Raw genomic sequence first — 288358 nt, forward strand, 5'->3', positions numbered from 1 at the left:
AGAATATATGTATGTATATGTATATAATCCTTAATCCCATACAGACTATATGTATGTATATGTAAAAGAGAGAGCCAGAGTACTTTGCAGGGAGCACATGTATGCCACAGTGAGTGAAAATATCACTAAACGGTTACTTTACTTCAGTAGTTCCGTTGAAAAGGTGAAACTTGTATTTTATTCAGATTCATCAAAAAACTGGTGACATTTGTTTTTCTGGCCTGAACAAATAAACAGGTTTAACTCTTTCAATGAAGGGACAGAAGCAAAGTAAATCAGATGCACTACATTGTACATTGTTCGCTTAAAAAGATTGTTGAACGGTAAAGTTTGAAGCATTTTTCAGTACAGGCCTAGAGTTAAATTATAGACCTACAAATAAGCGTATTAGCTCTTCCATAAATTTAGGGACGCTTTTCATCTTTTAGCAAGCTTTGACAGTATTTTTCGTTTTTAATTTGCTTTATGATGTGCAAACTGAGTACATGCATAATTAATGTCTGACTTCAGTTTGTTTTGATTAGGAAGCTGAATTGTAACTTGGGATAAGGTTCTTTATTATGCAAAACCTTTTTTTTTCTGTACCCCCCCCCTCCCCCCACAGTAGTTTAAAAGAGTCTTTGAGAGTCTGAAAATATCAATAGATGTGTTTTTAAAAGCATGCTCAGCTCAGTGACTTTAATGTAATTGGTGTACACAACGGACACAAACTGAAGCTTTTGAAGTGCTTGTTGCATGGTTTCTGTTTTCACAGACGCTTGTAGGTTTTTTCTTCCCCCCCCCCCCCCCCCCCCATTGTAATAGCAAGGCTAAGCAAGCTCACGATTATAAATATATGATCAATATCAGTCTCATCTACTTTAACTTTTAGCAATGGAAAATACATTAGTTTTCCAAAAATATCTGAATGTTCTCTTTACATAAAGTTAATTGACTTGAAAGGCAAAGGATCGCTGAGTCTCAGGTCGTACTGATTTAAATATTAAGTTAATATAATTTGTGTTGTGCAAAGTATTTTATTAGGATTATATGTGATAAACCAACACGTAATTTTAAAGCTAACAGGAAATGATCAGCGGAATCAAACTCCCTCCACGCCAAATAAAAATCTGAAAAGCGGTGCTGCTTGCATTCGTATTTAACCTCATTTCTTAAGATACTGCTAGATAAAACTCATTGCAACCAACTGTGTTCAGACGGGACATAAATGGCGCGATTTCACACACATCACCTCGAACGCCACACCACAATACTAATTGCAGAATGATGCAGGGTGGATCCTTTTATGGGTAGGTGGGGGGAAATGCATGCACAGTCTGGTTTGTCATTAGAAAAACATTTTGAAAACCATATATGCCTATCCTTCTGCATAAAAGCTTGTGTTGATCTGTCACATATAATCCCATTAAAATGCATTGAAGTTTGTGGTTGTAATCAAATATAGAACAGTCCTGGCAGTGTTAATATTTTTGCACTGCAATGATTTGGTTTCTTTTAGTTTTAATACTGCACACGTACTTGGGATTCAAACTTCGACTTACTGAGGAACAAGATTAATAGAGAAACCTCTTGGTTTCCATTTATTTTTGGTGATTTTGAGATCATTTTATAAAGAGGGAACAGCCCTCCAGACATGTCTCTTTCTGGTGAGCCGGAAAGAGGTGGAGATGTGATTTAATATTTATTTTTGAACTACTTCCATCTCTGAGAAACCGCGTAGCATCAAAATCCCCTAAGAGCACCTACTCCCATTCATCAAGGCAACCCACAATTGGCCCACAGGGTGAGCAGCAGTCAGTTATAAATCTAAAAATGTCAGATGCAAGAATCTTAAGTGCTTCTGCTGGACCGATACTGTTTTGATACATGCTAGTAGTTGCACTGAGAGTAAAAGAGAGAGTTATTTGGGTAATGAAATTATTAAATTGATATCCACAATCGCTCAGACAAAATTACTTCTCTGCTCTGGAGACGTGCTTTATTATAATTGTATTGAGATGGTTGCCGTACCCCTACTAGTAAAAAGTTAACCCACCCCCCTATGCATGCAAACTCCACTGCAGAAAGCTCCCTGCTGGGGACCTAGAAGCCATCAAGGAAACCCACTCCATAAAACTCTGCACAACGTTCATGAAGTAATGCGAAGGACGCTCAGTGTTTTGAGGTCTTTACCCATCGACTGTGTGAGCGCTTGGCTGCTTTCTTTCCATGGCCTGTCCCCACTCTGTGCTTTTACGTGACCCACCACTAGGTGGCAGATGTGCAAAATAATTGTAATGGAGCAAGAAAAACGCATGTCTGGACTCGTTGCGCAGTTGGTATCTTATCACAGTCCACCGCTTCACAGATCCCCTGAAAGCCACCCATTTGTTCACATGGAAGCTTTAGAAATAATTAAAGGCTACTTACTAAAACCTTGCTGCCCCAATACTCTGGAACAAGTTACCCCGGGATATTTGCACGGCTACAGATATCGCTCTTTTTAGGTCCAAACCTCAAGACATATCTATTCAGGCTGGCTTTTAATACGTAGCAGTGGTGTGACAATTTCATTATTTTCTTTCTTTGTAACCTTTTTGATTTTGTTTTCTATGTTCTCACGTTCTATTGTATGTTGTGATTTTACTCATTTTGCTAAGTATTCTGGACACCTGCTGGATGTTGTAAAGTGCTATATAAATACATTTTTATTGATTGATTGATTGACTGCTATTCATCCTAAAAGGAAATTTGATTTTGTACTAATTATGAGTTTCTTCAAGCTTGTATCTCTGGCTAGGATCTGTTTTGCAGTGGATCTGACAACTGTATTGTAAAAAAAATAAAAATTGTGGGGTTGATTATCATAGTTTTGATTTTTTCCAAACCCTTCCTCTTTAAACAATGAGCTCTTGAGGCTTCAGAGAGCCCCCAGACAGAGCCGGCTTATCGCCATTTCAGCTGTTTTAAGTCACCGCCGCTGATGCTGCTACCCCAAATAGATGATTGCAGATGAAATTGCACTCTCCACAACAGACCTACCTTTGCCGGATCTTGCACACCTCCATTGTGAGACTTTCCCTCCTCTTCCTTGAGAAAAAACCGTCTGCTCCGGGCCTTCTCGCACAGTGCATCGCTGCTATGTTTCAAGCGCAGTTTGTTGTTGACAAGCTTTTTTCTCTGGTTATAGCCCCACCGTCTACTTTATCAGGCGCACCTGATTAATTTCTTGTTAACACACATAGCAAATCAGCCTATGACGTGGCTCAAAGCATTTAGGCATCTAGACGGAGTTAAGACGACATGCTGAAGTCAGAAGCAGGCATCGGAATGAGGCGAAAAAGGGATTTAAGACGCCGTGGTTGTTGGTGCCAGACGGGTCGGTCCGAGTATTTCAGAAACTACTGAGCTACAGCGGTTTTCAAGGACTACCATGTCTCCAATTTACAGAGAATAGTCCAAAAAGAAAAAAAGTATGCAGCGAGCGCTTGTGTGGACAAAAAATGCCTCTGCTGATGTTGGAGGTCAGAGGAGAACGGACAGACTGATTTTATATAACAGGAATGTGTAAATATTCCAAATATTCACTCCATACACCCACAGAATGTGGGTCTCTGAACACACAATGCATCCAAACTCGAAGCAGACGGTCAACCACAGCAGAAGAAAATGCAATTCACACAGCCTCACCAAAATTGGACAGCCGGCGCTTTAAAACGTCGCCTGGTCTGATAAGTCTTGGTTTCTGCAACATTTGACGTCAGCAGCATGAGAGCATGGATCCATCCTTTCTTGTATAATCAGAACCCCCGTATATATTTAGTGACTTTCCAGGCCCCTCTTGCAACTTTTTTTTTTCCTCAGATAAGCAACTAGCAGCAAATCTGGTGACTTTTTTTCTGTGTTATTGGTGACTATACATGAAAGCACCAATCGTTCTGCAGTTACTGTCTGGAGGCAGCAGCAAATACTTCCCCAAGCAGCGCTGTGGAGTTATAATCGTGTGGGGGGATATGTCATTTCCATACACACACCCTTCCTGAGCATTATTTATTATTCTTTATCACAACAGTGTCTTCTGATGGCTGGAGCGCGATGATGCAAGATGATGCTTCATGTCGCAAAGGTCAAATTCTCCAACAGTGTGCTCAGTTACCAGATCCCAGTCCAGTAGAGAACAGTTTGGACGTTATGGAACAGACCCACTCAAATTCATCTCCCGAAAGTTCTTCAGTAACTGCATCTTGCTATTATGTTGATATGGACCATGAGAATTATTTTTTTTTTTTTTCAGGCAACTTGTTAAATCTATTCCATGAAGAACTTGAGCAGCTCCAAATGCAAAGGAGCGAAAGTCTGTTTGCCTCGGTTTTAAGCCTGTTTGCCGTTGCCGTGACAAGGACGACTGGGAATCTGTACAGTCAGGTTTAAATGCAAAATGGCATCCAATCCAGTACAAGCAAAGGTGTACCTAATAAAGTGGCCTTTTGAGCGTAAGCGTGACTTTTTGCGTTGAACGCCGGGGAAAGCCGCGCTCGTGAAACCCATTTCCCGATGTAGATTTGTGTTATCTGTGAAGATCCAGGGTGGGATAAGAGGATCACCACCACTCAGCCACAGCAGGACGCTGCGAGAATGGACCGTAACAGCTTTGTTGTTTTTTTTTTCCCCACAGAGTCTTTTACAAGTTCACTAGAAATTCATTATCATCCGGCGTTGAAAAGAACAGCAGGGACAGATGTGAAGGCATGCATACCGATGAGCTATAGGGGGAATTTTTTAAAAGTGAGACGTGGCCGGAGGGCATGCTGCTCTCTGATCTCCATCCAAGATGCCTCAGAGATGACCTGAAAGGCCATTGACTTGTGAAGCGCGACATCTAGCGGCTGTGAGGCGCTGCTGCATTCAAGCCATCGGGTGGAGCCACAGAGAGCTGGGTGGGTGGACTCTCTTTTTTTTTTTTTTTTTTTTGTTGTGTGTGTGAGTACTACACACTTACATGCTTGTGTCCTTCCTGGGGAATCATCTATCAGCTTTTATGAAGGGGAATTGGAGAAAAAACTAAACCCGTTTGTGGCAGACTTTAAAGTAAGTGAACGGTGATAATTATTCTGTTGTTTTGGTGTGAAAGAGGAAGGGAAGAAACTCGGCAAGCAGCGCGGTTTCATCTGAGCCATGCTCATGCGCTGCAGTTGTTAATAAGGAAGCAGCAGCAGCAGCAAGCACATGGACCCAGAAAGGACGGAAAGGATCATCCGGCTGATGCAATAACACTTCGGGGCATCTCAGAGAGAAGCTCCGCTCTCCGTACGGGCACACTTTGAAGTTGCAAAGTGTAGTGTAAATAATCAGGAAGCCTAAGCATCGAGGCAAATTCGAAGAAGTTCTGTTGATGTTTACACTTTAAAAAAAAAAAAAAAAAAAAAATGTGAGCGCGGCAGGCGGAGGAGCATTTCCTTTTATAGCAGTGCGGTTCCCGTCTGTAGTGTTGGCGGATGGACTCGCGTGAACCCGGCCCGCGTATGAATGAAACTTCCTGTTTGATGCGGCAGCTTTTGGGCGCGCTGCTGTAACTTTACAATTAAAAATATCATATAAACCATTTGGATCAGAACGGGTTGCTTTTTTTTAAATCTGTTTTTGTTGAACTGGGAAACTTTCAATACTTTTCAGAGGCTGCCCTAGATTGTTTGAGACCTGAAGCAGAATTTGGGGCCCTTGATCTTTTGCATGCTGAACTCATTTGTTAATTTAACTTGTAACCACTGAATTTAAATGATACAACCATTCTGTGTATTTTTATTTATTTTTTTCGTTTTTCTCAGAATTTAAGAAACGTGTACAAAACAAAAATCGAGCACAACACAGCCTGATGTTTTTGCTCAGTGACGTCCGTATTTTTCCGAATATAAGTCACTCTGGAATATAAGGCTACGTTCACACTGCATGTCTTAATGCTCAATTCCGATTTTTTTTTTCCATTCACATTTCTAAATATATGCGACTTGTATGTGATCTCCTGTGTGAACTGAATGCCTCCAACCGAAGTGTCCCGCATGCGCACTCGAGGACGCGATGATGTCACACGTAGCAAGCGTCCTCAGTGTTTGCGGAAGTAAACATGGATTACAATGCTGGCGCGCATTTTGCGGTCATTAATTTATTTTCTAACCGGAGCTTTCTCTCCACTGAATGCTCTCCTCATTGTTGTCCGCTATGAGTGTCGTCTCTCTTCCCGCTTCTGCATAGCAGGACGCAGAATAGTGACATTTGTCGAGTATCGGTGACGTACAGGTCTGATAAATGTGACCCGGCCGTACAGACACAGGTCGCATTTGAAAAGATCAGATACGTATCGGATTCAGGAGCACGTATCCAAGTGGCCTGGGTCGCATTTGAAAAAAATCCAATCTGTGTTGTTCAGACTGTCATAAAAAGATCAGATACAGGTCCATATGGCTTCAGGCTGCAGTGTGAACGTAGCCCAGTCAAAAAATGCATCATAAAAAGAAAAAACAAAAACATATAAGTCACACAGGTCTAAAAGCATTTATTTTTATTTCACACAATACAACACTAAGAACTGGCATTTAATCCTGTAAACTGATTTATTCAATTACACAATTGCATCCAAAAGCGGCTGAATAACATGGAACATTCCTGGGAGGTTGAATGGAGTAAATCAGGAAAACAAGCTAGCAACTCCAACCGGCAAGGTTCTTGCCAGCGCGGTTGTCAAAATTACGATGAAATTAGACCGTGAGCGTAGCGGTGCTAAGCTAACAGTACGACACGGACGTTTCAGAGCAACATAGAGCTCACGTGCATCAGCGAAGTTGTAAACCGCCCGGACAACAGACCTGTAAGCTAGCGCTAGCAGTTATTAGCTTCACAGACAGCCCATTAACAGGGTTCTCACTCTCTGCGTGAATGCGTACTGAAACAGAGGAACAACATACAAACATGTGTTCAGTATTTGTTGTTTGTAAGTTCGTAAAGCCTAGAGTGTCCTCTTGTGGCGATTATATAGTAATTTTTACTACTTGGTTCATGTTGGTCAGTATGATTTACCATTTAAAATTGAAATATAAGTCACACCTGACTATAAGTCGCAGGATCGGCCAAAGTATGAAAAAAAGTTTGACTTATAGTCTGAAAAATACGGTGATTTGGAACGCAGAACCCGGGTAAATGTGCATAGCGTAATGCCCACCCAAAGAAAATATAATATAGCGAAGTAAGGAATGGCAATATGGACTTTGAATTTTATCATAATAATTTCTTATCTTTTATTGCAATAATGATAAAGCAGTATAGGTGAATCAGTTACCATCATCATTGGATTTTTTGCCAGTCCATCTGTCTCTGCATACAGTTAAAGCCTACATACATGACTAAAAGTAAAACCTGGCCATTATTGAACAGGCTACTTTAGGACACATCTGCAAAGATCATTAATTTGTTCACTGATGTCACGATTAATCCGAATTCTTATCACTATAACCTGCATGATATTGCTAAAAGAAATTTAAATGCTGAGTCATCCAGTTGGAAGGAGGAAGTTAGAAGAAAGACTGATATACGATGGGGTTATTTTGTGTACGTGTCACTTTTCTCCACATAATTCATGAGCCTTAACCAAATGTGCTTGATAATTAGAGCTTCGTAATATATCAAATTGGAATAGGCATTGCAACATTCAATCTCAAAGGACGTCTTCGGCACAAAAATTAGTACGATGTTATATTTTAACTGTCATGCGTTCACACACTGCATGTAGGTGGTATATTTGCCCAGTCACATGAACTTTAACGGCCCTTAATGCTCACACTGTTTATTTTTAGCGGCGGAGATACCAAAGTTCAGGGAGACCGGTGCAGACAATGCGTCGCCCAATGGTAAAGAAAAGATGCATAGAAATATAAGCTGAGTGTAGTTGATGTCATCGTCACAATAATGGCGAATCAGATGAAATACATTTTAATTTTTTTTTTAATTTACTGATGTTTTATAGCCGTGTTAATGCATTGGCTGATTAGGGTGTGAAACCATGCATTTCCATTGTTTAACCTTTTCTAAATATTAGTATTTTTGACACATATAATTATGGATTATCAATATCTGTATGCCATAATAAAATTAGAGAAAAACAAAATAAAGGCTTCAAATATTTCGCTCCATGAATCTATATAATATATGACTGTCACTCTGAATTATGGACAGGAACCAATTAACTTTATACACAATATTCTATTTTTTAAGGTCTATCTGCTTTTTATTTATTTGCTGACCCTGAGCACGAAAACAAATACTTTATTTTTTTGTTGTTTTATGTTAATATTGGCCTTCCAGAAAATATACTGAATTCACCCGTGCTAATTAAGAACAAAGTCTAAAGAGGTTAAACAATAGCTTGTAGTCATATTTTACAGCAGGTTATTATTGCGCCCAGTCTCTCAGCAGCAGCAGCGCTATAATCTGTTGCAAAAGCAAAAACACGAAAAGTTAAAATTAAAGCAACTTATCAAATTAAGCTATGAAACTTTTTTTTTTTTTAGTCAGCATCCTCAACCTCTTCAACACTCCAAAAGAGTCTGTTCTTACGCGGTGCTTTCTGTCAGTGGGAATAAAACGATACACTATTTGTATTTGGCGTCTGGATGGCGGTTTCTTTGACAGACTTACTTAAAACCATTGCTATGATCAATAGTGTATTTGCTCTTCCAAGTTAACTTTAGAAATGAACACTAATTACTACACAGAAGAGGTTGAAAAAGAACCCAAAGTTCATGTTTTTTGTTTTTGTTTTGTTTTTTTGCCGCAACAGTTAATTAGGCTTGGCAACGTTCATAAAATAAATGCAAATACATTCGAGGTAATAATTAATCCTCCTAATAAGCAGCGTGGCCACCTGTCAAGGCACAATAAAATTAATTGTTCTCTTAATATATTTTTGGAGCAATGCTATAGGCAGGGTTGTTGCATCAGACACTCACCAAGGATACCTGATGAGATATCATTTAGATTACGGCCTTGCAAAGAAATATGTATGTCCCTATTTACTTTTTTACATTAAAACCACCAGCTTGAATGTATTTCATAAGGGATTTATGTGGTAATCCAACAAAAAGCTGTGAAAACTGAAGGATAAGGGACACATCCTTCCTGTCCGTTCAGAGCCTGCTTCTCTGCGTGTCTTTCTGTTGTCTCCATATGCTTGTGCATCTAGAGACCTAAACTATTGTCTGTCCATCTTTAGGTCAAGCTTAACATTGGATGGAAGGCATGGACGCAGTTTGTTTGAGCCTTGTCATAGATTCTCAGTGGTGTTGAGGTGTGGCCTTGAGATGACATGTTTCATGATTTGGCGCTATATAAATAAAATTGAATAAATTAAAACACGGCTGAGAGAGGGAGTACAGTATGCGGTAGTAATAGGCAGTAGAGGCGGCGGAGGCAGTCAACACGACAGCCGCGGAAAGTAATAAGTCATAACGCCCAAGCCCTATTATTAATATATTCTTCTTATATGTTTTAAATACTTAACAGTTAATTACCTGTGACAAAGTGAGCACCGCAGACTCTGGCGTATTCCAGCTTAACACCGTCCAAATCGGACCTGGATATCCGTGTCAGCCATAGGTGACGGCGTTGTTCAGACAGCTGTTTTTTTTTTTCACACTGATTCACTATTACGGCTGGTAGGCGATAGAAAGCGTTGATCTCCACCTCCACGGGCCGTGCAACCAACCATTAAACACGTTTTCCCCATTGTTCACTTCCAATACTGCCTAAGGCGTCATACAATGCAGGTCAACGGTGCGAAACGACTGCCACCCAATATGGCGGACGCGCTGAGTAGTCACGTGAGCGTGACGTCAGCTGAAAACCCCCTATTGAATTGAATTGAATTGGACTTCTAGCAGGCCATTCAAACGTATGAGTATGCGTTTGATGGGCCACTCTCAAGTCCTTTGGGGCCCCTAACATGTTTTCTTCCAGGATTGCCCTGTATTTAGCGCCTCCTATTTCCCCATGAGGTCTGCTAGGCATTCCCACCACCTCTATCTTTCACAATGGGGGTATTGAGTAGTATGCGCAGCTCTAGTTTTCTGTTGTATTTTGCATGAGAGCCAAAACCTTCCATTGTGATGTTACTCGACTATAGCGCCCTCTTCCAAATGTTGGCTTTGTCCGCCGCCTGGCGTCTTCCTACTGCGACTCTTGATGCACAATGCAGATTGGTTCTGTCAGTACTTTCATCATAGCGTGGGATCTCTTCAGCTCCTCCAGTTATCGCGGGCTTCTTGGCTGCTTCTCTGATAAATGTCCTGCGTTCCCCGCCTGTCAGTTTTGGTGCATTTTCTGTTGTGAGGTTTACACAGGGCTGTACGATAATTCTATAATGATATATATCGATCGGTATACGTATATTGATGATAGACAAAGTGTCATAAAAGTTCAATAGAACAACAGTTTTCCTTCCTTTTGCATTCTAGCAAATATCTATAATGTTAGTTAATATTCCAGTCATTATTCCCTCCCAACCAATCACAAACGCAGACCCAGGAACCAAGCTCCGCCCCCTTCAAAGAGTTCAGGGAGCGCTCGTTATTTTTTTTTCTTTTTTAAATACTTTTAGTTTTGGTAAAAAGTTGGTTGAATAAAGAGTTTAGTTTGAATTCAGTGTTTTTAACTTAGTTAGACAACTTTATTTGTCATTTTGTATGCACAGAGTGCGTACAGAACAAAATTTCGTTTCATACAGCATGTAAATTGCAGTAAAATTAAATTACAGTATAAGGTGCAGCAGTGATTTAAAAGTAAACAAACAGACAGACAAAGGTTTGTGTTCTGTATCTAAAAATAGGTCGCTAAGCGACAGCCTAAAAAGGGCTACACTTAAATATATGTTTTGAATTTGTTGATAATTATCGATATTGATTGAATATGATTTCTATTTTATCAGTATAGTTTTTTTCTATATCGTCCAGCCCTAGGTTTAAAGTTCTGTGATGTTGTTTTACAACCGCACCCTGACTGAAACTTTCCCACGTCTTTATACCAGAGCTATTGGCTTCATTTAGTGGTACCAGGAGAAAAAAAATATGGTTAAATACAAATACCCGCCATGCTTCTTAGATTTTTATTTTATTTGTAAAAGTAATTTAAAAAACATGTATTTTCTTTCCACTTCACGGATATTCGCTACGTTTTGTTGACCTGTCACACAAAATACCCATGCATGGTGTTGAACTTTGTGGTTTTAATGTTGCAAACTGTGGTTTAAAGAAAAAAAAAAGTAAGGTGTGTAAATTCCACACACGGTACATTGTAAAGCACGTGGGCACGTTGGAAATAATCTGAAACCCATCGGGGAGGGGGAAAAAACCATGAGGCAGTTATAGTATGGCAACTTTGCGTCATCAGCCTGCCTGCCCTAAAAGCTGAGCAACCCTGGGCACACCGAGCGTGTACACTACTGGTCAACTCACATCCACTTATTCTAATTTCAAAAACTAATCAAAAATCTAATCAAATGAGTGATTACTTTGTAATTTATGCATTGCTTAGCTGATCCGCTATTAGAAGCTGTGTTTGGGGGGTCTAACCGTGGCTGTCGGCGTAAAAGGCGTTTCACAGGGAGCAAACCAATCGGGCCTGCAGGGGAACATTACAGACCAGCGGCTTTTCCAAATTCATGCACATGCCGCTATGAGTCATCAGCACGGCGATTGGTCGAGCCAAGGGCAGGGGCCCTTTTCTTTCCACCCGCCTTTTTTTAGCTCGGCTAAGGCATGCCACATCATGTCCATTCTGCTCTGTGTCTCTGTTGTTATTTCGGAGCCATTGACTCATCGTAGTGTTGCATTTTTTATTTTTATTTTTTCTGGGCATGGCTGGGGCTGACGATCCCTTCCACCAGCAGCAAATAAGGACACGGTCCTGCATGTGATAGGCCGGTTCCGATTTTAGATCAACGAGAAAGAAATACCGGTTGTTCTCATATACTTTTCTTCTTTTCCAGTCGATGTTCTTTTTCTAGTGTCTATATTTGCCTTTTTTTTTTTTTTTCAGGTTGTTTTGGCCGCCCCACGTGGGTCAGAATAACAGTTCACCATGACCTGGGCACACAGCTTAAAACTGTCAGTCAGGTTTCATCAGAGGGTTGTTCACCGTTTGAATTGGGGTAAAAGAGGCAGCAAAATTATTGGACCAAACGCCGTTGTATTTAAGTGATATCCTCAAGGTTATCATACCAGGAGAGTCTCATATCAGCCCTGGCCTAGTCAAATCCCAGACCGCACTTTTAGATATCATACATATCCTGTTCTCTCCACTTTGGCAGAGCAGCACACTGCAAAAAACGGATTCAAAAATAAGTAAAATGTTCTTAAAGTTAGTGTATTTGTCCTTGATTTGAGCAGGTAAATAAGATGATTTGCCAATGGAATAAGATTTTTGCACTTAAAATAGGAACAATTCATCTCCATCATCTTATTTCAAGTGCAGGATGTCTAATTATCTTATTTTAGGGGTCAAAATACTCATTCCATTAGCATATCATCTTATTTACTTGCTCAAATCAAGGACAAATACACTAACTTTAAGAACATTTTGCTTATTTTTAGATCTGTTTTTACAGCATGTCCCAAACCTTGAAAATCTAACGGCATCCTATCAGGAATGAACCACTCCAAATCTTTAGGCATGTATTGTATTATAAGAACAGCACAATCAAATTATTATTTGTGTGTCTACGTGTGTACTTTGTCTGTGGTGTAATCACAGCTGCCCCTGGGGCCACGTGACGCGTCGGCTGTTTTATTTGCAATCCAAATACCTGAACGGTCCGTATCCACTATGAGGCGGCGGCCTCGCGTGTCAGAGGAAGCTGCCTGTAAATGTGTCATCTAAAGCCGATGGCGAGGCGACCTGCAATCCGGAGAGTAACGTTTGGGAGCACTGTAAGGTGACGGGCCGTCAGAGAAGCGTTGAGGATCCTGTGTGGGTTAGGTGTAAAAGTGAAGTGAGAACTTTCCTTTGTCATTTCTGTCGCCGACGTGTGTTGATTTAGCGGAAGCTTGAATCTGAAATGTCACGATTATTTCGTAGTTTCTGTTGACCTGAAATTGCAAACAAGGAATTAAAAAAAAAAAAAATCTCCACTTTAACATTTTTCATGAGCACAATAAGTTGCATGCTGTTAATTCCTTTATTTAAATTATATTTTGGTCTAAAAGTCCAGTGACGGGTTGGCTCAGCTGTGTTGGAAGAAAGCCAAAGACGATATGTACCTGGGACTTTAAGGGAAAACAAAACGTGGAACATGAAATAGTTAGTCCACCCATCTTTTAATCACACTGCAAAAACGAATCTAAAAATAAGTAAAATGTTCTTAAAGTTAATGTATTTATCCTTGATTTGAGCAGGTAAATAACATTATCTGCCAATGGAATGAGTATTTTGACCCCTAAAATAAGATATTTCGACATCCTGGACTTGAAATAAGATGATGAAGATGAATTGTTCCTATTTTAAGTGCAAACATCTTATTCCATTGGCAAATCACCTTATTTACCTGCTCAAATCAAGGACAAATGTATTAATTTTAAAGGAATATTTTACTTATTTCTAGTTCCGTTTTTGCAGTGCGGTCAGTCAGTTTATGGTGCGTTCAGTAACCAAAAACCCATTTTCTGCAGCGACAGCTTCAGCACTTTTCAGCCGTCTCTCTACTAGCTTTGCAGGTGTAGATAAATACACGTTTCTTTCCCCCCATTCTTCTGAGTGAAGTAACTAAAGCTCAGATTGCCTGGATACCACAAGATCCACAAATCGATATTGCGAACATACCATTAGACTTCCAACAGTGTTTAAGTCTACACTTTGGAACATTGTGAGACAGGAATCCAAATCGTCTAAGCCGTCCAGCTCTATATTTAAATGCCACTTTCACCTTTTTATGGCACTTTCAAAGCTTTTCTTTGTGAAAACTTTCTATCATTTTCCTGTCACGTCTCAGTCATGCACTGCTCATCTTTAAGGGGTGCGAATACTTTCTCTAAAGCACCATATAATAAGTCAGACGCATTGACTAACTTGTATTTACAGATGCATCACATTCTCCTCACCATTCTCCTATCCTGTTCTGTCCACAGGTATCTTTTTAACATTTCCGGCGCCGGCAGCGATGATTCTGGCCACCTTGAAAAACGTGGGGAAGCAGCTGCTGCGGGTGAAGGTCGTGGACTGCAGCGCAGACGACTCCCGGCTGTCCCGATGCCTCAACACCTTCGACCTGGTGGCCCTGGGCGTGGGAAGCACACTGGGCGCCGGCGTCTACGTGCTGGCTGGCGCCGTAGCTCGTGACACCGCCGGGCCCGCCATCATCATCTCATTCCTCATCGCCGCCCTGGCGTCGGTCTTGGCCGGCCTGTGCTACGCCGAGTTCGGCGCCCGTGTGCCAAAAACCGGATCGGCTTACCTCTACAGCTACGTGACGGTGGGAGAGCTGTGGGCTTTTATCACCGGCTGGAACCTGATTCTGTCCTATGTCATTGGTGAGGTCATTTAAGAACAGGAAGGGGGAGTACTTTGTTGCAAACTTCTGTGTTTTTTGAGATTACCTGAAAACGTCTCTGTGCAGGAACTTCAAGTGTGGCGAGGGCGTGGAGTGCAACCTTCGACGAGCTGACTGGAAAGCACATTCAGGGATTCTGCAAAGAACACTTGAGTATGGAGCCCGAATTCCTGGCGGACTACCCAGACATCTTTGCTGTCTTCATCATACTCCTCCTCACAGGTCGGAAACAAAGCATGTCCTTCCAGTAAACCTACACAGTGACAATAAGGTTCAAAAGAACAAATGAATTTGATTTTCCAGGCCTGGATGAGAAAAAGAAAGACAAATGAGTCTAGAAACTGTGGATCTAAAAAAAAAAAAATCTTAATAATCAAAAGTTCCTTAAATCCACAAGTTTTTACAGTTCTTTTTTCTACGTAAATAAAGGACATAAAAATGAGAGCAAATAACGTGTATGGACCCTGTGTTTTCTCTCCTCACTTCAGTCGTATCTGATCATATATATTCTTTTAACCCTTTCCTTTTATTGGTATAATAAATTACAAATTACATGCTGTACATTCTCTTATAGATGTTTTGGTATTGAAATTCAGCAACAGCTCGGTAGGCTCTGCCATATTGTAAAGAAGCCAATTTGTGTTGTTTTTTTTTTTGTTGTTTTTTTGAGGAACGCAAGAAAGAAAGCATGTAACTGGGGCTATGTAGGAAAACAAAATGTGGAACACGTTCTGACGAACGAAGCATTTTAAATAGTCCAGCCATACTTTAAGTATCCTTTTGTTTATGGCGTGTTCAATAACCAAAAAGCTGCCCTAGTCGTCTCCGGAATAAATTATGACATTAACCCTGGTCGCATGTTGTAAATTAGCACCAGAAACGGTTGAGCCTCTGTCCTGGAATGTCCATTAGACGGGTAAAAACACGCCGTCTTAAGGTCACATGTTTCTCCAGTGAGCACAGACAGAAATACTTGAAGTCTTTTTGCTTTTGTCACACCACAACTTCACTGCTTCATCAGCGGTTATGTATTAGACCAGCACAGAGAAGCGCATACGTGTGGAATTTAGTGGGAGAAACAATGTTAAATGGGTTTCAAGTTTTGTTTAACAACTAACATGTTGATTTTTCTTTTCTTTTTTTTTAATCTGAAATCCCATCATAATTTTTTTTTTACCCTCTTTTAACTTTTCACAGGCCTTCTTGCTTTTGGAGTCAAAGAATCAGCCATGGTGAACAAGGTATTCACTTGCATCAACGTGCTCGTCCTGGTCTTTGTGATCATCTCTGGGCTGGTGAAAGGAAACCTGGAAAACTGGCGCCTGAACCCCGACGAGATCCTGAACGTCACTGGAAACGCCAGCGTTAAGTAGGTTAAATATAGATCAGCCTAGCCATGCTGATCCACAGTATCTAACAGTATTCTTTGTTTTTACTTTCAGTGCTTCATTTCCCCTCCCTACAAAGAAAGCTCTGGGCGACGGCAGCTTCATGCCTTTTGGGTGGACGGGAGTCTTCGCCGGTGCTGCCACCTGTTTTTACGCCTTTGTGGGGTTTGACTGCATCGCCACTACAGGTGAGAGCGCACGGATTAGCTCCGTCAGTGTGCACATGAGCTCTGTTGCCTGACTTTTTTTTTTTTTTTCCCCTCTCAGGAGAGGAGGTGAAAAATCCCCAAAGAGCCATTCCCATCGGTATCGTGGCCTCTCTTCTCATCTGTTTTGTGGCTTACTTCGGCGTTTCGGCTGCTCTCACCGTTATGATGCCGTACTACTTGCTGGACGAGGACAGCCCTCTTCCAGTGGCCTTCAAATATGTAGGCTGGGAGGGCGCCACTTATGCAGTAGCCATTGGCTCTTTATGCGCTCTGTCGACCAGGTAAGTGGGTCTCCTACTGCCTCTCAGCGTGAGAAGCCACAGAGGGCGCGTAATTGTTCAGTATGAATCTTTAGAAATGAATAATTCATCTCAGCCGCGCCGAGGAGTGAGTTCTTTTACACGGCGTTTTACTCTCCGTTAGCCGACGAGCTGCAGTTAAAAAGCAGCAGGTTGGAAAGACCGGGGGTTTTACGAGGCAGGCTACAGATCGGAAGGTTTCATTTAGTTGGAAATCTTTTCTTTTTTTTTCTTTTTTACCGCTGTTTGGTGAAACATATGTAAGCAAATGAAGAAAAGTCATTTAGATTTTGAAACAAATCGTGATTCTTGGTAGTTTTTAGGGTTCCTAATTTGTCTGGGAAAAGTTGTAACGCAACTGTTTTCATGGTTGATAAATATGGAAAAAAGAAAGCGGGGTATGAATAGTGAAGTACTTCCTATTTTAGTTCTGCAGACGGTATATGGATAGATTAAGAACGAGGTATCTATCCGGTTTTGAGTTTGATGTTTTTTTTTTCCCTAAATCTTCAATTTCATTAGTGATGCGTGGCTTTAACTGCTGTTGTAGGAAGCAATTAGTTCCCACATTTATTTGACAATAACTACGGTCTGTGTAGAGGTGCAGAAGCCTGGGATATTTAGGATCTTATTGAAGAAAATGCACAGACGCCACAGGGTTAGCTCCAGACTCACACCACACTGTAGAATTACATGCAGGTAACAGTGATGCGTATTTTTATGTTTACATGACGTACCCGCAGAACAATTAAAAACATTAGTCAATTATAACCATGCAACAATCCATTTGTGTTTGCTCCTTTTTAAGCATGTGGAGTAAAGTTTTAACCAAAAGGCTTCAGCTGTAACATAAAAGGCCCTCATTAAATGCTATTTCTTCTTCTCACTGCTGATGGATGGTGTGTTTTCATTGACATTGCATGCTCTCTCTCTCTCTCTCTCTTCTCCCTCCCTGCACTAGTTTGTTGGGCTCCATGTTCCCGATGCCAAGAGTGATCTGGGCCATGGCAGAAGACGGCCTGCTCTTCAAATGTTTGGCGAAAATCAACGAGCGTACCAAAACCCCGCTAATAGCCACAATAACATCAGGCATAGTTGCAGGTGAGCTGACGAACCTAAACTCAGTAAAACCCCAGACACCCGAGGCCTAACCTGCAAGCGCAGCCCAAAGGCGGCGAGCTTTAGTTTTTCCACCGAGCTGACACAGCACACTGCAAAAAGAGAACTAAAAATAAGTAGAATTTTCTTGAAATGAATGTATTTGCCCTTGATTTGAGCAGGTAAATAAGATTATCTGCCAATGGAATGAGTATGTTTGCCCCTAAAATAAGATAATTAGATATACAGCACTTGAAATAAGATGGTGGAGATGAATTGTCCCTATTTTAAGTGCAAAAATCTTATTCCATTGGCAAATAGTCTTATTTACCTGCTCAAATCAAGGAAAAATACTGTCATTTCAAGATTTTTCTTATTTTTAGCTCTATTTTTGCAGTGCAGCTGTTCTGCTGGGCTGATAATGTTTGAGGGCCACGTTTGAAATCTCCTCCCTCCTCCCTTGGGCTTTGGCTTGGCCTCCTTGGCTCCATGTTCCCACTGCCACGTGTTATCTTTGCTCTGGCTCGTAGCGGCGTGATCTTCTCGTTTCTGGCTCGTGTCAGCCAGAGGAAGACGGCCATCGTCTCCACCTTGGTGGCAGGGCTTGTGTCTGGTAGGTAGCTGCTGGGATAAAGCCAAAGGCAACAGTGCCCCCATGTGGAAGGAGGAGGGTGGGGAAAAAAATTATACCAGATTGTTGTTATTACAGCAATAGTCTGGCAGTTGCTTGCTATATTTTTAGACTTTATGAAACAAAAAATGTTATTTGGCCAATATTTTGTATGTATTCTTTGTGCATTGTTAGTCATTCTGCTAATGTGTGGTATTTCTCTCCCTTGTGCCCCTGCAGCTGTGATGGCTTTCCTTTTCAATTTGAAGGACCTGGTTGACCTCATGTCTATTGGCACGTTGCTCGCCTATACTCTGGTCGCTGCCTGCGTGTTGGTGCTCAGGTAATTGTATTTCTGACTATGTCGTTGCTGTGTGTAACCTAAACCAACCACCAGGATATTATGGACAATATACGGTCAGAGCATGAAGCTTAGATGCACTCCTCCTGGGCATGAATGGGATTAAGGATTTCTTTTGAGGCATTATTTTGTTTTTCTCTCAGGATGGAATTATACATTTAGAGAAATTACCACAAATTAAAAGGCGGAAGGTTGTAACAAGGCTGCACGGTTCCAAAGTTGGTAACGCCAGAAGGTCCCGGGTTCAAATCCTCGTGAGTTTGCATGTCTCCTGTAACAGTCCAAAAACGTGACTCGTCAGTTAATTGGTCTCTCTTAATCGGCCTTGGGTATGAGAGTGTTTCCGTGCGCGGTCATTTGTCCTTGTTTGGTTTTAAATCTAACGAGCCAGAGGAATGACGCAACTTCAGTACTGGACTCTCATACATCGACGGGAAGGGTAAATTAGGAGAGGCGGAGAGTCACGGTTATCGTTTACACAAGTATATAGAACCTACCACATTCATATATCTGCGTATATTTACACATTTGCACATAGGCTTCAGAACTGCTGAACTACCGAAGCCACAAATGGACTCTGTACCACATTTGTATATTGCACGGTTCTAATAATACCCACCTGTACACTGTGAATCGCACACTGTCTATTTCCCCTGCATTGTTTACATAAATTACGGCTGCACCATCTTCTGAAACTTACTGCAATTTGCTGTGATTTTACAAGCTGTATGCAAACGAAATTTCGTTCTGTACGCACTCTGTGCATACAAAATGACAAAAAAAGTAAGTCTAGAGTGTACTCTCCCATGCCAAGGGAGTGTACCGTATGACATCTGTGTTCCTAGCATGGCATTGGTGGAAAATGTCTCACCTTGTTCTGGAAATGACTTCGCTGACCCATTTTCCCTAATCAGTCCATTTTTTTCCAATCTAGGTATGTTAGTCTGAGTCCTGCGTGAGTTATCTGTTGTTTCCCCGTTAACTGCTTTCTGCAGCTCCAGCGTCTGTAAACTCCTAGTCTTTAACGTTAGCTTCAGTGCCAGACTGCTCACATGTTGGCGGGTCTCCGATGGGAATGCCGGGCTCCGTGCGCGTCCACGGTCGCTTCATCCCTCCAGGGCAGACCGCCTTTGCTGTAGTGGCCCGTGGAAAAGAGATCGATGGGACAGGGGAGCTAGACTAGGCGCCCTGCTGTGAGGCATTGCCCAGGGAGAGGTTCCTACAGTCTACTGTTTCTTGTGGCTTTCAGCCTACGGTCTTACATTTATTTTCCTCCTGGCTGAACTCCCAGCACTATGCACAAACCTTTGGAGCGCTCCAACTCCTCAGCTGGACTTCTGTTTGCTGACCTCTCCTCAGCTTTTAACACTCTGCAGCCCCACATCCTGGCCATCAAAGGATCATTGGACTACCTGCGAGGAACTTATCATTTCTACGTGACCAGCAAACATGCAGCTCAGCACACAGGATTATTAAAGACCCCTCGCAGATGTTTCACTGTGCCTTTGAGTGGCGTCTGTCCAAAGGTCAGCTTCAGTGTCGAGGTTGCAGGACACAGAGAAGGAGGCCCACTTAAATCCTGGACTGTGGTCTATCTGCATGAAGTTTGCATGTTCTTCATGTGCGTGTCTGGGTTCTCTGCAGGTACACCTGCTTCTTCCCACAGTCCAAAAACATTGTGTGTGGGTGTGCACACTTGTACTCAGTGTCTCAGTGTTGCCCTGTATTGGACTGGCGACCTGTCCAGAGTGTGCGCCGCCTCTCGCCTAATGACCGCTGGAGATGTGGACCAGCACCCACATGACCCTGCATCCATAAGCGGCTATAAACAATGGATGGATAGACTGATTACACGGCAATATTTAGAATTTAAAGATGTATGTAGGGATGCTATGATATGAAAACTTGTACCAATATCGATATCCAATATTAATATTGCTGTTATGTCCGATAACCTATATTTACCAATGTCTGTGTGTGTGTGAATGTATAAACACACAAGTTTACGTTTCTGGGATGATCGAATTTTGTTTTATTACCGACTGAAAACGATGCTGACGGAATTTTTGGTTGTGGGTTATATTCTAGACTTACACGCTGCTTTTCATATGTCTTCTTTTGACGCTGTGAAAAACACCCACCTCTCTGCTTCGTTAACATAAAACATATTCCTGGCTGCTACGCATTACTGTCACTGTCTCAAACCCCTGCAAAACAAACCGTTTCCCCCTCCTGAAACACAGGCACAAAGGGCAACTAGATGGAAATAAAAGTTGGTTGTTAATAAAGACCCAGCGTTACTTATCGGACCGATACACTGCAAAAACGGATCTAAAAATAAGTCAAATGTTCTCAAAGTTAGTGTGTTTGTCCTTGATTTGAGCAGGTAAATAAGATTATCTGCCAACGGAATGAGTATTTTGACCCCTAAAATAAGATAATTAGACATCCTGCACTTAAAATAAGATGATGGAGATGAGTTGTTCCTGTATTAAGTGCAAAAATCTTCTTACATTGGCAAATCATCTTATTTACCTGGTCAAATCAAGGGTAAATACACTAATTTTAAGAACATTTTACTTATTTCTAGTTCCGTTTTTTGCAGTGTATGTAATTAAAATGACTAACATTGGCCGAAACTGATGTTTATGCCGATATATCGTGCCTCTCTAGATGTGCGTGTAACTTTGAACCCAACCAGGTTACGAAACCAACCAGAGTCAACTATGTTTTCTATTACTGCACCCAGTTCTTACTTTTAAAGGTCATAGCATTTCTAACTTGCGTGATGATTCCACCCCGAGAAAGAAAAATCATTCTAATCAGAACAAGCATAGAAATGTTATATTAGTGCCTTTCTTGACTGTTTATCACTAGCGCTTTAAAATTCATCCACATAACTGCCATCTTTGCATTTCCCCCTCCATCCTGTAACAACTGTCTGCTCTCTGCCTGCCTGTCATGTGAAGGTACCAACCTGAGCAGCTGAGTGCGGCCTATGAAATGGCCAACACCCAGGATGACGCGGACCTCCCCGGGCCCGACGGCGACGCCAACGCCGACGTCTCGCCTCAGTCGGACGATACGGCCAGCATCAGGAATATCCTGTCCCCCTCCAACGCCGAGCCGTCTCCCAGGTCCGGTCGTGCCGTCAGCATCTGCACCAGCGTACTCGGTGAGCCTCGCACAGGGATGAAAGTGAACAGCGGCGTCTGAATGATTTACGCTGACCGGGCCCAGAGCGTAACCAGTTGTCCTTATCCCCCCCCCAGGTGTCCTGGTGTGTCTTTTCAGTATTGTGGCTGTCCAAGGAGGCCTGGCCCCCTGGTCCTTGTCTCTGGGGGCCGTTATCATTGTGGCTTCTTTACTGCTCATCTTCGTTGTATTCAGGCAGCCTCAGAGCAAAACCAAGCTGGCCTTTAAGGTGAGTTTGAACTTTCACTATACTGTTTTTTTTAATATTTTTTATTTTCTCTCATCTTCCAGCCCTATTCACACCGCTGTAACCTTTTCACATTCATCGGGCGTTACGATCACAAACCTCTGCGTCCTTTTTTTGGGGGGGGGTTTGTGCGAATAAACAACACGAAGTGGAAGACGTTTGTGCGATGGACAGAGAAGTTACACACGTTTGAAATTTTTAAGCTCTTAAAGCGTGGCGAGAATGTGAGTAAATCCCGTTTGTATCCGATACCTGTAAATAAAATCCCCTGCTACCAGCTGTCTTCAGAAGTAAATAGTCCGCCCGTGTGTAAAATGATCTCAGAATGTAGAACGAGTTAAGCTGCGTTGTGCAGGCATTAGAGGTTGGTTGAGTGAACAAACGGCAGACAGACAAAGAAACATGGCGGGGAGGTCAGAAATAAAATTCTGGAGGAGTTTGTTCTACATTATTGAGCACCTTTCAGTCCATAATCTGAGAATGGAAATAGTCCACCTAATCTGAGAAGCCAGGCAATGAGTCGAAGAAGCAGCCACGAGGTCCATGCTAACTGTTGAGGAGCTGCAGAGTACGTTGCTCGGGTGGGAAACATCCGTCATACATTCAACAACTGGGGGCTTAATGGCTGGAAGAACAGCCTTTTAGAGATAAGTCCATAAGAAGTGGCATTTGGTATTTGCTACAGGTCATGTAGGAGAATCGGCAAACGTCTGAAATAAGGGTCTCTAGTCAGATCCGCCTGAATTTGAGCATTATGGCCTAAATTCTGTAACGATATGAGGATGAAAACTGACATAACGCATTGGGCTGAACACGGGGATTCTTTTCTTCGGCAGGGAAGCTGGTTTGAGTCGAAAGGAAAACCTGTTAGACTTTAGACTGGGGTAGAGGTTCACTTTCCAGCAGGACCGCATTCCTAAACATACAGCTAGAGCTACAAGGTTTACATCAAAGGATATTCCTGTGTTACAATGAGCTAAACCCAACAAAGCACGTGTGGCAGGGCTTTAAACCTGCTGTTTACGGACACTCCCCTTCTCATCTGACTGACTTTGAGCCGTTTTGCAAAGAACAGGCAGGCGTTTCTCTCCGTAGATTTACAATGCTGGTACAAACAAAGCGTTGCCTCAGGGAAAGGTGGCGGAGTGCTGGTGAATACAAACACTCGCCACATATTTCTGGTTTTTAGTTTTAAAACCTTTAGAAAACCAGACTTTTCTCCCACTCAGTGTTTGTTGTGTTAACAAGATGCCAAAAGGTAAAGGGGGTACAATTTTTTTTTTTTCAAAGCTCAATCTGATTAATTGTAAAGGTTTTGTAACAAACCTTTTAATATTGAGATCCAAAAAAAAAAACTAAAGATCCAAAAAAGTTTAAACAGAGAAAAAATATATTCTCAGCAACTTATATCCTCATAAAAGCCAAATGTTCTGCTAATTTAAATGCAATTGAACCACATTTTGCTTTTTGATTGCATGTTAATGCCATGAAAACTCTTTCAACCATGTTAAATCTATTTTATTTTGTATTATGTCATTTTAAACTGGAAAAACCTGAAATTTGTTGCAGATATGTGACAAACACATTCTTTCTATTTTATCTGGTTCCTTCTGTTTTAAAATCAGTGTCCTTGGGTTTATTTACTTGAGAAGACCGCTAGACCTAAAACTCCTGAATTTATCCATGATTGATTTTTGGGCTTATTGTTGTAAATCCACCCTTTTTATTTAACATTTTAACTTTTTATGTCCATGTCTTGATCATGTAAGTTCTCGCCTGCCTCTGGCTGTAATTATCAGATAGTCTTCTCTCTCTGCGTGGATTTTTTTTTTTTCCCAGTGCAGCTCAGCATTAACTCAGAAAACTTTCTTGTCAAAGGCTTGTTAGGATGCTGATTTGTAAACTGCTCACATTGCATTAGGATCAGAGTGAAGGATTACGTTTTTCTCGTGTTTACCTCCTGGTCGAAGGTCATATTTATGCAGGCGTGGTGCACCTTCAGCACACAGTTTTAATCCTTCCTGGTGGCCCTCTGTGATCAGACGCAGGCGTTGATTTGCCTTGCTCCGGGCTTCCGATCATCTTCCGATGATGTGATTATGGCCTTCCTTGCTTTTTGTCTGCATTTACGGATATTTTCGTTGTCTTGCAAGATTTGCACAACTCTCTTTCAACGATGAGCGCAAACCCAAATAAATTAATAGTGATGTACAGTTTATTTTTCCCCCCCACACATAAATTCCTCCAATGCACTTATCGTATGCTCACAATTCTGCCTTTAGTAATAGCCATCTGTACATATATTCATTGCACATGTAAACTCTGTTATAATAACGACCATCTGTATATTATGCTATTGTACATATCTGTAAAACTCCATTTATAGTAATATCCACCTGTACATTATTTTCGGTACAAATCCAGCTGTAAATTTAGTTCACAATACTAGTTATCTATATATTATATTCATAGGACAAATCTATCAGTAAAATTCTGTTTATAATAGTATCCATCTCTATATTTATTCAGTAAAAACCCATGTCCGGTACTTATGGAACCATTGTTTATCCTGCACTTGCTGCTATTGCACTTCTGGTTAGACCTAAACTGCATTTCGTTGCCTTGTACCTGTACCTGTGTAATGACAATAAAGTTGAATCTAATCTAATCGTAATACATTTTATAAATCTATTTTTGTGAACATCTCATGTAATGGGCATTCTTTCCACAGGTTCCTTTGTTGCCCTTCATTCCCGTCGTCAGCATGTTCGTCAATGTCTACCTGATGATGCAGCTCGATAAGGGAACCTGGATACGCTTTGGCATTTGGATGCTTATAGGTACTTTTGCCGAAAAGTGAAACCTTTCCTGTCAGCTTTTTAAAAAAAAAAAAGCTGCTGACCTCTCTGATTTCTATTCCTCCACGAACTGCAGGTTTCTTGATCTACTTCGGCTATGGGATTAGGAACAGCGCAGAGGCGGCGGCGTCCAGGTCCGACGCCTTCGCGCCCGCCTGCTCGATAAAAGGAGAGCCTATGACCCCGGAGAAGGAGTCCTTCCTGCTCAGCACAGCGAGCAGCCCCCCAGACGACGATGACTAAGGGGGGAAAATGGAAAAAAAAAAGGTTTTTGTCTATGTCTGAAAGGTCTGCAGAGATGATAGCCGCGCGCGCGTCCTCTCGTATGTCTGCGTGAGGACAGTTTTGCTGACATATTTCAGATGCAGGATTAGTTATGGCTCAGAGGTGCAGAGCTGAATGTTTTTAATGTTTGTCGTTTACTGTGAATTACAAACAGAGCTGACATCGACCCACTCAGTTCTGTCAGTACACCTCTCACATACATTAGGTGTTCTTTAATGCAGCTTTTGTGTTTTTTTGTTGTTTGTTTTTTAAAGTTTCTTTGTTACTGAAAAAAAGTGACAGCTGATTGTTTTGTGCATTAATTTTACGTCTCACATAATGCACCATGGTGCCTTGGATGGGCTGCTCTATTTAGAGCTGTAAGTTAATGCATTGATGTATTTTTCTTTTAGCCGAACTATGTTGGATATAAAGATCATAAGTGTTGTTTTTTTTTTATGAGGGGAAATTGCACACTTCATCTTAAACCAGCAAAGCTGCTAATATGGAGTTTTCATCGGATACTTGAGAAGATTTATTTTAACTATTTCCCAAAAGAATATTACAGCCTTAAAAGTGAGATTCTTCTAACATTTGACAATTTTTATGAGCTAAAAATGCAGTTTATTTGTATGTATATAATGTTTGCTTTAGATTAGAAGTCAGCTTTTATGTAGTATGAGGAATTTTACATTTGTGGCGGATTTCTACATTTTGTACATGCATCTAAGACACGAAGAACAAACTGTTTTTTAATATTTAACGATTTTGCCTTGAAGCTAGCTGAGTTTGCTTTTCGCATTCACATTGTTCCGACTGAAACAGGTAAAAATGGCCCCATTAAGACTTTTTGTGCCCAATACAGGTCCAAGTTGCAAAGCCTAATACTTTATTAAAATCAATGTTCATGCATCAAAGCTTAGAAGCGTTAAATTGCAGTAAAATACACTGCAAAAACGGAACTAAAGATAAGTAATATTTACTTAAAATGAGTGTATCTGTCCTTGATTTGAGCAGGTAAATAAGATGATTTGCCAATGGAATAAGACAATTGCACTTAAAACGGGAACAACTCATCTCCATCATCTTATTTCAAGTGCAGGATGTCTAATTATCTTATTTTAGGGGTCAAAATACACATTCCATTGGCAGATAATCTCTTTTACCTGCTCAAATCTAGGACAAAAACACAAATTTTAAGAAAATTTTACTTATTTTTAGATCCATTTTTGCAGTGTAGCTCACTACATGTAATAAGTAACACATGGTTTACGCTCAGTGACTGTGTTGCTTTGAACCCACCCGCCGACGATGATCCGTTCGCTGTGCTAGCTGTGATTTTTTTTTGACAGCAGGTCGGTTTTACATTTCTAAAGATATATTTCACTCGACACGGACAGCCACACTTACAGCTTTCCCCTGCTGGGTGTTTTCATGCTGAACAGCGAAAATGCTAAGCTAATGCTTGCAGGTTGACTCCGTATTAATGTGGCTTGTTTAGGATTTGACTGCGGAAACATTTCAGTGCAATTCCAGAAGGAAGTCGCATTCGAAACATCTCCTGTTCTCTTGTTTTCTAAACCTGGTGCTCTGCTTCGGTCCAATTCAATGACTAGTGTTTCGGCGGTCTTTATCTACGTGCAGCGTACAGACCAGGCCCCGTATTCACAAAGATTCTCTCTCAGAGAGCTCTTGTTGTAGCCTAAAAGTTCCCACCTTGGAGTCTTGGCTTGAAAGCGCCGCTGAGAAAAGACTCTGAGGAAATGACAGAAATTTTGATCTTAGTGAGGAGGTGTAGTTGACCCCGTTGCTTGGTGTGATGCTGTCTTTAAAGAGCTGTGATTGGTTGATGGTACAAGAAAAAAACAACAACACAAATGCGCTCCTAGTAATGCAAGGAGAGAAATTAGCCTGGATTAAGAAACGTGTGTTGTGACGATGAAAACTGGCAAAACCTATTGTTTGTCACACAGCATCAAAATGTTTTATAGCATCATTATTTTGATTTGCTTATTTTTACTCGCCTGTCTGGGAGGAGGAGGAGCATTGAAAGTTAAATTGGTCCTTGGATCACGACACAAATACGGAGTTTAAAGCACATAGGGGAGTGGTAGTCTAGTGTTTAGAGCACAGAGCTTCGGTCCCAGAGGTTCTGAGTTCAACTCTCACAAGCTGCCATTCTGGGTCCCTGAGCAAGACCCTTAACCCCCAATTGCTCCCCAGGCGCCGCACAGTGGCAGCCCACTGCTCCCCAAGGGGATGGGTTAAGATGCAGAAGTGAATTTCTCCATTGCGAGATCAATGATGTTCAATTATTATTATTGTTGCACATCAAGGCGCCTTTTACTCGTACACGTTTTGGTGCTCTTACGCACCGGCCTGAAAGGTAAGCGCCCCGTGCAGCGCTTAAAGCGAGGAGATTAGATGACCATTTAGGCTACTAAAATGATCATGCAATACAGAAAATACTTTCTCACCTCTTTTTATATATATTCTTTGTACGATTTTCCACTTTTTATTGATTATCCAAAACATTTCTGTTATCTTCCATAAAATTACATTAGGTGGAGCCGTGCATTTAACCTGACAGGCCTCTGAAACAAATTAATTTCCCCCCTATGGGAATGATAAAGCTAATTTTCTCTAAATATTAGAATTGTATGATTGTTAAAGAAGTTTGTGTGCCTTCCTCCACTGTTTTGGTGGATCAGCTGAACAGCTCTGTTTCCACCATCTTCTCTGCTTAAGACACTCTTATGCTCACTAAAAGTCCTCCTCACTACTCCTAGCATTTTCTTTTTCACTTTAAGAGCTCTCTGAAGGCCTAAGACGCTTTGTGAATAGCTTTTATTTTTACTGAAGTAAAACCCTAAGGAAAGAAATGTAGAATTTTTGCTAAAAATGTCGATTTTCTCCAAAAAGACGTGACTAAGAGCTACTTTCAGTCTTAGGAGTCTCTGTGAATACGGGCACAGGTCTATGCAGCCACATAACTTCTAAGTGGTTAGAGCAGGGAGCTTGAGGGCTTAAAAGGGCACAGGGTCCCAGGTTTGAATCCCACAGACTCCACTCTGTTTCCCCTTAGCCCCAGAATGCCTCCCTGGCGCTCTACAGTGGCAGCCCAAGGGTTTCCTAAAAGAAATGGGTTAAATGCAGAGGACAGTCTTCATTGGAATGTGTGTTGCAATGACCAAAATAAATAAGGCTTAAATGAATAAAGACAGGCTTAAAACCTATAACAGTGAATAGTCTTTCATGTTATAGTCTTCATTGTTAAGGATGATAGTCGACTAAATTGTTAGGGGAAACTCAGACTTCCAAGAACTGGCTCGGCACTGTCTGTACGCCAACAACAGGTGTGAGTGGAGTTTAGTTAGCGACTCGTACGCCAATCGTGTAAAAATGCCTTGCTCTGGGCCCCCATTAAGACGCCTGGGATCGGAGCAGGACGTCCCCAAGAACAACGTACCTCAAAGCAGAACTATGTTGCGTACTATTCACTGGCGGTGACGATGAAAGCTACTGTGAGTGTGCGGAGATCCCCCAGGCAGCTCGAACCTGAATGTTACATGTCAAAATGTGTGTTTTCCGACCAAAAAGGCAACTAGGAGAAACCCGTCCTTTTGGATTTCTCCGTTTTAAGTTCTGACCAAGGATCTGGGAACCCGTAAATATCAGGAAAATTAGGATCTAGGACGTTCCGTTAAGTTGTCTGTCTGACTTGAATTACGTGCTGGTAAATTGAATTGGTTCCGTGTCAGAAAGTTGTTTTTTATTTATTGTCACGGTGTGCTGAGCGTTCTCACAGCGACACTGTACTTGGTTTCATGTAAGTTAATAAACAATGTAAATAAAATGTAACTATGCTTAGACGTCATTGGTGGACAGTCAGTATTTTTTGGGGATCATACAGTTTTAATCTGTGCTGTAAATACCAATAACAATTAACAGTCATATGCCAAAATTACAGAAATTTGGTTGGCTTGTAAAAAGTGTTTTGTTCTGTGTCCAAATACCACAATTTGACGGTAACCCGGTGCCTTTACCTTATGGTTTTATTGCTATCTGTCAAATTGTGAAGCCAATTAAAGCCACATTAATCAACTTTTTAGTTATTTTGCAGGATTCTGGAAATATTCTGACAAACAAGCAAAGGCTCAATTTTTATTTGAGCTGCCGTTTTGTGTTTCCACCAGCTGCTGGGCTGTTTGTTGTGGTTTGTGGATTCTGTAAATAAATTATAGAGAAAAAATAAATGGTAATACCTAAACTTTGTCTGCATTGTTTTATTTATTTATTATTTTTTTTCCTTGCACACATGGTTAGGTTGCCTCCTGGACGCCTCCCTGGTGAGGTGTTCCAGGCACGTCCCATCGGGAGGAGACCCAGAGGGAGACCCAGGACACGCTGGAGGGACTATGTTTCTCGGCTGGCCTGGGAACGCCTTGGAATTCCCCCAAGGGACGTCTAGGCCTCCCTACTGAAGCTGTTACCCCCGCGACTCGACCCCGGATAAGAGGAAGACTGAAGCTGCTAACCCGAAGAGGATGGATGGATGGATGTAGTTTATCTGTTTATAAGGAGTCTGGCATTTTCTAATCTTTCGAAAAGGGTTTTATTCAGTAAATATCCTGGCTTCATGTAGATCTTTCATAATTTATCTGTGGTCACTGCCGGATTTTTCACAAATTTTCAAGTTGAGTATCTGAGAATTTCAAGGGGATGCTGTTTGTCAAACCAGTTTCCTTTGTTCTCACTCATGTGAAAGGCTGCAAACGTCAACAGATAGCTTTTTTTGCTTGTGCCACACAAATGATAATCTAATAACTTCACATTTTGTCATACCACGACCACAAACCTCGGTGCCTTCATATTAGGATTTTATCTGATTGAGAAGTGAGAGAGAAATGATAAATGGGTTTTAAAGTTTTTTATTGATTAACTGTGTTGCATTCAGTACAGGAACACGCCCTCCGCCACATGATGCTGCCACGTGTCGCCATAGGGATGTTGTCTTGATGTGTAATTCCCATCACAAACAGCAGTTAGCATGTGGGCCAAAAAAAAAGTTTAATTTCTACTTTCTCTCTACTTTAGACAGGCTATTCTGGCTTTTGTTCAACAATGGATTCCCTGCCTGCCTCTCCTGTTCATTGCTCACATTGCTCAGCCTGCCACTGCAGTATCCTGTGAGCTCCTCCATAGCTTTATCCCTGACCTGTTTGCAATGGTTATTGTTTGTTCTCCAACAAATCACCAATGTTATCCCAAATAAGTTACTGAAGTAACTCAATGACTGAAGGGTCATATTTAAATGGTTCGACAAAAAAAAGAATGTTGAAAATGCTTGACTGAACAGGAGTGGTAGGGTAAAAAAAGTGAAAGGTAAATTCTAAAGAGATGAAATCCAATTTAAATAAATCGGTGTTATTTTAAAGCATTTGGGATCAAAGTTTCGTTTTTATTAATTTATTCATGGGGTGATTCACTTCTGCGCAACACCGCATCCTCTGGTGTGAAATCACAAGGCGTAATTACCGGCACTGACCAGCAGGTGGCGACCCAACCCCACCTTGGCGCGCCACCCCTCCCGTCTTCTCACCTCCACCCTGTTTTCCAGCAGCCCTGCAGATTGAGTCCTCTTCATCTCGCCGGAGCGCCGGACGCGTCCCTCCGTCTCCTCCCTCTCCTCGCTGCTCTCCAGCAGAGGACGCAGACAGAGCCCAGCCGGTAGCGGTCCCCATTCCCCCCCCTCCTGGAAGACAGACAGCAGGTGCGTCCTGCCGGTCCCCCGTCTCACTCCCCCAGCCTCGGGAAATAAATGGATCCATGAAGACTGCTGCAGCTGCCGGAGATGCTGCGGGGTAAGCCTGTTGGTGGAGGCGTTTCCAATAACGCTGTGAGCTGTGGTTAATTGTATTTTTTATTTTTATTTTTATATAGGAACGGTAGCTTGATTGTAGTCAGGAATAATGCCTCCTTCCTGTATGGTGCATGCTCACCTTTATTCATGTCAGATTCTGAATTATTCAATTATTTAGCCTGTTTTTCATATAGCTTTGCAATATCCCTCCTTCCCCTTTTTTCTGCTTGGAGTGATGAATGGAGATGCAATGTATTATTAGAAAAGGGACTAAGCGGCAGCATGGGAGGAATGACTGGACGTGAGTAAAAACTGAAATGACAGCTTCACCTGCTTCCAGTTCTCAGTTCTCCCAGATCTGACAGTGGAGAGCAAGGCAGGGATGTGATGTGGATCATCTCCCGAGACGTCCAGCTGATGTTGCATTTGCATTTAATGACTCCAACAAACCATTTGCACGCCGTGTGCTGCAGGCTGACGTCCTGTTATGAGCTCGGAGTGGTTGCACAAAGAAATCAGGGCCACTCGGGCATTACAAATTGGAGGGAGACGGTTGCCTCCATTTTCATCCATCTTCAATATTTCATGAGGATCCTGCACACGCCATCCAGCGAAGCTAAGTACAGTAAAGTGAAGGTCTTGATCTCTGTTTCGCATCAGAGCGATGGCTCCTGATGCAGAGGAGGCCTCGGTTTCACTGAGGACTGCAAGTTTATTTCAGCCCACGGTGGTGCAGAAACAAGTGCACAGATTTCATCACAGTGAAGGTCCTTCCTGGTTATCAGGAGGCAGGTGGCAGGGTGAGTCGCTGGATGATGGGGGGCGGGGAGGTGTGCTCAGGGAAGCGTGTTGTCGGGACTGGCAGAAATTTTCCTGATTATCCCTTGTGCCGTAATTATCAGGATGCCTGAGGTGTTTTGAGTTGCAGAGCGCCAGCAGGATAACAAGAAAGAACTGGGTGCATTTGCATGGATTATTGTGCCGTGCAGCTATAACCGTCCAGCAAGGCATCAGTGCATTTCTGTAAACTCAACGTGGAAATACATTACATGTCCTTTCTTTACGTCCCCTGTTTCTCTGACACTATAGGATGTTTTGTTTCAATTAAAGTCTGTAGAACTTTTATGTATGACCTATACAGTGGCTTGAAAAAATATTCACTTTAAGAATTTGTTTGGTTACAACTATAAATCACAGAGTATGTGGAACCCAAGACAAAGTGATGTGTAATCGGGAAATTAGAAGGGAACAGTTTTTTTTGAATGATACAAGTCTGTAAGTGTGGCGTGCATATTTATTCACCCTCACCAAGTCAATATGTTGTACAACCAGGTTTTGAGCTAATATTACAGGTGCATCGCTACCAACTAGAGATGGACTTTTTTTGCCTGTTCTTTTTCGCAAAATAGCTCCATCTGAGTCGGATTGAATAGAGCACCTTGTGTTGCCTTAGATTCTTGGTTTTAATTGGATCTGTACTTTGACCGGGTCATTTTAACACATGAATATGCTTTATGCCTTCACATTGCAGCTTTGGCTTTATGTTTTGGGTCTCTGTCCCTCTGGAAGGCCTATCTCTGTGTTTCACTGTGAATACAGTGGCTTCACGGTCAAATGCAGCGTCAGCTTTTCTCCACCAATAGCATTTTACACATAGGGTCAAAAATTGCAGGGTTTTTTTTCTTGTCTCATTGGACCAGAACACCTGGTGCTACTGGCAAACTTTAAACTTTTCATGGTCTTTTTTTTCAACAATGGATTTTTGCTTGAAATTGTTCTATAAATGGTAGATTTGCTGAGCTCAGAGCGCATGACTATCAGCCGTCTTCTGGGCTCTGCACCAGAAGACGGTGCAGAGCCCTTCTCTGATCAATTACCGGTATCTCTTTATCCTCACTTTTGGGTTAGGTTGACACCCATGTCTTGGTGGGTTTACAGTTGTACTATAGCATTTCCATCTAAGATAATAGCTTGAACAGTGCTAGGTGAGATGTTCAAAGCCTGGGATACTGTTTCGTATCCTGTCCCTGCTTTCAGTTTCTCTGCAGCTTTATTCCTGACCTGTCGGCTTTGTTCTTTGGTCTTCATAAAGATGTTTGTTCACTCGTGTTCTCTAAAAACCTTCACAGGGCCTTCACAGAAGAGCTGCATTGACACTGAGACTAAATTACATGCAGATGGAGCGTAGCTAAGAAGACAGTTTCTTTTATTCCGGGTAAAAGAGTAAGACGGGGAGTTTTTATTTGTGAAATAAAGAAATAAAAGTCATGCTTGGTGTTTCTCCGCTTCACACATAATATCTTAACGTGTGTTGGTTGGTCACATAAAATCCAGATAAAATACATAGAAGTTTGTAATTGCATTGTAACAAAATGAAGCAAAGTTCAATGATACAACTACAATTGCAAGCCACTGTAAATAATATTTCTGCAACGTTTAATAGTGAACATTTATCAGCTATTAAAACAGGCATCTTTATTTTTTTTTCATCTTATAGTCTCATAATAGTGTGAACAGAATCAAGTTTGCCTTTTCCGTTACTGTTAATCTGCACCTATTTATTTACCCAACAGAAACTGTATTGAGTTGTGATTGAATAAATCTTCCAAAACGTAATAACAAGTGAACCGTATCTGTCATGTCACCACTGCTCTGGTAAATACTGATGCCCTGGACTGGCTGTGCATTGGTCCCACTCTGCCCTCAATTGATTTCAAGCTTGAATTCAATTTAAGGCATGGGAAAGCAATCAAGGCTGCAGCAGAAACAAACCTTGAAACCCAACTGCAGGTTTTTTTTTTTTTTTTTCTTCTTTCTTGAAAATGATCTCTTGTCAGACGTCCCTGGATGTCTGGTGGGCCTCGGGGAGATGTAGGCTTTATATGGTGTAAGGAAAAATTGTGTGAGCTGGCTCGATACAGGCTGTTGGGATTGATTCGTACAATAATAACTTAAAGACCACAAAGAGAATTGCAGATCAAAGCGGCGTAAATTAGCTCTGTGGTCTCAGTTTCTTCACATCTAAAGAGGCTTTAATCACAAATCTTATGAGAAGCCTCACACAAGGTTGCTCTTTAGACGCAACATAGCAGCAGCGTAACGGCTGCTTGTGTCTTTATGACCCTGGCAGAGACGAGCGAGAAGCCTTTAATAATGTCCAAGAAGCAGATGGGGTCACACTGACAGCACAGCGGAGACTTTCATTTCTCTGACCATTACCCAATGAAAACGTATTACTGGATGCCTAAATGTTCACTTATATTACCCTGTTTCTGTCGCTCTTACATTGGGTTACAATTTTTAATGATCTAGGATACGAAAAGATTCAAATTGTTGCTGTTCTATTAGACTGATCAGATTTTTGTGTTACAGTGGCTGCACCTCGGCATGCTGGGTGAAGGAAAACTGTGGCGTGACCTCCTTTCAAATACATTCAATTTTTTTTTCAGTTAAATTTTATTTATATAGCGCCAATTCATGAAACATGTGATCTCGAGGCACTTTACAAAGTCAAATTCAATCATATTATACAGATTGGGAAAAAAAAAAGTCCTATATAAGGAAACCAGTTGATTGCATCAAAGTCCCGACAAGCAGCATTCACTCCTGGAGAAGCGTAGAGCTACAGGGAGAGTCGTCTGCATTGTACATGGCTTTGCAGCAATCCCTCATACTGAGCAAGCATGAAGCAACAGTGGAAAGAAAAACTCCCCTTTAACAGGGAGGAAAAACCTCCAGCAGAACCAGGCTCAGTATGAACGGTCATCTGCCTCAACCGACTGGGGTTACAGAAGACAGAACAGAGACACAACATGACAGACAAAAAACCACAGAAGCACACATTGATCCAGTAATCTGTTCTACACTAGATGGTAGTAGCGGGTGATCTGTCTTCCCTGGATGATGTCACAGTTAACAGAACGCCAGACCAGGTGTACCTACTATGAAGAAAAAAGAGAGAGAACAAAAAGTTAAAAGCTGAAATGACAACAGTCATTTCAATGTAATACAATGCAAAACTGGAGAACTGTAGAACTCAGCTGAGTGAGAAAAATAGGCCCTGATGTCCTCCAGCAGCCTAAGCCTATAGCAGCATAACTATAGAGGTAGCTCAGGGTAACATGAGCCACTCTAACTATAAGCTTTGTCAAAAAGGAAAGTTTTAAGATTAATCTTAAAAGTAGACAGGGTGTCTGCCTCACGGACCAAAACTGGGAGTTGGTTCCACAGGAGAGGAGCCTGATAGCTAAAGGATCTGCCTCCCATTCTACTTTTAGAGACTCTAGGAACCGCCAACAGACCTGCAGCCTGAGAGCGATAGAAGAAGAACGTTAGAAGAAGAATTTTAAATTCTAAATACATTACAGCAAATAGAAAAAAAATCTTGTCCTGATGCAGCAGAACACTGTGAATTACACACCCAGGATCCCAATACATATCCACTGTTTAGAACAGTAGCACTTCAAAACCAACAGACATACGTCGATGATGTGGCATGGCTTCATTTTTCTGACATTTAGACGCACATAACGTCTAAATGTCAAACAAATAAACAACAGTTTACTGAACCCTATGGGAACTGTGTGCTTTGTTCAAATGAAACTAAGACGGGGCCTTTTGGCCTGCAGCAAAGGCTCAATATGTGAAAAGAGCCCCACAAACTCTGGTGTGGCTGGGAAGCTGTGATGTCCCCGGGCCCTTTTTTGTTCTTAGGCCCTGCAAAACATGTTGATTGAATGACATGAGGAACTCTTTAAGATATCATTGGGATATTAAAATCATAATATATTCTTCCGGTAAAATGAAAATGCCTCATTCAATAGGACAGTGATGCAAAATGTTAGGGTTAGACCAAACGACATAGGAATGCTTCACCAGACATTCATCTTCACCCTAAAACCTAAATCTTGTAGCAGGAATTCGAGGTGAGCTGAAGAGAAGAGCACATAAGAGAATATTCTAGAAAGAAGCTAGAATGGGGACACATTCTAGTCCTATCCTCTTGGCAAAGGATGTTGTACTGAATATTGACAGCAGGGGCACACGACATTTGCCCCCAGGGATCTATGCCACTGCAGTGAAGGTTAAATCAATGTTACTTCAAATGCGGTTAAGGATTTTCACACATTATCAGGGGTGCTAGTAAGGACAACTCTTTCTGTATTGGAGAATCTCCAACATTGCTGGAAACGGGGAATGTGCGTTGAACCTGAAAAACACCTGAAAATTTTAACGGAGGATCTTGCATTCCTGTGTGAGACCTGAGAGGCAGGAACTGGAAATGCAGATGTGAAGGAATCTGATATGTGATTTATTGGTTTGTGTACAGCAGAGAGCTTGCTGAATCAGCGTTTCCTGTGTGTCTGTAACAAACAGACAGATGTCTTGGGGGAATCTCTGCGGCTCCTCTTTAACACGCACAAGCAAACTAAACAGGCAAACTGCGTGCATCTTCTGTGGGTGCGATTTCGTCTTCTTGTTTCTGACATACATCGAGCCTTCACAGGAATAATTTTCTTCTGATGTGTAAGGGACTTTATTTGGGCAGAGTAAAGGCAGGAGCCCGGGCAGTACTATACCAGCGGGGGGCTAATTGGCTGGTGTGTCTGACAAAGACATTTACTGAGGTTCTGTTTTTGCACAGAGCAGATTAATCCGTCCTTTGTTCAAGCCAAACTTTTTAACTTTACGTTTTTGTTGAGAAACGAGCCACTGAGCATTACAATGAAGCTTGACAACGGGATCGTTGTATAATACGTGTAGTTGGATTTTTTCATAAGCTAAATGAACTTGTAAAACAGCAGTGAATAAATTCCTAGATTGAGCAAAGTGAGAGCTTAATGCAGGTGGATTTGTGGGAACGGCAGAGATCAGAGGGGATGTCAGGGCTCTTTTACTGCACAGGAGTCCAGTCAGGAAATCCTCTGCAGACATCCTTGATTAAATATTTTTTCCCCCTGAGAAGATTAAGGGAAACGGCAGGAAAAGTTGCGTCTCTTATTTCCTCCTCTTTGAAGAATCGACCAGCTCCAAGACTACCTGCAGCAGAGATATTTGAGCAACATGGCAGGCAGATATGAGCTCTGGTAGGGATAATCTCAGTAAATCTTTTGGAGTTTTTTTTGTTGTTGTTGCTGCAGAGACAGATGCTCAAATATGAAATATATCTTATAAATATTTTTCTTTTACTTCAAAACTGCTTAACAGTTGTCACTCATCCTAAAACTGTGAAATCAGTGCACTTGCCTTCAACTTTTGCTTTGCTGAGCCGTCACTAAAGCTACAACCATGGTTTTGGAATATGACATATGCATTGCTGCTATACTTACATGGTAAATGGCCTGTACTCGTGTAGCTCTTTATGAAGTCCAGAGGACCCCTATGCTCTTCACGCTACTTTCAGTCACCCATTCACACGCTGATGGTGCTAAGCTACATTGTAGCCAGAGCTGCCCTGTAGCAGACCCACAGAAGCAAGGCTGCCATAATCGGCACCACTAGGCCCTCTGACCGCCGCCAGCAGGCAAAGCAGGTGAAGTGTCTTGCCCAATGATGCAACGACTGAGATGGTCGGAGCGGGGTTTTCGAACCAGCAAACCTGCTGGTTACAGGACAAACTCCCTAGCTCCTGTGCTTAACCCCCCCAGAAAACTGCTGTGACATGTTAAAGAGGCCCGTTGAGTCAAAGTAGCTCTCTAGCAGCCCTGACTGAGACGCAGAAGATACATTTCAAACTATGGCGCTCTGCTGACCGCAGATTTAACAGCACAAAATGTGTAAAGAGGCAAGGCAAGGCAAGGCAATTTATTTATATAGCACAATTCAGTACAGAGACAATGCAAAGTGCTTTACATGATTAAAATATTGGAATAAAAGCAAGTAGGGATAGAATGTAGAAACAAAAAAGAACATTAAAAACAGTAAAACAGTTTAACTAGAACATTCAAAGGCAATTTCAAACAAATGTGTTTTTAATCTCGATTTAAAGGAACTCAGGCTTTCCGCACTTTTACAGTTTTCTGGAAGTTTGTTCCAGATAAGTGGAGCATAGGAACTGAATGCTGCTTCTCCTTGAGAATAAAGTTGTGAAATTGCGAGGATAAAGTAGAACTGTAAGAACTTTCATGAAAAAGCACAGCCTTCCCCCTGCATTAATATTGAACATCTTGTGAAGTTATACTTTGGTATCAGTTTTGCAAAGAAAGAAATTGTATGTTTCAGCATCAAATCCTCTCACAACCCACTTGGGGGTCCCGAGCCACACTTTGAGAACCATTGGTCATCAGTGAACTTCTATATATTCTATAACAAGATCCCTTGTTATTAGTGAACATTTGTTGTAGAGTAAGCCAAAAATGCATGGCAGTGTTAAAAAAAAAAACTTTGAGGGACCTTTTAAAAAAGTAATTATGTGTGTGTTATTTACACCACCTGTATGCCTTTATTTAATTGAAGCTTTAACAGATCTTTTTTTTTTTTTTTCATTTCGGTTGTGCAGGAGGTTTTGAATCTGGGTTTGGCTGTTTTCAGAGATCAGCCTCATGTTTAACAACTTTTTAAAATCGTTATGCAGATGCAGATGCACACTGCCGTCATACGTCGTCATATTAAGAGCACAAAAAAACCACAAGCTGTCCTCCAGAGCCCGGAGATGGCTTGTCGTCTGTTTAATTGAACCTAAACAGCGTGCCATCCCTGTGCTCTTCTCAGAAGAAAACTACAAAATGCTTCCTTTCATGTCAAACAGTGATGAGCCGTGGTCTGTGCATTGCTGCCGTGCTTGTAGCATTTACAGCAAATTCAGAAACAAGCATTGAAAAAGTAGAACAAAAGAAGTGCTGCAGCATGATGCATTATTTATGAAGATATCTAAACAGCTGAGGGTTAAACAGAAGGGTAAAAGATCAGATCTTTTTAGTTCCATTCTTTTAATGCTACAGAGGAATGCAAAAAAAAAAAAACGGGTCAGATGTTCAGTCATCCCTTCAATGAGTGGTTTCGAAATATAACGAAACTAGAGTTTTTATCATTGATGCTAGTCATTAAATCCGTCTTTCACTGCATTCTGCGGACTACTGATGTTTGTCCTAGTTTCAGCTTTTGCTGTCATATTTGTACACGGCATCTGAATCTTGATGCGGTCCTCCAAATCCACCTCTTTGTTCCACAGTTATATGTGTGTCACACACACACCTGTGAGTGTATTTTTGTAATAGGTGCTCGTTCCTACAACATGAGTTACATTTCAAATTGGTTTATCAGCAAAAGCTCTGAAAACTACAAGTCCTGGCAGTAAAGTTAACCGCCATGCGTTGTGGGTTCTGCAAAAACATCTGAGCACCCTGATAATTCACTATAGTTTTACCTGTATCGAGTCCCATTATGATGCGTTTAAATAAAAATACTGTCAGTCATTTGCCGTCAGAAAAACTCGATTCCTTTTGCGCTTATTGTTGAACACTGTCATTTAATTATAGTTCATGATGATTGCTCGCTTATAAACAAGGACTATTTAAAACAAGAAATGTAACTGTTGTTATTAATCAGAATGTTGTTATTTAACAGAACAGCTTTTAATTGAGTTGGACATCAATCCTTGTCAGTGCAAAAAAGTCTAAGTATTTCACAGTTTGCCCGGTACTTGAGATTCCTGAAAGTTTCTGGCAAAAAAGTATGATTATACAGTATAAACTCTAAAACAAATAATAAAATTACATTATCTCACCCCTGGAAATGTGGAGGCAAACCCACCTTAAACATATTACTGACACCTAAAGGACGCATCTTATCCATTGATTGTTACATAGCCAACGATTGCAGACCTCTGGGATTTGGAAATTGCGTTGTTTTTTAAATTGCACTTATATTGCAAAATTCAATTAAATTTTGTTTTATATAGTGCCAATTCATGAAGCATGTCATCTCAAGGCACTTTACAAAGTCAAATTCATTCGCTTTACAAAGTCAAATTTAATCAAATTCAATCAAAAGCGATTCATTGTTCAGCCCTAGTTTGAACTTCACTCTTATTCCTAGACAGATTGTCTTGGAATATCCGAGGACAATGCTAGCACTTATAGTCCTTCCAACTGGTCAAAGCTATTATCGATATGCAGAGCATGAGTGCCTTTGAATATATTTTAGATATTGTAAATATTGTATTGATATTGTGATGAAGAACGCGATGTGATACATTGTGAAGCTCTATTTGCGGTCAGATTGGGACACCAGTTCTAATGTTTTGGATGTAATGTAATTTTTGATTTGTTCTCCGTTTACAGATTCCGATGAGGACCTCTCTTCCAAGATGGCTCTGATCTGAGACCTTCTGATTCCTTCGATGGTCAGACGAACATGTCTTTATGCTCTTCTGCGTCTAAGCTTTTGTTAATGGGAAGGCAGACTTTTAACTGATGCTGTGGAAAAGTGGTGATAATGACCTCCTGAGGGTGCCGTAGACTCTTAGCTGTGTCCGTAATGTGCGATCAAGTGGAGCCGGTTGGCAACGGGGAGTTAAAGAACAACAACCAGCAGGGTGCTGGCGATGCAAATGCCAACAGGGTTGAGACTGAGGACGGTGGGAGGACCGCATATACTGGCTCTCTGATGGGGATTATGACTGAGACAGCAGAGCAAGACAAAGTCATCATCTGGGGCACGGATTCCCAGTGTGATGACCCCGACCTGGCTGAGTTTGAGAGGTTGGAGTGTCAGGAGCTGGAAGCGTTTCTGGTTGAAGAGGAGGAAGACTTTGTGGGGCTCGTAGAGAAGAACGAGCATCAAGAGGAGCCCTCGTCGTCCGTTAAGGCCACAGCAAAAATGGTGGCAGACGATGCGAATCGGAAAGGAACGGAGTCCGCTCTGGATGCCGCCTGCGAGCCGGAATCTTCCGCGTCCCATGTCTCTGATACTGATGTGTTTGCGAGCTGTCTGTCCACCACTGCCACTCTGACAACTGAGTCCTGGCACATCGCCCCTGTTTCCCATTCCGCCGTCTCAGAGGATCTGACTGCTGCCTCCCCAACCTGCAGCACTGTCTCCGAGCGAGACAAAGCCCCCCCAAAAGCTGACCTCTCCTTCTTGGCCAGGAAAAACACAACAACACAGCAGCAAGATTTAGACATGAATTTGAATTCAGCGGTTCACCCAGAGATTACTTTAGCACAAGGGCAAGTGCGGGAAGGTGTCTCAGGCGAGGACGCGAGCAACGAGGAGAAAAAGGATAATCACCAGAGGAACGAGGCAGGAAAACGCTTTTCAAAGGGAGAATGTGAGAATGCCGACGCCAAGCCTTTATTCTGTGCAGAAAGCAACACTACAATGGATAAAAGCACACAAGCCAGTGGGGTCCTCGAGTGGATAAATCCAGTCAAAAGTGCTGCAAAGGGGACTCAGCCATCAAGTGAACACAAGGCCATGAGAAAACAAGGCTCGTTTGATAACAGTCCGAAGAAGCAAAACTCCTTTGACAGGAGTTTCAAAAAGCAGCCTTCCTTTGAGAATTCTTTGAAGAAGCAGCTTTCTTTTGATAACAGCCTGAAAAAGCAGGGCTCCTTCGAGAACAGCACCGGCTCGTCACCTCAGGAGCGGAGGAAAACATGGGGAAGCCCCGGTCGATCGGCACCCCCGGCATCTCCCAGAACTACCCCCTGCTCGCCCAAGAGACAACCTCCCGCTTCTCCGGCTAAGGTCCAAAACACGAGGCCTTTGAGTTTGGAAAGAAGTGCTCCTTTTCAAAAAAATGCAAGTCAAATGAACAGACCCCCCTGTAAGACAAACAATAGCAGTGGAATACCTAAACCTATCGCCCCTCAACAGAAAGAAGCTGAGCCCAGGATTTCCTCTCTACCACAGAAGCCCAAAAACGTGAGACCGAAAATCATTACATGTGTCCGAAAGAACGCGGCAGCGAAATCGCAAGACACCGACCCCCAGTGTGACGGCTCCACGAAGCCGCCACAACCGCCGTCTTCGTCCGACGCGCTCGCTCAGAGGGTTCCTCAGTCCAGATCCACTCCGGCGCTCAGCTCCTCCAACGTGCTGTTCGACAAATTTCGGCTGGAGTTGCAGAAGGCGGGGCACTATCCTCCAGGCGCGGCTCCGATGGGGTTGAAGCCTCCGAGCAACGTCGCCCCGCACAGGGTGAGCGGGAAGTCGGAGAGCTTTCACGAGGGGATGTCGAAGAAATACCCCCAAGAGGTGAGATGCAAACTTTGGATTTGACTCACGACATGTAGTCACTATATAGAGGCTAAGAGTCATAGCCCATATACAGTTTTCCACAACACCAAACTTCACTGTATTTAAATGTACCCGTTAAAATGATGGAAAATGATGCATGCTTTTGGACTTTCCAAACTAATGCGCCTTTATACCACACGTCACGCTGAACACACCATTCACAAGGACTCCGCAGAGCATGGTGTTGGCAGAATCATGGTGGGAATATGTCACAAAAAAATCTACATTTTTCAGATTTTAGCTTATAGAAACATTGTTAAGCATGCGTCATTTTCCTCCATCTTCAAATATGCCACTTTGGGTTGTCCTCGTCACATAATTCCAGCTAACATACGTCAGTTTGTGGTTGCAGAGTTCTATGGGTATGGGTACTTGCTCCAGGCAATATATCTAAAAAATTGGGGAAAGAAAAAAACACATTGACATAGTTATACTGAAATAAATAAGCATGTTTCTGCAGTCATATATTCAATATTTAGTAATTGGTTGTTGATGTCCTTCATCAGCATCTTTACCAAGATGGCGGAAGCATCTACCGTTCACCCAGAAGCCTTAGGCCTCAGCTCGGTTTGGGGGCAGTTACCAGGCAGCCTGCAGCCAAGACAAGAGTCCAGCAGACGGGTCAGAGGTCAGCTCCACCTTCAGGCCACGCAGCCAGAGGGTCCGCCCCAGGCGTCCAGGATCAGACAGGTGAGACGATGGGCTCCAAACCTGCTTTACCGTTTGACAAATCTCTCTTCTCTCTCGTGTTCATTTTTTTTATCCCTTCTGCTCACAGTTGAGCTTCAGCTTTTACAGCCTCTTAAATGATTTGGCAAATTTTCTTCATGTGATGCTCGCCGCTGAGATTGGCTTGTCACGCCAAGTCTTTGAAGTGTAAAGCATTTCGGAGCACGTTCTGTCAGTTTGCGTTGCATATTTCAGTTCCATCAAGTCCTAACGTATTCTGGTTCTACACATGCTGGCCTTCTTTATGTTCTGCTCTAAATCTTTGGATAAATGTATTTTCATGTCAGCTTTGTAAGTTTTCTGTTATTTCAATCTTACCAGGTCTGGCAGTTAATTCATATTCATTCTTAAAATTAGTGTCCTTATTTTTAAAAAAAAACTGTATATATTTCTACCAAGGTCTTAGAGGATCAGGACCAGAAACCACGCCCAAAAGCCTCCTGCTGAAGTCGGGCCAGTCCGGTCTCCGTCCTCCAGGCTTCTCCAGCATTCCGGCTGCTCGGCTGGCTGCTCTGGGCGTCATCCGCAGCTCCAGCGTCTCGTCTGTGTCCAGCAGCCAGTCCAATGACAGTGGTCACAGCGATCCCTGTCAACCCTCTCGTGAGTTGCAATGCTTTGTTTTGTTCAGTGTTTTTTTTTTCCCACTGTCTCAGTTCTTTCATGTTGTTGCTTTGATTATACGGAAGCATCTCATTGAGTTGGAAAACCATCAATAAGTTAGTTTATTTGAGAATAAACTAATACTCATATTCATTAAACACAGGGATTTATTTCAAGTGATGATAATGGTTGCAGCTACCGAAATTGTATTTCACTTCCTTTTCACTTCTTATAAAAATAAGAATAACACAGCTCTCGGGTATTCTGTGATGCTATTGACTTGTTCTCTGACCATTATTATGGCTTAAGAGTTGAAGATAGGTTTTCTTATAAAATAGTATAAAATAGTTTATTATATTTGCCTCATAATATTTGTAAAGACAAACTGATTTTGAAAATCTTGCGAAGATGCTCTTATTAGCATCCTAACAATCAAAACTTACCTTTCTTAATACTTACACCAGAGCATCTCAATTAAATTAAATATTAATAATTTTTCCTTCAGTAAGTCAATTCAAAAAGTGATTTTTTATAGATTCATTACATAAAGAGGGTTAAAAAACAAAACAACTGGACTTTTTGCTTCCCGTCCACAAAGCTTTCTCAGTTCAAAATGTCCATCCATCCATCCATCCATCCATCCATGAGAGGGTGCTCCCACAGTGTGTCTCCAGTGGGCCAGAGCTCCTCTTCCCAGAGTAGACAGCGGCACCATCCACATCAGGCCAATTTATCTGTCCAGTTAGCACAAGAGGAGACTGTTAAAGAAAATAACTTTAGAATTATATTGTTGCTCAATACTCAAACCTTGTATTGTTTCCAGAACAACACAAGCAGGTAATCCATCGGTTACCTGAGGAAGATATTTACCGAGGATTTAACCTTAAAGTTTTTAAACGGCAGAGAGGAATAGTTGAAGACTCATAGTAGATACAACTGACACTGATTGTAGCATTAAAGGTTTTACTGTTAGAAGAGTGATGGTCCTTTAGTTTGCATCCAATAGCTTTCTTAGTTTATCACATCTGAAAATATTTCCATTTTACCATAACTTTTTTAAACTCTTGTATACTTATCAGGGGCCTTGCCATGGCCTCAGCTGAATGTTTCACAACCAGGTAGATTATGCAACAGGACAATAATACTACAAAGTGTTTGAGAAATTATCTCATAGCTTGTTTTCAGGATTTACTCTGATTTAGTCTTTTTTGGCAATGCAGCATTTATTTATCTGGGACTTATCTTCATAACATGATAGTTACTAAACGGAGCGCACAGTGGGTAGCGCTGTGGCCATGGAGCAAGAAGGTCTTGGGTTTGATTCCTGCCATGGGTCTTTCTGCATGGTGTTTGCATGTTCTCCCGTTGCATGCATGGGTTCTCTCCGGGTACTCCGGCTTCCTTCCACAGTCCCTTCCTCCCACAGTCCAAAAACATGACTGTTAGGTTAATTGGCTTCTCTAAATTCTCCTCGTTTGTCCTGTTTGTCTCTGTGTTGCCCTGCGATAGACTGGCAACCTGTCCAGGGTGTACCCTGCCTCTCGCCCATTGACAGCTGGAGATCGGCACCAGCACCCCTCATGACCCCAGCAGGGATAGACATGTCAGAAAATGGATGGACAGTTACTAAAACTGTAACATGTTCCAATTAGCAAGAGACAAATTGTCTTTTCCTAATTTCAATAGCTTTACATCGTTACATTATGAGTACCTGCTTAATTGAGCGTAGCTTGCCCTTTGGCTGTCATATAAACATAACGCTGACCCGTCAAGGCGTGGACTTCTGACCGTGTGCTGTGGTTCCCGGCACCCGGATGTCAGCAGTAGATCCTTTAAGTTAGGAGGTTGTGTTTCTTTGGATGAGCACATGTCCAGCACATTCCACAGATGCACAGATGGATCGAGTCTTTGGGAATTTGGGGGCCAGCTAAACGCCTCAAACTCGTTTTTGTGCTTCTCAAACCATTCCTGAGCCCTGTTGTGTTTTGTGGCATGAAAAAGTGTGAATGCAGTGCAACAGCGCTTGTGGGTCGTGCATGTCAACGTAACTTGTGGATAGCAGGACTCAGCGGTCTCCAGCAGAACAATGCCCTGCAGCTGCACATCAACTCCGAGACATTTTTGAAAGTTCTGTCTTCACTCTATGTTGAATGATAAAAATAACTTTTTTTTAATTGATCGTGTCAACAAAAGTAAAGAAGTTTCTCAAACATGTTTATTCTAACTATGAATAAATACGTAACAATCAGAGAAGAGTAAGTGTCCCTAGCTACCTGCTGCTGATCAAGGTATTGGGATCGTGGAGGGTAGATTATTGTTGCACATGCAGCCAAGCATGCGACGGCAGCTTAAATCACTGTGCAGCGTCGCCTGTTGGTCAGCGCTCCTCTTGACTCAGTATCTGCTTCAGCTGAAGGGAAAATGTGCTGACTCTCCCAGGTGGATTCCGACTGCTGCAGTGTGAGGAGACGCAATCCCTGCAAAAAGTGTGACACCGGCCGTTCTGTTCAGAACCAGACGTTGTTATGCTGCAGTAATTTAAATATTCAGTCAATTGTGCCGGTATGCTCAGTGCGATCTGCGCAACCATCTTATCTGCTCTGAGGTCCCAATGATGCGGTTCAAGGGCAAAGGATTGTGCTTTTTCTCTCTTTCAAAGTGTCACATTACCTGCAGAAGGTGGAGCTTGTGTCAGCAAGACAAGTGATTTAGCTGCTGAATATTTTATAAGTCATGTAATACGTCAATGTGTTTTTTTTACTTCCTGCTTACGCAGACATAGTAAACCTTAATAGTGTTGTGTGTGTGTGTGTGTGTGTGTGTGTTCTTGTACTTGCGGCTGAGTGAAAACACACATTTTAATGGTAAAGTGAGGACTTTGATGTAAAGCGAGGACCTTTTGTCGGTCCGCACTTTTATTCTAGGCTGGGGGGTTAGGCACATTTTACTCAAGTAAGAGTTGCACTACTTCAACATATTTCTTTACTCAAGTAAAAAAAAAATGTACAAAACCAAAAAATTACTCAAGTAAGAGTAAAAAGTATTTTGTAAGAAGGTTTCTCAAGTACTGAGCAAAATACTTATAACAACTGATTTAATATTAAAAAAATGATGTAATCTGTTAGGCAAAAATAATAAATTATGTACAAATTCTGGTATTTTAACATCTAACAAAAACATTTTAAAACAATAACAATTACAAAGTAACAAATTCAGTCAGAGGAAACACTTTTCTAAACAATGTTTTTCAACATAAAACTTACGAAACCAAGCAGTTAATGTAAATACAGTAAGTTGGGACAGTGCAAAATACTTCCAATGACAATATCTACTGTTTACTGTATGGTTACTTGACCTGTAAGTGACTCAAAGAGCTCAGCAGATAGAAAATACCATTAAAACAACAAAGCTTGTATACAAGCAAGAAGTCTCACCTTAAAATAAACTGTAGATGTGTGTCTCTTTGGTGCATTTTTGGTTGAAACAAGTCTGTTCTATATTCAGTAAAGTTTCTCACAGTGGACAGAGTTGCCAGAAATGTTACTCAAGTAAGGGTAGCTGTAGGGGCTAAGCCGACACTCAAAGCCACTGTAGTGTTTTTAAACCGGAATCTTATTGTTGACATGCACTTGCCGGAGTGAGAAGGTAAATAGGAAATGTCTGTTCTTGCAGTTAAAAGCCGATTTATTCCCACTTGAGCTTTCTTATAAAACGGAAGATAATACAAACGGCCAGCTGTGTGCCAAGCGGCCAAAATCGATTTGCCTTTTCTGGTGAAGCACACACCTATACACAAATCATTTCCCGTCTTATATAGACTTTGCACATATTGGCTTCTACAGTAGCAATTTTGGCAATATTTACTCAAGTAAATGTAACTGAGGAAATGTAACGAGTTGCTACCCACCTCTGGGGTTAGGTTTAGCACTATGGCCCATCTAGATCAAATGATCTAGATGGGCCAGTTTAGACCTGAACCTGTGCTGAATTGCTCACACCTATGGTTTTCTATTTGTTGCACAATGACAGCCCTGTCACCAAAACTCAATAATAATAATAATAATAATAATAATAATAATAATAAACACTCACAGATGTTTAATATTCAACATGTTAAATTCAATGGAACTACACTTTATGGAACTTTGTGTTGCATATAGATAAAACTGTCTAACCTGAGTGTGTGCATGCAGCTTTGTTTGTCTTGTGTGTTTCTGTGCTGCCCTGTGATGGACTGCTAATCTGTCCAGGATGATAACATGAGAAAAGACTTCATGTATCCCCCCCCACCCCCCCAAGGGGGGAAATTTTACTGCCACAGCAGTTTGCAGAATGAAAGATGCAGATCTTGGAAGATATGTTCAGAAAATAATTAATAAAAACAAAATGTTTAAGCGAAAAAAAACCAAAAAAACACTATCACCTTCATTAAAGTTAAAATTGTGAACACTATTCACATATAAGGAGGAGATCTAATGAGGTGAAACATATATGTATTAGCAGCGTTGTAGATGTACCCTCCTCCACTAATGACCACAGGAGATCGGTCATGACCCTTTAAGGATTAGCCGGCAAAGAAAATAAATGGATGGCATTACTTTAATTTTACTTTAATATAGTGTTTTATTTCTGTTGAGAGGTTGTGTTCCTTTCTCTGCCTCTTATTCTTAGCATTATAGTTAAAAGCAAAAGCAGTAATTATATATTAAATGGATTGCTTTGTTCTTGACAATGCCTTGATGACCAGTTTCCTGGCTAATTAAGGATTTCGGAAGGAATTTGCCATAACAGCAGGCTTCTGCACTGTTACAGCTGCTGGTTAGCACTGCAGCTCAGATGTGGTGCAGCTCCACTCCATGCACTTCCTTCCTGTTCCTGTAGGGGGCAGTGAGCTGGATAATGTTTTCTATGTTGGTGTCTGCTGTGAATGTGGGATATCACCGCCACCTAGTGGCCATTCTGTGTAAGCAGTAACTGAACTGGTTCATCAAGCTAGGATTTATTTCCCTTGGTTTTTTATTTTATTTATAAAGTACTAGAATCAGAACCGGGCTGTGCACCTAATACATATGTACATTAATAAGGTAGGCAGAGGAGCGCATCAAAGCTTTTTGACTGGACAGCAGTGCACATATGACCTTTAAATGACCTCTCTGCAGAAACCATGCGCTTATTTAAGAATTTGGATCTGTTGCTATAGTTTTACTAAACATGAGTGGTGGGATGCAAGAAGATGCAAGATAGATGTTTACAATCATCAGTCATTCATGAAAAACAATTTTTAGATTTATTTTAATGTAACAGTCAATGTTCGTGAGCTTTACACAATCATAGATTTAATTAGTTCAAACTTAAAGTGCCTTTAAACTGTCTATACTTAGTTAGGTTTTTTAATATAATTTTGGTGTATTTTACTGGGATTTTAGTAACAGACCAAAACAAAATAGTGCATAGTTGTGAGAAGGTCAGGAGGTAAGTTTTCTCAACAGAAATATGAAACGTGTGCATGTTCAGCCTCTCCGAGTCAATGCTTTGTAGAACCACAATTCACTGTAACTACAGCTGCAAGCCCTTCGGAGGATTTCTCTACCGGTTTTGCTCATGAACACACTGAAGTTTGTTATTTTTGTAAAATAGCTCGAGCTCACTCAGATGGAAAAGAGGGCATCCATTGTTATCCATTTTCAAGTCTTACCAGAGATTCACTGTTGCATTAAAGTCTAGAGTTTGACGTGGGCAAAGTCCAGACTTAAATCGTCTAAATATTTGGAAGCAATTTAAATTTTCTGTTCACAATTCCTTTCCTAAATACAGAATGGATTTTCAGATCTAATTAGTGCATGATCAGACTTTAATGCCATTGATATTTAGCTTTAGGTGTAGTACCATTTGAGCTGATCATTGATAAATAAATGTTAACAAAAGAGAAGAGGGCTTAGTTTTACAGTTGAGAAGAGATGTCAGAGTCCAAACATGTATCCAACAGTAAAACAGGGTATATATGACCCGCTGTGGTTAAAGCTAGAGAAGGGTTACTTTGAGGAAAGCAAAGTCTAAACAAGAACATTATATATGTAATGTGTATAACCCTTAATATAATAATCCTGTTTATTTGTTGCAAATGATACCAATAATACTGCAGTAATCTATTTATGAAATAAGTTGATCTTACTTCCTAACTTTTGGCCTGTGGTGTAGCAAGCTTTAGGAAAATAAAAAGACCAACTTGAATGCTTTACACTTGGATATTTTTTCAGCAGATCACCCTTTCTTCTGTTCTGCACAGTGTCGAGGACAGAGCTGCAAAAGGACCGCGACGATGTGCTCTCACCAAGATCTTCCCCTAAAAGATGCGCTGTTGTTCCCCCAAAGCCACAGTCACCAGGTGAGTCAGTCATGCGATGCTACACACACGCGCGTGTCGACACGTGTGCACATTTCGTACAGGCCGTGCCCGATGCCGCGTCTTCGGCTTGTTCCCAGACAGCGCAGAGCCATCCGCTGCTTCTGTTCCTTTACAGAACACATTCGCATTCACGTTCTCCACTTCTCATCTCCCAACCTCACACGGGGCAACCCGATGTTGTCATAGCAACAAGCTACAGTAACCGTGATGCTGCGATGGCTCCCTGGGCAGCGGTTCTGCTGGCTCAGATTACATCAGTGCTCGTCACCCGAGTTGTGCTTTATTCAGAGACCACCGGGACAGGGAAGCGGCTGGACATGGCGTTCCAGCGCACATGATTAATGCGCCAATGCAGGACACGTACAGGGAAGCAGAGAGCTGCGCCTCTTTCTGCGGTGTGCAGCGATAGTTCTTCTCCCCTCCTCCCTACTTGGGGATTTGCCAAGTAAGGAAAGTTAATTATAGAAAGCAAACAGAGCTCAACGCAATCAAATTTTATGACTCGTTGCAGACAATAGAAGTGCACCCCCAGGAGTTTAGAATGTCATCAAAAAGTAAATTTATTCCAGTTATTTAATTTAAAACGCATACATTTTATAGATTCATTACACAGGGAGGGTGATATATTTAGTTTTAATTTCTGTTTGCTTTAATGAGTATGGCTTACAGCTACTGAAAACAAGCAATTCAGCACATTGGAATAGGGATTTTAATATATTTTTTTAAAACAGAGATCAGGTAGAAAATTAACTTGTCAGCAGAGGGACGCATAAAGTGCTTTAAAATGTCCTCATAAATGACCAGTTTTTGTGGCTCTCACTGCCTCTGATGCCCACGTTTTAGTAATAGAACGTAGTGGAGACATGTTGACAAAACAGAGAAGTATAATGAAGAAAATAGATTAACTATTGAAATTGTCATCCAAATTCAACAGAAATATTACAATTGGATCATTTTCCAGCAGCTCCATATTCCATAGTGACACATCAAAAAATGTTCAGCTAGAACTTTGATTTTTAAAACTGATTTATTTTTATTACCTTTATTTAATGATAATTTTTACTATAACTCTCATCCGAGTCTGAGCAAAAAACATTTTGTTTTCTGAATCTGTGCTCTTTGTCTTTAGCTCGTGGTCGAACTGCAGCCGTTCACGGTGCTCCTCGTACGGGACGGCCTCAGGAGCTGGACCGGGCCCTGATCCAGCAGCTGCAGGAGCGATGTGAGCAGCAGGCCCTGCAGCTGCAGACTCTTCAGGTCCAGCTGAAGAAAGCCTCTCTGTGTTTGGATGTTTTTAGTATCACCACACTGCACTTTTCTGACAAGGTAAGGTTCTTTACAAATAAAGACACCTCTGGCTCTAAGATCAGGTTCTGTCAGTTTTATCGGAAAATGGCTGGTAAAGATTCTCAGTCATCCAGGTCATGATCATTCCAAAAAAAGTCAAAAAACAAAACAACTGGACCTTTTTCTGAAGTTTGAAGACGTTTCGCTTCGCATCCAGAAAGCTTTCTTAATTTAAAATGTCTGGAGTAGTGTGGAGTTCCAAGCTTTATATTATTGCCCAAAAAGGTCTTGTTCTGGCTTAGATACCATGCAAATCTCCTAAATTTGGTTGAAATCACGTCTGTCTGTGTCAAGTAGGGAGACTGACAGACGCAAACTCAAAGCAAATGACTGAATGCACCAAAAACATCCAAAGATGGTGCAACAGAAAAAGTGCTGCAGTCACAGAAACAACACATTTTGACCAATATGTCTGTATAATGTGATAGAATTGACTTTGCAAAGTGCCTTGAGATGACATGTGTTGTAAATTGGAGCAATATAAATAAAATTTAATTGAATTGAATGCAACAGAAAAAACTACCACCAAAAAAAATGCTTTAATAAAAAACAAGTTAAAAAAAAAGCTCCAAAGTTGCCCTAAAAACTGCCACTAGGGGGAGCCGATCACCACGCCATATGGAAGCAGATCCTCATGGAAGACATTTATATGATCCCCAGAAGTTGGAGTGAAGAAAGAAGAGGTATATTTTCGTTCATGTCGTGGCGGTAATCTTTTACTTTAACTATTATAGAACATCCGTAGTTAATATTAACATGCTTATCCTTACTGCGTCCCCCAGCTCCCTCTAGTGGTCTGGCACATCTCTGTTGTTTTTAGCAAATTTGCAGCTTTTTTTTAACTTGCTGTTGTTTTCATACTCTTTCATTTTGGTTTTATTTTCTGTGATTGTAGCATTCTTTTTCTGCCGCGTGTTTCTGTTTCTTTTGTCTTTTTTGTGTGTGTGTGTGTGTGTGTGTGTTTTGGAGTTTGCATCGTTTGTGTGCCTGCTGCGCCTTTTGTCATTCGTGGCATACTTAGCTGTTTGCTGCGTGTTTGCCCCTTTCTGCCACCGTAGTCAAAGGTTTTCGGTCATGCACGGAGAAAACAAGATTATATAATGTTAAAAGGACAGGGCACATACTTAAAGGAGCAATGAGATATATTTCACCACTAGGTGGGGCGTGAGCACCGTGTGTGGACCAAAACAAGACGTATGATAGGCCACGCCTCTCTCTACCTCCACTCCAGCTGTATAAACCCCCCCCCCCCCCCCCCCCCCCTCCACACACACACACACACACACACACACGGCCCCCATCCCTTCTCACGTTTCGCCTGCTATGTACATGTTTGCAAAGGACAAATACACAGCAAAACAGCAGCCTATTTCAGAGGAACATGTCTAGTGAAGATGTAAGTAATCCATAACTTTATAACGCTGTAAGAGAACTTTTCGATCTGCTGGGCATGCCATCCACCATGTTGCTCCTACTCTACACTGCTCTGACAGGCAAGGCAAGTTGATTTATAAAGCACTTTTCAGTAACAATATGACTCAAAGTGCTGATGGTGGCATTTTATGGGCAGGTAGGGGCGAAGCCCTGAGTGGCAGCTGTTCACATGCACGTAAATCCAAGTACGTGCACGGACGAGCACTCGCGGCCGGCCAGGCTATGTAAACACAAGACAGGAGAACAACACAGAGAGCTGGTGTGTGACGTTATACCAAATTCCGTCTAAAAAGATACCTTTAGTTCTTCACAAAGCAATTTTTTTGTTATTTCTATCTAAAATAATGGCATTTTGCGTATTCCTCCTTTAAAGGCATACTCTAATATATTGTTTATCCAAAGAGGCTCACAATTTAAATTGCCTCTTTTATCACTTTTTTTTCCTCTTTGAGCATCAAAGTTTAAAATTATTTTTGGACCAATAGTGTCTGAAAGGACCAACTGTTAAAAGCTACAGGGGGTTCTCTCTGGTAGCTTCAACGCAACTACAAAGCACCCAGCCTCCTTTTGTTTAGACGACACCTGTAGCATCCAGCCTCTACTTTCAAAGGCAGTAACTTCCTTTCAAACCTTGTTTTGAATCGCTGACACATTAAGGCTGAATCCGCAGCAGGAAGGCTCGTCAAATAGCTGCTTTGAGGATTTCCTGAGAGTTTTTATTATTTAAAATGGAAAAACGATTCATTGCATATTGGCTTTTAGAGGTTAAAAAAGTATACAGCACGTTTTGGAGCTATTCGTACCTCTTTCACTTTTTGACATTTTGACAGCCACAAATGTCTTTATATTTTACAGGGATTTATGTTACAGGCCAACACCTAGCAGTTCATACGTGAAGTTGTGTAAACCAGGGAGTGCTTATAGATCGACAGGAATAAGGAAGCTGGTCACAGATTGCTCGTAAAATTCAGGCGTAGCAGTGGCTAAGTGACAGGAATAATGGAAGCATGCAGGTTCATGCTTCCATTATTCCAGCCAGTAATAGATGTGCTAGGAAGGTAGAGACACAGCTCCATAGACTTGTTCTTGTAATTGCAGCAAAAGGAGATTCCACAATGTATTGACTCTGGGGGCTTAATACAAATGCAAGCCACACTTTTCAGACTTTCATTGTCAACAGATGATTTATCATTTTCCTTCCACCTCACAATTGTTCTTTCAGCTTTTGTTAGCATATCACATTAAAATTCTCCAAAAAGTACAAGCATAAAATAGATGCATACAAGTTTGTGAATGATCTGTGACAAAAAGGGAAATATAAGTTAAAGAAGCGTGAAAAGTGGGTCTTCTTGACTGTTGAGCAATAGTTGACCCAATACGATGTTTTCATTGTGTGCTATGTTGTTGTTGTTTTTTTCTTCAGTGCTTTCTTGACTCTGGGGCAATATAGATAATACACAGACATTAAAAAAGTTGGAAAAGGTGTACATACAAATAAAAAAACAAACTCAAAACCATAAAGATGTTTAAGGAATAAAAAAAAGATCTCCAAATGAAGGCTATGTACGGATGTTTGTTTGGTATGTGGTTTATTTCCATGGTAATATGATCAGAGAGGAAATAATAAAAGATTATTAAGGTAATTTAATTGGAGATCTGTTGTGTGGTATGTTGTGTATCAGTGCATAGTTATAAAGCATCCATTTCCAATGGAGCCTACAATATGGTACATACCTTATTAACAGGGTTTCTCATTAAACTTTTGTAATGTCTAGTATTGGCCATGTATGTTCTGCTCCTTAGATAGTGTGTGTTGTCCTTTTTCTGCTCCTCTGATATGATTTAATTTGTCCCCCCTGTGGCCCCGCTCACCATGATGAGACTACCACACCCTTGTGTTTAGATGGCTGGAGCTGAAAACCCCGGTTTAATTTTTGGCCATGTTTGTCAAACATGTATTAATGCTCCAAATAATAATAATAATAATAATAATAATAATAATAATAATAATAATAATAATAATAATAATAATAATAATAATAATAATAATAATAATGCTCCTGTGTTACAGTTTAACAGTTTAACAGTTGTTTCTTGTCACACTTGTTTTTCTATACAAAATCTAAAGGTTTCAAGATTATGTGGCCTAAAAATGAAAAGTGTTTTTAAACTGTGCATTTATTCCACCATTTGAGGAGTTGTTTGCCAGATGCTTGATTCCTAGAGCTATAGAGTGATGCTGTGGCTTCTGTATAAGTAAAAAAAAAAGTAAACAAAAAGAAGCTAAATGCCAAGATTTTCCCTTGATCTGTGCAGCTGTGGACTTATCGATCAGGTGCATCCCGTGTTTCTCCGGCTGCCCTCAGAGATTCAAAGATGTTGTGTCTGCGCGTGTGTGTTTGTCTGCGTGTGTGTGTTGCTCTCCGCCATGCGTATGACTGTGATGCGGGGCGTGTTTGTGGGGGATGAAGGGAGGACAGGCAGATCTGGGCTGGGTCTGGCTCTCTTTGTTCCAACGGGGGATAAATGATGCTCACAAACCAAGAAGCGAGGTGAGCCTTTGGTCTTTCCCTTCTTCCCTTTCCTCCTTTCCTCTCCTCCCCTCTCCTTTGCTTGCCTGTTCCCTCCCCTCTGCTTTGACTCTCTTTCTGCATCTTTCCTTTCACTTCCCGTCTGTCCCTGCTGCCTCCCCATCAGGCTAAGGGATGCTGCCGTTTGCTAGCCTAATATGGGCCATTGCTGCTGCAGGCTTCATTTTCTCCCTCTCTGCTGTCTGGACCAAACGGTAAAGGCAGTGTCTTCCGCAGGCTTTAAAGCTTGTTTTTTTTTTTCTTTTTTCTTTTTTCAGCACCGAGGATTCCTTAATGCATTTGTAGCTGCGCTTGAGTGTGTTTGGTGCTGAGGGGGTCTGCATGTGTGCGTCTATATGATCGTTAAGTTCACTTGTTTCCTAGCGACAGAGCCGGCAGAGAGCACAGAGCCGAGGCTGATTGTGCTGAGTCAAAGCTGCCTGAGTTTCCAGGAACACCGCACAAAATGATGTTGCAGCTGTGCTTCATTCACCTGTTTGGGAGTGTGCGTTGTGTCATTGTTTTCTCTGCTACAGTAAATTAAAGTGCATTTCTCTGTGATCCCTGTCATTTAAAGATGCTTCTCATATAATACCTCCATAAATGCCTAGCAAGATTATTATCATCCCTTGAGCTTGTCCTTATTTTAGAGCTTGAACATGTTTTATTAGGATTTTATGTGACAGACTAGCGCTAAATTGTGAGACTTAAAAGCAAATTTCCGGATTCATTTTTTTTTTTTTTTTTTTTTTTTTTTTTTCATTTGTAGCATATATGCAACCCTTTTGCTCTCTAGGCAAGGCAAGGCAGATTTATTTGTGTAGCGCATTTCAGTACAAAAACAATCCAAAGTGCTTTACATGATGAAAATATAGGAAAATAAAACAGAATATGAGCAAGTTGGAATAAAATGTAGAAACTTAAAGCAAACATTAAAAACAGTTGGACTACAAAGTTGAACTAATGATGTTTCAGTAAAACAGTTTAACTAGAACAGTCGAAGGCAATCCTAAACAAATGTATTTTTAATCTTGATTTTAAAGAAATCAGGCTTTCCGCACTTTTACAGTTTTCTGGAAGCTTGTTCCAGATAAGTGGAACATAGGAATTTACGTGGATTTGCATCCACCTGTTTCTTTATCTAGACGCAGATGTTTTCCCCTTCCCTTTTGCAAAATAGCTTGAATTCCATCGGATTGGAAAAAGCTGTGAACAGCAGCACCTTCAGCAGCAGCAGAAGGCCGTTGTTGTGCCTGGAAAAAACAAACGTGGACTAGTTCCAGGGACATGAATACTTTTTGCAAAGGGCTGCAGTTTTTAAATGACTTCTTATCTCTCCCAGTATAGATGAAAGTTTCAGCTTTAACTAAATATCAAGTTTCCCAGCAGCCTCCTTTGTTCTTACTGGGCTTTGAATCTTTTCGGGACAATAAGAACAAACGAGCTGCTACAGAAGTGAAACTAATGTTGCGTTCAAGTCAGAATGACCCCATGGGTGTAGGGAAGTCGTTTTAACTCACTGTGCAATAAACTTCACTTGTTAATGTGTCATTTTATATTGTGCAGTACTCTGCTAAAAAGATTTAGTCCTAGATGTCAAATAGTTTTATAAATAGTAATTTACTAAAAACATTTCTAAAGAAGAATAACATAATTAGTTGCCCTAAAGGTCTTACATTAAATGTAATGGATTTGATTTAATTTATTTTGGTAAATTTACAACATGGCAAGGAAACAAAATAAAAAAAAAACACTCTATTAAGCAATATTTTATCAAAACAGGAATAGTCTGAAGCCTTATGCATGCCTACCCTATTCAGATATTTTAAACCTAAAAACTACTGGTTGTGTCCTTCTGATATGCCACTGGCAGAATATAGAATAGGACAAATTGAAATTCATATCACCCAAGTCTGGGTATAGCCAGAGAACTGATTAAAAGGAACTGGGTGGACGGGGTGGAGCGTCTTTGTATAAAACGAAGCCGGACATGTTTCATCCCTCCTGGGGTTAGTGCAGTCGCTTCATGACGTTTTTATGCTGCAAAGAGAACCTCTTACAGGGTGACGTCATTTCTAGTGATACATACTGGTGACCGTTTCATACATTTTTCACCAGTTCCACTTTATCCCGCTCTGGGTCTCTCTATAGCAGTGTTTAGTTATTTTTGGACCGCATTTTTCCCCCCTATAGTCACTAATTCTGATCAGAGAAAAAAAAAAACGAATGTGAAGAGTGTCATCCTATAGGTCTGGGCAATACAAATGTGCATAATAACAACTACAACAAAAAAATAAATCAGATTGCCCTGTATTGGTGCAATGTATTGGTCGATGTAGGTAATTGTAAAAGCTTGATGAAAGCCCTGTAGCCATAACCAGTTTTCACCAGTGGTGCCAGTCATTTTGTAGCATGCTGGATATGTCGAATTAACATAAAAAACAACTCCAGTGGCTCATTGATCGAAGGTGTAAGTTGAAGAAGATTATATTTTTCAATTCTGTTACTATTATTACTACTACTATCCCACTAAGCCAGACTGACTCCGCCTGCACAGCTTACCTTTCATTTGTGTAACTATAGGTCCTGTAAAGGAACTCATTTTGGAGTCTCCGTCTAGTCAGGGTCCATCACCCTGAAAGTCAGTTAATTCTGGTCACCGGCCAATTTCTTCATGCATCTCTAGTAACTTTCTAAAGTACCCAATTAAATCTCGGATCACTTTGTCAGGACGTTTCCCAAACGTAATGCTGGTAGAAATGAATTACGGCGCTTAGATGAGACCAGTAGGCGGGGCGCTTGTCGGCGGCGACGTATTGACCGTTATCTGCAGGTGCAGGACATGATGGAAATAAAATAATTTCATTGTACAGATTGACTTGTAAAATGTGGAAATTGATTTGTCAAAATCAGAGGAGTTCAGTGCTCATGTTTTTGTGTTTTACTCCAGAATGAGCGCGCCATAGTGAAAGAGAGGGAACTGTCCCTGGAGCTCGCCAGAATCAGGGATGAAGTGGGTAAGTGGGAACCAGTGTGACCTCAGGGAGTAGGTCTGCATACTGTATGTTAGAGGACATGACCCCTGAGAATTCACACAGGAGATGGAAACCAGGATTTATTTCATTTAGGCCCGCTGAATTACATCTTTGAACTAAATGGCAAAAATAACCCTGTTTAACAGAACCATTTAGTGTACATTTGCTATCTATGACCTCATCAATACGACTGAAACATAAAAATCTATTTATTGTGCAGATTTGATCAATAGCCCATTACCAAACTTTGAATTTGGCGAGTCAGTTAAGCCTCTACACGTGTGTTCCAGCTGTCAGCGTCGCGCACTGGGAGCAGCTGCAGCAGGAGAAGGAGGACCAGGAGCGTCGTTTTGAGGCTGAGCTGCAGGGACTGCGGGCTCAGCAGCAGAGAGAGCTGGGAGCGCTGGAGGAGAGGCTGAAGGCTCGGCACGTAGAAGAGACCCGGGGCCTGCAGGCCCATCAACAAGCTGAGCTGGAGGAGCTGCGCTCCACACACCAAGAGCAGGTGCAGCATGGCGAAGTGTGCGCTAGTCTCTTACCCAACCTACCTAACACACGCAACTCCAGATCTTAAGGGTTTGCCATTAAAATAAGAAGGAAATAGGAAATAATCCACATAGTGGTTGAAGGTGAAGAGCAGTTCAACCTCTTTGTTGCAGCTTGAAGAGATGACTGAGAACCATGAGGCATCCTTGATGGAGATGGAGACGGCCCACAATGACACACTGGACACTCTGCAGGAGGAGCATGCCAGAACAGTAAAGAGTAAGCGTCAAAAAACAAAAAAAATTAAAAAAACTCCTGTTATGGTTGCATATTCCTCAGTTGGAGAGGGAAGTTAATATGCTCTGTCTGTTAACAGATCTGAAGATGGCTCATGAACAGCAGAAGAAGTCCCTAGAGGAAGAGTTTGAGAAGATCAGATTGTCACTCCAGGTTTGTTTTTCCTCTTTTAAGGCAACATTTTGCACACAAAAAAATAACCGCTGACAGATTTTTGTATTTTTTCTTCTCAGGACCAGGTGGACACGCTGACGTTTCAGAACCGCAGCCTCAGAGACCGCGCGAAGCGCTTCGAAGAAGCTCTCCGTAAGAGCACAGATGAGCAGATAGTTGTAAGTTCTTCATGACGCGGAGCAGCCTCATACTCTGATGGTGCTGAAAACAGCAGCGGAATCACATTTACTTCTGTTTCAGGACGCTTTGGCTCCATATAAACACATCGAGGAGGATCTGAAGAGCCTGAAAGAAGTTCTGGAGATGAAAAATCAACAAATTCATCAACAGGAGCTGAAGATTTCCGAACTGGAGAAAATAGTAGGCTTTAAGGTTTTTTGTTCTCCCATCAGAGCAAATTTGGTGTTTGTTAGGGGTATTTTGGTGAAGTAACGACAATAGCTTTTGTCTGTGCATCTGATTCTAATTTTGTTACCATTCCAATTATTATTATTTGTAACAAAATACCAATATAAATATCAAATTGGTTTGTATCTTACTATTTGTATTTAAATTGTTAAAATTGTATTTTGCTGTTTTATTCTTGCAAAGACAATGTTCACTCATTGAGTCGAAATGAGTCTAAATGAGGTGCAAAATCAAATAACCTCATTGTCCCCCATCTTCTGTAAAATTACTTATTCGTCAAACTTTTATGTTTCAACTCATTTAAAGACTTTAATGTTTTGCGCTTTTTCTCCTGTGTTTTTGAGCAGGCTGAAAAGAATGTGTACCTGGAGGAGAAACTACAAGTTTTGCAGCAGCAGAATGAAGACCTGAGAGAGCAGATAGACAAGAATGTAGCTGTGTCCAGGTCTGTTTGTATGTCCAGTTTTTTAAAGTTTATTTAAAAGGGATCATGTACAATTAAAACATGTTACCATTTGATGCATTATACCACTAACCTTAAATTTAAATGTATTTTAGGAGATTTCATCTGAACAACACTGTGTAGAGTGTAGCAGCATAAAATTAATTTGTAATTATCAACATTTGTGTGATTACTGTGAGGAACAAGCTTTTGCTGGAGTTTTTTTTAGGTCTTTCCACATATTCTGAATTGGTTTTGGGTAAGGACTTTGGGTCATTCCAACACATGAAATTAATGTGATCTAAATCGTCCTATTGCAGCCCTGGCTGCAGGTTTAGCATGCTGTCCTGCTGGAAAGCAAACCTCCTCATCGATCTTAAGTCTTTTGTGGTCTCTAACCATTTTTTTCTGCTTTCAGTAGCAATCCCACACCTACACACATCTATTTGCATATGGAAACTTTCTACCATTGTTGCTCTTTGCCCTACTTGACTTGTGGCAAACTGCAAGTGAGACTTTTTTTTATGGCTTTCCTTTTAATACGCTTCTCTTCTTTCATGTGAACTGAGGATCTCTGCAGCTCCTCTAGAAAACTGATTAGAGGGGGGGTGCATATCACACTTTTTTAAATTTTCATTTGTAAAAAGATATTGAAAATATTTAATATATTTTCTACAACATGGTAAGGTTAGGGCTGGATGATATAGATAAAAAAAACATATTGATAAAATAGAATAATAATAATAATTATCAACAAATTAAAAACATATATTTTAAGTGCAGCCCTGGCCATTTTATGCTGTTGCTTAGCAACCTGTTTTTAGATACCAAACACACAAATACAGAATTTAAACTCAACCGTTTATTAAACCAACTTTTTACCAAAACTGCAAGTTTTTAAAAATGAAAAAGAAGGCGTGCTCTCTGAACTCTTTGAAGGGGGCGGAGCTTGGTGACGGCACGTTCCTTGGTCTGCGTTGTGATTGGTTGGGAAGATGTAATGACTGTAATATTAACCGACATGTTAGGCTAGAATGCAAAAGGAAGGAAAACTATTGAACTTTTTATTGACACTTTTATTCTATAATGGATATACCTCTAATCAATTGATATATATTGTTATTAAATTGTCATCCAGCCCTGGGTAAGGGGACAAAAAAGTGAAAAAGTCTTAATGAGCACTGATAATTTAGCATGGCACTGTAGAAGATATAAAAAAGGAAGTTAATTCTATAACATTTTCTTTTCTTCTTCAGGCAACTCTCTGAGGAGAACGCCAACCTGCAGGTGCACGTGGAGATGGAGAGCAAAGAGAAGAAGCGTCTGAGTCGCACCAACGAGGAACTGCTGTGGCGTCTGCAGACAGGCGAGCTGAGTCCACACATGACCCCCAGCTCCTCCCCCATCCACCGGCCCGCCTCTGGACCAGGCTCCCCTGCGCGTCCGCACTCCTACCACCAGTGACTGTTTGTACCAAACATGTCATTTTTAGCAGTGTTTTATTTAACTCTGAAAAAAATGTTCCTCTGTTTTAAAGGAATATTATACAATCAGTGAACAAAGAGACAGTATAATGTTTTGTTTGTTTGGGAAAATCTTCTTCCCCATGTGATGCATTTCCAAGCCACAGATTGTCTTTTTTTTTCTTCTTCTTCTTGACCTCATGAATTGTAAGGATAATTCCAGAAAGAGCAAAACCTTAGCATCTTTTTTTTTTTCCAGCGGGTGAAAGTTCAGAGAGCATCGCAGTGCCTCATTTACATGTTTTTCGCGTCCATCTACATTTTCACCTTCCCTTCCAGCTCTCAGGGTGATGGATAAATGAGATAAAGGGAGCTCTCATAGCTCTACAACAAAATCAAGAAGCGCCTTCTGTCATCCATTCCCACTCACCAGCACGCTCCACCTGGGGCTCGGCAGTATTAAGAGCAAGACCTACCTACAGTTGTCATACAGCGGATTGAAATTTTTCTGCTGAAGCATTTCATGCACCATGAGTCTATGAATCGTTAAAAGCCATCAAACCTCAAAGCAATTCATAACACCAAACTGCCAACGTATGTAAGTATAATATCAGTTATTGCAGACTCTGTAGATGTAGGGCTATCTTTACAGCATGGGTTGTCTTCCAACTACAACGTTTTTGTTTAGATTATTCAATGCGCGTAGGATAAAATGTGGAACGGGAAAAGAAGCGACGCCAGGTTTTTTTGAGCGACACAAAATCTCACCTTCGGTTGAATTAAAAGTAAGTCAGCTCATAAATAAAACCCACCAAAGATTAAATCATTAAACAATTACATACTGCATCACACATATGTATGGAATACAATGCAGCACACTCATGCTTTCCACAAAGCAAAATCTTTATTTATTTCAATGCTTTGCAGAAGGTGCTCATACCCCTTGAACTGTTTATTTTTCACTTTACGTTACAAACAGCAAAACGTCAATAGTTTTATTCTGGAATTTTATGGGAAAGAAGAAATCTTCTTATTTAGAAAGTGGCATTTTAACAATTTGTCTTTCCAAAATAAGCTCACGGATTAGATGGAGAGCAGTTCTAAACACCAGTTTTCAAGTCTTGCCACAGTTTCTCAATTAGGATTGTAAATTTTTTGGGACATTCCAACACATGACTAGGCACTGATCTAAACCAAGGGTGTCCAAAGTGCGGCCCGAGGGCCATTTGTGGCTCGCTGAATGATTTTGAGCGGCCCTCAATCCCAGTTGTAGAAGGGCCTGAATTTGCTTTTGCCAACTCAGATGGTTGAGGCAATACACTTTTAAAAAGTTTGGCATTTTTCACTGCTTTTTAAAAAAAAGACCAAAAATAAATTTTATTAAAAAGAGAAATGTAAGGTGCATTTTTTTAAATATTTTGTCAGCCATATATTTGCTTTTAATTTAAGTTAATAGCATTTAAGACCACAAACCTTTTTACCAAAAGGCAGACTTGGGTGCCACCTATACTCGGTAAAATAAAGCAAATTAATGCTGTTCTTGATGCTGAAAAGACAAAAAAAAAACCCAGAAAAAGACTATCAATTCAACTTCTTATGTTTCACACTACCCTGCATGTTTTAGAGGGTCTCTGCTCCACCACACCGTAATTAAACAATTGCATGACCTCCACAGCAGCTGTCGAGGGCTTCATAGGTCTGTTAATCACCCAGGTCAGGTGTGTGGAGGCAGGGAAACACCTAAAACCTGGAGGACAGTGGGTCCTGAGAACCGGGATTGAAGACTGCTGATCTACACCGTTCCACTGGCTGTGCGGTTGCTACTGTCCTGCTAGAACGTGAAACTTTATGGCCTTCAACAGATGTTCCTCCAGTAATGCCCTTTATTTAGCTCCATCCGTTTCCTCGTCAAATCTGATGACCTTCACCATCCATTGCAAAAGAAAAGCATCCCCACAGCCTGATGCTGCCACTGCCATGCTTCTCTGGTGGGAATGGTGTGTTCAGGGTCATGTGAAGTGTTATGAAGTTTATCCTCAAATAGCTTTTTGTATGCAGGTCAAAGTTTAAAGTCGTTTGGTCCCCTTTATTCTAATACCCATAAATAAAATCCTGTATCACCAGTTGCCTGCATTTATCTGGGATTAAATCACAAACAGGTACATTGTATTTTCTAATTGGGTGACTTTACAAAGCTGTTGGTTGCACTTGATTCTATTAGGAAGATTAGCATATTGGAGCTGAATACAAAAGCAAAATTTTTATATCAAGTATTTTGAAAACTATTGCATTCCCTTAATTTCACAGCTAAGCACTTTGTATTGGTCTATCACATAAAATCGCAATAAGATGCACCGAGGTTTGTGGTTGTAATGTTACCAAATGTGGAGAAGTTCAAGGGATATGAATACTTTTGCGGTAGTAGATTGCTGCGCTGTTTAGTATTCTTTATTTATTTTTTTGTTCAATGTACGCCACAAACATTAATACCAGTCAATGAAGTATACGCCATAATTAGAGCTGGTGTTCATGTTTTGCTACATTCCCGGTGTCACTTAGAAACCAGAAATGGGAATCTGATGCAATGTTACCTCATTTTTTTCACTGTTTGGCTTAAGCTCAGGATTATGAGTTAGAAGAATTATGAGTCAACAAAGAGAAGCAACTGCCATAGTTTATTTTTTGTTTACATTTCTTTTATTTTGAACCGTTAGTGTTTACATACCAGCCATCAGAAGTCTGTCTTGCGAAACTTTTTCTTATACAGGCAATTAGATGTTAGCAGCAGGTAGAATTATTACTAAATGTTTAGAGCATTTTATAAAAAACACTACTCACGCATCACAATATTTTATTTAAATATATATATATATATTTCATCTAGCATAATGTGTGTACACCTGTTGAAACAGGTCTTTGGTTGTAGCTGCGTCTAATGATAGATAGGATAAATACGTTTATTGGGGAGAGGATTTGCTGTATTCCGAGAGTGGAAGTTGCCTTTCTCTACATCAGGTACTCCGATTGCACTGATTGCCTCTGTGTCCTGTGGACACTACCTTGTACACATTTACTGAATGAACACGAGAATAACAGCTTTTTCTTTACAGTTTACATGCGATATCAGAGAGAGGCTGTTGCATCACGTGGATGTCGTTAACTTCTGTGGATTGTTCAGTTGAAATGATTGTATTCAGTATTCTCTGGAGAAGTCTGCATAAAAGCATGTCTTTATAAGTTTGCTGTAAATTGTTTTGTTTTTTCTTTGTGTTTCTTGCATACTTCATCCTCTAGAACAGTAACTTAGCTGTGGTTAATGATGAGCGGTTATGGCTGTGTATGTTGCACTTTGTATTTAAATATTAAATCACACTAAGCATACATACACATAAACAGCGTCTGGTTTGTATTTGAGTAAAACATACAATACCTAGTACTTTGGGGATAAATAACGGCGCAGAAGACAGCTGTGGAGAAATTGCAAGCAGCAGGCTTCATACCTTTCTCTGCATTAAACTCTGCATCATGTCTATGGGCAGAGGGAAGATGATGGTGGAGTTTTTCTCCGCAGCAATGGTATTGAGAGTCTGCAGGTATCGCAGCTGGAGAGCAGAGGGGGAGTCAGCTAGGACTAGAGATGCTTCCTTCAGAGCCCTGGAAGCCTTCATTTCACCTTCTGCAGCAATGATCTGGAACAGAGAAAGCCAATAATTACTCTTGCAATTGTTTCCTGCATTTTCTAAATGTGTGTAGCTCATGAAGTGGAAAGTAAATCTTCCACTGCTGCCCTCACTTTAGCCCTGGCCTCCCGGCTGGCCTCTGCCTCTGCAGCCATGGCTCTCTGCAACTGTTGAGGCAGCTTAACATCCTTAATCTCCACACGCTCCACCTTGATGCCCCACGAGTCAGTGGCGTCGTCCAGGGCTTCCTGCGTTTTGAGATCAAATACAGCTTTATTTCAGATGCACTTTAGCGAACTAACATAAATTTTGTCAAAATCTTTCTGCTACATCTACCTTCAAGGCTGCTGCAGCCTAATTGCAGCGCCTTGCAAGTGTTTATACTCCGCAAACCTTTCACCGTTTCTTGTGTAAGTATGACATATTTCATTTTACTATGATTGTTGTAGACGCACAGAAAGTGGTTTAAAATTTAAAATTATAAAGTGCAAGAAAAACCATGCACAGTTATCATTTTTTTTACACATAAACATTAAAAACGTGCATCTTTATCCAATTTCTTTTAGCCTAAATAAAATCCATCGCAACAAACTACCTACAGAAGTCCTCCAATAAATAAATGGTATCCAAATTGTTGTGTTGCAAATGCATAAAGAATTAGCCTCTGCAGTTCTATTTTAATTATTTATATTTATTTTTTACGTGTCCTGTCTGGCAGTGTAGCTTTAAGAATTGTTGTCTAAATGCCAAAGAGATGTGTGCTCCACATGTGAAAGATTTTACTTTCACATGTGGAGCATTACTGCTTTTGACATAGTGCTCCGCTTGATTTATATATGCGTCTTCTTTATTGGATTTTATTCTGGGGCTATTTCATGTTCAATGGACACAAAATGGGGAAGGTAGAGAAGGAAAAAAAAAGAGAAAAAGATGAGACAGCATGCTAAAATGGAGAAAAGGTGACAAAAAAAGGAGAGAAAAAGGAGAGAACAAGAAAGCATATTCGGAGTCTGCCATTACACCAGCAAGATATATATATATATATATATATATATATATATATATATATATATATATATATATATATATTAGGGCTGGGCAACGATTAAAATATTTAATCGCGATTAATCGCCCTGATTAATCGCGATTAATCGCGATTAATCGCATTGTATTTACAAACTCCAAGAATGAATTCAAAGGTAGTGTAAAGAGCACTTTTATTTTAATGTTCTGCTGCCATATGAACAAAAGTGTTGTAACATTTGTAGCACTTATTTTATACTGGATATTTTCAACCCATCTATTGAATTTAGTGCACTAGTTGATCTTTTCTTCATAAGAGAACAGCAAGCATTGCAGCCAAAATATGGCCTTTTTTGACCTGCTGTATATTAGCCAGTCCCTAAGCTTGATGTATCATGAAACTGTTGACCTTTTGGGTTTTGTGGTTTTTATTTTATTATTACAATTAAATAATAATAATAATAATAATAACAATAACAATAATAATAATAATAATATGTTCAGTGTTTTTTCGCTAATCCACCTCTTATATATTTCAATCCTTATGTAATTTTGTCTGTGTTGTGTGCACCTGCCTGTTGCTTTAATCCTATAAATTTCCCCGTCGTGGGATAAAAAAAGGATTAGCTAATGTTATCTTATCTTAAATAACACTTTTTAATATATGTACTGGGTTCTTTCAAGGTCTTAATTACATGTTATGTGTGGGCTCCAGTAACATCCATCCATCCATCCATCCATCCATCCATCCACTGATCTACCTGGATGTTCCCTGGAGGACTGAAACGCCTCAGTCAGAGACGTCTGTGGGTCTGTCGGGGCAGTGAGAGAAGTTTCTCTCCTCTCTCCGTTTCTGGGGCTCGACGTTTTCATGTTTTTTCACGTGCTTAGATAAATTTGTTGTGTTTCCACTGAAATTAACCGGCTTTTTACAAAACATACAGCTTGATTTCATTTACGGTATTAAAATAAAGCCAAACGGTGCTACTTCCCCGTTCATGTTTTTTTGCTGCTGCTGTCTCTCTCAGCTGTTTGTGTATTAAGTTTGTGTGAGAGGTGAGTGGGCGGGCCAGGCTGAGCCTGCGTGCTGATTGGCTGGCGCCGCTGAGCCATGTACGAGAGGGGAGGGGGAGTGGGAGAGTGCTGCCGTGACAGCGCGCTGCAGTCAGCGCGCCTGCTGACTGACACTGACTGAAAGCATGTGAGCAACATGCGTTAATGCGCGATAAAATAAATATCGCCGTTAATAGTCTAATGAATTAACGCGAAATTAACGCGTTAACTTGCCCAGCCCTAATATATATATATAAACTGCAAAACAAACCGATAAAGTATTACAGGTAAAAGCAACCAATGCCTTGATAACTTCACCGAAGAATATACAGTATGATTTAATACAAAATGTATTAAATCATAGCTTATTATAGCTAAAGATAATAATAGGGGCTTTCTGTATAGAAGTGAATCTGTAGGTATTTGTGAGAGTGCGCTTGTGTGTGTAAGGTTTATCCATATGAAAAATGCTCAGTAGTGGTGGTGAGAAGCCAAAACATTGCCTCCCAGAGCAACAAGGCAGACGCCGGGGAAACCAGAACCCCAGACGCCCGAAGGGAATCCCAAGACCCCTTGTGTTGGTGCCCAAGAGGGACTAATACAGGGAAAGCTGCCTCCCCACTCCAGGGAAGAGCAGAGAGGAGCCCCAGGAAACCCCCAATAGCCACAATGGTGAAGCCCCCCGGGAGCCGCGGTGACGAGCCCACGGGCTCCGCTGGCAGCCAGCTACTCTGGAGCGGATCTAGCAATGGGCCCAGAGACCCAAGGCCTAGGGGTGAGCCGGAGCACACCAAAGCACCCAGACCCAGACATTGAAGACCACCAATGCACCAGCGGGTCAAGGCGCCAGCCAAAGGAGGGGAGCAGGAAGGGGGTGGGTGGAGACCTGAGATGCACCAGGAGACAGGGCAGTTCAAACCCAACCTGACAGAAAGACGAGCAGAAAACCACCTACACAGTCACATTCACACATTCCCACCCTAGTGCACCTACATGCATACACTCTCACCCATAAAAAAGAGATGCAGTAAACACGCTCACACTCACCACACACATCCTATACTCCCAGGTCTAGGCACCGGCACCCGAGAGAGGTATCCAGCCCCCAGACCCGGGAGCTGAACCTCAACATCAGGATAGGATGGGGGGGCACCACAACCCAACCTACCCGGTCTGTACTACCGGCCCTAACCCCCCACCCAATCCCAGCGCAGACGTCCCACAGGCCCATCCATGAACCAAACGGGAAAGCCAACCACAGCCCACCCCATGAACCCTGAGGCGCTGCCTCCCCCAAACCCTACCCTCCATATTTAAGCCCTACTCCCATATTCTGGGGAGAGCAGATGCCCCAGCCTACCCCTGGGACTCAACGCACATCCCCAGTCCAGACCCCAACCAGGTGGCCTGCTCCTCCTCCAGGCCCCGAACTCCGGATGGCCATCGGAGAACAGGGGCATAGGGGCTTTCATCAAATGCAAAACTACTGAAAAGCAGTCAGAAAAAGGAGGGGGGAAATGTCTCTGGCCTCCACTTACAAAGACCTTTCTGTTTTTGGGGTTGTCTCCTCCTAGTGTCCATGCTTCATTAACAACCAGAACAGCCGACACTGATTAACAACCAGCTATACTAACAGACCAGATCAATATCCCAGAAGGTTAACTGGGGTGCTATCTTACTGGACATTAAAAAATGTGTTATTTAATTATTTTGAGCAGTATATTTCTAAGGCATCCAGAACCATTGATACTTTGACTCACGGTTTTTTTTTTTATCTAACCTGCATACTGAGTGAAATTCCTTCTCTGTCAGACAGAAGCTCTGATAGGTTTTTGGTGCCAAGGACATTCCTCAGTGTGGTTTGTGCAAGCAGTCGTGTGGATGAGTGTGCGTTGGACACATTGGCCACAGACGAGATGGGACAGTGTATGCGAAAGTACACAACTCCGTCCACGGACACCGTGACTGAGTCTTTGGTTAAGATCTATGAAAAGACAACACAGATAACTGATTATTTAATGCACCATTGAAAGCTTCAAGGAAGATGGCAGTTTTAATGGACTCTACATTTTATGTATGAAAGGAAAACTCACCTCTTGGGGAGGAATGTCAAATGATACAGTTCTTAGATCTACTTTCACAAAGTTATCAGTGCAGGGCAAAACAAAAAAGAGGCCTAGACAGAGAGAAACATTAAAGTACATCAGTTTCAGGTTTGACTCCAGTGGGAAAATCAACAGCTAATCATTACCCATTGTGTACACTCATCCATTTAAAACCACAAACCTGGTCCCTTAGGTTTCCGATCTGAGAGTCGCCCAAGTCTGAAAATGACTGCTCGCTCATACTCCTTCACTATCTGGACACCAAGGACAGCAAACCAATGGAAAGACAAAAATCATTCTGGGAAGAGTTGTTACATATTGGATGTCTTCTAAAAGCCTTCATAGTCTTAAACCTTGTTCATATTCGGTCACATTACCACTATATTTTATCAAGTGGGTATCAGCCTAAAGGGGTTAGAATACAATGATGAGATGATATGAGACACTTCCCTCATCAAACATAAGCTCCATCCATATTCCAGAGGCAGGTGCCCCGCCCACTTCAGGTATGATGTCATCATAAATATGATGTCACATTTGTGGCATCACGTGACATATGATGACCTATGATGCAGTTCATTTTATAGCGTCACCTCATCTGACCTTACCTGCCGATACCTAGCCTTACCAGGGCACACCTGAACACACCTGGCATTACCTGAGTGTAACTGAACTTACCTTAACTCACCTGGCCCCCATTACCTCACCTGAACCCATCTGGCCCACATGTGTCAACTTATCTTTTATTCAAGCCCAATTCCAATAAGTCAAGTTTTTTCCTTAATATTTCAGTAATTTCGTTACGAATCAAATCGACATTTTCTAAAATCTTTTATTCTCTAAAGAGGTCAGCAAGTGATATAGTGAATTTGTTCTCTTTCAGAGAAAATCCTGATTTACAGAAAGTATTTTGGCTAGCATTGTGTCAATAGCAAAGGAGCATTATGTTCAATTGCCTTATCTATATTAAACTTATTTCTGTTCCTACATAATAGTCCAGATGTTTGTTCTCTTTGTTAGACCTCATTTAAGAGAATATCCTCCAAAAAGAGATGAAAAAAGCTTTTTTAAAAAAAACAAAAACATTTGTTCTAATGTAACATCTACTATTTGGGTTTCTAAGTCAAATTTACCACACAATAACCACAGATTATCAGACGGTGAAATACTGTTTTAAATGTTAAATGGCTTGTACTTGTATAGTGCTTTATTAAGTCCGACGACCCTAAAGCTCTTTACACTACAGTCAGTCACCCATTCACACCTTGACGGTGGTGAGCTATGTTAGCAGCCACAGCTGCCCTGGGGCGGACTGACAGAAGCGAGGCTGTCATACATCGGTGCCACCGGGCCCTCTGACCACTCCCAGCAGGCAGTGCAGTTGATGTGTCTTGCCCAAGGACACAATGGCTGAGACTCTCAGAGTGGGGGATTGAACCGGCAACCTGCCAGTTACAGGAAAAACTGCCTAATTTGGGCCACCGTCACCCCAAAAGAACCATATTTAAAGAAAGTGATGCAGATATAAAAACAGCAATCACTTTACCTTATGCTCTTTCTCAGGATAACTAATCCTACCCTATACAGATAACATATTAATTTACACTTTATTACATTATAAACATTATAAACGCTTAGTAATCTTTTTGAAGAGATGTGGTCAGGTGGGGACAGCTAGGTTCACATAAGCTCGATACACTCAGGTGGGGACAGGTGGGTTCAGGTAAGCTCAGATGTGTTCAGGTACGCTCAGGTGGGTTCAAGTAAGCTCAGGTGTGGCCAGGTAAGGTCACATGAGGTCAGGCGGAGCTTATGTTTGATGAGGGAAGGGGTCTCATACCATCTCTCAATTGCATGCTAAACTTTAAGGGTTTTATTGTAAAAACAAAATTAAAAACCATTCCTATGTTTGCGTTTCACTTCACAATGATACATCACTTTGCTTTGGTCTGATCATCAACAAATAAGCAAAAGATTGTCTTACCTTGACACACATAAACAATGTCACTGGGAATGTTACTGCTATAAAAAGGAGGGATATGATTACCAACAGCCAACCAAAACATCCCAACTTCGCTGCATTTTTATCTGTGGAGAGGTAGAGGTTAAAAATCCAACGTTAAGCCTCTGCTTTGTAAAGTTTAAAGGTACATTCTGTTCTATTGCAATGAGCCATGGAAATCCAGATTGGAAGCTCCTGTTGTCAGTTTAACAGGTGATTAAAGAGTTATACGATCCAGTGGGACAACACAAAGCATCCATGCTGTCAGGTGAGGGCTGCAGTAAATTCACACATCTCATTTGTAACTAATGATGTAATTAATCTCAGAGGGAAGTCATGGGGCTTGAACTTCGTCTGAACGATTCCGTGTTTTGCAAACGTACGGCTATATCATTATAAATTACTGTCATGTTTTTCAAGAACACACACAAGCCATCCTTGTTGACATAGTATTTTGACACTAGAAGAAACTGAAAGAGCTGACAAAATCCTATCCGATCTTTTTTTCAATTTTAACCTACTTATACAAACATGACCAATAACAACTAGCAAACTTACATGCTGCTTGAATAATCAATCATTCTTATATAATTACTGTATTATATACAGATTCAGCAGATCTGGATAAATATAGTAATTTTGAGGCAGGTACAGTGCCATTAAAACATATGGCACTGTATTTTTTCCTCTTATGTCCATCCATCCATGCAGAGTGAACATACAAACTCAATACAAAAAGATCCCAGGCCAGGATATGAACCCAGGACCTTCTTACTGCACAGCCCTTGTTTTAAGTTTTTAAATGAACTTTAATGCCACCCTTGGCATTCGCAGGAAGTGGTGATAAGTTCTATTCTTGCAAAGTAATTGCTGCCCACCCTTCTTTGCCAAACTGTTTGATAATCTGCCACACTTAAGCCCACATTTTGACCATGCCAATACAAATGTTTTCTTTTTTTTTTTTGTCAATGAATTAGATGTGTTGTTGTATTTCAGGAAATCTTTCTGCTATAACAATTGTGTTGTGCTTAAGATCACAAAATGAGGACCGAATATTCCCTGTTTGAATTTTATGCCGATGAGCAGAATTCATGTGTACCAATCAGGTCATTCAGGTCACGACTCGTGAAGAAGTTAGGCACCAAGATCTTATCATAGATCATAGATATTAACTATGTGATGGTCACCATCACACTACCAACCCCATGATTAATTGTAGGTATGATGCAGTTTTGCTGAAACGCTGTAAGTTATTCAACAGATGTAATGTAACGGTACGCAAACCCTCCAAATAGTTTCACATTTGTCTTGACTGCTCACATGATATTTTTCCACGCCTTGTGGATCATCATAACGTTTTTTTGGGCAAAGGTGAGACTGGACACCGCTGGCCAGACAAGGACACAAAGCCCAAGTGAGGCAAGCGATGCCTGCAGCACTTTAGATATTGATCTGGGTTCTATTCGGACCTCGTGAATGAGCCCTGAATATTCTCTCTGGTTAAATTTAGCAGTCCGACCACTAGTGGAAACTGTTTTCTTTGTTTGTGGACAACGGGGTCCTGAAGCTTCTGGTGAACCACAGCATACCTTTCTGGGTTCATATCTTTCAATGACTTTCAATGATCTGTTTTGAGTTTCTTAAGACCTGGGTCTGTTGTGTTATTTTTCATATCCTGAAGCTTACTTCATGTTCTCATACAGGTTCTATTCAAAATGTTTTCTTGGTTCTACAGGTCATGTAATTATCAGTCCTGGGTCGAGCTAGTGACTTAGAACAATAAAATAATGTTTATTTGGTGGAATTTGATGATATAAAAAAGAAGTACGTTTTTTTTTTTTATTTAGGATCGGGCTGGTCTGGAAAACATTTTCATAATGAAATCAAACCTTGTGAAATTTGCTTTTGATATATAAGGAGGAGATCTTTTGTAAGATATTAGAATTTATTTGATAATCTGAAAGATTTTAATGTGATTTAAAAGGGACAAATATATTTTTTTTTACCTGGCTTTGCATTTGGCTGAAAACAAAAGCTGAATTTCTTTCTTAATAGCAATCTTTAAAACATAGGCTTTGTGAAAAAGAAATGTGGGTTAGCTACTGATTAAAATACATTCTTTGAAATACAAATTGAGTGAGGGTAAAGCTAATTTGAATTAAGAATGGTAAAATGGATTATTAACTGACTACTAAAAACAATTCAACTCATTTGAAGCTAATTAACTTTTCACCCTTACCACAAGTATTCACAATGGTTATTAGAGCATGAGAAGTATTTACCTTCAACGTTTTCTTCGCTGATCTGAAGTTTGCCTTGAGTAACCATCTCCACGGTGCTGGATGTTGTTGAGATCATTGGGTGAAGTGTCTGGCTGTTGGAGCAGCAGCAGTGCAGTTGTTTACTTCCCTCGTCTCTCAGTGGGGTGTGGTCTATCCACTTCTCTCATCCTGCTTTTTGTGAACCTATCAGCACGGTAACCGGACCCAAAGTGTATCCACTATCCAGCATTTGCATACCTCCCGTGGTCAAGGACTTCAAATTCAGTCTTTGTGGTATCCTATTGTCTTCTTGGACTATAGAGCGAGTCTTATCACTTGTTGACTGCAGGTGATGAATTAATAATCAAGTCCTGACACAAGAGACTCGTTGTAGTGAGACGGCGTGACCATACTGTTGCCTCACATTAACAGAAAACACTTACTGCAGTTCATTACGTTCTCAGTAATGTCTTTTTCATCGACTGCTAGAAAGAAATACAGACGTCTTACAACATGAGGTGCATGGCAAACCACACTCCTATTATTCCCAGCAGAACGTTAAGTGGCCTTAAATGGGAAATTCAATAAAACCTGTTCATTATTTTGCTAATGTTGACTAAGCCTTTTACCTACAATTACCTCAGACTGACCAGACAAATATCTTAGTTAGGCTGGACCAGATTCACAAACTTAACAGCTTGCATGTAGAATCTGACAAACATTAGTACACCCTGCACATTTTTGTAAGTATTGTAATATCATGTTCCATGGGGCAACGATGAAGATAAGACACTTTGATACAATGCAAAGTATTCATTATACAGGTTGTATAACCGTACATTTCCATCTGCCCTAAGGACATGTCTAGATGATGATCAAGTGTTTTTATGCTGGGAAACCTTTCAAACAAACCACACAAGTTCAGTTTCACAAACTGAAACTTTTACCATGCTAGCTGACACTCACAGACGTCTGAGATAGAGCTCTGGTTCATTTTAAGATTTCTCTGAGCACTGGACGGTCAGACCTTCTAATTTCTATTACTGGATTGAATGACAGTCTCAAATAGTTTGATCTTAAGAGATAATGTTTCTCAGTGCATGTCGATGGACTTCAGTTTGGCAATGGCATTAAAACCCTTCCTAGACTGAGAAGAAGTTGTGGGTGCCTGAGATCACTGTTGGTGTCTATCCTACTTGCCATTGCATTAACACTCACAAGTGCTAAAGACCAGCAAACTGACAAGGCTACACAAAGACGTATTTTGAAACATGAACCCTTGTTCTTATAGTCAGCCACATGCAAAGTATAGTCATATGCAAAGTATCTTCCTTGCTGCATTGCAGCAAGGAAGATACTTTCGGGTGGAAATCGAAGTCGTCAGGTGCTACAGGTACTTAGGTGTTCTGATTGATGAGAATCTATCCTTTAAAACTCATATCGACAATCTGGTTTCTAAGCTAAAACTTAAATTCTGATTTTTTTTTTTTTAGAAACAAAGTGTTTCTCACACCCGGTCAGAAGCCACCTGATTAGTTCAACTGTTCTCCCCCTGATGGATTATGGAGACAAGGTATTCATGAACGCCTCAGACCAGCATTTGAAAAAAATGGATGCAGTATATCATTGTGCCCTGTGTTTCATGACCGACTGTAGCTGTCAAAAAACATCACGGCACTTTGCTTGCTATGGCAAAAAGTCTGTCTGACTAATCAGATTCTCTCCGTGATGGTCCAAGCAGTAAAGGGCAGTCTGGCAGAGGTAGAAGTTAAAAAACAGGGGTTTTATTTAACCCAAAAAGTAAGCTTTTAGTCTCAATGGTTTTAATCTCAATGAGTTATTTTCTTGGTTAAATAAAGGATACATACAGCACTGCAACATTTCACACTTGAACTTTCCATAGTTTGCAAGCCAAAACAAGTGTGGCAGATCTTTCTCAAAGGTAAGTCTAAATTGTTTGCATTTCAAACTGTGTACAATTTCTTTAGAGAAAATTACATGTTAAGATTTTTAGCATATTATGAGAAATGACTAAATGCCGAACTGCTTAATTACATCAATACTTCAGCTTTGCTACAGTTTAACCTAATTTTCTACATTAATTGTTATTCTACAATAAATGCCAACTAAAAAAAATATCAGGCCAAGACTTTTTAAGATTAAAACTTTATTTCAAATGACCATGACCAGCACAGTACAGACATTTAATGTTCAGTTTATAATCAGAACTGTCTCATTAGAAGATACTTGGAGAAGCAAAATACTGGACGCAGCGTTTCTCCGGGACAGCTGTTGCCCCTCAGGCACCCACCGTGTCCATCATAAACCTGCGGCTGGACTCATAAGCCAGGAAGAGTGCTCCGTTGGCAGGGAAGGTGCGAATCATGGTAGGAGTCAAACCGGAGTACAGAGCAGTGAACCCTGTGAGCCAGACAGAGTCAAACAGCTAAACAGATCATTCCATAAAGATGCGAAGGAACAAAACCAGAGTAAATATCGTGCCAGTTTTCAAGCAATGGAGGGACTGCAGTCATAGTGGGGTTTGCAAGCAGGACAGCAAAGACAGTGGACAGCGGTCTCATAGAGAGTGTTGTCTGTCAGACTGACCGCAGTCTAAAGGCAATCACAGCTCCCCCATGTAACTGGAGAACAAATGGTGCTTTCACGGTGAAGTCGCAAATAAAACAGAAAAAAAAAAAGTTTTTGAAAATGAATAAATCGGTGGAACAGTGGCCTGAAAAGTTGCTGGTAACAGCACTGCTGTGACAGAAAGCGTCATACTCCTCAGAGAATAACACTGGTTCAACTTGTCGCCAGAGGGGGCAGATGTCAGCAAAGATCCTGGAACTTGTGCAATGCACCATTAATATTACTTATTAGTTTAAGCTAAGACTTGAAGTTATATAGTTAAAAAAGTGTGGCAATTTTGAAACATTCTAGTTGTTACATACATACATATAAATAAATAAGGTCTAATAAACATTTGCAAAAAAAGAAAAATAATAACATCTTCATGGGTAATAGTTTTGAAATCCAGTTCATCTTCAAAAGTACCCTCAAAGCAGGTGACGCCTACTTAACAGTTCATGAAACTAAAACTTGAGTCACTTGAGTCATGGAGAAGAGACTACAGCATTGTGATTAGAAAACTGCGATGTTGGTAAAGGGTAAAAAAAAAAAGAAGCTTAAACTAATTTAGCAATTATAGATTGCACAATACAGAAGCAGCTTGAAATTTGCTTTAACAATGGATAACACACTTACCCTCAGTGCGTATGATACTCAGGAACGTTTTAATGAAACCCTCTTGCCTCCCAGCTAAGGAGTAGACCTGGATCCTGGACTTCACACAATCTATTGGATAGACCACCAGCCACAGACAAGCCCCTCCAAACCCACCGCTGAACATGAGTGGAAGAATGCCTGCAAACAAAGGTGTAGGTTTGGAGGATAGCTTCACAGACAGGTAAAAAATATCTATATATTAACTTACCTATACTGTCTTTGTCTGTGCCCATATGGTGTGCAAATGTCGTCCGACACAGTTCATAGGCGCCAAAGAAGCAGAAGTAACCTGGTATCTCCCTGACAATGGTTGAGGTCAGTCCCTGGTAGAAACCTAAAGGACCATTTGTCCTCAGCACGGTCTTAACTACGGACCAGACAGAGCTGATGTCGCACCACAAACACAAAGACAAAGGTGACGTCAGACGCGAGTGAAAACGTTTTTGTTTATTCCAACATCTCTGGGGAAGCTGACCTCTGTCCTTTCGCTACCTTTCCGGTCGCCTCCATTTCATGCATGGCCTGCAGGCGACATTTCACCAGCTCTGTGGGACACAAGGCCAAGGAGGAGAAGATGGAGGCTAAAGACCCTGCTGAGGCTTTCTGGATGTCACTGAACACAAACGGCATGACGTTCAATTCAATTCAATGAAATAGTTGCAAACAGAAAAATGGTGTTAATGTGTATTCAGAGGAGTGGCAATCTTTTAGACTTCATCACCCAAATGATAACAGTGAAAGCTCAAAATGATTAAGCAGCAAATTTACCGTAGGCTAGGGTTAGCAGGCTTCATCTAATCCGCTTTAAATCTTGAGCTTTCTCATTTTGCAGCCAGGCGTGTCAAGTAAAAGTAAAAATACTTTGTTATCTTACTTGAGTAGAATGTTTTTACTTCCCAGGCATGTTTGGGATGTAATTACTTGTTAGCCTACATTTTACTTCTACTTAAATTTGCATGCAATTATCTGTACTTTCTATTCATTACAGTTAAAGAAAACGTGTTACTTTATAAATAAAAGTGGGATGCTATCCAAAATAAATTTAAACAAGAGGTCTCTTTTGTTTACAGCCTCCATCATAATAAAAAATTTAAGGATCAGAGCTTTCAGTGAAACAAGTTTGTTATTTCCCCTACATACATTTTAATTTAGTTGTTCTTTTTCAAATAGGAGAATGTAATTGTTTACAAACCATACATATTATGGCTTAAAGCTTTCTTTGAGATGCTTCCCTCAGGGAGAAGGTATCGTTCTGCAAAATGTACTACTGATCGCCATTTACACAGCTTCTTCCCACAAGCTGTGATTGCTTTGAACAAAGCATCTTAAACTAGGCACTTGTATGTATGTATGGATGGATTTTATTGTACAGTATTTTTACTTTTATATGGGCATTTTTTTTAATATTGAGGCTTCATGTGGCTTTGTCTGTCTGTTTTCTATGTTGTGTCCTCTGATGTGTTTACGTTGACTCTGCACTCTGAGCTACTTGCACATTTTTTTCCAATGCAGGTAAAACTGCAAATGGCTAATAAAGTGAATCTGTGAATCTATTATAAGTTTATTATTGTTGAGAATAGTCTGTGACTAGTGACCCAAATATTTCTGGGGGTGAAAAAGGAATGACCCATTTTACATTTCAGACATCAATTATAGAACAATTTTCCAATAAAAATCAGACCACTTTGTTTCTTTCATTCATATACATGTAGTCTATTGCTCAGCATGTAAAAGTGAATAAATACATAGAATGAAAGTAGTTTTTTTTTATCTAATATTTGTGGCGCACAAGTACTTTTAACTACAATTCCGCCCTGCGGACCTGGAGGAGGAGTCTGCTGCTGCAGTGGGTCCTCCCTGATAAAGTTACAGCATTGAGGACGTGCTATCTAGGAATTTTAACTTGTGTTTTCCTGTGTGTTTTGCAGTAGATGCTCTGTGTTTTTTTTTTAAATAATGTCTTTATTTTTAAAGACATAAAGGCAGCAGGTCTGAGGAAGAGGATGGAAAAGAAATGTTGCCCTGTTACAAGAGGAGCAGAGGGGTGCTAGCTCACTGAAAACTTGGACTAACATGAGATTCTCCTGTGTTACACAGGAGAGGCGTATCATAAAGCCTGATATAAGAAGAGTGTATCAGACAGAAAACTGAAAGTTTAAAATAGGAGTGGGTGATAAGACAACATTCATTGTAAAGGATTAGAAAGTTTTAACAAGCCGCCAAAGCAGAGATCGTGATATCGTCTAAAAAAGGCAGGTTCGGTTTCCTTTTCTTCTGTTTCCCTCAGCTGTAAGCTGACCACTCAGACTGTAAGTTGCTCATTGTGCTCATCAGGGAGACAGCCTGGGGAAGGAAACCGTCTGCTGTACACGGCCCTCTGTAGCATTGACCTGAGGGTAAAAAGCGTAAACAGTTTGTATGCAGGGTGGACGTGATCTGCAGCGCTATTAGCTGCCTTTTTCCTGACCCCCTGAGGTGTACAAGTCCTGGATGGTAAGGAAGGTCGCACGATGGTCACCTTCACACCTGGTTGTTTGCTGGAGTTTGGAGCTGCTCTGTTCATGAAACAACCACCGATGAAGGCAGTGATATTTCAACCAGCAAAGAGAAGGCTGCGTTAAATGTAGCTGAACTTTGGACTTCACGACTGATGATGATGTTTTGTATACATTACGTTGCAGAGGAACTCTGAGGAAGCAGCCCTCACCTCCAGCTTCTACAACCTGCCTGGCAGCTAATGGTAAGTAAACATATAGCTGGATAATCAGGGTTGTCTGTTTAACTGGTTTCCAGCTCGTCAGATTAACTCGACTGCCAGGATTCTACAGAGTCTGATTACACTTTGCAGAGCAGCTAAAGTCTGAGCAGCTGCTGCAAACCTTTACAAAAAAAACGAATTCAGGTAGAAAGCACTCTTCAAATAGCATAAAGCTATTTAAAACCTCTTACAGTGTCCTCTTTGCTCATAAAAGCACAATTATTTCAATGCCGTGTGTTTTAGGCTGCATTTATGTGAGGAAACCATGATTAAAATCCAGATTTTACTGTAAATGAATTGCTTATACACATATTTGTCATCCACTACACCCTAACTTAAAAATACAATTATAGAGCTAAACTGTACTATGGGCATTTTTATATGGTTCGTTCATTGTTGCTGCTACAAATAATGTCACTGTTCATATTGTCTGACACATAACTTTTCTGTACAAACTGTCTTTTTCTGCTCTGCTGCTACATTCCTAACTAATGTCACAATATTTTTTTATTAGTTTCTGTTTCTTTTCTGTACCATCTGCACCACCATATGGTCCATTCATTGTTGCAGTACATCCTGATGCCACAAATAGTTGCACCATTCATGTGGTCTAACACATAACCTTTCTATTCATATAAAACGTCTGTTTTTTTCCCCCCGTTTTTTTTTTTTTTTTGGTTTTCCGCTACATTCTCGACAAATGACAAGTACTTGTCCTAAAATGTCTGTCTTTTGTCTTCTGTTTTTACTCAGAACCTTGCAAAGAAACTTTGCTCACATATACATTGTGAATGTGCAGCTGAATGACAATAATATGAATAATGCTATAGTAGGGCTGGGTAATATATTGAGATTTTTAAAAAATATTGAGATTTTTTTTAAAGAGATGTAAGATCAGACTACATCATTTATATTGAGATGGTCTGTGTTGTGTTATAATTATACTTTTATGTATTCCAGTAGGTTATTTTTCAGCTGTTTCTTGTATTTATCTACAGCTGTTTGTTAAAAAAAAAAGAAAAAAAACATTCCTGTGAGACATTTGGGATAAAGCTTTGACTCTGAGATGCAATTTCTGAATTATTTAATGAAAAGAAAAACATATTGAGATAAATAACGTATATCAGCATGCAGTGTAAACATATTGAGATATTATTTTTGGTTCATATTGTCCAGCCCTGTGCTAAAGCTGTTCTTACAGTTCAGTTTCTGTGTAAAATGTGATTTTTTTTCAATAAAAACAGTTTGACTTCAGTTTCAGGAACATTTGTAGACCTCCGTCCAGGCTTTTAAGAGCAGACTTGAGTTTAACCTTGAAGATAGCACAGCTCTGTGATTGTTGCCTGTTGTTGATTGTTTCTGTTTAGAACGTTTTAGTCCCTCTTTTGAGATCCTATTACCAGCTCTTCTCCAGAGAGATCAACGAACTGCACATATGTCAACCCTTTAAAGAACAGTAATTGGAACGGCCTGACAGATTCCCAAATGTTTAGCTCCTACAACTGAAATAGAAATGCTCGTCAGCATCAAACCTGAGCTCTGCTCCTTTATCCATCCGCAACAAGAGGCGGACAGCGTCCTGGCACAGGCCGTAGCTCAAGAAGAGCACCGCATTCTCGCTGATGTTGGCGAGGAGGGCCGGCGTGGTCCCTTTGTAGAGACCGCGGAGTCCCACCTGTTTGAAAGTTGAAATGAAGCAGTGGATGAAGCCGCGGTACAGGGTGGGGAACGTCTGCATCTTCACCTTGGCGGTGTCAAACGGCTGACCGCTTAGCACGCAGGCCGTACCCCCTGAAGTAGGACAGCATGACAGCGAATATAAATATGAGGTTCATATAACAGAAGAAACACTTTCTACTGCACCATCTATTTAAAACATAAATGGATTCAGTGCCTCGGAAATATTCAAGTTTGACCGACAATAAAAAAAAAAAAAATTCAATAACAATAAATCAATACTTTGTAGAACAGTTTTTTGTTGTGACTGAAGACTCCTCTTTATATACTAAAATAACTCAAGTAAAGTGAGAGTGGATGGGGTACATATCTGAGTGTCATTTTTTTAAGCCTAGTCCCAGATTCTCAAACTAATTTAGGTCTCGACTTTAGGTGGGTTGGCCTACCAGATACAGTGCCTTACAATTGCCTTGGCCAACTAGTAGTTTTAATGTTACCAGATTATATCACCCGAGCTGTAGATCTCTGCAGCGCCTCATGTTATAAGAAATATTATTCTGAAGTCACTATGGCCTCACGCTAATCGGACATAGAAGGCCTGCAGACATGATGGCTGTGTATAAGATCCACTGTTTGCTGATTGCAAGGCCAAATGCTGCAGCTGCTGGGGGATACTGATTGTCTACGATAGACTGTCTTTGTTATGTCTCAGGCCAAGGCCACTGTGCAGTGTTACGGGGAGCCGAAAAGCGAGACAGGCAGAGACTGGGCAGATGCAGACTGCAGCGGGACCGTGGGGTGCGATTACTTTCCATCTATGTGATCTCTGCTCTGTTTCTCAATAAAGGTGCTGGGACTTCATCATCACCGTCTTTTCATTTAGTAATGATGGAAACTCAGTTATCTTTGCTTACAACCCCATAATAAATATGAATTTCTTTGGTGCCCCTCTCACAAATGCTCTTGCTCTCCTTGTCTGGGCTGCAGGTGAACAGGCATGTTTGGGCATTTTCAGATGTCCAAACATGCCTGGGATTGGGAAGCACTGAACTGTTCTTAGTAAGATGTTGAAAGCTCTGGACATGCTTTAAGTGGCAGTGCATTGTTTTTTGTAAAATATTCGTAATAAACTATGCATCATCTTCCACGTCACAACTGCGCATAGCTACTTTTACTGGTTCATTGACAATTTACTTTAGATAAATTGTCAATGAAATACATTGAAGACTCCGGCTGTAGCATGGAAAATTGTTACAATGCACTATATCTTCTTCTTTTTATTTATTTATTTATTTATTTTGACTTGACAGATGTAGCCGACCTTACCTGCCGCTCCTGCTGCAAAGTCAATGACTGCTTGAATTACAGGATGTGGAGTCATGATGAAAACTCCTGTAAACATAGAAAATGAGGGTATCGTCTATTTTTACTCCATAAGAATACTGTCACAAAAGTCGCGATTCCCTGTAACATTAGAGCAGAAAACGAAAAGCTTGACAAAGAGGAAGATAATTATGTACCTCATAATTTTCACACTCACCTCACCTGTCCTGTAGTCCGTTTAACGCGGTGGTATGTTTCCCCCTTTGTCAAAGCTTTACTATATGTAGTCAGTACATCCCATGAGCCTCTCAAGTAAAACAGTCTGCTCAGTCTCCCAGCACAGGACAACAGCGCTCTCAATGAAGCAACGCTCGCGAACACTGGCCCGAACTTCCACTTCCGTCTCTCTCGAGCCCTGAAGATGTGGCGCACACGCGCTACGTAAACGCGTAAAGACTCAAGACTAGGAAGGCGCTCTCTCTTGGTCGCATAGCAACAGCGGCCTGACAACAAAAGTTTTTTTTTAGTTCTTTTTATTGAGATATAGCCTATTAAATGTTTTCTATTAATCTCAAAAAGCCTCCAACCCCATATCATGAAAAGAAAATCTACTAAACTTTATACAATGCGCTATAGTGAGAAGAGTTGATCATTCGGGCACAATTGAGGCTGTAATACCCTGATCTGTCCACAAGATGTCAGCAGACTCCACTGTTCCCTTGAAAAAAATGCAATCCATTCATCCATCCATCCATCATGGCACCTCTTGTTGGGTGGGGTAAATTACGCTTTTAATACCTCAACAATGTTATTAAGCAAGGAAAAATGGGCAACGTCCAAAGATTTGACTGACTGACATAAGCTGGAAAACGAGGTCCAAGCACTGCATTGCTCACAGCAGCAAATGCAGTCAGCATGCAGACGCTAACTGGTACACCAATATACACATAGAAAAACGTACTTATTTGAGAATACAAACTACATTTTAAGAATAAGCTGCTCTGATGGTGCTATGATTCACAGTGGAATGAATGAAGTGCAAGCCATGCAAAAAAAAAAAAAAAAAATACATTGCATAATGGAGTCTGCTTTTATGTTGTTGAGATGGCTTTTTTGGTGACTAATTTGCATCATTGCTGCAAACTGCACATTTTATCCATTTTTAACATGTCCTGTCAACATTTACCGCTCTACATCATTATGTGGTCCGGCAAACATGCGACGTAACTAGGTAACTTCCTTGGTCTACCATTGAAATGTTCCCCCAAAATAACATTTTAAAGATTTGAGGACTTCTTAAATCCAAGAACACTTTGAGCACTTTAACAAGCTCCCTTCGTAATAATACTTAACCAATTGGGATAAAATCAATTTATTTAGTTGAATTTAGACCTTGACTTTGACTTGCCCCTTTTAACACATAAAAGATTCGACATAAACCGCTCCGTCCACACTGACCAGCCTCCACAATGACATGATACTTTGATTTAAACCATTCTATTATATATATATATATATATATATATATATATATATATATATATCCATCCATCCATTTTCCGAACCGCTTTATCCCTCATGGGGTCGCGGGGGGTGCTGGTGCCTATCTCCAGCGTTCACTGGGCGAGAGGCGGGGTACACCCTGGACAGGTCGCCAGTCTGTCGCAGGGCAACACAGAGACAAACAGGACAAACAACCATTCACGCACACACTCACACCTAAGGACAATTTGGAGAAGCCAATTAACCTAACAGTCATGTTTTTGGTCTGTGGGAGGAAGCCGGAGTACCCGGAGAGAACCCACGCATGCACAGGGAGAACATGCATATATATATATATATATATATATATATATATATATATATATATATATATATATATATATATATATATATATATATATATATATATTAGAATATGCCTATATTAAAAGTAGCCTACCTTTTGAACCTATCAGCAGGTATTAAACCTACTTTTCCTTTAAGCACACATTTCTTTTTTAAAACTGTTTTTTTTCTAATATATTTTAATCTGTGTTTTCATCCACTGTAAGGTGAAAAACGTCCTAATTAACAGTATTAAAGGCTTAAAATATCACACGTCTGTGTGAAAAAGTCTCTGCTTATTGAGAAATTGAAATGAATGAACTTTTCAATAATGTCCTGATTAAAAGGAGGTCTGTTAAATAACGCTACATAATAACGAAGAGAAATATGTTGGACTTAAACTGCGTTAAAGATTATTAAAGCTCATTGTAAAACTGTAAAGTGGAAGGGAAACAGAAATAACTGTATCTGTGGTCCGCCTCAGAATAAGAAAAAAAAATAGAGCAGTTTTTTTTTTTAAGCATCCATTGGTGGTTGTGCGCTGTCAGTCAAATGTGGGTGGTATCGGTTGACAAATGAGACTTCTAGTAAGTCCTCCTCACATGCTGTACAACACAGAGTCAACAGGCTGTACGGGACAGCAGACGGAACATCAGCACGACTGGACAGCATAAACAAAGCAGCGCTCCGGCAGATCCGTCCCACCGATTCAACTTTATCCCCCCGGAAAGATCACCGAGTAGGCTGCCTTTTAAAAAAAAAAAAAAACTGCTCCACAGGTTTCCACCGGCTTGGGATGTGACTTCCAGTGAGAATTTTGCGCCCAGGCGGAGCACCGCGACTTTTCTCCAGCTTCTTAACATTGCAGAGACGAGATTTTTTATTTTTTTTTATTTTACTTTATCTATTTATTTTTCAACTTTTAAAAGAGGCGTCGCAATTTATATGACATTGTAACAACACCTATCGACACCATGGCGGAAGCGGCCCAGCAGCCACACCTGGTGGAGATCGACCCGGATTTCGAGCCCCTCTCGCGGCCCCGGTCGTGCACTTGGCCCCTGCCCCGGCCGGAGTTCATCAACCCGGGGGACTCGAACACTTCGTCGCCGGTGCCGTCCGTGAAGCAGGAGCCCGGCGTGGGCAATGCGGAGTTCATCAACAACCTGAGCCTGCTGGAGGAGAACGAAGACTTCGCGGAGCAGAAGCCGGTCATCATGTGCAACGAGTTCCAGTGTCAGGAGAACTGCGTCCACCAGCAAGCTCAGCAGCAACACCATCAGCAACATCAGCACCAGCAGCAGCAGCAGCAGCACCCGAACCCGCAACTCCCGCATCAGCAGCAGGTGCCTCTGCTCTCCACCCCGGTGGGCTCCTCACCTTCCGCGGCCGCAGCGGCTGCTGCAGCCGCCGCGCAGAGGAAGAGCAGCTCCTCTCGGCGGAACGCATGGGGGAATATGTCATACGCAGACCTCATAACCAAAGCTATCGAAAGTTCTCCAGAGAGCAGACTAACTCTGTCTCAGATTTATGACTGGATGGTGAAGAGCGTGCCTTACTTCAAGGACAAGGGAGACAGCAATAGCTCTGCAGGCTGGAAGGTACGTTCTTGTTTCTTTTTAGAGATGCACTGATCGTTTTTTTTTTTTTTTTCCTGGCCGATCCCGATTGTCGATTTTCTCTGAGGGAGTGTACATTTTGATGGCACGTTTTAAGGTTAAATACTGTCTATTGGCTGAAGTGTATTTTACTTTTATCTGTAGTCATTTTAGTTACAGCTGACCATAATATGAAGACATAAAAGAAAATCTTTTTTTTTTTTTTTTTTTTTTTTTTTTGCTTATGTTTGTTTCAGAATGGGAATTTGAAATAAACTAATGAGCCACACAGATAATTCCCAGCAACAGCTTAACTTAAGATTCATTCTCATTGGCCGTTTTTTTCCAACTTGACCCAGCTTTTTTTTATGACTGAAATTAGATATTGGTCCAAAATTTTTGTCTTGTTTTCATTTATTAATGTCGATGTCCATCATTTTGGTTGTAGCTTTACTCGTTTCTTCAAACGTTTTAGTTATGTTTTTTTTTTTCCAGAATCAAAACTTTAACCTGTTCATTCCAGTGTTGATTTTTTTTCTATTCAAATAACTATAACACATAAATGAAATACAAAAACAAGAAAGTGTTGTTCTTGATAGTAGTAGTAGTAGTAGGTAGCAGTTTTGTGGCAACAATAGTAAACTGGAAATCTGATATTTATGCAAAGAATGCTGTTGGTGCATGTACACACTATCTGGTGGGAGTTCCTAGTTTTACTCTTATTGCATTAACAGTTTTGGAAAAATCCAATGCCTGCTGCTTATGCCCTGTAAAGCAGCTGCCTGCTCCAGTTCCTGTACAAAGTTATCCACTGGGGAATTTTGGTGTGTCTGTGGTGTTGCACAGTGGGTTTTTAGGGACTTCATTGTGTTTTATGCTGTTTTTATCTCATGTGGTATCACTGTAATATCCCCTCTGGGGAGATTTGGCTTCTCTGTGGTGTTTAATTGACTAGGCATTTTATTGCAATGCCTTTATGTCAGGGTTGTTTACTTTTATATCCATTGTCTTGTCGCTGTTGCTGGGATCTTGTCTTTTGGCATATACATTCTTTTTTCACAAGAAATTCATCAATCAGGATTTTCCTAGCAGATCAGGTCTGACCTGTGGATTCCCACTTACCCACTTCTGTTTTTTTTTTGTTTGTTTTTTCCAAGGGCTGTATTACATAGAAGAGAAAATAATGTTTTTAAATCTTTCTTAAACTCAAAAAGTGCATCAAAGGGCATGCTGTTGGTTGATGTATTGATGTGACTGAAAATTATCAGTTATTATTTTGGATGCTATTTCTGATTTGAGTTTTCAGACCCGCCAGTCACACATTGGAGCCGATCTAGCGAAAGATCCAGGCTGATTGAATTAGTACATCTCTAATTCTACTTCATGATTATGTTTTTTTTTTTTTCCCCTGCAGATGCTCTAGCTAATACTGAAAAAGCATGCAGGAATATTTAAAAGCCAATTAAGCTGTTAATCATATCCTCTCTTACGTTCAGTTCATCATATCACCTTTTCACATATCGTCTTAGACACTCATCTGACTCCTCACTGCAGAATGTGGCTTATGCACATCTCATGATTCAACAGGGTTTTTTTTTTTTCTTCCAGTTTGCCATATTGATCTTTTAAACACAGTAATCAGAAAATACTTGAGTTCTGACTGTACAGTCGAAGCACCTCTGTTCTTTTCCTGCCCTTTGAAAACGGTGCAGATTTCAGGCTGAATCACAGTTTTCCACATTATGCTGGGGAACTCAAAGGCAGCTAAGCTTAAACGCCTGTGTCGTAAGGAGACACCAGAGCCGATCATGTGTCCTAGAAACTGTCCCAAAACATTACACAAGAGTGGACTCAAATTTTCTGATGTGGTGTGAAAGAAGGCCCGCCTACTGTGGGCTGTTGGAGGGTGTAAACCTTTCTTTTTTTTTTTTTTTTTTTCTTCTTTTTTTTTTTTTTTGGAGACGCATAGCTTCAGCGGTGTCTGACAATAAATTAACGACAGTCTGCTCCCCCAGCAGGAAATCATAGTAAGCCTCACATTGAAAGATTTATTGCAGCTGCGCTCTTTTGTAAGCTGTCTGGGTTGCTGTTAAAATTTAAAGCAGTTGTCGAGCATTTTTTTTGGAATTAGATTGTTTTGGGCTTGCTTTATCTGAGCAAGGCTCATGTGTTTGACTTTGACTGAAGTTTGACATGTCTGTCACTCATCAGTGTCGGAGAGAATTTTATATTTTTTTTAGTGCCTATGTTCAGTCTGACATGTGTGGATGCGTTTGTGTCACATTTGCATCTTCAGTATTTCCATGCATTCTTTTTAAACGCACTATAATTATCTAATGCTCCTTAATTATCCGTTATACCTGAGCGCGTTTATGAAATAAGCTTAAAACTTGGATTAGAGCCATCAGATATTGTCCTGTCAGTGGAAAAACCCTTCCAGTGTAGTGGGATACTCTCAGTAAACAAAGCTATTACTGGACAGATGTGTTGCTGGGGGGGAGGAAGGGGGGGAGGTGATATTGTTCAAGTAGATTTGTGCCTGAATGCAGTTACCCACTGTTTATTCTGCATGTGCATTTGCACTCTAAAATGTTCTGCTAGTGCTTCCCTACAAGATATTTTTTTTTTTTTTACTTTTCATGGGCTTTTAGCAAGAGATTTGATTTTCTCACAAATAATAAGCACGTATTATGTTCTGAATGTACTGTGTGCGTGTGTGTGTGTGTGTCTGTATGTGGGGTAGGTATGCGCTAAGATGTGAGTCACTGGATAGTGGATGATGCGTAATGCAGCTAATTCTGGTCAATTAATAAAATAAAAGTAACAGATAGCCATTAGGGTGGCAGGTTGATGTTTGACCCGGAAATCAAACAGAATGCTGCCTGTACACATAAACACTGACAAGGCTGGAGGCGTATGGTCGTTTTAACCCTCACGGACAGGTTTGCATGCAAAGAGCTACCTGCCTGTAAAAACTCAAACTCAAAGGAAAACTAGCTGAAGTCATTAAAGAAAAACTTGTATTTAATAATAATAATTCTAACAATGTAATGATCATTTCGCTCTGTGATGGACTGGCGACCTGTCCAGGGTGTTTCCCGCCTCTCGCCCGGTGACACACACACACACACCCGCACAACCGTGTGCACTAATGAAAACACAATTGTCAAACAGCAAATACCGAACGGCAGCTCCAATTAGCTCGTTTACTAGTCTTTACTCCAACTGGGTGGAGAAGTTTCTTCTTTTGGCACGTGAATATCATTGCCTGTTGTAAGTGGGATATTTTGATTCCGGTGTCATGTTGGAAGTGATGATCCAGCAACACGTTATTATAAGAAGTCACCGCCGGTTAATTACCCTCCGCACAATGATCCGCAACAGTTAATAATTTATATTTCATAAAGCATGCGGCGGGGTCTCGCCGACAGAAACTTAGCATGTTTTTTCTGTCTGATTTGCTGCGGCTACATTAACAGCTTTCCTCGCTGTCGCGCCAGCAGCCCTGTAGCAGTTTTTGTGTGACTGGCAGCGCGGCGAGGGGTGCTCAGCTACCGCCTGGGCTTGCAGCCTATCCTGCCATGTTGGGGGTGTTTATACTGAGTAATACTGTTGGAAAGCAAAGTGCCGTTCAGGGCTGGTGAGGGGAGTTATTCGTGGAGCTCGGTTCCACACAGGGGGGCCGTCACACATTGTCCCTTCAGCGGGAGCTCACGTATAAGGCAAGCCGAACTCAAGAAAGAACCTTCATGTTGTGATGCTGAAGACGAAAAGGTTTTCGTTACTTGTTTCTGGTATAGCTTATTGCGAGAAAGTCTAATGAAACAGATTTACTCCTTTTGAATCGTGACAGATCTGTGGTAAATATTTTCTGGAGAGGCTGGTTTCAGATCTCAGGGTGCTGGTAAACTTTCACTGGCTGATACTGTTTTAGCCAATATTGATTTGTTAAGAGCTGCTAAAATATAAGAGGTTTTGAAAAATGATTTAGATTTAGATTTGTAGCAGTGACAACGTCACCCTGCTGTGTGCGAGAGAGAACAGTTGCTGCAAAACAGGGTTTTACTATTAAGCCAAAGATAAAGCTCTTATGAAGTATACATTTTAAACTAGCTTTAACAACTCATTTAATGTTAGCACCGTTAGCATTGTTTGAGCCATTAGCGTGGCTAACATTACTAAAACACCAGTCTTCATGTTTGTATTCTTCAGAATTAAAAACTAGCTAGCTTAATGGAAATTTCCCAAAAATTGACAGCGTTTCCAAACCTAAGGTGTTCCTTGACAAGCAAAGAGATAGAGTTCGAAAGGGTCAAAACAGAACTGCTCTACTGTACTCTGTTTAGCCTTCCTGTTATCTGCTGGAGTCTCGCTCTCTCTCTCTCTTACAGCCTAAAGGAGCCGCAGAGATGTCTTGACATGTTGAAAATTGTTTTCCCGTCATTTTCTTACATCTTTGCTCTTCCTTTTAAAGACCTTACCTGATACTGAAATAAGCTGCTGTGGCATTGAAACTCCTACTTTGAAGTAGAGTTTGTTCTCATGCAGTCTGGTAGCATTTAGAATGGTGGATTCACGCATCAGAAAATGATCAGAGCTCATAATTGACTGGTCAGCAGCTGATAATGCTGAAAATTGGCCAGATCTGGGCTCCAGCTTATTTCTCATTGAACCTTTTACGTTCTTACCTTTTTTGTTTCTTGAATGTTTTATCTTGTTTTTTGTCTTTTACCCTCATCCGGTCTCAAACAAGGTACAGTGCCTCGTTGGAAATTCAAAAACACGTTGGTTTCATGCGTTTCAGGCTCATATTGTCTCATTGCTCATGTAGGAACCGGAATTTAGATAAAAGCACTCAAATCAAATTACCCGAACAGAACACAAATCACACTGAATCAGAAAATAATCTGTGGTTTGTGTTGATTCTCCGTTTGAGTAAGTCCTTGGCTGACAGTGGTTTCTGTGTGGGCTAACGTAGACATCAAAAATCCTTGGTTTCCGTAACACCTTCAGATATTAACTGTAATGAAGTTGAGGAAGGTTTAATCTTGTGACTAACTACTCTCAGCGGAGAAAGCACATAAAGTTCCTATTAATGTCTAATTAGGGTTGTCCGCTCTGTAATTGTTTGATGCAGAGCTTGTTTCGCATCCCACTAATCTTCCACAGTCGGCCCAGTCCAAGCTGAGTCATGACAGCCTCCACACTTCTCAGGCCGCCTGTGTCAGTGTGAATTTTGAGGACAGTTGTGTCAGGTGGGACCAGCCTGGTCTGGGCACTGGCCCAAGCCTAGGATGCCACCCGACAGGAAAGTGAGCAGATGGCAAAAGCAGTGCATCACCAAACGCTTTTGCAGAGCTCATTTTTTATTGCTTAGATGTGTTCACGTTTTTTTTTTTAACAATTATTTCCATTCATAAAGTGATTCAGGTTCATCTCAAGAAATGTGAGTGTCATATACATTTTCACTTATTTCAGTAATTTAGTTCAAATAGTGAAATTAGTTTATTATATAGCATCATTGAATCCAGTGCTATATTTAAAGCATGCATTTCTGTTAATTCTGATTATTTTTGCTTACAGCTTACAAAAACAACAACAAAAAAAATCAGTATCTGAGAATGTTAAACATTACTGAGAAAAAAAGGATCACACAGGTGTTATGACCAGTATATGATGCTTTTCATCACATGGGCCAAAATTGTCAAGTCAAAAGTACTCAACAGCCAAATAAATAAATAAATAAATAATAAATAGAGTTACCCACAAACTCTGTTGTTATTACAGAATATGAGCATGCAATATTTTAATTTAAGAAATTAGTGAGATTTTCTGTAAGAAAGAGGTGTGTAAATCATTGTAGATCCAAAACCTAAAAAGGTTTTTGCATATTAGGCTTATTAAAAGATGGTCATCAAGTTTGCAAATTGTTTTGGGCTTGATTGAAAAAAAAAAGAAGTATTTTCTATTCTCAGCAACAAGAAGAAGGTTTGGGTCAGTCTTAATTTGCTTGCTCTACTCACACCGTTTTAAGAAATTAACTAAAAGCTGATTTTGGTGCATCAGTGTCTGCATTTGAGTAAAAGTCATTGGATAGAGATGGTCTAATTTGCTACGACATTAGAGGGAATGTAAAAAGTGCAGTTATTAAAAAACAAATCCATAGTGTTTTATCTGAGATTTTCAATAGTAAGAAGATTTTAACTTGTCTGTAATAAATTTGCCCTAATTAAAAATGTAAAGTCTCCATCTGCATCAACCAGCTGAGCTGGTGGATCAGATCTTTGAACTTCCATGTCCTTTACAGTCATATTAATGGAAAGTTAGGTCAAAGCATAATGTGTGCTTACTTCAGTCCAAAGTCAGCACAGCCCTTTACCAGAAAGTTTTCAAGCTCTTCGTGTCTCCTTTTGCTGATAAGCTTTCTGGGGATGCTGATTTTATTTGACACCTTCCCAGAATACATTTACAAATAACTGCTTTTGTGAACATGGATTCAATGTGCTTGATTAACCAGAAAATTCACCTGACCTGAACCCCATTGAAAATCTGAGGCATATTGTTGAGAGAAAGACCAGAGACACTAAAAGCAACAATGCAGACAAGTTGAAGGCAAGTATCAAAGAGATCCGGGCTTTGTGAACACTACAGCTGTGCCACAGGCTCCATTCCACACTGCACTGATGCAGTAATTCATTCAGAAGGAGGCCAGACCAAGCACTGAGACAATATCCTGTACAACATACTGGCAGACCTTTTAGTAAGCCAAATGTTAAAAGCTAACCTGGGCAGCCAGATTGATAATGTGTAGCACTCTCTGTTCTGCATTTTATCAACCTGGGACTGCTCCTATTGAATCCGTTTGGGGAAAGGAAGGACATTCAGCAGAACTCTCAAAACTGATTGGGCGAAGCGACACCTAATGCCCGCCTACCGCATTTCTGCAACGTGATTGGCTCAAACTGTTTTTGGTTCAGTCACAAACAGCTGAAGCCAGAGCGGTACAAGATAGATTCTTGTGTTTGCGAGCGCACAAATACCGCGAGAATTCAGCTCGCAGGTAACATTGCTTATAAGAAGCTGGTCTTAAATATTATTAAAATTTTAAGCCATGTTCATAAAAAAAAAAAATCAACAGAAATAACTGCTGAGCCACTCTGAGTTTAATGAATCTGCATAGTATACTAGCTTAACTTTTTGAACGGAATTACTGAAATAAATAGAGTCACACATCAAAATAGCACGAGAGACGCGTGCATGCATTCCTGCCAAAATTCTGTTCTTTTTCTTCTTTTACGTCACCACAGGATAAATATTTGCTTTCAGCTGGTGGAGCCTGATGGCTCAAGTGCACTTTGATGTCAGTATCAGGATCGGTTCAGTCGGAGGTTTCCTCCGTACACGGTGCTCTCTTGACCTGAAATTCCTCAACCTACGCTGGTAAATACTCCCACGGATCTCAAAACAAACTGTCGCAGCGCACAAACACATCGGTCCGAGCAGATTGTACAGCTAGCGACACAAGGGTCATTACCATGTCAATGCACCTATTGACTCCCATCCCACTCAGCCTTACTGTAAACACTGCGACTATGATAGCAGACATGTTCTGCTCCAGCCGTCTAACGGAATAACCTTCAAGCACCTAGATCACCATAAAAGTGAGTGATACCCAAAATTATTTAAATAACCTATTTTTCTTCAGACAAAACGCCACAGGACAAAGCGTGAAAAGTGATAGTTGTCTTTGAATCTCAAAACTTTTTATTCGCTTGTTTTCAGTTGCAGTAAACAAATTATGAACTAAAGTAAATTAGACATTCAATCTAGTAATGAGTAAAAGCTCACTCTGGTTAATTTATAATTTACCCTCTCATTGTTCTGCACTGGTTTTTGTTGGTTACTTACATTACACTACCGGTTGCGTGTTTCTCCATTTTTTTTTTATTAAACCTTTGACATCTAAATGCAGTTACGTAATACTGGGGAACACAATTAAACACGTTGGTTAGAAAAAAAAATCACTGCGTTATGCAACAAATTTCTATTGGTAATTACTCTGAGTTGAACTGAATCATTTTGTAATTGCTCAGTGGCACATAGGCTGAATCATCCCCCAGGCTTCGCTGTGGGCCTGTCAATTAATGTTTTGTTTCGTTTCCAAAAGCTAATTTGAGGAGTTATTTATGGAGATTTTATAAAATATATACAATTGGGAATGTACAATTTTATAAAATTGTACATTGAGAACATGAATAAGTCCCCTCGATTTCTGTGGAAGAAGTTCTTCTGAGGAAGGAGCTCAAAAAGACCAAACTGAACTTTTATGAAATATGAACATCAGAATAGCTTTGGCCTTCCACGTTTAATAAGCCAGATAAATAGAGAAGGGTAAGGGCTTTAGAAAACGGAAACCTTGTTTTAAAGAAACTTAAATCACTGCAGTGGACCTGGTTTGACTAGTTCATGTGTTGCAGCTTTTTGTGGCTGTTGTGGATGTTCTTGTCTAATTCTAATGTGGTCCTAATGATGAAAGTCTTGAAGATGCTCTCTTTTTGCGTCTTTCTGAAATAAAATAAAGCAAACAAAAATGTCCAACTACAAGTAACATAGAATTTTCGCAATAGATAATTAAATGTAATCTTACTTAAAAAAACAAAAAACAAAACAAAACGAGTTCAGCGGCAACAGGAAGCGCTGAATCAGAAGCTAACCAAAAGCCTAATTGCAGAATTTTCACCGTACTTTTAAATATTTCATACCGTGGCTGTCACTTGTCACTCTTTCCTTTTCTACTAAGTTTTCACTCCCTACCTGCACTGCCACGCACATGTTTTAACTTTCTAATTCAAAGACTTATTTTAGCATCATTAGCCCGCTAGCGATTAACTCTTCTTAAAAATAGTATGCGCTTAAAAATGGTTCATATAGTCTTTAGATGTCTTTTCTTTCTCAACTGAGTGCTCAAAATGCTGCAACACAAATGATTTGAATGTGGTGGAGGGTTCTTCCATGCTTTTGTAGCTGAGGTTTGTCTTCCTGTTCAGTGCGAAGGAAAAGTCTTTATGCTGTGGTCTCTATGTACTAAGAAGTTGGATTTTCTGAGTTCCCAGTTTCTACATCTAGAATGCACACTAAAGTCGGAATTTCCGTTCGTATTAAGTGGAGGGATGTACATGGGTATTGTCTTGTATTGGTAATATTATTTAGCAGCACAATAGCTAGCCAATCCCACTAATTTTACAATTTCAAACAAGAATTTGCTTTACAACCTCTTGGCGCTCTACTTCACTCAGCCGACTGGCAATGCCCAGCAACAAGTGGGGGAGGGGCGGGGGGCAGGGCTGCTTCAGACAGTCTTGGGATTTTCCTGCCACTTTGACGCTGTCTCTAGCTTCTCATTAAAATAACTTTAAACAACAGAATGAGGAACAATTTTAGAGTTTCCAAACTTTGAAGGTGTATTCACCTACTCCAAAATATTGATACGGGCTGTCTGTCTTAAAGCACTCCCCTTCATGTCTGGGGTCAGTAATAAGAGCTTCGACTTAAGGGTCGGGTAAAGCTTCGTGTCCGCCCCCTTTTTTTAAGCCAGTTCTGACACAGCATGAACGGCATTGCCTATTCCAGGGGTTCTCAAACTTTTCATGGTCAGGGACCACTTAGTAGCGGTAACATTTTTCCACGGACCCCTTTAGAGTCCTAATGCTGATAGTATTTTTAAACAGCTTTTTGTACTGTTAAATACATTAGGAATTATGTATGTTTTTAATCTATAAATCTATATAAATACAGTTGCGTAATATTAGAGATTTGGTGGAGATTAGATCCTCATTCTCGATAAAGCCAAACGTGATGTAACTGTTGTCATACTTCCTAATTTTAGCTGATTTGGCTTTTACCTTACTTGATGAAGCAGACGCAGTTAAATATTTTACTCAGCTCTACCCCGACGCATCCTCAGCAGTGCCTCCTCAGGCCCGACAACACGCGTTTTACGGACCGCCAACCCGTGGTTGGCAGACCCCCGGGGGTCCCCAATTTAAGGACCATTGGCCTATTAAATCTACCGCTTCAGTTGCAAGCCCTGAAATGACGGACAGAAACCAGAGTCAACGTTTCCAGAAAGTTAGGCTGTTGCAGCAACCAGATTGGACTTTGGATTTCACTTTGACAAGAATAATTGTGATATTCTGTAATATAAAGAAATGTTTTGGCATGGGATCCTATTTTTCCCCAGCTTCTATGCCTTTAAGTATAAGGGTATACTCAGCCAAACGGATAAACTCTCACTGCTGGTCATGCCTACGTCTAGTATACAGTAGATGATGGTGGTCGAGATGCTAAAACTCAAGGGAACATTATGAAGATAAAGAAATGTGGTAAAAATGTGAGTAAAATTCAATGATTATTGTCGTGATTAATAATATTAGAAACAATTATAATGTAGTTACATGTTTCACTAATTATGTCAGCCCCACAAATAAAGCCCTTTAATGACAATCTCCCTCAAAGGAAGGAATGATAAAGGTCCTTCGGTTGGATTAAGGCAGTCAAGTAAATGTCTCGTGTTTAACTCTTTATTTTTCTGAGCAAGGGTGCAGAAAGCTACTTACTTTTGGGGTGTTTGCCCTATAAACCTCTGAAATGTGGCTTAAAGTCAACCAGAAGCTAAGACTGAAGGCGTTATAATCCTGAGTAAGCACAAAGCTAGTTGAACTTTGTCAAAACTCTAAGAATGTTAGTTTCCCTGAATGTGTATTAGTGGGACAGAGAGCTAGATAGAACAGCAGTTCTCTTGTTTCAGCTGGTTCAAAACACACACACACACAAACACACGCACGCACGCACACACGCACGCACCTCGCCCCTCTGCAGCAATTAAGGAGTCCAGCCTTGGCATTGCCCCAAGACATGAGGGGCAGCTGTGTTTCTCAGGCATAAAGAACTGAAGGAGCTCTCCTTACCCTCCTCCCCATTTCCTGCATGCAGTGCCTGCCTCTCTAGTCCTAGTTTTTAGCCTCAGCATAAAGCAGGTCACACTTAGATTTTTAAAAGGCTACTAGACCCTCCCCTCCCTTTCCTTGTCCCTCCGTATTCTTCCGCCCGTGACAACGTCAAAACCTTCGGCCGCACCATAGGGGCTTCCATTCCTTGTACAAAACCGAACAGGAAGATTAAGTTAAGGAGAGTCCCAGAAAGCTCCAAGTTCAGTCTGGGTGACACTTGTGAGGAGTTGCATAACAAGACATTTACTGGAATCAGGGAGCCGCAGGCCAAAGTCTGGTGCCACTGGTTAGTCAGCGGAACTGTGAGGCACTGTGTTGGAGATATGTGGGGCGCTAGTCTTCTGCGTGTGTGTGCGTGCATGTGTAAGTGTGTGTGTGTGCAAACACATAACCTGGGCCTCATAATTAAAGCTTTGCTGCTGGCAGATGCACAATCACGGTGGCAGACAGACAGGCAGACACAGGGAACATTCCAGCACGCTCCATGCTTTTATATCCGTTTCTTTACTACTGAGGAATACTCTGTGTCCTTTTTTTCCCCCCTTCTTCCCACCTTATTTCAATGCGGCAACGTTTTACAACTGCCTTTTTTCTTCACTTACTGGATGGGAATTTGTTTTGAAGTGCTGAATTACCATAGCTGTCCATAGTGGGTGTCAGAAAAATCAGGTTTGCTCATGGCAGTTTTTTTTTTGGAATCCATTAGTTTGGATGGAGAGTATCTGTAAATATCCGTCCGTCCGTTTGTCTGCATATATTCATATTCAATAAACGAGAATATGCATTTCTAAAAAGGCTTGTTTGTGAGATTGAAAAAAGAATATCTCTAAGCTGGTATTAAAGATAGCTTTTTTATTGGTTCGATAGAATACGCTAATCCCAAATGTTGTGTTTTCATTAGCTGGAGGTGGGGAAAAAAATCATAATAAAATTAAATAAAGGCTTTAAAACATCATCAGTCTGTGTTGATCTATATGCTGTTTCCCTTTGTGAATTAAGTTACTGAGATGAATAACCTTTTCAAAAATATTCATATATATATATATATATATATATATACACATACATACATACATACATACATACATATATATATATATATATATATATATATATATATATATATATATATATATATATATATATATATATATATATATACATAAATATCAATTATATATAAATATATATGTGCCGATGTAAACCATTCCACCCACACTGACCAGCTTCCGTGTCCCTACTGGAGAGATGAAGCTATGCAATACAGGGTTCCTATATGGGTTGTGGCAAGCTGCAAACAAAATTTTTTATAGCTTCTCTTCAATAATGGCTTCTTCTCCCACCTGAGCTTTGGCTCTCTCCAGCTTCTCAGGAGTAACCATGGGCCTCTTGGTTTGTTCTCTTACATATGCTCTCCTTCAGTTTAGGTGCACTTGCAGGGTTTACATTTGTGCCATGCTATTTCCAGTTTTGGATGATGGGCTAGACGGCACTCCGTGACATCCTTAAAGCTTTGGATATTGCTTTAGACATTGTTTTTAGGTTCTCCAGAACGTTGTACCTGGCCTTTCTAACAAGCCTCAGTTAAACAGCTGGATTCATGCCTAGAATACATTTCAAATGGGTGTATACCTAATAACTTGACTTCTGAATGCATGGTTTTTGGGCTGTCTTTGCTTTGCATATTGATTATTTAGATAAATTGTTCAACATTTTCTTTTGATTAATATATGTTTCTGTTCATCCTGTGTTGTAAAAAAACAAAACAAAGAATGACTTAAATCTAAAGTGAGAAAAGAAAAGTTAATAATTTGCCATGTTAGAGAAGAGTTAGGTTAAATGCGTCTAATAAAACCAGTTAATCAAATCATTCAAGTATCCTGTTCGCATGATTCAGTGCGATCCATTGGCTTCATTGGCTCCTTTAAGCACATGTTGATCCACTTGTTTTGATGTAACTGTGTGACGTAACTGTTCTGATGCACGCTGATCTGCTGGAGCAACAGCGTTAGAAGCCCCACAGACGATTTCACAACGTCATGTTTTCCCTTCTGTCCTGCCCCCGGTTTGTTTACCTCCTCAGTTCAGGCTCTACTATTACTCTCTGTAGTTGTTCTTTCCTGTTTGCCAAGAAGGGTTTTAAGGGATTTAATGAAACTTCAGCAGACTGGGGCAGTAAACAGGCAGGAAAGCAGGGCAGAGTGGCGGTGCAGCGCATATACTGTATATCGAATGATGTTTGCAAATTTATGTCTGAGTTTGGGACACGTGTTCATTTGTGGGATTTATTTTATCTCATGTCGGACTCATGGTGCATATTTTGTCGATAGAGATCTTCCTTTTATATATACAGACATATATATATGTATGTATGTATGTATGTATGTATGTATGTATGTATGTATGTATGTATGTATGCATGTATGTGTGTGTGTGTGCATTTATATACTATTTTGCTTCTGTGTTTAATGTACTTTTTTTTTTACAAAAAAAGAAATTAGGTCTTAAATTTCTTTAGTGCTTAGAGATTTTTCTAATTTTTCCACGTTAAAACCACAAATTTTGATCTACTTTAATGTATTTTGCAAATGTGTTGAATCAACACCACCACTCAGTGATAAAGAATTGTGAGTGAATGTCTTCAAAGCGTTTACAAAGAAAAATCAGAAAAATGTGGGGTGGATTTGCACGTGGCTTTCTTGTCAGTGTTGATGAGGTCCTGGAGGAATCTCCTAAAGGCTCCAGAAGAATTGAGACTGGGTCACTGGTTCACCTTCCAACAGGACTAGAACCCTGATAATACAGCCAGAACTACAAAGGACTAAGTTAGAGCTGTCCACAACTACTTTACTTTATTAGGCTCCCTGTAGGGGGTTCATGTATTGTATGTTATTTATTTATCTATATATTTACTGTTTCCTTATTCCTTTCCTTGGCTCCTTTGCTGACCCTTTGGTGTTTCATAAAAAACAAGCTTTTAAAAATCCTTCAAAGTTTGTAAAGATCCCCAAGGCTACAAATCATTTTGGAAGGCACAGCATCAAACCATAAGACGCATTCTCTAGCAATAGGTCAGAAATACTCAATCAGAGCATCTTCTGTACGTTTTCTGAGTTGTGGAATAATGGTGACTTTTTCACCTTAGTTAATGAAATATCAGGTGCAGCTGCTGGCAGATGAACAATTACTGAGCCCTAATATAACAGGAACGGACTCTGGAAAATCCCCTAATGTGGCCCTTTCATTTTCACACAAACCAGGTGGAATGTGTACACGGCTGATTCCACCCACCTCAGACCCTGGCTGGCAGGGTGCAGCCATGCAGCGCTCCTGCCAGTGTTTTGTTTTGTCAGTCCCTTTTTTTTTTTTTTTTTTCCTTTCTGGCTGCAGCCCAGAGGACAGATCATTCAGTGCCCTCACCGTCCGCTAAGTTGGCACTGAGCGTAAGGGCTGAAAGTAGAGTTTAACAGCAAAAGAGTTAGCTCTTCATTCAGCAAGAGCGGGCATGGTCGCCAAAGCTAGGGGCTTTACTCTAAGAGTGAAAATATGGAGTTAGGACCATGTTAGGTTGTCAGGTAAACAGTAATTTTGGATGAGTCAGAATGGTTTGTTTTTCTCCGTGCGGGTTTAGTAGTAGCGGGACCGGAGCACGTGATGCTTTGTTTTGGTCGCGGGTTTGCCCAGGCTTGGCACAGAGCGTGCTTTTGCCCCGCGTGCTGTCACACCAGCTCGTCTTTCACACAAACCGGAGAAAACAAAACCCGAAAAAAAACAAAACAAAAAAAAAAACACACATCTCCCGACCCTTTTTGCAGGAATGCCTCGGCCTGGTTCGGTGCCGCGAGAAGAGGAACTGTCATCGTTTTAACGTTGAAATGAGAAATGAAAGTAGCCAGTACTTCTTCTCATGTGAAAATTCATTTCAGCAGATTTCTACACTAAATTGCACACTCACGGAGAGCGCGGCGCTTTTAACGGGACTGCTCGCTCGCTGCCCTGGGCCCCAAACCACAGGCATTACCCAAACCCACATTGTTGTGCAATTCTTGCCCTAAAGCGATTATACACGGTGCCTGTCAGGCTGGCCTGGCATTATCACACCATCATACATTCATTCAACCCTCCCTGTCATACTCATGAAAGCCCAACAGTGGAAATTTAAATCACTATTAATTCAAAGTGCAACTGAGAGCATGATTTTTTTTTTTTTTTTTAGGAGGATCTCTTTGTATCCACTTTGTCTCCTCCGTGAGGCCTCCTCTGACTTTTAGAGAGGGGGCAGCGCCATTGAGGCTGATTTCCTGTGCAGCCATGTTGAGATGCATTTGTCTGCTATTTGTTCATTTTTATTCTGGCTCCAAGTCAATGATGCAAAAGAATGGTCCTTCACTTAAACCGAAAGAAAACTCTATGCTCACTTAAGTCTTGTTACAAAATGATATCTTTAGATGACAATGTGAGAAAGGTCAGTTGATGTTATGTGCCAAATGAGTCAGATGAAAAGTTTCCATGCAGCAATTGTTGCTTCTTTCAACTGTTTGCAGTGTTATTTCACATGATACTTGAACCAGCGCTTAGCTGTTCTTGGGTTTCTGTCTCGTTCTTCACCCTTTGAACGTTACAATTACAGTCACCAACTCAATCACAAGCTCCAATGAATTTTAGTCAGATTTTGCGTGATAGAGCAATATAGATTGTTGCATAGTTATAGTACTGAAAGAAAAGGACTGATCATTTTCAAATATATTTACCAAAAAAAATGAAAAAATAGGGTTTGCATTCAAATGCAGTCCCCCTCCTTTGTAAAAACCACCTTTGAAAGTTTTTTTTTTTTTTTTATAGCTGCATGTCTTTTGGGATGTAGCTCTACTAGCTTTGAACACCTACAGATTAGAATTTTTGCCTATTCTTTGCAAAATGGCTTAACCTCAGACAGACAGGATGCACAATTCTCAAGACCGTGCTACAGATTGGCCTTCGCGTTTGGTGCTGACTCTGACTGGGCTGTTCTCTAAGATAAATCTGCTTTTATCTAAAGCAGTGATTCTCAGCTCTGGTCCTAAGGGCCCGTCGTCCTTCATGCTCTTCTCTAGCACACCTGATTCAAATGATTGCAATTCCTGCTCAGCAACTGCAGCTGCAGCTGCAGAAGCTCACCCATTTATGGAAGCCGGCTGTGTGGCAGTGGGGAAACACGTGAAACGTCTCTCAAACATCTACGTCGTACTGCCTGCTTAGCGCGAAGCACCTTTCAGCATTTCGTTTTTTTCTCGTCTGCCTGCGGGGAAAGCTCCTCCGAACAACGCTTTTGTTTTTATCTTGCCCTACAAAGAGAGTCGCATGTTTTCTTCTGGCTGTTCTCCACGTGTTAGCGGACCTTAAAACGTCAGGCAGCAGGTCTTTATTTGGATCAGGTGTACGGCTGCAGGGAGGGGACGTCTCTGCGCGCTGCTGCTGGAAGACGGGCGACGATTTGGACAGATCTGAACGGGTCAGTGGGGGGGAACCCTGCCCTCAAGGGAGACCAGATTGTCAGCCAAAGAGGCGTTAATGTCAGCGTAATCTTGACAACTAACGGCCCATTACGCTTAAAGGCGCTGGCGAGACCACTGGGGAGTTCAAATTTGCTCTTCTCTGACCGCGACACCTTCTTCCACATGTGGCATATAGCAAAAATACACTCATTGTGGCTTTTCCGTGCCCATTTTCCAAAAAGGCCATGTTTGTGTCCAACTAGTAGTCAACAGCTTCTCCCACCTGAGCTGTGGATGTTTGCAGCTCCTCCAAAGTTATCACTGGCTATTTGGCTGTTTCTATGATAAATGCTCACTGCCTTTCAGTTTTAGGTCGGTGGCCATGTCTTGGTAGGTTTACAGTTTTGTCACACTCTCCCTATTTTCAGATGGCTTGACCAGTGCTCATGAGAGCTTTAAATTATGGGATATTGCTTCATATCCTAAACCTATTTTTCTGCTCTGTGAGATGTCTCAAACGTATAAGCTTTGTTTGTGCTGGATTTTATTTAGGGGTAACAGGACAAAGGGGACTGACTACATCGTACTTTCTTATTTGTAAAAATATTAAAACTATGTGTTATCTTTCTTCCACTTCATTCTCCACTTCTTTGTGGGTCTATCACAGGAAATCTGGCTAAAATACATTGAAGTTGCAGTTGTAGTGTGAAAATACGTGACAACAGTCCAGAGGTGTGAATACTTTTGCAAGGTGCTGTGCTTCCTTTGTTTTTATGCTGCAGAATAGACTCTGAAGAGCAGAGGCAAGAAGCAGAAAAGTGACAGATCAATTTAAAGCATCCTGTCTGAATCTACTGGGTTATTTTCAACCTCTGTGTTTTCCATCGACATTAATGTCTTTTCTAGAATTTATTGCCGTCACCTTTCTCATCTTTCTTTTTCAAGATGCACATTTCAAAGCCCTTGCTGACAGGAAGCGGGCTCTTTTGAAAACAGCTCAAGGTATGCAGCTCAAGTGCAGTGATGTCATGTGCAGAGGAAGCAATGGGGGAGTGTGACGCCAGATTCAGTGGCTTCTTCCTCTTCCAGTGTTTCCTTCATTTTTCAACATCCTTCCTCTGAACTCTGCTCAGAACAGGAAGTGAATCACTCTTGCTGCTTATCCGGATAAATTCTCACAGTAAACCCTCACATTACAATATCCTAGTTCACATTTGATAATTTTTCTAAATGACAGCAGATGGACTTCAGTTAAGCAGAATGCTTTAAAGTATGGATGCACCGATACAGAAACTTGGCCCAATATCAATATCCGGTAATGAAAAAACAGCTAATCTAATTTTAGTTTTAAAAGCAACTTATCAGAAGGGCTAAACTGAAAGTACAAAAATGCAACCAGAGTAAGTATTGCACAATTATTGTTAATATGGCATATCCAGGTAAAAAAAAAAGAAAAAAAAAAAAGGAAATGTTTAAAGGTGCACTGTGCAAGTTTCAGAGTCTTTGCACAAGTTTGCCCCCTCTGGCGATAAGTTGAAATGACACCGGTGTTGTGCACGTGTGTGGGAGAATAGGACAAGCATCTGCTGCTGCGACTGCACAGGTCTTTTGCTTAAAGGCGAAATGTCCTCTGAGGTAGGAGAGTTCTAAATATTGAAGTTAGCCCCTGTTTTTTTGGCTAATGCATCGAATATGGCAGAGACTCAACAAAGTACCCAGGAGAAAGAGACCACGCAGCGTGTCACAGCCATGCGCACGCCCACAGAATCTTTCCCGAATCGCTCTCTGATGAACTGAATAATGGAACTAATAGAGTCAACTGTGGTAAATAGGGCAAAACTAATTTTACACGCTGGGCAATTGTAAGGGCACGAATGAGAAATGTATATTTTTTCTTACGTCTAAACTAATATTGGTAAATATCTATGTATCGTGTGTGTATAGTACAAATAGCCTACCCGATCAACATAATAAAAAAAGTCCACACTGCTCCCATTTCTTCTCTGCTTCCGTCAAACACTCCTCCATCCTGCACTCTGGCACAAACGGCAACAACATGAAAGTAAAGCATCAGTTGTTAATATAAGCCCCTTTTAACTCAACTTTAATTTGCCAGCTCGGTTTTGCACAGCCGAGCTCCACTCTATTCTAGTTGTGTTGGTTTTCGAAGGTTGGAGTTTTTTTATGAACTGGTATCTAGCCCATCGCACTGCAAGGCCGACCCATTACTCTGTGCAGTCAAGGATTGATTATAATACAGCAATGGGGTATCCCTAGGCTTCCCGGTCTAAACAAGAGTTACAAGCTTATAAATATCTCTACAACAAGAACCCCTGAGGATGCAGCGGTGGGTCAGACTCACAGATCCAAGCCACCACACCAGCTTCTAGTAATGGTCCACACATACTGCATCTTTATCCAGGGAGAGCAGACTGCAGCCCAACCCAGTGGTTGCGCTGATCAGAGGCAAAAAATATCCCCACTCCACAGACACAGCTTTGTGCATTTTACAGACTCACTTTGTGTGGCACACAGCAACACATGCACATATTTTAGCATGGCGAGCTTAGCCAGCACAACCCAGTCCCTGTCTATACACATGAGCTGCATGCTGCTCCAGTCTGAGTCAGATAATCAACAAGCACGAGAGAGACAGCCCAACATGGGAACACAGAGCTCACATTGCTGCTGAGACATTACTTGCAAAGAATTTGTCACTAACAACACTCACGAAAATAGAATAAATGCTGGAGAAAGCAGTTTCAATCGCTCTGGGTTTATAGAAATGCACCCAGATTTTGTCCAAAATGTTTGTAGCTTTTTTTCCCCCCCCACACGATCTTGTATTACGGAAGGTGGAGGGTGTGAAGATTACAAATTATTCATGTTGCAAACCATAGTTTTATTTAGAGCATGTAATGTTATATCGATGTGACTGCATTAAAAAGCACAAATGGAAACTATAGAACCGTCTACATCCATCAAGCATATTAGTGGCGATACAGTTCCACCTTGCAACAAACTAATAAAAGATATCCCTGACAATTTGACCCGATATTTGTTGAATACATGCTTTGGTTTGTCCCCTCGAAGTTATTGTCCTCCAGAGTTAATGAACATAAACCAATACACTTGAACCTTTTAACATGAGGTCAAACCACAAACAACGACCACAGACTTTAAAGTCTTTTGTTGAGATTTTATGTGATAAAAATCTAAGAAATGGTTATATGCGGCAGGAAAATGACACATGGTATCTATTTTTTGTGTCAGTAATAATATGAAAAGCCGGGCTTGCAGTTTTACTCAGCCTCATTTACTCAGAAACCTCTTAATAATACCCAGAGCCACCATATGCCTTGAGAAGTGACCTAAAGAGCAATAACTTGTGTGGAAGGAGGGAAATAGTCATAGAATCAGCTATTGGGTCCGCCGTAACGTTACAGGAGCTGCAGAGTTGAATTTGTTTGACAGGTCATGTTTAACCATGCAATCAACAAATCTGACAAAAATGGGATAGTGATTTAAAAAAAAAAGTACTGTGGAGCTAAATACAGGGTAATTCTGGGAGAAAACATGTTAGAGTCTGGGGAAAACTTCAGACTGGGACAGAGATTTAACTTCCAGCAGGACAACAACCCAACACAGCTAGAACTTTAGTGGTATGATTTATACCAAAGCATGGAACTAAAATCCAATTAGGATTATGTGACAAAGCAATGCAAAGTTAAAAACCCTGTATCTATTTCCCTCCGCTTTGTATTTATGCACTATTTGGAGGTGGGCTAACACATAAACTATCAATATGATTTAATTTGACAACATGTGCTAAACTTCTAAGGGGTTTGAATATATATACACTACTATACCTCCTCAGCCAAGTTTTCTTTTGAATATTTTTTTCCAAACTGTCAAACTCAAGAGAACAGAAGATGATTTATTATTCTTTGTTTTGATTCCTAATGGGGTCAAGCCTTTAGTGAAGAATAGTTTTCTGTGATTTACAGTAATTCCTGATTCATTGTAACCCCTCTGTGAAAAGGCCTACCTGGACCAGGCAGCAGTCTTTCCTTTTTCCTCTTGTTTTGCCCGGTCAGACTGGAGTTTTGATTAGGAAGTGGTGGCTCATGAACCCACTGTTTTCTCCAGCTGCTCCACTGGCTCTGCACCTAGCAGCGTCTCATTCTGCGGTGTTTTGTAAGTAAACCAGAGGCATCGGTCGGATCGGTATCAGGACCGGCCAGCTCTTCCTGTGTGGACACAATGCGGCAGGAAGTTCGCTAATAGCCAATCTGCGCCCTCGCATGGCACCGCAGCCGTTCCCGGCGACGATGGATCGAGGAGCGCCAGCGGCCGTTGCCGGTCCTCGTCGTTTGCAGGAGCTGCTAGCGAGCTATCTGCAGAGAGTGTGTGTGAAAATAATCAGTTCTCGTCCTTCTCAGTCAGTGTCCTCGGCGGCTTCCAAGTTTAGCTGACTGTGTGTAGGCTTGTGGAGACCGGGAGCTTGGTTGCTCTGAGATCGCTTACAGAGGATTGTGAGAGGCCGATCCTGCCAAGAGTGCAGTTGGTAAATACATTTGCAGACAGATTTGCTTCTGCATGACTTGTGTTTTCTCTCTTTCCATCTGTTCTTTACGATCGTCATATAACTCACCATCTGGTAATGGCTGTTGTAAAGAAGTACTTTCCTGGAAGTAATTGACTACTATTTAGCCTAATAGAATTGTAGAGTAAATCTGAGGGGCTGCCCACTGACATCTCTATCCATAGTCCTTTCTCTTATCTTCACAGATAAGCGCTGGTCAGAATTTGAAATCCATCCATCACCGGCACGAACGTCTTTTCACGTTTTGGGCTTTTAACAGTACTGTTCATTTCCCAAAGTGGAATGATGATACAACAAATGTAAAATTAGAACTGGGTGGTCACTTTGACGTTGTGGCAGATTTTCAGTAATCCCCTCAGGTTCAACATTGTACTTACAGGCTCAAATATATACATAAATCCCAGTAATATTCGGATACATCTCCCTTAGCAAGTTGCCGAAAAACACACACTTTTTAAAGCCATCAGCATGCTTCTAGCAAAATGATAGAGCTCATTTATACTTGTTAGTTTCAAGCAATGGCCTACCATTTAAGCCGAGTCTAAATTCTAAGGCTGACCTGATTTCTCCCTTCCTAAACCAGTTTTAAAGTGCAGATGGATCACCCAACTGTGTCAAAGCTTTACTCATCTGTCCCAAACTGTCCCCTCAGATGAAAGGAAATTGGTCTAAAAATAATAAAAAACAGCCGTGGAACTACCAATCTGTCTTACGCTTGGAGACAGTCGGGTTCCACAGTGGAGCCAGTTTAACATCAAAGGAGACCTTCAAACAGATCTCAAGTTGGCAGCTGCCCACATAGACAACCCAGATGCCTTCTGGGGAGATATATGGTCAATTAAGACACATATTCAGCCATTTTGCCACGACAAGAAGAAAAGGGAACGGAGGGGCCAAAGTCAGGCTCTCAAGAGCGCGTTACCAATCCTCAAGCATGGTGGTGGCAGCATGATGTCGTGGGATCATCATCATCGTGTTACTGGTGCTGTCCGCAAAGTGGACAATTTAATGATGAAGAGGAACTACTCAACTCAACCCAACAGCTAGATGTCGAAAACTTGGGCACGGTTGTTGGTTCCATCATGGAAAGGATTGCACACACATCAAAACCGCTTTGCTGTTGGATGAAGCAGGCCAACGTTGAGCTTTTGGGATGTTTCCAACCTCAAACCTATTGACCAATCATAGCTTTTCTTAAAAGCTGGGTCTACGCCAAGAAAGCAACCATTTCAAATTAAGTCCGGCGTTTCTAATGAGAAGAGTGATCAAATATCAGAAAATACTGCAGGAACTTGTTGAGGACCACATAAGGCACGTTTCTACTTTGAAACTGGCTAAGGAATCAAATATTAGTGGTGGGTAAATTAATCATTTTTAACCTGTTTGGGTTTGAGAAAATCCAATAGTTTCAACCTGTGAACCAAGTAGTTGTTATCGTTCAGTGTGGTGGCTTGTAGTAAGTTCACTCCACATCTATAAACACACTGGCTCAAATAAATCGGTAAAAGCTCCTAATTAACATGAAATTAGACCAAATGACATGTAAACCTGCAAGAAAGTGAGAAAGAGACCTTATTTGAAGCAGCACAAGTGCCCAATCAGGTGCAATAAGTAGTGATCTTTAACTAAGGAGGCCAAAGGAGCTTTACAAAAATGATAAAGAGGAGCAGATAGGAGGTGGGATGGAGGAGAAAGCAGCAAAAGTCTATTTTTGCTCACCCATATCCTAGGGTCAGTTTCCATTTTTAATCCAAAAACTTTTTTTTCTAAAAGAGATTGTGGCAAAACAGGGTCCTTTTTATAGCTTTGCTAACAGTAACACATTCATACTCCACTCACCAGACAAACCTGAGGCGCTCTGCTTTGCTGCTCGCTGCTACGCAACATTAATGACAACAATCATTTCCATTTTTCGGACTGTACTTTTTCTGTTTTTAATCTGAGGATGTAAATAATAAAAAAATAAAAAATAACACCCGAGGCTGTACATTTCCTGTGCTTGGCCTTTCATTTCCACCGCCTTTTTATAATCATCGCCATATTGACTTTGGTAAACAGGTCAGTGATTACCACTGGACAGTTCAATATTGGTGCTGATGATAACCTATTAAACTGCAAACACATGAAGTCATCGTCGAATGTTCAGATTGCTTCGTAAGTGTGGTAATGTCACTGTGTATTATTTCTCTTTTTGAAACGCTGTGTTCGTGAGAGAGAGAAATAAATTGGATTTGCGTTTAACTTGTTTACTTTGTAGAATGGCTTTTGGCGACTTTTAGTCCAGTTTATAAAGTTTGCTAAAAAATAACTGGCCGATTTATTCGTATGGTGTATATTTTGTATTAAAATATATGTAAAAAAAAAAAAATTCTCCCAATATGATGATGGGAGTCAACAGTATCTTATGATTAAGATTTATTATTTGGTTAAAAGAAATCATCACAGCACATCTGTTAATGAATTACAGCAGTAGCATTTACTTTACATTTAAATTGAGTTTTAGATTAGGTTAAAAAAATAGACCTAATGTGGTTCTGTATATATATTTTTTCCATTGACTATAACCGTCACATCCAAACATCACCACTCTAGCAAAGAGGTTCCCTTACTTAAGGGACTTAAGTAAGGGAACTGTCCCTTTTTTCCTCCATTTCTTTAAGAAGATCTTAGTTAAACACATGGTCATTACAACTGCCTAATAGGTAGTTTGAGAAGGTGGACTGGACTCTTAAGGCAGCACAATACATGCTAAAGACCGTAGAAAGAGTTCAATCTTTGTGAGGCCAAATGAGGTAAAAGATTAGGGATCGGGTCATTGGACTGTTTAATATGAGAGTCGCGTGAAATTAGAAATCAGCCAATCAGAAATCCATGTGGAGTTTCTGCTGTCCTGTTTTTGGAAAGCTTTTACCTGCCAGTCCAATTTTAGTTGATTATCTTTCAGAGTAATATAGCAACAAAATACAGGAAGGGATTTTTCCAACCTTCCTGCATTACAGGCCATTATTTATGTATTTTTGGAGTTGCATCAACCAAACCTTTTGTATTCCAACCAGCCTTTTGACAAATTGATTTCATTTGATGTTGGCAGTAAAATACTGAAGATGTCCTACAGTGCTGTTGTGTTGAGTGTAATAATATTTTATATAGTCTTTTGCTGGTTTCATGGCCTATTGGAGGCATGAAAGTGCACTCAAAAGCTAACCACTGCCAGTAAGCTGCTGGGTGTCGGTCTGAATTACCCCAGAACACCCGCTCCTACGGCCTGAGATCCCGTCACAAAACACATCTGATCAAAAATAATAATAATCAGACCTCGGCAGGAAAAATTCACGCTGAATTATACTTCAATATGCATAAGCAGGCGTATGAGAATAGGGATATTTCCCCCCAGGTCTGAAACTGGTGGTGGAGTGGAGATAAACAAAGTTTGTTCAGTCCATATGATGAACTGTTTGAGCTAGATGTCCAACTTGATAAACACAGGTTTGCATGAACTGTCATGAGCAAGCATGAAGCGACTGTGGAGAGGAAAAACTCCCCTTTGGGAAGAAACCTCTGGCAGAACCAGGCTCAACATGGCGGTCTTCTGCCGGACCGTTTTAAGGAGTGACTGGGAAATCCGTAAGAGTCCAGGATGAATTACACTCTGATAGGGACGAGGTTGAAGCAGCACCATAGGAAAACCAGACGGAGCTTGCTACGATGGTGGAGAAGGGGATGGAGGTGGGTTGAAACTAGTCATCAGAGTCCAAACCAGACGCGGCACGCCACTGCTTGCTCGCTGAGCAGAAGGCCGAGACGAGGATGTGGAGTTCTTTTAAGATGAACCCAGGATACTGATTGGCTTCGAGGAGGAGCAGTTCAAAACTGATTGGCTTGCGTCGGAGGCGGATGAGTCTCTGATTGATGGAGGTAGGCAATAGAGTTTCTTCAGTCTGAATTTTCGCTTAAGCTGCATATGTGATTCACTTGTTTGTTATTAATTTCTTTAGGAAACATTGAAGCAACAGGTTTCAAAGTTGCCCTTTTTAAACTCAACAATCAGTGAAGCCGGGTTGTTGAAGACGACGATGCTGTTAGTTCTGTCTTCACGTTGTCTGTTGTTCAGTTGGATTTCTATTTACTATATATGTGTCGCTCTGTGTCAGTGAGACCAACCACTGTAACGCATGGTTTGGAGTGGTTACACTGGCTTTAGTGTTGAATATTAGTAAGCAGAGTGGTTAGCATCACTGAAGCATCAGTCTCTGTGTGTAATCCATTTCCTTCCCTTCAGATTGCCAAAAGGTTGCCTACGTGTTTATATCCTGCATGTTCCATGATAGGCCGAGGTTGAAAAATCTAATTGATAAAACAGAATGCCTTACTTTTACCAATAATAACCAACAATAAGCCGTCTTTGCTCAGTAACGACGTCCACCCCAAAGAGTGTTGTCATCAGTGCAACCTGGTAGCGTTTAAGTTATGTGCAATGATTCTGGAACCAGACAAAGTGCTTTAGACAGAATGTCATGAAAGGTGCAGCAGCGAAGCACCGCTTGGCGAGGAAAACGTGTTCACCACAGTAAAAGTAATCGGCTTCTTCAATAAAGTGATGCGAACATGTTAAAGAACAGACGTTCGCCACGCTTAAAACCTATGATATCTATTTATAAGGCATCGTCGTCTCCAAACCCTTCAAACGTCGTCTCCAAACCCTTCAAAAGACAAGCAGGTCAAAGTCAATTTTATTGAGCGCTGTCAAAGTCTCTTTGATTCAGTTCAGGTCGTTTCCAACACCATGAAATCGACTAGATTCAGAAATCAAATTATAAAGCTTAGTTGCATCCAGTTTAAAGCATTACATTCAGACTCAGTTGATCATACATTACCAATTAGGACAACGGTGTCCTATGAAAACTTTCAGACTGCATTGAATCTTTACCTTCTTGGACAGCCTTTTACAGGGGGCAAGCACAACGCAGATGTTTTTGATTGACGTTTTTGCAGAACGTCCAGCAGAACCAGGCTCAGGGTGACCTGCACTGGGCCAGGTGTAAACGGTGATAGATGTGAGTCTGTAGAAACACTGATCGATAGTTCAGGTTTGACCGGACGAGAGCGTTTTGTGCATGCCGGCGCTCTCTGCACAGAGCCAAGCGCTGACCATTCAGTGGATTCGATCGCAGCAGGCAGAAACCTACTGCGGGTCTCGCCTTCTGATGACTTTGTGATCTTTGTGAGACGTAGTCAGCTCTCACTCGCTCGTCTTACCGTCGCACCTGAAGCGACGTGCGCCGCCACACGCTGTTGTTAGGAGGGCAGACATGCTGAGCCGGTGTTAAACTAATGACAAGTTTGCACCTTTTTGTCTCAACCGCACAGCTCTAAATGAAACGCACTCAGCACAAATCTCCAGACATGACCAGGGCGAAGCTTTAGGGCTACTTACTTGAGGCGGTTAAAAATGGTTCTCGTGACCTATATGTCAGCTATTGAGGCTGCTGACAGAAAACAGGTGGTTCTGATGCAGAAAGCACACCTACCGTTAAGGCTTAGACACTTGCAGTGAAAGAGGAAAAGGGCTGCTCAGGACAGCACCGTTTCTCTAATGACTTCAGTGGAAAGAGTGCAGGGAAACCGCAGTTTTCACTTTCATCTTTTCAAATCTCACGGTGAATGCGCGCAGGGCTGCATCTGCTGGTGTGCGACATTGTACCTGCTCGCACGCTCTCAGTCAGTGAGGAAGGGAGCACTGCCGCTCTTACCCATAACTGTATGGGCTTCGCAGCTGAGGTTTCACATGTGGCTTCAACTGATTCAGAGCTGCACTGCATGTAGGCTGGGTTGCACTTTCCTCCGGGGATTTTTTTTTTTTTTTTTCATTAGACAAGTTGACATTTGAGCAGCCTTGAGAGTCTAAGCCCCGAGGTCACTGTGCCAGCAACGCTCTCTGGTGCATTGCAGCCAGCTTTCTTTAAAAGGTAGCTCACCCCCAAACCGACTTTCTTTTGCTCATAAACTGTATACATGGATGTCTTTATAGTGCTGTCTTCTAGGCCCCATTGCCACTGCAGGAAAATGTGACCCAGATCGGGTCAAGTGACCAGGTCATATGTTTTAGAACCAATGGGAACGCTCCCATCCGGCCCCAATCTGATCTTTTCAAGTCACATTTGAGTCACTTCCATATGTTGGTCCTGAATCTGATTTCTGTCTGATCTTTCTAAATGTGACTCCAGCGTGAAACTCCGAGGCGCATTTAATGCGTCTCTGACATCACTTTGAGACACGTGTCGCAACTTTGCGCCAGCCGCAGCTGGAAGGCGATAGCAGTTAGCATTAGCGAGACAGACGGCAGCTGCCTGCCACAGCGCTGCTCGGTTGGTGGACAGTGAGATTTTAGGGCCTAAGCAAAACTTCTACTCAAGACGGCTCGTACGCGAACCGTTTGGATGAGAGATGTGACGCGCGGGCGTGCAAAATTTGTGCATAATCCTGCACGCCAAGGACTTTGCAGGGCTAGTTGCAAATCCGTTGTATTGCATTTCAACGGGGGGCAGCGCTTTGTGATCAGCCCCCCCCCCCCTCCTGTCCAAAGGCAGGACAAGTGTCCTGCCTTTGGAGTCGAGATGAGAGGCGCTGATATTATTACACTTTAGGTTCGTGGCTCTAGTCTGTAAGAGAAGGTGGAGAGGAAGAGAAAAAAAGAGAAAAGGTATAAGGTTTGCGGTAGGGATTACTGTGCCTTGGAAAAATATACCCCTTTTATCCTTTCCTCATCATCTTAAGTTACAACCACAGCTTAAATTTATTTTATCATAATATTATGCTGAAGAAGAATACAGGATCACTCATAATTTGTAGTTGGAAGGAAAGTGATGCATGGTTTTCGAAAAGTGATCGCAAGTTTGGCAAGCATTTGTTGCAGCCCCCTTTATTCTGATATTCGTACATGAGGTCCAGTGCAACGCATTATCTCCAGAAGTCACCTAATTAGTTAATAGATTATTTTGTATTTCACAATAAATACAGCTGTTCTGTGAAGGACTCTGATATTTGTTAGGCAAGAGCAGTGAGCATCAGAAAGAGCGCTGCAGACAGATCAATAAATAAGAAGCATTAAGGCAGAGTTAGGTTATAAAAGAACATCCCAAAGCTTGGAAAGAACGATGTCAAATATTTTAAGTGGAAATAATATGGAACAACTGCAAACCTACCAAGACATGATCGTCCACCTAAACTGACAGGGTGGCAAAGGAGAGACGTATCAGAGAAGCAGGTAACGGTGGAGGATCTTCAGAGATCCCCAGCTCAAGTGGGAGAGTTTGTTAACCAGAGAACTACACAAGCACTACAGCACTCCACCAATCTGGCTTTTATGGAAGAGTGGAAAAAGAAAGCCACTGGTGAAGCAAAGCCAAAAGAAGTCCAGTTTCCAATTTCCCTCAAGCCATTTTAGGGACTCGGCAAGCGAGTGAAAGAGGGTGATCTGGTCGTGTGGGACCAAAATAACATTTCTTGCACAAAAGCATGGCAGAAAACCACCATCGCACCACATGCCAAACACACCAACCCAACTGTGAAACATAGTTGAGGCAGCATCATGCTGATGCTTTTTTTTTTACAGCAAGGACAGGGAAATCTGTGACTCGGAAATGTGACGTTCATAGAAACTCAAAATTCAAACTGACTGAACTATCACAAAGAGAAATGGGCAAAAATGTGGCTCTGTGTATGTGCAGTCCTACTCTAAAAGACTTGCAGCTTGTGGTTGCAACAAGGTGAAAAAATACGTGTGAATACTTTTGCAAGCCGCCTCATCAATTTAAGAAATAAAAATAATAGAGCAGGGAATAGAAACTTGGGGCTCGTTGTGAAGAGGAGACGGACCCAAACAGATTACAAGAACATTAGAAGATAGGGTAGGGAAAGGTCAGAAATAATGGGAGACGGCAAGAAGAAAAAAGCCGAAATGCAAGTGCAAGGGGTGATGTCCCAAACAGTGTGGCCTTTCACTGGTGCTGCCAATTGGGCTGTTTAAAGTTCGCACAGTGTGTTCTTTAAGGCTCTGAGCCCACTCGGTCACACACACACACCCCTCTCTGTCTCCTTTTCTTCAGCAGCCTCCACCACCCAGGCGACCCCCCCCCTACTACAGCCGCTCACTGAGTCACGATGCATCCACTCATGTAATTCGCCGTCAGCCCCGCCCTGACATAGTGAACATTACTTTCTTTTTAAACGCATGTTCTCTGACAACAGGCCTCGGCGGCTGTTGCTAAACATAAACTCCTTTTGGCTGATGGAAGGGGGACCGAGTTGAGTATGCGGCGTCCACTTGGCCCGGGGCCCTTTGCGGCTTTGCATTCCATGCCTTCTTCTCCGCTTACCGACCACCGTGTTTCCTGTGAGGCAGGAAGTCAGCTCTGTTTCCTGTCGCAGTCCTTTTTCATGTGGTCACTTCCTTGTGTTTTGCCAGTACGGCCGGTGTTGTGTTGACTCGGTCGGTGGTGCTCCTCACGGCGACAGCGAGAGGTTTGCTCTCTCTCCGCACAGCTGGCAGCTGCGTATCTCGGCAAAAACCACTCTTGTCTGTGTTGATTAAACGTTTAGCCTCTTTCCATTTATTTCTTATGAACTCGTCCTAATTTGTTTTATTGTTTTTTTGCATCATTATCGTGTTTTTTTTTTTTTTTTTTTTAGGATGTCCTCCAGCGACAGTAATCAAAGCTCTGTGATACTGTGGGTTTTGTAACCTTGCTTAGGAATGTTGATTGTGATGACTGTGTGGCTGGGAGTCCTGCATTTACTGTTTCCTAAAAGATACTAGCACGTTGGCGGAGATTACAATTGAACTTTGCACACAGTGATTAGCTGGAATGCTTAGATTCCCGTGTACTGCAGCCAAAGATAAATCTGTGTCACAAAGCATCTCTGGTTCCAAGAGCAACACGCTCTTTATTTCACGGCAAAAAAAAAAGGGCTTAAACTATTACATTACACCTTAAACTTCTCTTTGTGACATTGCAAACGTAAGTTTAAGTGAATTTATTTGGATTATCTTATTTGATTGGGATCACATTTTCTTTTCAAACAAGAATTAGAAAAGTGTGTCATCTCCTTTTGCTTTGAAATTCCTAAATCGAGTAAAATGATTTGCTTTCAAGCCATATTTATTCCAAATTGGGGGAGAAAAAAGGTACGAGGCACAGCTGCGAGCCGACAAAGGAATGCTTGTCCACCTAAACTGGCTGGCAGGGTAAGAAAAGTATTGATCAGAGAAGCAGCCAACAGGCCCTCGGGAGGAGCTGCTGATATTCACAGCTCCAAACCAGTTGAGAGGACAACCATTAAATTTGCTCTTCACAAACCTAGTCTTTATACGAGAGTGGGAAGCCGAAAGAAGTCAAGTGTGCAGTTTGACACAAGACATGTGGAGGCCAGTCTAACCTGTGGAAGGAAGTGCTGTGGTCAGATGAAACCAAACTGTGCGCTGTTTTGCCCTACATGCTATATATGGCGGAAAATTAATGCTAAAGACCCCGAAAACAATGGATGGAGCTAAATACAAGTCAATCCTGGAAGAAAACACATGAGAGGCTGCAAAACGCAACCGGTGCTGAGGTTCACTTTCGACCGTGTAAACATGCAGCCGGTGCCACAATGGTCCAGTTTAGATCGCAGCATACTCATCTGTCACAATGACCTAGTCAAAGTCCAAATGTGACTGGATTACTTTGCACAGCTACTTTCAAGGGAGGATAGGCCTCTCTTATATTTATTAAATGTAAATAAATAATAATGTTGAGACACATTTTTTAATTTTTCCTCCACTTTACTGTCACGCAACACTTGGTGGTGTTGGTCTATCACAAAATGCACCTACGGTTGTGACGTGATACGATGATAGAAAAGTTTAAGCGGTACGGATGACTTTGCAAAACACTGCCAGACAACTTTTTTTTTGGGGGGGGGGGGGGGGGGTTGACTCATACGTGTGTGTGACTGTGTTCATGTTTATCCCCCGTTTTGTGTTTTTAAAGCCACCATCGCTGGCTGAGGCAGACTGCGCTGCAGAATCAAAACCATACCGAGCTGCTGTTTGTCGTAATGCCACTCCACTAAAACACACACACACACACACACACACACACACACACAGTGGGGGGGACGATGCGCCTTTTCCACCGGCCACACCAGACATCCTCAGCCCACACTCCCCACACAGCACACCAAGTTCTGTCGAGTTCTGGTATTTCCCATCAGAGCACTTTAATGTCCCCTCGCATCTGCTCGCTCTGTTGCTCCATTCCTTCTGGACTAAATGTTCTGGATCATCACACCCTGCCTTTTAACTGTGACACAAGCCATAATAGATTCCTCCAAAGCTGAGACTTTTCCTTTTTCTTTTTTTTTTTTTTCCCTCCCCATCCTGTCATCGGGATGATGGAGGGGCCGTAACAGGACATCCCGGCGTCTGCACACACATTGCATTCATTCCTTATTCCAGCACAGCTGAATAATGCAGCACACTTAGCAGTCATGGGAAACCGAGGCTCATGACTAGACTTTTCTCTCTTTGCCTTTTGTCATGACTACTGATGTGCAGCAGGAGGAGGAGGAGGAGGAGGAGGAAGGGGAGAAGAGGGTTTGCGAGGCTAATCAGGGAACGGCTGTCCCGCACCACAGATCTCGCGAGCTATCTCCAGACTATTGGCCAATGCAGTCGGGTCATTTGATTCATTTAATTACAGTCATTTGTGTGGGACGAGTGTTCATAGAGCATCTCATGTGCTGTTGGAGGTGGTTAGGGAAAAAAAAAAAAAAAGAGTATCAAAGTTTTTTTTTTTTTTTTCATTCTGCTCTTCAAAAAGTAACACAAGTGGATAGAGTGCAACAAGCTGATGGGGTCAGTTGATTAGACTATCTGCTCCTGTAGCCCGCCTGTTGCTTTAAACCAACGTTACTTCAACAAGAGTGATCATTCATACTGTCTTAGTTTTCATGCAATGCCTCTCCATGTTTTTTGTAACTTGAGATGTTTCTAAACAGACACATTTTCTACAGAGTGGGGAGTGTAGCAGCCTTCTTTCAGCCACCTGGCCGTCAGTGTGCAGCAAAGGTGGACATGGGTTAGCGCTGTAACACTCTTTGCGTCATGTGTCCAGAGAAAACTCAGACATGCTCGCTGGCGTTTTTTAAAACGATAATGTTTGAATACCTCGATGCCAGCAATCACCCCCATGCCTGTTTTCTCAAACTCACTGGAAATATAACATGTAAGTTGGGCTGGACGATAATTAAATGACAATATATATCGATTGATAGACGTATATCGATGATAGAAAAGAAGGGGTCAGTAAAAAGTTCAACAGAGTAACAGTTTTCTTTCCTTTTTCATTCCAGCCTATCATGTAGGTTAATATTACAGTCGTTACATCCTGCTAACCAATCACAAACGCAGACCCTGGATCGCTCCATCACCAAGCCCCGCCCCCTTCAAAGAGTTCAGACGTTTGTTTAAAAAGAAATTGCAGTTTTGGTAAAAAAAAAGTTGGTTGAATAAACGGTTGAGTTTGAATTCTGTGTTTGTTCTTTATCTAAAAATAGGTCGCTAAGCAACAGCATAAAATGGCCAGGGCTGCACTTAAAATAAATGTTTTGAACTAGTCGATAATTATCGACATCGATCCAATCCAATTTCTGTTTTATCGAGATGCTTTTTTTTTCTTTCTATGTCGTCCAGCCCTATATGAAAGGTTACTAATACTGATAATAACCTCAGATTACCTCGCTTTAAAATTGGCATGAAGACTCTTCTTAAAATGGAGACGTTTCCAGAGCTCCTGTAATTTGGTGCTCTTAAACAGTTTGAAAGATGTGTTTTTAGGTTATTAGGTTGTATCATGAAAAGCTAATGATATACAAACGTAATTGTTTTCCCAGTATCTTGAAAGTTTCCAAGTCTCTTAAGTAGTACAGAGTTAAATGCACTGAGGACTCTTTAATCCGTAAATAATTGATTAAGTTTCTCATTTTGCACATTTGTTTTGTATTATAATAACTCAGTGTTCTGGGGAGTGTGATAAAGTAAAGAAGTGAAAACACCTAAATCCATGAGAGTCCAGAGAATATGTGTTATATTCATTTGTACAGTAATAACCAGAAATTTACATATTTATAATCATATATAATACATCAGAATATTTTTGAAAAGCTCATTTATTTCAGTTAAACCAGTTCACTAAGTGAAGCACATTATGAAGAATAATTACACACCGACTGTTGTTTTCAGGCCTGTATTTCTGTTCATTATGATGATGAATATGATGATTTTTTTTACGGCTAATGTGGGTTTAATAATGTTTAAAGGTTCTTTTCAAAAGATAATTTTAATCTGACAAACCAGCCACATCGGAATGCATATTCTGATTTACTGGACGTCACTGGGAGTGTCCAAACAATGTTTTGTTATCAGCTGCAGACCTTGTCAAGATTAGGGTCACTATCCACAGTGAAATGGCTTGAACTCAGACAAGAAGGAGCCTTTACTCCAAAAGTAGCATCAAAAACAGGTCACAGTTTGTAAATACACGGCAAAATGACCGTGGTTAGATTCAGAGGAAAAACTGGGGAAGTTGGCCAGCCTGAGAACACAGTCTCAGGTGTGAAGGACAGGTGTGGCAGCATCATGGTGTGTGGCTGTTTTGCTGCAGCAGGGGCTGATGAACTTCATAAATTAGATGGCATCATGACTGAAGAACCTTATATATAGAAATATGGAAGCAAAATCTCAAAATATGAGCCTGGAAGTTCAAATTTGGGTCTCCCAAATGAAAAAAATTAAAAAATTCTTATCATACTGCAAAACCGGGTACAAAGTAGCTAGTGGGCAGCAAAGTCAGTGCTTCGGTGTAGCCGTCACAAAGCTCTGATCTCAGTCGCAAAGAAAATTCGTAGACAGAGCTGAAAAGATGTGTGCCAGCAAAGCGCCCTGCAAACCTGAGTCAGTTGGACCGGTTCTGTTTGGAGGAATCGGCCAACGTTCCTGGAAAATATTCTGAGAAGCTTGTGGAAAGAAACCCATAACAATATACCCATGCAGTCATAGAGTTTAAAAGCCCGTTTACCAAATAGTAAGGAGACGTATGTTACCTTTGACATGTGAATAATAATTCTTCTCACCAGTTAATCTGGCATTTAGCAATTGAAAATGATTTAGGTAATCCTAACATGACACAAAATAGGAAAGTTTTGGTCTGATTTAATGCCAGAGAATGATGGGGGGGCGAAAAAAAAAAAAAAGTTATGTGCCCTTTTATGTTTTTTAAAGTGCGACATTGTATTGACGGACCGAAATTTGCGTCACTTACTTACTAAATGCGAGTTTTATTTTGGAGTGCAGAAGAAGTGATGGCTGGGATGAGTAGAAACAGAGGTGAAGGCAGCGCAGAGGGTGCAGACTGCAAACCAGATGTGAAGCGGTGACTCATGGCGGGCAAGAGGCTTGATGACTTTGGCTGCTATGCACGCTAAGCCCTGCGTGCAAGCATGTGTGTGTGCGTGTGTGTGTGCATGTGTGTGTGCCGGGACTTCCAGCTTTTCCTCCAAAACAACAAGCTTTACGCAGGCACTGTAATGTCTGGGCAAGGCTCATTACTTCATGTTGAAATACGGACAGAAAATGATGCGGAGGCCGAGCTGAAACTATTTTCTGAGGTTAAACGGTTACTTTAACTGCACTTTGAGTCAACGTGGAGTTTAAAGTCAAACAAACAGGTGAAGTCCTGAGTGTTTTGTGACTCAGGCGTCAGAGTGCAGTGGAAGAGAAAAAGGGTGTCTCGCTTTCTGCGGTTTGCTCAGCAGACATTTACCCAATATTCTCGCTCTTTTGTTTGCCCTGTTTTTATAACGCTTCACTAGCTTCCTGCTCAAAAATTAGTTTTTCCACCGGTAGTGTCACCAAGCAACGTCAGAGCTTAGCATTAATGTGTCTGTAAGGAGGAAAGATTAGTCGGTTTCCTCCCTTTGAATTCGTGCTGGTTTAGACAAGACTCAGAGTCAAGTGGAATGTGACTGTTGTTTTTTTGTAGTTTTTTTTTTTTTTTTTTTTTACAATAGCCTTCTCTGTTTTTCTGTGAACCCACATTCGTTCAGGATGTGTTGCTGGTGGAGTAAACCCGCTGACTTCTATTGAGTGTGTGCACGTGTGTTTTCTTTGGAAGGCAAACAGCATGGGATCGTTGAGTGACCTTAAAAACCTCTCGTCTCTCCTCATAAGTCAATTGTCAAGGCGAGCATGTTTTCAAGGGCCGCCACCTGTACTCGTGGATTTGCACTTCTGTGATAAAGCCCATCTGAGGTGTTTTGGGAAAAGGGCAAACGTCCCTGTTTGCCTGCTCCTCATCCTTTTTTTCTCCCCCCCTTCTTTTTGCCTCTCCTCCAGAACTCTATCAGACACAACCTGTCCCTGCACAGCCGCTTTGTCCGCGTCCAGAACGAGGGGACAGGGAAGAGCTCGTGGTGGATGTTGAACCCGGAAGGCGGGAAAAGTGGAAAGTCCCCGAGACGCAGGGCGGCCTCTATGGACAACAACAGCAAGTTCACAAAGAGCAAGGGAAGAGCAGCAAAGAAAAAGGTACTTCAGTCAAGGGCTTTTCCATTTGTAAAACACTCTTTTATAGAAGCTTTGAACATGTTTTATGGAAGTAATTTGCGGCGTCTAAATATGTGTTTATATATGTTATATAGATTGGATATGTTACAGCCAAAAACGCCTCATATAGCACTATTGATGAGGCCACAGCCCACAATCCCATTTAAAAAAAACAACAACACAAATGTTGTTTGTGTAACGGAAATCATATTTCAGCTCTGATCAATGATCAGCTGGTCAAAAAAACAAGTACATTTCCTTAAATAGGAAAGTTTTTAGACCAATTTGTATAATCTGACCCAATCTGTATAATCTGATTAAATCTGACTTTGGAAAGTGCCTTGAGATGACATGTTTGATGAATTGGCGCTATATAAATAGAATTGAATTGAATTGAATTATTTTGTCCTATTCATTTAATCTATTGCTGCCAAGAACCACCATTAGTTTTAATCTTTAAATTATTTCTGTTGGATTTGAACACTATTTGCTGGATCAAGAAACCTTCAGCACATTTATTTTGCATGTATATGCCACAGTCCTAAAAGAAAAAGTCAGGAACAGCCTGAAAGGAAAGCAGAAATTGACACATTCTTATTAGTTATATACTATGTTCATATCATTTACACGAATGCATGTATATATTCTCTTTAAAACACAGAACATGTCATATCGTGCTGCTCCGCACTTTGTTTTAAGCTCAAAAACGAGCCGGTCTGTTAGGTGTCAACGTTTAAAAGAAAATCTCATATTAGAGTTGTCATTGTTGAAGCACTGATGGACAAGTTACCACATTATGTCTGTAGTCTGTTCAACACGTAGTTCCAGTGTAAATAAGACCCAGTCTTTGGAGGAGATTATTCTGATAGTTCCCAAGTACAGAATTAGACTGCTTGACAAACATATGTTCGTTATATATGCAATGAACTACAACATGAGAAACTCACAGTTTCTTTCATTTTATACGTCCTCTGGATGTAAAGAAATCAAATCAAAACTGAAATGAATCTCTGTGTTTGATTGCCGCAACACTGATCGTTTCCCCACACTTTCCCCCAAACAGCTGTCCCTACAGGGCGGCGCCGACGGCAGCGCTGACAGCCCGAGCTCCTACTCCAAGTGGCCCGGCAGCCCCAACTCCCACAGCAACGACGACTACGACACCTGGAACGGCTTCAGGCCTCGGACCAGCTCCAACGCCAGCACCGTCAGCGGCCGCCTCTCGCCCTTCGTGCCCGAGGACGACCTGGGAGAATCCGACGTGCACATGGGCTACGCCGGAGCTCCGGGACCAAAGATGACGGCCACGCTGCCCAGTCTCACCGAGATGACCGCGTCTCTGGGGCACAGTTCTGAGAACGTCATGGAGAACCTCCTGGACAACCTGAACTTGCTGTCGCCCAACAACTCGCAGGTCAGAGGGGGGGCCACGACCCCCGGCTCCTCGCAGTCCTCCCCCTCACCGATGATGCAGCCGAGCCCCGGTTACCCGGCCTACAGCTCCCCCAGCATGGGCTCCCAGCCGCAGCAGGAGTTCCACGAGTGCGTCTACGGCCAGGCCGGGATGAACTCCATGTCGTCCATGCCTCTTCAGACTCTGTCGGAAAGCAAACCCGGCTTCGTGCCCGGCATGGGGCAGTACAGCTGCCCCGCCGGGCTCCTGAAGGAGCTGCTGACGTCGGACACCGACCAGCACAGCGAGATGATGCCGTCAGTGGACACGGTGGCGTCTCAGTCCGCCGGGGGCTGCATGCTGCCGCCGTACAGCAGCGCCCAGCACGTAGCCAAACTCATGGCGGGAGGGAGCGCTCACCCGCACGCTCTCTCCCACCCTCACCCCCACAACGTGCACGGCCAAGGGCAGGCCACGTCGGCAGCTATGAACGGCCGCCTGCTCATGTCGCTGAGCTACAGCGGGGGCAGCATGCGTCTACCTGTCGCCAAAAGCCCCATGCAGATGCCTTACAGCCTCCCCGGGCACCACGGCGGGGGAGGCATGCCGGGCAGCTTCTGTCCGCTGAACACCAACGGGTACGGCCGGGCGGGCATGTCGGCGCCCTCGCACATGGAGAAACTTCCCAGCGACCTGGATGACATGTCCATCGAAAAGTTCGAGATCGACATGGAGAGGGTCCTGCACGACACGCTCATGGACGGAGACTCCCTGGACTTTAACTTTGAGCCAGTTGTGACCCAACAAGGTTTCCCGCACGGCGTGAAGACCACCACGCACAGCTGGGTGTCTGGGTAGAAAGGCGAGGGCAATTCGAGATCCGTTCAGCTGATCCAATGCCGTTGGGGGCAAAGAAAGAAGAAAGTTAAAACGAGAATAAAGGTCCTCATCCCTGAGAAATCTGTTTTCCAGCAACATTACTGCTCCTAAATTATATTTCCAGCCAACGTTATTTCTGCAATCCTCTGTGGACAGGTCACCTTTAAAGCCGATGAAGACGAGATCAGGATTTTTTTTTTTCCAAGTGCCAAACATTTTGCCTTAACAGGAGAGCCGGACCGAAACACATACAGTGTCCTGAGAAGTAATAACACCTTTTAACCTTTCCTATTATATCATATTACAGTCACCGATGTGTTTTACTGGGATCTCATGAGGTAGACCAACACAATATCAGTGTGAATCTGAATTAGACAAAAAATAGTATTTGTTTTAAGATTTTATACAAAAAAGAAATTTGAGCCAATACTGTAAAAAAAAACATCTTTCACTGCAGTTACAGCGCCACGTCTTTTAGGGGATGCCATTTTTGCACATTTAGAGACCTAACATTTAGAGGTTTAAATATGTGTCCATTACTCTTGGCAAAGTAGGTCAAGCTCAGTTAGATTGGACGGAGAACATCTGTAAAAACTGTAGCCGCTGACTCTCAAATGGATTTAGGTCTGCACTTTAAATCTTTCCAACACATGCATTTGCTTTGATCTGAACAATTCCTTTCTAGCTGTGACAGCGGGTGTCGCCTCATTTTCCTGCAGCTAGGTGAACGTGCTCCCGGCCTCAAGCTTTCTGCAGGTGCCAACAGTGCCCCCCCCCCCCCCCCCCCCCCCCTCCAGTATTGCCCCGCATTTTCTACATCCATCTCCCCATAAAGTCACTGCCAAAGAAGCACAATCCTCGCTGCCTGATGCTGCCACCACCATGTTTCAGCATGCACGCAGTCTGCTCAGGGTGACTGCAGTATTTGTTTCCTCCATGAATAAATGCTTAGTATGTACACCAAAGTATGGATGTACGCCAAATTTAGTTTTAGTTTTAGTCTCATCTGACCAGAGCAACCAGAGAAACCTAATTGAAGTCTTTCAACCATGGCATTATTGTGCACAAAGACCCGATTTGGATAGTTTTTGACTCCTCCCGCTTGAGCTGTAGATCTCTATAACTCTTCCAGAGTTATTGTGAATTAAATCAACCCTGCTTCAAAATTTATTGATTGATTTTAATTATGCTTTCGCTTGCACTAGATTATTTTGCTTGCACTAGATTTTTTTTTTTGAGATCTCAAGAGTTGAGAAGGCCGAATGCAAAAGCACACCACGCTTTTCAGTTTGTTATTTGTAAAACAATTTTGATTTACATTCCACTTCACCACTATGCACTACTTTGCGTCGGTCGACCTCAGTAAAACACATTACAGTTGGTTTTTGTCACTCGACAACAAGGGTAGAAAAGTTAAACAGGTATCATTACTTTTGCAAGACACTGTATTTCCAGTTTACACTGCCAAATACATCGCATCAGCAGCACAACAATCAGATGACGGGCACGCTCTCAAACTGTTTGCTGTGTCATCAAGTCAAGCTTTTTGTACCTAATGACGGATTTCTACTTCTGACAAATGATGAAGGTAACGTGCCGTGTGCTCTTTGGGACTGAAATGCGAAAAAATGAGAGATTTTTCCAGAGGACTCTGAACGATGTTACACGAGAACATACTTCTTACCTGAGTGTACATAATGTAATCGAAAGGTTTTTAATATTTGGTTTCTTGTTGTTGTTGTTTTTTTTTTTTTCTATTGAGTTTGTAAATACTGTTTACAGAGAGGAAACAAAAATCAAACCAGCAGAAATGAGCTCAAAAATAAAAATTGAAACTGGATCTTTTAATCGCATGTTAGGTGAACAGGTCAGTCAGGCTGATTTTTTTTTTTTTGTACATACTTTGCAAATGTATATTAAAATGATGCAGTACATGTTTACTAGATATAGTATATATTTGTGAGCTAAGTTATTTGAGGTTAATATAGGTTTACGCTGGTGCACAAACTGCACTCGGACGAGTTATTCGTCACTCTGAACCTTAATACCACAGGGGCCTATTTGTTGTGCCTAAAAAAAAAATGTAGATTTTGACTGCAGGCTCAGATGATATTGTAAATGTCTACGGTCCAGAAGATGCTCAAATATAGCAGTCTTGAAAAAATGTTGTTTATTTTTTATCTCTGTTTGCTTTTCTGGAGGTCAAAAAAAAAAAGTTGTGAAAAATGATGTTGCTGAAGTTTACTGAACACACGTTAGTGCTGTGAATGTTCGAAATTCGAGACAGTTGGCTGCAAGAAATCTCTCAGCGCTGCTCAGCGTCATTTTCACACAAATAACCAGCCTCTGCCAGAGCTTTTGGTGTTTTCTTTCTGATCTCAACGGTCAGATTTGATCCAAAGGAGCCCTCCGATGCTGTCTTAAAGAACAGCCTTACTTCTCTAACTGCCCTCTCCTACCTCTGCTTACGATTGTCTCTTCAAACATTTACACGTTTTTTCATAGCACCTGGTTTTTGTTTCGTAAAAGATTTACTAAATTCATTGTCCCTGAAAAATGCCACTAAGTGTTAGGTGTCTGATCTGAGCTTGTATATTTGCATTTCCTCGCCAGTCGCTGTACTGACAGACATTGCATCCTACGTAGAGTCAAAAATGTGAATATGTGTATGAAAACAAGCATGACTTCATCCGATGAAGTTGGCTCGTCTCGTGGATCGGAAATCGAAAGCTATGTTTGACAATAATGTCGGTTGTAGGATTTACCGTGCATCCCACAATTGTTAGCAACCCCTGGTAAAGCCTTGTGTGAAAAAAAAGAAGAAAACAATTTAACTAAAGTCTTTTTTTGCCGCAACATAATTTCACAGAAGCATTTTAGCAAAAATTCAACCTTTAATTTTAGTGAATTCATTTAGTGGAGCAAACATCCCGCATTAAAATCATAGTTTTAACAAAATCAATGTCACTATTATTGTGAAACTTTAACAATCCCTTTAAATAAGTGTAACTGAACTCTTTTTTTTTTTAACTTTCCTCAGTTGATTTGTGTCTAGAAAACCTTTAATCGGTAATCTGTGACCTGACAGAGAACAGTTTCTCTTAGCCACTCCTCAATATCTGAAAAGCATGAGAAAATGCCATTCAAGTAAGGCAGTAAAGAAGATCTTATTATGTCAGGAAATTACTTTCTGGTCATCGAAGGTATGGATATGGTGTGACAAAAAAGCCAATTTGCCATTTTTCAAAAATGCTAAAGATGCCCTTTGGGTCCAACAGGTGCTTTGAGCTTTTTCACTCTGAAAATATCCTTCTTGATTCTGGGTCGAACTATAACACGACACAGGCTTGTTTCTCACAGCCACTGATCATTAAATTCAGCAAATTATCATAAAAGGATATGAATTTCCCTGTATGATCCTATAGTTTCAGTCAGAGTGACGGAAAGAAATTATCAAAATGACAAACAAAACTGGACAAAAACTAGTTTTTCTTGGCAATACACACAGCATGGAGGATTATAAGAAAGATAGCTCAATAAATATGCTACAATTTTGGAGCCCAAGAGGTAAAGACTGGGATACATCAAGGGTCAATCTTCAAAATAATTTTATTTAGTTTTTTTCCTCCTATTTTTAGATATAATATTTGTAAACATCTATATACAGCTATGGTTTACTTCTGTGCACACAATGCAGTTATTTAAACACTTCCAACCTGTTTATGACTTGCAACAGATTCTCTCAAGTCTAAACAAAATCGTATAACTCTAAAATAATTTTTCCCCTTCTTTGTTAAAATCAATATATAACAACAAAAGGATGAAACATGTTTTAAATGCATTCATCTTACAGTTACTGCATTAGACTGCATTCATACAGACAGGGTTGTGTTTTATAAGTATCTTGGCAATTTAACGTAATCTTTTGAGAAAGCTTTGACCAAAGTGTGCTTTTCATATTCAATTGAAAAAGAAACATTTCTCTCAAAGGACGTTCTTTTCAGTTTTTACATTAGATGAATATCATGTTACGGCTTTTTTTTTTTTTTGCACATCTTTGCCAGGGTTTGAAGAAAATGTGTAGGATGCTCTATCTGGAGTATAACAATAGTTAATCTCATTTTCTTGAGAGCTCTGTGTGTGCAGGTTTTTAATCTAAACTTTTTTGACATGACATCACTTTAAAAACGCATAAATGTTCTGTGAAAACTTCAGTCTCTTTTGTATTTAACATGAAAATAGAGTAGATTTCAATACAGCCAGTGAGTAATCACATCTAAGAAGAGTAAAACTAAATTGTTAACCCTTTCAAAAGGCAGAGAAGCCCTTTAAGAAGCTGCTGTTTGGCTTTAGTGCCTGGTATTGCCTTTTCTTACCAAACATGCCATTATATGTAATATAGCCAAATTTGCCTTTGAAGTCAAAGTGACATATTCAACATTTTTATCATGTGATGTGTTCAGAAATATATATATATATATATATATATATATATATATATATATATATATATATATATATATATATATATATATATATATATATATATATATAGTTACAAATGTATACATATATTTGTGCTGGTCACTCAAGTAAGGATTAACTGTAATCTTTGTAGATTTACTCTAAAAACTAAAGAGCTGTACTAAGTAAATTATATCTACATTTTCAGATGATTGAATCTATGCATTGTATTCCTTAATTTTAAGTTGCTGTTGTAATATTTTCATTTTGTTTTCTTTCCCTGAACTTTTAAGAAAGATATTTTAATGTAACATAACGCTGTGATGTTATGGTGTTGTTCTTGTCAAAACTCTATGTTCCTGATAGTTATATGGGGGGGGAGGGGAAATGAAGTTTATTTAGAAAATAGATGATGCAGTGATCGACATGCTAAGCTTTTGTTAAATATGCTGTTTTTTTATTGAAATGATATAAGGTTTATAGAAAATAGCAACAAAAAGCAAATTACTTTAAACAAATGTAAAGTTACATTGCATTTTTAAATTGAAATACACAATATTTATTCATCAGAGAAGTCCTGCTCAAGAGGCATGTTTTGGACCAATTTAGATATTGCACTTTTACATACATACATTTATTACAAAGGGCTCCTCGAAACAAGAGGAAGAGTTCCCACCACATGGTTTAGAGTCAAAATATGTTACATTTAATTCATTCAAAAAAATAAACTGAAATTGTGAAGCCTGATTTACAATGATAAGAAAATGTAATATTGTTTGATATCAATGTTTTCAGATCTAAATAAATGTACTTCTGTGTAAAAGATGCATCAGAATTGTCCTTCCGTTTGAAAGACATTGCACAAAGCGATTCAAACTCTTGTTTTGGTTTGGTGGAGCCAGTCTGTCGCTGTCCTTGAAGATCACCCTCAGATGGATTACGAAGCTTCCCGGTCCTTCTAATCTCCAGTCCATTGAACATTTTCATATTTTGTCACATTGCAACCAAATGCTTCTTTCATTGGGGTTTTGGTCTGGTATTGGTTTGGTGATGGATCAATACACAGTTGCGCACAAATGTGGGGTGTAAAGAAAATAATACAAGGTTTTGAAAAGGTTTTACAAACAAAAATGTAGAAAATGTCACGTGGATTTGTATTTCAGTCCTATTTCCTCTGATACCCCTAAATTAAATCCATTGTAAACATTCAGTAGTCACCCAATTAATTTGCCACAAACCTTATATGGGGTACAGCAAAATATGGGGAAAAGTAGTCAGTCAGACAATGCCAAATTTATATTTGCAAAGCCTTATGTATAGAAAAATAAAACCATCCAGCCACAAGCCATTCACATCATCTTCATCTTCAGCAGAGACTGTGCAGCTGGACAGAATAAATGGGACGGCTGGAGCTAAATAAAGCACAATTCTGGAAGAACACCTGTTCTAGACTGCAAAGAGATTGAGACTGGGGAGACAACAAACAAACTAAACACACAAGAAACATGAATCAGTCTTTAGAAGAGCATAAGAGAATCCAAGTACTGACTCAGAAAGTGTAATGAACAGCGGATCAGATAACTCGATGTTCAAGCCAGACACGGAGTTGTGCTAAAAAAGGTTGATTGTAGAAAAGGATATTTGGATATGACAGGTTTAATGGGCGCAATGATGACAGAGCAGAAGATGACAGTTTAACTGGCCGGGGGCTGGTAGACCAGATTGTAGGTAAGCTGGTTGGAGGTGACTCGACAGGCTGACCAAGGTAAAGATGACTGAGACAGACAAACTAGATGATGACTGAGGCGAGATGACCAGTTGAAGATGGCTGAAGTAGGTAACTGACCAGAGTTGCAGCCTAAGAGTTCCCAGAGCGAGCACTTATCCTTACAGATGCACAATGAAGCTGGCGGTGCCCACAAGCACTAGCTAGACCAGGGATCACCAACATGGGGCCCGCGGGCACCAAGTAGACCCCCGAGGACCACATGTGGTGCCCACGAGCCTATTCTACATAAAACCACAATTCACCACTCTAAAATTTTATGTTATGTTACTCTTCCTATTTATGCACACTTGCATTTATATAGATTTAAAATGACAATACCTTTAGCAAAGCATAAAAAATGTTTTTATTTTACATAAAGTTAAGATGAACTCTGACTCTTCTAGTTCAACGGTCCGTACTGGTAGCCCTTAGCGTGATACAACACCAATCAGGTAGCTCTCAGTTTCAAAAAGGTTGGTGACCCCTGCTCTAGACCGCGAGCTAGTGAGGGCACGGCAAGCACAGGAACACCGGATATGAAGGCTAAGCGCACAACTGAACTGGCTTGAGCCTAATTATCCGCAGCAGGTGGAACCAAGGAGGGAGAACTGAGTCGTGGCTGAGGAGAGTGGAGCATGGAAGGGGAGGGGGAGAGAATAAGTCAATCAGCCACCAAAAGGCCCAAAGCATGACAAGGAGATTGAATACTAATACACAACAATCTTTAGTTATTTTAGATTTTAAAAATCATTAATCATTTTCATTCCCACTTCACCATTATGTGCTACATTGCAGTGATTTGTTAGGTACAGTTAAACTATATGTTTTAAAATGCACTTGTGGTGTTACTAGTGACTAGAATCAATCAATCAACCAACCAACCAACCAACCAACCAACCAATCAATCAATCAATCAATCAATCAATCAACCAATCAATCAATCAATCAATCAATCAATCAATCAATCAATCAATCAATCAATCAATTAATTATATAGCCCTTTACACAACCAATAAAGGTGACAAATGTACCATACAAAAACCATAACAAACATACATACTTTTAACAAAATAAAATGTAGAGCCATGAGAACAAGCAATGCAGATAAAAAACCAGGAGAAGAATCTCATTGGTGCTACTTGTTTAAAAAGCCAGCCAGAAGAATTGCGGTTTAGTGTAAAAATACTTAGATCAGTGGTGGAGCGTAGATCCAGAGGCAGCTGCTTCCAGAATCTTGGTGCTGCCACTGAGAAATCCTGATCACCCCAGGGTTTGGACCTGGCTCTTGGTATATCTAATAAAAACTGATTTGATGACCTGAAAGACCTGCCAGGCACACAACGTCTTTGTACTTCAGACAAATAAAGGCAGGGCCAGGCCATTAAGGTCTTTGAAACCAAACAATAAAAGTTTAAAATCCATTCTAAAGTGATGTAAAGAGGAAAGAAGAGGGATGATGAGTTCACATTTGGAAGCATTGGTTAGTAGATAGGGAGCAGCGTTTAGGACAAGCTGAAGGCGATTGAGGGATGACTAAGAGAGACCGAAAAAAGGCCATTGTAATAATCAATTCTGTAGCTGATAAAGGCATGAATGACCTTCTGCAGGTCAGGACAATTTAGAAAAGGTTTAACTTTGGCCAGAAGACATCAATGGTAAAAAAAAACTTTACTTTAGGACAGAGTCAGTTTGCTTATAGACTTGACTATTTTTTTAAACAGTCGAAGAGCTAGAGTCAATTTTTGAAGGCACTGTACAATTCCAGTTGCTCAGGGTCATAAGATATTATAGGAAAGTAGAAAGATGTCAGTGTCACACAGGAGGGGGAAAAAAAGACCACCAGCCCCCAAACGGAACATTTAAGCCATACGCAGAGAATTCTCTTTCCTAAAAAACAGAAAAGTCAGTAATCGTGCTTTTGCTCTCCGTTTCTGGCATCTCATTTCTTCCCTATAATGATTCCTCCTGGCTTTTTCGTACAGCCACATTCCGCACCATGCACCCCCTACCCATGAACTCAATCACCCCGGACAGCAAACTGCACAGCCTCTGTGGCCCCGTTGCCTTTGATTTTGACTTGTGAGTAACAGATAAGCTTAAACTACACAAGCCACCGGGGACTAGTCATCTGAAAAGCCTTAGCTTAAAAGAAGAAGAAAAAAAACATACATTCCCATGTCTCGTTTTTATGGGGGGAGTTTTAAACTAAACCAAAAAAAAAAAAAGAAAATAAAAGTATGGTCTACCACTGCATGATACAGAACCTTCAGCTCACCTATATGAGTCAGTTTAGGCAGGGATTTGTGAAGAAGTGGCAAAATGCATGCTTCAGTCCCCATTAATCCAGGAAATAACACAGTGTTTGTATTTCTTTATAGTGCAAAGAAATGTTAGCCAAGTTTTGGTGTCAGAGCAAAAGGGGAGGGAGTCTGGAGCAAAGAAAATGCTCGTGAGCACATAGCTGAGGAATGTGGGCGTGGACTCCTGCCAAAAGGCATATGTGATCCCGGTATACCCCTGGGTGCCAGGAGAAATGCGGTTAGACGGCTGGGGCCGTGTCAGGACACAGGCGGAGCGTGAGGACGTATGATGACACAGAGCGTAGACTCTCTCTGCTCCGGGTGGATTGTCCCATTTGGTTCCAGCAAACATTTCCTTCAGCTCCTGCTTTGAGTTGAGAAGAAAATAAAAGCGGGTTGTTGCTGTTTTGTAATGTCATAAATTATGGCTATTCAAAGAGTCCCAAGTAGATAAATCTGTCATCTTCAAGCACTGATGCCGTGACTATCTGCTTAATTTAGTTTCCGCGCTACGTCTGGTCTGAATGCTATAAGAGCATATTTATGACTGATTAAAATGACAGCTTCAAACTGAACAGATAAGAATTTACAGTTAAAACCATGTTATTACACCAAGGACCTAACTGGGTAATCTGTCATAATGGTTGAAGTTATCAGAAATTAGTGGTGGCTCTTGTGGGAATGATACTCCTCTACTGTATGTCTACAACCCAACACATGGATTTTCTAATGCACATTATTAGAAAATTATGCATTAGAATGTCAAGAAATGTGTTAAAAATGTAATTAAAGTTTGATATATTACACTTCCTGTGTAATATATCAAAAAATTTACTTTTACAATCTGGGCAAGAATGTGGCCGTGTAAACCTGAAATATCTGCTCGGTTTTCGGAGATGTGCGTCCCCACAGGGCTTGCAGCCATTTCGCCTCCGGCACATCGTTTTCATACTCGGGAACGGACATGTCCAAAAATGTTGGAACACTTTTGCAATTAAGCAATATCTTGATAAACCGAGCAGATATTTCAGGTTTGCTCACCTACCTTCTGGCCTAAAATATTGTAAAAGTGACATTTTGTGTCACAGAAATTGTAAAATATCAAAGTTTAATCTTTTTTTTTTCTTGCAAAAGACTTTGCAATGTCAGAGAGTACATCCTAGCTTTAACATAGCAAATGTTTCCCTTTAATCATGGAAAATTATACATGTTTCTCAAATATTTCAGGACTTTTCAACATTAAAGAACATCCAAATATTTTCCCACAAATATGTGACATTTATCTCAAACCTTCTGAGGAATTTTCTCCTCTGTGGCCAATAATTTCGGTTCTTATATCTTCAATGGCCCCAATACTCTGTAGGATTGTTGTACTATCCATAGGAGAATGAAACATAATGAAACACAGTCATAACCGTTACTTCAAAGAATAAACAGTGAGATTATCCTATGACCCCCACGTGGTGTCTCGCGACCCCCCTGGGGGTCCCGGCCCCAACCTTTGGGAACCACAGCACCAGAGCAACATTCACCTGATCGCACTCACTTATGCACACACATTCATACACAGATAGGCAGAGCAGTCAGCAATATGGGGTTAAGTGCCTTGCCCAAGGGCAAATCAAGATGTGAAAGGGGGAAGGTGTAATCGAGCCCACACCAAGCTGGGTGTTTCCGTAGCCTACTCCAGACTGATACCTTTGTACAGCGGGATTGCTTTGACACTTTGAAATCTCTGCAAGCTGTGACTTTAGCTAGTGCAAATGAGCAAATATCAGAAAAATCCTAAAAGAAGCAATGAAGTTCATATCAGGTCGATCTGATTCAACAGCGTTTTGCGTCTGTTCCACAGGTTTGCGGGTCCACACATTTACGCAGCCAGCCCATGACGCTGTTTTCATTTTTTTTTTACACTATCGAATGCTGACACGTTTGTCTGGTATTCAGTTGAATTATTCGGGATATGCGTCACATTAAAGGTGGAAAACATTTTAAAATGACTTGTAAATTCTTTATGTCATAATGTTTGGCCATATGTAGGCATTCATTTTTTTTTTGTCTGTTTCTATAGTTTTTCTATTGTTTGAAAATTAGATTAAAATCCCGCTCCACATTATCCATGCGCTGCATCCGGTTTTAACAGGTTCAGCTGTGATAACACAAACCATCCTTTTGCAACTCACTGCTTCCTCCTTGCTATGTCACACTTATCTTTTCCAGGCCTCGTACAAGCCTGAACGTGCATAAGACTGTGTGTACTCATGGTGATCTGTTGGGAGAAGACACAAATAAGTCTCGCAGAGACCTCAGGCCCAAAACACATGGAGCAAACGGTTCATGTTACCAGCAAAGAGCCATTGTGGATGACAGAAATCATCACCTTCGGAAGACCCATGCTTGGCTAATGGCAAAACTCACTGCACAGAATAGTTGTTTTTACATAACTTTACAAAAATGTTACATTTAAATTTTTTTCTAAATTTGCATGCATTAATGCATGAGTAGTTTGTCCATGTTCTTCCTTTTTTCCTGACAACCGCACACTGTTTAGGAGCAAGCAACAGAAAAAGATGGCGCAATAGGACGGAAATTCCCTTGTAAACTATGTGATATGTTGTAACACACCCCTTGATGGACTGACGACCTGTCCACGGTACTGCCTGATGACCGCGGGAGATTGGCAACAGCCCCCCCCCCCCCCCCTCCACGACCCTGCACAGATAAGCAGGTATAGGTAATGGATGGATGTCGCAACATCACAGGAAGTGATGCATAGCTGTAGGCATAGAAAGCAAATCCTACATGGTTCCTTATAGTGTGACAAATAGGAGAAACATCTGTCTTAAAAAGGCTTATCTGACTACTTTTTCAATATTCAACTAGCTTTAGTGAAAGCACATTTTTCTGCTTCAAGGGTTATAATGACAGCTGGGCAGCAAAAGCAATTAAACTGGTTTACGTACTGAAGAGCTTTAATTTATTCAAGATTTTCATTACTGTACACAGACTTAAGACTGATTGAGTGTTGATCCGTGGTATGGATTCTTTTAAATTTGTTTGAGGATATTAACCCAAATGTTGTTGAGTGTGTACGTGCTTTTGTTTAAACTCACCCTCAAATCAACAGCGAGATCTTTAAATGTTTGACACAATTCAACACTGGTCCAAATCTTAAACTAGGACTGGAGAAATTCAGCTGGCTCTTTCCTAAACCTTATTGAAAATATATGGGCACTCGTTAATGTACGCTCACTCGTCGCCATCAGTTTGAGCTGCTGCCATCTAACCAACGATTCAGAAAAATAAAAACAAGAATAAACAGAGGCAAAAATTGTTTTTTAAAATTTCCCTCATTATTTCTATATTTGGAGAAATTATTTCTGGGCAGTGGGAAGCTGCTTTCACAACAGAAACAAATTGCTGGCATGTTTGATAAATAGCATTAAAAGCATAAAAAACAGAAGGGGGAAAAAAGGTTAGCTCATAAAATTCAGAAATGACTCGTCACAACATCAGTGTTCGAACATCCTTAGTCACAACCGTTTTTGTGTTGGAGTGGTAGCCACGACCACCCCATCTTTCACCACATCACACTCTTGATGGTAAACATGACACAGGAATACTCAGACACACATGAAGCTACAGCCATATTCAACAAATTTGAATATATCAGAATAAAAGTACCTATTGAAGATACCAACCTTCAATCAGGTACTAAACATATGGTTTTCATTAGGATGAATTTCTGCTTTAAAATTTTTTTTTTAATTATTGGTCTTTAGTAATATTCTAATCATCTAAGAACTTTTCATCAGCTGTAAGTGAAAAATCATCACAATTAACCTAAATAAGGGCTTAGGGACATCTGTATGTGTATACATCAAATATAAAGTCTTATTCACTTAGTTTATTGAGTTAGTGAAATAAATAACCTTTTTAATAGTATTCTACATTATTGAATGGGTCTGTACATACAGTACAACACTAAGGACACACATCAGTTGTATGCCACCCATAGTGTTTTGCATGCAGGCCAATGTTTTCCTCCATCCAGAGTACATTTTCTATGAAAACATTTGGGCATTTCCTTTAGGTTTATCTGAGTAAAGGGGGAGCTGAATACAAAAGCACGCCACACTTTTCAGTTTTTTTATTTGCAAAACCATTTTTTTGAGATTATTGAAAATTTTAAGTTGCTCCGCCAAATTAAAATCCTCATCAGATACATAGACACTTGCGATTGCGACATGACGATACCTGAAAATGCACAAGCACTGGGGAATACGTTTGCAAAGCACCGTACCGTATCAAATTCAACAAATTTGAATATATCAGAATAAAAGTACCTATTGAAGATACCAACCTTCAAGCAGGTACTAAACATATAGTTTTCATTAGGATGACATTTCTGCTTTAAAAAGTATTTTTTTTATTATTGGTCTTTTGTAATATTCTAATCATCTAAGAACTTTTCATCAGCTGTAAGTGAAAAAATCATCACAATTAACCTAAATAAGGGCTTAGGGACATCCGTATGTGTATACATCAAATATAAAGTTTGTATCACTTAGTTTATTGAGTTAGTGAAATAAATAACCTTTTTAATAGTATTCTACATTATTGAATGGGTCTGTACATACAGTACAACACTGAGGACACATATCAACATTTGGGCATTTCCTTTAGGTTTATCTGAGTAAAGGGGGAGCTGAATACAAAAGCACGCCACACTTTTCAGTTTTTTTTATTTGCAAAACCATTTTTTTGAGATTATTGAAAATTTTAAATTGCTCCGCCAAATTAAAATCCTCATCCGATACATAGACACTCGCGATTGCGGCGTGACGATACCCGAAAATGCACAAGCACTGGGGAATACGTTTGCAAAGCACTGTACCAAACCTTTCAGGGCCGAACTGTACGAAGCACTGTAGAGGACTGACGCTGCTTTACAAGACATTAGTCAGTCTAACAGCGACTGCTTTGGAGCCAAAAAAAACGGCATAAAAGACAGAAACACACAGAACTGGGAAAAGAAAAAGAGAAACAGATGTAGTTCCACTGTTTAGAGTTAAAAGGAGACAGCCCAACATGGGGGTGTGATTTGTGTCCCAACTTGACCTCTCCGGCAGCGCAGATAAGATGCCTAACAGGCATGACATATGCATAAAGATCTGATTCTGGCTCTGCCTCCCTCACTTTTTTTTTTTTTTAATCTTTACAGTTTCTGGCCGCTGTGCCCACCATCGCTGTTCTCCCCCCTTTGTAATTTATGCTTTGCTGGAACTGATTAGCCCCATATGAGTCAAACTTCCAGGTTGGTTACATTCCACATCAGTCTTAGCTGCTCGCTGCCTTTGTACTGTGCCACACTCCTCCTCAAAGAGCCCCCCGTTAAATACCTCCGACATTATTTCAGCATCTATCATCAGGGCAGAAGATATACATCCCGGGGAGCTTTGTTTATGTCGTGTGATGCACGCAGTGCTGGTTTGTGGAGCCAGACAGAGGAGAGTCTGTGTGTGTGTGTGTGTCTCGCTGAGGACCAAACTACGTCGAAGCCAGCCCGCTGACATCTCAAGCAGGGTTCATAAAAGGAGTTTATGCCTTACTCGCAAGCCCGCTGGTGCCGAGGAGAAAAAGGACAGAAAGGGAATTTAAACTCTTCGTATCTGATGGATTAGACTTGACAGACTGGGAATATCTTATGACTAAGTCAGCATCGTGCAGAGACAATGAGAGCCTTTTTTTTTTTTCTCCGGCTATACCACAGGCGTTGGTCGCTAAAGTCAGTCTTTGTGTTGCTAAAAGCTCTTACTGCATGCATCGGGGTTGCCTATATGCGGCCGTTTTGGCTCTGCCTGCCAATGCATCGCCCACAGCCGTGTTCCGTGATTTATATGACAAATGCCCATCTCCACCCAAGCCTGGGTTTGAGGTTAGCTGTGACTGGCACGCGACTCAAAGGCATTTCCTCCCAGAGTGATAGTAGGAGGGTCAAGCGAGTTACACGCTGGCAACGTCGGGAATAAACAAGGTCTTGAAAGGCGAGCGGGATGTAAACACTAAAAACTCTTTTGCAAAATCTGCAAGAAAACTAAAGGGAGAGAAAGACCGGGGGAGAAACTAGGTTAGATTAAATTAGATAGAACTTTATTAATCTCACAATGGAGAAATACACTAAACGGCTTTGTTGACAAGACTCTGCGAAAGTGTTCTTTCTTTTTTAACTTTTCTTTGTGTATATTATTGGGATTTTATATGATAGAGCAATACAAAGAATAACACATTTGTAAACAGGGGGGAAATGGATGCATGGTTTTCAGACGTTTTGATTGGGCGGTGCATTTGTAGACACCTTCACCAAGTCAAGACTTTGAGCCACATTTTGCTGCAGTCCTAACTCTACATTATTTCTTCGCCTGCTTTGTTCATCTAGAGACGAGCCTTTTGCTCGTTGTTCTTTGCGGAAAAGTTCAAGGTCAGTCAGAACGGATGGAGGACCTCTATGAATTGAAAGCTTCCAGGTTTTTTTTTTTCCACATGTTCTTTTTTGGATTTAGGTCTGAAGTTTGACAGGGTAACTTTAACATGGGATCACTGTATGCTTTGATGTAAACCAGGGATCTTCAGCTCCAGTCCTCTAGGTCTGGTGTCCTGCCACTTTTATACGTGTCTCTGCTTCAACATGCCTGAGTCAAATAGTCAGGTCATTAGTAGGGCTCTGGGGAACTTGACTGCATACTGAGGAGGCAATTCAGCCATTTGATTCAGATGTGTTGGACCAAGGATACATCTAATTGTTCCTTGACTCCAGACCTCATGGACTGGAATTAAAGGCCCCTGATTTTAAACCATTCCATTTTAGCTCTTTATGTATGTTTTTGGGTCATATTTGTCTCTAAACTCACCATGCTCCCTTCCTTATGGGTGCTATGTCTTCAGGGAGATGTGCAGTGTTCGTTTTTTCCACTCACAGGGTTTTTCTTGAAGCGCTTCTTGCAGCCTAACCTTCTAACAATGGCTTTTTTCTGGCAGTTCTTTTGTAAAAGCCAGATTTGTGTCTCTCATATACGTCTACAGTATGTTTCCACATATATATGTTTCTTCCATTTTTTTTCCCGTCAGAGTTTTACAGTTGAGCAAAACAGAAGATGGACTTAATGATGTTCTATGAGATGTTAATAGTCTGGAATATTGTTTTAATATTCCAGACTATTAACATCTTAATCCTGCTTCAAACTTTTCCATTACTTTATTCCTAACCTTTCTGCTGTGGTTCTTGGTCTCTGTGATGCTGTCTATTCACTTCTTCTTCTTCTTCTTCTTCTTCTTTCAGCTTTTCCCTTTCAGGGGTCACCACAGCAAGTCATTTGTCTCCATCTAACCCTGTCTTTTGTATCTTCTTCTCTCACACCAACTACCGTCATGTCCTCTCTCACTACATCTTCGGTCTTCCTTTATGCCCCCTGCCTGACAGTTCAAGCCTTAGCACCCTTCTACTGATGATGTCCACTCTCTGTACATGTCCAAACCATCTCAGTCTGACCTCTCTGGCTTTATCTCCAATACATCTAACTTGAGCTGTCCGTCTGATGTTCTCAGTCCTGATCCTATCTATCCTCGTCATTCCCAAAAAAGAGCCTCAACATCTTCTTCTCTGCTTCCCCCAGCTCTGCCTCCTGTCTTTTCCTCAGTGCCTTCTTCTTAGCTGTAGCCGATTCTCCACCCGTACCCTGTTGGTCACCAGCACTGATGGCGGATCTCGACAGATCCAGTATAAAGGTCATGGTGCATTCGGCAAAGGTTTTACGCCCTTTCTGATGCAACTCTCTGCATTTATTCGGGCTTGGGACTGGTACAAATAGGACACAGGACAATGTGCCCCCTTTGAGGCTGCATTATAATGCTAGTTATTCACTAATGTTGTTTTGCAAACCTTTGATGCTTTCAAAGAACACTTGTCTTTCTATACTGTGAATAAATCACACACTGCTTACAACTTGCCATTTGCTGTACTGGGTTTTATTTGGATGTGTCAGAATAAAGAGGATCTAGATACCAAAACACACCACACATTTCAAATTTTTTCTTGGTTGACCATGTTGAAAATTGTAGATCCTTTTTCCTCCACGTCACAATAATGTGCAACGCTGTGTGGGTCAGACCCACAGAACTCCAGGGAAATACATTAAGGTATTTAGTTGTGACAAAAAAAAAACACAAACATATGAATGTTGTTGCAAAGCATCTTTAAAGTTTACAGATATTTAACATTTTATACAACACAGAAATGCTTTATACATCTAAGAAGATGTGATAAAAAAGGAAAATAAGAAAAAAAACAAAGCTGAATAGGAAGCCTAAAAATAAGTATTAGTTGAAAAAAATCAGGAAGAAAAGAAAACCATTTCAACACACTTTGATTTGTATTGGCGACAGCAATATGCACTCTTATAAATAGTTATAAATCACATATTTCCCTACTTGAAATTTAAAGTACTGTTCTCACTGAGTGAGCATGTATGTTTTAAAGTGCAAATGGCAGTATCCACTCACACTGAGTGGTCTGTCTTGTAAAATAAACACTGGCACATCTGGTTTTTTTTTTGTTTGTTTTTTTCATTTTGGCGACAGGAATAAATTCATAATCTTTCTATGCAGACAACTCCTTTCCCCCTAAAATATAAAAATACAAGATTCCAAGACTTCACTGTGTATTATGATAACTCATGGTTTAATGCATACATTTGGAGGAAGGGCACTTCTTTTTAATTTTTAGCTGTAGCCTAATCTCCTTACACTAACAAAGAGTGTTGTCCGTTTTTTTGTTTCTACCTTAAAATGTTTAGACTGGCAATCATCAGCCGTGGTGTTTGGTTTTCCTCTGAAAGATGTTTGTTTTTACCTCACAGCCATGTTTCTTTCATCTGTTGTTGCCTCCCTGTACAGTTGTGGGATGATAGACCACCACCAAAACAACAAAGTCTCCATCTGAGACCTGCACAAAGGAGGCCATGCACACAGATTTGTTTTTTGACAGAACAGACTGGAAAATCCTTAGTCAAAAGCCACCGAAAATGGCAACCGGAAGGAGAGAGTATTATTGAAATGATATAATTTCAGTGATTAACAGAAGCTAAAAAGTAAAATGATAGTTTTTTTATGCAACACAAACAGGAAATTAATTCTGTCTTCATATCGCCTGTTGTTAGTTTGTTTGAACAGCAGTTGTGTCTTTAATAATTTACCAATAGAAAAATACATTGCAATTAATTAATTAATAAATTATATATTCTATTCTAGTCTAGTCTTTAAAAATGACCCTCATGAGATTGCTAATTTCAAAAACTTTGGAGTCAGCTTTACAAAAAAAACGGCAAAGCCTCTTCACATGAAATAGGCGTGTCAGATTCTTAAAAGAGATGCTCAGGGGGACGAATCCTTCCCAGTCAGGAAACCCTTTGGTCCTTCATCAGACAAACATGATTAGAATGTATCCTAGTAGTTCTGTGTGTCAGACCAACCACATCTACATGTCTAAAGGGACTGGAAGACTTTACAGGGTAATAAACCCAGTGTAGAATGAGCAAAACAAGTTGAATAGCTGAACAGTCAAACGGTGAGTAGTCTAGAGCAGTTTTTATCAGTCCTGGTGCCCTCTGTCCCGCATGTTTTAGGTGTTTCCTCGCTTCCACACACCTGTTTTAAATAAACTGCTGATGAAGTAACGCAAACATGAGATTCGGGTGTGCTGGAGCAGAGACGCATCTAAAACATGAAGGACAGTGAGTCCTGAGCACCAGAATTGAACACCACAGGTCTAGAGCAATGCAACCTTGGTCATGACACTGAATCCAGCATTTCCTCCAATGGATGACTAGTTTTTGGTAAAGACACTTTGAGTGGGCGGTAAGACTGGAGGATTACAGTATAAATTGGATTTTTAAGCTCAAAGTTAAAAGAAAGTCTAAGTTAATCAAACAGAATTTTCAATCAAGGTGCAGGCCATCCCAAAAAACACCAGATCACGGGGAAACAGGGCAGATTCATGACACATAAGTTTTCTTCCACTTTACAACTATGCATTATTCCTTGCTCGTCTATTAAATACAATCTGAATAAAAAGCACTGGAAATTGCTATTCTAACGTCACACAATGTAAAAGAGTTCAAGGGATATGAATACTTTGGCAAGCCCATCCATGTATTTAACATTTAGGATAATGTGATATTTTAAATCAAGACATGATTTGCAGGACACTTAACAAGCTACATGGGAGCTGAAAGGCTACTTTATTGAGTTTGTAGCATGTATCAATCTAAATCTGAAGCCTCCCTTGGGTGCTAACTATTCTATCTATTTCCTTGCATTAGCCTTGCCTTGTTTGCCTTATTTCATGCGTCTCTGTAGCCAGAGACGGTTCCCTGCTGCTCCAGCGGCTCATTCAACCCCTGATGAAATTATTCATGAGAGCATTTAATTCTGTGTCCCTACTACTCATCTGTGTCATGAGGTGTTTCAGGCTTGTTTACGTTTTATCCAGGAACATATCGCTTACCTGAGCGCCGGCCTAATAATATGCATTCAGGGTACGTGTGGGCGAGCGGCGAGTGTCAGCAGGACATTTGAAAACAACACCGTCAACAGCGGCGGTGAGTGGCCGACAAACACTGACCGCTGATCCTGACAAAGCAGCGTTCTTGTATGGGGAAGCCTGCCACTGAGCTGCTGGTCCAGGCGGCCGATCGGGTTTCAAACGCAAAATTTATGTCATCGCAAGACACAAGATTTGGTTCGTTGCTGTGAGTGTTTTTTTTTTTTTTTGTACAGTGCCTTGAGACGACGTGTGTTGCGAATCGCCGTCATATAAATGAACTGAACTGAATCAAATTATTCAGACGAGACAAAAACAGCATAGCTCATTTCAGAATGCAGCTCCATCCTGAAATGAGCCCTTTCACTTTGTGTGTATTCCCTTCGGGTGTCCGTTTACATGTGCTGATTAGGAATGTGTGTTCTAAGAATACAAGCTTGTGCAACAGAAGTTCCTCGAGCCAGTTTCCTAAAGTTCACACAAACAAAGATGTCATCATCATCATCCTTTTTTCTTTTTTTTCAAAATCTATATATCATCTACAATATTAATTTAGATGAGGGGAAAAAAAACATCAAGTTGATGTAAGAAAACTTGTTTAAGGACAACTGAAGAACTGCCCAAAATGGATTCCTTCAAGTTCGACTGAAACTTGCCAAATAGACGAGCCGCGAACCTTTACTAGAACTATTTTATTGTCGGACAGGACAAAAGCGGAGCTGTTGGCCACAATGACAAGGAGTCTGAAGGCGTCAAGGTGAGACATTTACACCAAAGCACAGCGTAACAGCTGTCAAGCAGGGTGGTGGCGGCGTCATGCCGAGGATCCATTTAGCCATACCAGCGGTCCTGGTGCAGTAAGAGTGGCAAAACATCCAGTCTGAATCATGGCAAAAACCTCTTAATGGTATCTCTGCAACACTTCAAAGGACATTCAATCTGAATATTAGTTGTGCTGTAGGTACATATTTGAGCACTAATCAATACAACGTTGTTTGGAGGAGAGAAGATTTGTGAAAAAAATCAAACTCTTTGCACCCGTCTCTTGTTTTTCAAACTCGTTACAGTTCTTTGTTGGGATTCAATGAGTGAAAGAAATCCTTCACTTTTACTGGAAGAGGGTCATCCACAAGGTCTATGTTTGTTCTTTATTTGGTAAGATACTGACGGAAAATTACACCTGCAATGTTTATGTGTGACTGAAAGAGAAAACACTGAATTAACGGGGCTTGAGTGTAACATGCACCAAAGCAGCGTTAGAAATACAGTCTAGTTTTCATTTAGGATCTTGGAGCTATTCTCCACTGTTTTTCTGCAACTATTCAAAGGTGTTTTTGCAATACTGTTCCACAGTTTCCCTGTTAAAACATTATTTTATTCACCCAAAAAATGGAATTAATTGTAGCTGCCGAGAAAATCTAAATCTTCATTTTCTAATGAATAAGGTTATCTTAAGGTTAGGTGAAAGCGCTAGAGTTATCTAGAGACTCTAATTCAACAAATGCACAGAGCATTCAGAAGGAGGTTAAACACTAGCGAGAGCTTGAACTTTCAATGACCACAGGACACAGAAGCCCTCCGCCGCTCCAAAACATTTAACTACTGCTTTTGGCAATGAGCTTAACCCTCATGTGGCTGGCCGAATGCATGTGCTCTGAGATACTCGGTTATTGACTCGGAGAGTGGAGGGAGGGGCCCCGTGTCAATAAGCTGGCCTGCCCCATGCTGGCTACGCTACACGGAGGCCTGGTTGTAATTCGAGGGACTGGCCAGGGCATAGTGCCAGGGAATTAGAGAGGCGGGTGGCAGGAGACGTTTTAATTTGCGCTGCCATGTGCAAAGGCATGCACCTCTAGCTTGGGTCGGTTCCTGTGATTAGGCCGGCCAGCGTATTCCAGGAAGAGGAGGAGGTTGGAGGTGGTGGGCAGCAAAACAAGGGGAAATGAAACAAGACCCAGGAAATGCTATTGACAGCTTGTCGTGACGTATTTTAATATGATGACGCGGAGTAGCCTTAGAGGAACATCGCACCTCCTTAAAAACAAAACTTCTCTCAGGAAACTTTGCACATTTATCATTGTTTATTAAGTTCTTCCAGCAAGAACTTTGTGCAGCAACGTTAATCCCAAAGGAAAATGTGCCGTTATACCAGATTATAACTCTTAGAGGTAACTTCCATTGGTCCTGACACAAAATGTTACACAATGACCACCAATAAAACAAAACACACAAAAAAACAACAATACAGGTACAATTATTAAGAAGTAAACAGCATAAATGTTTATATCCAAATTCCATAATTATCTCTAATTTACTCAAAACGTTCCTAAAAAGGCTTTTTTAATAGCGCAAGCTAAACAACAACAAAAAAAAAAACATATGTGAAATGATTTTCTAAAATCCCTTAGTCTTCAAGATCTAAAAGAAAAGAACCTGTGAAAAACCTCTAAGCAGAGAAAATGTAATAAATGAGAAAACATATCTCACATTATACAATATTCTTACAAAATCTCAGATGTGCACAGCCATTTTATAAATTATAACAAGCTTTAATTGCTTTATCAGAGCAACTAGGAACATTCACTGAGCATTCCGAGACTTTCTGTTTATCTGGCGAATCAACATGAGGCTACACAAATGTCCACTGGTCTCAGCTATACTCTTCAAAATAGGAAACGCGGCAGAACCGTATCTTTCAAATAAGGCAGATTAGTGTTGATCTTCATATTTCAGTAAATGGGTGCAAGAAAAAAAGTGAACCAGTGACAAACACTGGATGATAATCCAAGTTTATCTTGATCGTGTCCCTGTGTACAATGAGGATGGTAAGGTAGAGAAAAAAAATCTCCTAAGTGACTCTTTGGTTAAGGCTGGTTCACATGGCAAGACTTAAAAAATGGTCAAACGTTTTTCAAAGCCTAAGAGACACCACATGTAACAATAAAAAATTGCAGATAAATCATTGTGGCGTCCGGTCACCAGCAAGCACAACACACCACACACGAACCGATTTCCCTCAGGGTCATTCAAATGTCAGACGAGAAATCTTGCGAAACCTTTCAAGCTCAAACGGGAGTTCAGAGTAAGTAACCGTGGATGACGAGGAAGAATAATGGTGATGGTTTGTGGAATAACTTAAACCAGAAAAAACATTACATAAAGAAAAGCCGTCAGTTAAAAGAGGGGAGACAATGCGAATGGAGGGCTTTGAATTTGCTACACACTTTCTCTGGGTTTCCCTCACTTCACTTTCTGACTGGCTACACGTCACATTCAACAGCCTGCGCGCTCGCTTGTCCTCGTGGAACACCACACACGCTAGGATATCGGGGCAAGAGAATCCAGCATGTTAAACATCCCCGATCTGACGTTCTTAAAATAATCTCTTAAGATTATTTTAAGTAGAAAAAGTAAAAGACTCTTTGGTTAAGGCTGGTTCACACAGCAAGATTTAAAAATGGTCAAACGATTTTCAAAGCGTGAGAGACACCGCGTGTAACGATAAAAAATTGCAGATAAATCAGTGTGGTGTCCGGTCACCAGCAACCACAACTCTTAAGATTATTTTAATCTTTTAAGATTATTTTAAGGGCCACACTGATAGTCGCGGCCTGTCGGAAGAGGAAGACTGGGGCTAATTATCCTGCTGTGTGAACCAGCCTTTAGACCACATCTTAAAGATGCCAAATCTCAGAAAAATTTGTTAGATACTATTTACATGACAAGCAGCTGTTTGGGAGGCAGTCTAGGAGAAAGACCTTTATGTCCTACCTTAACAAATGTAAACATGTGGATTTTGCGCACACTCTTGCACTGCCTCGTTTATTTTGGTTCGGTTGTGAGCTCGACACCTCTTGCTTTCACCACAGTTGTATGTCTCAAACCATAATACTGCAACATGATTGGCCCATCCATTCTGGGTCGGTTCTTGAACGATTCAGCTTGCAGGTAAGGTTATAAGATCTGTAAAGTTGTGTGTGTGTGTGTGTGTGTGTGTGTGTGTGTGTGTGTGTGTGTGTGGGGGGGGTTCTCCTCCAAAGGCTCTGGGCCATTTGTCAGTTTTTAATGAGAACTCTGGTGGGATCTACCAGAAAACCAAAAACAGGAGGAATGTAGCAGGATGATGATCAAAATCATTTAGCCTAATCAGCACAGAAATGCTTCATATGATGTAAAATCCATCTCTTTACATCTTCCACATTCTATTTTAAGACCATCACAATGTTTTGTCCTACAATTAAGATGCATTGCTGCCTCTGTATTGTAACATTATGCGTTCGTCTGCACTTGGTGCAGATTAGATTAACTATGCTGAACTCACATAATTCAGTGCACTGAAAGAAATCCGCTATATCTTACGGTTTGGGTAAAACGTATTTTGCATAACATACGAGAGCAGCATTTATTTGGGATGATTTACCCTCGCACAGCTGTTAAACAGTTAAGTCCTTGTTTGATTAGCTCATCAGTGGATGGGTTTGGTCCGGTGGGACGTGCTGCAGCGTCTCCTGGCTCTGCCACAGAGGGACAACTTTCACATCTCCACGGTTACAGACTCCCATGAAACATGCAAAGCAGCACTGTTACATTCGCAGTAAATGTTTGTGTATTTTTTCTTTCATGTACTATTAACAAGATAGATGGCAAACAATTGTATTTGAATAATACATTACAGACCTTGGCTGCGCTCTGAAATGTGGTAGATGTTAAATAATCCTGTGTGGCAGCTGAGGTTTGACAGAATCTCAGCCACAGGAAAAAAAATCCTCTGTTTCCCAGACGATGGGATTACGGCATACAGACACCGAGATGTTTCAGAGCAGCCTTGGTGTAAGGGATAACCTCATGCTCATTAGTGAGGTGGGAAGGAGGTGGCAATTACCTCTCTGAGTCCCTCAGGAAGACGGTGGCAACTCTAAAGGGCCTTGTTAGATATATGAGACACTGTGTAAAGTCCTACATCCTTCCAAGTAAGGAGAAGAGCTGCTGTATCATAGAAAAGTATTGATGTCTGTTCTTAAAGAGTTTTATAGGTGTAAACTTGAAACAGCATGGTGTGCGTTTAAAATTTGAATTTGATACTACTAAATGGGCAAACAAGTGTCTTCAGGAGTCTCTTAGTTACTGAATAGAGTATGTTTGGTGGAAAAATAAAACTCCACATGAAGAAGAACCTCTTCTTCAGCAGGAACGGAGAGGTTGGTGAGAGTCAATGGGAAGATGGATGGAGCTAAATATCCTGGAAGAAAACCTGTTAAGAGGATGAAAAACACCTGCGGATGAGGCAAAGGTTCACCTTTCAAAAGGACAACAAGCCAGTTGGACAGCAATTCTGTTTGGATTGGTTTATGAAGGTGCTCTGGTCTGGTTGAGACCAATATTAAGACTTTTTTTTTTTACCGTTTCTGGGGTGTAGAGCAACTACAATTCCTGTTAATCCTTTAATTTTGAATTATAATTTATTTAAAGTGAATAAATTGTAATGAAAAATAAATCAAATTAAATAGCTAAAGTAAATCGGAATTGGAAGTGCATCTGTTCATTGAATGTTTAAAGTATTATGAATCTTTATTTAGAAAGAAATACACATTGGTTGGCCTATTCATGAGCATACATCAGCAATTACACATGTTTATGGGAATAGGGCATTATTAATATACCATGTAAGGTGGCATGTGCTAGAAATGTGTAAACCACTATCAGTGAGTCTGCCCGTGAGGTGGGGGCACCGCCCCGCCAAGCAGTGTCCCACTTTGTCCCTTAGAAACATACCCCTTGTCCCCCCTTGGGCTTATTAGCAGGTGGTCACCCTAACTTTCTGGCCGAAATGAAAAAAAAAAAACTGTGGAGGTAATATGACACATTAAACACACTGTTCCTACCATAAAATATGATAGTGGCTACATCATGTTGTAATAGAAATTTTAGCTGGATCAGTACAGCTGGGAGAAGGTGATGGAAAGATGGATGACGCTAAATAGACATGAGGCAAGGGGCAGAAATTCACCTTTCAACTGGACACTTACACTACATATATAGCCAGAGATAGGGTTTAATTGTCCTGATGCGTCCCAATAATCCAGGTATAAAAAGAAGAGTAGGTTCTCTGCAGTATCTTCGCATAGTGGATCAACGAGTTAAACAGTGACAATCAAAACTGGTTTCTCACATGCAATAGGCCTAGTTAAAGTTCAGAGCTAAATACAATTAAGTTTCTTTAGCACAATCTGAAAACTGAGATTCACAAATGCTTTCACGTTAGTCAGACAGAGCTTTAGCTATTTTCCAAAAAAAGAAGTGGACAAAATGTCAAAGTCTAGATGCACAAAGTTTGTAGAGATTGTCTACATCTTAACTGCTGAGGCCCAAACTTCATCATCGATAACAAAAACTGTTGTTTTCACCATGTGCAAAATAAAAAAAATACTTTTTGATTGGCATTCCATTTGACTTTTTGCAATGCTTTCTGCACTTTGTTGCTGCTCAGGCTACTGGTTGTATGATGGGCCAGTTGTATAGCGGTGATGCCTTTCAACATAAAGGTCCTGGGTTCCAAACCCAACAAGGGGAAAAAGTTTTCATGCTCTTCTCATGCATGTGGTTTTTTTGTTTGTTTTTGTTGTTTTTTTCCCCCTGGGGTACTTCAATTATTCTGCCAACATCCAACAAGAAGAATTTCAAAATGTTTTGACTGAGCAACATTCACAGGTGTAAAAAAATGTTTTTAAATCACTTTTGTTGCATTTGAGTTCGTTGCTGTTGAAAAACAAAAGAATAAGACTAACAGGAAAACTGCGTCAGTCAGACAAGACCTACTTATACATTAGTGCTAGAACTGAGATCAGAAATGTGTGTGTGTGTGTGTGTGTGTGTGTGTATGCCTGAAGACAAGCTGAAGCTGTGCATGTGTGTGAGAGCCAATTCAGTGTTGCTAATGACTGCCTTCCACCGAGCTTAATCAAGGATTTGTACATTTAATTGCTGTCAAGTCAGCGCTCACCACCTGCCACGACTCGCCACACGTGTTCACCCCCTCTCTGGGAGCGTTTCCAGCTCCATCTATCATCCCTGGCTGAAGGCTGAGACAACACAGCCTGCTGGGCAACCTGTACTCAGCCGTCCAGCAGGACCCGGCCAGGCCTGCGCAGCATGGACCCGGAGAGCCTCGCTCGGCTTGGAGGGAGGTCTGTCAGCACCTGGGCTTTACAGTTCCAAACCATTCCTCGCTTTATTGGAAACAGACGCGCCTAAAACCGACTCTGAATGAAGTCAGTGAGACGTATGTTTTTGTTTTCATCCCTCGCAGAGGCATTCACACGGCCGCCCGCAACCTGGTCGCAACATGAGATGTGTATCAAAGCAGAGGAGTTGTGTGAGACGCCGCCAACCCTCAGCCTCCGCAGGCCTCACACTTATACCGAAAGCCTCGGCGCTTTCAGTGCCTGAGAAAAGCGGTGGTCCGCTTTGCCCCTCAGCACGGCTCTGGAGGGAATGTGGGTCTGATCTGTTATCAGTCCCGGCTTGTTTTCCCAGCTGATGCCCACAGGGCTGCCGGCAATGCAGCCACGCAAGTGCGATCTATGCAAGGATTTGTCAGGAATGTTCACTAATGCCGCTCACTGCTGGATTCATCAGACGATTATAATATGTATGGCGCATATTATTTGTCCCCAAAGGATTACGCATATCGGGTAGGTGTAATGCACCACAGTATACTGGATGGGAAGGATTTTTAAAACAAGGGAAGGACAAAACTAGCATTTTGAGTATTATTCTTCCCTGTTTTTTTGTTCTGATCTAATTTAGAGAGCACATGTACACCCATCGGATAGGAAACCTTATCCTGACCATTCTCCAATGCTGAGTGATAAACAGCAATCATAAGGTTCAATGCTTTGAGCTGCAAAGAATCCCTAATGTATTCACTGTTTATTAATCCGTTCAGAAATTGTGAAAACCAAACCGTTCTAAAGGACTTAATTTTTATCAGAAATTAGCTCCCCATGGCCCCATGAGGGATTAAGCGGGTCAGAAAATGGATGGATGGATGGATGGATGGATGGATGGATGAATGGATGGATAGAAATTAGCTATTTAAAGCTTATTTATTTAATCAGTCATATTAGTTTGTAACTGTAATGTTCAGTAATGGTTAAATTCTGCTCTTTTACCGATAGTAGAAATTGTTTTTTGCTTAAAATAAATAAATAAATATGTTGGCTTAGTCCCACTATTCTTGTTTGCCATGAATGGTTTCTTGAGGAATAAGACTGACATGGTTATGTAGATTATAAAATGAATAAATATGTAAACTTACGAGAGGTTAAGACTCGTAGTAGAGAAAGTGTCTCAGGAATTTATGTTTGCATCCAGTGTGAAGTAGTTGAGGTAATGCTAATAGTAAAATCTGAATTGCTAGATAGCCAAGCTTCTTAACCTTGAGGCAGTTCTTGCTAATGTATGGCACATCTTAGCTGTTTTTTTTGTCAGGGTAATGGATTAGATGCTACTCAATTAGAATATATTTTAAAAGATTATTAATAATTCAGTCCTATTATGTTTTGATTTTGTATAAATGCTAAAGACAAACTTGCTTGCAAGTCAAGCTGGGGCAGCTGTCGGCAAGAAGCTGCATATTTTAGCTATGCTAATCAGGAACAAAGCTTACATAACATTACAATTAAAAATTTCTAACTGGTATTACAGGCACATTCTTTTCACTTTTTCTTTTTACAAATTAATTCTTAATGCGTGTTAGTCAGGATTTAGGAGACACACTCAATACACTGTATTATTCTGTTGTTGAGGAACAGTTAATCATCCTCCATTTGTTCAATAAAACATAAAAACAAATACTGTAAAATGAAGTACTTAAGATCCAACTAATTTATTCAAGCAATTATTCATGGATAAAAAATAACTCGTATAATTGGTATGTAATTAAACATATTTGGAATTAATTGGAGTTGGAATTTAAATTCTTTGAAATGAATAGGGGTTGGAATTTACCAATTTTATTTAGGGGTCGTTTAGCTGTTAAACCTAAATAATTTATAGTACCACAAGTACTATTACTTCGACTACAACAGATTGTTTTATTAGATTAGGTTCCAACATTTTTGTTTTCCCGCATATTTATTTTCTATACAGCAATTAGACTGTTTATGATATGTTGAGCAAAAGTGAAAAGAAACCATAGCGCTGTTTTATACAGACATTAATCTGGTTTTACACATGACCAAAAGGACAGCTTTTACTGTGGAGGCTCAGGTGTTACACTTAATCCAATGGTTCACCCATCCTTGAGAGTTAGCTAATTATCCCACATAAGGCTGCAGGCTAGACACGGGAAAACAGGCCTGGCTTGTAGGGTGGGATTCAAACCTACTGTACACTGGCAAGTCTGGACAAGGCTTTCTGTAGCCTGATATCTCGTGGGGCTGACGTGCTTTAGGCAAGATGTAATCCAAACCTGCTCCCCGAGGTGGCTGTGCCAGCAAGCAGGTGGAAAGGCTACAGGGCTCCCTGAGCTTTACTCCCTGAGCTTATTAGAGTCAGATATTTCACAGAGGACAGGATAAAAGGCCTCAAAACACGTTATTTGATGAAGACCTAAATCTGTAGAGAAATGTATTAAATCTTTCTAAAGACAGGGAATTCTTGTAATCAGGGCTCTTTCGGAGTATTTTTGTACAAAAAGTAGATTTACATCCTTCAACCAGCCAAAAATATATAGAATTAGCTAAGTTCCAGAGATGTTGGAAAGAGGGAAATGCCTGCATTGCATCTAACGATCTCAACCAGGCCTCTATAAATGAGTAGTTCTCACTGGCTGAATTGGCAGTTTGCGAGTCAGGCAGGTTTCATTTACTGGCATTCTCTTGTAAAATACTGGCTTTTAATTCTGGGATTGGAGAAAGGGAAAGAATGGCCACAAGTTGAAAAAAAGTCTATTTGCTTTTTTACCCCTTCAGGGGTTTGATAAAAATTAAAGCCACTTAAGCGCTAACCTAATTGGTGTTTATTTAATTACCATGGTCATTCACTGGGTCAGCCACTCCCTGCCTTTATTTAGCCCCTTTTTTTTAACTGGACTATTTTTAGCCTATAAGCCCAGTACAAATTTAGCCTGAAAGACATTGTTGAAGCAAGGCCTGGTGAAATCAGTTGATTCCCAACTTTCCTACCACATTTTGATATCAATAGACATATGTAGGTAGATGTCTTCACATTGCACTTTTCACCACATTATAGGTGAAGGGCAATGTTGTCTTTTCAATAAAAATTTGCTTGGAGGGACTTTAATACAAAAGTGCAAGTCAGAGCTTTCTGTCCCCGATGGTGACCAAGAATGGATCTTTTACAATGCTGACCTCCAGCTTGATTATCCAATAAAGGATTGTCATGTTCAGTCATGTGAAAATAATTAGGACACCCTATAGAAAATGTGTTTCTCTAGTGGATTTTCTTTTACATGTGAACAAACAATAATACAGAACAATTTAATTAACAGAAATAAACACTAAAAACTAAAAAAAGAAGTTTCCCATGAGATTTTCCATAATGTGTATTTTAACAGCTGGATTTTCTGGTAATAAATCAATTAGTAATGAACAAAAGAACAAGCAAGTCTAATCTAGAATTAGTTCTAAACAAAGGCCAAGAATAAAAAGGAAATACCAGGGAAAACGTTGTACAATTATTTATAATATGGCCCACTCGGGTAAAAGAAAAATTAAATCACTGAAAGCAAAAGCAAAATGCTTAATAAACCCTCCAAAACCTTAAGGCTATCATCAATGGACCCAGAGCAGGCTCTCGCTACTGCTGAAGGGAAAAAATAAAATCCTCAAACAAATGAAAATAAAAAATAAGAAAGAGAATTCAAAACATTAAGTTTTGGAAGATGTGTGAGGAGGAACAGAACAGTAAGAAAAACCAGGACTGTAGGAATGACGTGCTTAGGAAGGATGACTCTAAAAGTGAATTATTTGGACACTAGAAAATGTTGATAGAGAGCCGGACCATGTTACATGTCAATGGCCCAAAACATACCAGAAAATCCACCAAGGATTGGCAGACATTTAGGACATTGTAAATTCTGAGCTGGGTCTAAGGACAGATCTTGATTCTATTGAGATGTTGGGAGATTTGAAACGGGCTGTACATGCAAGAACCACCTCAAACATATTACAGCTAAAAGTGAGGAGTGAGACAAACCTTCCTCAGAGATTGGTAGATTGCTAAAAGGAGCATCTCAATAAAGCTTTTTAGATCAAAGCGAGTAACCCCAGATTCCACATCCTCTGTTCTTGGACGTGTCCGTTCCATTCAAAACCGCTTATGTAAGTCCGTGAAAAGCGACGCCTACTACATCCGATCCTCTCCGAAGTTCCTTGGAGCCCCAGGAGAGCATGCACAAGAGGTACGAGTTCAAGTGATCATCGTCAATGAAAGCAGAATGCAAATCTATGTGGAGGAGATTACCACGTTTCAAAGTGAATGTTGAAATGGCAAATCTGCTTCCTTATTTGGTGCAAAAAGAGTGGTTTCTATCAGTATATGTATTCAAATAAAATAATTTACTTTATTGTGAAACATAAAAACAAATGTCTTTAAGTTGTGGTTAACGTTCTCTGTCTACGCTATTTAACTTTGACGAACTGGATGTTGTTGACGTTCTTCTTCCTGTTTGCCACAATTGGAATTGTGGAGCTTGACCCAGCCGGAGCCCGACGGACCGGAACGGAACAGAAAATTGGAGTCGTTCCGTAACTTGGAGGTGAGCGACGAACAGTGTGTCCGTCGACGGTGACGTTTGGAGTAGTCACAGAGAACGTGGAACCGCTTTGGTTAATTAACACAACAACGTAGTTGCTCCATCAGTCAGACGCAAACGGAACGGAGCAAGCGTGGAGGATGTGGAATCTAGGGGTCACTGTAGCTGTTTGGGGTTTGAAAACAAATCTTAGTTTTAATTTATTGAGAAAAAAAAGGTAATTTCCTGGTGTTTACATGTAAATAGATCATTTATTTTCTCGGTACTACATCAAAAATGACAATAGACATCCATCCATCCATCCATTTTCTAACACGTCCATCCCTTGTGGGTTCAGGAGGGGTGCTGGCTGCCTATCTCCAGCTGTCAACAGGCGAGAGACGGGATACACTCTTGTACACACTCGGCTGTAGACATATTTTCAAATAACTAAACTTCGTTGTGTCCTTGTAGATCTATGTTGAATTTATTTGCCAATGCGGATGCTGTGGAGCCATGCAGGAGCTACAGTTTTCACCAAAGTTACATCTTGCTTCTATAAAAATGAGCAGTCTCCACAGCAGTTTGCTAGGGTGCAGGCCTGAAGGCAAAGTATTTTCTTTATGTTTTCTAAATGAGGGTTTAGTAAATAATCCAAGAACAAAACTTTTATTAAAAACTTTACAATTTACTCAATCATACAGACAGCCATCTAAGCACCCTGCAGTCCCAACTGCTTTGTAAGAAAAGTTGCTACTGGCTGTCCTAAAGGTTTAGATAAGTCCCTAAAGGCATCATCAGCTAATTTGTATAATCCACCTTGTGGGTGTAATTGTAATGAATGCTGTAGGTGAAATGATAATGTTGTAGGAGAGAAAGTGGACAAAGCACTTGTGTTTATGAAAACAATTGCGCTTTCTAGTTTGGTTTTTAAATGCTGTTGTCCACTCAGGAGCCTGCAACAAGTCACTGGGAAATTTTGTACTTTTTTTTATACACTTAACATTGACAAAATAAATTTATCTAAAGAGAAAATAGAAATGTGATTTTTTTTGTTGTGCAGTCATTCATTTTTAGAAAAAAATTAAACTTACATTTATATTTCACCCTGACAGTAGAGGGACCAGAGGTCACTGATCCCCCTAAAATAAAGTTGTCCTGCTTGCTGTTGCTTGTCTGCCTGTTTTTTGTTTTTGTTTTGTTTTTTTGCAAGAAGTGAGCATTGAAATCCTTGTTTGTACCCACAACATTTTATTCCAACTTGCTTTTATTCTGTTAAATTTCTGTTTGTTTTAATCATGTCTTTGTACTGAAATGTGCTATACAAATAAATTTGCCTTGCCTTGACAAAGACAACAAATATTAGACCAACACCAGCTATTGAAGTTTGAGTTTTTATGCAGGGACTTTGGTACTGATTATTCAAAAATACCATGATGGACCCTAACCTGATATGAGGCTACTTGATTAGATTTTCTTTTTTAACACAGCCCTACTATCGTATTAGATTTCTCTTGGCGTTGCAAATAACTAGGAGTTTGACAGTTTTCTGAAAAGATAATTCAGCACTGCTCATTGTAAAAGTTTCCATCAGGCTAAAGGTTACATAAAAAAAATATCAGTGAATCATTCGAAAAACTTCTCTAAAGCTACATAAAAATATGAAGCCCAGAACTTTGTGCTAAAAACACTAAATTATGCACTTGATTATAAGGAAAAGCTAATTTTAACCTGTGAAAAAAACTGCTAAGTGGAACATGTCAGACTGCAAGTTAAAAGTAAAACCTTGCTTGCCACAATCTCATCTACTCATTAAAGAGCTTTTGGTATTAAAACTGCACTTCTTTTCACACTAATTGTTGGAGCACAAAAAAAAAAAAAAAATCAAAATATGGGTGATTACATGGCTGTGTTGGATGCTGATCATCTTTTATAAAAAAGCAGCATGTGTCAACTCCTGACTCAGCGTTTGCTCATCTTTCAGCTGAACCTAGAGAAAACAAGTCCAGGCGACAGGGCTCGAGGGTTGCACCAGCTGAAAGAGGGCTCAACCATATGGCCTCATATTGGGGAACGAAAAGAGAAAAGGAATACAGAGTTTACAGCCTCTCATATCGTGACAGCAGATGCTAAGTGAGTGGTCTTTTTTTCAGTGACTCATATTTGGGCCACCCACGAATGAGAACATCAAGCTAAGATCACACACTGTCTCCACGACAACTATAATTCATACCTTTCAGAACTCCTTTTTTTTTTTTTTCCCCCCCAACGTCTGCACACACGCTGTCACAAATGTGGAGTTTTTGTCATATTTGAGCATGAAAAATGTTCAACATGGGTGAGGACATTCTGTGTGTAACCAACGAACTGCCAAGCGAGTTACACAAAGCTTTTGAGAACAGATGTGTGTTATATTTTGGCAGACAGCCTTAAAAGAATCAAGGCAAAGTCAAAAACACCCCAAATCCTCATAAATCACATGCGGGAAAGTGGTTTGTGAAGGCCTAATCCTTTATTGTTAAATTGTATCTGACTTCCTGGCTTGATTTCCTACTCTAGGTCAAGCAAAACTTCCTACTTTTGGATGAATCTGGGGAAAAAATCGCATGTCAGAGCCAAGATACCACATAGGAGAAAGTCAGGACCTTTCGACGTATGAATGGGAGGAAATAGCTGGAGAGTTCACTCACCAAGGCAGTCATTAAGGAATAACAGCCTTTCTTTTGCTCCCGTGCGCTCAGGTTAAACACCGGAGCTTGTTTTTCTTGGTGCGGATTTGATCTGCTTCCACGATTTGAAAGTGACCCTCCAACCCCTTATCCCACCCCTCTCCCTCCCTGTCTTGAAAACATGGCCCGTACTGGACTGGGCCCCAAGCACCCGGCATGTTGGGACAGCTGCTCGGAGGATCTGGACCCGCTGCAGGTTCCGTGATTCACTTTCTGAGTCAACACCATGAGCTTGAGCTTCAACCTCAATGCAGCCATGATTCACGGGCAGATTTGTAAATTTGAATGATGATTGCTCACTTCATTATGCGTGAATGTTTTGGGAATCTAACACGGGCTGAGAAGAAGCCCACGTTAGCCCAAAATAGAACACTAGAGCATCCTTATTGTTTACATTCTAGAAATGACGGCTTTGAAATCATTTTTACATTAACACGGAATGATGTATGAAAGAGCAGCTCAATCAATGCAACATCTGATCATTTCAGATCAGTATGTTTAAAACCCAAGTTTAAAAGCGCTTATATAACCAATTTTACTCTTAGTCAGTAACTGTGGCACTATGGTTGCCAAAAACTAAAGAACGGACTTGCATTGTGACTTGCATTGTTCCAATCCAATCCCAAGTAGCAGGTCAGGATGATTCCCTGTGTTATAATCCCGACGTGTGAGCGTGTTTGTGTGCATATGTGAGGTCTCTCCAGAGCAGAAGGTCTTTGCTGGTGGGAATGGTTGCCAGCTGAAGAGCGCACACCTGATAGGAATCTTGTCACCAACCTGTAGGAAACATACCGAGCTGTGAGATGACACCTCTTTGCCTGACTGTCGACCTACTGGGTCCTAATCAAGCCGTGACTATCTCAAAGATCTTGTCCTAGGAAAATCTATTGTGTTTTTTCCTTGCATTTTTTCCTCTGACCTTATCGGCGTGTCTCAGTGCCTCCTGGGTTGCAGCTCCTCGTTGGACTCCATGCCTCCCTCAAGTCTGGTCCAAAGGTACCTCCATGACATTAGCTTGAGGGGGCCATTTTCAGATCAGCTTTTTTTTTCCCTTGCAAAAGTTTATTCAGCTTGGTTGACCCTGCAGATGCTTGTGAGTCTCCAAACCCCATACTGCCCCACATGGGTGGCTTGTCTCCCCCGGTGTAGAAACTCCTCTCTCCTTGAGGGTCCACAGGCAAGGACGGAGATAAATCTGAGGGGGGCTTGGTACATAGTACTGTTGGCACCCCCTGCTGTGATGGGCAGTCACCTGGGGGCCTGTAAACGTTTCACATTTCCGTGGCCTTTAATTTATAGTCTGATTTTATCCTCTGTGGCTGATTGCACAACAACATTTTCTTTTCTTTTTTCTTCATAGTTTGCTCAAAATTTGACTGAAAATTGGATGGAAACATGGTTTATGGCACAAAGAGTAATACTCAAATACTCAGACTGGGAACCTGATAATTAAGCCAGACAACAGGAGCGGTAAATTATGATTTTATATAAAAACATCAAAGCAAGCTCAGTCAGGAAACTGCCAGGAGCCCCCACAGGAACCACTGTGGAGGGAAGAGAGAGAGGTTAGCGGCTGGAACAAACGCAGTGGAGGTGAACAAAAGCCACTAACCTTCTCAGAGTCCGGGAGGTTGCTCTGGAACTGTTCCGTGAGTCCGAGGGCTCTGACTCAATGCTTGGGGGTGGAGTAGGCACCACAGAAGATGAGCTCCACACGAGCAAGTACAGTGCTTGGCAGGGGGTAACCCTAAATCCGGGCGAGGGTCAGAACCATAAGACGATGACGACAGGCAGAAGTAACCAGAAAGCTATGCAAAGAGCTTGGTCAGGAGGCAGAACAGTGGGTGAATGTCCAGAATCCCAAGGGCAACTGGAGAATCCGATAAGGGCAAAGCAGGGAAATTCAAACGAACGAGGCAAGGCCACAACTTGGCAAGTCAATCAGAGAACGCTATATGGTTTACTCACACGGAGGCTTTCAAAAATCTGGCAGAGACTGGCTGTCAGAGGTATGTGTAGGCAGGGTCACAGGTAAAGATCAGCGCAGGTGACGCTGCTCCCACTAATTAGCAGAGCCGAGCACAGAGAAACAGACAGCAGAACATGGCCGGCCAGATCAAAACACACAGAGCACATGGTTGCAAGGCAGAAGCATTACAAGCAAGGCATTTTTAAATAATCCGTGTCAGAGTGAATGACTAAAATCCTCTCCAGGTATGTTGTTGGGGGACTGTCGTTCTGTTTTGTGCAAGGCTGCCACATTTTTCAAAGGAGCTTGGGAAAGTGGGGTCAGTAATAGAAGTGGGATAAACATACAGTATTTATGCTAGAACTCCCAATAATGCCACTTGAATGAACATAGCTAACAGCAAGTTGTGCCAGATTATCACGATGTGTGTAAAGGTTTTTCTGTTTTGTTTTTTTGTTTGTTTTTTTACAAGTGGTTACAAAAGTCTTTGCCATTAATAACTTATTCTTGATGATTCTACTTATTTACTTAATATTTACTGGTTTTATGGTTAAACTAAATGTCCCTCAAAAAATATGCAAACATCACAAAAGACTACACATGAAAGCACATGGTCCATCATATGTTACAATCACATTACGGGTAATGCCTATTTGCACACTCTTTTTTTCTCAGGGAATGTCAAATTGCACATTTCTGTAAATGAAGCCTTAAGATTACTTAACAAAAAAATGCTGCAGGCATGAAAGCTTCATCGATGGAGCGCTGAGAGATCGGTTCGTGTAGCGTCACAGTAGTTCATGTCATTCGCAGGGGGACTGACATCAGACTTGTTGGACTCTGTTACAAACTTACACGCTTTAATAAAATTATATTTATTTTTTTAAAAAGCAAAACGTCTGTTGTATCTGAGTGTCATGTACATCTCAAAGGAAAATTCACCATGGTAACACATGGTGACAATACCTATTCTTGATTCTTGATATAGGTGTATAGTTTAGTTAATCCCAAATGTTTGCATATGCTGTAATTTGACCTTTTTATTCCTCATGTCAGATATATCCTATCTTAGGTCAGCCAGGATTAACACATTTATTTCTGTTTATTAAATGTCAAAATAATGAGCTGCTAAGCAGGTAAGAGAGTGGGGTTTTCCCCACAGTAAAACAGGTTCTCTAACGGACTGAAAGCCCACTGAAAGATGAAGCTGTTACTCAAAAGCAGCATAAAAAGCCACATTGGAATTTGCAAATGGATTCATAGACATACACCTTATTTTTGAAGATTTAGCCTGTGGACTAATGAAAATAAAATGGGAGTATTAAACCCTAATTATCAATGTTGCGTTCATTATTTTCGGACAAAAAAGGGGGGAAGCTTGCAAGCTGCAGCAGGGACTGGGGAACTTCATAAAACAGACGGCATCACGAGGAAAGAACTTTATGTGGAAATACTCGTGCAACGTCTAAAGGCACCAGCGACGAGTTAAAACCTGGATTCAAATGGGTCTTCAAGATGCACATAGACGTTACCATACCAGCAAATTAGTAACAAAGGGCTCAAGGTCAACATGGTCAATGTTTTGGTAGAAGTCGTCACGATGCCTTGATCACAGCCCTACATAAAAAAAAAAAAAGTGAGCTGAGCTGAAAAGATGGATGAGAGCAAGGCAATTACATCAGTTATTGGTCATAATGCTTAAAAGGAAATTCTACCTAATACAATGGAAATGTATATAAGAAAAATAAAAGTAAAAAAAAAATAAAAATCTGTCTCGTGTTGTTGTGGCATTTAGGAAATAGAAATGATTATTTTCTAAATGCCAATATTTTCTTGTTTTGGATCCTTGTCTACTCATTTAACTATAATCTCGTTAAATTCCATACTTATCTAATCACCCAACCATAAATGAAAGTTGTGATAGTAAAAGTGTTTACTAAACTGCTGAAAATAAAACTCTATTCTTATTAACGGCATCTTTACTAATTTCTCTAGTTGATTGTTGCATAACTGACAGTGTTTCCCTTCATGATTCATAAAGGAAAACCCCCCCCCCAAAAAAAAAATAAATAAATAACAAAATCAGTGCGCATTTAGCAAATGTATTTTCTTCTTCCAGAAAAACTGCATATCGAGGGAAGATCTCAGTCCCACCCACAAGGGGAGAAAGAGCGCAACGTTTGGCTGATCCGGATAACTCTGGTTCTGCTCCTGGGTTAGTTGCCCCATCTTTCAGGTGGGGCCCCATTTTTTTACCAGGCTTGTGCGTAGAATGAGTGGGTTGGAATAGATTAATGATGTCAGGCCGGCAGTTTTGTCACGGTCAGCCACTCCCAGTCTGCGTAAAAAAAAGCCACTAATCACCAATCTACCTTCTGCAAACTGCTCCAAATTCCCCGCTCACGCTAAATATTATTGTTATGAGTTGTAGGTCTGGTGACTCACGCTTTCCAGCGGTATCCTTCCCATTCAGACGCTACAATGTCGGAGGGAGTGGCTTTTTGCTGACACACATTCCCGCATAATCATTTTTCATCCCCTCTTGTGCAACGGCAGTTTTAGTTTCTCGCATTTCAGCTGTGCATTTCTTATCAAGATTTGCCTTTTAATGAAAAGAAGAAGAAAAATGTTGGTCCGCGCCGCACTCAAAGTCAAATGAAGAAAAAAAAAAGGTTATCCGGCAATGCACTGGAGTCATGATCAGACTTGTTAACATTCTTAGCTGTGACGTTCAATTAGTCATCTTCACAGTCTTGCAAAAGTATTCAGTCATCCTGAACTTTTTCTTTTTCACATTCTACTGCCTCCCATCCACAGACTTCAACCTATTTAACTGGGAATTTATGTGACAGAGCAACACAAACTGGTGAGACATGCAAATAAAATGATAAATGGTTGTTCAAACAATAATCTGAAATGTTTAACACATGCTCGTGATGACTCAATATCTAACCTTTTTAGAACCAGCTTGTGTCATAATTACTGTTGCATGTCTCTAGGTGTGATACCAGTTTTGCACATCAGAAGCCCAAATGGGTGATCAATGTTATTTTTAAAATAGCTCAAATTCCGACAGACTGGAAAAGCCTACATTCTCAAATCTCGCAACAGCTTCTCCGCTGGATTTACGTCTGGACTTTGACTGCAGCTTAGAACGGAACAAATTTAGACAGGAATTTAGCTCCATCCGTCCTCCCATCAGCTGTGACCAGCATTTATGTCACTGTTGAGGAGAAGCATCGTATAATGATGCTGCCACGACCACGGTTCCATCAAGGTAATGGTCTTTATGTAGTGTTAGAGTTTAACAACACATAGATTGTGCATGTAGGCCAAAAAGGTCGGATGTGTTCTCATCTGACCAGATCCTCCTGTTTACATCTTTGATGGTCCCAAATTCATGGCTTTTAGCAAACTTTAGCACAGATTTTCATTTTTTCCCCCCTTCTTGCCACTCTTTTATAAAGGTCACTTTTGTAGGTTGTCTGACCAATACTTGTCCACAAATGATCCCAACTCAACCATGGATCTCTGCACCTCAATCAGACTTACCGTGGAGGTCTTGGCTGCTTTTCTGAGCAATGCTTTACTCACCTGTCAGCTTAGGTAGGTCTGCAATTGTGCTATACTCTTTCAATGCTCAGATGATGGACTGAACAGAGCTCCGTGACATATTCAGAGCTTGAGATACTATCCACAACTTTCTCTCCAGCCCGTCTGCTGTGTGCCTTGATCTTCATGCCGCTGTTTGTTCCCTAATGTTCTGTAACCAACCTCTGAGGCCTTCAGAGAGATGCTGCACGGATACTGGGATAGAGCCGACTCGCTAATTAGTTGCAACCTGTTAAAAGTCCCACAAGGACGGACCGCAGCCACTGCCAACACACCTGTCCGTCGCGGACCTGTGAGCACGCCCCTGTGCCCAGTAGAACCAGACAGCTCGGTGACGTCGGTGCATAGAAGAAAAAAAAAGTGTGAACAAGAATTTTAAGACGTCGGCAGCGTGAAAAGTGAACGGTGAGTCATTAGCACTGAGTGACATCCAAGCTGAAACTCAAGAAGCAGGACGTTTGTTTTTGTTTTTTGTTTTTTAGGTGATAGGACAGTAGAATTAACACATTTAACATTTTTGGCCCTTTATCTTGATATGCATTGGAAAGAAAATCTCCATAATGCTCTGGCGTCGGTACGTGCCGCAGATATTCTCTCCCTGCCTAAGCTCTCTGAGTGTGTGAGAGTGTTTGAGCGCACACTGTAGGGAGTCAGCACACAGGCTCGCTTCACGTGGTTCCAAAGGTGAAGGGCTATTAGGGGAAAGGTGAGTATAGGGCTGTGGCTTTGGGTTATTTAGTAACTGCCTCTCTCTCCGGTGCTGCTTGTACGTGTTTCTATACTGCGCAGATGGAGACAAGACTGTGGTTTGACTTTATTAAGAAAACAGAGCTAGACTGAAAGGGTGCAGATGGGAAAGGATGGCATTCAGATCCCACTAAGACTAGGCCTAGTGCGACCAGATCCTTTGAGGCAATACGTTTTTTTCTCAAAATGAACAGCGACACAAAGGAAACACAACACGACAGATTGGATTTTTTTATTTAAGTCAGGCTCCGCAAAGTCATCAATAACAGTTCGCCTGCCTGTAGAAGTGCTGTAGAGGCAGATATTAGCCAGCTGTATTTTTACCAAGTGATGCCGATGAAATAGACTGACCCAGTCAGCAGCCTTAATCGACATAATTTAGCATAGTAACATGAACATTTGAAGAAATAGCGACAAGCCTGGCAACATGTGGTACCTTTTAAATAAAATCCATTGCAACCACTTCCCCCGCAGAAGTTAATCCACCTGTGGACTTCACAGACTTGTTATCAGTGTATCAACCCTCCAGACCACTAAGGTCTTCTGGCTCCAACCTACTCTGCATACCTAGAACCAGAACTAAACAAGGAGAAGCAGCATTTAGTTCCTATGCTCCAATTATCTGGAACAAACTTCCAGAAAATTGTAAAGGTGCGGAAAGCCTGAGTTCCTTTAAATCAAGATTAAAAACACATTTGTCTAAAATTGCCTTTGAATGTTCAAGTTAAACTGTTTTACTGTTTTCAGTGTTCTTTTTTGTTTCTACATCCTATCCCTACTTGCTTTTATTCCTATATTTTAATCATGTAAAGCACTTTGCATTGTCTCTGTACTGAATTGTGCTATATAAATAAATTTGCCTTGCCTTGCCTTGCCTTGCCCTAAAGTGTAACTCAACTTTAAAGTTACATTTTTATCTAAACTTGTTTAGTTCTGCCATATTTATTTTTAAACCGTCTTCCCTCTTATGATTGAGCAGCCATTAATGCAATTGACTTTTCCGATTGGTCCAAACGGTGCATGCTTTCATCACTGGGAAATGCTTTCGTCATCACAGCCCCGGTTGGGGAACAAAAGCATCTCAGTCAGACACACACGCCCCTTCGAAAGCGCATTGCATCCACCAAAGAAAAAAAAAGCATTGACGCCTCATGTCATTGTTACGAGATCAGGATCTTATGCGTAGGAGAAAAGATGTCATAATTAAGAGATACGATGTCATAATTACAAGAATTGATGTCCTAATTACGAGATAACTGGAAAAGTGCCATTTACTGGCCACTGCCGAAAGACACCTGCATGATGTTGACATGCCGATATTGTGTTGAGCAGGAAGTTCTGTGGTTCCTGCAGACACTTGATGAGTGATTTAACACAAGTGGAGAGGGAAATAAAAGAGAAACAAGAGTAGAGACAAGGAGAGGTGTTTTACTGCTGTTGTTCGGCTGGGCACCAGGAGGGAGGGTGCCGTTCGCAGCAACGAGCGCTGCTGGTGGGGATGATAGGAAAGTAGGGGAGCAGTTCCTTTGAAAGTAGGAGAAGCCAACTTCCTCTCTTAGACTACCAGGGAGTGAGAGCGATAATCAGAGCGAGAAGCACCAGATTAGTTGTAGGCTGATTCCTCCCTCTCTTTGAGATGTTTTTTGCTGTGCAGGGGTTTAGACCGCATCGTGTAGCGGCCCTTCTGGGTTGAAGTGTTGTGATGTGTCATAACGTGGGTTTTACAGTTGTAGTGACGGCGCGCCGTGGATTCCCGGAGGAAGAAAACGTTTGTCTGAGCTAGACCTGGATGCCTGTCCCTTTTAGAAGAGCTTATATTCGAAACAAAGAGACTTTATACAGTCAAACGCTTTCTGTGCATTATTCTCGGCCTCACATTTTTTTATTACGATATTAATCCCATCAACATCAAGTAAACTCAGTAATTCCCCGTGTCCCATATGAGGACATAAAAGCATATCAAATCCCATAGTGCAGTCACTGTCCACTTTTCCTGCAACTTTGTTTATATAGCACATTTCATCCAAAGGCCACTCAAAGCGCTTGTACATAAAATCTGTAAACTAAGCAAAGGCAAATAGATAGGTTTTTAATGCTTTTTTAAAGGAGCTAAGGCTGGGGGCAGTCTTGCAGTGTACTGTACATGAAGCTTATTCTGGATTTTTGTAGCATAAAAAACTAAAGTTTTGTTCTGGCTCTTGGAATTATGAGTAGGTTTGACCTTTATGATCTTAATTAAGGTCTTAATGGTTTATAATACTAAAGAAGATCCGAGATGTAGTTACGACTTTGACTAGTAAGTGCTGTGTTGACCATTAATGAAGTTTTTAAACTCTTTTCTCTGAGCAATAGTTAGCCAGTCTAAGGACCTCCGAATTATTAATATGATGATCGTACTTTGTTTTTGCAGGGACTCTAGCAGCAGCATTTTGAATAAGTTTTAGTTGTCTCATTGATTTTTTTGAAAGTCCTGTAAAAACATCATTACAGTAATTGAGTCTGCTGAATTTTTTCAGTCTTCAGTACTCTTATTCTGGCAATTTTATAAGGAGATAACATGCCGTTTTTATGATAAGTTAACAATGTGATTTATATGCTTCTGGTCAGGGTCCATGACCACGGCAAGTTTCCTGGCTTTGTCAGAACTAATTCAGCCAAAGGACTGGAGGTGGGCACTGACTTGTAATCCATGCTCTTTTTGACGGAAACTAAAACTACAGCTTTATCTTTATTTAGCTGAAGATAATAATAGTACTACTACTACTACTACTAGTACTACTACTACTAATAAAAATGATAACATTCAGGCGATAATCTGTTCATTACAATCAACAAGAGATTGTTCTGGACTGTGGTCACCTATAGTGTAGGCGTACAGGTCAGCCATTTCTCATTTTCCTATAATTCTGACATCTTGTCTTGTAACTATGACATATTTTCTCACAATTATGACACCGTATCTCCTAATTATGATATTCTCTTTTCATAATTAAGGAATCCTGATCATGTAATAATGAGATAAGGCATCTATTTTTTTATTTCTTTGGAGAAAGCAATGCGCTTCCTTACACCCCCGTAGCGAGTCAGGAGTTGGATTTGTGAGTATTACCAGCATTGATCATGGTGTTGAAAGAGAATAATTGTATTCTTTATTTCTTCGATCATATGCTTTATTTGAGATGATTTAAATCAAAAATTTAAATGTAAACTTTCAGAAAGCTTGTTACTGCTTTGACCCCTAGCCCATGTTTGCTGAGATGCTGCCAACATCACTTTGCCACTCACTCTGCACCCATTGACCAGGGGGGTGAGAAATGCTCCACCTCAAAAGACCAATCCATGGATTAATTATCACTCTGCTCACTCTCGATGCTTCAGTATGTCAAATTAAGCTAGCTACCACTTTTCCTCGTCCTGACCACATGCCCGCTTATCCCCCATCACTCATCCCCCACTTAGCCCTCAGGGTCTCTAGGCACTGCCCACTTTGATGGCATTTTTCTAAATTCGTCTGTGGGCGGGGTTATGCTTTCATATCAGGGTTAGTTACGCTTTAATTTCAGTATAAATCCAGCTGCTCTGAGAAGACCTCAGAGAACATTAGTGAACAAACGCCTTCAGGAAGACCAAGGAAGACGTGTCAGACAAAAGGCTATGGCGAACCAAGGTCAGGTTATAATACAAGATCCCAAGCTTTGAGAATCTTAATCCATCCATATACAAACGAGCCAAGGCATGGCTGGCCGGTATCAGTCAGAGAAGCAGCAGAGAGTCCCATGGTCACTGCAAAAGCTGCGGAGCCACAGCACAGGGGAAACAATGATGCGCGCTCCCTTCGCCAACACTTCCGAACCAAATCAAAGGCTTTTTAACCAGGCCGCTGCAGAAATGCTGAATGACATGCTGATTAGGATATTCAGCCACTGACTTTAAAAGTTGCAGGAGAGTAGCTCTCGATGAGCGCGCTCGGTTTGGAACAAAGCATCTCTGACTCAGAATCAGTTTTATTTGTTAGGTATGTGTACACATGAGAGGGATGTGACTCTGTGCTCACTTATGCAGTAATACAATAACAAAAAAATAGCAGTAATAAGAATCAAACAAAGTCTGCAGTACAGAGAAGACCCGTGAACACACTGTGAACGAAGCGGACAGACTGAGACAATAATGCAACGGTACAATTTGCACAGCGCAAAGGCTGCAGGCGCTAATATAATTACCCTTTTTCTTATCATTATGTACACGTCTGAGGTGGAAGTGACGTACAGGTGCAGATCCACACACTAAACATACATGTCCACGGTGTGATGAGGATGCTGGAATAAATGAGTAGTACACGCAGTGTTATGCGCGTGATATCCGTGTGTTTGAAACGGTCCAGTCAAAGTCCAGCCCTAAAACCAGTTGAGGATCTGTGGTGGCAGGTGGGATAGTGGATCAGCACATCCTGCTGTTGGATCACCATCCAGGGATGTTTGGCGACAATACAGACAGGGGCGTCACATGCAGCCAGAGCTCGCTCTGACGGTGCTGTTTGTTTACCATCCCCGAGGGATGGGTGGGGGGGGGGTGGCACATGAAAGTGGGGTCACTGTGTCTGCAGCCCATGACCCCGGTGACTACATCCACCCCTGCTAGTATAATCGCCCTCTTTCTTCCTCTCTGCACGCAAACAGAAGCGCACACAGCCCCGACCCGGTTGTTGTCTCTTTAGGACGAGAGTCACGGGACCGAGCTTTGAAGAAAGTCAAAGCAGGGCCGCATGTAGCCCAGCGAGATTGAAGACGGCGTTCACCGTGTGAGTAATGATTGACAGAGTATCGGATTGCTCACACACGCGTTAGTCATGGTAAATTTGTCGCCCGTCCTTGTTCATCGATTCCGAGAGCGTGAAAAGGTCTCCGTCTCTCAACGCTTCATATGTTTGGAAGACCTAGAATTTCCTTTCGGTTTTGACATCTCAATTAATTATCAGGATTGTTAAGAAAAAAAAAAGAGATTTTCATACATTACAAGAAGAAATTTGGTCTTCAACGACAGAATTTGGAAATCTCTAAACAAGATAGTGTTCAGTCCAGCACTCAGTACAAAGTGTTCATACCAGCAAAAGCAAACATGTTTCTGCCGGGAGGGAAAAAAAAAAAAAGCTTACACAATGGAGTATCACAACCGCACGCAATAGTGTACAAGCATTCTGGGGCACCGTCAGGGGGTCCGGCCATTTTTTTTTTTTTTTTTTACCCCAACAGCGCGCGGGTGAAACAGCGTCGCCATTGGCTCGTTTTTGCCCGGAAAGAGCCAGTCAGCTCCGCTTTCTCCTCTCATCCCACAACTATCCAAACACGGAGCTTTTAGCGGCTCCGATGTTCTCTGTTTATCAGGCCACCTGGACGTGCATCTGGTCGGCCAGGGTGTGCAGGCCTGTCAATGGCACAGCCAGATGGATGTGCATTAATAAAAGCGTCTTATGTGTCAAAATCACAAGTGGCGAGTGGTGACTTGGGAGGCAGCTTTGAAGCCTTGAAAGCTGGATTGCGGGTGAGTGGAGTGAATGAATGGCTAAGTGGGGCGGTGGGAACAGCAGACAATCAGAAAGGAAAATTAATTACGGAGCACTCCTGTTTCAGGTCAGTACTTCACTGTGCTCCCCTTCCTGTGATAATAGACAAATGACATAATAGCCTCTGAAGAGAAAGAGAGAGAGAGAGCTTTGACATAAGGTAACCTCTCGGAACAACAAAGGAGAAGCGGAGAGAATAATTACAAATTATTTCAGCTCCACAATGAAACGAGTGACCAGTGCAAGTACATTGCTGTGAGGGAGTATTTGCCCCCCCAGGGAGATTTCTTGTTTTTCTGTGTTTTTGTTTTTGTCATGCTTACGTGCTTTAGATCATCAAACACATTTTAATGACGGACAAAAAAAAAATATCCTGATTAAATACTGAATGCAGAAATTAGAATTTCGTATTCGACGGTGTTTGCGATAACTGGGAGTCTTTCACGCCGCGGTGGCAAAATTCTGGTCCCTTCTTGTTTGTAGTTGTTTTACTTTAGCCCCGATGGGAGGTTTTCAACCACAAAATGCTGGTTGAGGATTAAACCAGAGCATTTTAATTGGATTTCGCTCCAGACTTTGACTAGACCACTCCAAAGCCAATCATCTATTGTGTTATGCTCCTTTGAGAATGGGTGACCAGGCAAATGCGGCTGTCTTCTGATTTAGTGTAATCCCACTTCCTGCCCCAGGCTCCAACTTCCAAAACAAATCGAACGTAGCACAGGGTCACTAATTGATAGACAGACATTTTTTCTTCAGGATCTTCTGTTAGCCAGCAGAATTCATGGCTGCATTCATTTTGGTTAAGTTATTCAGGTACAGAAGAAGCAAAGGAGTCCAGACCATTCCTCTACCTGCAGCATTTTCTAGGTTGCTTTATGAACGCCTGGATGAGCCGTCTTGAAGCTTTGGTAGGCCGGCCGCCGTTCACCGCTGCTTCATGCTCTCTCCCTACCACATCGTTTTACCATAGAGGCAGCTTGTAAATGAAATCATTACTTAAAGACTTCTTATTTTATTTACACAGTTTATATTTGACTGATTTTAAAATTACTTTGATGCGCTGAAAAAATCAAGACATCTTTCAATTCAATTCAATTCAATTCAATCTTATTTATATAGCGCCAATCCATGAAACATGTCATCTCAAGGCACTTTCCAAAATCATATTCAATCAGATTATACAGATTGGATCAGATTATACAGATTGGTTAAAAAAATATCCTATCTAAGGAAACCCAGTAGATTGCATCAAGTCTTGACAAGCAGCATTCACTCCTCCTGAAAGAGCGTAAAGCCACAGTGGACAGTCGTCTGCATTGTCGATGGCTTTGCAGCACTCCCTCATACTGAGCATGCATGAAGCAACAGTGGAGAGGAAAACTCCCCTTTAACAGGGAGGAGAACCTCCAGCAGAACCAGAACCAGGCTCAGTGTGAACGGCCATCTGCGTCGACCTACTGGGGCTTAGAGAAGACAGAGAAGACAGAGCAGAGACACAAGAGACAAAAAAAAAAGCACAGAAGCACACACTGATCCAGGAATCCTTTCTACGTTATATGGTAATAGCGGGTGATCTGTCTTCCTGGATGATGTCACAGCTAACAGAACGCCAAACCAGGTGTACCTTCTATGAAGAAAAAAAATTACAGAGAACAAAAAGGTAAAAATCTTTAAGAAGGCAAATAGTACCGTCACAGCACTGTAACTTTTTTGCTAAATGCATCTAGCAAATGTTATTTAAGTAATTTAACTTCAATTTTTATACCAAAAAAAAAAAAAAAACAATAGGCTTGCAAACTGTGAGGGGGGATTGGTGGCTCAGTTCAAAAGGAAGAATTTGGCTGGGATGAGGACATTCAGAAACAGAGCATTTCCCAAGAGCTGAATGAGCTCATGTTATGTCTAAGGACTGATAAATTAGACCCTGGGTGTTTTAAACCGGCCTCTCATGCACAAAGCTTGTGTCCAAAGTTTACCCGAAGGGCGGGGACACGGGGCAGTGGAAGTACGGGACAGTTTGTGACAAAAAGAGCTCCCATCAAAACACACAATCCATTAACACTGTGCACATCGCCGTGCTGACTTGGAAATTTAGTGTCGCAAAGTCCATCATTTCGTAATTGATTTCCTAACAGCTTCCTCTTGGATAGGATTGGATATTATCCGCGGGAGAAGATTAAAGCTGCAAAACAGAGACATGTGGTGTCACTTTTTCTGTCTTTCCCAAAGCCACAACTTTAACTTAGTTTAAATATAGAAACTAAATCCAAATCCAAAGCAAGATTACAGCTTCCTGCATTTACACCAAATGTGTTCTTTGTAAAGATTTCACATCTCTATGTTTAGTGCTCTGAAACACTTCTGTCAGACAACTAAGAAAAAGAACATCCCTTTCTAAAGGGACACTCGCAGTGTGATATAATTTCTTATGTTTCTGAGCTGAAGTGTCTCCTTAACAATATGAGGCCCAGTTTAAAATGTATTGCCTTTTTCCACGTTTTCTCTTGTTAAAGCTGTAAACATTAATGTAGTGTCCATTGCAGTAAGTGAAGAAAAATTACTTTTTTTTTCTTTTTTTTGTTTTTTACAAATACCCGAAAACGTGCCTTGCATTTACATTCAGCTGTTTGAACTCTGATGCCCCTAAATAAAATCAGGTGTAATCAGTTGCCTTCAGAGGTCAGCAGAAAGGACAGAGACAGCGTTGTGGAAATGCTTCAAGTAAGGCGAGGTTTAGAAAGTCTTCCGACCATCGGACGTCGCACAGGGAAGCCCAAACCTACCAGGATTTTTAAACTGGCAGAAAGGGAAAGGATAATATTGATCAGAAAGGCAGCCGAAAAGGTCCTTATGGTAGAGCAACAAGAAGAAAACCATAACAGGTCCTGTTTGTACTTTCGCACAAGCTTTGCAGGATACAAGGCAAATGTGTGACGGAAGGTGCTCTTGTCAGATCAGAATAAACTTTTTGAGCTACATGCAAAACCTCACCCCTAAACCACAAAACATTGCCGCAGCAGTCTTATGTGGGGGGTGCCTTTTTCCAGCAGGGAAAGGGAAGCTGGTCAAAGTTGATGGGAACATGAATAAAGCTAAAATCAGCGTAACCGTGGAGTAAAAGTTACTTAGAAGCCTCAAATAGACCTTAATCCTTTTTTTTAAAAAATCTGCAGCAAAGTTCGGAAAGTGCTGTCCACAATACTCTCTCCAACCTATAACGAAATGTGAGCGAATTAAAAGCGCGTTAATCCTTTTACAGGACTCTGCTGACGGTACTGTGAGAAAAGGAAGAAAGAAACCCCGTAATGGCGGTATTATCCTTTAACGCGGATTCCTGCTGGTTTCATGCTCCAGTGGGCGAAAGCTTGGTAACTGGTGTCATATGGAGCGGATGATGGGATGAATGTCCGCCGCTGTGCTCACAACTACCTGGCTCTAAGTGGTCAATTCTGCTAACTGCTTAATAAAGTCGCCGAGAGGACAAAAGATCCCGCATGCTGAGCCCAGAAAACATACGCGACCGAGGAAGCGTGTTGTTGCTCACAAAATGCATCGGTATTAAAATCTTCCTGCTTTTCAGATTTCATCCCCGGTTTCCTGACAGAGACTGTGGCGTAGAACCGACTGAACCCGAAGCCAAGCAGAACCGGCAGAGAGAAAGCCCTTCTATTTAAAGGGTTTAACAACGGCGTCCAGATGCTGAACCTTGTGGTATTCCATTTATTCCCAGTACTCAGTGTCCCGGCCAATGATATCCGAGGAGTATCCGGAGAGCGGGGGGGAAATCCTGGGACCCGGGCGCAGAAAGTGCTGCCAGGATCGGGCCGGCTGCCACCAACCTTGATGTCAGATAGCAAAAATGAAACGCCGCCTCTCTCAAGAGCTGAGAGCAACAGCAGCACAGAGTTGAATCAGTGTTCACTTCTCTTCACAGCCCTTTTATTAGAGATCATATTGGCTGGCTCACGTTAGAACCATGATGACATATTAAACGAGACGGGGCCCAGAGGCGACAATTAGGTTCGATGTCGAGAGATTAGAAACAATGCAGGGATGAACTGTACTCACTAAATCCAGAAAGCAATTTACCTCAGCAATAAAAGGTGTTTACTCTGGTCGGGTAAAATCAACAACAGGGAAGCCGAACGTCGCTCCTGGAGAGTCGGCCTTCGCTACTTTTCCTGCCATCCGGGAGCATGAAGTTGTGATCAAACGATGCAAACATGTTGACCGAGGAGATCCCGTCAGATCTGGCCTCTGTGTGACAGAAAACCGACGCGGCGCACCGTACCGACCAGGACAGGTTCGGTGGTGGCAGCATACGGCTGCGGGAAGGTTTCCATCGGGACAGAATGATGCAAACGTCTCTTCTCAGACTAAACCCACTTGGGAAATTCAACACTTTTCCCCGAGAGATGAAGAGATAAACACTACCATATGTCCAGAGTTAGAAAGCACTGAGATCAAAATCCATACCCAGATAATATGAAGTTCTAAATATGAGTTTTCTTTAAGCCAGCAACTCCTGATGGTGAGGATCTCAAACACCATGCATCCGAAACACGTGGGGATGTTACAGAGAACTTCATGTTTGCACTGAAACCTCAGAGGGTCCTCCTGGTGGCGCTGGTGATTTCCGCATCACCGCTTTCATGTGTGGAAAACAATAAAAGCCTCACGCTTGTGTTTTCCTCTGTTTTTAAGTGATGTTCAGCTTTCAAAGTGTGTGTGTGTGTGTGTGTGTGTGTGTGTGGGGGGGGGAACATTGTTTTCTGCAATTATAAAACAGAAAAACGTCAAAAGACAAAGAAGCCACAGAACAAATGGTTACACCACATGCATGTAAAGTTTTAATTCCCGGCACACACACACAGCTTTATATACAGACGCCTCTGTGACGTCAGCGATCCAACGTCCCACGCTTTCCAGGAGCGGCACGCGTCACCCTTTATTCCTCTACATTTATGCCATTATTCTTTACAAATGGCGTGCCTCTTTTAAAAAAAAAAAAAAAAAAAAGATCTGGTGTAGGAACTTTGAAGCGGACGAGGCGGGCAGAGGTTTCTCAGGACAGCAATGTCTGGACCTGCTGAGGCGACCTGGGCAGCAGGGTTTCTGGGTCCGTGTAGGTGTTTGCCGGGCTGGTCAGAGCCGTGTACACCTCTCCGTAGGCTCGGCACACCAGCTCTGTTGACTGACGGAAAATCTGCTCCCTGCAAAAAACAGACGGAGCACTTGAGAGACTGGGCTCGTTGAACAGAGTTTCAGGGCTCAGAGGAAATTAAAAAGAAATGGAATCTGTTAAATTAGATGTGATGTAATTCATTTCCTGTGCAGATTTTCTGCTATCCAGGGTCATCGCAACAGCAAAGAGGCGTAAATCGGAGGCAACCGGACTCTGGCTCAGTTTTTCTGAAAACGTCTCGACAGGAGTCTTAGAACTGACACAGACTCCTGGATAAGTGTCGAAACCTTTTCAGAAGAACTGAGCAAAAGTCCGGATGCCTCCGATTGAAGCCTGTCTGCTGATGTAATTAATTATTCACCATGGCTGCAGTAGTGCCTTGCAAGAAAATATCCATACCCTTTGAAAGTAGTGCACAATTGTGCAGTGAAAAGAAAATTATACATGGTTCCCTAAATGCATTTCACAAATAAAAACCTGAAAGGTGTGACTTGCATTCATAACCGAGCCCCTTTACTCAGCCAAATAAAAATCCCGTGCAACCATCTGCCTTCATAAATAATCTCATTAATAAATGGATTCAAGCTGTATGCAATTTCACCTCAGGACGAATACAGCCGTCCTGTGAAGGCTGTAAGCTTAAGGAACCTTAGTGAATCCCGGTGTGGAGACGTTTAAAGACTGCAAACCTCCTAACACGCGCCTCTCCTAAACTGGAGAGCAGTAATCCCAGAAACAGCCAAAAGATTCACTGTAACCCAGAAGGGCTTGTCAATTTCAGCAGCTCAGGTGTTAGAATCTGGAGCATCAATATTTCTGCTTTTGACAGACAACAGATGTTTAGCATTATTATATATATATACACCGTATTCCTCCATCCTTTTGACATCGTAAAAACGACAACACCACGGACATTAATTCAGGGAGGCAGCTGTCTGCCACCCTGTGTCGGCCTTCCTCACACCATCCAGCCAGAACACTTTGAAGTTCAAGGTTTGATGTGCATAAATTATGAAAAAGAGCTTCTGAACGATTTTCCAGGGGGCGGCCAGTTAGAATGAGGCAGGATGCTTTCTGTGCCGTCTCCCTGCAGGGCTGATAGTAATCGTGACAGTGTGTGGTACACACTGCCATCTATAGATAAAGATCACATAAACAGCTGACTGTCTCAAAAAAGACATGAAAACATTTAAAAACGTTAATTTATTACAAACTATCATTAGCATTAATTGATGAGGTAATTCAGGTATATTATTGGTTCACAGACAGACATCTGTTGACTTTACACTACAGTAAAGAAGCATTTTGGCTAATTGATGATAACTAAAGGTTTAAATATGACTCAAATATAATGTGATGGCCATTTTTTTTTCAAAGTTAAAAACTTAAATATTTAATAATAATATGATAAAATAATCAAAAAAACATAATTAAATGCCTGTAACTTTGAAAGCCTTGGCCTTTATTCAATTATTTTAGGTAAATGACAAGTCAAAAAGACAACACTGTAAAGAGGGAACTAAAAGTAAGTGAAATTTTCTTGAAATCATTGTATTTTTCCTTGATTTGAGCAGGTAAATAAGACCATTTGCCAATAAAATAAGATTTTTGCACTTAAAATAGGAACGATTCATTTCCATCGTCTTATTTCAAGTGCAGGAAATCTAATTATCTTATTTTACAGATGAATTGTTCCTATTTCAAGTGCAAAAATCTTATTCCATTGGCAAATGGTCTTATTTACCTGCTCAAATCAAGGAAAAATACAATGATTTCAAGAAAATTTTACATACTTTTAGTTCCCTTTTTGCAGTGAACACAAAAAAACTGATAAAATCAGAACCTAAGTTGTGCAGAAGCGCATATGGCGGGTGTATCACTTGGGCTGAAGAGCCTAGTGAGAGGACTCGAGCACACACTGGGAGCGTTGTATCCCTCTCAGGCTCTTGAGGATCCATATTCCTAATTGGGCCGCAGAGAGGTTTTGCACCATTGTGGAGCTTAAAACACTTTCTACCACACAAACTGCAACATCACAAAATGCCGCGTAAAACGAAGCCTAAAAAAAAAAAAAAAACATGATATAGCCATTTATAGTGCACTCCAGGAGTGTTTTCAGGGTCTTTTCGTGTATTTACATGAGCAGAAAAAAGCAGACGTGAGAGATGGCGGCAGAGGCAGGCGGAGATGACGAATGATTTCAGGCTACGAGGATGAGTGAGAAATGGACCAGAAGCTAATTAATGGCATCCAGCACATCAGTTCTCCTGTGTCCATTAATAGAGAACATTAACCTGATGTACAGAGTGCTTCTCAAGCCTGCCGCGCTTCCCCGTAAGCGCAGCTCGCAAAAAAGAACCCTGAAACGCAGCAGCTGGATTGAGCTAAAAGCATGGGCGTTTTCTGATCAGTGAGACAAATACAGGCAGTCCTGGGGAATATTTGCTCAGTGCGCAGGTGGATTTAGCAATTTAGCATCTAAACTCCTCGTGCATTTAGTAGAGTGTTTTGCTCGGAGGGCCGATATGATTCTGTTACGACTGACAAACAAACGTTGGCCATCATTAGGTAAAAGCTCCTGTTCTATTTTTAAACCCGCTTTTGTTATTTCACGTGATGAGGTAAAAGCCTAAGCTCATGTCTCAGTGCATGCATGTGCTCTCTTAGACTCACTTGATGGCTGCGCTCAGAAGGAAGTTGAGCTGCGGCATCATAAGAGTGTCCGGTGACGACAAGTACCGATCAAACTGGACCTGGAATTAGATGAAAATCACACAGGCATACGTTGAAAAAAAACAAAAAACTTGGTGGATAACAATGATGCAGATACATTTTTTTTTTTTTTAAACTCTTGTTAAAGAGAGACAGGAAAATTGTAGTGCAGCCATTACTCTGATACCCCTAAAATTAGTCCGCTGCAAACAGTTTGCTAATTTGCCCGAACTTCCTTTAATTGATAGCTCAAACTCAGTCAGACTGGATAGAGAGCATCTGCAAACATTAAATTTCAAGTTTTTGCCCCAGATTCCCGACTGGACGATGATTTAATGAATCTTTCATCGTCTGACCATCTTCCATGCCTCTGCTAAGGAAAACCATCCCCACCACCACCGTGTTTCACAGTGGGCAGGTGTGTCCTGCTGTGGTATGTTCCTCGTTCTTAGTTATTCAGTTTTTTTTTTTTTTTTTTGTTTTTTTTTACATTTAGTAGAAGTTCTGATGCCTCCATAGAACAAAATCTGTGGACAATTACACACAGGTGGACCCCTGTACTGACTTTAGCAGGCCCAGTTTTAGAATATATTGAAAACCACACATCATTCACTGCAAAAAGGGAACTCAATAAGAACAGCTAAATAAGACCATTTGCCAGTAGAATGAGTATTTTTACCCCTAAAAATAAGATAATTAGATATCCTGCACTTGAAATAAGAAAATGGAGATGAATTGTTCTTTGTTTAAGTGCAAAAATCTTATTCCATTGGCAAATAGTCTTATTTACCTGCTCAAATCAAGGAACAATACACAAATTTCAAGAAAATTTTACATATATTACACTGCAAAAAGGGAACTAAAAGTAAGTAACATTTTCTAGAAATTATTCTATTTTTCATTGATTTGAGCAGGTAAATAAGACCATTTGCCAATGGGATTAGTAGTTCTACCCCTAAAATAAGATTTTTAGATATTCTGCACTTGAAATAAGATGATGGAGATGAATTGTTCCTACTTCAAGTGCAAAACTCTTAGTCCATTGGCAAATAGTCTTATTTACCTGCTCAAATCAAGGAACAATACACAAATTTCAAGAAAATTTTACATATATTACACTGCAAAAAGGGAACTAAAAGTAAGTAACATTTTCTAGAAATTATTCTATTTTTCATTGATTTGAGCAGGTAAATAAGACCATTTGCCAATGGGATTAGTAGTTCTACCCCTAAAATAAGATATTTAGATATTCTGCACTTGAAATAAGATGATGGAGATGAATTGTTCCTATTTCAAGTGCAAAACTCTTAGTCCATTGGCAAATAATATTATTTACCTGCTCAAATCAAGAAAAAATGCACTAATTTCAAGAATAATTTACTTAATTTTAGTTCCGTTTTTGCAGTGTTCTCTTTTGACTTTGTAATGTAATGGTCAGTTACTATAAGGTCCGTCGCATAAAATCCGAATGAAATATGTTCTTCTTTTTTTTTTTATGAAATATGTTCCGGTTAGTGACTAACATGAGAAAATGGTTTAAATCTTTGCCAGGCACTCTTATGAAGAAGGTTTATTTGTACATGTAGGGTAACCCACCATCGCGGCTTTCACCGACGAGCTGTCCATGCTGGGGAGGAGAGACAGAGGACCCTAGGAGAAGAGAAGCAAACATTAAGGTTGCAATGTTTGACCCGTAACAAAGCTAAATGTCTCACACCTCTATAAATAAATACAGCGCTGACTGATGTCCTTGGATCCTTTATCCTTATGTGCTTGTGGCATAATACTAATAAAATAACTACACTGCAAAAGAGGAAGTAAAAGTAAGCAGAATTTTCTCTGAAATGAGTGCATTCGTCCTTGATCTGAGCAGGCAAGCTTAAATGCCAATGGAAAAAGATCTTTAAACTTAAAATAGGAACAGCTCATCTCCCTCATCTTTTCTAGGTATTTTATTTTCATAATAAAAATACCCATTCTATTGACAGATTAAGTTATTTACCAGCTCACATCCAGGTCTAATACACTCATTTTAAGAATATTTTACTTACGTTAAGTTCCCCTTTTTGCAGCGTAATGAATTGAACTGAAATAAGCTTAAACATTCTTTAAATGAACCTGCCGAGTTTGGATGCGAGAACAAGGGAAGCTCTCGCCTGAATACTAATGCTAAGGATACAAAGTAAATACATACTGCCTGTGTGCACACAGCAACGGGTACTTTTAAGGCAATTAGCCTTCACCAAAAGTCTAAAACGGTTACATTAAGCAAGCTTAAATGCTTAAATTGCCGGCATTAAATCCAGCCAATAAAAGAAAGTGCAAGGTTCAAAACGACGGCAGGATTACGGGCATTTAAACAAACATATCAAAGCCTTCACTGCGAGCTCTTTTATAGCCTACACCAGCGCAGTTTCCTTTTTTCCTATTTTATTTAATCACACAAAAACACAGCAAAAATGTTACATAAACAGAAACAACAAAGAAGCGAGCCCTAATCCTTCGATAAATGCAACAACAAGAGTTGTGATTCTTGCCATTGACCGACTTAGACGCTTAATCCAGCCTGAGGAGCTAGGCATTTAAAGTACGTCACAATTTTTCGGAGCCAAGCGAGAAAGGCCACCCAGGTGGAGCTGACGGCTGCAGGAAAACAACGGTTTGTAACCGAGCTATGCGGCGGCAGCAGGGCGTGGTGTGTCCCTGCGTGACCCAGAAGGCCCGGGCTCGCATGTTAAACCACAACTATGGGTTTCACTCAGCCCCAGTGGCACAGAGCGTTAAAACGAGAAGGGGAAGGCTCCAGGACATCGGCGCTCTTATCTGCGCAAGACACTTCTGGAGAGGCCCATATATTTTAATAGAACATGACACAATCTGTCTTTCCCCTCTCCTTTGCTCATCTGTAAATCTGATAAAAAACCCTATTATGTTCCAACAAAGACGCAGGTCATGTGGTAACCATAGCAATAGCAACGCATATAAACACGTCGGAAGCCCAAAGAAAACGGCACAAACCATACTTATGGCTTTGTATAGCGTTTTTTTTTTTTTTTTTTAAAGTAGATGTGAAATGGGTTTTATGTCAGACCTGTTCAGCTGTGTGCTGCTGCACACAGTTGTAGATGTAGCTGAGCCCCGCTCTGGTCAGCACGTAGGACGCCTGCTCGTTGATCAGCGTATCAAGGTGAGCCTCGATCTGAAAAATGCGACAGAGGGAGAAAGAGGGGGCTTGAAAACTGATTCCATGCATTGTGAAGCGACGGTACTTGTGGTTAATGATGGAATACTGTGCCATTGACACGCAAACTTGTAGAGGTGCTCTTGTGGTGCTCAATTACAAAAGATGGGCTAAAAATAAAGGGGACGGATGGCACGTTCGAGCACGAATAACAATACATGACGCAGACTCTTTTATGAGACGGCAAATTAAATCTTTTTAGTAAAAGATCTCAATAATAGAGATAAGAATGGTAAACCTTTTTTTTTTTTTTTAACAATAGGTCTCCACTCAACGTGACTTCAAGCGGAGTTGGATAACAGATTTTCAGGGTTATGTAGTTTTGCTCCAGACTGACACGATGTACCGCTACAATTAATGTTATTTTGAGATCATGGGCAAATAAAATAAAAAAATAAATAAAAAAATGCACAAACTAGAGTGATTTGCAAAAGTATTCATTCCCACTGAACCTTTCCACGTTTTTTTCATATAAACTAAATTCTTTTATGTTTATTTTAATGGGGATTTACGCAGCAGGCAAACACAAAGCGGCGCGTAATTGCAAAATAGAAGGAAAACCATTTTGGTTTCTTATTCTTTACAAAAATCATTTATGTGAACACGACTTTTTAAGTCTTGCCACAAATTTTATTCCACGCAGTTTATTTTATGTGCGCCATAAAAATGTTCAAAGCTCGGGAGATTTAAAAAAAAATATAAATAAATTATAACCTAAACCTACTTTTAAAGTTCTCCACAACCCTAACCTGTCTGCTATGTTCCCCAAAGCTCTCCAACAGAACAGCTGGATTTATACTGAGATTAAATCACTCACAGTTAAACTCTATAATTGTCCGTACGCTTCCCAATTACGTGCTACTTTATGTGGGTCTGTCACATAAATTGAAGTTTAGTTGGTTCTTGCGTAAAAATAAAACGTGGAAGAGTCCAAGGCGGTAAGGCACTGTTTACGCTACAAGACGATGGTTTCCAATCGGGACAGACCTGGAACTCGAGCATCTCCAGCCTCTTGTCGGTAAACTCAAACAGAGCCAGCGTGGTCTTCATGACATACAGGGAGTTGACCATGTAAGTAGCCATGTCGGCTGTGCCGAGGTTACTGGCTGAGACGGTACATAACTGCAGGAGAGGATCCAGAATGCAAGAAAGCACCTAAAACAGACAAAGGAAAGTATAATACATCTGATTTTAATGAACTGAGAGCTTTGAATATAAAACTAATAATGCATACGACAAAGTAAATCCCATTTTCAAGTCGCAGTGTAATAATTATCCTGCATTTCGGGTCCCATGGTGATAAATAATTAACCTGACAGAAGCCAGACGCATGTCGCTCCGCCTAGCTCCACTCACATACATCTGGGACATCGCCCATTGAAAGTGATTTCTCCAACCAATTTTATGGTCTGGCCAATCAGGACGCAGGGCTGGCATTTCATAGATGTGACGTAGTGGAGACGCGACCATAACGTGAGACTGTTTTGATAGCAATGGCGGCTCGTCGAGGAAGCAAGCGTTAACATTGATGCAGCTATTTCTTCCGTGTTGTCCAATCTACCTAATAGTGTTTCATTAAAAGAACATCAGAGAACGGCTCTGAAGGCTTTTGTTGGTGGAAACGATGTTTTCGCCCTTCTCCCGACCGGATTTGGCAAGTTTTGTTTTCCGCGGACGCGCCCCGGAGCGGTTAGCGCGAACCATATTAGGAGGCCTTTAGTCCTTAACGCGGTCGGCCCGGGATCGACTCCGACCCGCGGCGCTTTGCCGCCTGTCTTCCCCCCTCTTCCTGTCAGCTCACTGTCAATAAAACGCATGCCACTAGAGCCGCAAACACATACCAAAAAAAAGTTTTTTTTTTTTCCTGCGTCGCTCTCATCAGCATCACGGGTTAGCTTCGGTGTGAGTGGTTGAAATACCACGTCGATAAAGATGACAGACAAGTGGCTTATCCAATCATATGCAAGAATTTTTGATAAGGCCCAGCCTTCAATAAAGGCAATTCCTATGGATCAGTCCCAGATGGATGTGAGTGGAGCTAGGCGGAGCGACATGCGTCTGGCTTCTGTCAGGTTAATAAATAATAGCGAACGATACCTTAAAACATTTAAAATTCACAAACTAAATTACAAAACGCAAACTGCCGTTGCATATTTACCTGAGCAAAGTCAGCCTGCCGGGCGTCCAGGGGAACGACAGAGGAGTCGTGGGATGTGAGCACCTCCCTGAGGAGCGACAGTGTCTGATTGAGCGACGCCGTAGGTCCCAGGTCTGGAGGTGGCAGCTCCACCTGCTCGTGCACACAGGATCCAGAGACAAGGCTTACAATATGTCACCCAGTAAGGAGAAAACATCAGAAGTTAGTCGAATTAGGGCTTTAGTTTCTAAATAAATATTTCTAAAAATCAAAACGGAACCTAAGCGTAACGTACAAATGAATATACAACATCCCCCTTTTTCTCTGGGCTTGAAGCTGCAGAGGTTTTGTGATAAAGAGGGTTTTGGTTTCACTCGGCTCGGTACACAGGTTGCAGAACTGAGCAAGGCCACCTTTGTCCACCTAATAGAGCAAATTATGAAAAGGTTGTGTTCCTGGGATTAGCCGGAATTGACACCAAAACCTGAGGGCCTGCAATTTGATTAACACCGAGCCACACAGATAATTCTTGTAACTGCTATTGATCAGGGCAGAGGCACCGTGGAAAATGAAGGAGCCCGTGCTCGTGCTACGGTATATTTGGACGCCAATTTAACTAAACAGTACGAAGGAGAGCGTTTCTTGGCAGCTAGCGCCATTTTGCTGTTGTGGCCAGGAGGCTGGAACTGTTTACAAGCCTAAGTGGTGCAGAAATAGCCTTGTTGACTTTGAGAGTTTACACATAGAGGAGGAATACGCATGTCCACGTGGGGGAAAAAAAAAAACAACTAAACTTCCCTGCACAGCGATTTAAGCATTTTCACTAAAGAACAGTGCAAATCACATCCATTTACAAAAACAAAGCACCTTTTCTCCTTTATCAGTCAAAGGCTCATATTTCTCTAACAACCATCAAATTTCTGCCTAAGTAAATAGAAAAGAAAATTGCCGTGTTGTTCCAGCACCTTGTCCATGAGTCTGCTCGCATGAAGGCTCAGGCTGTTAAAGAACATCTTTTTGCTCAGGAGGTGCATTTCCTCAATAGTCATGAGCAAGGAGGCCACACTGGTTCCAATGATGGACCTGAGCAAAGGTTAAATCAGGGAAGTCAGAAGATGCACTTTTCATGACAATACAACATTTTTGATAACGCAGGGCCTTGTGACACACGTATAACCCTTGAATGTGTGCACATTTTCGTCATGTCACGACCCCAAACGTGTTATTTTAACCATGAAACAGAGCTGCGTTGCAAAAAGAGAACTAAAAGTAAGTCAAATTTTCTTGAAACTAGTATATTTGTGCTTGATTTGAGCAGGTAAATAAGATGATCTGCCAATGGAAGAAGATTTTTGCACTTAAAACAGGAACAACTCACCTCCATCATCTTATTTCAAGTGAATATATCTAATTATCTTATTTTAGGAGTAATATACTAATTCCATTGGCAGATAATCATGTTTAATTGCTCAAATCAAGGACAAAAACACTGATTTCAAGAAAATTTGACTTACTTTTAGTTGCCCTTTTCTATTGTGAAATGGAAAGAAAATGAAATCTTGGCAAAGAAAAACCTGAAGAATGTGGGACATACTTGTATTTCGTCTCCAGACTGAACACCTTGGTGAAGGATCTGTGAATTTCAAGTCTTGAGACACTTTTTAAGCTGGATTTTTGGGCTGGACCTGGACTGGGCCAATTTAACACATGAATGGGATTTTATGTCAACCATTCCAATTTTCGATGTTTAGGGTCATGGTCCTGCTGGGACGTGAACTTAAGCTCCAACCTCAAATGTTTTGTCGTCTCTGAAACGTTTTCCTCCAGGGTTCCCCTGTGATTTTGTTTGATTTCATGCTCAGAAAAAAACATTTTGTTTAGGAAAAATAAAACGCTGCTTTATTTGCCATTCTTCCATTAGTTCAGATTTGTCCTGCATGTATAAATGCGTACCTGCTTGAAGACATGCACACCACATGAGCTGGTCATTAACAGGACGCTGCAGAATTAAATTTGCCATTTCATTGAGGTGTGCTGCAGCAGGGACACCTTCCCTCATGGACCAGGGTCTACCAGCTGTGTCTTCCAGTTTACATTTGATCTGTGAGATGTCCAAAGCTTCGGCTATTGCTTATTGAATTTAGTGCACTAGTTGATCTTTTCTTCATAAGAGAACAGCAAGCACTGCAGCCAAAATATGGCCTTTTTTGACCTGCTGTATATTAGCCAGTCCCTAAGCTTGATGTATCATGAAACTGTCGACCTTTTGGGTTTTGTGGTTTTTATTTTATTATTACAATTAAATAATAATAATAATAATAATAATAATAATAATAATAATAATGTTATGTTCAGTGTCTTTTCGCTAATCCACCTCTTATATATTTCAATCCTTATGTAATTTTGTCTGTGTTGTGTGCACCTGCCTGTTGCTTTAATCCTATAAATTTCCCCGTCGATGTTATCTTATCTTAAATAACCCTTTTTAATATATGTACTGGGTTCTTTCAAGGTCTTAGTTACATTTTCTGTGTGGGCTCCAGTAACATATGATACATAATATCTACTTTGAAAGTTAACATGAAGTGCTGCTGAAGATGAACACTGATCTACCTGGATGTTCCATGGAGGACTGAAACGCCTCAGTCAGAGACGTCTGTGGGTCTGTCGGGGTAATGACAGAAGTTTCGTCTCCTCTCTCCGTGGCTTGACGTTTTTTTGGCTCATGTTTTTTCACGTGCTTAGATAAATTTGTTGTGTTTCCACTGAAATTAACCGGCTTTTTACAAAACATACAGCTTGATTTCATTTACGGTATTAAAATAAAGCCAAACGGTGCTACTTCCCCTGTTCATGTTTTTTCGCTGTTGCGTTCTCTCTCAGCTGTTTCTTTGTTAAATTTGTGTGAGAGCTGAGAGGGCGGGCCAGGCTGAGCCTGCGTGCTGATTGGCTGGCGCCGCTGATCCATGTACGAGAGGGAGCAGCAGAGTGCTGCCGTGACACAGTGAGCTGCAGTCAGCGCGCCTGCTGACTGACACTGACTGAAAGCATGTGAGCAACATGCGTTAATGCGCGATAAAATAAATATCGCCGTTAATAGTCTAATGAATTAACGCGTTAACTTGCCCAGCCCTAGTAAATATATTTAGTAAATGTAAATTGGAACCACAATTTTCAGATTTAGAAAAATCCAGAAAAACCTTGCATACATTTTCTTCCACTTCACAATTATGTACTACTTTGTGTTGGCCAATCATGTTAGATCCCAATAAAATCCATTAAAAAAAACTTGGCAAGGTGGCCCTAAAATTACTATAAGTACAATACTTTACACGTGTGTGGGGAAACAAGACAAAAGTAGAAAACAGACCAAACAGCATCCTTTATTTCTTTCTTTCTTCAGATAGAAATTTGACTGTTAGTTTGTTTCCTGGAGCTAATGCTAACGTACCTGATAGTGTGGTGGTAGAACTTCAGCAGGTTAGAGAGCTTATAAAGGAGGACAGCGCCTGGCTCTGCCACAATGACTTGTTCTATCCGCACCTAAGGAGCAGATCAATAACGGAACAGCTGGGCTCATGAGCAGAGCCTGACAGAAAACACAGCGTGCAACTCGCCAGCAAGCGGCTCCCTCCTAAATGCCGTTTAAAACATAATTGGCTGCTCACTTTCAGCGGTCTGCAGACCCCCTCGGTGATGTGTCCCACCACTTCTTGCATGTTCTCCCCGACACCTAATCCAAACGGAAAGGCACACACGAATCAGTCAAGGCCTACCCCAGCTTCAACGCGTGCGTTTATATTCTTAAAAGTAAAAGCAACTAGTAAATTGATCGTTTTGGTGAAGGTTTTTTCGTGCTGTTCTTCGGTAATTGAGAGTAATTGTTCCATTAGAGCTAAGCATTAATAACCCGAGGGGAAAAAAAAAAAACCTGCTTCAAAATGCTGGTTGCATTTAAGTGCTTTACATTAATCACACGATCCTGCGCCAGATGATGAATAGGTGGGAACCCTTAAAGTTTAAGCACCTTGCAAAGTGACTTGTTTTAGCAGCGCTTCCAGATGCTCTTTCTCTGAGGCGGTGGCTTGGTGCAGCCAGGCCAGCATGTCCCCAACGTATCTGGAAAAGAGACAAAGTGATCAATAATAAAGCCCAGGCCACTATCCCGAGCATCTACGAAAGGACAAGTTTTCCTTTTTAATCACACAGAGATGTGTGTTTTTTCCAGGTAACAAGTTGCTCTTTACTTCTACGCCCCCTTCACAACACAAAATCTTTAACCTTCCTAAAACCTCAGGCTCGTCTCGCACTTTTCTCCATATCACAAAAAACAAGGCTTCAATAAAGACTACTACAAATTTCTCTATAAATCATAACTAAATTTTATGTAGCTTTAACAGATACTTGGATTAACTTCCTTGCTTGCCACACATAGCAAATATTAATTTTGTATCTTACATTTAGGCCCTAAATTGTCTTTTTTTTATTTATTTATTGGTACTTAATTTTCTTTTTCTTATATAGCGGGATTATCAAAGCCTGGGAGTTAAATGCAACACCTTTGTCCTTAATCACAAAAGGACGAGCCAATGACAAGCGTAATAGAATCAATATATGTTATTCCATAATTACAATGGCTTAAATGGGTACTGTTTTTTACTTTAGACCTTACCATCCATAGCAAGTATTTATTAGGTTTCTGTAGTTTTAATCCATTTCCACGAACGACGGTGTTTTTCAGAGGCCCGTGTTTACACCTCAGAAGGAAAATCAAATTTCTGGGTGGAAATTAATAAAAATTAAAAAAAAAAAAAACAGTTTCTCTTAGGCAGGCGGAACCCTATTTTAGATTTTGACACTTGGGGAAATAATGGACAACAAACACTGCAGTTCAAACTGTTGTTTGTGATATTAATATTCCATGCACCAAACACTGCAATGACAAATATTGGCAGTATATCGCGCAGCCGTAGTTACAAATCGTTGAAATGTGAACGTCTCCCAGCATTTCTGTTCTGAGGCGCAGACAAAACAACCGGACCCTGGGGAATCATCAACAGGTCTGTAGTTTGAAAGCAATGACTGACCCATCGCTGCATGCTTGTGGAGTTTTTTTTTTTTTTTTAGGTCTGAATCTGGGAGGGTTTGATCTGAACTACAAGTGATTCAGAATTCATTGCAGTGGTTGGTGTTTATACTTATGTTTAGACTGTAATCCTTAAGAGACAGTCTGGGATTAACACTTCGTTTGGTCCCACTTTACTGGTTTCTGTTTCATTGTAGAGCTGCTTCTCCCAGACGATTGAGCGCCGGTTTCCCAGCTCCATGGAGCTACATGTGTGACTGAGTTAAAAGTTGGGTTTGGAAAAAAAAATAACCAGTATTCCTTTGGGAATCCTTAACTTGGGGCAATTCACGTCAATTGTAAGGGGCACAGAAATTAGATCATTTGGCTTCTGCAACTGCCCTAATGTTTAATAATGGGATGCCTTTTTGGATTTGTTGTACATTTTGGCATAGGTCACTCTTGAAAAAGAGGTTTTAATCTCAGTGAATTAACTTCCTGGTTAAATAAAGGAAACATACGTGCAAAGTTATCGCATTAACAGGTTATGGATTACTTATAGGAACTACTTATAGTTGCACCTCGTTGTTTTATCACATGCTGCAACAATCCTGCTGGAGGTACTGGTACCTATGTGGACATCACTTATAGATAAACGGTGCGGTTCTATACAGCAGTGGAAATGCACACAACAACCAGCCCAGAGGAGATTAAGGGCTCGTGGTAATTCAGTTCTGACGGCTTAAAGGTTCAGGGTAGCATAAGGGAAACATGTCTCTTTTATGAGTCATACCCATTAACTGTAAAATTCAATCTTAAATGTAATCAAGGTAGTGATAAAAAAAAAAAAGCTGTTGAAGCTCTGTCATTTCCCATTTCTATTTTTTTTTTTATTTTTTTTTTTGGATACAGCAGCATGTGTTGCAAGCATCTTTACAATAAGAAGAGGTCATTCACAACCCAGAGAAGAAGAGACACAATTTCAGACCCACAAATCTGTAGAATGAAAGTCATTGTACAATCGGTACATGTTCAAAAACACACAGTTTTAAGATTCACACATTCCCTACTGCCGTTTTAAAGTTGGCAAGATGACGTGTATTTGTGGGCGTGAGTACATAGGAAGTGAGAAAAAAGAAAAAAAAAAACTTGATGTTCTGAGAAATGCTGATGTCTCCTATGAAGTGGAAGTGATTTTTGTGCTCCACACAGAAATGGCATTCTGAGAAAAGCTCCTGGGCAAAGGGAGGAGAGGATGTGGTGCAAAGGGAAACAGGCACAACCAGGCACTTTGTAACCTGACCTATAACCAGATTGGAACTAAATCTGATTTATCTATATTTCAAATAAGCTGTCCTGTAACTGTATGTACAAAATAAATTAGGATGTTTATTTTGTTGTGATAAAAGCACATATCTTAGTGAAATATATAGAAAAAATATAAATATATAAACAAAAACTGCTCTCTCACCCACCCCTCATACTCCTGAGCAGGGTGGGATCTTAATTGTACCTAAGACTGTGCTCTTCTGGACTGAGATGTCTGATGTTACTCCAGTACAAATCTTTTTTTAAATTTCAATTTTAAGAATTTGACCGCCCAGGTGCTCAAAGTAGCTGTTAGATTGTAAAAGACTTAACTCCTATCCGTCACATAATTACTTGAAGCAACCACCTCATGTGCTCCCAATGTGTTCTACAGCCCCAGAGCTAGCCTAAATATATCCCCATCCATGAATCATCATTTTCAGTGACTTAAAGCCCTGAATCACTGAATGAACACAACAGAGCCCAAGATGTGATGCTCAAATTCAGTCTGAGATTATTTAAGGACACAAAACACAATTATCACATTTAAATATGTAATCAGCTGTAATAAGTTTAAAACACCCCTTTGTTGCTGCCATCCATGAACTCTAAAAGTTGTGTTCCAGTGCATCTATCATTGTAAATGGGATTATATTCTATGTTCTTCAATGCTTAAAGATATTTGTCTATTACTATTTAGTATGCCCCAAGATGGACAGGTTGCCATTGTAACTCCAGTAAAGCTGAGGGGGAGAAAACCATCAACAAAAGTAAATTAAGGCCAAAAATAAAAGCGTGAATTTGAAGCGGATGTTTTAAAAGGCAATGAAAAAACCAATGCAATTATTCGTGCAGAAGGCCAGGAGGATGCATCACGTCTGTGGATGGAGTTAGATGGGAACAAAGAGCAGGATGCTATTTGTTTCTCTTTTGAGCTAAAGTGAGCCTTGATATTTCTTTTGTTTCTGCAAATCTGAGCAGGTTAGTTTTCAATTCATAGCATTCAAACCATAATGGAAGCCACTAGGATTTCTCTGTTTTTAAGCTGGTGGTCACTTTAAGCATCCAAGTTGCTACCAAACGGAGAGAAATAAGAGACAAAAAGATGTTATGACAGATTCTAAACGTTATTACCGTTCACCACTTTTTTCCTAATATTTCTCAATCTGCTGAATTCTCCTATTGTTGCATTGTTTGTTATTTCAACTTTTAACTTTTTGTTCTCTCTGTTTTTTCTTCTTCATAGAAGGTACACCTGGTCTGGCGTTCTGTTAGCTGTGACACCATCCAGGGGGGAAGTTCTTCTGCCATTCCTTTATCACATAGAAAGGATTCCTGGATAATTGTGTGCTTCTGTGCTTTGTGTCTCTACTTTGTCTTCTCTAACCACCAGTCAGTCGAGGCAGATGGCCGTTAACACTGAGCCTGGTTCTGCTGGAGGTTTTCCTCCTTGTTAAAGGGGAGTTTTCCTCTCCCACTATCGCTTCATGCTTGCTCAGTATGAGGGATTGCTCATCAAAAGCCATCAACAATGCAGACGACTGTCCACTGTGGCTCTACGCTCTTTCAGGAGGAGTGAATGCTGCTTGGAGAGACTTGATGCAATCTGCTGGGTTTCCTTAGAGGGGAAACTTTTTGACCATACTTTACAATTAGATTAAGTTTAAGCATAAAAACTGTTTATGTTGGTGCAGGAAAGGAAGATGGTTCAGGTTCATATATGTGTTTATACACAAATTAGCAAAATTAAGATTTATTCAGCTGGACTGCCTCTTTTTCCCCAATATTTACATCTACCAACAGCTGTTTTCCAAGAATTTCCCAAAAGCCATTAATATTTATGAAAATCTTTTTTCTTTAAGAGTCTTCCAGGAGTAATATGTAAAGACAGAAGCAGTACCTCAGAGGGTCATGTGAATGCATCTCTATGGGGCGTGGAGTACCTCCCGGGCCTCCACGGGTCAAGGCGTCAATGAAGCCTCGCACCACAGCACATCTGCGTGCGGTCCCAAACTCATCCAGGGTGTACCTGAGCAAACAAAGGGAGGTTATTCAACAGCCAGACATCACGCGAAGGGACGGCAGCCGCAGTGTTGTTGTGAAGACTGTGAGCTGTGGTCAGTTTCTAAGATCAACAGTTGAGGCCAATTTTTCCACAAAGAGCGAGTTTGGAGCAGTGTTGATGACTTGGCGGTAAGGACCTTTGTGACAGACTAAACAGAAGATAGCATGCTAAATTAAGGCTCCAAGAGCACTGGGATCCAGCCTCAACATCCCCAGCCTGAGGGAGGCCTTGGACACTTTGCGGCCACAGAGACAGGTGCACGTCAGAAAACACAACACAGTTGGCCATGAAAAGACAGGAAAACATGTTAAAGTTTGAAACTTTTCTTTGCTGTTTACCCCCTTCTTTTAGGTTTAAAAAATAGACTCCCGGTACACTTCAGGAAGTTCTATCACAATAAAAAGGTCCAGCTGTTCAATTGTTTCCAGGTAGGGATGATAAATGAATGTTTATTCATTTGTATTTCCTGTGTGACAAGTTAACGTAAAATTAGCGACTCGGGTAAGACTTAAATCTGAAATCCACTAGCAATGCTAAGTTAAATAGGCTTATATCTGCAGTGCCCGGCAAAAGTATTCCCAACCCTGGGTCTTTTTCAGACTTCAATGTGTTGATATAACAGCATAACGTTAATTGTGAGTTGAAAGGAAAATTATACATGCTTTTAAATATCAAAAAATATATATTTAAAGAAACATGTATTTGTATTTAGCCCCCTTGAGTCAATACTTTGTAGAACCACCTTTTGCTGCACTTACAGCTTCAAGTCCTTTGGGGTATGTCTCTGCAAGCTTTAACACATCCAGAGACTTTAGTCATTGTTCTTTGCAACGAAGCATCGTTATGCTTTGATTGAAAGCATTCCATCACAGCTCTGCCTGCTTGTTTAAGGTCATTGCCCTGCTGTAAGATCAACCCCAGTTTCAAGCCGCATCTGGCTTTTTGTTCTGGTATCTATTTTTGAACCAAATCTGTCCAGCTTCCTTGTGTTTGCAGAAAAAAAAAACACGTTAATGCCACCAGCACCATGTTTCACTATGAGGATTGTGTTTTCCGGGATGATGTGCAGTGCTAGTTTTCTGCCAGACCTAACTTCTCTTTTGGTCTCACTTTACCAGAGAACCTCCTTCCACATGCTTGTTACGTCCCCTACATAGTTTTTTGTTTCTGCCACACCTCACATAAAAGCTGCCAGTGTCCTGTCAACGAATTCTCTGCATCCGCTTCGGAGTTACCGTGGGCCTTTTGGCTGCTGCTAACGCTCTCTTTGCCCATGCAGCCAGTCAGTTCAGATGGACGGCCATGTTCTTGGTAGGTTTGCGGGTGTGCCACACCATTTCAGATGATGCACACTGCAGGTGGTGGCTGCTATGTGAAAAAAGTTCAAGCGGTATTAACCCTTTTGCAAGCACTATATGTGCAATTTTATCCATTTTGTATTTTTTTCCTGATTATCTGATCTGAGGAAAGCATTTGGACGCCTTTTTTTTTTGTCTTTTCGAGTACCTGCTCTCTCCTGATGATGACATTTTCTGTTGCTTCTGGCTGTTTACTTGGGTGTTTTATAACTGAGCCTGGTTTCTCTCTCCAGGAACAAAGCAACAACAATGCCCCGAGGTTTTACAATTTACTTAGGACTGACCCAAGAAGAGCATCACTGTGAAAAATACAACCTAGAAATCACAGATTGTAAGTCAAACACATAGGTCGCTAAACAGATTATAGCGTCTATTTTCACAAAGATGCTTGTGTGTGTGAGTGTGTCTCTACTTACTTGTAGAGAACAGGTCGATCCTGTAAAGCCTCCATGGCTTGAGTCAACACGGGGCTGATATCACACGTTTCCTGAGTCAGTCCTCTGCATTCATCTGCGCAAAATGCAAGCGAAATCAGACAATATTCCTTTACTGAAATACCTTTTTATTGAAAGTAACTGAGGCTATATAAAACTTACAAGTTGCTAAACATCTTTTATTGGTCACAGGTACCTTATGAGTGGTAAAAACTGGTAAACAGACTAATTCTGTACTACACAGTATGGTGGAAATACAAATGTATATATTATCTCTTGTCTTTGTACAAATAACAAGGACCCTTCCCAAAGCACATCAGGTACTCTTCAGAACTGCAGGTGATGTTTTATGCAGATAAAACATTACCTGCAGTCCTGAAGAGTACGGAACGTAAAGGTTTACCCTAGAAAATGCAGACTTATTCATTTGAGTAATCAGAACAGCTGAAGTTAAACAATTTCGACTGGCTAAGGACAATTGGCTCTCGGGGCACAGGTGCTTTTTAAAAAAAAAATAAAAAATGCATAAACAGAACTAAAAATAAGTCAGATTTTCTGGAAATGGGTGTATTTGTCCTTGATTTAAGCAGGTAAATAAGATGATTTGCCAATTGAATGAGATTTTTGCACTTAAAATAGGAACAACTCATCTTCATAGTCTTATTTAGAGGGCAGAATATCTAAACATCTTATTTTAGGGGTCGAAATATTCATTCCATTGGCAGATAATCTTATTTACCTGCTCAAATCAAGGACAAATACAATCATTTCAAGAAAATTTGACTTATTTTTCCGTTTTAGCAGTGAATATCTTTGTATGTTACTTCTGCAAGACCAAACGACAGTTTTTGGTGATCTAAACACTCTATTTCTAGCACAGATGCATATTAGGAAGTTATTAAATTATGTTATAATAGCTGAATTTTGCATTGACAACATAAATTGATTAACATTTTCTCGACTCCTTTCTCTCTTTTCAAACAGGTCGATGCTGTGAACCCCCCTCCTGCCACCGTCCTGAAGTAGTAGAAGAGCTGAGCCGAACGGGCCTTCCCCGCCCCGTCGGTGTTGCAGACCGAGCAAACCAAACCAACCTCCAACAGAGACTCTGCGCCCGCCTGCTTAGCAAAATCAGAGACGTCCCCGATTTTCATTAGAGAAAACTGCTCACCCGGTAACACTGATGCCGCTATTTCATCAGTGTTGTCCAATCTACCGAATGTTAATTATTTAAAAGAACACCAGAGGACGGCTTTGAAGGCTTTTGTTAGTGAAAACGATGTTTTCGGTGTCAATGTGAGTGGTTGAAGTAGCACGTCAGTAAAGGTGACGGACAAGTGGCTTATTTAATCATATGCAAGGATGTTTGATAAAGCCCCTCCTTCTGAAATACTTCTCCAATGGAGCGATCCCAGATGGATGTGAGGAGCATTGCAGGACGAAATACACCTGGCGAGAGTCATGTTAGCAGCATCATGCAGCGGGGATGCTTTCCATCAGCAAGGACGGGAAAGCTGGTCAGAGTCGATGGGAAGGTATATGCACTACCTTTTGTTAGTTAATCATGAGTTCCCAATAAAAACGATAAAAAAAGCATTTTCATTTGAATCTGTAACATAAATTGCAAAAAAAGGAGGATGAATAGTTTTGCAAAGCACTATAGGAAAGCGTGCCTCCCACTTGAAGAAGCATAGTTGTTTTTCCATTTAATACAAATGTTTAAAAAAGATAACATTGATGACTTAACATAGAGATCTACTCTTCACTCTGTTATTAACACGCCCTTGCCTTGGCCCACAGCGAGGCGTTAACATGTTGCTGATTGTAATGGTGTGCGGTACTCACTCTGAGCCCAGCGGTAAAGCTGCTCATATGCCGTCTCCTGTAACACTGCCATCTGCTCCATGATCTCTAACCTAGAACGGGCACACATGCCAAGACCAGACATTGCATACACATGACTTGTAGCATAGTGTCAGACTGATAGTGATATGAATACTAATCTTTGGAAACTAAGGATCAAGGCCAGGACAAAGGTACACTCAGAGGGCTGACAGAACTGCACGCCTCACTGAACCACTTCTCTGACTCCGGCTCTATGCTGTCGTGCTTTTGACTTGTTAGATTCTGTTAATACAATATTAGCTATACTGTTGATTTGTTTAAATTTCTCACTTAAATTTTCCTTAATTAGATTGTTTATACAAGTAGTTCCCAAAATCTGCAGCTTGCGACGTACAAAATAACTGCGGGAGCCACATATGACCCCAACTTTTGTTTCAGTGTGCAATCATAACGAGATAGTCACAGTGCAGACAAATGGCACCAACTATCAATGTTTTTATTATTTACCCGCCTTATGTTTGGATCTATTTGTAAGTACTGCATTATCTCTAGTGACACTTACTGACGTAAATCTAATTCATCCCCATTGTTGTTGCTCTTTACTTTGATTTCTGGAAAAAAAGAGCTACACTTTTGCTGATTTGTATCCCTAACTTTGGTGATCACTGAGTTTAATTATTGTCTACTCACTGCTGGTCCTAATGAGAATTAAGAGCGCTTGACCCTCAAATTTACACCGGTCTATGCTTTCATTGATTATGAAGCATTGAGAGACTTTATGCAGTCAGATGTGGACCTTACCCTGCAGTTTGCTGGTTGGTTCGCAGGAGGATTTTCACATCCTCGTGGATGTGCTTAACCCGGCTGAGAACTTTGAAGAAATCCTGAGAAATTGAGCAACAAACACATTCGTTATCACGTAAATTAGCCAAAAATAACAAGAACTGAATGCCCGTATAATAAGTATACAGCGCTTTAAAGTTATGCTGAAATAACAATAATTACAGGTGAGTGATACTGAGGATTTTAATCACTACCGTTCCTGTTTCTTGTTTTTTTTTTTTTTGCAACATTTATATCACTCTAACAAAATCTTTCTCAAACTGACTATTTAACAGCAACAATTACTATACTCAGTAGTGCAACCATAGTATCTGATGGACTGGCAACCTGTCCAGGGTGTAGCCCAGCTCTGCTAATGACTGCTGGGGATAGGCACCAGTTTGTGACGTGTGGTGGCCGGCGTTTTGTGTGCTCCAAATGAGATCAGTTAATGGGAGTCACACGGGTCTAAATATAAATGAGCTGTATAAGAATGCAGCAGATAAGCGGCAGATCTCCAATGAGGATTTAGTTACAATTGAAGTGAGAGATCATTAGTGAATACCATCAGCTATTCACAGAGATCCAAAACCTTTACCCTCAGAGATGGTGTTTTTTTTTTTTTTTTACGTATTCAGCAGTAAAAAAAAAAAAAAGAAAAAAAATATTGTATGCAATGTTTAATCTCAGAGTGTGGTTGTTTTTGTATGGGTGGGTAAGGTGGGGGTGTCATGTGATGTCAGCAATTGATCTATACACTGCAAAAAGGGAACTCAAAGTAAGTAAAATTTCCTTGGAATTTGTGTATTTATCCTAGATTTGAGCAGCTAAATAAAACTATTTGCCAATGGAATAAGATTTTTGCACTTAAAATAAGAACAATTCATCTACATCATCTTATTTCAAGTGCAGGATATCTATTTATCTTATTTTAGGTGTAAAAATACTCATTCCATTGGCAAATAGTCTTATTTAGCTGCTCAAATGAAGGAAAAATATACTAATTTCAAGAAAATTTGACTTACTTTGAGTTCCCTTTTTGCAGTGTAATGGCACTGTAGCCCTCTGAATCGTAATCATGAAGTGACAAAAGATGCAAAGCCATATCAATTAGTTTGTCATCATTACTACAAGATGTCAAGATACAACATGTATATTTTCCCAACACACATAATACCAAAAACAAAGGGTTGGTCACAACCTGTAGCGGAGCTGGCGGGGGCGCAGAGGGTGCGGCATCCCTGGGCCCACGGATATCACATCCAGATCGATGGCGAATAAAACTAAAAAGTAAAGCCGGTTTCTTAAGGCTGGTTCACACGGCAGGATAATTGGCCCAAATCTTGCCCCAAACTTCCCCTTCCGACAGGCCTCGACTATCATAAGCTGCGTTAAGAGTGTTCTGGTCCTCATCGGGACCGCTCCGACCTCAAATCGTGGATATTGGATCGTCTAGGCCCGGTGTTTACTACTGTGATTGTTCTTCCTCATCCTCCATATTTATTTACTCTGAACTCATGTTTGATCTTGAAAGGTTTTGCAAGATTTCCCGTCTGACATCTAAATAATCCTGAGTGAAATCTGTTCATGCGTGGTGTGTTGAGCTTGCTGTTGACCGGACACCACACACTGTACGACAAACCGGTTTAATCTATGATCCTCCACCCACCCACCACCACAGAAAGAAAACGGTCGCTGAGAGCTGCCTTGGTGTGAGCGTAGCTGCAACTGTGCTCTGGGGGTTGTAGAGCGCCGTTTTAGCACCTGGCAGGGAGGTGTAGCCAGTCTCCCCTGCAGGTTAGAGCAGAACGCAATGCTCGGAGTCTAAATCAGCACCTTAGCCATCATTGGCCAAGAAATATTTGATCCCTGACACCGCGTTTCCTGCTAATTATCCCATCTGCAATGTCTTCCAACCGTGCCAATGCATCCAACACAGAGTAGCTTAACGCACAACTGTATTTGACCGTTCACCGTACTTAAAGTAGCCGAACTGCCTCACACCTTGTTACAAATACCTGTTAATCTGGTGATCATCAGGAGATGTGATCGCTGAAAACCCAAATAACATGTTGCGCGGACATTTATTTATTGGAAAGGTCCATTTGTATAGTTATGCGTTGCCAGCGGCAGCATGCATAACACTGGGGGTTTGAATGCTTAGGATGAAGTCGATCTATGATTGAAGTCTGATATGGAGTGAAACTTAAGTTTGAAAGGAATCATGATGCAGTTTGGCTGCGATTCGCCACTTCACCATCTGCGTCGTCAGTTTCCCCCCCGTCTCCAAATTCTTACATTCTTTTTATAGATCCCAACTTCGGCGTGGAAAGTGACGTACGCACGTTTCAGGGAATCATTTTGTGTGCACACAAGCTTTATAAATAAGACCCCAGATCCGTAATGTGAATCGTTAACAGGTGAAATAGCCAAAAAGCTATAAGGGTCCACAGTACAAGTCCCCGCCCCCTCTGTAATGTGACACTGGGTCTGCGCCTAGTCTCGACAGACCATTAAAAATGGCATATGCTAAGATGTTATTTTCTTATCACAGTTACTTTTTTTCCCCAATATATGAAATATAATTATGGTACTGACTCTACATGCCATGTAAATGCACACCACACTTTCAGATTTTTATTCCTCAAACTTTTTGACCATTTGAACAAATGATCGGCTACTTTGTGTTGGTCTACCGCATTAAATAAAATAAAATACAGTAAAGTCAGCTTTTTTTTTGTTTTTCACACCCTTTCATTAGGCTTTACTATAAAGATTACCTCTGTAACCGGTGCATCTCGAGCCCGTCGCAGTGTGGCCATTTCTTCGCTGGACAGCTGGAACTTGGCGAGGAAAGCCTGAGCCACCTGAGCTCTCACCTCAAGTCGTTGGCTGATAAGACAAAAAAAAAAAATTCCTTAATTTAGTTTTGTTACATTATATTGTTTTAACATACTATGAACTGTTTTCTTTTGGATCCCAGTAAACTGAGGATTTACTTGTGGGTTTATATTTCTTTAAGGTTTGCTTAACTATATGCAAATTAGACCTTAATTAGTGAACTTCATCTCTGCGTTTTGTCATCCTCGATTATTGTGAATAATAAAAAAAAAAAAGCCAAAAACGAGGGAAGCTGGACGAACATCCCAGGCTTTCATGCAGTAATGCTTAAGGTTCTCCAGCAGATGGCAGCCGGACTCTGCACATCCTATGCTCAGCCTGTTGCCTTCATCCTCTCAGTTGGGTGGGACACAGGGTGGAAAATATCACGCAGAGGAGCGGGAAGATAAGCGAGCGGGTGGGGGAGTGGGGTAGGGGGAGGGGGGGCGGCAGTCAAAAGCAAGCGAAAAGAGTTGAATCCCAGCCGACAAACAACGGCGAGCACTATCATGTCAGGAAGTGCCTCATCACAATAGAGACCATGGCAACGGTCCCAGTCAAACGGGGGAACTCGTCACAGGACAGCAGAACAACAGCAGGACCTCCCTCTGTTCCCATCTTCCCATCCAAACCGTCCCATTTATTTTTCCATCCATTCTGAGGGAAAGCCAACCGGGAGCCGTAAATCACCGGAGTATTTTGGTGGAGCTGGATAACCTGGTGATTATCTAACCTTTGTTTCTCACATGGCTGTAACCCGTGCTCGGCCGGCTGAAAGCGAAGGGCTGTAAAGCGGCTGCAGAACTCTATGATTCGGTATTCCCTCTGCAGATCTCCCCGAGCCTGACACACAGAGGACCCCAGGGCTTCTATGCCCTTTGTGACTTCCCGTGTTGGTATTTTAGCTGCCAAACACACAGAGGCAACAGGAGCACAGTTAAACTTGGCCGGCATGCTCTCGCAGTTGTCATCAACAAAGCAACAGCATCAAAAGTGTAAGAAGGAATATTAACACCCCCCCATTTCACAGTGACAAACCAGCCCTGCAGATAATTAAAATAGCCTTTGGACGTCTGTGCTTTCACGCCGTGTGATTTCGGAAAGTTGTTCAGCCCATTTAAATGTCTATAATTGCAGGAGGTTGTTATTTAAATAATGTAACACAATTACATATTTAGAGTTAAGAGTAAAGTCACAAAAAAAATACATAATGGGAAAAAAGCAGACACTCAAGTAAGAGCAAAAACAAAAAGAAGAATAAATCAATTAAAAAGGATTGGTCACAACAGACAATTAAAAGCACAAAAAAGTAGTTATGGTAATTAAGTCATTAATTATAGGAACTCTGCATAAATTAGAGTATGTGACCATGCTCGCTTTACGCTATGCATGGGGAATATTAAACTGACACCTTTAAATAGTGGGACTATGGATCGAGCAAAGACATTTTTTAATAGCATGGCATTTCTTTACATTCAGTCCACTTTACTGATACCCCTGACTAAAATCTAGTGAAACAAACTAACTTTACAAATCAACCAATTAGTAAATAGTCCAAATGTGGCCAAAAAGCTCACACCGTAGAACCTCCTGAACCCACAGAGCCCCCACGGTGAAACACGACTGACTGGTTTAGTTTAAAGCACAATAATTGATAGAGCGGCACTGTTACAGCCCAGGCCTAAAATCTGGAACAAGACTTAAAAGGAACGTGTGTAACTAATCTGGCTTTTAATTTCCAAAAATCAAGTACTGCTTTCATAAATACATACACTGGCAAAGTCTAATAAACTCACATAAAAAATGAGAGTGTTCTCATAACTTATAATTAGTAGTTTATATATACATAGGTGTCGGTGCATCTCTGAATGGAGATGTTTCTTTTTTTTTTTGCCCATGCACTCCCTGGGCTTCCATCAAACTTTGAACTATATCAGTCCCGAACAGGTAAATTGTTTTCGTAATGGCATATAATATTGAATATATATTTAGAAAAATATCATGTCAAAATACTCCAAAGAGGGACTTTAATTTATTCATGTACTTATTTTTTAAGTTGGTGTGAAGTTACACAAGTGAAGCCTGTCCCTAGATGTGTAATACAGCTAGAAGCAGAATATTGTGTGTTATATTTTCATTATTTACTATGGTGGGGCCTACTATCTTGTTTTAAAGCTTGCAATAAATTGCACTTTGAATTCAGGCCAACTCCCTGATGAGATTATTGACATAAAAGTATGTTTTTAAAAATAATTTCAGCAATTTGGTTATATGAAATAAAGGGGAAGAAAATAGATTAATCTGATTTGGCTTTGTTTTTAAGCCATATTGTCCAGCCCTACCTAAAATGCGAGATTTTCCACCCTGTCTCACTGTGTTTGGTCAATTTTGCAAAGAAGATGGGGGTGGGGGGGCGGGGGTCAGTTTAGTGGCACAAAGCTGGGAGAGATGTGCACCAAAAGACTCAGAGCTGTAATAACAGCAAAAAGCAAATCTACAAAATACTGAATTCAAATGAATGCCACTCTTTTCAGATTTAGATTTGGAAAACAATTTGGTAACCACAGATCATTTTCTTTCACTTTACAATCATGCATAATTTTGTATCAGTGTATCACACGAAATCCCATGAAATACATTTGAATGTGTGTTTCTAAGACAACAAAATGTGAAATAAATTCAAGGGATGTGAATACATTTGCAAGGGACTGTATGCAGATTTGATCTAAATGAAGATAAATTACATTGTAATTTGACCTGTTTACATGTCATTTAAAAAAAGAAAAACGAGTCAAAGCCTAAAATTACCATTAAATTAAGGTCCTATATCAATTGCGGCATGATCTAATTTGAGCCTAAAAAAAAGCTTTTGCTTTGAACCTCCCCACATTACTGAATTGTTTTGTAGGTTAAGGAACATGTTTAAACATCACATTTATGAGGTGCTTTGAGAAAATCCTCAAATTTCATACATAAAGAATGACCAAACCTAACCACTTCCTAAATGTGATGAATCACAATGACGAGAAGCTGCACACTGAGCACAGGATGAACCACACAGATAACGCTTCCTTTTAGAACAAGCAAGAACATAAGAGAGTAAATAGACAGGTAATTTAGAAACACCTCTGTCAGGACATGATACATTCACCTCCAGGGTGACGTCACTGAATACCACAGGAGGTGCAGCATAGTTGGATCATAAATGTCCCAATCTAAACTACACATTTTATCCAGTGCTTCAGAAGACAAGAAGGTCAACAAGTTTATTTTTAATACTCTCAAACATCAGAGAAGCCTATTGTGACTGGATGGAACGAGTCTTATTAGTTACAAGCCAAGCTCAGATCTCCCAATTTAGCCCAACTGATTTCGTCTGTTCAAGCACAGAAATTGTTCATGAACTATAGCGCGGCCCGAACTGAGAGCCTCAAATTGCCGGTGCCAACTTAATTATCTCACACAACTAGGCGGATAGTGCAGCTTGATCACAGAGCCACAATTATGAGTCGCCAGAGACAACCGAGCGAATGGCGAACAATAGATCTTTGTGCTGCGGGAGAGTCCGACGAGCTCATGAGATGTGACCCGTGTCGAATGTTCACGGGGATCTATGCGAGGAATTTCAAAGAACCGCATGAAAAATCTGGAATTCACAGAGCTGTTGGTTAGTTAGTTATGCGCCAGTGATCAAAGAGCACGTGCAGTTACATCAGGAAACACAAAGGAATGCTGACTGCCGTAGCCTCATTAGCGCCAAGCTGGGCTTTAATAATGCTCAAGTGTCATGTTACGCAGGTTGCATGCACTCTCTGATATCAGTCATTGTTCTCTCTGGGATTTCAGCCCTCTTTATTTATTAATGAACAGCACAGAAGTCATACGGAGCACATTTGTTTTCTTCAGCACCGATGGTCCCAATAACACACAAGGCTCAATGTGTGATTGTTCGTCACATGCTGTAAGGAATTACTGAGCTTTCCAACCGCAGTGCCTTGAAAAGGTGTTCAAGCTTTAAAATGTTTTCACATTTTGTCACGTTACAACCACAAACCTCAAGGCCTTTCAATGGGATACCATGTGTATATGTAAAGAACACAGCAGACATGTGGAAGAAGGTGCGCTAGTCAGTTGAGACCCAGATCTAGCTGTGGGTCTCTAAAAAAAAAACGCTGGGTACTGGAAAGCTAACACGCTAAAAAAAACACACCTACTGAGAAACAAGAGGTTGGCTGCATTATGCTGTGGGATTGCTTTTCTTCAGCAGGTACATGCAAAGTGGATACAAAGATGGGTGGAGGTAAATACGGGACAATACTGGCAGAAACCCCATTAGAAGCTGCAAACGATGGAATGGTCAGTAGCATGTTTTAAAAACTTAAGAGTAAGAATATGTTATTATTAACAGTTGCTTAAGCTGCAAAACATCAGCACAACACCTAACATTGATATTAATGCTAAATATTGTGATGACAATGATTATGATTGACCAACTCTTTACCTAATTTTTTTAAACTTACCGATCTTTGCGAGCTCCAATATCCACAAAAACATATATAAAAGTATTTGCAACTCACCAAATATGTTACTGTGTGCAGGGTTTGCTGGTATGGCGCTTAAAACACAACATCCTATCAAATGTTGCATCCTTTGGGATTGTTATGTTGCACACGTTGATATTGTGATGATGATTAATATTCTATACATTGCACATCATATCACAGTTTATATGGTGAGATTCCCTTTGCAAATAATGAGTACTAACATTTCTTCTGAGTAACACTAACGGCGGCTCATCCACCTCCAGTGGTAGTACCTCTCAGGATATAAATGTGGTAGAATGGCCTAGTCAATGCCCAGATGCCCATTCGGGAATCTGTTATAAGACATGAAAATAGCTGTTCACTGTGCTCTTCATCCAACCTGAGTAAACATGAGCTATGTTGCAAATAATGAGCAAAAATGTCAGTCTCTAGATGCAAAATGCTGGTAGGGACATAAGCTAAAAGACTTGTAATTACAGCAAAAGGTGGTTCAGCAAAGTATTGACAAAAGGGGAAATAATACAAATGCTCATCATACTTTTCAGGTTTTTACTAGCAATAATTATCGTTTTCCTTCCCCTTCATGATTGTGTGCTTCGTGCTAGTCTATCACATAAGACCCCTTTAAATACATTGAGGTTTGTGGCTGTAACGTGGCAAAATGGTGGAAAGGTTCAAGGGCTACTATTACTTTTGCATGGCACTGAATATATTGTATTCATTTTTGATACGCAGCCAGTTGCCCCCCCCCCGACAGATGCACAAATGTGTTAATTCGGAAGATTAGCATTAGAGACCATAGCGTCACCTCTGGCTCTGGCGGCTCGGGAGGTCACCCTGTCAACAGAAACATCTGCTTGTGAGACGTCTGTGCTGGCGCTGCGTGATTACACGCAACGCTAATGCAAAGACTACACAGAGGGGGACAGGTGGGCAGCATTACATTTCATTATAGCGCTACACACAACATCCATTTAGTGCCTTTGATGACAACATCTTTAAGCGGTGCCAGGCGGAGACAAAGGAGCCGGTGACTGAGAGCCAGCTGACAAACACAGGTCAGCTGCAGCTCAGCGGCTCGCATCCTCTACGTTTACCCCCGCAAACTGGAACTTATCTGCCGTTTCTTTCCGTTTCATTACCGTTGACAAATGACAAAGTGCCACAGAAGCAGATAAGGCAGCAAGAAGCAAAGGAAAGGCAAATCGGGAACATCAGCAGAGGCGTGTATGCCACAGATATGACCCAGCTGTAATAAGCGTCAACAAGAAAGGAACGAAAAAAAAAGAAAACAATGGCTGGGGACTGCAGAGGACCTGCGTGACCTGCAGAAAGATCTGAACCGAGGAGACTGCAGCGAGCCGACTCCTCTGTAGCTTGAAGGACGACGGCTCGCCGGCACACTTCCGCCGGGCAGCCCCTCTGAGACAAAATTACGAGAGACAAGGTCAAAGCCCAGCGCGTGCAGACGAGCCAATACGGCTGTGGAGTCACTGCGGTTCTGAGCGTGAAAATGTCACACGGGCAAGACAGCAGGTCCCGATGGGAGCGCTGCGCAGAGAAAAGGACAAAAACTGCTCGGCACTCAGGAGGACACTCGTGTCAAGCGTCTGACTACTTCCAGGAAATGCCCCTCACAAGGCCATGAGGAGTCTTAATTCATTCCCCACATGTGCTCACTGGTGGCTTTATCTCCGCTCCGGCCTTTTGTTGCCCACCTGCCTATTCTGCTTTCAGTCTTAGCGCTTCTCCATCCATTGCCACCGCTTTGTAACGAAGGCGCTGATGGCGAGCCACTGAAGCGTGAACTGCAGCGGGACGTCGCTGATGTCGGCAAATGTCCCTCGCCGCAAATCTACATCAACCCCGGCAGCACCCTTACCTTCATGTCAGCGGACAAGGTCGCTGATCACATCTGTTACAAATGCTAATGAACCCCAGCGGACAAGAGCAGGTCGAATATTCTCCTGCTGCTGTCACGACGGACGCCGCAAAGACTGCGACATTAAGACATGACGCGCGCATGCAGATAGGTCTGTAACTATATTTTACTTTTTTATCTCCACAGAGCGCTATGAATAATGGAGAACTTTAGGCACCGTTGTAAAGGATTATTATGAATTAGAGCACAGGAAATGTTGACCTTGTGCTGAGCAGAGTGCCATAATAAATATATTAGAGCTGATGAGCTGCAAGCTGTTAGTGGAAATCTGCTCCTTCTTGAAGAGGACAAAAGAGCATTCTGATTAAATATCTATTTAAAAAAAGAATCTGGTTAAATTGTTCTCAATGAAACATGGTGTTAGCCTTAGCCAGCCTGCAGCTGCATTTTTTCACAAGCCATTTTGTAAAAAATAAAATAAATAAATAAATAAAAGACAAAACAAAATGACTACGGTAAATATTTTGTGGCCACAACATGAAAACGTGCATTGTTGAGGTTCTTACCTGTTATTTCCTATTTAACATTGTTTCCTTTATTTAGATTCAAATTTCAAAGTGTTTAAACCAATTTTCAGAAGTTTCTAAACATGCGAATACAAATTCTTCACTGGTTGAGTTCTTTTTGTCAGTATATCAGTATAGTTTATTGCACATTTTAAATGAATTGTAAATGACAGAAAGCCTCCCAAGAACCCTGATGTCGTTTTTGAACTATATTAATCTGTTGAGATTTAGGCATTCAAATTGTGATTAAATCTTTTGGATAAAAATCTAAATACAAATCAAACATGCTAAATGGATTTAGGGGGGGAATATTATAGAGTTAAGGATAGAAAATAAATGCATTTCATCTGGTCCCGTTTGTTATTTAACCAGAATGATTATTGACCACAAAATCCCTTGTCCCAAAATACTTATCACATGTGTTAAATAATGAAATTCTGTTACTCATGTCACTAAACAGGTAGGTACTAAACTAAGGTTAGCAGTACATATAAACTAGAGGTCAAATTTTACCATTTATTTTATTCTATTTGTATTCTATTTTATTTTTATGCATTGCTCCCAATTAAGCCTAAGGATGCATACCTAGTTTTCTAATTTCAGGAAAACACACTGCACAGAAGACGTTTTATCTGTTTGCACATTTACTCAGTGTCATGGTGAGCTAAATATGTTGGCTCTTAATTGCTGCCTCTTCTGAAACTGTGTCATCAGTAAGACTAAAAACACAAACCCCAACACAAAATCCAACGCTGGGCCTTTGAAGTTTATCAAGGCCTAACATTCAGATAAAAAAAATAAATATATATATATTTCATTAGAGTTGATCTCCTTCCAATGTGTGAGGATACAACTACAGATGTGATAATACCTTCATGAATCATTCAGTTCTCCTCCGACAGCTGTTTTTAATCACCCTTTCCTGCTTTTACCCAAATAGTTCGAGCTTTAGAAAGGCGAAAATGGAAATCTTTAAGTTATGAGTTTAGAAACTTTCCTCTTTATATGTATATGTATGCGTGTAAAGGTACACATAAGTCACATTTTAGTACGTTCCCTGTTTGTTTAGAAATGAAAATGGCATGTTTCTCATCACTAAACAGAAAAATATCTGACAATTAGATAAGACCACTGAAAAATTATATTGATTTTTTAATACTATTTTAAGACCTATTATAACTAGTGGCTCATGTTACTCTCAGCTACCTTTATAGTTTTACTGCTATAGGCTTAGGCTACTGGAGTATATCAGGATCTAATTTTCTCACTCTATTGAGTTCTACTGTTCTTCAATTATGCATTATGTGTTGTCATTTCTGCTTTAACTTTCTGTTCTCTCTCTTTTCTCTTCATAGTAGGTACACCTGGTCTGGCGTTCTGTTAACTGTAACATCATCCAGAGAAGACGGCTCACCCGCTACTACCATCTAATGTAGAACAGATTACTAGATCAATGTGTGCTTCTGTGCTTTTTTGTCTGTCTTGTTGTGTCTCTGTTCTGTCTTCTGTAACCCCAGTCGGTCGAGGCAGATGACCGTTCATACTGAGCCCGGTTCTGCCGGAGGTTTTTCCTTCCCGTTAATGGGTGGTTTTTCTTCCCACTGTCGCTTCATGCTTGCTCAGTATGAGGGATTGCAGCAAAGCCATGGACAATGCAGACAACTCTTCCTGTGGCTCTACGCTTCCCCAGGAGTGAATGCTGCTTGTCGGGACTTTGATGCAATCAACTGGTTTCCTTATATAGGACATTTTTGACCAATCTGTATAATCTGACCCAATCTGTAATATCTATAATATGATTGAACTTGACTTTGTAAAGTGCCTTGAGATGACATGTTTCATGATTTGGCGCTATATAAATAAAATTGAATTGAATTGAATTGAATTGAATACTGGGATGCTGTGTTTATGATGTACAATCATGGGCAACACTATTGACTCAACAGTTGGCCAACAGTCATTGACAGCCTCCACAGGAGAGGTAAAAAATGTATGAGTAAACAACCATATTAGTGGAAAAGTAAAAATTGTTTAACCCATCTTTTAGGGGGAATGGACCCCCAGATTATGACATGGTTGGCCAAACATTGGAATATCACTCCGTGCATAAGGACACTATTTGAATTTCAGTTTTGAAAAAGAATTGCTGAAAAAAAAATACGTTTTCACTGATATTCTGATTTTTTGAGATGTACCCATGTATGGAAGAAAACCTTAATGGAAATTACAATAAAACGAGAAAAAAGTTCCAAAATGAGTAATTTCGTCAGAAGTTAAGATTTCTCTGTAATTCTAACATATAAATATATTAATATTATATCTAATATTTATATTAGGGCTGGGCAACGATTAAAATATTTAATCGCGATTAATCGCCCTGATTAATCGCGATTAATCGCGATTAATCGCATTGTATTTACAAACTCCAAGAATGAATTCAAAAGTAGTGTAAAGAGCACTTTTATTTTAATGTTCTGCTGCCATATGAACAAAAGTGTTGTAACATTTGTAGCACTTATTTTATACTGGATATTTTCAACCCATCTATTGAATTTAGTGCACTAGTTGATCTTTTCTTCATAAGAGAACAGCAAGCACTGCAGCCAAAATATGGCCTTTTTTGACCTGCTGTATATTAGCCAGTCCCTAAGCTTGATGTATCATGAAACTGTTGACCTTTTGGGTTTTGTGGTTTTTATTTTATTATTACAATTAAATAATAATAATAATAATAATAATAATAATGTTATGTTCAGTGTTTTTTCGCTAATCCACCTCTTATATATTTCAATCCTTATGTAATTTTGTCTGTGTTGTGTGCACCTGCCTGTTGCTTTAATCCTATAAATTTCCCCGTCGTGGGATAAAAAAAGGATTAGCTAATGTTATCTTATCTTAAATAACACTTTTTAATATATGTACTGGGTTCTTTCAAGGTCTTAATTACATGTTATGTGTGGGCTCCAGTAACATCCATCCATCCATCCATCCATCCACTGATCTACCTGGATGTTCCCTGGAGGACTGAAACGCCTCAGTCAGTGACGTCAGTCTGTGGGTCTGTCGGGGCAGTGAGAGAAGTTTGGTCTCCTCTCTCCGTTTCTGGGGCTCGACGTTTTCATGTTTTTTCGCGTGCTTAGATAAATTTGTTGTGTTTCCACTGAAATGAACCGGCTTTTTACAAAACATACAGCTTGATTTCATTTACGGTATTAAAATAAAGCCGAACGGTGCTACTTCCCGTGTTCACGTTTTTTCGCTGCTGCGGTCTCTCTCAGCTGTTTGTTTGTAAAGTTTGTGTGAGAGGTGAGTGGGCGGGCCAGGCTGAGCCTGCGTGCTGATTGGCTGGCGCCGCTGAGCCATGTACGAGAGGGGAGGGGGAGCGAGAGAGTGCTGCCGTGAGACAGCGCGCTGCAGTCAGCGCGTGCTGACTGACACTGACTGAAAGCATATGAGCAACATGCGTTAATGCGCGATAAAATAAATATCGCCGTTAATAGTCTAATGAATTAACGCGAAATTAACGCGTTAACTTGCCCAGCCCTAATTTATATTAATATTTAATTGACAATTGACCACAAAGTATGTTTATAAGTATACCAGTGTTTCCACAGTGTCATAGTATGAAATGCAACCTTTGTTATATGGTTAGTGAGGATAAAGTATATTGGATTAAACATAATAATAATAATAATAATAATAATAATAATAATAATAATAATAATAATAATAATAATAATACATTTTATTTGAAAAGTGTTTTTCGTAACACTCAAGGACACTGTACAAAATTAAAACCAAACAACTAGCAAGACAACAACAAAGCATCAATAATCTAAAACAAATACAAAATAAAACATTTATAGAGAGTAGGCAGCTTTAACATTTTAATTTTTGAGGAATGGTGCAGATGGTTGGCAGGATAGTTAAGGCTTGATATCATTGGCATAGCAGTTAAACTTCATTTTAAAGTGGCGAAGAGAGGAGCCAAGGGGAAGGAGATAAATAATAAAAAAGCAGCGTACCAAGGACAAAGCCATGGGGGACACCAGAAGTAACAGGAGAGTGAGAGGAATGGAAGGATTTCAATTGAATTAACTGAGTACGGCCAGTTAGGTATGAACAGAACCAGGAGAGGGGTGCACCTGTTATGCCAATAGAAGAGAGTCTCTGAAGGAGGACAGAGAGTGAAATGGTACCCAGAGGAGCATCAGGAGGGAGAGGAGATCATTGGTGATTTTAATTAAGGCTGCTTCGGCGCTATGGCAGGAGCGAAAGCCAGACTGGAACTGCACATATAAATCATTGGTGGTAAGAGGGCTTGAAGTTTAGAGGCAACTATTTTTTGAGGATTTTTGAGATAAATGGAAGGTTTGATGTGGGCGAAGGTAACTGAAATTATTAGGGTCAGAGTCAGGTTTCTTTAAAATTGGAGTGATGACTGCAACTTTAAAGGCAGTGAGAACAGTGCAAATTATCAGGGAGGAGTGAATAATAGTTGTAATGTGAGGGTGCAGAGAGGAAAGGCAAGATGAGAAGGGGATCAAGGAGACGGGTTGAGCATTTAGAGCCGGAGAAGATAGTTGAGATGGCAGCCATGTCCGGAAGGGCAAAACCGGAGAAAGGATGATTATAAGAGATGGGAAGTGGCTCAAAAGAGAGAATGGGAGGAACAGCAGAGCTGAGGTTCTGATGAATATTAAGGATTTTGTCATTAAAATATGAGAGCAGGGAGATGCATGTGTCATTAGAAAACAGATGAGGAGGAAGGGAATTTGAAGGTCCGGTTATCTTATCAAGTGGTGAGAAGAGGGTCCTAGAGTTTCCGAGGTTACAATTTATTAAGGTAGAGTAATAGTTTAAGCTTTTCTCTGTAAAGATGGAGGTGGGTTCTGTACATGTCGATGTGATTTGTTAGTCCAGGTTTCTTTTGAAGGTGCTTTGCCTCGAGGATCCAAAGTTCAGGGGTAAACCAGGGTGCAGAGTGGGAGAAGGTGACAGAGCGAGATTTAATAAGGGCAAGGGAATCAAAAAGAGAGTGAGGAGTGTCATTAAAAGTAGCAACCAGACTGTTAAGGGGGATGGAAGGATCAAGGACCAACTTGTTGAGTACTTTTCACTTAATTCAATATTTATCCCATACATAGACTCTACTTGGGCTGCTTCTCATGACATTTGACGAGTTTTTAGAAAGAACTAATACGTAAAATATATCAAAATAGTTTTCATTGTGTGGCAGAAAAGTACAAACTTCTACATTTTAATAAAATGTCTCCTTGCACACGTTTTATTAGTTCATTTATTCTGAAATGTGTGGAATCTGTCGAGCTTGACATATTCAATGATTAATAGTCTCTAGTTCATCAAGAGTCACTATGAAGTAGTCAATGTCAATTGCAAATGACCTAAACAGGTTAAGATCTACTCATCTACTTCAAGATGTTGGATGGAGAGAGATTTGTTATATCAAGCTAGATGTACAACTCATGTTGGGAGGCTGTTGGGAAAACATTCAGCTGTTGCTATGACAACATCATTGGGAAAGTGGTCTTGTGTGCTCAGGTTATTTGACTGTCTGCTTGTAACCTAAGTAGAAGTAAGACATGAGCTCCGGTATATGTGACTTAGTCAAATATGTAAAATTGTAATTACACAATATTCAGAGTAAATAATTACCATCTGATATGTGAGATTTCCAGTATGAGGAACATCTGTGATTTAGAGACTAGCATCATGCTACGCTGTACTGTACAAGGCGACTCCGCACTGCCAACAAGTAAATTCTCAACTCATGGAAAACACTGTTTATGCAACTGCATGACTGTCATTCAGGCATAAACTTAAACTGCTAAGACAACTGAATGTATTAATCTTATATAACAGAATATTATTACCCGATACAATTTATTTTGTAGAAAAAGAATGTACTCACTTTTCCCCCTGCAGCTTGTTTGTTTTAACAATGAGGTCTTGAGTTTGCTCTTTTGCAGCCTGTTGAGCAGAAGGTATGTTATCATTTGCACAAAATACGTGTTACATATTTAATTGATGTCAATGTATTATTCTCAACTGTGCTGATAAAAAATAATTGTTTAAAAACAATCAGAAAGCAAATCTCACTTTCATACCTTTAATCTATTGGTCATTTCTTCACAGCACGTGCTCATGGCCTGAACATCCTCATGGACACTTTCCAGCTCCTATAGAGAAAGCACAATAAACCCTCGTTGACCATATTATTCACAAATACAATAATTATGTCATATTTAATATTTGTGCAAAGAGCACACTGAACGGCATAGAAGACCGATCAACATGACGTTTCTGCGACTAATACAGAAATTTTAAAACCACCATAACTGCTCCTCTATGCTGATCATTTAGTCCCGCTACCATTTTTATAATTTTTTTTTTGTTTGTTTGGTCGTTTTTTTACTTATACGTAGCTGTCTGCACTGGAATGTTTCATTATTTTGTTTATCCATACCAAGGGAGTTGATTTGACAACCAGCGATACAAAAGAAAGAACTTTTAATCTGCAACATACAGGATTTCTTCTAAGATTTAAAAGACTGAAATTTTCCCATTTTCCATGCCTATTTAAGCAAACGTTTATTTTCTTGACGGCTGGATCGATTGATGGACTAATGGGTGGAAGAATTTAACTTTCAGAAAATTAGAAATCAATCTTGAATATATGATTGCTTTCCATAATCTATTTTCTTTGTCGATACTTATCCTGACTTGGAAAATACTTAAATTAACCTCAATACTTTTCAAAGCCTTCCTTGACTGTGTAGTAACCTTGTTAATAAGGGCCAAGTGTCCCAAATAGGGATCAGACCTACCATCAATGGAAACAATAATAAATAAATAGAAAAGTGAGCTTCGATTATTCTTATAATTGTTCCTATAATTGACCAAAAAATATAACCTACCTACAGAACTAAAATGACAAGCAATGGCTGCGTATATGTATACGAAATGGTTTGCTTCCAAAACTAAACAGAAGCGAGTAAAGATCGAAATCGGAACGCATGAGCACGAAACGTGAAGTCAGAGAAGGGGGCAAACTAATTGGAAGATAATTATTTGAATTGAAGCTATGATACCTCTTTAACTTCTTTAAATATTCGTGCAAACTCCTCGTTTATGGTCAGACTTCTCCTCTCTATGTCTCCTCGTAGATTTCTCCTGGTGCGCAGACTGTTCTCAGTGAAGAAGACAGAGAGCGCCTTCAGAGCCTCCAGCATCTCCTAAAAAAAAACACATAAAACATATCCCGTCTAACTTAAAGTGTCGTGAGAAATGTAGAATTAAACAGAATGAACCCTACTGGGGAAAAAATGCATAAACGTTAGCTGTGATTTTTTTTTTTTATCACGGAACTAATAAACATGTCTAAAGTAAATAAAATAACCAAATAAAAATGAAGCGCTAATGCTGATAGCTAAACACGCCATATAACCGTTCGGTTGGGGTTTATTGCTCAGAAAGGAAAATATACGAGGCCAACGAGAATAAGTCAAATGTATTCAACACTTGTCATAAACACCAAACATCAATGAAACGGCAGGCTTAGCCGCTGTTAGCATGCTAGCAGGAAGCTAGCCTTCTTCCAGCAAACCTTGTCATTGTCCAGCCGGGTCTCCAGGATCTTATTCAGCTTTCTCGACAGCGGGTTGTTAGGCTGAGAAGGCACATTGGAATTTGAGGATAAAGTGGAGCCGTCGACTGGACTTTCTTCTTTAGTGTTTGCCATCGCGAAAATCCACTTCCACGTCAACCCAGTCTGTTTTGGTCCGTGCTGAATCTACGTCCGACCGGAGTTCTGGGCGAGCGATACAACGTTCCGGCGGGCACTGGGTTCTCTGACTTGCGCCTGCGCTTCATCATAAAGCTTCTGAAACACTATGTTGTGAAAATACGACTAGGATGGTATTACAGAAAGGCGGATTCTGTGTGATCTACTTGTTTCAGATGGTTCAACCCTGAAATAAAGTTATAATTATATGTAATTTGCGCTTTTTGGTAAACTGAATGTTTGGGGGTAATAATCGAATATTAATAGAGTGGATTATCAGCAAATATTAGATATTGTAACGTCTGTTGCACGTTAATAGCAATATCTTGTGTATTATTGATTTATTCACTATATCTATGCAGCACTGATCAATTGACGAATGTGTTAGTTCTGGGTTCTGATCAGCCGTGTTAATTTCTTGGACTTCTTATGGTTTGGTATTAAAACCAAATGCGGTATGTTTTATGGGCACCAGGAGATACCAGCTTTGCTTAAATTTAAGATATTTAGAAACATGAAAAAAAATATCTAAACTAAAAATCTTGATGAAAATCTGATCAGATCAGAATCAGTATCAGACATACTTTAATAATCCCAGGGGAAAATTATTGTTTCAGTACAATCGCCATAACATGAACAAATAGACATCACAAACATTTCAGGGAAAATTATGATGGGAAAATTCTAATAGTTTCAAGAATACAAAAACAATGTTAAAATTATTATTATTATTATTATTATTATTATTATTATTATTATTATTATTATTATTATTATTATTATTATTATTATTATTATTATTATTATTATTATTTTCACCCATAAAAGATCAGAAATGATCTTTAAAAGCAGAATTAGACGAAAATAACAGCTTCTTATATCAATAAACCTCTTGAGCAGAAAGTTCGTGGATGATTCTTGAGATATTTTTGTTTTCCAAGCCTAAGTGAATGCAGGGACCATAGCAGCGTTGACTCTGGCCCCTGGGTGGGGATTTATGTGATTGATGGTCACCTCCCAGCAGCGTCTCATGGACTCGCCTCCTCCCCGCCCCTCTCTCTCTCTCTCTCTCTCTCTCTCTCTCTCTCTCTCTCTCTCTCTCTCTCTCTCTCTCTCTCCCTCTCTCTCCCTGCCTCCCTCTCTCTCTCGCTAAGCAGGAATGTGTGATCGGGAGTCCGGTCAGTGCGTACCGCTCCGCTCGTCCGTCTCTGCGCCGCGCAGGAGTAAATCATTGATCCAAATCTTCGCTTTCACATGTCGACGAGGAGGAAGTGATTTGTGTGCGGATTCTGCAGTCACTTGTCTCATTTGGTGTTCTTGGATCCCCTCTTCGCTCGCTCGGAGTCATTTTCTCCACCTTCTCGGCCGGAGAAAAGTTTGCTTTAAGACCCAAACACAGCTGGCACCAGCAGATGTAAAGCAGCCTCCCCGCAACATCGTGCGCACCTTGTATCGGACGTCTCATAACATGTAAGATTTTCAACCTTGTATCTGTCTTGCAATCTATTATTTTTTATTTTTTATTTTTTCTGAAGCAGGTATGGTAAGGTGTGTTGCACCGGGTCACCCCTAACCACAGATCGCTGCATGTTCGTGCAACAACCCTAAGTCTGGTTCATCAACTAAATGCGTTCAGGATCAGTTGATGTTGGTGGTGCATAGCAGTTCATTATTGTTAATAAACAGCCCAAAAGCTGCAGAAGTTTTACTATGACACGTGTATGTGTGTTATATGTTACAGTTTAGAAAATAAATAAACTCGCAATTTGGTTTTTAACAATAACCTGCGTCTGATGTCATTGTAATAGCCATTAGTATGCTACATGTATCACAGGCAACACAATCAAACAGATGCCAATAAGTGTTATACCAATATCATTCACATGGCATTCCATCGATGAGCCAGATGGGAATCGGCCAATTATAACATTTGATCGGCTTTGATCAGTGATCAGCATGTCAAGTTCTGAAATCATTGTTTATTTTTTCTGCTTTTCAGTAGAAGAGCATTGTACATGCATTCTGGGTGTGCTTTTTTGAATTTTATAAAAATCAGATTCTGTTTGGAGGCATAAATGATGATAAAAGGTGTAACGTTTTTAAGTTTCCTGTTGGAATCTGTGACCTTTACCAAAACCTTGCCATGCATATTTTACATTTTCTGTGTTATAGTTTATCAGATAACTGGTGTTGGAAAGAATAAGCATGAGTATTGTTTACATTCCTGTGTTGTAGAGATGCATCAATCAGTCAGAGATCAGAATTGTCCAATTTTGCATTGAATGGCACGGATCTGTAATTTGAAGGACAAGTTTGAAAATAAATTATTGTTCATATTAATTAAATACATTAAAAACATTAACCCTACAAAAAAAAATATGGGAATTAGCAATCTTACGCTGATCAATAGTGATTTGATGTGTTTTTTTTTTTTTTTTTTTAGATTGATAAAAATGATGAGACACAAATTGGGATAGGCAGGTAGCTTATTTATTTTCCGTTCAATTTAAAACTGCTACCTCTACCAAGAACACGCTGCACATTGTAACAGTTTTACGTGGTATAATCCTTTGAAAAAACACACGAACAGAATGGTGGAATCAGAATTTGCAGGTCAAGCGTCAGAGAAAATCAGAACTCTTAATTAGCTAGGAAAAGCCTGAGGGTGCATTTTTGCTTTGTAACCATTTGACTAATTCCACATAAAATTCCACATACAAGAACAAGCTTGCATCAGTATTAATAACAGCCATGTGTTGTAGGGAGGCTGTAGAGTCGAAGAGTATTCACTAAATGAACAGCAAAAACTTTGCTCTTTTTTAGTTTGGTTAACAGCAGTTAAGGATTAGGGACAATTGCTTTGACGCATTAATTGTGACAATCTTATAAATCCTGCCCTTGCTGTTGAATTCAAAACTAATACCTCTATTACATAACCGTCTTTTTTTTTTCTTCCTCTCCTCTTGTGTTATATCCATCAGGGGAAAAGCTAAAGTGGACAAAATCAGCATCAGCAAAGCAAACCAGAAATAAGTGTCCGCCAGCAAAAGCCTGATTGGTTCGTTTCTCCTTTAAAAAGTCGAAATGCATAAATGAAATCCAAAAATAATAGTTTCATTCTTCTAACCTACATTGAATTGATTAAACCATTTGCTAGAGTTTGGTCCTAGAAGCGTTTTTGTTTACCATTAATCAAATCACAATTATGTTTAATCTATACTGAGTTATGTTGTTGGATCTTAACATAAACAACAAAGCGATTTCGGTTATGTCTCTGCCTGGATTTAATTATTTATTATGACAAAACACAACAATTAATTGCAAAGTTTTAATAAGCCATTAGAAATAATAACTTCTTTGGCACATTCTGTTTTCTATTAACACTTTTATTATGATTGCATAGAACAATTCCCCCCCCCCCCTTTATCTAGCTGATTTTGTTTGCTGTTTTAAAACCCCACAGCCTGCTTGTTTGCGTGAAGTTTCTGTGCACCGGCACTCAATCTGGGTCTCTCCTCCTCCTCCTCCTCACAGGGATCCAGAGTCACTGAGAAGGTGAAGACAGCAAGTGTTAAATGCTCACTGCAAGCCTTCCAGCGACACAGCAACTGCTCATTTAACTGCTGTCCTGCTCAGTGGCTGTATTTACGATGGCGTCCAGTCTGACGTGCACGGGCGTTATCTGGGCCCTGCTGTCCCTGCTGTGTGCCGCTGCCTCCTGCGTTGGCTTCTTCATGCCCTACTGGCTGCTGGGAACGCAGATGGACAAGCCCGTGTCCTTTGGCACTTTCCGCCGTTGCTCCTACCCGGTACGAGACGAGGAGAAGCAGATCACGGTCATGCTGGAGCAGTGCGGGCGCTACGCCTCCTTCCACGGCATCCCGAGCCTGCACTGGAGGATCTGCACGGTGGTGACGGGCGTCGGGTGCGGCCTCCTCCTGCTTGTGGCCCTCACAGGTCTGATGGGCTGCTGCATCTCTGACCTCATCTCTCGTACGATTGGTCGTGTGGCTGGTGGCATCCAGTTCGTTGGAGGTGAGCAAAGCGACGTTTGGTTTCTTTTGGTACCCTCTCCGTGAATGCTGAATTAAAAGTACACATTGGTCTTTAACTTTAATCTTAAAGGCATACTATGCAACATTTTTGCAGTTATTTAATGTGTTCCATACCGTTTTGGATGATTAAATGAGTAATTTCAGGTCGAACAAAGGTTTTCTCGGCCGCCCTGGTGGTCTGTGGGGGAAATACCGTACTTGCAATTGCAGGAGCCTTCGGCCCGCACACACAGGTTCAGAAGTCTCGTGCAAGACCGCGAGAGTCGGTCTTGCTTTACGGCGAGAACTCCATGTGTTTTTGCCCTGCCATTCACTATATGCACGCACGGAAGCAACAACAAAGAACCGTGTGTTAACGTCAAATAAACATGCAAGCATATCGAGTTTTTTAATTTTTATTATAATTATTATTATTTTTTTTTTGAATGTTGGCAAGGCAGTAGTGTGAGTTTGATAGCACTGCGGGAAACCCTGATGTTCTTACTTTCACTGTGTTAGTCATTGTTTGTACTGCCGTTTTTTCGACTTTTCCTTGCGTTCGCCTGTCTGCTAAACTCAAAACAACCGCGCCTGGCTTGAAGGAGAAACCAGAACAGCTGAGCATCTTTATGACAGTGCACTTTTACTTTCGCCCTCTGGGGGGAGCCTCGCTGGAAGATCAACCCCGGTTGCATAGTATACCTTTAACTACATTTAATGCATTTTAATAGGATTGTATGCGATAGACCAACACAATTGGTTTTCCAATTGCATTCCCAATTAATGTCCTAAACAAAATCCAGTGCAACCAGTTCCCTTTAGAAGTCACCTAACTAGTAAATTGCAGTAAACTATAATACAGGTATAAAAACATCTATTTATTCGAGAAAGGTATCGAACAAATGGCATCATGAAGATCAAAGAAGACAGCGGAGAGTACAGAGATGAAGCTGGGTTATAAAGCAGTGTGTTGGTGATAGAACAAAGTGCCAAGCATTGGAAATCTCCGAGAGCACGGTTTAATTCATCACTCCAACATGGAAAGAGTGGCCAGCTACTGCAAGCGAGCGACGAGGTTTTAAATCAAAGAGGCAGCCACGGTAACTCTGGTGGCGCTCCAGAGGTCTGTTATACAGGTAGAAAAATCTGTTGATAGGACACTCCACAAATCAGAAATTTATGGTATAGCGGGGGAAAAGAAAGCTGCAAGATGTGCAATCTAAAGTTTGGTGCAAAACATGTGGCAGGAATGTGGAAGAAGGCGCTCTGGTTTGATGAGACCACTACTGAGCGTTTTGTCCTGCATTCAATACACCATTTGAGCTGAAAAACTAAATTCCACATCCCTGTGACCATCCCACACACTGAAACTGATGCTTGTCTTCAGCAGGGATGGGGTAAGCTGGTCAGCATTGATGGAAAGATTGATAGAACTACGTACAGAGCAATCCTGGAGGAAAACCTTTTAAAGGCTGAAAAGGATTCAGGACTTGGGTGGAGGATCCCCTTTCGAAGCAGGACAGTGACCCTAAATACAGCTAAGATGCCCTAGAATAGATGAAGGCATATTATTGTGTTAGAATGGTCCAGTCAAAGTCCAGACCTAGATCCAACTGAGAATATGTGGAACACAAGAGTTTAGAAAACTGTTTTCCGCTGCTACTACTCCCATATAATCTGACTGAATTTGAGTTATTTTGGAAAGAAAAGTTCAGAAAAATGTGAGTTTTCAGAAATGCAAAACTTTTCGTGACATTCCCCCAAAGACTTGCTACTCTAATGACAGCAAAAGGTGTCTCTATTCAGCTTTGAAATCTTTGAAAACAGGTATCCGTTTCTTTCCTCCTTATAATTCGCTATAGCTCACTACTCTGTGTTGGTATGCCATATAAAATCCTAATAAAATACATTAAAACTTATGGTGGCAACATTACAAACTTGAATAGGTTTAAGAGCCGTAAATACATACTTTCAAAATGGTACTGGAGAAATGATTCAAGTTTTAAAGTGTGTGTCTAAGCTCTTGTTAAAATAGATTTCAACAAAAACATTGGTGAGAAAACAAAGATGCTTAAATATTGCAGCTCTTCTGTTTTTTTTTTTTTTGCCAGCTGTTCTGTGGTTCTCCCAGTAAATCCACAGTTTCCTCTGCTGGTCTGCTGCACAGGAAATGAAGTCTCCCAGTGAGCTCCCAGTTGTACTTCTGAAGTCCATTTGATAGTTTTTGGATGTTTTCTGCAGCGCTGTTTTTATTGGGATGAAGCAAAATCGTTGTGAGAATGATTAAAGACATCACACATCAAACTGGATCGCTAATGAAACACAACACTTGCTGCGTTTGCAAGCTCTTTGCTGCACATGGGTTCTCTCAAACACTTGGGCTTTTTGCGTATGGTAATCTTTGCTTCTGAAGTTCTGGGAAGTCATCATGGTCCACAGATGAGCTCAAACTCTGAGTTTGATTCTTTAAGTTTAAAAGAATCTATTTCTTTCTTTCTTTTCTTCTTTTTTTTTCTCCACAGTGAAACAGACTCTTGTCAACTCTGCAGCAGTCCCATTTTGTTTGTCTGTTTGCTGCAAGTTAGACCCAGTTTGGCCCGGCACCAGCTTTTGTTTGTGTGTGTGCGTGCTGTTTTTTTTTTTTTTTTTTTTTTTTTTTTTGCACATGTGCTCTCTCGGGATGGGAGGTCTGAAGGAAGGCTTCCACTGAAGCTGCAAAATTTCCCCCCCTCGCCCCAGTTTAAGAAGCTGCGGCGCTCCAGCCCCTCTCATTAACTCAGAAAACGTTTGCTTGCATACTGTGGCTCACCACTCTGCTGTTTGCAATCCCCATCACTTCAGCTTGGATTTAAAATGTGATGGGACAGAGAAGCAGGTTGCAAGCTGACTTGATGGAGCTGCTGTTTTTTTTTTTTTTCCAGAAGGAAAAAAAAAAAAAAGAAGAATCTACAGAAGACTACCATGTCCTAATTCTAAAAGGCTTAGCTTCTTGGGAACTTCTTCGGCATTAATGATGTATAATAAGGCGGATTATCAAGGTGAAGGCTGCTTGGGTTTACTCTGAAGTCTGCCCTTTTCATATAAGGAAAGCTGCGTTTAAGCACCACATGCATGCAAGCTGCTATATTTGGTTGTAGGATTTAAAAAAAAAAATAAAGTCCTGTCTGTCTTGCTTGCATGCATTTTTTTTGTTTCTTTTTTTCTTATTGCAGACTCACAAATCCAGACACGCATGAATTTAGACAGTGGGAGAGTGAAGAAAGGAGGCGTACAACACAAGAGACGCCGCTCGGGTCTTTTCATCCTGAACGCTATAGCGAGCCAAAAAGGGCAGAGATGTCTCAGAAGGGCTAATTGGAAGTGACACAACTGAGAAGCTCAGTGGGCCGTTGCGTGTATTGTCTTCTGTCACTTCCAAAAAAAAAAAAAAAAAGAGTGCGGAGATATTCAGGCGGGCGAGGGAGGCCGAAGGGAGAGCGGGTGATTGAAACGTCCGGCGCTCGCTTCATGTTAGCGTTGAGAAATAAAGATCTGCAGTGAAACCTGGTCGGAGAGTGCGGCACTGAGGAGCGCGATCAGATATTGGTGATTAGCGGGGAGAGGAAGCAAATGTGACGAGCAGAGAAAGTGAAGTGTGAGTGTCGTGAAGTGTTGGCTGTGCGACGCCGCATCCCTCCGTCTTTCACCTGGTCCTCTTGTGGACCACTAATTAACGCCGTTTTGTGGGGAAAGGCCAGAGCGTGGTGGGGGCTTCCCACAAATAAAATATCAAGCTGAAATCTTCTTACAATATATCTCACTTCCCAAGAAGCGGATTAGAGCTGAAAGGTTTCATTGGTCCTTTATCTGATTAACTGGAGCCCCTGACAGGAAAAACTCTCCGCCGCTGTTTCATCCCAGCACAGCGAAGTGAGCGTTGCTCCTTTTCTTTGCTAATGTCTGCGGATTTTAGTCTTCGCACGGGACACCGTCGGATTGATGAATCAAAGGCTCCAGACTAACATCAAACAGCCTCACCCTTTTCGCTTTACAGTCTTTTGTTTTAGTCATACACGGTGGGGCACTCTCTGGAACGGATGTGGCACAGGCGAGTGCTTCAGACGTTTAAAGATTCTTGACTCGGATTTGGTTGTTAGGGATTTGGTCCCTCGCCCCCCCTCCCGCGGAGGCCCGCTCTGTCTTTTCGGGCACCTCGAGCAGAACAGCACACAGCAGGAGGGAAAGCTGTTTAAAGTTTGTTTTTCGCTGTCACTATTTAGGCCACCTCTAAACCCATTTCCCTAATTTGCAGATCCTTCTGTCACAATAAGTGTCAGTCTGTGCCTATCAGACGATTATTCTTCAGGGGTTTCAGAGAATATCGCTGTCCTTTGAACTTTTTTGACATCTTGACATGTGGCTACCTCAAACTTCTACATATTTCATTTGGATTTTATGCAACACACCAACACAAAGTAGCGCGTTATTGCGGAGTGGAAGACAAATGACACATGGAAGCCGTTCAGAGTTGATGGGAGGATGGAGAGAGCTAAATGCAGGGCACCACTTGAAGAAAACCCGTTTGTGGCTACGAAATACTTGAGACTGGGCCAGAGGACCGCCCTCTAACAGGATAACAACTCCAACCCTACTGCTAGCGCAACTGTTTAGTTTAGGGTTGTCCAATTCCAGGTCTCAGTGGCTGTTGTGCTTCAGGTTTTAACGTGTCCCTGCTGCAGCATGTTCGAACCAAATGCTTAAAAACCTTCTCATGGGGCCATGAAGTCCATTACGAGCTTTATCATGAATGATTCATATCAACTCTTAGCTTTGATGTCCATATGCGTTGAACCAGAAAAAAACATCTGACACACGCAGGAGACTGGCTGACATTATTCACGTTTTCTGATATTTTAACAGAATATGTGAGGCAGGTTTTAGATTTTATATGTTAATGGTCAGAAACTGTAGAGGCAGAAGGCTAAACGTGTTCAAAAACTGATACCGCACGTCACCTTGAATCTGCCATTCCCACGGAAAATACACTATATTGCCAAAAGTATTTGCTCACCCATCAACATTATTAGATTCAGGTGTTCCAATCACTTCCATGGCCGCAGGTGTATACAATCAAGCACCTAGGCATGCAATACTGTTTCCACAAACATTTGTGAAAGAAAGGGTCGCTCTCAGGAGCTCGGTGATCTCCAGCGTGGGACTGTGATAGGATGCCACCTGTGCAACATTTCCAGCTGAGAAATTTCCCTCGCTCATAAATATTCCAGTCAACTGTCAGCTGTATTATAAGAAAATGGAAGGGAATGTTAGGGAACGACAGCAACTCAGCCACAAAGTTGTAGGCCACGTAAACTGATGTAGCGGGGTCGGCGGATGCTGAAGCGTATGGTGCAAAGGGGTCGGCAACTCTCTGCAGAGTCAGTCACTACACGCCTTCATACTTCCTGTGACCTTCAGATTAGCTCAGGAACAGCACAGAGAGCCTCATGGAATGGGTTTCCATAGCCGAGCAGCTGCATGCAAGCCATACATCAACCAGTGCAATGCAATGCGTCGGATGTAGTGGCGTAAAGCACACCGCCACTGGACTCCACTCTGGAGTGATTCATCACTCCACTCTGGAGTGATGAATCGCACGTCTCCATCTGGAAATCTGATGGACAAGTCTGGCTTTGGCGGTTGCCAGGAGAACGGTGCTTGTCTGATTGCATTGTGGCAAATGTAAAGTTTGGTGGAGGAGGGGTTATGGTATGTGGTTATTTTTCAGGAGCTGGGCTTGGCCCCTTAGTTCCAGTGAAAGGATCTCTGAATGTTTCAGCATACCAAGACATTTTGGTCAATTCCATGCTCCCAACTTTGAGGGAATAGTTTGGACCTGGTCCCTTCCTCTTCCAACATGTGGTCCATAAAGACATGGATGGCAGAGTCTGGTTGACTGGCCTGTTCAGAGTCCTGACCTCAACCCTGTTAGAACACCTTTGGGATGAATTAGGCTACGTTCACACTGCAGGTCTTAATTCTCAATTCCGACTTTTTTGTGAAATCGGATTTTTTTGCGTGTCCGTTCACATTTCCAAATATATGCGACTTGTATGTGATCTCCTGTGTGAACTGAATGCGTTCAACCGAAGTGTCCCGCATGCGCACTCGAGGACGAGATGACGTCACACGTAGCAAGCGTGCTCAGTGTTTGCGGAAGTAAACATGGATTACAATGCTGGCGCGCATTTTGCTGTCATTAATTTCTTTTCTAACCGGAGCTTTCTCTCCACTGAATGCTCTTTTCATTGTTGTCTGCTATGGGTGTCGTCTTTCTTTCCGCTACTGCATAGCAGGACGCAGAATAGTGACGTTTGTTGTGTATCGGTGACGTACAGGTCGGATAAATGCGACCCGGCCGTACAGACACAGGTCGCATTTGAAAAGATCAGATACGTATCGGATTCAGGACCACATATTCAAGCGACCTGGGTCGCATTTGATAAAATCCGATCTGTGTTGTTCAGATTGTCATAAAAAGATCAGATACAGGTCGCATATGGGCAAAAAAAATCGGAATTGGGTCACTTCAGGCTGCAGTGTGAACGTAGCCTTAGAGCAGAGACTGAGAGCCAGGCCTTCTCCTCCAACATCAGTGTGTGACCTCACAAATACGTCACTGGAAGAATGGTAAAAAAAATTCCCATAAACACAATCCTTAACCTTGTGGACAGCCTTCTCAGAAGAGCTGAAGCTGTTCTAGCTGCAAAGGGTGGACCGACGTCATATTGAACCCGTATGGATTAGGAACGGAATGTCACTTAAGCTCATGTGTGAGTCAAAGCAGGTGAGTGAATACTTTTGGGTATATAGTGTATGTGGTTGCAGCATTGTAGTGTGGGGATGTCTTTCCTCAGCGGAAACGGGGAATCTAATCACAGTTTATGTTTTCAGGATTTTTTTCTAAATATTTCTGATTGTTAGACCCGCCAAAACTCTCTGGTATCTGACCTGCTCCCTAGTTGGCGTGGATGTTCTGTGGGAATTTTTCACAAAAACAAACAACTGTGGTGGAGTTGGAGCTCATAAACAGGTTTAGATAAATTTTCCTAAACTTTATCCAAACACTGTGCTGCTTAGATCGGGGACAGAGTGGCCGGGAACAATGGATGTTTTTTTTTTTTTTATGGTCCAGTGTTAAATTATAAATGTAGATACATTTTGTACCTTTTAAATTCTGTTGCAGTTTCATTACCTCTCAACTTTTTACAGAACTATCTTCCTCCTTACTGATTGTTTTGGGACTGTGTGTGACAAGTTGTTATCATTCTTAGACATAAAATGCTGTGGACTCAATGCCCAATAATTCCATGTATAATGTATAAGTAATGTTTAATGTATAAAATCAGGAGATGTTTCCAAATGCCCATTTCCAAGCTGTGGCTGCCACTCAGACCTGATTAAATGGAGCGATTTCATCAACATGTGCTATGAACTGCCTCAGACATCTGGGTTTTTGTCTCAGATCTCCAGACCTCGCCTGAGACGGTCTAATTCTCGTGCCGTGTGACTGGCTTTACGGGATTTATATCGTCAACTTGCTAGATGCCAAAGCCAATGATAACTTGAAAACGCAATTGCAAAATTAATTTCAAACTGGCAGAGAAAAAAGATGGGATGAATGCCAAAATCCTGTTTTTTTCTGTTGCACCTGATATGAGCCCTTGTCGCTCTGCTTTCAAAGATAATGGAGGGCTAGTTGGTGTGTGTCTGTTTGATAAATAACAAAAGGCAAAAGCAGCTGTTCTCACCACCAGAAGCGTTGCACGTTTTAGTCTTGTTGCGAAAGCAAAATGCCAACACATTCTCATTCCGATGATTAGATTTGAGTTTGAGTTCTGTACTCCTTTCGGTTCCACTGATCCGTGCTTTTCTATGTGTTTGTTTTGAATCAGCTATTTCCTCGCGTGTTTCCTTTGTAGTACACTGCTGTGAAGAAAAAAAAAAAAGTATTTATTTGCCTGATACAGATTTAATATGGCTGGTCCCACTCACATGTTTCAGACCGTCAAACCAATTCTAGTAACGGACAAAGAGAACCCGAGGAAGTACAAAATCACAAATTGGCTTCATTACTGCTAACCTATAGAGTCAAGACAGAGTAAAAGCAGTGCAGCGTGCTGATCTAAAGAACCTCAGGCACAGATGAGAAGCGAGTTATTGAAACCTGCCTGTCTAAAATGGTTGCAAAGCCATTTATAAGGCTTTGTCCCTCCAGAGACCACAGTGAGAGTAATTAACCACAAATTAATTAAACGGTCGGGAACCAAAAAGACAGCGTGGACGATTCAGGTAGGAGGTCACAAAAAAAAAAGCCAAACTAAAGTCAGACACACTCAGACAGTGTTCATGATTCATCAATAAGAAAGAGGCTTAGCAATAATGGCCTCTCCTGCTGACTAAAAAGAACACGACAGTCTGTCTAACGCTTGCATTTGGGAGATTGGGGAGCACTTTACCCCTGAAAAAAGTATTATTCTGTTGAGAACTGCATTTTGTGTTTATATTTGTGTTTATTCCTCCAGTTTCTACAACTTTTTTAATCTTTCTCCTTTTTAAATAACTTGAACTTTCCTCCTGCTTTGGGTTTTACTCAGCTACGGCCAGGACAGTTTTTATTTCATACCGGCATGAAATTGAGATTTAATTCAGATCAGAAAACACTTTTTCCTTTTGAGACGGTGAATCAAATAAAATCGATCATTTGAACGCTAGTGGTCACAACAGAGAGGAGCTCAGCTGACACATTTTTCCACACCGGAGCTGAATCTCTCAAAATATTGTTTTGACCTGGAGAGAATATCAGTGCGACCAAACTCATTTTAGCTCCTGATGAAAATGTCCGGCGAGATGGCCGCTGGAAGCCGGAGGGTGCGGGCCGTATTTCATCGAGGACGTGCCGAAACTGCTGAGTCTTCGAAAAACCGAAGGTGAAAACAACAAGACGAACACTGCCACGCGTGACGGCCTGCGCTCAGCTTTTTCTGGGGGTTTGTTGGGATGCTGTGCGCCGGAGACGCAGAGGACTTTCTTACAGGCTGCTGCTGCGTCCCTCAGGGATGTGGCTCAGCTTTGAAATAGCTCCATGCAGCATTTTCACTATCATAAGGGAGGGTTGCGGCCAAGAAGGGAATTCAGTAATCTGATTTACTTTGTCAATGTTCGATAAACTACAAAGAATTATTTAGTTTGTAAAGGGAGATGTTCTGCTATCAGTTTTCAATAAGAATAAATTATTGATTGGATACATTTAATGTCTGTTGCATTATATATTAGTCAAGAGCTTTGACAGCCCTTTGATAAGCTGAGATCAGAAAAAAATGGGGCAGTCTCATATGGTTTCCTTTTCCCCCGTGAAGCGTTTGAAAGCAAAATGACAAGCTCGTCTTTTAGTTGACACGTATTTATCTTTTGAACCCCTTGCAAAGCCTCGGTTTCTGACCTGAAATGTATCCGACGTTTCAAATAGGTGGAAATAAACAGAAATGATTTCGGCAGAAGCTGAAAAGAACACGTTCGGATTTTGTTTCCCGAACAAAAGGTTGTGTTTGTGTGGGGGGAAATGGTGCAGCAATTTGGCTCTTACTTCCACAGTTTGAACAGATTTGTTGGCAGCTCTGGTTGAATACTTCCCACCCCGCCTCCGCTGAAGCTGCAGTTGATGTGAAATATCAAATAATTGGCGGCGGTGCCTTTGGGGAGAGCTTCGCCATTTAGTTTTCAGGTTGAGTGACCGTTTTTACTCCCGCTTGCTGCATTTTCGCAGACACTGGCGTGGAATGTCAGGAAGTTTTATGCTTATTTGAAAGAAACCGTTCAGCAGGATTATAAGCAGTTAATATATTACATGCAGTAGAAAGGTCTTTATCTTTTAATTTATTATGAATCCGGATCAGTTTCCACTGGCTCAAACTTTTGGTTAAACCAAGGGGGACTAGGACTAAAGTGGATTTCCACCATAATACAACAACTCCAATATCAAGAATGTCATAGTGGTTTTGTGGACAATATTTTAAGGACCTTAAGGCATTCTTAATGTTAACTTTGGACAGCAATTTACAAAAAAGGCTGATGGTTATTACACAGGAAATTGAGGTTGGAGGCAGTGCCCCACTGATGATCTTGCTGTGGGAAACGTTTGCTGAGAGCAGCACATATATAAATATATAAAAGCATAGACCTTTAAAAATCAATAAAATAGCAAAGCATTGTGATCTCATAGCACAAGATCTAGCAACAGTGAAACCCTACAGGAATTATCATTATGTCTGGTTAAGGTCTAAGTGATTATTATAGGCGTGCTTCAAGCTTGGCTCCCTGTATTGACTCCTTCACTTTTCCTTTAAAGTAAGAAATTAACTAGTTATGTTTCCCCATTGTGTTGACAAAGTTAATTAATAAACCTTTTGTCTGACTTGTACAGAAGAAGCCTCAATATATAAAAAATGCAGGCAGCCTTTTTTGGTATCCAGTGAAAAAGAGAAAGGGTGATAGAGTGACAGAAACATAGAGATGATGCTTACACACCGTGAGAAATGTTGAGTGGCTAATTATTAGCTGCTAACGAGGCTAAAATTGGCCTCTGCCTCACGGCTTCTTGTCTGTGCTAAACTGAAGAGATGTCATTGGAAATTCAAGTCTGGACTACATTTTAAGCCTCTACTTTGAAATCTAAAATATCTAGAGTGAAATATGTAGGTATTTAGAAGTGATCAATCGATTACTCTTCACTGAACAGTAATTCTTTGAGATTTATGAAACCTTTTTAGCATTGGAAGTACCTAAGAATCAAACAGCTTAAACCTAAAATCTTCTACACCACCTGGATCCTTTAAAACATAGTTTGAAATACATATAGCCTTTGTTTTTGAAAACAAAACCTGATTCTCATTTTCAAAATGCGTAACATTTCATGTTGTTGGCTTGAACTGGATGTATCATCACACCGAATTAACAGTGATCAAATTATTGAACAGAATAAAAAAGAATTGTCTGAAAATAAACTTTCTCCTAAGTAAAAAAATGTCAATGTTAACTTTATATATAGAACACTTGCAGCTGCACCAAAGTGCTGTAATCAACAAATCCACTTAAAGAAAAGAAAAGTAATTATATGACAACTTTCAGCAATTACAACATGTCACGAGGACTTAAAGGTTAGGAATAAAAATGGGTCTTAAGAAGCCCCTTAAATGATCTAAGCCTTGAAAACACCTGATATGAGAAGGCAAATTATTCCATAGGCTTGGAGCCACGGCAGAAAAAGGCACGGTCACCTATTCACTTGAGTCTGGATTGAGGAAAACACCTAATAAATTCAGATTATTTGACCTTAAAGATCTTGTTGGTGTATGGGGTTGCAACAGATGTTGCAAATAAGGTGTCATTTAAAGTTTTAAAAACTAGCCAAAACATTTTTAAATCATTTTGATAAGATACCGGAAGCCGAGACGCCAACACTGGTGATATGTGCTCTCCTTTTCAGTCCCAGCTAGAAGTCGGGCTGCTGCATTTTAGACCATCTGAAGGCAATGTAAGTCATGGTAATCTAAACCTTTATGTAGGGAATTGCAGTAATACAAACGAATTGTAATAAAAGCATGAACAATTTTTTCAAAATCCTTGTCCTGCAAATCCATGCTGGGATTGCGGACAATCCCAGCATGTATTTGCTTATGATAGGCCTTCTTACGTATAAAGCCAATGAGAGGAAACTATGTCACTTTTAGTGTGTTTGTTTAAAAGCTGGATTTTCTACAGAACAGTGTCTACTGCTAGAAAGACTCCTATGGAGTCATTTGCAGCTTTGGCCCAGCTGCTAGCGAGAGGCTGTTTGATGCTACAGTCCATTGATTTTGGGTTTTAGCTTTTTTTGTTTTCTATTTTGTACAAGATATATTTTCAACTGGGTGAAACCATTTGAAGTGAGTAATTATGTTTGGTGAGGTGGGCATATTGTCACACCCCTAGCACACACTTCAGCTGCTGTAATATATTTGCTTTTAACACAGCTTTACTTTTTTATCAATGACAGTTACCTTAATTGTATTGCTTTTTTTCCAGTTTGTGATGTAGGGATATCATTGATTGGCTCTTCAAAACAAACAAATGTTAGAAGCGGGAAATATGAAAAAATAAAAAGGATTGCTGTGCACGCCTTTAAATTAAAATGTCATCAAAGCGCTTTTTTCCCCCCAGCATTCAGTCTTCTTTGAGACCAATCAGTCGGCACCCCACGTCGTGATTTGAAAATATTTGCCTACACTGCCTTGCGAAAGGTCTCCAAATCTCTCATACTGTGCGGACATCTGTTGCCCACAGTTCTCTTCAGGGGAGATCGCGGTGATATCCTCTTCATTTTCAGCTTTCAGGTCAAAACTGACAGGTTTTTGGAACGGTTCGTAACTTTACCCAAACAGAACCTCAATTACATCAGAATAGGATTCAGGGAGTATTTATTGTCATTTCACACATGTTAAACCATGCGGTGGAACTACATTTCTTACCCTGGTCCTGGTAAAGCCCAGTAAAAATATAATTAAAAAGGCTATTACACTAACTAACAAGACAAATACAGAACCAAATCGTAAAAGGTAAAAAAAAAAACCTAAAATAAATAGAAGTCAACCCGGAGCCTGATGCTGCCTCTGCCATGCTTCTCTTTGAATAAAGTGTTGTACCAGATATTTACAGTGCTGTTTGTGTGCTAAACATACCAGCTGGAATTATAGACCAAATCTTCACTTTCGGTTCCTTCAGGCAGAAACCTGTTCTTCCACAGGGTTTTGGGAGATTTTAAAAAGGTCTAGAGGTTTTCTTTGGAGGAAAATAGTCCTTTCTTTTAACTCTACTCCTCAGTTACAGACGAATGGAGAATGTGGGCCATTATTGTCACGTGTAATACAAAACCAGAAGCTGTTGGACATTTCTGAAGATCCTTGCTGTCAGCCTCTGGGGCGGCCTCCCTGATCAGTTCAAGTCTTGTATTCTCCTAAATCCTGGAGAAATGTCCAGTTTGTCTCACATTTTCTCCAGTTATAGGCAAAGCCCTGTTGTCTGTACAATGCTGTGTCTTTGTCCTGGCTGATAACTTTGTACAATGCAATCCTTTTGACTTTTGTTACCTCTCTGCAAACTATAGCTAAAGGTGCAAATGCTACTTGTTTAAAGTGAGTCTGATGCACTAGAATTGATGTCAGATGTGAGGCAAGAAGGCTAAAGGTTGGCAGGTTTTTGTAACTGCTTTTAGTTTTCTCCTAGTACATTTTTGTTTGTCCTCCCTTGAATTCTGAAACCACGTTATACGTGGGAAATGGTTTGAAATTGTTTATCGATGTCTCGGTGGACATTATTGCAGATGTTTACCCTTTTGAGACCCACTCTATTAAATGCCCAATGCAAACACGATGACATTTAAAGCTTCATAAAATATCCCTTTCGCATGAAATGTTGTGACATTTTTGAAACTGGAGTTGTTTTAAGACAGGGGAGGCATGCTGCTTTTGGTCCTCACGCGCTCTGGTTAGCTTCCGTCTGCAGAATTAGGAAATGAAGTTGCCAAAAGATTTAAATATGTGTTACTCGTAAACCAAAAAAAAAAAAAAAAAAAGCTGGAGCTGTCCCTTTAAAGATACATACTGTTCATATGCACAATGTAATATAGATGGTTGGTCACGCGCCATTGAGGCCACATGAAATTAACCTCCCCACGTCTGTTGGCACTCTCCTTGAGGCTCAGAGGATAGACCAAGGGCATGAGCACGAGTTATAGGTATAAAGACACGTCTATAAATTACAGATGGCCGGGCCTTTATTGGAACCATAATGTTACCGAGGGTTGTTTGGCTCCATCCCATATTGTCCTATGTCAGAGCCGTACCAGCGCAGCCAGGAGCTTTGTCCTTGTGTCAGCTTTGGGAGCCCTTGCCAGCTGGATCCCGCCCAGTCCCAGAATGTGTGCCTCCGCTCCCCTTCTCGCCGCACGCTCTCACTTTCGAGAGGTACAACAACATGAAATCGCATCCATATGAGGAAGCCTGCAGGACGGAGGAGCTCCTCTTTCCGTCTTGAGCGGTCTCTCCTGACAGTCTTTGTTTAACGGTGTCACATGACGGCACGTTTCCGGAGAGGTGGGTAAACATTTCCCAGATGCGCGTGTATTCCTTCCTCCGCACGGGCCCGCCACTTTGCCGGGGCTGACGATGATGAACTGCGTTGTCTTGTTTGTCACGTCGGGATCGCGTGCGAGCCGAGAAGATATCAGCAGCCCGTGTGTTTAAGCCACAACTTTATATATTTTTGGTTTATTTTTTTTTTATTTTTTTGCTGAGGATATGAGCTTTGTGTAATGGCGTTTAGGACACTCTCTCGCTCTTCATTGGGTACATTTCCGGCCTCTAATGGTTATAAAGTGGATCTCGCTTCCTCGGGGTTGATTGATCACCTAAAGTACAAACCACTCTTGCACTGTAATACGCTCATTCAGCCCAGCAGTCTTTTTTTTTATTTATTTATTTTTTTTTTTTCTGGACGTACAGTTCTCTCAAACCCCCACCGACTACGAGGATTTTTGAAGTCAGAGAGCCGTAAAAAGGCAGCCTGTGTGCCAGAGGCGCTCTGCTCTCCCCAGTGCTTCAGTCTATCCTCACTTTCTTTATAGATTCTCCTTTTCCTTTCTCTTTCTTTGCTTTCTTCTGTATCATTTCTAGCTCCCTCCCTCTTTAACTCTTGCTTCACCTTTCCCCCCTATTCTGCTTTCTGTCCACCCATCTTCTCTCCCTCTGCTCTATTCCTTCATCTCCTCCTTCCTCCCCGACTAGGTCGGTAAGCAGTGACCCGAGCAGCTGACCGCGGTTCAGACAGAAATGCCGAGAAAAAAAGATACAGGAAATAATCATGTTAAAATAACGAGTGAGACAGTAACAGAGAAAAGGGGGCCGAAAGCTCAGCATCAGCAGGGATTTAGTTTTGTCAGACAGGAAGTGTGTGGAACCAAAGGAGAGACAGAAGGGTTATTTCAGCAAACCCCTCTGTTAAGTCATTGTTTTCGCTGGGACAGCAGCAGGCGTGCTGCATATTGAGCTGTTTTTTTTTTTTTTCTGTCACTGGGTATAAAACTGTTCCAGAAAACGTGTCTGGTGTGTCTGCAGTCATGTCTGGCATCGCTGCAGCTGTAAAAACAGAGAGCGGGGGGGGGGGGGGGGGGGGGGGGGGAGCTTAACAGCAGAGGGGAATGAATTCAGGAAGCGTAGGAATTTGGTGGTGATTCAAGAATTATCTTGTAAATGGGTTGGTGTGTTCACAGAAAACAGCTTCTTATGAAAAATCAATAACCCAGAACATCTACTGGTGAATTGTAAGCACTCGGCTGCTCTCTTTCTCTCCCGTTTCTAATTAAATACCTTTGGGTTGTTGCTAAAGACGCACCAATCACAGCTTTTGTGCTGATTTCCAGACATTGATTTTTATTTTATGTTTTAAATTAGCTTTTAAAGCTCTGACCCGCTAGCAACCCACTGGCAATTTTCGTTGAACACACAATATTGAAATATCAACACACAGTTATTACTGCCAATGCATTTCACACACAAAAAAAAAAACATGTGAGCTGTTTTTAGGCCCAAAATTGAGATCTGATTTTTTTTATAACCTTATTAAAACCCTGCAGAAAACCCCCGGGTTCGGACCTGTGTCCCTGACATGAACTTATCAGCGTTCAGCGACCTTTGCTTTGTGTAAAGCTGTCTTTGTGTCAGAATTATGCTGCACAAAAAAAAAATAACCTCCCGAAATATTACAGACAGTGGCACGGTGGTGGGATCTGGGCTGAAAAGGTCTTTTCAGATATGCGCAGCTTTTCAACTGTGAGACTGTCGATCTGAGGACGTGGGTGGCGTTCCGTGAACGCGCAGAACTCGTCTGGTGTGTGTGTCTCTGTGAAAGAGCTTCAGTTTATACCTTGTAACGTTTCGCTATCACCGTTAAGGCAGCGCGTGAGAATGGAACGTTGTCACATTAAAGATAAGTCGTGGAACCCCTGCTTGTATTTTGTTCAGCACCAGCGGCACCTTTTTATCACAACACCTGAGCCAAGTAAATGACTAAAAAGCTCTGCTGAGGGTTGGAAACTGTGCTTTTTTGGGGGGGGGAAGGAGGAGGAGGAGGGGGGGTCTTTCTGAATCCAGGCAAAGTGGAAGAAAACAACAACGCATGGTGATTCAGACCATCATGCTCTTTACTATAAATGCATCTAAACCCTTGTGAGTAAAATCAGTGTCTTTGATAACAGTAAATGTTATGTAGGCTGAATTATTTGGGAAGCATATACATGTGCAGTTCCTTGTTAAAGGATTAATACCCTTTTAGCAGGATATAAAGCAATGCCCCAAGCTTTGAGCATCCTACTGTTCTGCCTGTCATCTGAAAAAAAGAAACAGTATGGCACAACTGCAAAACCACCATATTATGCCTGTCCACCTACGCTGATACCCCAGGAAATGAGTACATTAATCAGAGCTCCATGGGAAACATGGAGGAGCTGCAGAGATCCACTGCTAAAGTGTGTGTGTGTGTGTGTGTGTGTGTGGGGGGGGGGGGGGGGCTTGTAGGGGTCACAACAAACACATAGAAGGTCAGGTGAGACCAAAATGACATTTTTAGTCATTTAAAAGCATAAGTATTTGCGTAGAAGAATACCAACACTGTCCATCCCTCTGAATACATCATCCCCAACTTGGAACATGGTGTAGGCACCATCATGCTGTGGGGCTCCTGCAGGACATGGATTCTAAACATAAGAGTTTTAAAAGAAACGGTATTGATTGTCTTCTTTAATATCCTTGTTTTGATCTATCTATCACATGCATTACATTTAAATTTGTCTTAGTTTGTCAAAAAACAGTTTGTCAGCATGACAACTTTTGTGACAGCCACTCCAGTCCGCTGGCAATAAATATTTCACATCCACATTTTGAAGTAAATATCTATGTAACCAAACCCGGAGGACTTTGACATTACGTCTCACCTGTTTAGTCAGCTTTATAAAGCTGATAAGCCACTGATGCTATATTTTCCCCGTATAGAAAGCAGCTTTAGTCTGCTACCGCAGTGCTTTTACTAAAACTGCACTGTAGATTGGACTGCGGTCGTCTTCACATCCGTGTGTGCAATATTGCAATCGCAAAAGGAATGCTTGGATGCAATATTTTGTAGGTTATTATATTTCAAGCGAGAAAAGCCGCGGCTCTGCATATAGATAAGACATTTAGCCGACTGGATGAACTTTATCTAAGTGGCGAAGAAGATAAAACTCAGAGAGTTTTGGGGAGATTGTGTAACGGTAAAGAAAGAAAAATGAAAAAAAAATATGTCGGTTAATCATGATCAGTATCTTCGTCGTCATTTTGAGCAACAGTATTTCATTTAAATCCTTTCCGTAGATCATGGAGCCCTATCATTTGCTTACATTTTTAGACTGTAATGCTGGAAGTCTTAGAGTGTGCCTGTTAGCGCATGGTTTTTATCATTAAATACAGCAAAAATACAGAAATATGTTCAGAAATGCTGCTAGTTTTGCAGGTGAATCATGAAATAGAGTTTTACTTTAACGGTCAGGCCCTAACAAGTTAAGAGGTCAATCACAGATTGAATTTTAGTCCCTTAGGCCAAAGTGGTAACTTTGCACCACTACATATGTTTTGGTAATACTTTATTTTTTCTATTGTTGCATGTCAATATCCTCAAAATCTATTTGTGTGGGGATTTCTTTTTTTCTTTTCTTTTTTTTTTGTAGCCCTCTCTGGTTGAAGAGAAAACAAGAATAGGGACCAAAAGAGAGAGAAAAAAAAAATAGATGTTAACATGTCACATCCTGGCTACACACACACACCTGAAACGGCGAATATGGGCGCACGGATGAATCACCCGGCAGACAGATGCCTCGCAGATGGTGGAGGCTCCACGTCTCTGTATCAGAGGTGACACACATTGTGGAGGGCATGTTTGATGTCAGCGCCGGAGCCTGTGCCCACGGTGAGCAATACTTTAGTCACCCAGTAAAAAAACAAAAACAAGAACAAACTCCTTTCTGCGTGCGAACAAACGGAAGACCAGGAAGAAAACATACACCGCATGTTGTGTCCGATACCAGATAAAGAGGATAACGGAGGAGTCCAAGCGTTTGACCCCGCTAGACAGCGCTCGCTTGAGTCAGAGGCTGAATAAATGTATAAGTATAGATTGGCTCTAACTCCTGTGGGATAAAGTAGTTTGCTCAGTATTCATGGCCTGGTTTTACAGTCTCAGAGGCACCGTGCCTTTAACACTACAGTTAATTATCCCGTTCATCCTGGCGAGGGGAATGTGGGGTCAATACTTCTTTTGTGTTGCCCTCTGGTGGGTCAAATAGCAGAGCTGCGAGAAAGCAGAACTGGTGCTGGATATGTGGAGGCAGATTCACGACTTAAAAGGAAGCACAGTCCAGAGAGGACTCTATATTAGCAAGAGAAAATCCTCAGTAATTTCCCCTTTCTTTGTTGTCAAACCGCTGATACAAACATGTTTCCATGCCCTAAGAGGTAATGCGCCTACATATTGAAGAGAGAGTTTTTTTTTTCTCCCTTGTTATTTTCTTATTTTCTTGTTAATTCTCAGCTATATGAAGATGTAGAGTAGGATTCAGAGCCATCTCCGAACATCTAAATGAGTTTCCCATCATTTTATGGAGCATTAGATCAGTTTACTCCCCTGGGAAAGGTCACCCAGACAATCGGCGACATGCTGCCAGATGCCAACAACAGGTGAGGAAGGCGTAGAAAGCAGCTGCAGAACTGATCGGCGGGGGACGGGGGTCACCTGTGCCCAGGCGTTTGTCTGTCGGGAGTCCAGTCACGATCTGATGGAAGCAGCTGCGCTTGTGAAAGTTTTTTTTTTTTTTTTTTTTTTACCCTTTGAAGTGAGGATTGGTCATTTTTCTCGTACCTCTGAGTGTGTTTTCAATAGAGTCCATAAATATTCATTGGCTAACAAGACAGCGCAGCCCTGTCAGGATGGTGAAGAGTTCGTGAAATAAAAAGTTTAGACCATTTTTCATAACCCTTTGAACCGTTAATGTACAAGTATCTGTAATTATTATTCAGCTGGGAAACAAACAAGGCGGTCGGAGGGACAAATCTATAAAAATACAGAATTAACCCTGCAGCCCCAGATTCTTTTTGTTGAACCACCAGTTGATTTGATTCTTGTCTTTAGGGTTACTCTCTATTCTTTGTTCCCTGGCATCATTTTAGCTAAAGCCAAAGTTTGCGGATTATTAAGTTTTGACCTTAAACATTGAAGTGTGTTCCAGAAAGTTTCAGATAAAGAGGATGGAGACAGAGAAATCCAAATCAAAATGCAATCACCAGAAGCACATTTCAAATGAAAAGATCCAAAATATGTTATTGAATTGTATTTTGTTTCACATTTCTATAACATTTGGTTGTATTTCAGTTTAATTGTCCATAATACATATCACGGTAAAGGTGGAGAACATACTGAAATAATTTATTATGGTAAATTTTTTTCCCCCACATCACAAAAATCTGGTACTTTAAGGAGAATGCGTAGACTTTTTATATCCACTGTCGGTCTGCATGTGGCCGAGCGTATCAGTGACCTCTCTGCTGAGGCCGGCGTCTCCTTCTGTCTGCCCCCGAGAAATGTTGGGAATTTAGGATAAATATATTCCGCTCCTCGCCTCCGATCGCGACCGCAAAATTTAAAACGAGACATTTCAAATGAACATCCTTACATCTTGCTCAGCCTGTGATTTGAATGATAACAGAGTCAACAATTTCTTCTTCTTTTTTTCCCCCCACCCCTCTCTCGCATTACAAATTCAGCTCGTGTGAAGTAGAAATGACAGCTCCCCCGAGAGACAGTGTGACTGAGTTTGTTTGTCGAGTGATCAATACAAACGAGAATGCCTTTGAAATAGGTAAATGTACACTGTGTGTGTGTGTTTGTGTGTTTTTTAGTTAATTTTGCAGCTTCCAGGGGGAAAAAAAAAACGCACCAAGGGCCCTTTGGTAGATTGGAGTAATAAGCAAAATGTCATTTTCATCACTATCATAGAATGACAGCTTGCAAATGTGCTGCATGAAATTAGGTCTTGGGGAAGAAGAAAAAAAAAAGCGCGTGCCTCATTTTTTTTTTTCCTCTCATTTTTTTTTTTGAGGCCGGCATAAGCTGGTGAATAATCACCCCTTTGTGGCTTATGGCTATGTGGCGTAGACTCTGGGGATTGTTTACTGTTTGGGTAGAATTTAGTTGCGCTGTACTTCCCAGGGCTCTCGCTCTGGCTGGTCAGCAGCAGTCGGGTGGGCTTTCCTAATAGGGTCCTGTTTCCCACCGCAGCTTGGGGCGCAGACACAGAGGAGAACCTGGAGGAAGTGTCAAAGACGCAAGTCCCCGGAGTTTCCCTAATGGCTTGAGATCCGCTGCTCGAGATAAACAGGCTGAGCTACAAGTTGCCTTGAGATCTGGAGCCAACACGCCGGCGTTGTGTTAACAGTCCGCTCTGCTCCCCGAGTCTATTTCGGTCCTCCTCGGGCAGATTGTTTTCAGGCTTCAGCAGTCAAATGGCACCGTGCCGACTGCCCTTTAAGTGAACTTGAATAAGGGGAAAATATTTAGCAACAGCAGGAAAGAGTAAACAAGCCAGACACAAAAACGCTTCAAGTTGACTATGTGGTCTAGACTGTATTTTTTTTTTTCTAAGTCATGGTAAAATGATGCTAAATTAGCCATTCTACGTGGTTTATGTTAAGAAAACATAGGCCCCTAATAAAACTTACGTTTGTCTACAGTTATTGGGTGTCCATGTACACCAGGCATTCAAATTCCAGGAAATGTGTAAAAATAACTGTATTTTAATCAATTTTATTGCCTAAATTACTGTTTAATAAGTAACATAGAATAGTTTTCTTGCTCATTTAGCAGGCAAGGGATGCGAACATACTCTGAACTAAGAAAACCCAATGATGCTTCCGTCCTATTCAATAAATGAGAATATGGGTTCCATTGAGGCTCATTTGTTGGATTAAAATTAGCTTTTGAAAATAACAAATTGTAGGCAAGTACTAAACACACATTTCATTAAGCCCACATTTTTGTATTAAAACTTTATTATTTTGTTGGTGTGATGTAATATTCTTATTTTAAATGTCATGTTTTCATTATATCTAAGCAAAAAAAAACTCATTATTGAAAGAAATAAGGCCTTTAAACATCAGTATGTGAGTTAATAACCTATATAATGTATTTATCTTAGTTAATTGGGTTACTGAAACAAATGGACTTTTGATAATATTCAAATTTATTGAATATACATTATACATGTAGGCTAAACCTCATACACTCCCCCGGTTCATATTTGGTTAGCTGCTCCTTAGCAAGTTGCGCTTCGAATACACACTTTTGCTTCCATCAACAAGCTCCTGGCATGATTTAGGCTGCATGCTTGACTGCTCCCCTTGACAGAAGGGGTATGTTTCCGTTTATCTTTGATTTTATGTTGCATCAGGCATTCAAATTCTGATGAATTTTATTTTGTTGTTGTGTATTTTGCAAAGTACAGCGAGGCAGCCGTGTTATTATGAGAATTCTACTTTGAATTACTGATTCAGGCTCCAGACGGTCACAAAAACCTTGTAATAGACAGGCGAAAAAAAAAAAAAAAAATGATGAAATGATTTTGTAAAATTTCTAACACTGTGGAATTACTCTGAATATGTGGACATGAGTTAATCCATTTTGGATTTCCATCACAAAAAATAAACGTTACACCCTTTACAGTCACATTCACAATGAGAGAACGGGAAGGGGGGGGGGGGCTTTTAAAAAAAATGCAATATTAACAATACATATAGTGTAACTGGGTTACTACTTTGGCCTAAGTGACCTAATTAAAGCTGAGATCGATTTCCATTAAATGTGTGTTAATAGCTAACCTCTTGACTTATCAGGGCACTATCATTAATGCAAAAGTCTATCTTGTGCAACGCCTGCAAAACTAATGACAATACCAAACAAATTCCTGTCATATGTTGTGTCAAATGATAATAGGCATGTGCAAACTGGCTTACTGAACCAAAAAATAAATGCAAATTGAATTTTTTTCCAAAAATTAAGTGGGCCTAATTTATTGTGCAACTCTATAAAATTGATAAGAAAATTTTGAAAATAAATGTTTTATGGCGCATCAAACTAACCGGGCCAAGTCTGTTAAAGTACTGTAGGATAAGAAAGAGGACCCTAGATGTTCACCATGTGACATATAGAGGCTTGGTTGAATTTTGAGGCACTTGGTTCATAATAGGATCTTGTGTAAGCATAACATAAGGTTTCTGGAATGCAAAAAGAAAGCTTCTTCCCAGAGAGTCGGGGGAGGCTATAAACAGGACAGAGGGCTGCTCCCATTTTATTTGTATGTACTTATAAAGATTGGTGAGAGCCGGTGGCCAAATATAGAAAAAAGCACCCTATGTGGAAGAACTGTATATTGATACACAAACAGAGGCTATTAGAAAAAGAAATCCACATCGGATCTAAGACCAAAGTGTTGCTATGAGAAGTTGAGTCGGATGCGATTTAGAAATAGCTCCACGGTTGTTGGCAGACACTGATATCAGCCACGATACCTTATCTGTTTTTTCACCTGCTATAAGAGCAGAGAACATTAGGAAGACAGTCTGCGCTCCATGCCCACTCCGCCTACGCTGCTGCCACTTTCATCCCCTTTATTACCATTAGTCACATGCTCTCTCTGGAGTGTTCGTTTACTTCTTGCTTCACTCGTGTCTGGGCTCTTTCTGCTTCGGTGAAAAACAAAATGCGGCAGAAAACCGGAGCTAAGAGCCGAAGCTCCTCTCTCTTCCAGGGGGGAACGTGGGAACAAAGGTGCTGCTTGATCCACCAGAATGACTCTGCTCTCTGCTGTGTCTCTGGGTTTGAGCCATTGTGATTTCCATTGTGGTTCCCAGGCCTATCATAGTGGGCTCCCTGCACTGCCATGGCAACTTGGCTCCGGTTACATCCAAATATTGCGCAGAGTTTTCCTGGGTGTGATTTAGATTCATACGCGGTCTGAACCCGGGGCTTTTTAATCACATATTCCAGCTATTGCTCGAGCTGGGCCCACGAGTTTGATGTCTCACGCGGGAGATGGTGTGGATCAGTTGAAATGATTAAGTGGAAGTTATTTTCAGCTCTTATAGGGTTCGCCGGTGTAATGAAAACACCAATCTTTGCCGAGAAGCTCGAAGATAACGCAAACACTGACCGCCGCCATTCGTCTGCTCTGTGTTGGTTCTTTCACGGTGAATAAAGCCTCGCAGGATGAAGTAATCACAATCTGTTATTTTAGTCTTTTAGCGCATGAGCTATTTAGGTTTAGGCACCGCGTATTGATTTAAAAAAAAAAAAGGGAAAAAACATAAACCCTGGCTGTCACATAGTTCAAAAGGTGTTATTGAATAACTCTGAAACCTTGCGGGCAAATTGGGGAGGAAGCAGCAAGGTTATAACGGAGACCCATAAAGACGGCTGTGTCACCTGTGAAGGTTAAGCAGAATGTGGGATTTCCAATTATGGGGTGGTTATGTGTGGAGTCAGGTCTTTGAGAGCTTTAACGTATCGCTCCGTTAGCGGAGGTATCACTCACATCTCCTTATCTGCTGCACTACCAGCTAAGCCTTGATCATTACTGAATGTGTCTCTGTCATGACTGTCCCGATAGGCGTACTCTAATGCTGGTTCTTTGTTGGAAATCCCCCCAAGGCAAACTCCCCCTCCTTCCACTGTCAGCCTTCTTTTTCCCCCATTAAAGATGGACAACTAAAGACACGAGTAAGATTAAATGTGGCTTATTTATTATACAATGTGCATTTAAAACAGACCAGTAGGCCAGTATGAGATTATCAAGGTATTACAACCTTGAAAGCAAATATCACAGTTTTCTTCTATAGCAGATTTAAATCAGTTAAGTTCAGTTTATTTATGTAGCGCCAATTCACAACATTTAACACAATTTGTTTTGAGAAAAATGTATAACATGATCTCCTGCTTTTGCTCTAAGCCGAACAGCTTAGACTATTCCTACTGCTGCTGGAATAAAATAACATTTTGATTATTACAGTTATAATGGTATCGATTGCATTTGTTGTTATTTTGACTTGGATATATGGACTAAAGCTAAAATTTAGAATAAACACTGAAGTTAGTTGTAGTTTTCAAGTGCTTATGGAACTTTTTTGGCCTTTTTTTTTTTTGGTATTCTTCTCTTTTGAGTAACACCAGAAATATAAGAAGCAGAAATATTTACAAGTCATTTTTTTTTCCTAAGTCACATCTCATGTTTCATATCTCAAATAATGGAAGTTTCCCTTCTTACCGTAGATGCATGCCTTCTAGTGTTCTAAAACACAGAGTGATGGTTATGTTCTTAATTTAAACCATTTTCTATAAGACTAACTTAAGACAGGAACATTTAACATCTATATCTCTTTCACCATATCTAATTCAATAGCTAAACACCCATTATTAACGACTGTAGATTATCTTTAGATTGATAAACTGTAACAATTTCAACTGGAATTATGAATATGCATTTATCTTTAAGAAAAATTATAGCTATGGTTGCCATCAGTTAAAGTCAAATTTAAACAGGAAGCACTTTTATTTTGAAGAACTGACGGTGTTTTTAACGACATAGCTTAACAATCAGCAATATGACAGAACTTATTTTGTTTTAAAATGACCCGAAGCCATTCGATGCAGTCTTCCGTTACAGAGTAATAATTTTTATGGAGCTATGCCTTCCATGAACTGTTTTTTTATAAAACATCAGTAGCCCAAGGTGCACAGATGTCTGCATAATTAATAAATTAAATGCGTCTCTTACCAGAAAAGTATGCCTGTTTCATTCAGAGCTGCAGTCTCTGGCTTATTTACTGCAATGCCGTTAAATAAAACCAGACAAGCTAGCCGTTAAATTCTTTTGACGGCACAAACTCTTTAGAAACACCTCACAGAACCCACATGTGCTGTATGTGATGTTACTTTGATAAAATGGTCATTTCTATGTACGAGGACACGTACAAGGGGACAATATTGATCATTCATGTTACCAACTTACTTTTCCCCCTCATTACATAAGATAAAGATTGTTCATGAGATTTAATTCCAAAACCTCAAGTCCAGATTGAGTCTACAATCTTTCATGCAAGTCAAGCATGAAGTGTTTGGTTTGTTTGGCTTAAATGTGACTCCAAACTGCGTCTCAGACACAAACATTTTTGGGACTGGAAAAAATTCCAAACAATAAAAAGTGTCTTTCTCGTAACCGCGGGACAAGTGAAGCAATAGGAGCACAGCAACATGTGGGGGAGGGGCAGATATGCTGACTCCATGGGCATGCCAATACAGGCGGAGGAAACGACGCTCATTAAAAGGGCTTTTAAACATTGGAATGTTATGATGAAAGATTTTTGTGGTTTTGAAACCCTTCCTTTTTTAAACCTGGGAATACAAAGTGATTCTTTCAGGAATAAATTACACCTAATATAAAGGAGATTAAGTCGGTTCTCTTGTCTTCAAAACGGCCCACTAAATCAGCCACCGGCTGAACAGCTCCTACAAAGGGGAAAGCAGGTCAGAAGTCGGTGATAATTTTCCTAACGTCCCGGAATGTCTGCGACAACCGCTGGCTGAAAACATGAAATCCGTAAAAGCCACTCTGCTGAGCGCGTTTCTGACCGACCCTGATGCGCTCCGCCACCTGACATTTGAAGATAACCACCGAGACCGGGCCGGTGGCCAGAGCGTGGGCTTGAGTGCTCAGCCCCGTTCGTGACAGACGCCGAATGGCTCATCGTGTGCAAAAAGGGAGATAATGGAAGTGGAGAAGTCGCCGGCGTTAAGACAGTGCAGGCTGTCAGGCCAACAGGGAGCGGACAAAGTGTGTGTTTTACTGCGCCGATTGTCTGCTTCATATCTCTACCCGCATCTTTCTCTTTCAGTTGACAAACCAAGAAATATATTTTTCCTTAGTAATGCTGGCAGTGATGCTTATTGCAGATATGGATAAGTTTGACATAAGTCATTTTGTTATTTTTACTGAATCACCCAAAGGCAGGAGCGACAGGAAGGTGATTTTCAAAGATATCTGGTAAACTGACTCCAGTGGCACACACAAAATGTCAATAAAAACGGGGGGGGCTGGCCACCACGTGGTACACAGAGGTCCTGGAATACCACGCTGGGTTTTTGGAGAGTAATTGTCTGTCATTATCGCAGCATCGTGTCTTCCTGCCTTCATTGTGTCTGCAGCTCTGCGATAACTCAGAGTTTGCTCTCAGGCGTTGCAGTCGCATGCAGTTAGACATTATTTCTGTCAGTGGAAGGACCGCCTCACTCGCTGCTAACCTGTGCAGCGAACGTCATCCTATGAAGAACATCATCGCGAGTCGTGTTTCCTGTATAATTAAGTAAACTTTCTGATCAGACTGCACAGCATGAGCTGCACGTTCTCGTTACCTTCACTAGGCTCAGCAAACTGCATTGTTCTGAGAATCTTTGTTCACTCTGGATTTTTGCCTGATTAAATGTTCTGTCATAATTTCAAACAACGTGAAACAAACGCTAACAAGCACCTCTCAAAAGTGTTCACACCCCTTGAACTTCTTCTCATTCCGTCACTTCACAGCCACAAACCTTTTCACGGGGATATGTTTTTTATTGACAGACCAACAAAACGTAGCACACAACTGGAAGGAAAATGACAAGTTAATTATTATTAGTTTGCTAATAATACACTGAACAAAATAAAAAGTGCAGAGGAGCTAAACTTGACAGCTGTAATAAGTTTGGAAGTACAAATTGGCTTTATTTAAATATTTCATAATTTTTAATACATTGCTTGAATCCACACCACATTAAAACATATTTTACCAATAAGACCGTTATTAGAGGCTCTTAGTCAAAGGTGAGTGAGCGACTGAAGCTGTGTGTGACTCAGATTTGGGGAATTATTTTATTGCAGCAGTTTTTAGAGGAAAACAAAACTACTACATTAAAAAAAAATAAACAATTCATCCCGCTTTGTAATCCAGGGCGAGATACAATTGCAACGTGGAAACTGAGTGGAGTGGGTCTCCTCTCTGCTCTCTTTGCTATGACTCCAGGCGGGTTTTCAGGACGAGGAAGCTCTCGCTGCTGCCTCAAGGCAGTGACTGCAGAAAGATTGGTGCGTTCACAAAGTTGCCCATAACACCGAAAAAAGTCGCTAGATTTGTTGCTAGTCACTTTTTGAAAAAAAAGGGGTCTGAAAAGTCGCTAAATATAGCAGCAAAGACATAAAATTAGCAGCAGTGACCAGGCGCTTCCTCAGATTAGAAGTATTCCTGCCACTGGCCTTGCACTTAGGGTCACAAATATTGCAACGGTCTTAATTTGCGTTGCGTTTTGAAAAGTGGAACCATACTTTAGAGAGCTTTCTATTAGCCATGCTTGCAGATTTTTCCTTCCCTTCGAGTAATTTACCGCTTTGTGATCATCTATCGCACTTAAATCCCAATTGAATAATATTAAATCCCAATCGAATAAATTCAATTGGGATTTAATATTTGTGACTTTATTGTATCGAAATGTGATAAAGTTCAACGTGTGAATACTTTAGCGTAGCGCTGTAAATATTGAAAACGGTTGCTTAACATATGTGACCTGACACGTTGCTAAACTGTTTTATACAGTCCATAAACAGCACTGAAAATAAACATTTTTTTTATTTTTTTTATGTCTTTGAAGTTTCCAGCATGCTTATGACTGAGTGAAGTTTTAATGCACTTTTAAAATCTTAAATGTTGGGCTTAAAATATATGACTTAGCAAGGAAGGGGGAAAAAAAAACACAACTTGAAAAAAAAAAGTCAAAGGTTCTTAAGAAAATCTGACAGCTTATCGTTTTAAATGACTCTATATGCCTGAGTCTGGAGCTTTCATGTGCCTCTTTTAAAATTCACAACCCCTGCTGCTTTTTTTTAATTCACTTTTCCATAAAGAAAACATACGCCAAAGGAAGATGGTAAATATGTGGTCGCTGCTCATTCCGCGGCTTTGTTTCCTGTGCTCCAGAGATACTCGCTGTGAAAGACTTCAGAGGAGCTGAACACTTTTTTTTTTTTTCTTCTTTTCCCCGGCAGTTGTTGTTGGCCGGTTACTGGCAACCGGCGCGTGAAGATTTCCCCCGGCGGCACGCGGCGGGTTGGAAGAGACTCGTTTCGGCTGCGCTCACTCACCCATTGCAAACTTCAAACCGAGAATGGCGCAGGAGTTTTCCAATTGATTTCCGTGTGGTCACCGTGTCTTTTTCATTGCTGCAATGTGATCCCTGTCAGTAAAGCTGAAAGCAAAAAAAAACCCAGTGGAGGCACAAAGTAACCGGGCTTCTTTAAAAACTTGTGATTTTCTTTACAGAAGCAAAGTTTACTCTCCTGGGGTTTAACAAACTTGCTTTTTAGTTGCAACTGAAGAAACTTCAAAGAAAACAGGGAAAAGTGCCAGCGGTTTAAACATGTTTTTAAGGCTCGTTGTCACTAAAGTATAGCGTTCGCGCTGCCGTTGTTCCCACTCCTTGCTGATAGGCTCTCAGCAGGATACTGCGGAATTGGGAAGACACCTGTCCTGAGCCGCAGCGATCTGCAATCGCGATCAAAGCTTCAGATCTGTCAGCCGGAAGCCCGCTAGTGTCCTCGCTTTGAGCTTTTGTTGCTTTGAGCGGACTCCTCTCCTCTACTTAGCGCAGCCCTGTGGTTAGTCGATGGCCACTGTGGGAACAGTGTAGGGTGGAGACCAACACAAACAGGGCACCGGGCCCAGGCTTGTGACAGCTGCATCTGCAGGACCCATTGATCTGTGAAGAGAAATCTACAGCCTCTCCTCAGCTGCCAGCAGAGCACTATTTGACACCTTAGGAGCAAGGAGCGAGTGTTCTCCCCCTTTGGCGGTTCCATTCTCTCTGACTCCCCGGACGTCGCGATCTGCATTCCTCACGTGCAGCATTTTGTTAATTCCTTTTTTTCTGCCGCCCGTCTATTGACCTTCCCTTTCTGAGCTTGAAATGCACCAAACGATTGATCCCACGCTGTGGGTCGTGCAAATTAACGCGGCAAACTCACACGTTGCCTAAACGTATTATCCTCCGACATCCTCCCCTGTCTCAGCCCCGTGCGATAATTATCCCTTTGCTAGACCTTGATCTTGAGAAGCAACGCCTAACCAAGGGCGGCGTGTCACGTGGCAGAGCAGGGCTGTGATTCATTGGCATGTATATGGTCGGCTGTATATCTTCAGGGGAAGAGTAATAGGTGGAGGTAGTAAAATGAACATGGTGAAAATGGGCTGAGGGCCGTTAATGTGGCGCGCTCGCTGATGATATGAAACACCAGGGAATAGGATCCTGTTTTATTATTCACTAATGTATTGAACTGTACAAATGACAAGCTTGAGGCGTCCCATAGGACTAAGTTGATTTGTAATCATATATCAATATCTAAACCATTTTCTTGTTCTAAACCAGGTTTTTTTTTTATACTCATTTTTACTTCAGCCACCAACCATTGTCATAGAGAAAAAGCAAATTTAATTAAATCTTTTGACACTTTGTTAACAGTTGCCTTTCTCAAAGACACAATTTCTTCCTAATTTCTTGAGTCGTATCTGGTAAACAAAAACAAAAAACAACAAAAAAAAAACAGTAAAATAAAGAGTTCAGCCTTGTCAGGCTTTCTTTTTTCCAAATATCACATCATTTGGAAATAGCCTTTTAGAAATAAACATTTGGAGATAGAAATTTGCCAATATCAATTCATAGTCCTTCAAAACTTGAAAGTAGAGTAAAATATCACTATATTTTATCAATATTACATGGCCTACATCAATATTGCAACTGCATAGCCCTTACCAGAGTTTCTCCTGAGCGGCTCCAATATGCATCTCCAATATGGGGTTTGCTAGATTAAGAGAGAGAATGTCAACATGTAACCTCAAGCGCACGGAGTTATAAATATAAATATATATATATATATTTATATATATATATATATATATATATATATATATATATATATATATATATATATATATATATATTTTATGCAGAGTAGTTAGCAAAATTTAAAACCCAATTTGAGAAGTTTAGTTTCTAGCAAAGATTACTTGGAGGCCTCACTAGAGGAGAGGATGAATAATACATTTTGTGGCATCCCTGAATTGTTTTTGTAAAGCTAGCAGCTCAGGTGGTATTGTTTTTTTTCCCCTCTCTCTTTCTACTCTTAATTCATATACCAACAACTTTCAGCAGACAGCATTTTTTTTATAGATGGAGTCCAAAGCTATTGAATTAATTTCAAGATTAGACCAAATTAGGTTTACCATTTTCACTCAGAAATTTAATTTTTCATGGTTCAACATGTAAAAACAGAAATAAGTTAGAAAAGTCAAATGAAAAGTTGAAATTTGGAAAACGTTTGTCCTACTTTATCTGTCAGACAAAAAGTGCAATACAAACTGAACTTGCTGCAATTGTGGTAGAAAGTAGAATAAATCAAAGGAATGCACTGCTATTACCTTGTGCTGCCTATGATACCCTCGTCACGGATCACATTAATTAGAAAATCACCACCGGCCTTAAGACTCCAAACCAGTTCAGTTGGGTGTCATGCCTTTCCACAGTCCACGTTCCATCCTCAGAGGTAAAAGTTAATGATTTATTCTCATTTTGCTTCTGGTTGTAGAGGGAGTCCTTGAAAGTTTCTTCACCCCACATCCCCTTTGAGAAGTTTATAATGAAGCATAAGTAAATGTGCTTGAACAACTTATTTGTCTGTTGTGGCTCATATTTATCTAATTTATAATAATAAGTACCAATAAACGCAGCCCAAGTACCACCAATGGTTCTTGTATCACACTTTAAGAACCACAGGTTTTAAACATGCAGTAGCTAAATAAATTTCTGGAGTTTCATGTCAGTTCTTTAACAGATTATTTCCTCAACTTCTTTAAAATATATTTTTTGTGAATGCTCTTCCTCTAGAAGATGTTTTTTTGTTTGTTTGTTTTTTTAGGTCTGACACTTCTTTTGTCTTCCGCTTTTTAAACACAGACCACCTTTCCAAAGACTGGATATAGCTGAAGTGTAAAGGGAAAAAAAAAGAAAATATCCAAAAAATTATTCTCTGTTGAAAGAAACAAAAACCAAATATCTTTAGCACAGTACTGTACACGCACATGCAGCGGAGATCGTTTAAATTGCACAAAGTAATGTCTGCAGGTCATGCATGCATGATAAATGTTTGATTCTTTGCTTTTTTTTTTATACAAGCCACCACTTGACCAAGCTTTTTCATCTTAATCTTTAATATCAGCAAATAACATAGTTGTGAAACTTTAGAAACACAGAATCAAAGGGCGAACACCCAGTTTAGGGGACACGCTGGAGAACAACCCACTCTCTCCATCATCCAATTGCTTTTTGCCGTGGAATGTCAACTGTAATCCAGACCTAATCTACCAGCCTGATAGTGGGGTACCTACAGGGAGTCCAGGGCCCTATAGACCCATTGCCACTGCCTCATTTGTCTTTAAGACAGGCTGAGACCAGCTCCACGTCTGTCCTGCTGTGCTTGCATATGCAGAGTTATGAGAGGATGCTGAACCCGAAGCTGTCATCCAGCCACCAGTGGCTTGTCTCTTTCCCAGCACACTCTTGGTGAGCATGGAAAACAATATAAGTGAAGATGGCCCTTTCCCCCCCGACGGCCTCCCCGGAGGCAGCAAGCAGGCGTGACCCTGCTCACACACTGAGGTGACAATGAGCAAATAGCCCGGGAAGCCTCGCTGACGGGGGCTGTTTGTGCAGCTTCCTGTTATCATGTCTGCCACCGGTTTGTTTTGAAAGCTGGTCACACATTGCACACATTTGGTGAAACCACATTTTATTGATTGATTTATTTACCGAGTTTGTTTGATAGGGACAGATAGGCAATAACACAGGCACACTGAGAAAGCAGCTGTCCCGTGCATCCATCGTGGCATTTATGGCATGCGTTAATTTGCAGCATTTGTGCCTAGATGAGCTTTTATTAAACACTATATCTAAACTACTGTGGTAAACTGAATGATAAATGTTCTCCTTTTGTGCATTTCAGTCGTAGCTTGGGCGCTTACAGCAAACAAATCAGTCCTGTATGTATGCAGACTCACGCAGAAGACGGAGAAGCTGTTAAAGATGCTCCCCATCGCCCTGTTTGTTCTTCACAGTGCAAAGAGTTTAGGACAAATTACTGTTTGAAAGACATTGATTTGCTTGTGCAGCGCGCTCACTGGACTTCAAAATTACATGAGATCCCAAGGGAAGCAGTTAATACTTTAAACATTGTTTTCGAATATTGCAACGAAGCAGTCCATTGGAATTAACCTACATTTTCCTAACTCTTCTAAACTCTGTGTCGGACGTGCACATCAAAGGTGGCGTGAGTCCAAATGAACTGGTTGTAAATGTACGGCACTTGAAACGTCCCTATTAAACACCGTGTTGTATCCAAGCTGATATTGCAACAGCCTCTTTAATCTAATATACTGTGCATCTTCAGTTTTAAGGATAATACAAGGCACTGTTACCGGTGTCAAAGTATCCCACGGCTTTAAAACGTATAATTGCAAAACTGCAATGAATAAATAAAAATACCGCCACACGATAGTCTGGAGTGACCACTTAAATCTAGCTGTGAGAAGCATACGTATAATGAAGATTTCTCTTCCCCTGCTTGTTTCTGCTCATTGCCAGTCAGCTGGTTGAATGAAGGCTACTACTGTTCCCCCGTTCATAAAAAAGATACAAATACTTGTGATAGTGAAAAACATAAAATGTAGAAACTCAAAGGAATGCCATCCATCAGGTTTATAATGGAAACACCATTTTGAAACTGCAGTTTGGAAGCTATGAGTGGCAGATCTGTTAAGCAGCCAGCTACGGGCTTGTTGGTTGAGCCCAAAAATGACCCAGTTAACACCTGCTGGTTTTACTTGTGTTACCCTGAAAAGATCAGAATGGCAAAAGCTTCAATATTGTGTGCACTAATCACATCAAAGCTCGTAAATTAACCAGTATTTCATTCTTTTTTTTTTTTTTCAAATCTACATACCAAATCAAAACACCAATACATAAATGCCACACAACATTTTTTTTTTTAAAATACACTTGTAAAATTATGAATAAAGTACTATTTTTGTAAGAACTCTTCCAAAAAAGTCTCCACTTTGGGAACCATCTAGCTGATGGGAGGAGACATTAAATGATACTGGTTTTATGGGAATGAGACAAAACTACGTTTTAGCAATATTCTTGAGAAAAAAAATAACATCCTCTCTTTTTGGTTTTCATATTTACACTAAAAGTTTAAAATGATCTGTAATCTGCAATGGATAATTCAATGCAGGTTTGACTAATCTGCATATTGTCATTTCTAGGCTTGTCTAATTTGAAAGTGCTTACTAATAGTTTGTATCTTGTCCATAATTCTGATTTCTTTTTCTGTACCAAGTGCACAATACTACAATACAAATTACTTGAAAGTTGTAGTGACTCTTGTTTGGTTTGAGAAGAAGTCTTTATCAATGATGTCAAATGCTGGCACTTTAGAGGAGCTATTAGAAATATTGACACTTGGTGGTTGTCAGGTTCAAACACCTAAAACATTCATTTAACAAACACAAGGAGGAGAGTCACATGAAATACACTTTAATATCTAAAACCTTAAAACTTCTTAATAGTAAAGAGTAAATACATATGATAATTGCAATGAACATAGTAAATAACATAAACATATGGAGAAAAACGTGACTAAGACATTGTCAATGGAGAGGACTGATTGTTTAGAAGGAATGTTCCTTCCATCCTGGGTGAGAAATAAAAATTATTTAGGTTGATTTTAATGTAAATATCTTACTTATAGCTCCTTTAATATCCCATTCCAAGATATCTAGTAACATATCTAAGATAACTGTAATGATCAATTTACTATATTATTTTAAGAGCAGTAAGAATACATAATTTTTCTTACTGGTTGTGAGAAAAAGAAAAAAAAACATAACATGCATTTATATTTCATTTTCAACTGTAGAGTTTCCTTAAGATTATGATGCCTCAAAAATCTCAGACCAGCCCATGTCTGTATTTTTTTTCTAAATCTAAAAACAATTACCCAGTACCGCATAGTAATATTGTGTCCCATTTTCCAAAGAAAATAATATGAGATAGTCTCACCCAATATTTTATTCTTATATCATTCTCACTTTCTGTAGAGAGAAAAAATGTAAGTCCTACCACACTGCTAAAGACATACAATCAGTGGTGAGTTGTTTTCTCTGGCAAGTACTCTCTGATAGTCTTTTATTCGTGGTCAAATTAATGAGATGTCCCCAGCAAGGAGGCAGAGCTCTGTGTTTGCTCCATTCTGGTGGAAGTCTAACTAAATTTGATCGTCTCGGCTAAAAGGAAGCCTGTTTCAGCCAGATCCAGATGATGACTTTTAACAGACATTACCCCGTGTTAGCTCTTTTATTTTTAATAATCCGAACATTAACTAATGAAATAAGGCATTTGTGATGGTAGCTCATCTCTGGACGTTTCCACCCTTCATCTCTCCATTTTTTTCTGCTCTAGCACGCTAAGTAAAGAATACATTAGAGAGTAATGAAATAAGAGCATTTACAGAAAGATTTAAACTAAGTGTCAGTCATGGGTGGAAGATCACATTACCAGTTGTCCGTCGCAATGACTTTCACTCCCATCAAGAGGTGTTATGATGCCCTGTAAAATGTAGTTACAGAGGAAATGGGTTCATGTCTGGCCAGCTGAAGTGAACGAAACTTGTTTTTTAGAGATGCATCCATCAGACGTTTGTGGCTGAGTTGACATCCTTAGCTTTTGCAATGCCTAGAAGCTTTCCAGTTTTAGCTGATTCCCCTTTCTCTTTGACAAACTTAGAAAACATAAGAACATTAATCAAAACCATAATTAGAAACAGTAGTTACATTATGCCACTATATGAATGAGCAGGATTAAAAAAACAATATAATTATTGAATTATGAATGAGTGCGGTAAAGTACAGTTTGTGAAGTTAGTGTAGAGAAACTGAAGTCTCAGTGTGTATTTAAAGAGAATTTAAGTTCTTACATTGAATCTGAGGTTTCACGAAAGCTGCGACTATTTCCGACTCCACCATATTCCATAAAAGACAGGATGAAAGCTCAAAAGGATAGAACAGAGCAACTAAGCTGTACTTCGTTCAATTCTCATCTGTTGAAAGTCTTGTTTTCTCTCGCCTTCTCCCAGAATAAACCAATTTTTTTTTTTTGATATGCACAAAATAGTTTTCTTGTAAAAACACCTTACATTATTGTGGCTTTTCCAACTTTATTTTTAAACACTTTACTAAAAATGTAACTTCGACTCACCCTCTCCCCTTGCCCTCCATCTAAACATGGTTAAAATGTAGTTAAAAATGTTAAAGATGAGAATATGTCCACATAAAGACATCTATTGATGTATAAATGTAGCTGAAAAACGTTTATGGTCGATCAAATTGGCTAATCAAGCTTAGCTTTTAATATCTTTGTTTTGGGCAAACTTGGAGAGGACCTATATGGCTTGAAAAAGACATTTCAATAGTTTTCTGCTCTAAATAAAGACAATAATTGGCCAATCTTAAAGAAGCATTAAAACGTGTCTATATACGTCTAGTCATTGGACTAGAGTCTTCTTCCTTCAGTAACAGCATCCATAAATAAAAGTGTTATTAGTTGTGTTTTATGCACATTTTGAACTATTGCATTAGAAAAGGTTGATGGAAACGGCAACATTCAAATTAACTTACTAATTTTCTCATAAAAGTTTTTATACACACTTGAGGTGGTTTTAGACTTCTTCAATTAGCTCTAAATCTACTAAAAAGGGGATGGAAACACTTTTGTCAAATAAGTTCAGACCTCACATGACTGATGAGTTGTTTCTGCTGCTGGCGTCCTTCCAGATGTTCCCATAACACGCGGAAACAGGGCTGGAAGGAACAGGTACGTGTGAGACCACCAAAGACACTCAACCATTTCTTGATCTTCTCCATGAAAAAAATATAAATTGTAACGCATTGATTAAAACTTCCCTCCGTCACTGATTTGTTGTCTGTGCTAGTTGCCAACGTCTACTTCCTGTTTATTACAGAGTAACGTCAACGTATGACAACATTACGCATTGGGTCGTCTGGTTAATTCGCTACAAACCAGTAGATGGAAACGTCTGATTTGCTTCCCTATTCTTTTTTTTTTTGCAACATTTTAAAAGTTTGCTTGAAATTGGCATGAGAACTGGATGGAAACATGACCATTGTCTGGGCAACATTGCATCCTTTATAGTGATGCATTCAGTGACCAGAACAGGATCAGATTTTCCAGTTTCAGACCATTTGACGATTCCTCATTACAGCTTTGTTTATTTTATTGTTCTTTTCCTTGAAAGCAGGACCTTTGTCTTAAAACATTTTTTTTTTTTAAATCAAAATTTTACCTTTACTGTCAAGTGAACCTAAATGGGAGAAATCGACACCTTCTCTTGTTGCCTTTTTCGGTAAAAAAAAAATAAAAATTTCAAAACCATCTGCACATATTTTTGCTCTATGCAAAACAAGGATTCAGCCTTTAATTCAAAGGGTAAAAAAAAAAAAAGGTATTTAATATGCTTCCTTCTTATTCCAAACGTCAGCTTCCTTACCTCTGCTGTTTTCCACTCACTTTCAGGGACTGCTGAAGGTTGATGGGATCTGAGGATGGGGGAAGGGAAGGGGCTCTGGAGGCCGCCTGTGGAATCTTTACATACCACTAGAGAAAGTGGGAGGGATTTTTTTTTTTTCATTTTTACTCTCTCCTCCCCATTTCCTCCCAGCTAGCATCATAAACTGTGCAGCAGCTGGTGTCAGAAAGACATAGAGAGAAGAGCGAAGCCCTCCTATCTTGCGCACCGTCTTCTTTAAATAAAAGCCAGCAAGCGGTAAAAGATGAGGGGGGGAGGAGAAGGGGATGTTTTATACTAAAGAACGGAGGATGTGGCACCCATCCCCACAGCAAATCTCCAGATGGAGCAACTCTAAATCAAGTTTTTCCCCGCTATAAATACAACGCACAACAAGCCGACATGTGAGATAATAAGCAGCAGCATATGCTGTGGTCGACCACCATGGATAGAAAGGGGTGCTGTTTTTCATGCTTTGGATTTCTCCTCCTAAGTCATCCATGAAGGCGTGTAGTTTAGCACAGAGCACAGCCGAAACAGCCCCGGCAGCAGGAGACGCCATCAGGCTGGGAGCTGTATTTCCATGCTTTTTTTTTTTTTTATTGTGGAAAAACAGTTTATTCCCAATGAAAAATTAACTCAGGTGATAAAACGCACCATCCCGCTTTATGGTCCGATATTACAACAGGCTCGGTGCTTAATTACGTTCCAGTTAAATGTTTAATAGGAGGAAAAGTAAAGTCAAAAGCAGCTTGTTTACAATAGCTTTTGTCGTTCCTGAGGTTTGTGTTGCAGGCGTTGCTTTGTTTGCACACAATCATCAATTAAGCCATCAGTACGAAGAAACGGTAAAAAAAAAAAAAGAAAGACGTATTATGGATGAGCTGCGTTCCAGAGGGAAACTGTGTCAAATTCATCACCGCCCCGTGTTAACACGTTTATCGCTGGCACATTACACATTTTAATCTGTCGCAGATGTCAGGGGTGGTGCTGCCTCTCCATCACACCGTCCTCACACCGTAAGAGCTCATCGGAGGATGTAATCTGGGCAGGCTGAATTAATTAGAAAGTCCCAATTTGTTACAGATCTTTTTACATCAGTTTGATTTTTTCTTTTCCTTTTACCATCGAAAGATAGATAGCTGCTGGTGTGCTGTCTGGAAAAGTCTTGCACATATTTATTTCTATTTTTTTGTCAGGTTCGTTTAAGTATGGATAAAAACATTAATAAAATGGACTCTGGTACAAAAAAAACTACTAAAATTGAAGTCTGGAGAAGTATAAAAGTCTGACATAAGGAGCGTAGGAACCCTGTGTTAAATGTCTATAAAAGCTGTGGTAAAACGGTTCCGCCCGGTCAGCTTCCAGTTGACAGTTGTTTATTCAGGGCAAGAAGTTTAATTATGGAGTCCAAATCATCTTTATGTCTTTACATTATAAAACATATTCCACATTCCTGTCTGGCCAGCAGGGTGGAGTTAATCTATTTGCAGAGTTTCCTCTCAAAGTTGGTTCCACACTTCCTTCCACAAACTGGCTCTATTGTTACACCAGTGGTGCAAAAAATGAGACTCAACGCATTTCCCAAAATAAAGCAAAGAGGGGGGGAAAATGGTGTTAACTGGGGCAAAGAGTAGATGCAAGAGAATCTGTTGTATTCCCCAGGTAGCATGTAAAAGTTCCAGCCCAACTTTTGTCATTATGCACCGAGCAAAAATAGTGCAGCAGTACGCCTTGTAATTTCTGGATCTTGGAAGAAACGGTCTGCTTCCATTGCCAAGCCTCAGCTCTCACCCAGTGTGCTCAGTGCGGCCTGGCAAGAATTTCAACCACGCTGTGCTGTAGTTGACAGACAGTACTCCCTTTCACTCATGTGCTGTATATCACTTTCAAGGCTCCCCGCACTTGACTGGAAGAAGTCTACATTCACTCAGCTGACATTATGCTTTACATCAGATGGTCAGCTTCGCTTTAAACAGGAGGACACGTGCAGCCTAAGACTGATATTTCGAGCAGCTATATATATTAAAAATCCGACTTGATTTTTTTCATGTAGTCTTAAAAAATATAAACAACCTTTTCGTTATTTCATCTGTGCTGCTCCCTGCGGTTTATTGATCGCTTTGCCAGGTGTCGGCTGTCTGTTTGAAATCCATATATAACACATGTGGTGACTTCTGATACGTTTAGATGAACTTTTGCCTTGTGAAAGACAAAATGTCTCTAACACTGGTTCTCGCACTAGTTGGAGCAAAGCAAACACTCACTTGTCATCCCTTTTCAACACTGAAGTATACTTTTGTGGGGGTATTCTGTACAGCATGTCAATATCTCATCAAAGGCGATATGTTGGTAAATAGGTGTTTTTATAGATGTTTCATTCTGGGTTAAAAGCATGCATTTTATAAGCCCTGCACAATCAACACCACTCTCCCAGGTGCAATATGGAGGTGTGCACCATTCTCCATTGTCCACCATTACAACAAGGATTTACTACATTAAACTTAAAACGTCAACCATCTTATAATTTCTTCTTAATTATTCTTTAACATCTTTTATCAGCAATTACAGTATTTTCTGGACCATAAGGCGCACCGGATTATAAGGCGGATTAAATATTCTTACTAAGTGTGTAGTATCACTGCGCCCCTCCGCGTACACAGCTCTCCCTTGAAAGGGAGAGTTATCTGTCTCTGTTGGGAGGACAGAGTAGTTGGACTACACTGCCCTGTTTCTAACATAAGGCCAAAATAAATCCTTGGGACTAAAGTCTCCAAATTTAGTCCTAAGGAGCCACTTGCCTGGAACCTTTAGATGCATCCTTATTTCAAAAGACCTGAATGAAATAACTGAATTATTTCCTCAGCGTGTCATACAGTCATAAGGAGGCCTGATAATAGTGTATTGGAACAGGGGTGCATCTAAATAGTGGTTTTCAACGCTGGAGCCGTAAACCCGTTTTCTAAAGAATGTGGACCCTTAGCTTTATTCTTAGATTTCCAAAAGGGAGAAAACATTTACAAATCCAGCAGGTTCCATGCAAAATAGAGACTGAAAGCTCAAAACAATGAAAAAGAAAAACTTTCCTGAAGTATATGGATTTTAAACAGACAGCCAACAACTGGCAATCAATAAACCAGGAAGATGGAGGTAGAAGCAGGGGAGAAAACACAGACAGGTCAGGGATAAAGTTGTTGAGAAATCAATCAATCAATCAAACTATCTATCTATCTATCTATCTATCTATCTATCTATCTATCTATCTATCTATATATATATATATATATATATATATATATATATATATATATATATATATATATATATATATATGCCAGAATTGACAAAGACTCCTGGATATCTGTTGAAACGTTTTGAGAAAGAACTGAAGGAAAGTCCGGTTGCCTCTAATTTAACCCTGTTTGTTTTTGCTGAACTCCATTTAGCCTTCCTGTTGTCTGCTAAAAGTGTCTTTCTCTCTTGCGCGGCTTGACTGAACAGCAGATATGTACATGTCGTAGAAAGAAGGAAATCTTTTATTTTGTCATTGGAGTTGTCCATTTCAACGAAATCTGTCTTCTGCATTTAACCTGTTCCTTAGAGAACGGGTTGCTCCTCAGGGAGCTGCCCAGGCTAAGGGCCTTGCTCAGTGACCCATAGTGACCCAGTCTGCGGGGTTCGCACTGGGTACCTGCAACCTTCTCTGAACGCAGGCTCACTGCTCTAACCCCCAGGCCACCTTTCCACGTTGTACAGTTTCCTTTCTAGAAGCTTCTCACATACCTGTGACTAATTTTAACACCTCACTGAAACAGAAACTAACATCTTCCTCCCTCTGTAAATGGAGCCAAACTGAAGAGAGGTGCTGTCGATGACCTGGGTGAACTGAGTGGGACGTTTTCATTGATGGGAAAAAGATTGGATTTTTGAGTCCCCAGCTAGCCAGTCACCATCAGGGCTGAGCATAAAATGGACCAAAACAAGCCAGTTTCTTGGTACATTTTTAAGATGGATAGCAGGACGTTAACCGTTGGCAGCATTAGTACTTCTAGCTTCAGATAAATTCAGATTTTTAAAGGGATGTGAATGTGTTTTGATGCAGGACAACTCAATCAGTGGCCATAAAATGTGTGAAAATGTGAGATTGCTGACAAAGCAGGAAATCGACTAAAGGAGTAGGTAAAAGAAATAAATAGATAAGTTTGATATCATAGTGTTTATTTTAACCTAGCAGTGTTATTTGTGCAATTTCTTTATAATGCGGATGATGTGTCATTGGAACACTTTTCTGTGGCATTTTTAGCAGCAGGGGTAGCCACAGTTGCAGGTTTTTGGTGTGATGGCATTTTTACATAAACGTCTCCTTGACTGACCTGGTTTTATTGCGATTCCAACTGTTTTGCAAGTTACCAAAGCCGCTCATTCAGACATAACATTGACAGCATTGAGCAAGCACAGTGCCTAAAGAAAAAAAAAATCACTTTCCGTTGATTGAATGTCTTGTTAGATGCAAGTATTTCCGAAGAGATCATTACCTTGCAGCCTGTCGGGTTTCCAGACGTTGATTAGATTCACCAGCTGTTGTTCAGTGTTTCTACTTAGGTTTTTGTCATTTTCATTGGTATGTCACACATGAAATCTGGAAATGACACTATATTCCCTGAAGAAAACAACTAGGACATAGATCTTGCCTTACAGAGCTGCGCCTGCCTCGTTGGCCTCGCCATATGGCGTTGCTGGAGGAGCCCGGACCCAGAGAGGATGCACCCGTATGGTATCAGGAAATAAACATGCACAGCAGTGTAGCAAACCACAACAGGAGGGACAGAACAGTCTCCTTTCTGTAGCCTACCTAAGAAAAGAAATATAAGAGCTTGCAGAGCGATGGCATATGAAAGTGTAAATGGGAGGGTAAAAGGGCAACGATGGTCTTCAAGTTAATTTATTAGGTTCCAAAAAGATGATTTCTTTGCTCTTTCAGAACCAGTGTCTTTTTATGCATCTTTGCTTCCTCTTTCATTCAAGTATCTGATCAAATCTCTGTCCTCTAAGGCACTTCTCCCTGAATTCAGCCCCTACAATGGTCTCGCCAGTGAAACTGCAGGTTCAAAACCAGTCATTTATCGTTTTAAATCCATATCTTCTCTTGTCTCTTTGCCACTCTTTAAAAGACTCGCTCCGGAGCGTTGCTGAGAAGATTGTAGAGGCATCGAAAAGCCAGCCAGGAGTCCGTTGGTAGCAGGCAGTGGGTGGTCGAGTAGGTGTGGGAGTGCGGCTCTCCTGTGTTATGAGTGACCTTTTTGTAACGTCTCAAAGGATTTCAGTGCCATCTGTGCCCTCCGGGTTCCTCTAATCCCATTGCAGCTACTCTCAGCAGAAATGGCTACCTTTAAACCGTTGCAATATGGCCCCTCGTCTTAGTCACAGTTGTAGGAACACACAGATTGCTTTGTTGCAGTTCCTGTCCAGATACATGTCACAAATCAACCGTGGTACAATTTTTTTATATATATATATATATATATATATATATATATATATAATAGCTATATCTTGCTTTCTGCTTTTTTGTAATCTGTCTGTGTATTTCCTCAAGATACAAAAAACAAAAAAACAAAATTGAAACAATACTCATCTGAAAATGGAAAGAGCATGGCACAACTGCATACCTACCAAGACATGGCCGTCCACCTGGACTGAAAGGCTGGGCAAAAATTGCATTGATTAGAGAAGCCCACGGTAGATCTGGAGGAGCTGCAGAGATGCACCACTCGGGTGGGAGAATCTGTCATCAGAAGGACTACAATATAAAGGAGGGGTGACAAAAAAAAGGCATTGATGGAAAAAAATAAATAAAATGAACTACAATCTAAAGCCCAATATGTGGGGATACACTTAATATGCACGTCACCCTAAACACCCAACACGCACAGTCAAACATGCTGGTGTTAGCGGCATCCTGTGGGAATTCTGTTTTCAACAGGGATAGAGAAGCTGGCCGGAGTTGCTTCAAAGATGTTTGATGCTAAACAGAGGGGACTAATGGATGACTACATATTAGAAGCTGCAAAACACTTGAGGCTGGAACAGAGGCTCACCTTTTAGCACAAAAATGCTCCTAAATGTACAGCCAGATCCACATCAGCATAATTTAAATGATAGCAAATTTGGCACAAACCGCTATTTACTAATGATCTCCATCAACCTGTTTGAACTCGAGCTTCTTTTCTTTCTTTTTTAATTTCTTTTTTTTTACAAAGAAGAATGAGCAAACATGTTAGTCCCTATATGTGCAAAGCTGGTATAGAGATAGTATAAAAGACATGCAGCAAAACGTGGTTCTGCAGGGTTCCCAGGTGGTTGACTGATGTGATTATTCACTACTTTGAAGTATGTTCTACCTGGAAGTTTGTGGTTGTAATGTTTATAAGTACTTCTTGCAGGACGCTATGAAACTAAAATAAAAGATCATAAAACAACTTGGAAAAAAAGAACTCTTTTACCTCATTTTTTTGTTTTTACACCTGAACCTAAGTGGGCTGCATCTATGTTCTTAATGTATCAGTTTGACTCAGTCTCAGAATATTTTCTTACCCAGCACAGAATCTTCTTTATTCCTTTTATTCCCTCTCAACCCCATAGGTTTACCTTTGAAGTGCTGCCTTCTTCCTAAATGAAAGTGCTCTGCCTAGGTAAGACTCTGTAGAGCTGTTCAGTTGATGCTTCTGCCCTTCGCTGGCTTTGAAGGCAAAAGCAGGGAAAGGGACCTTTGGAGACAAAACGCTCTGCTGCTCGCTGAGAGGGAGCCTATTTTAGCTTTTGGCTCCATGACAGAAACTGTGCAAGATACAGAAAGGAATTTCAAGCATGCACTTAACAAAGAGGGGCACATTTATGAATTAATTCTCACACGTGAACCGACGCCCTGACACGAGCTCGCTTCTTTTCACACTTTGGCTCCACCAACAAAGTCCGCATTAGTCTTGATGCCTGTGATCACTCCTTGGCATCCTCCGTCTGCGGTAACTTAATTTTCACTCTTGTCATAACAAACTCCGACGCCACGCAGTGAGTCAAAAAGCCTTTAACAACTTCTTTTGTTTGACACTTGCCTCAGCAGCTTAGTTTCCCGTCAGCCATGCTTCCACTGCTGCGGGCTTTTCGCTTCTCTTTTTTTGCCACCGCCGTTCTCCTCATTTTCCCCTATCTGGAAAAACCCAGTTCTCATGCCCTGACTGCGTGTTTCCCTCCTCTTGGTGAGTGAAAGACAGGATCAAAGAACTTCTTCCCTACTGTGGAAAAAAAAAAAAAAATTATATGACACAGATTTCTCTCTCGTGGTGTGCTCACTTTCCCGCTCGTTACGTCTTATATTTATTAGTTCAACGGGGAAGATTGTGAGATTGCTTCAGGTTTCATAACCTTAATTGCAGGCGTCAACCTAAAAAAAAATGAAGTTGATGTGAAATACGGGGGGGAAAAAAGGCATTAAAAAGCAATACTGGGAAGAGTTCGAGCTTCTATTTGATAATTCTCCCATAATTCAAAATATTTAGCTCAGAGATAGGGAGGCAATGAAAAAGAGATGCAGTATATCAAACAGATAGCAGCAGGGGCAAGGAGGGGGACACATAAGACTGACAGTCCAGCAGCGTGGGGAGAGCAAAGCAAAACTTTACTGGATTCTTGCAGCGTGGCTGCATGCCTGTGATTTATTATTGCAAAGCTCTCATGCGCGACAGGGTTTTTGGTGTTTTTTTTCTTTTTTTTTCTTTTTATTAATCTGGCTGAAATGTGTGAGTGCTTCCCAGAGGAATGATTCATCGCCAGGTTGCTGGGATGCATCCAAAAGCTCCCCAACAACCCTCCCTCTCCTTTCCCTCCCGGACGCGTGAAGCGCTTGAGCGGCTGAAATAGTTTACCTGCTGTCCTCCTCCCTTCGTTCGTCCTCCCCTCGTTCGTCTCAACATTGATTTTAATTGTCGGAGAAATGGCGGCTTGAGGGCTGGGTGCTCTGCAGGTAGAAACGTCTGATCTCATTTGTACACCAAATAAAACATAGAAGGGGGAAAAAAAAAAATAAAAAACTCACCCCTGGGTGATGAATTGTGAGTGATTGCCCTCAGAAGTGAAACTCGCGCTCAGATCCATGCATGCCGGCAGAAAACCCCACCCCTGTCCCCCCAAACGGCCGTGTGTCTAATCATCAGATCAGTAGCAGAGTAAGGACAGGGTGACCTTCAGTTTTGGGGGAAGGGATGTCTCCCCCCCCACCCACCCACCCACCCTCTCTCCGTCTTTGTAGAGACTTATGCTTGGGGGATGAACTCCACCTCCTCTCCATCAAAAATTCCCGCGTTCCCAGACATCAGCGATTGTGTCTAAATGAATTCACAGAATACTAATCAGGCTGTCTAAGTCCAAGGGGTGGGGCACTGCTCGACAAAGACAATGCCCTGTATAAATATGCAGAGGAATGTAGTGTTCTCCTTCCATAATCACGTTGAAATTCATTTACAAGAAAGAAATAATACAGTGCGCCGCTAAAGGTTTCATACCCTGAAAACATGTTCATATTTCTTGATTATACAACCACAATAAAGTATTAATATGTCGATATTAATACTTTACTGAGATTCTGTATGATAGATCAACACAAAGTGCTACTATACTGTGAAGCAGGACAATTAGAAGTTGTTTCCCAACTAGATTTGCTAGATCCAAATGTATTCAGCTCCCCTGACTCAGTGCTTTAAGAACCATCTTTAAGTGCAATCACAGCTGCGGGTCCTTTGGGGTAACTCTCTAGCAGCTTTGCTTTTTTGCATAGAAGCTGGAGAGCTTCTGTAAACGACAGTTGTCAAAACTAGCTACACATTTTTAATAGGATTTAGGTCTAGGCTTTGACTGGACCATTCTAACACAGCAATGTCCTTTGATCTGAACCATTCCTGTGAAGCTGTGGTTGTTTTAGGGCTGTTGCCCTGCTGGATGGTGAACCTCTTCTCACAAGCCTTTTGCAGCATGTGTGAGGTTTATTGCCACCGTTCCCCTGCAGTTAACTCCATCCATCTTCCCATCATCTCTGACCTGCTAAACAAAAGCATCCCAGCCTGATGCCACCAGCGGCATCTTTCACACTGTGGATGTGGTGTTCAGAGTGTTGGTCCTCCACTGCATATAATGTTTTGTCAGTATTTTGAAGTTCAAATCTGTTCTTCGCTAACCAGAGCACCTTCTCCCACATGTTTGCTTTGCCCCTTGTGGTAAACTACATATGGCAAGTTTGGGACTTCTTGAGGATTTCTTTGGCCGTGTTCTTGCCACCCTTCCAGAAAGACACGACTTGAAGAGAGCCCAAAAATATCAACTGAGAGAGCTTAGATGGGATGTGCACTTGTGCCGATTGATTATGCCAACAGATTGTCCTACCTGAGCAGTCGATCCCTGCAGCTCCTCCAGTGGTATTGTGGACCTTTTGACTGCTTTGATGAGAAATGCCCTCCTTGCTCTTGCTTTGTAGAAATGTAGTTGTGCCATACATACAAATCACATACAAATCAGGTATTGTATGAAATATTTATTTATATAAATATATATATATATTTCTGATTAAAGATATATATATATATATATATATATATATATATATATATATATATATATATATATATAGATAGATAGATAGATAGATAGATAGATAGATAGATAGATAGATAGATAGATAGATAGATAGATAGATAGATAGATAGATTTCTCCACAGCTTTATCCCTGACCTGTCTGTGTTTCCTCTCCTCTTCCTTCCTCCATCTTCCTGGTCCTGTTTCTTTCCTAATGTTCTCTAACAAACCACACTGACCCAAACAGACCTCTAGTTGACTCTATTTACTAGTAACTGTAGGTGATTTCCCAAGGGATTTGGTCTGGCTGGATTTTATTCGGCAGTATCAGAGTAAAGCGGGGCAATCATAAATCAGCGTCAGGCTTTTAAAACGGAATGAAAACCATCGATAATTTTTTTTTCCACTTCAAAAGCAGGTGATAATTTTGCAATAATTTTACAATCCCAATGAAATAAATTGACGTGTGTGGCTGTGACGTGGTGAAATGCGACCCTGTGTGGTGGAACACAGATCGTCACCACTCGCATCACTACGTTTGGTTTATTTTTTGCTGTCCTGCTTCGTTTCCTGGTCAGCTCATGTTTGCCTCATTACGGCCTGGTGACAGTTCCCTTTTGATTTAGGCTTTTGTCTCGGGGATACCCTGCAATTGTTTCGTCCTCGCTGACTTCAAACCTCTCCAGTTGTGCTTGGATGTATCTTGCTGCCGAGACCCTGTTAATATAAATCTTTCAGCACCACTGACCGGAGTCCTATATCCTGTAGCATTAATCAACACTCACCAGACCCCTAATCTTTTATCCAAGTCCTGTTAGCCCCATGGACAAACACTTTATGGCTCAATCAATCACACAGACTAGCTCTGAAATGTCCAGTGGTACATTCTCGACAGCCGTTGGCAGGCTATTTAGTCGCTGTGAGACTGCCATAACCGAGGTGCAGTAATCAACATTCATGGCGGAAGAAAAGAAAGAAAAAAATAAAAATCATGCCTGAAAATCTGCAGTTGGGATATGCAAGGCGGTTGATCTTGGGTGGTTAAGCCACGGAGCAATCAGCATACAAATTGATTCAATCAAGAGGAGGTTTTAGAAATGCCTTCATTCAGCAGTGAACAACAATCTTTGTGGACATTGCAGACAACCCTTCTGCCTCATCTGCCAGATTCCTATAATAACGAAGAAGTTAATTTCGGTGTGAAATTAAACAGTTTATCCCACAGAGCTGATGTTAAACACATCATCAGTGCAGCAGAGCCATATTGTTTCTCTCACTTTAAGCTATAGCGAGAGACGCTCATGTTCATGAATACTGATGGAAGTTTATAATGAGACTTTATAAAGCTCTGTTGCCTCTGTAATATAAGTCGAAGTTAGGGCGTTACTTGTATAATTGAGGGAGATCGCAGATAATTTTAATCTTAGTAGGAGACGTGGTTGTAATTTACCCCTTCGCTGCGAGACGTCTGATTAAAGAGATTTTTTAAAAAAAAAGATCCTGACGCCCAAAGATGTAACCCAGGTTTAAAATATGTGATATTTTTCCCGCACTGAAAACACTTTAACTGGTTTGGAGTGACTAAAAGTTGTTGGTTTTCACCACAAACTTTCTGGCACATGATTTCAATAGAGCAGTGTTTGTTAATCAGAAACAAAATCCTGCAAATCAGACGACTTAAATAGTAGAAAACAGAATTAGCTCTTCAGGAAATTGGTAAAAAAAAAAAATAGCATGTCGAAACTAATCTTTCCATTTAGTGAGTCTGTTCATTCTTTAGAAACAGAATACGCAGTTTTCCAATCACATTCAGTCCACAAACCGCATGATCTGCTAAATTTTCTTCTTTCACCTCTTATGTTGTAGTCTTTGTCTTAATACACAAAAAAGAAACCTGCCTAGTTATTTAATAAAGTTAACCAGAATAGGAAATTTAATTGTTTTTCAAGGCTTTTTCTTGTTCACCAAATATGATTGAATATATGACAGAACAAATTATCCCGGGATAGCTTACGATAGTCAGATTTACGTTTGTTTTTAAAGTTTTATAAAGGTCCATCTTTTCAAATGATATTTCCAGCTTTCTTGTCATCTAAAGGATGATATTGTGGCTCAGATGGTTGAAGCTTGGAGTTAATTGAGGGTCAAAGGGACAGTGATCCCAAACACACTTCAAAGCATGAAAGATGTCTAACATAAAGCTTCTGGAATGGCGTTCCAAAAACCCTGACCGCAACCCTAGTCACGGTTTGTGGGCTACAGAGATTGGACTTTTTCCAACTTAATCAGCCCTAACTGTTCCCTGACTGGTCTCAAAATGAGAAATTTTTTTTTAAGCTATCATTTATATAGTCTCGGTCTATAGTCATGATTATGACAGCATTCTTTGTCTTGGAAGCTAATTTTACTGTCATCGACATGTACAAAAATGAACTCAGAGAAAGCACAGAGAGGTAGGCAAAAGTGAAATTTTAAGCCTGCCTGTTGTTAATTTCAGCGCGAGAGGGAGAGATTTTAGCAGGTAAAAAGAGGGTTGTCAAAAATACAGAAAATATCCAAGTCCTGCTGGGAAATAAAATCAGCATCTCCGTAAAGCTTGTCAGCAAAGGGACACATAAAGTGTGTGAAGTGTCAGAGACTTTTTCCTTCCACACAACTTTGCTTTGCTAAAGGACTTTTAACAGGCAGCTTCTTTTGCAGTGATTGTGTGATTTGATAGCATAAAAGGGTCTTAAATAAATGGTCTTATCATGATGCTAGGATGTTTGTGTTAATTAGTCAATCCCACTCACCCGTGTTAAGCATTTTCAATTTACTGGTTTTTGTTCCTCTGGTTTTTCGTCGTCCTGTTTTCGTACTCTGGTCTTGGACTTAGTTTTGGTTCCCTTTTGTGTATTCGGTGAGTTGGCTCCATTAAATATTATTGTTTTCAGCATGCGCCTGCTGTCGTCTTGTTGCTTCACCGCAAAACACAACAGGTCTTAGCTTTATAAAAAAACAAATGTTGAAAGAAATAAGTATTTTTTTGATATTAATGTTTTAAATAAGAGTTTTATTTTCATTTTGTGTACTAAATGGAACTTTCTATGACTTACTGAGCTTCATGAGATGTAACTGAACAAAATAACAAGGATAAAGCACCAATTGAATAAGACAGTAAAAAAACATTAGTTACTTTCACTGCCTTAGAAAGTAAATTAGGCAGTAGAAATCCTGACAGGAATAATTTCAAAACTCCTCCTAAATTTGAAATCTTTTCATCTCTTCTTTTTTACTTTGAACCATTTTTTTATTTTTTTCAAAAATATAATATCAGAGGGGCTTAGAAAAATATCGATTTTCTTTCATTCTTTTGCCTGTGCTCTAAACTGCGGATCATGTGATCAGGTGCCTCCTAAGGCATGAAAGCCTTCTGCATGATTGAATCCATGTGTTTGTGTGGGAGTAAATGTGTTTTGGTCTCTTTTTTTTTTTTTTTTTTTGCAAAGCTAAATAAAAAAAGAAAGAAACTTGTCCAGAGCTCATTCCCATTAAAAGTTTCAGTTTCATTGAAAAAAACATTGCGCTGAAGAACGGCTCCTCTGTTCATTATGCATTACATCATAGCTAGTCACATTTTCCTATAACAGACGAGGGAGCATTAAAAAGGAAAAACAGGGATTCATTTCACATAGTTGCGGGTGTGTTTCCTGCATTTTCTGTAATAGCTTGATGCAACAGCTTCATCAGTACGCCACCTGCAAGTACTTAAGTTGAGTGTTCCCATCCAGCTTGTCTGATTTCCATAAATGTTACAGTCTCACTTTGGATAAACACTCATATGGAGAAGCGTTTTAAAGCAAGAATGAAGACATTATATTTGGCTTTCAGCAGGATATGACACTTCTTTGAAAAAAAGAAATGCCTCCAGGTTCTATATGGTTCATCAGGCTGCATCGTGAGGCACTTTTTATCAATGCATCAAAGAAAACAGCGGCATGTCTCGGTTTGTTCTTGACTAGATTGGAGCAATTGCATAGAAAATAAAAAGCTCAGTCAAGAAGATCTATTCAGGTTTTACGATTTTGGCACACTTAGATGTTTCATATCAAACTAATTTAAATGTCAGCCCAAGATAAATTCAAAGAGTAACAGCAGTTTTCAAACAATAGTTTCATTAGTTAAAGTTTCATTACAAAGTCAATTAAACAAATTCATTAATTAATTAATTTGACTTTGTGTCTTGAGATGACGTGTTGTGAATTGGCGGTATATAAATACAATTTAATTAAAAATTGAATTGAAAGCAAACCATCTATCCACACCAACCTGTTACATGTTAAAACGTAATTGTTTCCCCTTTCAAACCGTGAAGGAACGGTGATTAACCCCATCTTGTTCAGTAGGACTTGTTTTGACAACATAAAGTTAAAAGATGTCAAAATGCGGCATATCATCCAGTCTCATGAGAAACACAGTTAATGAAATCTGTCTTTGAAGGGTTAAACAGCCAATTATAAGGCTTTGGGACTCACGGTGAACCACGGTTATAGAGTAATTATCCACCAATGGAGGAAACACTGAACTGTGGTGAACCTTCAGGAGTAGCTGACCTAGCACCATTACTCCAAGATTCATCCAGGAGGTCACAAAAGAATATATAAAGCACTGTGCAAGCCTCTTTAGCCTGGTTAAGAGTGAGCGTTCACAGCTGAAGAACTGGATATTGGCGGAAAATGATCGGCAAGACACTGCGAAGAAAATATTCTGTCGGTTGACGAGACAACTTTAGGACTTTTTGGGAGGTGGGTTTCCAGTTTCATCTGCCGTAAAACTAACAGCAGCTTGGAAAAAGAAAACAGACTTCACAGTCAGACATGTTACTTTCCTGCTTCAGGAACTAATTGTTGAAACCATTCATTCTGTTCTGTGCCGGAAAATCCTGATCTCAGGACGCTCGGGTTACGCAGCAGAACAACGAGACGAAGCGAGCCAGTGAGCCCACAGCTGAATGGCTCCAAAAAAAAAAAAATGAAAGTTGTGGTTCTGGAGCGTCCTAGTCCAAGTTTAGACTTTAAATGCCAGTGAAATCCCACGCAGTGCCTTTAAGCAAGCGGCTCATGTTCAGAACCCCTCCAGTGTGGTTGAATTAAAAAAATTCTGCAAAGAAGAGCAGGCCAAAGTTTCTCCACAGAGATGGAAAAGACTCACCGGCAGTCAATACAAACACTTGATGGCAACTTGCTGCTAATCATAAATCAATGAGAGTTTAGGTTTAGGGAGCAGTTACTGGGGGAGTTTGTATAGCTTGTTTCCCTTAACAAATAGAATCATAATTTGAAAACTGCTTTTTTTTTTATTGGCTCAGGTTAACTTTGCGCGATAATAAAATGATTTTGACGATCTGGAACATTTACTAACTGTGAGAGAAAGAGCAAATAACTCTTTTCATAGTCCTGTAAGCCTTCCCGAGCAGGCTTTAGTTTCTCCAGCAACGTTTTCCCTCCCTCGGTTTACCTCCGCGCAGGGCTAAATAAACAGAATGATAATGACAAAGCATATGAAGTAGAGCTGGTAGCCTTTCTTGACATCTGTTTATTTTCAATCTACGGAATCACTGAAGCAGAAATAACTTTTTATCCTTGAGCGGACGGGATAAACCAGATATTATGATATGATTATAGGATCACTATTGCAATTCAGTGCCATACAAAATGCCCCGCACGCCCTGATCTCCATCTCCCCCTCCCGTTGCCCTATTGTTCAGCCCGCAGATTACTTGACATGTTATATATTGTGCTCTCATTTCTGCCGCTTTTTTTTTTTTTTTTCTTTCTTAGGGACTCTCAAATGTCACGATAAGAGCGTGTAATGAAAGAGGAGCTACTTGAGCTTCTGTGTAACCTTTTTCTGTCAATGCAGAAGCGATAACTCATAAATGGTTATTTCTTCTGCATAAAACATGAAGGGCCTGACAAAAAAAAAAAAAAGTCACAAACTGAGGTACCCTTTTTGGATCGCAATTGCAGACATAGCTGTCAATGGAATGTGAATACAAATCCCCCCAATATTAAAACCTATTTACCCTTAAAACATAACATTTTAGATCTATCGTTTTTGGTTTAGTTTCATTGTATTAAAAGTTATTTTCTTTGTATTTTTTGGTGATTTTCTTTTGTCATAAGGCTGCACACAAGTGGTGCATTACTGTAAGTTGGCAGGAAAAGCATGATTTTCAAAATTACACATTTCATCTATTCTTTGCAGGAGCAACTACCGCTGCACTGACAGCTGCGACTGGGTCCATCCCAAACTTTCTGCACGCCCCAAACACTATGTTGATTCCAGGATTGCTCTCCTTTTAGCTCCAACTTTCTTTCCATCAACCCAATTTAAAAAAGCATCCTCACAGCATCATGCGGCCACCACCGAGGTTCAGATTGGAGACGGTGTGTTCAGGGTGATCTGTGATTTTAGTTCCACCCCATGATGCTTTGCATGTCGGCCATAGATGCACTTTATGTTCTCATCTGACCAGGGCACATTTTTGCACATGTTTACTGTGTTGCCTTCAGGGCTTGTGGCTCACTGCAAATTAAGGCTTTGTTTCAATGTGCCTTGTTATGAAGCTGGAAGCTTTATGATCTAAATTTATGATGAAATTAAAGCCACACGTACTGTAGGTGATCTGTTTAGTAATTTGGTGGACTTATTTAGGTGGCAGTTGTTTACGCTGGACTTATTTTGATGTATCAGAATGAACGGAGGCTGAATACAAATTCATACCACACTTGTTTAAGTTTTTGTTTGCAAAAAAATGAAAACTATGTATCAGTTTCTTTCTACGTGAAAATGTGTGTTGCTCCATACCACGAAATCCCCCAAAAGCCATTAATGTTTGTGATTGTAATGGGACAAAAAGGGGAAAAGCAGTTTAAATTGTTTTGCAAAGCGGCTTATTCTAAAAATCAATGTGGGAATGTTTTCGCTACTATTTGGAGACTTTAGAGTGCGCCCATGACCTGTTGAGATCTCTACTCTTCCTGAATGGTTTTTACATCACGCCCACACATTGAAATCCAGGCTCTATGAGTGACCTGCTAGTTTAGTGAATTTTAGATTTTTTTCTTTTTTTTGGAGGAGGGTAAGGATGCTTATACACAATCTAGCTGGATTCCCCCAAGGGGAGTGAGCTGGCTGGCGTGTGTGTCCCAGAAGCAGGCATGAAAGCAGCAGGGTGGGACTTTAAACACAGGCTGTGAAGTACTTAGTCCACTTGGCAGTGGGAGTCAATTTTTTGCTCGATCCCTGAAGCGTCGCATTGTCTTTTTGAAAGGAGGCTCTTTGTGTTTGCGGTATGAAGCTGCTCACATGATGAGCCCCAGTACTGTCAGAGAGGCATTTTGATGTCTGGCAGTACTGCGTGGCAGATACTAAAACATTCATTGCATATTTGGATGCTATTACCATGAATATTACAGCGTGATATGCATCTCCCCAGAAGGCCTTGCATTAGCATGCTTACACTTCATTATAAAGAGTAATTAAGACTGGAATGCTGTGCTTTAGGTGTATTTACCCAACTGCCATGCCTCTCTGTTAGGCTGTGTCAGTGGGAGGAGGTTGCAGCTCAACACATCAGACATGACCCAGTTAGAACAGCTACTCTTCTAGGACCCTGTTATGTGGATCCTACCCTGAGGAGGATTTCCATACCCTTTGGCTTTGTTGTTTGTATCTCAACTTTCTCTTCTTCGCTCCGCTCTCTTCCCTCATGGAGGGACTGTTGCCACTTTTCAAATTCAATTTCAGACTGCTACGCAAGTGAGTGGCGGTTCTTGAGAATGTATATTTCCACTAACCGGACTCTCGGCAGATGGATGTCGTTACGCGCTACAGGGTCCTACAGGGTCCTACCTCCACGCGGCGTCAACACATCCATCTGGACTTGCTGCCTTTGGGATGGATTTCAATACCACATAAAATGGACGAGGCAATCAGGATCGCCGGGCGGGATTTTTGTAGATCTGACCGATCAGAGAAGCGACTGTTTTGATTCAGACAACAATGGCGGCTCGCACCGAAGAAGCAAGCGGTAACACCGATGCCGCTATTTCATCAGTTTTGTCCAATCTACCAAATATTAATTATTTAAAAGAACACCAGACAATGGTATTGAAGGCTTTTGTCAGTGGAAACAGTGGTTTCGACAAGGTTTATCCAATCATATGCAGGGATTTCTTATATGGCCCCCCCTTCTGAAACACATCTCCAATGGAGCAATCCCAGATGGATGTGTGGAGCTCTGCGGATCAAAATCCATCTGGACGAGAGTCAGGTTATATTTCCACTTGATTGACTTTAAATGTTTGCATGCAGTCGTCATGGGCATGCATATCATGTTACGAGAGGGGCTTAAAGATGCATTTCAATCATCCCTTATCAAGGTAGAATGATCATACAACATTGTCAGTGAATTTGGAAAACAAGAAATGAGTGCACAAGTCTGAACTCATTAGGGATTTTCTTTAATCCCTCCATCGTCCAAAATATACAGACAAGATAAAAGTATATACAATGCACACCCAATAATATCTGTTTAAAGGTCTCTTACCAAGTTGAGCCCTCATGTCTTTTTGTAGTCATCAACAAGCTTCCTGTGTAATTCTGACTGGCTGTTTGAGCACTCTCTTTGCAAAAATAGAAGAGTTTAATTGAATTGAGTTTTTCCTGGCACAGATGGGGCTTTTAGGCATAATCCACAAAGTTTCATTAGGGTTGAGATTCGGGCCCATCTCAAAAAACAAATCTTATCATGGTTTATCCATGTCCAAACTAGTTTTGATGCGAGTCTAGCATCCTTTTGCTGTTGGAGCACCCGGCTGTGTCCAAGTTTCAACAATCTAGCTGTTGATTTGATGTTAAAAAGTTTTTAGTCAGTTTGCTTTCATTATTCTACCAGTTTTGTGTAATGCGCCAGTGTCACTGAGAGCAAAAGAGCCCCTCAGCAGAACCTTACCCCCACCATGGTTAACAGTTGGTGCCGTTTTCTTTGGCACACCTCAGCTCCTCCAAACAGACTGTTTTGTAATTGTGACCAAACAGGTCGAGCTTTCTCCTGTCTTGCCACAAAACTTTTCTCCTGAAGGCATCTGGCTTGTCAATGTAGGCAGATGCTAAATTAAGTTGACGGTGAAGGTGTTTGTTTAGAAATAGTCAATACTGGTCAGCATCCTCTCAGTGATTATTGATAATAAACTGGCTTTACTGTGGAGAGTGACAATGGTGTTCTTGTATTTTCCCGTTAACGATAGGCTTGACTCTCGGTGCCTTGGTTGTTCTTGATCACGCTAACCTATTTTCTTTCCCCTGAGGGGGAGAGTGTAGATCACATGATCGACAGTGAAAACAGTCAAAACAGATTTTAGCATGGATAAAGAAGGCTAACATAAAGCCACCCTAAGGACCTGAACTCAACCCGAAAATTGTTAACTAAGAAAGCCGGGTCTGTAGCAGAACACAAACTGATTTAAATTAATTTGACCTTTTATGCAAAGAAAAGTGGCTAAATATCCAACAAGAAATATCCCACAACCTTATTGATTGCTACAAAAAAAACCAACATGTGGCCAAGACCTTGCTAAGACACCTAACCAACTAGTAATTTTAACTTTTACATACAAGTTAAAAGTGATGTATAATTTTTACCTTGTATGTATAATTATGGCCTTGTGTGGAGTAGAGACAAATCAACAGCAAGCTAAAACTAGAGCACCCAATCTTTGTTTTTAAAATGTATTCACATAAGACACCTGGCACAAGCTAGACTTTCTCTTGGATTTACTGGGGTGGGGTGACTGAAGCAGGAATATAATATGAGCAGAGGTTTTCCTGGAAAGGGGGAAAAGCAGAAAAGAACCGCGCCCTTTAGTAAAAAGATTTTGCTGCCCATAATGTTAAAAAAAAATGCTTTCCATTAAATTACTTCCTTCACACTGAGAACAACCCGTTTTCAGCTTCTGCAAGTTCCCTTCGGTGCTTTGCGCTCCTTTAGCTGTAGACCTGCAATGCTGTTTTGACCACTGCCTAATGAGGCAGGAGTTAATTTTGCTCTTGTAATTGGTGTGTTTATTAATTGCCGGTTGTAGTTGGGAGCTGCGTGACAAATGAATAGTGTGATTAGATAAGACCAGCTTTTACCCGGATGCCTGTAGCAAGAGCACTGAACGGAGATCAATGAAACAAACAGCTTGCTCCGCCCCTGGGGCCAGGACCGGTGACTGATGGGTGGATAAAAAAAAAAAGAAATGAAAGTGTTACAGGAGAGTGGCGTGAGGTGAACAAATACCGAGCATCATTCTGGGATTTATTTTATCCTTTTGTTCTGACAAACGTCTTTGTGGGAGAGAATAAAAACAGATCATTTCAAAAGAGTCTGTTCACATGTTGAACATTCAAGTAACTTTAAGCACCTCGATATTAAGAGGTTTCTCCTTAAAAACAACTGTTTTGCCCACAGACCTCAAACCTCAGTGTTTTGCATGCAAGTTGACGATAACCATCAACAAATATGCTGGTTGTGATAAACAGCAAGATAAACATCAGTTATAACCATAATTTAATTTCCTAATTTCACAGGTTAGCTGATTGTTATTAAATAGATGCTGCACTGTTCAGATGTTCAATTGAACAAAAAAGTAAACGAGCAGTAACACCACAGCGATGGAAACGTGCTGGCACCTAGTTAAGATTGCAAAAAACATGAAAATATCCTGGCATAAGGTGTAATTTGCACTCAAGCTATTTATATATAGATGCACCTATCTATCTATCTATCTATCTATCTATCTATCTATCTATCTATCTATCTATCTATCTATCTATCTATCTATCTATCTATCTATCTATCTATCTATCTATCTATCTATCTATCTATCTATCTATCTATCTATCTATCTATGCCAACATTAACACAACAGAACATCATATGTGGCAGGAGCATGAAAGCTTAATCAGAAATATCAGACACAAATAAAAAATATCAGACACAAAAAAAACATTTTTCAGTTACAAAAAGGTAAAAATAATAGAAATTGGATTTACTTCCAAATAAGGCATTGTGTGCTCTCTCAAAATGTGTGTAAAATGTATTGTTGGGTCAGTGTCATCTTTTTAAAGTAAACATTTGGTTTTGTCAGAATGGCAAGTATTTAACATACTCTGGGGGGTACAATTTTTACTGTATAGCTGCAAAATTTTATACCGAATTTTACACTAAACACATTGTTTACACAGGTTTACCCCGCATATTTTTGTCTGCACAATATATCGAGTCAAAATCTTTAAGCCGAACTTGGATTTACTCAGTATTGAAAGTGGAAAAGGCTGCTTTTATGCAACAGTTGGTTATATTTCTGATAAAATGCATTCAAACTTTGCATGTAATTTTGCTAATTGGACAGGCTGTCACTGTCTTTATGACCATTACTGATAGATATCTAAGACGCTAAAGTTCAAGTGGCGTGGTGAGTTCATTTTCAAAATGAAACTAAAATAACATCTAATCAGTTTGGTTTTTCACCTTAGTTTATTGTTATTTAAAATCTATTTTTTATTATTTGTTAATAATACTATCACCATTATTTTTCCTGTTTCTCCATGTTTATTTATTCTGAACTCTTGTTTGATCTTGACAGGATTCGCAAAATTTGCCATCTGATATCTGAATGATCTTAGGCGAAATCTGTTCATGTGTGGTGTGTTGAGCTCGCCATCTGACCGGAAACCACACACTTTATGAACAAACATGTTTTATCTAAGATTTGTTATCCTTTGAAAATCGTCCGACTATCAGGACTAATTTGAATTGTTTTTCAATAAATGCTGCTAAACTATACTTTTATGCTATGATTTTATCCCATTTCGCATACTGTATCACTGTCTGGGCCCAGCCTAACCAATCAGCAATGAAAAGTGTAGTCTCTCTTTATAAACAAGCTTTAAAAGTGGTGGACCCAAAGCCCATACGATGGCACTCCTACAGAATTCAAGAAAAGCACAATTTATTAAGTTTTGAGAATTTTATAAAATATTCTCTTAGAATTTGTTTTTAAATGTATTAATTAGTTTGCTCCTGAAATCATATGTGACATGATACAAACATATAGCACCCAAGGTGTCACTACCAGAGGTGCTGCCAGTGGTGACTGCAGCCCAGCCAAATATAGAACCACATTCACACAGAGCTCATTCACAGTAAAAGGGCCTCAGATCTGGAACACTATACCTGCCCATTTAAAAACCCTCACAGACCTAAAACAGTTCAACAATAAAGTAAAACAATGGCTTAAACCTGTGAACATTAGAGCAACTTTTGTATATAGTCTGTATGACATGTTCTATATGTTTTTTATGTTTGTATCTTATTGCTTGTATTTGTTTAGTCTTAGGGACCTGGTCTGCAAATTACCTATTAACTAAATGACCAGTAAACATGGCACCGGTTGCATTTCATATTGTAACAATGTATTTATTTTTTTGTTTCCCTATCAAATAAGCGTATTAGTAATAATATTTTAAAATCCTGCCATGTGAACCTGCCTTAAATGGAACGCGGCGTTATACATGAGTATGGTAAGTGAAAGTTTTGACAAACCAGGAGAATAACTACTGGGGGGGAGTGATTAGTGGGACAAGGAACAGGAGAGTGTGATTACTGAACTGCACCAGCTGCGAGGGAACAAAAGCTAAAACACAGATAAGAAAAGCACAAAAATCAGGAAACGAAAGCGAAACCTAAAAATGGGCAAAATAATGTAAAACCCAATTGCAGACTACAAGACTATAAAACAAACACCAGGAAAACACTAAGGTAGGAAAAACTACTGACTGAATGGATCACAGCAAAACAAAGAACAACCTAAATGCAAAATATCACAAAACTTTAACCCATAGTGTGAAACAAAATCATCTTCTCCAGAGTAGGACTATAGATGAAACATATGAATAAAATAAATAGATCCCTATACATTATGTTCCAGGGAATTTTAGTTGTGGTTCAAAATTCAGTCTGTTTTTTTAGTATAGTTGCAGAAAAAAATAAGGATTTAACATGAATATGACCAAATATTTCACTGTCGGAGTAAGCAGTTTGACCTTTTTGGAGCCAAATACCAGAGTGAAGGAGGGACATGCTTCCTGGAGACAATGGAAGCAGTCTTTGTAATCTGTCAGAAGCTGTTTGTGTCAAAGCTCTGATGTCGGCAGATATTGTTTCCTTTTTTTTTTTTTTCGCCATTTGTGTTTAAAATTCTAATTAATAACAAAGAAAAGTAGACATACTTTGAGGCCAGTAATAATTTTCTGACAGTTCTTTTAAGCGATGTGCAGCAGCAGTATAGTAAATTACTTTTTTTATTTAAAAATCAATCAGTATGGATACAATATCAATGACTAGGCTATTAGCTAAACGACACTTAATTCCTGCTATTTGTAGCTAAATACAGTTAAATGAATTGCTGTGCACATAACATGGCACACATTCTTCTCATGCTTCATATAAATCCTTTTTTTCCCCACCCACTCAAACCACCATCTCTTCCTCCTGCGTTCAAACAGAACTCCAGATATCCATCTCGCCCATGGAAAAAGGAAAAAAAAAAAGAAAAAAAAAAGAGAAAAGCTCTTCAGCTTTCCCTGGAAGCAGTGCCTACATCGCTGAAAGCCCTTCTGAAAGCGACTTTGTTGATGCGAGTCGGACAACAGACAGAATTGAAACATGATAAGAAATGTAGGCGTGCATGCTGAGCGTGTTGATGTGTGCCTCGGGTTTCAAGCGAGGGAGAGGACATGCCTCAACATGCCCAAAAGGGTTCCTCCAGCGGATGGTTCAGACACCTTCTTAAAGCTTGATGTGACACGGGGGAAACTTTGCACTGAGGTTTTAAACTTAAAAGCCTGAAAAACAGCTGACAGGGGTAGAACGATTAGGTCATTCAGACGTTAATATGTCAACAGCATCTGTCTAAATTGATCAGAATTTGCTCTTTCTCAGCGACTTTTTGATCTGCCGTCTGTTGTGAGAAACAAATAAATCCAAACTGACTAAATGACACATTGAATGACACGTGAAAGTTATTTTAGTTTGTCACAGGTCTGTGATTTTGCAAGATGATTTCCTTGACTGCTTTGATGGTCTCTCAAACCCAAAAGGGAATCTTTTACATTAATCCGGGTCACTCAAGCCCTTCCTCAACTCCAATTCCCAGGCCACCAAAAATCTGCCCCGCTTTAGCAGTCGCCTTTACCGCCCCCCCCCCCCCCCCCCCCTCCCTTTCCCTTCTTTGGCCTCTTGAATGATAACCTTGAATGGCATTGTCTCGGCGTATGAAGGAGGGTAAAGAAATTCCTGGGGTCTCAAACGAGGAGAGAGCAGGAGGGCTTGACAAAAGGCATCTGCACTCTGCAAATCAGAGAATGAGGGGGGGGCATATGAAAAGGGGGCAGTTTTTCATTCAGGTAAAAAGGTTTAAAAAGAAAATAAAGCTCAGCCCTGATAGAAGGAATCTCTTCTCCGTGTGCTTTTTTTAAACCATTCAAACCTCCCTTTCAAAACTCAGCTGAGCCATGATGATGAAATCTAAGGCAAGAATAAAGATCACTATATTAGAGCAAAACACACAGACCGGGCGTTGGATACGTGCGGCTGATTGTATCAGGTTAAGTCCATTCAACCCAACTTTCCCTCCTTCTTAGCCCATACATGAGTCTTTCATAGAGCCATTAGGCCTGCGATAGTGGTTCTGATAATGACCGAGGGTAGATCAATTGAAACTCGATCTGTGAATAAGCTGGCCTGCCCTTTTATATTCTGCGCGGCACACTGAAGCTGACCCTTTCCTCTTCCTCCTCGCCTCCTTCGCTGAACTCCATCAAGTATCAGCTGGCTGCTATAGCAACTGAGCCAAAAAAAAATTGATTATTGGCAAAAGCCATAGAGGAAAGCAAACAGTGCTCCGAGATATGTGTTGATAGACCAGTTTTTGAACTCCCCCGAAAGCTGAAGGCATATGAAACTTTTAACTCAGGTTGTGATTGATGCTACTTAAAGAAAACTGGGTCTTTTGAGTCTTTTTTTTACTTTTCAGAAAGAGTATGGTGGTGTCAGTTTTTATAATTCATCCTGTTCTGCGGTGTCATGTAGCTGCTCTGTTGCCTCTAAAAAAAAAAAAGCCCTTTATTGAATGCTCCCCCAACTATCCTCATGGCAGCTTTTTGAAATCTTGCAACAGTTTCATCATGAGACGACCATTTGCTCGGAGCAAAATTAAGTTGTTCCAGTCTGTGCTTCGGGGAAAGAAATGAAATACGCAAAAGATTCTGGCTGTCATTACTGAGAAGAATTTGTTTCAAAGGACATTTCTTTGCAGCACAAAGATATAACTCTACATGCAACATCTTGTTTGCAAATGGCAAAGTTGCTTTTACATTAAGAGTTTAATGGGGGTTTTTTTTCTTGTTACTTTCATAGTATAGTTTTGGACAAGTGTGAACCCATGCTGTACAGTACTTGCCACATTTCTTGGTCCCCCTGGTAGGGATTTGTGAAAAGCATTTTATCTTTTATTGCAGTGGCAGGATCTCACAATGAAATTTTTTTTAGAAAATCCTACATTTCATTTCAGTACATTGTGTGTTGAGTTGATTTTCCTCTCTGGTTTAGGCCATGCTTCTTTGTTTGGTTATGTAATGCTGCAGTTGTTCTTTTGTCCTTGTTTGTACGTTGCGTGTGTATGTACATGGCTGCATGGATGTATGCACAGAAGTGAAGGCAGATGTTGACCGAAGTTAAAATATAGAGATGCTGGCAAAAGGAGTTGAGGGGAAGCTGCAAATATATCCGCAAATTTGGAGAACAAGTGCAGCACCATGGCGCAGATGTAGAGCTGAAACAGTGAGCACCATGAGGCCAAACAAGGCAAAAGACCCAGCAAGCCACCTCGGTCACCCCACACACCCACAGCATTCATACAGTGCAAGCCCCCACCCCCGATGACCAAAGCTTAAATTAAAGGATCCTGCCCCCATCCAGCAATTTGCAGACTGAGTGCCACCTTGACTTCACTTCAAAGCCAAGGAGTTCTACCCCAGACAATGACTTCAATAACTATCTTCATACAATGGCAACTGAGAGCGCACTCCGTCAAGCACCCTGCAGAGACTCCAGAGTAGCCGGCCAGAAAGCCAACAACACCAGACATCTGCAATTGGATGTACTTTCTCAAGCTTCTCCAGGCCTTTGAAACAGAACAGCTAATAGATCTTCCAACATACTTAAAGTGTAACTCACCCTGATGCATAACTTCGCCCCCAACCACATTTTGAAAAATGCGACCAAAGTGGGTGGTTTCAAGAGATACAGGGCAAAGAGTGGTGATGAGTGACGGTGTAGAAGTTAAAGGTATAGCCACGTTATGTGCTTATAAAAAAAAAAAGATCAAAAACCGTTTGATCATGATAAAAGAAAGTAATATACACCAAGGCTCCATCTTGATAGTGTGTTGATGGTCCTTTTTGAGGCTAAATAGTATCCAGCACCAGGTGCGATGAGCAGATATAAACACAACTATCATAATGCCGGTTTGCTTAATAAATAAATCACTTGTAAATAATGGCGGACCAAGCCTGACCCTCTGAAATGTCTTACAGTAAAACAGCATGATCGAAGACCAACCATTATTAATTAAATACACCGATCTACGGCAACCTTAAGAGCCTTGTGTCAGAACATTTATTCACGTCAATAAACCCTGCGTTCACATTTGAGCGAATGGCGGCTTTAGCATCCGCTTTAGTGAACACCAACATTCATACTGTATTCCCAGCACTATTACAGTCTTTTCCCTCTTGGAATCATTTATTTTATTGCATTTTTTTTTTCACTGGATCTTGAATCACTCTTCATAGTTTCGCTGGGAGATGCTAATAGCCATTAGCCGCTTCCTTGCGTTATCCCCTGCTGTGCATGCGCAGTGTCGTACTTCCGTTGTTATTATAAATATACAGTAAGGGCTTTATTTACTAACAAACTGAGCAAAAACAACGTATAAAATACCAAAATAACAACTAAAACACTAACAGGACATGATAATCTTTCATAAAAACATTGTATGCAACCAGAGTGAGCTACTGACGTATAAATAAATAAAAAAAGTCAAATAATATGGCTGTGCACCTTTAAGCTTACCAGTTTCTGAGTGGTAAAGGGATGTTAGCAACATTATTGCTGACATGGGTTCAAAAATGTAATTCTTAATACTATCCATCAATGCTCCCGATGCTCGCGATTCAAACTCCTGGGTCTGACTTCCCACAGGGACAATGGGGCACACACATCTGTCTGAGATGCTTTTATACCTGAACACAGGACTATGATGACAAATGCATGTTGCCACAAGTAAGCTAAGGGTCTAGCTCAGAAACCCAAAGTGGCAGTCTGTGGGATTCTAACCCAGAACCTTTCAGCTGCTTTCAGGACTTTAAAGTTTGCAACTTTTGATGGGTTTTTGCAACCATTAAAGAAGATAAATTCCCCAAACCGTAGTTATTTGTGGCTCAAACAGCCCCAGAAATTGTCGGGTGTTCCAGCAGCTGACAAGCACACGTGAAATGAAACGCCTCCCCAAATGCCTCTTTTGTGCAAATTGTGGAGTGTTGGTGTCATCTTCTGTGAAAAGAAGGACAGGAAGTATCTCTGCACAGCAGCATGCACACATGCAGAATCAGAGCCTACAGGTAGTTGCCTCTGAGAGCTCTGCATGCTTTCAACAACTTGGCTCGCAAACATTCTGTGAAAGAATGTCTTACAGTCTTACTAATCTTTTTCCCACATCCCAGTCTGCGGCTTCCCTACCTCCAGTTTTCAATAACCCACATACTGAGTGTGGAGGATGAGATTTGGTGGATTAAACCATCTCCAGGAAAAAATAAATAAATCGAATGCATAAAAGCCGAACGACAAACGTGGGACCATGTTAGACACAGACCTGAATTACACCTCAGTGATTTGTTCATATTTTTATTCGTCTGCCCCCGCAGTGAGTTGTGCTACGCCGTGTCTTAATGGTGTCATGGTGAAATGCGAGTCCTGACATTGATTTCACCCTCTGAAATATTGCATGTTGAGAGAGATCCTATTTTAAAATAACAGTAAACAGCAACAGTTTATAGTCAGACCTGCTAGGATTTTGCCCCATGAAGGAAATTAAATTCTGTCCTTGTAACAATCCATCCATCCATTAGATCTTAGAGGTGTAAAACCTTACATTTTGTCACATCACAATCCCTCCAGCAAATCCCCAGGAGGCATCTTGATCAGAAGTCCTAACCAGCTCAACTGACTTCACTCAAGAAAGGGCAGCAGCGTTACTCCCAGAATGACGAAGCCTTGTAGATAGAGCGTTACTCTATTTATAAGGCTACTCAGGAAACTCACTTCATCTACATGGATTTCATTCTTTTGATCGTTATCCATATGTTATGACAACAAGCGTCGGAAGATAGCTCACCAATTAAATCGAAAGTTTTGCTTTTTGGCTCAAATCATTCTTCCCCCTGAGAAATTAGGGCTGACCTTACTGAGACGTGCCTAACCACGTAACTGAGGTCACACATTAACATGGATGGTTTTCATTTACTTCTTGCTGAGCGGCAGGAAGAGAGTAGGGGGTCTTGGGTGTTGGTGAATGGTATATGGTGTAACTCTGGGCACTTAAGGTGTAACTCAACCCAAAATCAAAGTTTTTACTAGCACTGAGAGTGTTGACCGATAGTGTTTGAATGTTAGCCCATGTCAGCAATGATGCTGCTAACATCATTTTAGTACTCAGAGTCTAAACTCATTCTGTCTACCACTGCCTCTCTGAATCACCGCACTGAGCCAGCGGCTTGAACTGAGACCATGCCCTTCTGGCCTCCCTCAACCTCCAGTGACGAGGGGGGTGAAAAATCCTCCACCTCAAAAGACTTTGAGGCAAAGCCACCAGATGTCTCCCTTGTCCCTCTATGTTTCAACGTATCACTTTCCCTCATCCTGACCGCAACCTGAGCCCTGGCCTTAAGTGCTCATCACCACACTTAAGGCCAAAATGCAGTAAACCATCCGATCCATCCGATATGAAAGAAAATTGCGTCATAGCTGTTAGATCTGGTCAAAGGGAATGGGCCCGGGCAGACCGCCTTGTGGTTTGCTGTAGTTGTACTGCGCAGCTACGAGCATTGGTAGACCCCTGCCTTCTTTTGGTCGGAGCTATGCAGCATTTTGATGGGAAATCAATGACTCAGACAGGAAGAGAGACACTTTGGCAAAGTAAAACAAATCCGCTTTGGGGAAAATACTAAATAAAAGATCCAAACTGAAAGGTTAAACAGAACGCAGTTTCCAGCCAGGTTTGTCACCATATAGGTCCGCCCCGGAAAACACACAGCTCAATCAGTAAAACATTTCAATAAACTGTGTATTTAGCCATGGTAGGAGCTCAAAAGTACAGATTAGAACAGATAAGGACCTTAAACAGCATCTTCTTTGAGCTTCTTCGCGCAGCAACTGCAGCTTTGCGTTTACTGCCCGGCTTGTTTTTGCTAGCAGAACTTCCGGAAGTTGCAGCACATACTCTCACGTGAATACCCGATCTTCCGAGTTCGGTGGTCCGTAGAGGGACCCTCTACACAGTCAGTAGGTGAGGGAAAAAAATCTGCACCTGTTTCAACCTTTAGCCGCATCTCTTGGAACCTCCCACTTTGGCGGTGTTTTTTTCAAAATGTGTCTGGGGGCGGGGTTATGCCTTTACATCAGGGTGAGTTACACTTTAACTATCAAAGAGATGCTCTGCAGTAAGGAGACTGAGCTGCTAGCTGTTAGCATGAGGCCATATTATCTGCCCCATGTTATCGGCTAATGCTGCATTAGTCTACAACGTCCTCCACACTATGACCAGCAGACTCTGAACACAGCATCCCCAGACCCTGTTTCTGCTCTCCAGAGATGAAGATGTTGAGGCTCTCTTTGGAGGTGAAAAGGAAGGATAGCATCAGGAATGAGTGCATCAGAGGGACAGATCTTGTTAGATGTATGTGAGATAAAGCCATAGAGGCCTGACTGCGATAGTTTGGACATGTAAAGAGGAGTAATAATGAGTACATCTGCAGAAGGATGCTGAGGCTGGAACTACCAAGCAGGAGGCTTGGAGGAAGACCAAAGAAGAGATATATGGATGGAGTAAAAGAGGATATGAACTTAGTTGGTGGGAGAGAGGAAGATGCAGAAGATAGTGTTAGATGGAGATGAATGACTTGCTGTGGAGAGCCATGAAAAAGGAAAAGCTAATGTTTTTTGTTTTTTTTTCAAAGACCAAACATTTGTTTTTATTCATTTGTGCTGCCGCAAAGGCAATCAATTTGATTATATGCTGGTTCATCTCTGCCTTGCACTTAAAAGAGAATTGTAAATTGTGTTTAATAATGATCATGAATATGTAATCACTTTGGCAAACTCCACAGTCCATACGCTTACAAATTTGAATCTTAGCACATGAAATAACACTATATACTGTAACTGAAAACATTCAAATTGTTTTTTTCACCCCATAGGACGGCGGGTGTTGGGTTCATTTGGGTAACACTGCGGCTGCTTGAACAAGGGATTAACGCGGGCCGCTTCTGTTTTACTCTTCCTGCATGCTCAGCTAAATGCTGTCATTTTTTTTTTAGGGGTGAAGCAGAGACTAATCTGAAATTCTCTTAAAGCTCTGAAGAGAAATGGGCGAGTTGTTACGTACGTGAATATCCGTGAATCCCCCCGCTGATGCTCAGCTGTAATGATAGGGACTTGGCAGAAGCCTGTTTTATATCCCCTTGCTCTAATCAGTATGCCAGAGTTACACTGAATTGATTTTCTAGCAGCACCACCACAGTCAGGCACTCTGTTTTTCTCACACAACTGCATCAGAAACACGTTGTCCTTTTGACTTTGATGGGGGGTGGCGGGGGGGAGAAAACACAGATGTCTTTTTCCACTTTTCCCACTCCACCCCAGATGTTAGCCGTTTTTTTTTTTTTCCGGCCCATCTCCATTAGCATGTGGATTAATTTCTGCTTCTTATCAAGTCTAGATGTAATAGGCAGCCTCGCATGGTAGGGCTAATCATATTGGACGGCAGCGTTTTTTTGCATTTCTTTTTTTTCCTCTCTCTTTTTTTTCCCCTCCTCAGCTGCCATCCTCACATCCCAAAACTGATAGCAGGGCAGACACATCAGAGAGGATTAGGCTAATGTGATGGAAGAGCCACCTACAAGGGGCCCCCACAGGATAATTTTAAGAGACAGTCCTTGACATTCAGGGAATAACTTGTCAAGACCTGGCTACAGGCAAATATTGAGGATATTAATCCTTAATGTAATGGCCTTGACTAGATTTTACTCTTGTCTCTGTGAGCAGCTTTAAGCACAGTCATAAGTCTCTTTAATCACTGACATAAAGCAGTCCCTCAAGGATTCTCCTGAGTTTTACAGTAATTATTGCATAGCGGGGGGAAAAAACGCTTGTGTTTTTCACTCTTGCCTGTGTGAGAAATTGCCAAGCGATTTGCATAATGTTTGCTGTTAATTTGCGCGAGTTTGATGATACGCTGGCAGAGGAGTGCTTTGTTTCCGCTGCAGTAAAAATAGGATTGGGTGTCAAATCACAATCCAAGGATTTCTTTTTTTTGGGGGGGGACAGGTTAGGGCTCCCTGTGCCCAAACCAGTATCTGACCTGGTCAAGGCATATCATGCTTGAGATTAATTCATTATAAAACTTTTATTTTTAATTAATCCTTCCTTTCCCTCTAGTTGTTTGGAAAATTATTCATGCTCCATGACCTTTTCCACATTTTGACATGTTACAATCCCAGACTGCAATGTATTTACTCTTGATTTTATGTTATAGACCAACAGAAGGGATCCCTTAACTGTATATAACTATGGGTAGAAGAGACATTTGTGGCTTCCTTTGTTATCCCTTTCCTCCGATGCCCCAAAATAAAACTCAATTACCTTCAAGAGTCATGTTATTAGTTAATATTAATTCCGACAGTTCAGGGAAAATCTTATAAAACAGTATCCCTAGCTTTAGACATCTCGTTGACCACTGTTTAATCCATCATCTGAAAAACACCGACAGCATGGCACAACCTCCAACCCTACCAAGATCTGAGAGTCTGATTAAACGGACAGGCTACAACGACATGTTGTGACTCTGGAGGAGCTGCAGGGAGCCACAGCTCAAGTGGGAGACTCACTTTACATTTTGACAGGACAACTATGCATTCAACCAATGCGGCCCTTATCGCAGCATAGCTAAAAGAAAGCCATGAGAAATCATGTGTACAGTTTTCCCCAGACCATGTTGGAGAGGCAGCAAACATATATGGTGCTCTGGTCAGACGAGCCCACTGGGTGTTGGAGAAAACCAGCACTCCACATCGTCCTGAACACAACATCCCCGTGCTGAAACAGGGTGATGGATGCATCGTGCTGCGGTGATGGTTTTCTTCATGTAAAGCTGAAACCATGTATAATTTTCCTTCCACTGTAAAGTTATGTTTTATTTTGTGTTTGGTATAAATTTGTTTAAAGTCCGACGTAAGCATGTTGAAGATTGTGGTGTGAATGTGACAAAATGTGAATCGTATTCAAGTGGCGCGAACACTTCTGCAAGACACTTTTAATCACAATGGAACAATGACGAGGAAAACACAAGATGCTTTGTAGTTTTATTAACATCAATAAAAGATTCATAAATTATGGAAACCCTGAGGGACCCATCCAAAAGAAATGGCAACCCTCCTCTGGGAGCTTAATTATGAGAGTTTGTCCTTGATACAGGTTTCCTTTTCCAAGCTGTGTTTTCTTAACCTCCAGCTATGTTTTTTATATATATTTGGGAGTCCCCTGTGATGACCTCTGTTACCGCAGCCACCTCATCGTTTTCTCATCTTCCTCTTTAGGTCTGCTCATTGGGTCGGGCTGTGCTCTCTATCCCCTGGGATGGGACAGTGAAGAAGTCCAGCAGACCTGCAGCAACAGCTCAGACCAGTTTAAACTGGGTAAGGTGCCACACATTTCATGAATTCATAAATTTGTCTTTTGTTTACTAGGTGTTTTAGCTCTTTTATTGAACAATCCAAGAAAAGGTAATGCATCGGCACTGAACAACGGCACACTGTCCCTTTCTCTCAGAAAACCGACACATGCCTCTCGTGCTGTCACATTCTGTAGAGCCATGATTTCTTGGTGTTTAAAATTCATGATATAAAGTCAGCCGATCCTCCTCTAGCTGGTGAGCTGGTGGTTACAGCTATAAATATGTGCCGAGAATAACTAGGAACTCAACTTGTGCTCTGTATGCAGCTGGCATTATCAGGTCCAACACACAGGCAGTAATACGCTTTTTTATCAGACACTTGGGAGGTAGAAAATCTTTTCATCTCACAGCTGCTGCTATATTTGATGCTAATCAAACAGTGTTGAATGTTTTACTTCATTTGAATATTTTATTAAGAACTGCAGCATCAGCAAACTTCAGAGGGGAGAGGGGGAAATTATTTAGCGTGATTTAGTTGAAAAAAGTCGGAAAATTAATTTAAAAATTTTCTCATTAGCCAGGCTGATTGGGTTGTGTTCACAGTCAACATTTTGAGCTCATTTCGCATAACTAACAAGCGGGATGTGTTTACATGGGAAATGTATGAGAATGGATTTTAGACTCATCAACAACAATAAATAAAAAAATTCAACCTTCATTATGTTCAGCTATGCTTCACCCAAAAGTTTGCCCTCCGTTTATAGTTCTGAATCAATTTAAAAAGTTTCTTAAAGGTACATAGCCATTTTAAATGCTTAGAAAAAAAAGGTTTGATCATGGAAAAATTAGTTGCTACACACTAAGCGTTCATCCTGATGGTGTTTTGATAGTCCTTTTTGAGCCTAAATAGAACCCAACAACAGGCGCGATGGGTAGATATAAAAAGATGCGGCGCCATCTACTGGCAGTACTGCAGAACTGTTAAAAGGCTAAATAGCAAATACTAAATAATGTTGGATTGGGCCTGACCCCTCCACAGTGCCTCGCAGTAAAGCAGAAGCTCTGCGTGATCAAAGACCAACTATTATTAATTAAATAAACCGATCTAGAGCAACTCTAAGAGCCTCATATCGGAACATCGTGGAGAACGAA

General features: G+C 40.7%; 7 protein-coding genes across 15 annotated transcripts in view; 4 read left to right on the forward strand and 3 right to left on the reverse strand.

The window, feature by feature from the left end:
• Positions 1-4947: 4947 nt before the first annotated feature.
• Positions 4948-25259, forward strand: LOC105935010 (high affinity cationic amino acid transporter 1). Its single transcript, XM_036149922.1, has 12 exons — positions 4948-5067; positions 14142-14543; positions 14630-14785; positions 15761-15932; positions 16006-16139; positions 16219-16441; positions 17421-17560; positions 18408-18510; positions 21498-21703; positions 21801-21952; positions 24702-24810; positions 24905-25259. Exons 2-12 carry the CDS (start codon positions 14174-14176, stop codon positions 25069-25071), a joined length of 1932 nt encoding a protein of 643 aa, XP_036005815.1. The 5' UTR covers positions 4948-5067; positions 14142-14173; the 3' UTR covers positions 25072-25259.
• A 5426-nt stretch (positions 25260-30685) lies between these two features.
• Positions 30686-64300, forward strand: mtus2b (microtubule associated tumor suppressor candidate 2b). Of its 5 annotated transcripts, none has more exons than XM_012875224.3 (14): positions 30686-30956; positions 40237-42154; positions 42703-42886; positions 43325-43525; positions 49812-49910; positions 51061-51257; positions 58233-58299; positions 58608-58822; positions 58977-59082; positions 59180-59253; positions 59334-59432; positions 59515-59634; positions 60027-60127; positions 61381-64300. In XM_012875224.3, exons 2-14 carry the CDS (start codon positions 40433-40435, stop codon positions 61586-61588), a joined length of 3393 nt encoding a protein of 1130 aa, XP_012730678.2. In that variant the 5' UTR covers positions 30686-30956; positions 40237-40432; the 3' UTR covers positions 61589-64300. The 5 variants fall into 5 exon arrangements, with proteins under 5 accessions (XP_012730678.2, XP_012730679.2, XP_036005540.1 ...); XM_012875225.3 differs by having other exon boundaries at positions 30687-30956; positions 60030-60127; XM_036149647.1 differs by lacking the exons at positions 30686-30956; positions 40237-42154; positions 42703-42886; ... (1 more) ...; positions 49812-49910; positions 51061-51257 and adding an exon at positions 55030-55264.
• On the reverse strand, positions 64279-74013 carry stoml3a (stomatin (EPB72)-like 3a). Its single transcript, XM_012875215.3, has 7 exons — positions 73733-74013; positions 71433-71536; positions 69630-69702; positions 69437-69519; positions 69124-69327; positions 65381-65515; positions 64279-65276 (listed from the first exon to the last, which is right to left on the reverse strand). Exons 1-7 carry the CDS (start codon positions 73806-73808, stop codon positions 65082-65084), a joined length of 870 nt encoding a protein of 289 aa, XP_012730669.1. The 5' UTR covers positions 73809-74013; the 3' UTR covers positions 64279-65081.
• Positions 74014-75861: 1848 nt separating this feature from the next.
• Positions 75862-107175, reverse strand: slc25a15a (solute carrier family 25 member 15a). 4 transcript variants are annotated; one of them, XM_021322905.2, is made up of 7 exons: positions 106711-107175; positions 82758-82823; positions 81287-81545; positions 77472-77609; positions 77205-77380; positions 76976-77134; positions 75862-76132 (listed from the first exon to the last, which is right to left on the reverse strand). In XM_021322905.2, the coding sequence occupies exons 2-7, from the start codon at positions 82810-82812 to the stop codon at positions 76011-76013; spliced, it is 909 nt and encodes a 302-aa protein (XP_021178580.1). In that variant the 5' UTR covers positions 82813-82823; positions 106711-107175; the 3' UTR covers positions 75862-76010. The 4 variants fall into 4 exon arrangements, with proteins under 4 accessions (XP_021178580.1, XP_021178579.1, XP_012730666.1 ...); XM_021322904.2 differs by lacking the exon at positions 106711-107175 and adding an exon at positions 82977-83257; XM_012875212.3 differs by lacking the exon at positions 106711-107175 and adding an exon at positions 82972-83257.
• Positions 84753-127393, forward strand: foxo1a (forkhead box O1 a). Its single transcript, XM_012875223.3, has 3 exons — positions 84753-86182; positions 121700-121891; positions 122973-127393. The coding sequence occupies exons 1-3, from the start codon at positions 85556-85558 to the stop codon at positions 124158-124160; spliced, it is 2007 nt and encodes a 668-aa protein (XP_012730677.2). The 5' UTR covers positions 84753-85555; the 3' UTR covers positions 124161-127393.
• A 47122-nt stretch (positions 127394-174515) lies between these two features.
• cog6 (component of oligomeric golgi complex 6) lies at positions 174516-213494 on the reverse strand. Its single transcript, XM_012875240.3, has 19 exons — positions 213360-213494; positions 212845-212988; positions 211861-211932; positions 211665-211723; positions 198641-198752; positions 195840-195922; positions 195039-195109; positions 193176-193269; positions 191237-191365; positions 186991-187082; positions 186632-186696; positions 186415-186506; positions 183929-184046; positions 182985-183116; positions 181814-181981; positions 180677-180784; positions 179182-179235; positions 177547-177626; positions 174516-174901 (listed from the first exon to the last, which is right to left on the reverse strand). The coding sequence occupies exons 1-19, from the start codon at positions 213492-213494 to the stop codon at positions 174754-174756; spliced, it is 1956 nt and encodes a 651-aa protein (XP_012730694.2). The 3' UTR covers positions 174516-174753.
• A 1178-nt stretch (positions 213495-214672) lies between these two features.
• lhfpl6 (LHFPL tetraspan subfamily member 6) overlaps positions 214673-288358 on the forward strand; it is an 80103-nt gene continuing 6417 nt past the window's right edge. The window contains exons 1-4 of one of the 2 annotated variants that reach the window (XM_021322907.2): positions 214673-215006; positions 216518-216594; positions 217071-217571; positions 287130-287228. In XM_021322907.2, the coding sequence (XP_021178582.1) occupies positions 217187-217571; positions 287130-287228 (484 nt within the window). In that variant the 5' untranslated portion in view covers positions 214673-215006; positions 216518-216594; positions 217071-217186. The remainder of the gene's footprint in view (positions 215007-216517; positions 216595-217070; positions 217572-287129; positions 287229-288358) is intronic. The other variant, XM_012875250.3, reaches the window with a different exon arrangement.

The sequence above is a fragment of the Fundulus heteroclitus genome, chromosome 18 (genome assembly GCF_011125445.2).
Source record: "Fundulus heteroclitus isolate FHET01 chromosome 18, MU-UCD_Fhet_4.1, whole genome shotgun sequence".
NCBI classification, from domain to species: domain Eukaryota; kingdom Metazoa; phylum Chordata; class Actinopteri; order Cyprinodontiformes; family Fundulidae; genus Fundulus; species Fundulus heteroclitus.

What these genes read in the sequence shown, in the direction of transcription:
- mtus2b (XM_012875224.3), top strand. Translation starts at nt 40,433, where the DNA reads ATGTGCGATCAAGTGGAGCCGGTTGGCAACGGGGAGTTAAAGAACAAC. An exon ending in CGAAGAAATACCCCCAAGAG is followed by an intron (nt 42,155 to 42,702) that starts GTGAGATGCAAA and finishes GTCCTTCATCAG; the next exon opens with CATCTTTACCAAGATGGCGG. An exon ending in AGGCGTCCAGGATCAGACAG is followed by an intron (nt 42,887 to 43,324) that starts GTGAGACGATGG and finishes ATTTCTACCAAG; the next exon opens with GTCTTAGAGGATCAGGACCA.
- foxo1a (XM_012875223.3), top strand. Translation starts at nt 85,556, where the DNA reads ATGGCGGAAGCGGCCCAGCAGCCACACCTGGTGGAGATCGACCCGGAT. An exon ending in ATAGCTCTGCAGGCTGGAAG is followed by an intron (nt 86,183 to 121,699) that starts GTACGTTCTTGT and finishes CCTCTCCTCCAG; the next exon opens with AACTCTATCAGACACAACCT. An exon ending in GAAGAGCAGCAAAGAAAAAG is followed by an intron (nt 121,892 to 122,972) that starts GTACTTCAGTCA and finishes TCCCCCAAACAG; the next exon opens with CTGTCCCTACAGGGCGGCGC.
- cog6 (XM_012875240.3), bottom strand. Translation starts at nt 213,494, where the DNA reads ATGGCAAACACTAAAGAAGAAAGTCCAGTCGACGGCTCCACTTTATCC. An exon ending in TATTTAAAGAAGTTAAAGAG is followed by an intron (nt 211,933 to 212,844) that starts GTATCATAGCTT and finishes CTTTCTCTATAG; the next exon opens with GAGCTGGAAAGTGTCCATGA. An exon ending in GAGATGCACCGGTTACAGAG is followed by an intron (nt 195,923 to 198,640) that starts GTAATCTTTATA and finishes TCAATTTCTCAG; the next exon opens with GATTTCTTCAAAGTTCTCAG.
- slc25a15a (XM_036149650.1), bottom strand. Translation starts at nt 82,833, where the DNA reads ATGTTTACAGGAGTTTTCATCATGACTCCACATCCTGTAATTCAAGCA. An exon ending in GATAAAGGAGCAGAGCTCAG is followed by an intron (nt 77,610 to 81,286) that starts GTTTGATGCTGA and finishes GTTTGTGTTCAG; the next exon opens with TGACATCCAGAAAGCCTCAG. An exon ending in GAGTATCATACGCACTGAGG is followed by an intron (nt 76,133 to 76,975) that starts GTAAGTGTGTTA and finishes TCTGGCTCACAG; the next exon opens with GGTTCACTGCTCTGTACTCC.
- stoml3a (XM_012875215.3), bottom strand. Translation starts at nt 73,808, where the DNA reads ATGATCTCAACAACATCCAGCACCGTGGAGATGGTTACTCAAGGCAAA. An exon ending in CAGCGAAGAAAACGTTGAAG is followed by an intron (nt 71,537 to 73,732) that starts GTAAATACTTCT and finishes ACCTCTCCACAG; the next exon opens with ATAAAAATGCAGCGAAGTTG. An exon ending in CATTGTTTATGTGTGTCAAG is followed by an intron (nt 69,703 to 71,432) that starts GTAAGACAATCT and finishes CTTGGTGTCCAG; the next exon opens with ATAGTGAAGGAGTATGAGCG.
- LOC105935010 (XM_036149922.1), top strand. Translation starts at nt 14,174, where the DNA reads ATGATTCTGGCCACCTTGAAAAACGTGGGGAAGCAGCTGCTGCGGGTG. An exon ending in GCCTGCGTGTTGGTGCTCAG is followed by an intron (nt 18,511 to 21,497) that starts GTAATTGTATTT and finishes TGTCATGTGAAG; the next exon opens with GTACCAACCTGAGCAGCTGA. An exon ending in CATCTGCACCAGCGTACTCG is followed by an intron (nt 21,704 to 21,800) that starts GTGAGCCTCGCA and finishes TCCCCCCCCCAG; the next exon opens with GTGTCCTGGTGTGTCTTTTC.